Source organism: Hemitrygon akajei, chromosome 11 (assembly GCF_048418815.1).
Source record: "Hemitrygon akajei chromosome 11, sHemAka1.3, whole genome shotgun sequence".
Lineage (NCBI taxonomy): Eukaryota > Metazoa > Chordata > Chondrichthyes > Myliobatiformes > Dasyatidae > Hemitrygon > Hemitrygon akajei.
In genome coordinates this window covers 156,187,680-156,476,037 of record NC_133134.1, presented here as the reverse complement: position 1 = coordinate 156,476,037, position 288,358 = coordinate 156,187,680, and positions in this window count along the sequence as shown.

Here is a 288,358-nt window from a genome sequence, read left to right as displayed (position 1 = left end):
AACCTTCTGAGTTCCTCTAGCATTTTGTGTGTTGCTCCTCCCTATTCTGAGGTTTGGTCTGAACAACAACTGAACCACTTGACCATGTCTGCATGGTTTTATGCACTGAGTTGCTGCCACTTGACTGGCTGATTAGATATCTGCATTAATGAGTAGGTGTATAGGAGGTACCTGATAAAATGGCCACTGCCTGTACATTCCATACTCACGTAATGTGAGTTAGGAGTAAACATTTCACCAGCAATTGTGTGGAGTGGGATTTAAACCTTAACTCTCTAATTCAGAACCAAGCGATAATCAACCCAGCCACAGCTGTAATACATTTGGGCAGTCAGACTAGGCAGCTGTGATGAAACTAACAGGGGAATGTTTGGCGCTGAGTGTGTTCCATTCCCAATTATTCAAAAACCTCACCTGGATAAGCAAAAACAATATGAAACTCAAGCAATAAAGTAAGATGATCAGTATGCCAAGTTCTCAGCCCAAAGGACCCAAACAGTTTATTTACTCTGCCCTTACCCAAAGAATTTAACATCTGGCTTGCCCTGATTGATTTTCTTTTTTTTTTTGGAATCTTATTTGACTGTCAACTCTGATTTATTCAGTAAAGGATTAGATTCTCAATTCGTCAGGACACCATTAGATTAGAGCCTCTTATGTGAAATTACCCAATGGCTTTTGAAGGGGCAAGGGATGTTCAGGATGAGTGTCTACACTGTAGCTTCTAGACTGAGCATGTAACATAATTATATCTTGCTACTGTATATAACACACAAAAAGTGTTGGAGCAACTCAGCGTGTCAGGCAGCATCTGAGAAAAGAAATGACATTTCAAGCTGGGACCCTTCATTAGGGCACAATGTCGAACTTGTATTCCTCTCTATAGTTGCTGCCTGATCTGCTGAGTTCCTCCAGCATTTTGGGTGTGTTACTCTGGATTTCCAGCATCTTGAGAATCTCCTGTGTTTATATTTTACTATATAACATATGCAAAGTAAATATACCATATCTTGCTATATAACTCGGCAGATTAATCTATATGTTGCAAATAAAAGTGATATGACTTCTTGTATTTCAATATAAATAGCATTTTGAATCCTGACAGTTTCCTCTTGCCGATTCAGCTGCACCTAGCTCAAGTTACAGTTCCAACCATGGATCTACACAAAAGGTTTCCTTCCTTTCAAACATGGATTTGACATTCAAAAGTTACTGCCAGATTCATGACAATTAGTTTGGGAAGGTTAACAGAGCTTCCCATTAAAGTAACTGTCTAAAACACCAAAAACATTTTGTTACAATGTCTGTTCCACCTTAGCACCATGATTCAAACTTCAAGTTCAAAGTAAGTTTATTACTAAAGCACGTCACTATACTATGTCACTATATACTACCCTGCGATTCATTTTCTTGTAGTCACTCACAGTAGAACAACGGAATGCAATAGCATCTACGAAAACTACACCCAAAGACTTAAGTAACCAATGTACAAAAGGTGACAATCTGTTCAAATATAAAAAAGTAATAATAATATTGAATAAGTAAGTAAATAAATGATACTGAGAACTCAAGTTGCAGAGTCTTTCAAAATGAGTCCATAGGTTGGCATAGATTTATAGAATCATAGAACACCACAGCACAGAAATAGGCCCTTCCACCCATCTGGTCCAGGCCAAATCATTCATCTACCTTATCCCACTGACCTCCACACAGACCATAGTCCTCCATACCCCTCCCATCCAAGTACCTATCCAAATTCCCCTTAAATGTTGAAATCAAACCCGCATCCAGTACTTGTGCTGGCAGTTCACCACCCTCTGAGTGAAGAAGTTCTCCCTCAAATTCACCTTAAACATTTCACATTTCACCCTTAACCCATAGCCACAAGTTGTAATCCAACCAAACCTCTGTGGAAAAATCTTGCTTACATTTACCCTTCCTATACCCTTCATGCTTTTGAATACCTCTATCAAATCTCCCCTCATTTATCTACATTCTAGGGAATATAGTCCAAATCTATTCAACCTTTCCTATAACTCAGGTCCTCACGTCCCAGCAAAGTAATTGTAAATTTTCTCTGCACTCTTTCAGTCATATTTTCTGTCCTGTAGGTACTTGTAGGTGACTAAAACTGCACACAATGCACCAAATTAGGCCTCACCAATGTCTTATACAATTTCTACTTAACACCTCAACTCATGAATACAATACATTGATTTATGAAAGCCAATATGGCAAAACCTTTCCTTATGATCCTTTTTACCTGTGACATCACTTTCAAGGATTATGGATCTGTATTCCCAGATCCCTCTGTTCTACCACAACTCCTCAGTGACCTACTGCTCACCGTATAAGACCTACCCTGGTTGGTAGGTCTCCCAAAGAGCAACGCCTCATACTTGTCTGCATTATATTCCATCTGCCACTTTTCAGTCTATTTTTTCCAGCTGCTCCAGATTCCACTGCAAGCTTTGATAATCTTCACTGTCCACTGCACCCTCAATCTTGGTGCCATCCTTAACTTTGCTGATCCAGTTTACCACATTCTCATCCAGATCATTGATATGGATGACAAACAATAATGGACCCTCCACCGATCCCTATGGCACACCACTCATCACAGGCCTCCAGTTAAAGGCAACCATCTACAGGGTGGACAACCAGTGCAGAAGACAACAAACTGTGCAAAGAAAGAAAAAAATAATAATAAATAATTAGATAAATAAATAAATAAACAATAAATATCAAGAACATGAGATGGAAGAGTCCTTGAAAGTGAGTTCATTGGTTGTGGGAACAGTTTAGTGACAGGGCAAGTGAACTTGAGTAAAGTTATCCCCGCTGGTTCAGGAACCTAATGGTCGAGGGGTGATAATTATTCCTGAACCTGTTGTGGTGTGATTCTGAAGTTTCCTCTAGTTTCTTCCTAATGGCAACAGCGAAAAGAGAGCATGACTGTGTGGTGTGGGTCCCTGATGATGGGTGCGCTTTCCTGCAAGAGCACTCCGTGTAGACGTGCTCAGTGGTGGGTGGGTGGGTGGGCTGCTTATACCCGTGATGAACTAGGCCAGATAAGAGTTAGTGAGCTGGCACTGAGATCAAACAAATCTAATTCTGAGAGAATGCATGGATACGACCTCATGCCTGGGTCCAAACTGCTCAAGCTTCTGCAAAACCGATTACTTTGTTTTTGAACTATTAAATTACAAAGAATTTTCCAAACTTTTGATATTGACTGTGGAGTCGAAGTCAGATGTAAAGATAGTTTAAAAGAAGGCAGAGGGACTTTGATCAGCTGTCCCTGCCCTGGCAAAAAGAATGGATCTGAAAGACTACAAGCTCGCATGGCACTTAATTGCCTGACACAGAATTTAAGGACCAGAACTGAAGGCTGGCTTCAACATTTTCACTATACAATAAAGATACCTGCAAAGGATTTAAGTGTTATGTCTCTTTCTTTATGTTGGAAAATAGAACGGATACTGACCTTCCGGGACCTTTCATATCTGGCAGTGCACAAATTTATGAAAAGTTCCACAATACTGTTAAAAATAATGAATTGATAGCATTGTGCCAAAATTCCACAACTTGAAATAATTGTAGAAACAAAAGGCTTTGGAAAATGGGGCATCCTAGGACACTTAAAGAAATACTTAAACACCTCAAGAGTAATCAGCAGAATAGCAGATTAACGACTCTCAACATGAAAAGACCACAGGCACAATGGGAAGAAAATAGATTTCAACCCCATCAAAAGAAAAAGCATTAGGAATTGGAGACACTGCTGGCAACATAGGGAAATTAATGCTTCACTTATGCATAATACATTTCTTTTTGTCTGAGGTTATAAGTGAGAGCTAGGGAATCTTATATTTTTAAAGTGCCCATCACATTTTTGAGATGTATGAAAATTTCTGATTGCCTATTAATTGCATTTGAAATTTAACTACAGGAAAACTCTGATCTCAAATCTTTGATGCCTTAGGGACTCCAGCGCTGGATTTTTCCTTGGTGTTTACTACCAATGCTGTCTGGTACTTCTATATTAAGTGGGTGGAGAATTGGCAATGTGAATAATTTTCGTTTAATGATGCTAACAAATTACAGAATGAGTTGTGGAAAATGGGATGAGATGATGACCATGAGATGATGACCATAATATGCGATTTCATCCGTTCAGCTGCCCCACTCCCCTCTCCTGGTTTCTGATCATTGACTATTTTCCAGAGCATAAATGGGTGATTGCAGTGGAAGTTAAAATTAGGCCCATTAGGAGATCTTATTGGAGAATGTATTTCATTGTAAGTATACTTGTGGACTATCATCAAGAGTATATGAGAGTAAGGCCCTCACATCAGAATTTCAGAGCACATACTTGGACAAAAAGTTTCACCATTACAATCGTCATTTTATATTTTTGATTCTGTGGTCATCTAGTCAGCAGAGGGTTAACTCTCTAACCAGGAGGGTTATGACTTACAGCAGTAAAGCTGGCAGACATCTGCTCCTTAATGAAAAGCATATGTGGGTTAGTAATACAGACACACACCTGCAGAGCCAGTATCAGACAGTGCAAATAAATTAATAACAACATATAAAAGCTCCTTCATTTTGCTTATAGCTTTAACTAAAAATTAGTAGCAATGCTTGCAGATAAACATAACCATATCTGTAGTAATTTATTAATAACTTCTTCCTTCTGAATTTTTACATTAGTGAAGACTGTTCAACATGCCTCCCTCTCTTTCTCCACAGATCCTGCCTGACTGCTGAGTATTTCTGTTAGTCCTGTACTTCAAAACATTAAACTCATTCAAGAAAAACACCAGAGTTCAGGAATGCAGGTGTATCATAGGCTTTACTTTAAATGAGGTGCACGTATATCACGTGGTAGCGTGATAATGTACGCATTTAACGTATTTATACATATAACCTGTAATTAATTATTTAAATGAACAAGAATATTTAATCAAACTATATATACAAGATTTCTCAGATATTATTAAAATATCAAATACACAACAAATTTCTGTTTTATTTCAGAATTCCAAAATCCACAGTTCTGTTCTTGCTTTTCAATAATGCTTAAACCACGGTCTATCCTGGTTGTACAGTAGGTGACTGCCAATGTTGTTTTTATGAACCCGTTTCAAGAACCGTAGGGGATGACTCAGAGGACTCATTTATTTTTCAGTTTTCTTCATGCTCTCTTTGAGTGAATGGTTCTTCTCTGCTTACAGTCATATAGGAGAGAATTCAGATAGTTTTCAAGCCATTTTATTAAATGAACTGACAGTAGAGGTGTAGTGATTAGAGCAAGCGCAGAAACCATGAACAAATATTTGGGTTTCAAATCCCACCATAGAATTTAAATTTAGCCAAAACATGAATTTGAAAGAAAAGCCTCAGTGATGTTGAACATTATTGTAAAAACCTATCTAATTCATGGGCAGAAATTTGTCTTCAGAAGCTATGGCAGGTGAACAGCATTCAGCCACTTGAAATTGCCCTACTCTTCATCAAGCTCATGGCCATCATGCAATTTTCCCTTAATCTCCATAAATCTGTCAATCCCTGTTTTGAGATCATAAGACTGTAAAACATAGGAGCTGAATTAGGCCGTTTGGTCTATAGAATCTGCTTCACCATTCAATCACGGCTGATTTATTTTCCATCTCACTCCATTCTCATGCCTTTTCCCCGTAACCTTTGACACCCTTACTAATCAAGGACCTATCAGCCTTCACTTTAAAGATACTCAATGACGTAATTTCTTAATCCTATCATAATTCCGAGTACTTTATATCTATTCTCCTCCAGATTTTGTATAGCTCTATCTGCTTACTTACTGCCCAGTACACCACTGGTATTTAGGCAATACTGAAAGTTTTACATCTCTAGCGGTGTTCAGGGCTTCCTTCATCATCACAAACAAGAGAAAATCAGCAGATGCTGGAAATCCGAGCAACACACACAAAATGCTGGAGAAACACAATGGGCCAGGCAGCATTTTGTGTGTGTTGCTCTTCCTTCATCATGCCAGTAGCTTCCTCTCTGTCACAGCTCTATCCATACCCCTCATAATTTTGTATACATCTTCTGTTCATTTTTGAATGAATACAGTAATTAACCTCCACAGTTCGTCAGTGCAGAAAATTCTACAGCTCCACACTTCTCCCCAACTCTGAGTGAAGAAATTTCTTAGTTCTATAAAACCTGCTACTTATTCAGGGGTTGCAGCACCAGATCCCAACTTCTAAATGAAATTAAACATCCTCCTTCCATCTAGCCTCAAAATCCCTGTTATTTCAATCTCTCTTCTATTTATAAACCTGCTATCCGCAGAATAAGACTTGGGTATCTTTACTACACTCTGTCTATGGTAACTATTCGCCGAGGTGTGCTCCTCACTAAAACCCTGGGATGCTGCCTTCAAGTCTGCTGATAGAACAACTCTCATAACAGCCAGGTGAAACCTCATCTCAGACATTAAGAGGACAACTGGCTGCCGGTTACCAGTGGTGTTCCACAGGAGTCAGTGTTGGGCCTGCTTCTTTTTACATTGTAAGTCAACGATTTGGAATATGGAATAGATGGCTTTGTGGCTAAGTTTGCTGATGATACAAAGATAGGTGGAGGGGCCGGTAGTGCTGAGGAAACAAAGAGTCTGCAGAGAGACTTGGATAGATTGGGAGAAAGGGCAAAGAAGTGGCAAATGAAATACAATGTTGAAAAGCGTATGGTCATGCACTTTGGTAGAAGAAATAAATGGGCAGACTATTAATTAAATGGGTAGAGAATTGAAAGTTCTGGGATGCAATGGGACTTGGGAGTTCTCGTGCAGGATACCCTTAAGGTTAACCTCCAGGTTGAATTGGTGGTGAAGAAGGCGAATGCAATGTTGGCATTCATTCCTAGAGGAATAGAATATAAGAGCAGGTTGATGTTGAGGCTCTATAAGGCACTGGTAAGACCTCACTCGGAGTATTGTGTGCAGTTTTGGGCTCCTTACTTAAGAAAGGATGTGCTGACATTGGAGAGGTTTCAGAGAAGTTTCACTAGAATGATTCCGGAAAAGAGAGGGTTAACATATGAGGATCGTTTGACTGCTCTTGGACTGTACTCCTTGGAGTTTAGAAGAATGAGGGGGGACCTCATAGAAACATTTCGAATGTTAAAAGGCATGGACAGAGTGGATGTGGCAAAGCTGTTTCCCATGGTGGAGGAGTCTAGTACGAGAGGACATGACTTGAGGATTGCAGGGCGCTCATTCAGAACAGAGATGCGAAGAAATTTTTTTAGCCAGAGGGTGGTGAACCTGTGGAATTTGTTGCCACGGGTGGCAGTGGAGGCTAAGTCAGTGTGTGTATTTAAGGCAGAGATTGATAGGTATCTGAGTAGTCAGGGCATCAAAGGTTATGGTGAGAAGGTGGGGGAGTGTGACTAAATGGGAGATTGGATCAGCTCATGATAAAATGGTGGAGCAGACTTGATGGGCCAAATGGCCGACTTCTGCTCCTTGGTCTTATGGACAAAGGCCACCTATGCACAAAAAAGATTTAGGAACGCCTGTCTGATAATGGTGCCCAGCATATGTGGTTGGGCATCAAAGGCATTGCTGATGAGGCAAGAAAAAACAGTGACACCTCCTTCCCTGATGCTCTAAGCAACTTTTATACACACTTTGAGGCATGTAACACAAGGCCAGCCATGAAAGCTACTGCTCTCCCAGGTGAGCAGCCACTGTCTGTAACAGTAGGAGACGTGAGAAGGACCCTGCAGAGAGTCAGTCCCTGTAAAGCCGCTGGACTGACTACATTCCAGTTCTCAGGGACTGGGCACACCAGCTCACTGACACCTTCATGGACATCTTCAACACTTCACTCATCCAGGCTGCTGTCCCCACATGCTTCAAATCAGTCACTAATCATCCCTGTACCAAAGAACTTCTACACCTTCAGAACTGAATGACTACCGCTCAGTGGCACTGATGCCAATCATCAGGAAGTGCTTCGAACAGCTGGTGATGGCACTTATCAGAAACTTTATTCCTGCCTCTTTGCACACTCACTGACAGTACCACTCTACGACAGATGCCATATCATCTGTCATGTAGTTGGTCCTGACACACCTTGACAAGTACACTTACTGTTTCTGGATTTCAGTCCTGCATCAAACACTATTATCCCACAGAGCTTGGTAAACAAACTCCTACTCCTTGGTCTAAATATACGCCTGTGCAACTGGGTGTTGGAGCTCCTAACCAACAGACCTCAGGTAGTCATGATGCCCAACCGTTTCTCCGTCCCCATCATCCTCAACACAGTTGAGTACTGAGTCCATTGCTCTCCTCTCTTCTCACACATGACTGCACGGCCAAACACCTGAGTAATCACATTGTCAAGCTCACTGATGACAGGACAGTAGTGAGGCTCATCACTAACAATGACCAGACAACCTGCAGAGAGGAGATGAAAGAGCTCGAGGCCTGGTGTCAGACAAATAACCTCTTCACCCTCAGTGATTGCAGAGTCTAACATGCAAACACTAAACAAAATGTTGAAGCAGTTACAATCATGTTCTGCTGAAAGTGCTGGGTAGATGATCCACCTTGACTTCCTCTTTAGAGAAAAGCAGCCAAGTTGATTCACTTCACGTGGTATCAAGAAATGGCTGAGAAATCTAGATTAGTGAAGGCCATAGGACTAATGTCCCAGAAGCAGTTGCATCTTTGGCCAAGCTGTTTCTGTATGATATGGTATAATACAGCGTTTTCCAAGGTGTCCACTGTTTATAAAAAATAAGACCTTCACGTGAGATGGTGATGAGTAGATTTACAGGAGTGAGATAGATCAGCTGGTTGAGAGGTGTCACAAGAACAACATTACACTCAATGTCAGAAAGACCAACAAATTGATTGAGAAACTCAGGAAGAGGAAATTAGGAGAACACCTAGTGGTTTTCTTTGAGGGATCAGCAGTGGGAAATTTAAATATATACGGGATAGTTTTTCCACACAGAGTGGTAGGTAGGGAGAATGGGCTTCTGGAGAGAGTAGATGTAACAGTGACCTTCAGAAGGTCATTAGGTAGATACGTGAAGATGCAGGATATAGATCATGGACAAGCATAATAGGATTAGTGAGAGTCAGAGTGATTTTCACACAGTTCCAGAGGGTCTGATCTTGTTTTGTACTGTTCTATGTTCTAGCCGAAAGATAACTGAAATATGTACAACTATTACAAATTCTATTGGCAAAAAATGTAACTGAGGAAACAGGAAACTATGAAAATAATGAAGTAATAAAGAGAACACAAAATATGGATATGAGAAAAATAATTGAAGACAAAAAAGGGAGCAATTCATCCTTCTGCATACACCATCTCTATTTATGCCCTGTGCTCATCTTATGAAACTTAGTGTCATTGATTCAGCGGAGATGAGTTTTGAAAGAGGTGTTTCACACATTGGATTGAATACGACATTCACATCCCAGGAATCCTACCCAAAGTGCAGTAAAACAAATGTTTCTCAATCTAAGTTCAACTTAATGTCGGAAACCAAACAATTCCAAATTGGGTGAATGCCTTTATCCCATGAAAAAAAAGATTCGGATTCAAAGCCCCAAAATTTGAATTCCCCAGTAGTCCAAAACTTTCCATGAGACTATAAAGCATAGGAGCAGAACTAGGTTTTTTGGCCCATTGAGTCTGTTCCACCATTCCGTCATGGCTAATTTATTTTCCCTCTCAAACCCATTCTCCTGTCTTCTCCCTGTAGCCTTTGACACCCTTACTATTAAGAACCTAACATCCACTGCTTTGGATATCCCCAATGACTTGATCTCCACAGCCATCTTTGGCAATGAATTCTACAATTCACTATCCTGCAGCATAAGAAACTCCTCCCCATTTCAGTTCTGGAGGGACATCTTTGTATTCTGGGCTGATCCTAGAATCCCCCACTATTGGAAATATCTTCTCCATGTCCACTCTATCTAGGCCTTTCAATATTCGTTAAGTTTCAATGAGACTCCACCTCATTCTTCTAAACCGCAGTGAGTACAATGCCCCCAGAATTCAAATGGTCCCCAAACATTAACTCTTTCATTACCTGGATCATTCTCATGAACCTCCTCTGGACCCTCTCTAATGCTATTACTCCTTTTCTCAGATAAGTGGCCTAAAACTGCTCACAATGCTCCAGTCATGGCCTGACCAGTGCCTTATAAAGCCTCAGCATTACCTCCTTATTCCTCTAGAAAAGAATGTTAACATTGCTTTTGACTTCTTTGCTACCTACTCTACCTGCAGGATAATCGGTATCTGTAGTTACCTTCCAAACTGAAGAGCAATTAAAAGTTTGCACTGTTTCAAAGGAAGAGGACTTCATCTTTCACTTATATAGGAAGACACATATCCCATTCATTCATCTTCGAAGATGAACCGATGGCCAGAACAATAAAGACCTCCATCCAATGCACATTTCATTCTCCAAAGGCTGCTGTCAGATGATGTCAAGGTTAATCATTATGAAGAGCTGAGGAAGCAAATAAAAAATAGACTTGCTCATACCAAAATAAAATCAAGAATATTTGCACTACACATGTGATTCTAGTTCATATTTTTCTTAATATACGATTACGAAGTTGGAAGGGAATGAAGAATTTGTAGCTTGAAGCTATATTTCTTATAACAAAAATTATGTGACTTGGCATTCCTCATGTTATTAATGAAGTCAGCAGCATGCATCCAACAGAATGTGTATGCATTTGTTTCACCTCTTATACAGCAGCTTTCAAATAAAAATATGACACCACTTGAGATATTGAAGACATGCCAACAGCTTTGATAGATTTGATTGTTTTATGTAGTGACTGAGGATCTCATTTCCTGAAACAGTCCACATCCCCACTGCCAGATCTAAATGGGAACCCTTTAGAATTTCATCCACATACTGTTTACAGCCAATACACTGTCCTGGATGGATGGGCTGGGTCAAAAAATGGCAAGGTCCTCAGCTTGGTCAGAGACTTATCAACATCCCAAAGCATGTGGAAGCATTTTAGAAATGATAAATGATTGCAATCTGCAATGTGTCTTGGGGGCCTTTAACCCACAAAATCTCTAAAGCAAACAAGTGCTAAGGGATGCAAGCTGAAACAATTCACATCCCTTTGTTCAGAATACATGTTGCATGTGTTTCACTCCTGGAGGCTGTTTGTTGTACTTGGTGGAATTGATGGAACCACACAGAGTCTGACAAAACCCATGTTTCTTTCAGTGCCAATATTACAACATAGATCCCTGGACCTATCACTAAAGGTTACAACTAAAGAGAGATCAGTACTGAATGTGATAGGATGAAGTATTAAAAACAGGGACAAAGTATTAAAAACAGTACTGTCTATCTTCCTCTCACATCGCATTGGTTAACTAATTGGCCACTGTAAACAGCTGCTGGTGCAGAGATGACTGGAAGAACCTCAGAATCAGAATCAGGTTTATTATCACTGGCATGTGTTGTGAAATTTGTTAACTTAGCAGCAGCAGTTCAATGCAATATATAATAGAGATGAAGAAGGAAAACTCATAATAATACTAAATAAATAAGTAAATCAATTACACTATATATATATTGAATAGATAAAAACCATGCAAAAAACAGGAATTATATACAAACTTGTATATTAAAAACATGAAGTAGTGTTCACAGGTACAATGTCCATTTAGGAATTGGATGGCAGAGGGAAAGAAGCTGTTCCTGAATCACTGAGTGTGTGCCTTCAGGCTTCTGTACCTCCTGCCTGATGGTAACACTGAGAAAAGGGCATGCCCTGGGTGCTGGAGGTCCTTAATAATGGACGCTGCCTTTCTGAGACACCATTTCTCGAAGATGCCCTGGATACTTTGTAGGCTAGTACCCAAGATGGAGCAGACTAAAATTACAACCCTCTGCAGCTTCTTTCAGTCCTGTGCAGTACTCCCCCCACCATACCAGACAGTGATGCAGCCTGTCAGAATGCTTTCCACCGTACATCTATAGAAGTTTTTGAGAGTATTTGTTGACATACCAAATCTCTTCAAGCTCCTAGTATAGCCAGTGTCTTTTCTTCTTTATAGCTGCATTGATATGTTGGGACCAGGTTAGGTCTGCAGAGATCTTGACATCCGGGAACTTGAAGCTGCTCACTCTCTCCACTTCTGATCCCTCTATGAGGATTGGTATGTGTTCCTTCATCTTACCCTTCCTGAAGTCCACAATCAGCTCTTTCATCTTACTGATGTTGAGTGCAAGGTTGTTGCTGTAACACCACTCCACCCTAGTTGGCACATCTCACTCCTGTATGCCCTCTCGTCACCACCTGAGATTCTACCAACAATGGTTGTATCATCAGCAAATTTATAGGTGGTATTTGAGCTATGCCTAGGCACACAATCATGGGTACAGAGAGAGTAGAGAAGTACACCAGTGCTGATTGTCAGTGAGGAGGAGATATCATCACCAATCCGCACAGATTGTGGTCGTCTGGTTAGGAAGTCGAGGATCCAATTGCAGAGCAAGATACAGAGCAAGATACAGAGCCCGGGTTCTGTAACTTCTCAATCATGATTGTGGGAATGATGGTATTAAATGTTGAGCTATAGTCGATGACATCCTGACATAGGTGTTTGTGCTGTCTAGGTGGTCTAAAGCCGAGTGAAGAGCCATTGAGATTGCATCTGCCATTGACCAATTGTGGCGATAGGCAAACTGCAATGGGTCCAGGTCCTTGCTGAGGTAGTTCAGTCTAGTCATGACCAACCTCTCAAAGCGGCCTGCTGGATCCCCTGCAGTTTGCCTACCGGGCAAATAGGTCAGTAGACGATGCAGTCAACCTGGGACTGCACTATATCCTGCAACATCTGGATCGTCCTGGGACCTATGCTCGGATGCTGTTTGTGGATTTCAGTTTGGCGTTTAACACCATCGTCCCTCATACCCTCTGCTCCAAATTGTCTCACCTTACTGTGCCACCTGACCTCTGCGATTGAATTTACAGCTTCCTGACCAACAGAAGTCAGCAGGTAAGGATGGGACAGGTCACCTTGGATATTCAAATCACCAACATCGGCGCCCCCCAGGGGTGTGTCCTCTCTCCACTGCTGTTCTCCCTCTACACCAATGACTGCACCTCCTCCAACCCCTATGTGAAGCTTTTGAAGTTTGCAGACGACACTACCGTCATCGGACTCATCCAGAATAGTGATGAGTCTGCATATCGACAGCAGGTGGACCAACTGGCGCTCTGGTGCAGTCGGAACAATCTGGAGCTGAACACGCTCAAGACAAAGGAGATGATAGTGGATTTCAGGAGACATCCCCCCGCTATGTCTCCCCTCACAGTCCTCAGCAGCCCTGTGTCCACCGTGGAGAACTTCAGGTTCCTGGGAACCACCATCTCTCAGGATCTGAAGTGGAAGCAGAACATCAGCTCCATCCTGAAGAAGGCCCAGCAGCAGATGTATTTCCTGTGGCTCTTGAGGAAATACGGTCTGCCTGAGGAATTGCTGCTGCAGTTCTACACTGCAGTCATTGAGTCTGTCCTGTGCACCTCCATCATTGTGTGGTTTGAAGCCGCCACCAAGCAGGATAGAACCAGGCTACAGCGCACAGTGAGGACTGCCGAGCGCATCATTGGAGCCTCCCTGCCCTCTATTGTGGACCTGTACTCTTCCAGGTTGAAGAAGAGGGCGGGGAACATCATAAAGGACTCCTCCCATCCTGCGCACGGACTGTTTGATCTGCTTCCGTCTGGTAGGCGCTTCAGATCCCTCCAGACTAAGACTAATAGGCACTGGAGAAGTTTTTTCCCTACTGCGGTCACTTTGCTGAACAGTTAACTGCCAGTTAACTGTCGGCTAACTATTACTTGGATTGCACTACCTGTATGTATAATCTATATTTTCATTTATATTTATCATTATTATTGTTATGAGCAGAGAGACAACATCTGCCAGAAGTAAATTCCTTGTATGTGCATAGGTACTTGGCGATTAAAGTCTGATTCTGATTCTGATTTCATCACTGTCAACACGTACAAACAAGCTGGATGAACTCAGCAGGTCGGGCAGCATCTGTTGAAACAAGCAGTCAACGTTTCGGGCCAAGACATTGACTGCTCATTTCAACGGATGCTGCCCGACCTGCTGAGTTCATCCAGCTTATTTCTACATGTTGATCTGACCACAGCATCTGCAGTGTACTTTGTGTTTATTTCATCACTGTCGATGTGAATGCTACCGGGCGATAGTCATTAAGGCAACTCACGTTACTCTTCTTGGGCACTGGTATAATTGTTGCCAATCTTTTGTGGGGGAGGTGAAGGGAGTAGAAAATGACAGTATTTTTATTTGGTTAGAGATACAGTGCAGAACAGGCCCTTCCAGCCCAATGAGCCACACAGCCCAGCAGCCTGATTGCAGGACAATTTACAATGACCAATTAACCTACTCATTATACCAGTCTTCATAGAGGGATCAGAAGTGGAGAGAGTGAGCAATTTCAAGTTCCTGGGTGTCAATATCTCTGCGGACCTAACCTGGTCCCAACATATCAATGCAGCTATAAAGAAGGAAAGACAGCGGCTATATTTCATCTGGATTTTGAGAAGATTGGAGTGTCTCCTAAAGCACTCGCAAATTTCTGCTGATATGCCGTGGAGAGCATTCTGACTGGCTGCTTAACCATCTGAAAGGGGGGCTGGGTGGTGGTTACTGCACAGGATCGTAGTAAGTTGCAGAGAGTTATACAATTAATCAGCTACATCATGGGCACTAGCCACATCATGGGCACTAGCCACCATAGTATCCAAGATATCTTCAAGGAGCAATGCCTCAGAAAGGCAGTGTCCATCATTAAGGACCCCTATCACCCAGGACATGTCCTCTTCTCATTGTTACCATCAGGAAGGAGGCACGGGAGCTTGAAGGCATGCACACAATGATACAGGAACAGTTTCTTCCCCTCTGCCATCCAATTTCTAAATGGTCATTGAACCCATCAACATTACCTCACTACTTTTTTTATTTCTGCTTTTGCACTTCTTATTTAGTTTAATTTATATGCACACAAATACATATAGTATATATACTTACTGTAATTCACATATTTTAAATTTTGTCATGTACACAATGTCTGCTGTCGCTAAGTTAACCAAGTCACAACATTCGCTGGTGATACTGAACCGAATTCTGATTTTGATTCTGTTACTAACCGGAGCATCTTTGGAATGAGAGAGAAAACTGGAGCACCTGGAAGAAAGCCATGCACTCACGGATAGGATGTATAAACTTCTTATAGACGGCGTCATAATTGATCTCCAAACTCCGACATGCCAAGCTGTAATAGGGTCGCATTGACTGCTATGCTACTGTGGTTCCCATGGTTACTGTAGGATTAGTATTAATGAGTGTTTGACGCTTTCACTGAATAGAACGATGAGTACACACCCATTAACCAGTACGAAGAAGTCTCCCTGCAAGTGGCTGTACATGTTGATTGTGTGATAAGGAAGACATTTAGCACACATTTTTTATTGGTCAAGACAAGGATCAGGAAGTTATGTGCCAGATTTATAAAATTCTGGTTAAACTGCATCTGCAGTATTGCTTTCATTTCTGTTTCATCCTATTATAGGAAGGATGCAAATGCTTTAGAGAGGGTGCAGAAGAGGTTTAGCTGGATATTCCCTGGACAATGAACATGTTCTATGAGGAGACATTGAACAAACTTGTTTTCTCTGGAATGGCGAAGACTGAGGGAGTCTGATGGAAGTTTTTAAGAGGATAAGAGGCATAGACAGAGCAGAGATCTGGTATTTTTTCCCATGGTTGAAATGTCTCACACAAGAGAGCATGCATTTATGGTAAGAAGGGCTGAAATTGACGGAGATGTGCAGGGCAATTTTTTTTATACACAGAGAGTGCTGGGTGACTGGAATGCTCTGTCAGGGCTGGTAGTGGAGGCATATATGACAGAGATATTTGGAAGATTCTTAGATGGGCAGATAAATGTGCAGAGAATGGATAGATAAGGGAATTGTGTTGGCAGAAGAGATTAGTTAGTTAGATGTTTATTTTCTAGATTAATTAGTTCAGCATAACATCATTGGTCCAACAGACCTGTTCCTGCGGTGCCCACATATATATTCGATATTCGATGTTCTAAGAAAGAAAGTTGCTTAGCAGGCAGACACAATGTGGACATAAAGTTGGGTTCCCTGTAACCATACACCTTACTTTAAGTTAAATCTCAATGGACATTAAACCCACTACTTTTTTATTTCTGTTATTGCACTACTTATTTAATTTAATGATTTTATATATATACTGTATATATTTACTGTAATTCAGTTTTTTCTCTATTATTATTGTGTATTGCATTGTATTACTGCTACAAAGTCAACAAGTTTCACAACATATGCTGGTGATATTAAAACTGATTTTGATTCTGAAATGTCAAACTCAGATTCACAGCGGCTTATTTGAATACAGACACGAATGACTGCAGATGCTGATAGTTTAACAGCACACAAAAAAATCATTAAGGGAACTTACTGGGGTCAGGCAGCATCTACAGAAGAAGGTAGATAGTTAACATTTCAAGTCGAGACCCTTCATTTAGACACAGATCTGAAGCCAGATGAAAGTTCTTGACGAGAAATGTTGACTGTCAATTTTCCTTTTTAGATGATGCCTGACCTGCTGAGTTCCTCCATTTTTTTGTGCATTACTCTTCAAATGCAGATCTGAAATAAAAGGGAAAGTTGTGTACAATCTATAGTGAAGGTCACTAAGAATCGGAGCCCTGATTCGGACAAATTAATTTTGTTCATTTACAATAGGCAAACACTATTTCAACAACCTCAAATTCAAATGGTTTTAATATTTACTTTTTACTATTTTATTTTTTTTGTACAGAGGTAGTGAGGAAGATTAAAAGAGAACGCCAAGGCATAGCCTTGAAATAAGGAATAGTCATGTAAAATATTCATTAAACATGAAGAAATGTCTGAATAATGGAATGTATTAAATAAACTGACTGGCTTCCATAATCTTTCCAGGTTATAAGGAATGGTTCATACTTCTCTGACTGAACACCACCAGAGAATGAGATAAAAAATATTTAATTCATGGTTGTTTTGTGAGGGTATTTGATAATGATTGATATAATTATGTTGTGACAATCATAAACATTTCAATTCTGGTGACTCCAATAGACTTTTTGAGTTGATTTCCAATCATATACACAGAGTTAGGGCATCTGATTCCCCAAAATTGAAAGAGGCAATCCAAATCATTACAATCTCATGGGACAGCCTTATTATGACCATGGTCAAGCAACATGAGATCCTGAAGATACAATAAGTATAGACTATATTGCATGAATGATCTTATTTAATTGAGTTTTAATCATGTGTATCAATTATGAAGTGCTGGTTTTACTGTTGTAATTTTCAGAGACAAAAGTGCCAATTTTCCAATCATCGATTCTTTTGGGTGATAAAGAGGAAGGATTTTTTTTACTAGAAATATGAAATAAAAGTCCTTGATATTGCTATTCTTTTAGCCCCAAGCAGGGTGATTTCTTCAGAAGTGCATAGACAATGCTAAGTTATCTGCAGGAGAGAATGTTTTGCATAAATCACATTTGAACATCTGGGCTAGGATGAGAGATCTAGCCCATCTCTGCGACATGCTCTTTTGATTCTTGTGTAATTTGACAGATAATGAGAAGCATGCATTCAACACTGTCATCCAAAACAGCAATATAAAACCCAAAGGACACAAAATAATAATTTAAAACAAGATGCATTTGGAAATACATTAGCCAAATAACAGTCCTGTCTACTGAACAAATAAAATATATTCAATGGCAAGTCTTCCAGTACTAGCTAAAATAAAATTTCTATTACACTAAAAGGGCAATTTATTAGGTACACCTGTACACCCGTTCATTATCTAATCACCCAATTGTGTGACAGCAACTCAATGCAAAAAAACACGCATTCATGGTCAAGATGTTCATCTGTTGTTCAGACCAAGCACCAGAACGGGGAAGAAATGTGATCTAAGTGAATCTGACTATGGAATGATAGTTGGTGCCAGATGGGGTGGTTTGAGTATCTCAGAAACTGATGATCTGGGATTTTCACACACAGCAGTCTCTAGAGTTTACAAAGAATGCTGTGGAAAGCAAAAAAAAAAATCCAGTGAGTAGCAGCAGTGGGTGAAAATGCCTTGTTAATGAGAGAGGTCAGAGGAGAATAGCCAAAGTGGTTCAGGCTGACAGGAAGGGGGCATTAACTCAAATCAACACATATTACAAAAGTGGTGTGCAGAAAAGCATCAGACATTGAAGTGGATGGGCTACCGCAGCAGAAGACCACAAATATACTGTATACTCATTGAGTATATGTTCCCCACTGACTGTATGTACCAGAGGTACCTAATAAAGTAGTCACTGAGTGTATTTCTACTGGTGTTGCAGTTCCTACATCAGTCAGCATCTATAAAGACTCAGGCCTCAATTTGATCGCAGAATGGGTGTGGGGTTGTTGAGACTGTTGGCAGTTTGCCCGAACTCAGTGGCCAGGAATATTTAGTCATTACCACATTCTCAAGGCAACTGGGGATGGAAGTAAAGGCCAATCTTTCCAGTGACACCTGCAAGATTCGGAAATAAAAAAGTATTTTTATATAATTTAGTAGTTCTTTGTCTCTTTATTTGAAGAGTTCTTTCAGAAATAAAAAAAAGCTTGCTTTTTTTAAATATTCAATCTAGAATTCTCCAGGCAGTAAATCTATTGAAATTCCAAAGCAATTATTTTCCAGTCGCAACCTTGGTTGGATATGACTATCCATTTTAATCTGCTACAAATCAAGCTAATGAATGGATTTTACAGCATGGAAGTAAACCCCCATGGCTCTTGTAAGTAGGTCTAACATTATTTGTGCCAATAAAAAGGAGAAAAGAATGTAAAACAAAAAAGTAAATCTCAGAGAGGTTATAAAAATAGACAAGCTAAACCTATTTCTGAAGAGGTATTAGCCAAATTGGTACCGGTGCCTCAGGGGTAAAAGAGAGAAAACATCCCAGGATGTTAAGTGTCTACCAAAAGTCAATCGCTTTCAGGCAGCAACATGAGAAATGAAAGGTGGGCAGGGACTGCTGTGCCGAAAGTTACTAGTACAGTGAAAATGGCCTACTGTCTAAATGGAGGTCGCAGACAAAGGAGAAAAGGGAAAGTGTTAGATTGTAATTCCTTTTTTTAATCAAATAGTATGTCAGTGTTTAAAATAGCAACCACCTTTCATGAGAATAATGGTTTCAAAATTAAGTGTTTAATGGTATGAAGAATTTGCTTTTCTCATGTATATGCTCTGTTTCTCAGCAACTTCTTAAAATATACTGTTTATTTATTTAGCAATACAACACAGTAACAGGCCCTTCCAGCCCAAATACACCCGTGTGACTAATTAACCTACTAACGCAAACATCTTTGGAATGCGGGAAGAAACCAGAGTACCCTTGGCACCCACATGTCCATAGGGAGAACATACAGGGTCTTGCAGACAACTCTATCACACAGAAAATCACAAGTCAAAGCTCATTATCAAAGTACATATATATCACCATATACTATATTGAGATTCATTTTCTTGCAGCCATTTACAGGCAAATAAAGAAATACAATAGGATTTACAGAAAAACTGTACATAAACAAAGACTGACAAAGAAACAATGTGCAAAAGAGAAAGAACTTGCTTTTGTTACTTGCCCACAGGAAAAGTTCAAGTTGGGGCAAGGTCATGGGGAGCTATCCACCACAATAGTCATCCAAAAATATTTGCGTAAGTGGGTTGACAGATGTGACCACTCATATTTGCCCTGGAAATCACCTCAGTAGATCACCTTAAACCGGCCCACCAAAGCTTGGAGTGTTCCTCTGCCATGCCTCTGGAGACACAACATGGCCATGAGTATGTTAATGCACCTCTGGACGAGCCAGAGGCAGCTGCGGTTCCTCCAAGCTTGGAACACAGGACCCGAGCCAAGCGTCTCCCGGCCTGGTACAGAGGGAGTGCAGTACTGTGCAGAAGCAGTTTTAAGTAAGTGCCATGCTATCTGAGGGAAAGGTATGCAAAGCTCAGTACTGAGGGTAGGCTGCACAGTACAGAAGGAGGGACTGAGGGAAGTTGTTGAAAAATTGACACGCTCTTGGAGGAGTAGTGTGGTACCGTGGAAGGGGGATGATGAGGTTGAACCGCACTGTCAGAGAGGCAGGGTTCTGGCTACTGTGTGTCACAGTTTAGTTAGTCTCCACATTTGGAAGTTCAATTGGGATACGTTTGTAAATCAGTAGTGGCCAGCACCCTCAGTAGTCTAAGGAGACCAGCAATACCTGTGGTCAGTTATTGACGTCACCTTGCCCCGTGGATGGGGTGCAATAGGTTGGAGAGTCCTGGGATTGGAGATCTATGCAGCTAGGAGACACAATGGCCCAGTGAACACCCAGGTTGGTGAGCCCAGGGTGGGCAAGGCCCATCTATGCCCAGAGGTTAAATTCACGATTGGTGAGTCCTGGCGTCAATCCCCAGAGATCGGTAAAATCCAGAGTTCAAAGCCAGAGATTGAAGTCCAAGGATCAGCAAGTCCAGAGGTCATAGTGTGAAGGTCAAAGACCATAATTAGCAAGTCCAGAGGTCAAAGACCATAGTCGGTGAGTCCAGAGATTGAGGTCTAAAGGTCAACACCCCTAGATTGGTGTTCTGGAGGTTGGTGATTTGTGAGCCTGCTAGCCCAGGTCAGGAACTGGGCACTGGAGGCCTGCCTGTATGTATGAGTGAGTGAATAGGAGGGAAAGGGGCTTGCTTTGTTGTTGTTGATTTGTTTTGTTGTTGTTATTTGTCCATTCTCCTCTGCCCACTGTCATTGACAACACTTCTTCGCCCAAAGAACTTCCACTCGCTGGCTGCTTCATTTTGCTGTTCAGACCATTCTTTGTAAATTCTAAAGGCTGTTGTGCATGAAAACCCCAGGAGATCCGCAGTTTCTGAGATACTCGAACCACAGCATCTGACACCAACAATTATTCTAGAATGAAAATCACTTAGGTCACATTTCTTCCCCATTTTGTTGCTTGGTCTACATGCTTTTATGCATTGAGTGGCTGACTAGATATTTGCTTTAACGAGCAGGTGGACGAGTGTACCTAATAAACGGACCACTGAGTGTAGATTCATGCATCGTCCTCTCAGAACAATCGTCAAGTTTTGACTCCTACAATCCATTCACCTGACTTGGTAATAGACTCCTGGAACCGCTTCAGATAGAGCCTGACTTAGCAGATTAAGACATAAGAAAAAAAGACGCCAGATCAACATTGTGTGTACAAGAGAATGAGAAGGTTAAAGCAGATTTTCTAGATTTCTGGAAGTAAGGAAATAAATAGCAAAAGATTGTTTTTACTGGCTTGTAAATAAGTAATGAGAGGACATAAGGTTACAGGTCATTGATAGAGGAACAACAAGAAAAGTTTATTAAATAATGAATTATTAGAACCAGGAATGTTTTACCACAAGTGCCTATGGAGGCAGAGACAACAACATAACTCAAAAATGCAAGCATTTGAAAAGGAAGAATTAGCTTATGAAATCCCTTGCTTTGTAAACAGAGGCACGGAGTAAGAGAGCCAGGAAATAATGATTAATCTATATGAAACATTACTTCTCCCTGATTTGGAATATTTCAGCCAAGTCAGGGCACCATGCTTTAGGAGGAAGTAAAAATGTGGATCATGAACACAAGAGATCCTTCAAAAATCCAGAGGCAACTCACACAAATTGATGGAGGAACTCAGACAAGATCAAATTTCAAAATTCAAAGTAAATTTCTGTATTGCATTGTCTTTGCATTGCATTGACTGTGATGGCTTTTTGCTGCTACTGCTTTCTGCTCTGCCTCTGGACCCAATGTAGGTTGACTTCCTGTATTACACCAACTCCTCCAAGATCAGTGCAGCACTCCCACTGGCATCCAGAACACTCGACCCCGCGGTGACCCTGAGAGACATCCTGTCAGAGGCAGAGATTCCGTTCAGAGTGAAGAGAACAGCGACGGCCACCCTCTGCGGGCCGCCACCACTCGTTGGAGAAATCTCGGCGCAGCGGAGGGAATTGCCCCAAATTCTCAACCCGTCAGTCAGTTGTGGGTGTCTGGAATGCACTGTCTCAGAAGGCAGTGGAGGCCAATTCTCTGGATGCTTTCAAGAAAGAGCTAGATAGGTATCTTATGGATAGGGGAATCAAGGGATACGGCGACAAGGCAGGAACAGGGTATTGATAGTAGATGATCAGCCATGATCTCAGAATGGCGGTGCAGGCTCGAAGGGCCGAATGATCTACTTCTGCACCTATTGTCTATAGTCTAAATTTATTATCAAAGTACATATATGTCAACATATACAACTGTGAGATTCATTTTCCTGCAGGCATATACATTAAATCTAATAATAGAATAATAACCATAGCAGAAACAATGAAAGAGCACACCAACCTGGGCATTCAACCAGAGGGCAAAAGACAACAAAATGCAGATACAAAAAGGAAGAAATAATAATAATAAAGAAATAAGCAATAGATATCAAGAACATGAGATGAAGAATCCTTGAAAGAGATTCCATAGAATGTGGGAACACTTCAATGATAGGGCAAGTGAAGTTGAGTGAACCCTTTGATTCAAGAGCCTGATGGTTGAGGGTCACAGGCAATTTATAATGACCAATAAATCTACTAACCAGTACCTCTTTGGACTGTGGGAGGAAACTGAAGCACCTGGAGAAAACCCATGTATTGCATGAGAAGGACAGAAAGACTCCTTATAGATGATATCTGATTTGAACTCTGAACTCTGATGCCTTAAGCTGTAATAGTGTCACACTGCATGTGAATAGACAATCTGGAGTACAAAGGCGAATATTCCAGCTGTGCTCAAAGACTCCTTGAAGAAATTTATCATTCCCAATGATTTCAGGAGACCGCTAACACAGGATAACTCAAAGTGGAGAAGAAATATTCAGGGTAGTATTGAGAACCTTGTAATGCAATCCAAAAAGAGCACAGCCTTACAACCTACCCACTAGCCAACTGTCAGGCATCTCCTTCTTTACTTATGTGTCATGGTCCTGATCGTTAATTCCCTATCTTTCTCCTTACTTCCTTTGATTGTGCCAAAGTTTCAACTGCTAATTTCCCATTTGCTTCTAATTCTCTTTGATGACGGCACACCTGGTTTCCATCAAGACCTGCAGCATAAGAACCCTGGTGTTACAACCACTAGTCGCCAGATCATTGGTTTTGCCTGTGTGGTGATTAACGTTTCCCGGCCGCTTAGGACCGTGTGTTCTAAGTTTTGCTCCAGTTTCAAGGTTTACCTATGAGGCTCTGTGTCAAGATCCCTCCTGTTTGCTGTTCAACGTTTATGTCCGCATAAGCATCCTAACTCAATCTCTATGCCTATGTCCTGCACTTGGGTTCGCTTCTTTCGCTCATTGCAACATTATGAAAGACTCTGTGCTTCCTACATTAGCTTCAAAACACACAAATACAAGGAAGCCATCTACAATTCTAAGGAACTATGAGGGGGAAGAAAATGACGGAAAAGAAGGAAAGGAAAAGAAGAGGGACAGAGCGAGAATGAGAAGGATATGGAAAGGATAAGAAGGAAAAGGAGAAGGATAATAAGAGGAAGAAGAAAAAGGAGGAGATGGAGGAGGAGGAGATGAGGCAAAAGGAGAAGAAGATGGAGAAGGAAAAGAAGAAAGAGGAGAAGGAAGAGGAGAGGAAGAAGGAAGAGGAGAGGAAGAAGAAGGATAAGGAGAGAAGGAAATGGAAACAAAAGAGGTGAAGAGGAGGAGGAAGCAGAATTTGCAGTGATAGGCAGTGGATCTCAGTTTAACATCTCGGCTGCCAAACGAGGGCGCAGCACTCTTCAGTGCTGTTTGGAATATCAGTTTAAACATTTGGGGTGAAGGCCTGGGATAGGACTTGAGTGCATGTGTACAGCTAAGCCACTCCTCACTGACGGAGATAGTGCCTCTTAGTAACTGATGGAGTAAATGAAATTCTTGGATATCTGCGTAGACCTCCGCTACTTGGAGCAGAGATGTTGGGAATTCCCTGCAGATATAAAGATACTCCCAAGAACCCTGCTGAAAATATTGGCATATTGACAGGGATTTCCCAAATGACTTCCTTAGCTGAACAAAGAAAAAAATCAATAGTTTCACAGCATGAAAATATATTTTGGAAAGCAGGAAGGGAGAAATTAAATGTATTAACATATTAGAAAGCAAAGAAATCCGATGATAAATTGGCAGAAAATGAGATGATCTTGCAATTGTAAAAACAGAAAAGGCAGGAAATACTCAATAGGTCAGGCTACAGCCATGGAGAGTGGGGCAGAGCTAATGTTTCAGGTCAAGTTTTAGGATAGAGTGGGGGGGGGAGGGTGCATAAGGATCAAACAACACACAAAAAAACCAAAAAATGTATGTCATAAGGTGGAAAGCTGAAAAGATTAAATCATTAAGTAATGAGGGGAAGAAAGGCAAAAAGAGGCAATGGAACAAGTAAAGGAAAAACAAGGGAATCTAGGGGAAATTTCAGTATAAACAGAAATTTTATTATCAGAATCAGGGTTTAATATCATCGGCATATGTTGTGAAGTTTGTCATCTTTGTGGTAGCAGTATAATGTGATACATAATAATAGAAAAAAAGAAGTCCAGGAGCCCAAAGAGAACCTATTGAGTGCAGGAGGTAGAAATTTGGCTGAAGAGTTCTGTTAAGCAGATGAGCGAGTGAAGAATGGGAATGGAATCTTGGCAAGAAGTCACTTATTCCCAATATTTATATCCGCTACCCCACACCCCAGCCTATTTGCTTATGACAGTCACACCTCCTTCCGCCGATTGCCTGGCATTTCTTACTCGACCCCTTCCTTCCACTTCTTTATACTAGCTGGCTTCCATCTATCTACCTCTTGAGATGAAACATCACTTGTCCATTTCCTTCATTGGATGCTGCCTGACTGATTTGAGATCCCCCATTGAGTCTTTCTCCAGATTTCTAGCAGGCACAAGTGTCACAACAGACACTTGTGTCTCCAAAGAGTTCTGCTGTGCAAAGCAAGGTGTCGAGGCATCTGATTCAACAAAGTGCAAGCTGAGACGAGCGGCAATATACATGAGAGGCACGATTGATCTCAATCATAAAGAAACATGAGGGGAACATTGTGGGTGAATAATATTATAGAGGTGTTTAAGGTGCAAAAGTAGATGAAGTAGATAGTCGGAGGCTTTTCCCATAGTAGAAGCGGCTAATACGAGGGGGCACAACTGTAAGGTGTTTGGATGAAAGCACAAAGGGGATATCAGAGGTAAGAGACTGATGATTGTGTGGAACACCTTGTCTGGGGTGGTGGTAGATGTATTAGGGGCATTTAAGAAACTCTTGAGTAAGTACAAGGATGATAGAAAATGGAGGGCTCTGTAGGAGGGATGGGTTAGATTAGATCTTAGAGCAGGTTGTAAGGTTGGCTTAATATTGTGCGCTGAGGGGTCTGAACTGTGCCATAGTGTTCTATGTTCTATTACACCATGCACTGCTGACCATGTACTTATCCTAACTGGAAGTGCACTTAGCCCTGAATGTATCCACTTTGAAGATAAGCTCATCTTACCACCGTTGTCCTGAAGATCAGGCAATATTGTATAGGTGCTTTAAAATACTGGAGCTACTGTCTTCAGAGAAGCAAATATAATTAATGACACTGCTACGTACACTCAGTACATATACACCTGCTTATTAGATATACCTGCTATCTTATACCTGTATTAGATACACCTGCTCATCAATGCAAATATCTAATTAGCCAATCAGGTGGCAGCAACTCAATGCATAAAGGCATGCAGACATGGTCAAAGTGTTTAGTTGATGTTCAGACCAAGAAATGTAAGTGACTTTCACCATGGAATGATGTTGGTGCCAGACAGGGTGGTTTGAGTAACTCAGAAACTGCTGATCTCCTGAAATTTTCACACACAACAGTCTAGAGTTTACAGAGAATGGTGAGAAAAACAAAATAAAATCCAGGGAGCAGCAATTCTGTGGGCAAAACATGCCTTGTTAATAAGAGAGATCAGAAGAGAATGGCCAGACTGGTTCAAACTGTCAGGAAGGTGACAGTAACTCAAATGACTGCATATTACACTGAAGAGCATCTCTGAATGTGCTACACGTGAAATCTTGATGTTTATAGGCTACAGCAGAAGAAGACCCACAGATACTCACTCAAAGGCTACTTTATGAGGTACAGAAGGTAGAATGGCAAAGGGTGGGGGTGGTAAATTACCAGAAATTAGAGAAATTGGTTTTCATGCCATCAGGTGTGGGTTCTCGTAGACTATTGATTTGCGAACAAAATATAAGTTTGCCTTTCAGCAGAACGTTTCTGGTTACAACATGATGAACCTGGGGCACTTGAAGCCTCTCCCTTTCTCTGCACAGCCACCAGCATCCCCACCAAATTAGTGTGGAGGTAACAGAGTGGCAGGGTTCAATGTTTTTGTCCAGATGGCCCAATTAGATCTGGGAGCTTGCCATGTGGGGGGGGGGGGGGGTGGCGATAAAGTTAAAATATAACACGCCCTACCATGCTTTTGCACAGCTGGCATTGTTTTTGCAACTGCAAACTTGCAACAAAAAGGAACAGGGGTGCCAATCAGCAGCCTCTGGTGTGGCTGCCTTTATCTCGGAATAATAAACTCCCAAAGCCACATGAAAATTTGTGCTAAAGATGAAGCCTTTGAGAAAGGAAACTGAGGAGATCAGAACTGCTGATAGTTGTTAACTGGAAGCTTGACAAACCAAGTAAAAAGTGGGCAAATTGCCTTCTTCTGGAATACGGCAGATCAGAATCAAATCTTCGCCTTTTTATGTCGAGTTGCAAAAAAAAATCATTAAACCACCCCTCTTCTCTTCATGATAACAAAGATGCCTGACATGTTTAGAGAAAGGCTTACCTCCTTGAACAGATTTCTGCTCGTAAGACTTTTAACTTCTTAATTTAGAGTGCAGTGCAATATATCAGATTCCTGTTAGTGTTTCTAACAAGCATAAGCACTCAGTGTAGCTTTGAACAGAGCACAGTCAGGATGATGTTAACCCACATTTAACAGCTACAATGTGCATTTAATAATAATATTACATCTGTGGTATTCCATTGGACAGCCAGTATGAAATTACACTGCAGTTACATGAAAAGATTAAATACTTTTTTCAAAATGAAAATGCCTCAGTTGATACGAAATGGCAAATTTTAAACAGGCTTAACTCCTCAGTCTCCTCTGTCTACCCGTCTGTGAAATCTCAGAGCACATAACCCAGCATTAATTTTTACAGCCCTAGATAATACACTTAGTGGCTACTTTATAAGGTACAACAGTACACCTGCTTGTTAATGCAATTATCTAACCAGCCAGTCAGTGGAAAGGCCACAGCAGCCACAGACCACGAGCAAGAGGTACCTAATAAAGTGGCTACTGAGTGTACGCAGACTGCAATAGAACTGCAACACCAGTCCTCATTCATGATGTAAGAAATTTGTTGCAGCAGATAAGGTGGACACTATCATACCATTATTTATTTTGTTATTTGCTACCAGTGAAAGATTTAAAAGAGGTCGTGGTGGTGGCTGACATTAACGTATTGACTCAGTTGTTCTGAGAAGCAGATATCTCCACAGCGGACTGTGCCCAGGAGCAATCTCACACCTCTGGGATTAGGTGAAGAACACTTGCAGCTTGTTGGAGTAAAGTTCGAGTTGATGCTACCCAAGTAGCACGGTTAGGCCAACGAGTTATAGCACCAGCGACCTGAGTTCAATTCCCGCCACTGTCTGTAAGGAGTTTGCATGTTCTCCCTGTAACCAAGTGGGTTTCCTCCGAGTGCTTCGGTTTCCTCCCACAGTCCAAAGATATCCCAGTTGGTAGGATAATTGGTCATTGCAAATTGTCCCATGATTAGTCTAGAGTTAAATCAGGGATTCCTGGGTGGCACAGCTTGAAGGGCGGGTAGGGCCTATCTCAATAAAATTTTAAAAAGTATGCCATGTTAAGAAAAGGGAAAGATTGCAGTAAGCCCTGAAGTGGAAGAGTGTGGCTTCTCAATAAATGACTGTAATGCACACATAAATAAGTTAGTGTAATCTTTGAGTTTGTGTTCAATACTATTTTCAAAGAAGCCAATCCTCCACCACACACACCCACAAAGTCACAGGGTTATTTGAAGCCTTTATTAATTCCACATGATTAATAACCAAACACGCAGGCACAGCATTTGCTACTCGTGTCATCACGCTAATTAAACATAATCTTACTTTGGTGCACTCCTGTCCATTGTGTAACCCGCTGCCCGGGAAACAGCTCCGAGCTGCAGTCGGCACGTCCCGCTGGTCTGATATCACGGTAACATTTTCTAGGAGGAGAAGGAGAAAGAGAAGGGAAAGCACAACTCCCAAATCAAGAGTAAAGACTGAACTACCATCATCTGAACCTTAAGACCTGATAGGTAGTGGGAGCGAAGTGGGATCAGGCTTGACTTCACACTGAAAATGCACACAAATCATTACACACAAATTTCAAAACTAAACAGGAGCTGCAAGCACTGAGCAGGTTGGGCAGCAGCTGAGGAGAGAAAAGCAAATGTAATGTTTCAGATTGAGAACTCAACTTCTACATTTATGGGTCTTATCTCCTTGAAGATCCAGAGTCATACAGCATGGAAAAAGACCTTTCACCCCAACTGGTCCCTGCTGACAAAGATGTCCATCAAAGCTAGTTCCATTTGCCAACCTTTGGTTCATAACATTTGTAAAATTTCCTATCCACATACCTGTCTAAATGTCTTTCAAGGGTTGTTAATGTATCTACCTCTATTCTGACAGATCACATCTATGAAAGAAAGTTGCTCCTCAAGATCCTATTAAATCTTTTACCTCTTAATTTAAATCATGGTGTTGACACTCAGTGGCCACTTTATTAGGTACACCTGTACACTTGTTTGTTAATACAAATATCTAATCAGCATCTCAATCTATAAGAGCATGCAGACAAAGCCAAGAGGTTCAGTTGTTGGTCAGACCAAAGTTCAGAATGGGCAAAAAATGTGATTTAACTGAATTTGACTGTAGAATGACTGTTGGTGTCAGATGGGGTGCTTTGACTACCTCAGCAACTGCTGATCTCCTAGGATTTTCACACACACCATCTCCAAGAGCAGCAGTTCCCAACCTGGGGTCCATGGACCTCTTGGTTAAGCTCTATGGCATAATAAGTGTTGGGAACCCTTGCTCTAGTGTTTACAGAGAATGGTGCAAATAACTAAAGAAAATAGTTCTGTGGGAGAAAATGCCTTGTTAATGAAAGAGGTCAGTGGAGAATGGCCAGACAGGTTCAAGCTGACAGGAAGGCAACAGTAACTCATAATCACATGGTACAACAGAAGTGTACAGAAGAGCATCTCTGAATGCATAACACATTGAACCTGGAAGTGAATGGGCTACAGCTGTCATAAGGGGACAGGAGGCTGGACCCAAGTGCAGGACACAGGCACTGAAGTACTAGGGGCAGGACAGGAACAACTAAACAATAGACAAGACATGGTGACAGTGGTATACATGAGAGATGTGACATTTTAGGTGATTCTGGGGTTCCACGAGAGTCTTAGAGTTCAGGCAACACAGGATCACAGAGTTCACTGGGCAGGCCACATAACTCCCAGGCAGGACCCAGACCTCCCAGGCAGGAACACAGGGGCCTGAGCAGGTCATAAGGCACCTAGGTAGGTTGCAGGGCACAACCCATCAGCAACAAGGGATAGATAGGAGCAGAGACCTCTGGGAAAACCACATAACTCCTAGGCAGGGCCCATACCGCCCAGCCAGGAACACAGGGGCCTGAGCAGGTTACAGGGCACAACCCATCAGCAGCAAGGGATGGAAAGGGGCATCCCCTTTCCACCCCTCACTGAGTCCTCCACCAGGCAACAGCAGTCCAGCCAGGCTTGCCCAACAGAGGCAAGGGATAGGAAGGGAACTAGGTCCAGGGTGACTGCCAGACTTACTCAAAGAACTCATCTTTAACCAGGGGAACACCAAACCAGTGCCACCAGAAGAACAGGACAACCCCCAACTCCACTCACTCCCAGAGCCCCCTATATACACCATCAGCCGATGGGCATCAGGTGCACCTCCTTGAGCCCCAACAAGCCACGATGATCCACTGGTGTGACTAATTGGGCTCAAGGGCGAAAGGAGGGATGGCTACAAGACCCGGAGTCCAGAGTCCGTGGACCGGATCAAGACCCAGAATGCGGGCTCTGGACTGGACCATAACAACAGCAGCCGAAGACCACAAACACTGTGTAGTTCTTCATTCCCCAACTCTTGGAAAAAGGCCGAGTGTATGTATGTATTCATTCTCTCTCCCTTTCCCCCTCTCTCCCTCTCCCTTTCCCTTGTTTCTTCAATTCAACAGATGAGCAGTAAATAGGAAAATAATGGACTTTTACTTTGAAAAGTAGACTCTGGTTTTGGGCTTATCTCACTGCAAACTTCAGAAAACAAGATGGGCTGTCCAAAGTGAAGGAAACAGCAATCTGAGAATCATTCCAACTCCGGCCCTGGAATCTTGGATCCGCACAAGTAACTTTACATTCAGAAGATGGGCCTGACTGTTGTCCAAATGTTGCTTTTTAAAAAGAGGTTTAAGGAACAGTGGTGCGTTCCGGTGGGTAAACAGGATCCCAGAACAAGGGAGCATCAGGCTCATTTTCTGCCTTTCCAGCCAACATTTCTCCCTTAACCGGAACGAATCAACTCCTTTTTCATTCCAGTGATACTTAGGGAGGGGGCTGTGCAGGGAATGGCTACAGCACTGATGTATGTAACAACAGCCATCGCACTGAACCAACCTGACTTTGGAAAGTTTCTTAGACTTGTGGCATAATTGGAAAATGTTTTTAAGAGATTGCAAACTGTGAGTCAAAGACAGTTCTGCAACAATTTAAACTTTCAACAACAGTGCTGAACTTTTTTCCACTATGCTTCATAACACACCCTGTAAAATCATAGACAAAATTAGATATTAGACTAATTGATTGTTAATACATTTTAGCTTTAATTCATTAGGGATCCTAATAGCAGGGGATCCACAGTAGTCCCTGAAATATCACATTTGTTTTGCCTCATGTAACACAAAGGATATGTTTTCTATTTTATATCATCAAGAATGAAATCTTTCACAAAATTGTTTCGAATTATACCCTGTGGAATAGGCGGCTGCCAAAACCCAAGGTTATTTTTAAAGGCTCCTCCAACTTTGGAGCATGAAGTGACTTATACAAAGTGGACCCCAGTCACCCCCACATGACCCCTGTCTCCAGGGATGAAGCAAGGATCTAGTACATGAAGGATGAGCAAATACTAACATGAGACCAGGAGTTCAGATGTATAGAAGGCAGCAGAACTGGATGCTTTGCCAACTTGTCCCTCTTCAGCAGTGCAACTGTTTGAAGCATTTTCACTCGACTTGAGCTGCTGCTTACAGAGACAGTGCGCTGCTTGTTTCTTCGGTGTGAAGCGATGTGGAGGTGGATGGACGGTGGAGGAGGTTCTGACGGGTGCATCACCACCTGGTACGGAGTCTCCAATGAACAGAACCAAAGAAGTGCTGCAGACAGTTATAGACTCAGCCATCTCTATCGTGGGCACCAGCCTCCCCCCCACTGAGGACAAAATGTATTACCTTAAGTAGGTGGCATCCATCTTTAAGGATCCTCCTCATCCAGGACATGCCCTGTTCTCATTACTACCATCAGGGAAAAGAAACGCTGCCTGGGCAGGGCAAAAAGCATTATCAAGGACGCATCTCCCCCTAACCATGGACTTTTTACTCTCCTCCCATTCGGTAGGCGCTACGGGAGCCTCTGCTCCCGCACCAGCAGGCACAGGAAGAGATTCTTCCCTGAGGTTGTGACCCTGCTGAACCTCACATCACAGCGCTAAGCAGTATTGCACCCATATTGTACTGTCTCAGTACTTTTATATTTGTATGCTGTAGCACTTACTTTTTATTCACAGTTATTTTGTAAATAACACTTTTCTTTGCATTTCTGGTTAGATGCTAACTGCATTTCATTGGGTTTGTATCTGTACTCGGCACAATGACAATAAAGTTGAATCTAATCGAATTAGAGGAGCCTCAGTGTGTTAGGAGCACCTTCTTTCCTCTGTCATCAGACTTCTGAACGGTCCATGAACCCAATGACACTTCCTTACGATTTTGCTCTCTTTCTGCATTTTTTTTATAACTCGTTTGTAACTTACAGTAATTTGTTTTGTCTTGCACTGTACCGCTGCCACAAAACAACAAATTCCACGACATGTATCAGTGATCGTAAACCTGATTCTGACCCTGTACACCCCTCTGGATATACGAGATCAGATTCAGAATCAGAATTCAACACATTCTGAATCCAGTGTTTTCCAATAAAGCCAATTTGCATTAAAAGAAGATTTAAGATTGTTTATCATCATTCTTCAGTACAGGAGAGTAAAGCAAAACAAAATTATTGTTACTCCGGATCCAATACTGCATACAAAAATAAAATAAACATAAAAACACGATGCATATAAACATGAAGACAATTCAATAAAACACAATATCCCAAGTAACTGTTGAATGTGCCTTAATATACATAAGATTAGCTTATATGCAAAAGCTGCTTGTATGTGACACTAGGTGCAGGAATATTTAAACATAACATGACAGTAACAGGGAATGATTAAGTGACAAAGGGACTTTTGGCAAGAGGAATTCTTCTTGGTAGCAGCAGGACATATGAAAACACAATAGGATAGTGACTGTGTCACTGTAGATATCAGGAGAGAAGCGTGAGCATAAACTGGCTATCTCACTACCAGAAATAGTGAGAAGACAACAGTGAGATAATCCTTTGCTGATAGAGGCAATAATATTGGCCCAAATATAGGCAAACATTCCCAGGTTCTTCTTTGTATAGTAGTATTTTGTTACCACCTGAATGGCCAGTTACATGCAGCTTTGGTTTAATATGTCTGCTGAAATACTGTGATAGTACATAGGTAGCTGAAACTTCCCACCACCTTAACAAGGATAGAATTCCTCTTCTCCTCACCTACCATCCCATGAGCCTCAGCATCCAGCACATCATTCTCCACAACTTCTGCTATCACCAATAGAGCTCTTCCACCAAACACATCCTTACCTCCTCCACTCTCCGCTTTCTGCAAGAATCACTCCCTCTATGATTCCCCTCACTATTTGTCCCTCCCCACTCACTTCCCTCCCTGGTGCGCATCCCTGCAGATGACAGGAATGCTACACCTGCCCATTCACATCTTTCGTCACCTCCATTCAGGGCCCCAAACAATCCTCCCAGCAGAGGCTACACTTCCCCTGCAAACCGGTTGGAGTCATCTACTGGTTCTGATACCATTCTAAATTGCTGAGACATGAGATAAATTGGGGGACTGTTTTTTGAACACCTACGCTCCAACCACAAGAAGTGGAAATTCCCAGTGGCCAAGCATTTTAATTCCTATCTCCATGCCCGTTCTGACATCTTGGTCCATGCTCTCTTCTTCTTGCCACAATGAGGCCACTCTTAAGGCTGATTTATACTTGTGTGTCGCATCTACGCCATAGGTACCGCATACCCTATGCCGTATCTACACCGTACCCTATGCCGTAGGGTGACATGCACCTCCCCAAAAAAGTAACTCATGTGTCGTGGTGACGCAGACTGCAACAACTGTGATTGGTCCACTTGGTAGCCTCGCATTTCCTCCTACGCATTTCCGGTTGCTTCTTCTCCACCGTGTCTGTACACCGATGTGAAGTAGATGAACCAAATCGTCAAATCTACCTGCCAACATGCGAAAATGTTTGAAATGCATTTCCTCGTCCATGTCTCTCACGAAGAAACTCAACACAGTGGCATAGAAACCCCACCGCCAACTAGCGTTTTGACGCACACCAACGCATGCTTGCTATAGCGTAGAGCCTACGCAGAAGTGAAAATCAGAGCTACAGCGTAGCCTGTAGGCACAAGTATAAATCAGCCTTAAGGGTGGAGAAGAAACACTTAGTATTCCGCCTGGGTAGACACCAACTTCATGGCATTAACATCAATTTATACTTCTGGTAATCTTTTCACCCATCCCCTACCCCCTACATCTCGTTCCCACTCTGGCCTCTTCTCCTCACTTGCCTATCACCTCCTCCTTCCATTTCTCCCATGGACCAGTGTGGTAAACTATGCATACCTGTCTGGACATGCCCCTCTGCTGACTGCTCCTGTGGCACCTCCCACAGACCCCTGTATAAAGGCGATTGGAGGCACTGTTCCTCCCTCAGTCTCTAAGATGCCGTGCTCCGTTTTGCTGCTAATAAAAGCCTATCGTTCACCTCCCGTCTCCGAGAGTTATTGATGGTGCATCAACCAGTTTCCTCTCCTATCAGATTCCTTCTTCTCCAGCCATTTATTTTTTCAACCTATCACCTCCCAGCTTCTTACTTCATTCCCCCCTCCCCCACCGAACTGACTTCACCTATCTTCTTCTAGTTTATCCTTCTTCCCCTCAGCCCACGTTTTTATTCTGGCATCCTCCAGTCCTGATAAGGGGTCTCAGCCCAAAACGTCAACTGCTTCTTCATTTCTACAGCTGCTGCCTGATTTGCTGAGTTCCTTCAGCATATTGTGTGCGTTGCTCTGGAATTGCAGCATCTGCAGAATCTCGTGTTTATGAACTTATTCTATAATAGGATTTTTAAAAATTACCTACACTCTTGAAAAATTGCTTCTGTCAATGGCTTTGACAAAATTTTGCAAGCAAGAGTTAATTTCTGTGCTGCGGGAGCCCTCAACCCTGTCGCTTTTTGTCGTCAATCCTCAGTCAGCACAGACACTAACTAATGATCACAACATTGCGTGCATATCCAGCTCCTGTTTGTGTTGTGGTGTTACACACTGACTGGCCTGCACTTAACCACTTGCAATAACATCTCTCTGGTACATCTGGTGCAAGTTGATCGGCTTTGGAAAATAAAGAACACTTTGTTCCGGTTCCCACAAGCAGGGAGCTACCTCGTTCTTTCCAAATTCTCAAAGTGAAGCACTGAGCCAGCTTCTTGTGAATAGCTCCGCGCACTTACAGTGCCTGAGATATCATACCCACCTGCAAGATTGTTATACATGCCCCTAAACTGGTCAGGTTAAAATGAAATAGATCAAAATAGATTGAAGGCAGGTATAAATCCTGAAGGGTCTCAGCTTGGAACATAAACTTTTTATTCCTCTTCAGAAACGCTGCCTGACCAGCTGTGTTCCTCTGGCATTTTGTGTGTGTTGCTATAAATTCTTGAGTGGCGGAGTAGTGATGTGTCTCCACCAAAGAAGGGGTAAGGTGCTCCTTCACCCCACTAGCCTGCAGGTCACCCTTGGGCAAGGTGTATCACCTGCTTACCCCCCTCCTTCCTCAATCACGTGAAGCCATGGGAGCAGGTGGTGGACGGTCGTATGAGCAGCATATCACAAGTCCTGGTTTTGTGACCAGTGACGCCAGGCAGACAATCTCTGAAGAGTATTGATAATGGCTGGGGTCACCCGTCTTGTAAAGACACTGCTCAGAAGAAGGCAATGGCAAACCACTTCCGTAGAAAAATTTGGCAAGAACAATTTTGGTCATGGAAAGACCATGATCACCTATGCCACAGACATCCCACCTCTGCCGGAAGTTCCGGGAGTCGCCTGCATATTGATAGCAGCTCCCTGGCACCCACGGATTATATACAATATCCCGGAAATCTTTTTTTTTTGAGGGCGAGCAAGCAAGAGGGAGAAAGAGAGACTGCGAGTGAGAGTCTTAGCGAGAGAGTGACAAAGAGAGCATCCTGATTGGTCTCTCTTTGTGCTAAGTAGACCTATCAGTTTTCTCTGTGGGTGGGCTTTACAGTCGACCTCTCTCTCTCTTTCATTGTCCATCAGTTCAGTTTAGTGTCCTGCAGCGCCATGGCAGAGTGTTCCAAAAAAAGAAAGTATAAAACGTACTTCACCCCGGACTACACTAAAGTGTACCCCTGCCTAATAGGGGTCAAAAATAATGTCGGCGACAGTAAAATCAGTGAGCACAGGGCAGTTGAGACTCAAAGAGCTCTGCCAGTTGATGAAACTGCTTTTGGTGCCTGCCAAATTCTGATTGTGATGTGGAAAGGGCATTCAGCATGGTGCGTCACATTAAGACAGAATTCAGACGTCAGCTGTCTCACAAAACTTGTGAATACAATGTCTTGCAAAATTAACAAATTCATTGACACAGACTGCTATGAGGTTGAGACTTCCGGCAAAATGCTCAAATCTTCCAGGCAAGCCACATCACAGTACAAGGAAAGTTTACAAAAGAAATGGAAAAGTTATTTGCATTAGCATTGAGACTGCCAATAAAATACTCAACAAGGAATATACATACATACATATATATGTGTGTGTGTGTGTGTGTGTAAATAGTTTCAATATGTGATCAAATAAATTGTTGTGTTCTTTCATAATCAAATGTCCTGTATACACATACACCCTTGGTGGTCGACCAGGGTGGGGGGATATGGGGTTGCGGGGGGCGGGGGTGGTGGTGCTACCTCCCTGAAATGAGTTTTTGCAGGGTAGGATGTCTGAGGTCATATGATATGGCACATGATGATAATGATGACCATAACTTCAAGGTCTCATATTTTCTATTCAGCAATATTATTGAGTTATCTTTGCATTGGAGTGCCACTTTCAGTATGGACAGTATAACCTGTGAGTGACACAAATAATTGAGAAAATATGCTTGTAGTTATGTAATTTTCTGGAAAATTGTTACAATTAAATGATATGTAAAATTCCTCAAAATGATAATATTACTCCCATCTGAAAACTATGGACTATTTCAAAATCTTGTGTGGTTTCAAGGACGAGGAGATTCAGAAAGTATTTGCATTGTTGAACCTATTTTCCTTTAGATTATGGTGAGAAATCATTCTGTTCACAGTCACAAAAGCCAGAAAAGTTGTTGAGTATGCACACAAAGTGCTAGAGGAACTCAGCAGGTCATCAGCATCTTTGGAAAGGGAATGGACATTTCGAACCGAGCCCTGATGAAGGGTCGGGTCCCGAAATGTCGACTGTCTATTTCTTTCCATAGATGCTGTCTGACCTGCTCTGCATTTCCAGCAGCTTCAGAATCTCTTGTGTTCATTGTGTATGTAACATGGATTGTAAAATGGTTGGCTGTTACTTTAAGGCTGCAGTCTCTGTATCAGATCCGTGATGCACAGTTGTATTCTTTGTATTGTTGCTCATTTGTTGTGGCTTCCTCTGTCTGAAGGGACTAAAAACCATGCCTGTCCAGCTCCTGGCCTTCATCTGTGGCTTAGCTTACTGTCACTTTGGGCAGATGGGGCTCCTCAGCTCAGCTCATCTAAGAGAAGGAAAAATCTGATCTCAAACCTCTGCTGCCTTGTGGTTATACACACCCATGGGGAAGGCTTTGGGAAAAATCCAGAGCTGGAATTTCTAAGGGAGTCCTATGTGGAGCTCAATGCTGACTGGCAACTCCTGCAACACTGCTGGTGCCAAACTGTATTGGACTTTGCTGTTCCTTTGGGTTTATCAGATGCGTGGAGAGGTGGAGCTTGCTATATGGACAACAGCTGTCATAGTCCCGTCTGGCTGTCCCCCATCTCACTCCTATCTCCTTCATTATGCCTTAATTCCAGTCGTTAATATCCCAATTGCTGCTAGTTCACTTAATTAAAGCACACCTGGTTTCCCTCAGAGACTGCAGGATAAGAACCCTGGCGTCACAACCAATGGTCGCCAGTTCATTGGTCTATTCCCATGTGATAACTTTGTTTCTTGACCACTTAGAACCGTTAGTTCTAAGTTCAGCTCTAGTTTCAGGTTATTCCATGAAAACCCCGTCTCTGTGTCAATCTGTATATCACTGCTCTGTGTCAAGATTCCTCCTGGTTATCTGTTCCATGTTCATGACTGTGCAAGCACCTCTCACTCCTATCTCCGTGTCTGTGTCCAACACTTGGGTTTGCCCCCAGTCGCTCCATGTAATACAGCTTGTTTTGCATATTGTACTGCCCTGGCTTGCGTATCTAGGCAGCTTGGACGCAACATCCATGATCAACCCTGACCATCAGAGGCCTTAATGCCTAATGCCTATTTGTCTAAATTAATTTAGTTGTTCATCACAAGGGAAATCAGAGACTACACTTGTACTAAGGATAGGACACTGAGAAAAATCTGGGTCGTAGGAAGTAAGATTGGGTGTGACCTGCTGGAGAAACAAACTTGATAATCCATAAGCAGAAGTAAGAAATCCCAGAGTAAGGTAAACTTTGTATTGTACAATGAAGTGGAGGATAGAGGCAGACAAGGAACAACACATACAAAATGCTGGAGGAAATCAGCAGGTCAGGCAGTAACTATGGAGGGAAGTATACAGTCGATGTTTCGTATTGAGACACTTCATCAGGACTGGAGAGGAAGGGGATAGTGGCTGAAGAATCAAAAGGTTGATGGGAAGTATTTATTCTAGAACCTGGCAGACAGCCAGCACCTTTCTCCCAGGTTGGTAATGGCTAATATGAGAGAACATAGTTTTCAGGTGATTGAGATGTCAGAGGTAGGTTTTTTACATGGAGAGTAGTAACTACAAACATTGAAAACATTGCCAGAGCTGGCGATATGTTAAGGATATTTAAGAGGCTCATGATTGAGAGAAAAATGGTGGTTTATTTGAGAAGGAAATATTAGACTGATCATGATCGCCACCCTTTATTTATTATTTACTCAATTATTTTTTAAAGTTAAGGCACACAAAATTAGGAGAATGCTGAGCTCAGCTTTGATTGTTATGTATGTTTAGAGTAGACATTATTCTTGAAAATTCAACAATAAAATGCTTAAAAGAGATTCTGATAAATCCAGTTGGCTTCAAAGTTGAAGGAGAAAATTTGGTCACATCAGCAATTTATTAAGGTCCCAGAAAGCTTGAACGAGCAACAACCCTCATGGTATAGTTTAACCTGGGATTGTGTTATATACACTCAGTGGCCACTTTATTAGGAAAACCTGCACATGTGCTCGTTTTCTCGTTAATGCAAATATCAAAACAACCAAATTGCGTGGCGGCAATTCAGTGCATAAAAGCATGCAGACGTGGCCAAGAGGTTCAGTTGTCATTCAGACCAAACAGCAGAATGGTGAACAAATGTAAGCTAAGTGATTTTGACTGTGGAACGATTGTTGGTGCCAGACAGGGTGGTTTGACTATCACAAAATCTGCTGATCTCCTGGGACTTTCACACACAACCATCTCTAGAGTTTACAGAGAATGGTACAAAAAACAACAAAAAAAAATCCAGTGAGTGGCAGTTCTGTGTGCAAAAATGCCTTATTAATAAGAGAGATCAGAGGAGAATGGTACAAGCTGAGAGGAAGGTGGCATTAACTCAAATAACCACATGTTACAACAGTAACACAATAGATTCTGCAGATGCTGGAAATCCAGAGCAACACACACAATGCTAGGGGAACTCAGCAGGTCAGTCAGCATCAACGGAAATGAATAAACAGTCAATGTTTCAGGCCGAGACCGATCTTCAGGACTGCAGTAGTGTTCATAAGAGCATTTCTGAATGAACAACACGTCGAAACTTGAAGTGGATGGGCTACAGCAGCAGAAAGCCATGAACATACACTCAGAGGCCAAATTATAAGGTACAGGAGGTAGCTAATTATAAGGCCATAAGATATAAGAGCAAAACTAGACCTTTTGGTCATTGAGTCTGCTCTGCCATTTCATCATGGCTGATCCATTTTCCCTCTCAGCCCCGGTCTCTTGCCGACTCCTTGTATTCCTTCAAGGATTGACTAATCAAGAATCTATCAGCCTCTGCCTTAAATATACCCAATGACTTGGCCTCCACAGGCATCTGTGGTAACAAATTCCACAGATTCACCCGAATTCCTCATCTCCATTCTAAAAGGACACCCCTCTGTTCTGAGGCTGTATCCCCTAGTCTTAGGTTCCCCACTTGGAAATATCCTCTCCATATCCACTCTATAAAGGCCTGTCAACTTTCGATAGGTTTAAATGAGGTCAACCCTCTTTCCAGTTTATAGGGCCCAGAGCCATCAAACACTCCTCATATGAAAAGCTTTTCAATCCTGGAATCATTTTCGTAAACCTCCTTTGAACCCTCTCCAGTTTCAGCATATGCTTACTTAAATAAGGGGCCCAAAACTGCTCACAATACTCCAAGAGAGGCCTCAGCAGTGCTTTATAAAGCCTCAACATTACATCCTTGCTTTTATATTCTAGCCGTCTCAAAATGAAAGCTAAAATTGCATTTGCCTTCCTCACCACTGACTTAACCTGCAAATTATCCTTAAGGGAATCCTGCAGGAAGACCCCAAGTAAGTCTCTTTGCATCTCAGATTTTGAATTTCCTCTCCATTTAGAAAATAGCCTATGTTTTTATTTCTTCTACCAAAGTGGATGATCAGACACTTCCCAACACTGTATCCATCTGCCACTTATGTAACCACTGAGTGTATCCGTGCAAGTGACCTTTCTTCTTTGGGAAAAAAAAGCAGTGAATTTCATGGAAAAAGTATAGTCGATGTTTCGGCCCGAAATATTGACTGTGCTTTTTTCCATAGATTCTGCCTGGCCTGCTGAGTTCCTCTAGCGTTTTGTATGTGTTGTTCGGATTTCCAGCATCTGCGGATTTCCTCTTGTCAGGGCTTTTCATGCAGTTTGTCTATAAGAAAGTGTTGGCCTCTTTACTGGAAGTTGCAGGCTCTGAGAAACATAATGTCTGACTGGTTCTGTTCACAGCTCCTGAAGTCGATGTGAATTGGTGAAATAGCATTTGAACAGAAAGCCAAAACACCTGAAGTACTTCAAATAGTTGGAAAGGATCAAGTTAACAAAGTGTGCACTTTCTTGAGAGCTGAAGGAAGGAAAATACAGGCCAATATGGCATGCATGAAAGTGTCAATATTATGTTTGCAATCTGATCTTAACCAGAAATAAATTTACATAACCGTATTGGGAAAAATATTTTTACTTATACCCATAGCTATCTTCTAAGTTCATGAAAACCTTATTTCAGCTTAAGATAGTAGGTTAATTGGTCTCTATCGTGTAATTGGGCAGTGCAGCTTATTGTGCCATTTTGTATCTCTGAGTACAATAAAAATAAAAAATTGCACATAATTCCTGCTTTGAACCTTCACAGAGAATGAGGGGAAGGGCTGGGAGGGGAGAAGAGAAATGGAAGCAGGGAAAGATTTCCATTTTAGAGAAAACACACACACAAAGTCGTGTCCACATCAAGTGGCAAGAGGATTTCCAGTCCAAAAATCCAGGCTAATACAGTGCAACAGTCCAGAAATATTTGCAAGGTTCTGAGCCTAATGAAAGGATGTTAAACCTTATCATTGTGCAAGATCCCATGGCTGTATTTTGGAAGAGGAGTGTGTGAATACTCCCTGGTGCTGAGGTCAATAATTAGCCCTTCTTTAATAACACTAAACAGGTTATCAGACTCTGGGAGCTTGCTGAGTGCAAATTGGCTGCGCTGTTTACTACATTAAAGGAGTGACTATAACTTCAAAAATAAACTTTTGGCAGCAATTGGTCTTTTAAACAACTTGAAGTATGGCATGCAAAAAAATGTGAATCGCTGGCTCTGCTGGAAAGCAACTTATTTTATGAAAGGGAAATGCTGAAGGTTACTTGTTGCTCATTCAGACATTGTACCCTTGTAGAGACATCTATTGATATGTTCCCCCAACCATTTAAGGACTCTATCTTGTTACCTCATGTTGACATTATTTATTGCTATTTATTTATATTTGCATTTGCACAGTTTTATTCGCAGGTGCCGTGCCAAAGTAAACGTTCTGTTTTATATAGACATGCAGATTTTTAAAAAAAATGTGTGCATAATCATTCAGATAATGATGTATGTCTGTTCTATTGAAATGCTACCATGACACTGTAAGGAGGAGGAGGAGAAGATGGCGGCTTGACGCAGCGAGCGCGGCCTCTCTGGAGATTGATATCCGTTACTTGTTAAGTAGGGATCCGTGCACAATTCTGATTTGATGGAGGCAGACGTGAGAGCGTGGAGGAACATCTGGAGGAACATCTGAAATGCCCGCTTCGCTGCCACTACTACCGTACGGTCCGGAATTTCCGGAGGAGAAGGCCTCCAAGACCTCGGCTTTGCTTGTTTCGGCAGCCGGGACGAGGTCAAAGGCGCTCGGCAGAGGATGGCGCTCGGGAGGCTGTATCAGAGGGGCTGGTCGGAGGCTCGAAGTTTTCGGACGGACTCAGAGTCTGCTGTGGTCGGGTGCTTCCAAGGCATCAGCTGTCGGTGCCTGGAAGTTTACGGCAGGGAGAGTTTCTCCCTTTTTGCTGCCTGAGATCGGGGACTATTGGAGTTGATCGGGACTTGAGACTTTTTTTTTTAACCGTGCTTTTATCAAATTATGGTATTGTATTGCACTGCTGTAACAATATGTTATAATTATGTGGTTTTGTCAGTGTGAGTCTTTGGTTTGTCCTGTTTTTTTGTGATATCACTCTGGAGGAACATTGTATCATTTCTCAATGCACGCATGTATATCTAAATGACAATAAACGAAGACTGAGTGTCCTCATAATCTAATCTAATTTCCATTGGGATCAATATAGTATCTAACTATCTATCCATCTTTATTCTCTTCTGCACTCTGGTTGATTCTGATATAGTTACCATCTTATAGATTTGCAAAGTATGTCCACAGGAAAAAGAATCTCAGGTTTGTATATAGTATGTACTTTGATAATAACGTTTACTTTGAATTTTGATGTATGTAGGCAAGGGGATAAGGTGGCTATTGCTGGAATGGTGCTATTCACTCATTCGTTCATTAAATGCCATGCCGTATAACACGGGCGATCATGGTCTTTCCATGACTATAATAGTTCTTGGCAAATTTTTTCTGCAGAAGTGGTGTGCCATTGTCTTCTCAGGGCATGTGACCCCAGCCATTATCAATACTCTTCAGAGATTGTCTGTCTGGCATCAGTGGTTGCACAACCAGGACTTGTGATATGCTCCATCTGCTCATACAACCATCCACCATCTGCTCCCGTGGCTCAAAGTGACCCTGATTGTGGGAGAAGGGGTTGGTGTTTAGCAGGTGCTACACCTTGCCCAAGAGTGACCAGCAGGCTAGCAGAGGGAAGGAGCATCTTGCATTTATTTTGGTGGAAACATATCTCCACCCCGACCCAGGTGCAATTAGAATAATGTAACATCAAAATGGAGCCGATAAAACTGGCTTAAAATGCATGGAAGAAGGGTCATGGACCGAAACGTCAACATTTTCATGGATACTGCCTGAACTGGGTGACTTCTTCCAGCATTTTGTCTGTGTTGCTTGGGATTTCCAGTATCTGCAGAATTTCTTGTATTTGAAATGCATGGGCACAGGAGAAGGTGGCAGAGACAGGGGGGTTATTGTTGTGAGGTATTGGAAATAAGGTAGATGGAGCAGGAGAAACACTTTCATCAGAAAGTAAAAAGTTGCTCTCATGACAAGCAGAAACAACAAATTTCCAAATAAGAAAATAAGATCTCTGACCTCAAGCATCTTAAAGTGAAACATGTGCCAATCTCCATTATCAACACAGTATTATCAGTAAAATGCAGATTTGCTTGTCGTTCCATCGGCCCCAAAGGATGAATCCCTTTATCAACATTATCTGAATGATTATACACACATCTTTTTTTATCTGTGTGTCTATATATAACAGAACATTTACTCTGGCATGGCACACGCAATTAAAAATGAAATATGATCTGTGTTTATGGGTCTAGCTGCCAAAGCTGCTTTCATGCTGCTTTTGACATGAGCGATATTTTTATGACTGTTTAGTGTAAACTGTTGATACATTGTCCGTTTTATTGGCTTGTAGGCACTTTGTGGAAAAATTATCCAAATTAAAGCCACGTGGCAGGGTCCTGCGCTCTCTAAAGGGTGGGAAATATCTTTGGCACTCGAGATCCACATCACCTTGCCTTTACTTCCCACTGGTGAATATAAAGTGCATATTACCAATGATCATATTAACATATTAACATAAAGAGGAAAGGAGAACATAATCTGGACAAAAGTGTCTTATAATGCATTAAGATGGACGGACACATTTTTGGTTTGGGGACAGACACACGACTACAATCTTAAAGCAGTTTACGTAATCTTCAGTACAATATTACTTTTAAGGATAGAAATTACTTTCTGTAATTACACTGGAAACCACATCTTAGAAGAAATGTCTTTTAATGACTATAGCCCTTTTCATGCTGTCAGATGATGGACTGTTGTCATGAAGTGTTAACTGTGCTTCTCACTTCATGGACGTTGCCTGGCCTGTTGAGTACTTCCAGCTTGTTCTGGTTTTACTTTAGATTTCCAGCATCCACTATATGTTGTTTTTGGATTTTTGCCCCTTCCTGTTGTGAGAGGCTTAAGCTTCAGTATGTGTCAAGTACTAATGGAATCAGGTTGGATTAGGATGACTTCAGACATGTTGCTTCACATCCGCTGTTCTGGAACACTGCACAGACATTTCCATCCCCTTTTCCTCTTTCTCCTGAAGCTCCATATGCTCCGATAATTCATTTTGTCACTGTCCTTTCATCACATCATGATGCAAGCTCTGATCAGAGTGCAGGAGTGCCAAATCAAGAATTGCTGGCTGCACGCAGATTTCTTTAGAATGCAAGGCTAGAAGACCATAAGACACAGGAGCAGAATTAGGCCATTCAGTCCATCAAGCCTGCTCCACTATTCTGTCTTACCTGATTTATTACCCTTCTCAACCCCGTTCTCCTGCCTTCTCCCCGTAACTTTTGATGCCCTTACTAATCAAGAACATATCAACCTCTGCTCTAAATATAACCAGTAACTTGGCCTCCACAGATTCACTATTCTGGCTAAAGGAATTTCTCTTCAACTCTGTCCTCAAGGGACATTCTTCTATTCTGAGACTGTGCTCTTTGTTCCTAGACTCCCCCATTATAGGAAATATCCTCTCTACATCCACTCTATCTAGGTTTTTCAATATTCAATAGGTTTCAATGAGATCCCCCATTCATTCTTCTGAACTCCAGTAAGTACAGGCCCAGAGACATCAAATGCTCCACATGCATTAACCCATTCATTCCCAGGATCATTTTCATGAACCTCCTCTGTAGAACATAGTACAATACAGGAAAAGACTCTTCTGCCCACAAATTACGTGTTGATCATAATGACAATTTAAACTAATCTCATCTGCCTGCACATGGCTCATATCTTTCTGTTCCCTGCATGCATCTGGGTCTATCTAAATATTTCTTAAAGACTGCTGTCATATCTGCTGCCAAAACCTTCCACAGCAGCATGTTTGTGGCACTTACTGCTCTCCGCATATGTGATATTGAAGAATCCAATATTAATGGTAACAGTCTGCAGAAACAGTGCCGAACAAAAATTTGTAAAAGATCTATTAACATATGGCAATCAGGTTCCAGCCTGTATTACAGACTAAGCTGAACGATATTTCCACATAACATAGGGACTGTGCCAATTTATTGAACAAATGGGGCATCAAGAACTTGCTGAACTGTGTGAGTGCAATAAAGTACACTTAATGCATAATATTGCAAACTTTTGTGTATTTTAAAAATTTATTTGTTTACTTTATTTAGAGATAAAGCATGGTAATAGTCCCTTCTGGCCTAATTACACCCATTTAACCAATTACCCTACCATCCATATATCTTTGGACTGTGGGAGGAAACCGGAGCATCTGGAGGAAACCCTCACAATCACAGGGAGAATGTAGAGTACAAACTCCTAAAAGACAGCAATAGGAATTGAACCCAGGCCACCGGTGTTGTCATAGCATCATGCTAATCACTATGCTACTGAACTTGCACTTTACAGAAGATTGAAGCAACATATCCCGACAGGATGTCTTTGAGCTGTCAAATATTCAAATTTAATTATCCTGTAGCTCATCTGCTGTTGTTTGGCTGAGTGATTCAAAACAAAACTTTTTCTTTTATTCTTTTTTATGACCAGAGTGTCACTGACGAAGCCAGCATTTACTGCCCATCACTTATCACTCTTGAGATGAGGAGTCTTTTTCAATCATTTCGGTCCTTCTGGAGAAGTTATACCCACAATGCCATGAGCCAGGGAGTTCCAGAATTTAGATCTAACAGCAATGAAGGATGAGTGATAGTTTCCATGTTAAAATGGTGTGTACTTGGTGGTGAAGCTGCACGTTCAAAGTTCATAGTACATTTATTATCAAAATACGTATACATTATACAACCTTGAGGTTTGTCTCCTACAGGCAAAACAAAGAAACCCAAAAGAACCCATTTTAAAAGAAGACCATCAAACACCCAATGTGCAGAGAGGAAAACAAAACACAGATTGTGGAAACAATAAATGAAAGCAAATAGCATTCAGAACTGAAGCCCGTGAAGGAAAGTCCGCCCTTAGACACAAAGCCACAGACCCTCAGTTCAGCACAGAGTCAAGTAAATATTGTGGAGCAGTAAGTTAAAGCAGTCCATCCTTCAACTTGGGCCTCAACACCCCGAACTTCACAATTAGGCCCAGCGCTTAAATCATTGTCAAAACATTGGGGTCAGTCACATCAAAGCACCCTGGAGCCTGAACTCCGCCTTGATCGAACTTCAGGTCTTTCCCGTTGCCTTGCCTCAGGATTCCATTGGTCTTCTTGATAAAAGAGGTTGTGGATTTGTGAAATGCTGTGCAAGTGGCCTGTGTACAGTGTAGTTCATAGATGGTATACGCTGATGCCTTTCTGTGTTGCTGGTGAAGGAAATATATGTTTAGAGTGATTGATGGACTGTCTGTCAAGCAGGCTGCTTTGTTCTTGATGGTGTTGAGTTTGTTGAATTTATCGTGGACAATCTATATTGGTGCCAGAATATGTGATGACACTTATGGGCTACTCCCAGCACATTCTCGGGTGTGTTGGTTGTAACGCAAAGATGTATTATATGTTTCAATGTATACGTGACAAATAAATTTGAATCTGAGTATTCTTTGTTGCAACTGCACTTGCCCAGGCAAGTACACACTACTCCATTACAACATTGACTTGTGCCTTGGAGCATAAAGTGGTGAGTCTCTCAGCTCCAGTTACCCAATCCCTTATCTATTATTGCGTCCACAGTATATATAAAGCTGGTCCAGTTGAGTTTCACTGGAACGAGGACCCAGACCAGAAACGTTTCTCCTTCTTTGCCTGACTTGTTGAGTGCTTTTAGAACTTCCTATTTTTATTTCAGATTTCTAGCATCTGCAGGCTTTTAAATTTTATTTGCGCACAGTAATATTGACTAGTAACAGGGCCTGACTAACCAAGCAAGCAAGAAACGAGCAAGTTGTGCTAAAGGTACACATGCCTTCAGACAGATCACAATAAACTCCTTTGCTTACAAACTGAAGATTTAATAATAGTAATTTATTTAATTCATCCTGATACTTGGCTTTACCCTCCCCCACCATCTCCTGGCTATCGTTACTAATTTGCAAATTGTTTATTTATATGCAAGACAGGAGCGGATATAAATATCAGGCTTTAATCTCTTTTAGTAACCTAAATAAGAACCAGAACTCTACTGAATAAAGGCTTCAACCACACCATGCTTTATGGACTGCTCTTGCGTGCTGGATAAGTAACAGAAGGAAAAATAAAGACCGTTTACATTTTATCCTGTCTGGATTTCTTAAAACTACTGTCATTTTCGGAGAATTATTTTGCAAAATCTGTGTATAACAAAGAGAAAAATAGTGCAGAGTATTGGAGAGCTGCCAAGAAGTGTTTTGTAATAGTGGTAATGGCTCAGTTTTCTCAGTCACTGGAATGCTAGGCTAAAAGGATTGAGTTAATCAACAGAAATAGCTAGGCTATTGAAACAAGGCCACTCACAGTCGAACAATAGGAGGCAGAGAGGTAGAGGGAAGATAAGTTCTTTGATAATGAGTTTCAGAATCAGAATCCCATTTAATATCATTGGCATATGTCTTGAAATTTGTTGACTTTATGCAATACATAATAATAAAGAAAAAAGCCTGTGAATTACATTAAGTATATACAGTATATATTAAATAGTTAAATGAAATAAATGGTGCAAAAATAGAAATTAAAATGGTAGTGAGGCAGTGTTCATGGGTTCAATGTCCGTTCAGAAATCAGATGGCAGAAGTGAAGAAACTGTTCCTGAACTGTTGAGTGTGTGCCTTCTGGCTCCCGTACCTCTTTCCTGATGGAGCAATGAGAACAGGGCATGATCTGGGTAATCAGGGCCCTTAATGATGGGCGCTGATTACTTGTGGTGCATTAAACTAAATCATGATTTTATACACCTCCAACAGATCAACCCTCAGTCTCCTACAGTCCAAAGAATAAAATCTTAACTTGTTCTTGTAATCAGTCTCTCAAGTTCTGGCAATACCCTTGCAAATCTTTTCTGCATTATTTCCAGTTTAATAATGTGTATCCCATAGAGGGGCAACCAAAACGGGACACCAAGTGTGACCTCACCAGTGTCCTGTGAAACCATACTGTAAACTCCCAATTTATATACTCTGCCCTGACTGATGAAGGCCAGTAATCTAAACACCTTCTTCACTACCTTGTCTACCTGTGGGTGGAAAGAAGAATTTTAAAGATTCACAGTCGCCCAAGGGAAAAGATCATACTTATTTTATGGTGAAATAGCAGCTCAAACTATACTAATGTTTGATTTCTTCTTTTAATTTTGGAGTTTAGATTGCATTGCTGAATGGTTACTTTTAAAACCTGTTCAGACCTCAGGGTTTCCAAAATTCTGGCAGAGGGAGGCTGGATCAGGATTGTTGGAATTGCATCCAGACATCTGGATATTTGGGAAAAGGCCACAACACTCCTTCAGGGAGCGTCCTCATGGTTCCTGTTGCTAGGAGGAATGGGAGGGCCCCCAAGGATTACAAAATAAGTTCCAAATCTCAAATGGAGAGAGAAAGAAGAATGTTGGAAACACTCAGTATATCAGGCAGTGTCCATGGAAAGAGAAGCAGAGTTATTGTTTCACTGTGCAGGAAGCTCCAATTGTCTATAGGTTTGGGAATTGCTTCCTTCTGTTGCAAAATTGCCAATGCCCGCAAATAATTGAGGAAGATACAAAACATTAGGCCCAGAATTATATTGCCATTTGTAGATGATGCTCTAATCTGCAGAGCAACTGACTTCTTGGACATCAACTTATCAAATGGAGTCATTACAAATTTAGCAACTACTATTCATCCCAACACAGCAGCCATTCAGCCCATTGAATTTATACTAGTTCTTTGTAAAGATTCGAGTCAATCCCATTCGTCCATTCTTCCTACATTGTCGTACAAATTTATAGATTAATAATGTCAAGCAAATTCCATTTCTTTGTAAAGTAAAAGAGTAAAGTAAAAATATGAATCTTATTTATGTGGATTTGCTGAACTTATTCATTAATTTTTCTGTTAAATATTTGGCACTAAAATGGGGATAACTTCACACAGCTTCACTTGCCCCACAACCTATGGACTCTTCATCTCATTTTCTTGATATTTATTGATTATCTATTTATTATTATTATATTTTTTCTTTTGTATTTGTGCAAATTATTGTCATTTGCACATTGATTGTTTGTCCTTTTGAGTGCAGTCTTTCATTGATTCTATTGTATTTCTTGGACTTACTGTGTATGCCCACAATAAAATTAATCTCTGAGTTGTATATGGTGATATATATGTACTTTGATAATAAATTTACTTTGAACTTTGGGAATAACCAATAGCTTTATGTGGGACATTAGTTAAAAGATAGAAAACAAGAAAGAGTATAAATTCATTCTTGCTGCACCAGAGATGCAGCGTCTATTATCAAGGACCTTCGCCATACAGGCCATGCTATCTTTTCACTTCTATAATCGGGCAGGGGGTACAGGAGCCTGGGGACCCACACCACCAGGTTCAGGAACAGTTTTTGCCCAACAGCTATCAGGCTCCTGAACTGGTGTAGATAACTTCACTCACCACCACTCTGAATTGTTTCCACAAACTACAGATTCACTTTCAAGGATTCTAGAAACAAGTTCTCAGTATCACTAACAAGAGAAAATCTGCAGATGCTGGAAATCCATGCAACACACACAAAGTGCTGGAGGAACTCAGCAGGCCAGGCAGCATCTATGGAAAAGAGTACAGTTGATGTTTCAGGCTGAGACTTTTCAGAGTATTACTATTGTTTATTTGCATAATATATCTCCTTATGCTCATTGGTTGTTGTTCATTTTTGTTTATGCATAGTTTTTCATAAATTCCATTTTATTTCTTTATTTTTCAGTAATGCCTGCAAGAAAATTAATCTGAAGGTAGTATATGGTGTCATTTATACACTTTGATAATAAATTTACTTTGAACTCTGAGTGGTAGATTTTTGGTGGATGCAGATGGGACTGTGAGGAGACTAAAATGGGTGAGTGTAGGCGGGTGCTTGACTCAACGGCCTACTGGCTCTGTTTCTGAACTGCACGACTCTCTGACATTAACAGATTAAGTGAGTAAATTAACTTTGGCAAATTCTGTTTTAGAATCCAAAGAAAGAAGAAATACTTTCTAAGTAGTAAAAATCTAGCAAAAGTGCAGGAATTAAGGGATCCACGTAAGGAGATTGCTAAACGCTAGCAAACAGGTATAAAATTAATTAAGAGTGTTGATTGAATTTTGTAAAGGTTGAGAGGGATGTCACATTGTTAGGCCAAGTAATTAAATATATGGATCTGTAATGTATAAGTGTAGTTAAGACATGAATCACTTATAGTCTGAATGATAGATTGAATATTCTGAAGGTGTAGGAAGTCTTCCTTTCCTATTAGAATCATAGAATCATACAGCAATACAGATACAGACAGTCTCGTTTTCCTACATTTGTCCATCAGCTCTCCAGCCTTGCAACCTCTATGTGCTCTTAAATGATACTATTGTATTTGTCTCAACTACTTGTCTGTGTAAAAATGTTGCTCCTCATGTCCATTTTAAATATTTCTCCTGTCACCCTAAAGCTATGTCCCCTAGTTTTGGACTCCCCTACTGTGGAGAGTTACCATCTACCGTATCAATGCCTCTCATAATTGCAAACACTTCAATTATGCACTTTTTATCACCACCAAGCTCTTTTTCTTTGTACCAAGGGAGTGAGTGTTTTTCTAATGTACAGAACTGAGTGGGCTCTCTCATTTTACTAGACCTGGCAGCTGGTTTTAAGTGTAGAGAGCCCAATGTGATTTTTGAAAGTGTTACTGGATTTTGCTATAAGACAGTATTGTTGAGTAAAGAAAACTCTTGACATTTATAAATAAATCAGAGCTAATGTGTGCATGCAAGGAGAATTATCCCATAGAGTTTGATCCTAGCCCTGCTCTGTATTCAAAGAGGGACATGAGGGGGTCAAAAGGCAAAATGTGAACTTCTGTGATGTTATTATGAACATATTATGGTTATTATCTTCAAAGTTCAAAGTTTAAAGTACATTCCTTATCAGAGTATGTATGCAGTACACAATCTGAGATTGGTCTACCCACAGACAGCCACTAAACAAAGAAACACCTTAGAACCCGTTCAAAGAAAACATCAAACACCCAATGTGCAAAGAAACCAAAATGTACAAATGGCAAAAAAAAGGAGTGAAAAACACAGAATACAAAACATCAAACCGCAGAGTCATTAAAATAGTCTTGGAATGTTCAGTGTAGTTCAGTTCAGTTCAATTTGGTTCTGTGCCATTCGATGACTGCTGGCCACACAAAATACATAGAATAGTACAGCACATTACAGGCCCTTCGGCCCACAATGTTGTGCCGACCCTCAAAACCTGCCTCCCATATAACCCCCCACCTTAAATTCCTCCATATACCTGCCTAGTAGTCTCTTAAATTTCACTAAAATATCAATTAAATATCAATTATCAAATATCAAATATCAATTAAAAAGGTGTAACCAGAGACCAGAAACACATACAACATGAACTGCAGAGTCCAATTCACAAACCTCACCGATTAAACCTTCCCCAAGACCCAAGACTTTAACATCAACCTCCGGCAGTATCTAGCGAGAGGAAAAGAGAGAAACCAATCAAACACAGGCTCCTTCCTCTGTCAGCAGCGAGCGAGAGAGAGAGAGAGAGAGACCGGTCAAACACAGGCAGATGGTGCTGAACACCCACTCGACCTCACTGATTTCAATCCTGCTCAACACTTCAATCAGTGAGATTGGCGAGAAATGGAGTCTATCATGGGTCTGCATCCTGTCTCCAGGCTTCTTGGCCTCCACACTGCACGTACCACTCAAAATCTCACCAAACTCCCTCAGAGACAGCAAAGAGCCAAATCATTCCATCAGCCCAAAAGCACATCAACAAAATATAAGTCACAGGTACCAATCGCATGCAGCTTGGTAGTAGAATCATATTTGAAAGAAGAAGTAAAAGAAGTAGTTTTGTGAACTGTTTGAAGGATGTTGCCTGAGGTTGCATTGTTCACTGGCGCCATCTTCTTCAGCCGTCTGAACATCCCAGCTTGGGAACCATCTGTAGCAAGAATTGGGAGCCAACATTTCGGGCTGGGACCCTTCATCGGAACTGAATGGAAGGGGGAAGAAGCTTGTATAAAAAACTGGGGAGAGGAAGATGAGTACAAGCTAGAAAGTGATAGGTGAAACCAGGTGAGGGGGAAGTTAGGAGAGTGGCAGAGGGGGAATGTTATATGGGGAAAAGGTAAAAGGCTGATAAAGAATGCCTGATGGCATGAACATTAACTTCTCTATCTTCTGGTAATTTCTCCCCCCCCCCCCCTTCTCTCTTACCTAACCCCTAGACTGGATCCCCTATTACCTCTTCTTTCATCACTTCCCTCCTTCCCTTTCTCCCATGGTCTCATATCCTCTCCTATCAGATTCCTTCTTCTTCAACCTTTTACTATTTCCACCTATAAACCTCCCAGCTTCTCACTTCATCCCCCTCATCTGGTTTCACCTATCACCTGTCAGCTATACACCTTCCCTTCCCACCACATTCTTATTCTGTCTTCTTCCACCTTCTTTTCCGTTCCTGAGGGAGCATCCTGCACCGAATCATTGGCTCTTTATAAATCTCCATAGCTGCTGCCTGACCTGCTGAGTTCCTCCAGCATTTTGTGTGTGTTGCTTTGGATTTCCAGCATCTGCAGAATCTCTTGCGTTTATCAATTGCTCCTGACTGTGATTACTGTTTCGTATTCAGCATTGTACTAATATAAAATTCACACATCAATTCACATCCAAATTATTTTAATATTAAATGAACATAAGGCTGCAGTCCAAGTGCCAGTTAATGGGATTAGTATAGATGGTTACTTAATGGACATGTTGGAGTTTGAGGTTTGTTTCTACAGTACTGTGCCAAACTCTTAGGCACATATATAAAGCCAGGGTGTCTAAGACTTTTGCACAGTATTATAGTAATTTTATGTATTGCACTGTGCTGTTGCCACAAAAAACAAATTTAATTACATACAGTATGTGTGTGATGATAAACCTGATTCTGATATGGGTCTCTATTGTGGACTGAGAGTAGGAAGGAGACAGGGAGAGGGGAATCATGGTTGGGAAAAGAGGAAGGGAAAATGAAGGGAATAGGAATCACCAGAGAGACATTCTGTAATGATCAACAAACCAATTGTTTGGAAACAAATGACCTTGCCTGGTGTCTCAGGGCTGGGTGTGTCTGCACCCACACCATACCCCACCCCTGGCACTCCTTCTCTGGCACGTGGCCCCTTTCTCTGCTGAGGCAGTTCACCCTCACTATTCCCAACACCCTTTGTGCCCACCAGATTTACAAATTTGCTCTCTGCTCCATTTTGACAAATACAGTACTGTGCAATGTCACTCCATCTCTCCATGACTGATTGTTGGAGATCCTCTTGCAATATCATTGGACGGATCCAAGACAACACCACGATGGTGTTAAAAAAATCAGTGCACAGCAAGTCTTCACAGCATTCAGAAAGCGAGTGCTGGTAAGTCAAAACTCCCGGTTCAAATCGGACAGCTTTTGGCCCCATTCCCAACATTTTCAGCAATTGGTTTATTGATCATTACAGAATGTCTCTCTGGTGCTTCCCACTCCCTTCCCTCTGCTTTCTGCTTTTCCCAACCATGATTCCCCTCTCCCTGCCCCCTTCCCTCTCTCAGTCCACAATAGAGACCCGTATCAGAATCAGGTTTATCATCACTCATATATATCATGAAATTATTTTTTTTACAGCAGTACAGTGCAATACATAAAATTATTACAGTACTGTGCAAAAGTCTTAGGCACCCTAGCTAAATATACGTGCCTAAGACTTCTGCACAGTACTGTGAATAAAATCTTTATGACTTTTGCTAATTGGTTGGGATATCAATCCCCTGAGATGTGATTCTGATTATATAATTAGCAATTAACAAAGTTTTAGGCCTGTTATTTCAGTGTGGTTGTTTGGCTGGATCGGCCGTGTTCCTAGTTATGTCAATCAAGTTCACAAACAGTATAAGCATCTCCTGCTCCTTTGGGGGCATCTAAGACTTCTGCACAATTTAGTCATGAGTAATGTAATTTTTCCTTCTGATTGAACCATATTTGTAACAACTTTAACAATATAAACATATAATTTATTACATGAATGGCTTTTGAGGCATTTACAGTTGAAAGGAACAATATTAATAGCAAAGTTATTTTCTTTATCAACTTTGCACCATTTACTAGATACTGGGCCTTACACTCTGCCCCCAGACATCTGTTCTGTCATTCATTAGCCAAATGCTGGAAGAAAATCCGTGATCAGCTCAGTAATATCTTATCTGGTGACTTCCCTTCCCTTGACTGTGGGGAAACATCTGCCATTCATTGCCACTGACCTGCCCCCCCACCCCACCTTTATGATTCAGATGGGATGAGGGCAAACTGCAGGAAATGGCAGGCACCGATCCAGAGGCATTCTGTGCCAGATTTAACTGGCATCCCAACCTGGGAGGGATTCCTGGACTTGAGTGGGTATTTATTTTTAAATGGCAGATCTTCTTGAATTATGGCTGGGAGGTCAAACAGTTCATTACAGTGTGACTTGAATGACAAATATGTCGACATTATGAATTTTGTTGCCATAGAGTGCTAATGACAGCAGAGGAGGGAGGCCTTCTTGGAAGCTGTTTTCTTTAATTAGTTTAGCTTTTAAAAAACCCTCCAAATCATACAACTTGTCACTATTATGAGTTTGAAAGGTTCTATGTTTGTGTGTGTTGCTATGAGAATGCTTGAGTAGGCATTGTAGAATGTGCGTGTCTTGTGTAGGGGGAGCTCTATGGAGGCCCTACAGCTGAGCAGTTTTGATGGAGATCTTTTCATTTGATAATTGTCACACAATTTCTATTAAGTATTTACAATTGTGTTAACCGGGGGGAATACAACAGAAGAGAGTGAGCTGACCACAATTGTGAGTGGTGGGATATGGGAGATATGGTTAACACCGGAGTCAGTACATTAATACATAACCCTTATGAAATCCTTCTTCACACTTACTGGGCTAGATTGTATTCACTTCACAGTGATCCTATGACCACATTTACTTCCTGCAGCATTCCCACATTGCATTGCAAAGGAGGCTTTTGTGAAGGTAGTGGAGGGGGTTTTGAGAAAAACTCAGTCTGACCCCCATCTCCATCCCAACATTTCACTACTATCACAGGATATTTACTCACTGTTGAACACTTGATCTCTCATTCTACCAAGCTGTGGCCTTTGCACTTTATTTGTTAATTTGCACAGCACTCTTTCTGTAACTATATTCTGTATTTGATTTCTTATTCATCATCATTATGTGCCATGTCATATGACATCAGCATTATGTGCCCAGTCATATGACATAGGCAATCATGGTAACCATGATTGCTCTTGGCAAGTTTTTCTACAGAAGTGGTTTGCCATTGCTTTTGTATGGGCAGTGTCTTTACAAGATGGGTGAACCCAGCCATTATCAATATTATTCAGAAATTATCTGCTGGGCATCAGTAGTCTCATAACAGATACTCATACAGCTATCCCCCACCTGCTTCTTTGGCTTCTAGGACATGAGGGTGGGGGCTGGGGCTAAGCAGGTGCCCATGGGTGACCTGCAGGGTCAAGGGAAGGAGTGCTTTACATCTCCTTTGGTAGAGATCTATCTCCACCTTGCCACATGTGATTTCTTACTACCTTGATCAAATTATGGATGACATGATCTGGCTAGATGGTATGTAATACAAAAGCTTTTCTTTGTATCTTGGTACATGTGACAATGATAAACCACTACTCTGCTTCAGATATTCAGAGATATTTCAGATTAAAATTAATGGATTTAGTTAATTAAAACAATTTTTTTAAAAAATTAAAGGTAAAAAATAAATGTAGTTAAAAACCGATTACAATGCTGTAAGTTAATTAAAATAAATATGAAATGAAATTAAAACAAAGAAAAAATATACTCGGAATTTACTTCTTAAACGCATTCAGTGATTTATCCAAGTGATTGTGTCACTGGTTGTAGTATTTTAAATAATGATCTGAAGTTGGATGAAAAACGGACTTGGTAGTCCAAGTTATCGGATATATTTAAAGAAGAGATGGATAGGTTCTTGATTAGTGAGGGCATCAAAAGTTATGGGGAGAAGGCAGCAGAATGGAATTGAGAAGAATAATATATCCGTCACAATGAATGGAGAAGCAGTCTCAATGCGACAAATGGCCTAATTCTGCTCCTAAAGTTTATAGTCTTAAGGTATGATCCAGAACCTACTTGGACTCAGTGATAGCTTGGAAACTGAGGTTACACTGAATGTGGATTTAATAAATCAAAGAATGGTCCCACCCAGAATTAGAAGGTTAAATCATGAGCTAAGGCTGTGTAATCTCAGCTCCTGCAGTTCTGAGTATAATGCATCTCATCAATGTGCTACTACAAACAGCAGAGTTTGATAGGAGGGAAAAGGAGAATTTCCTTCCTATGAAAGGGAAAATTCAACAACAAGAAGAAACAAAGAAGTTTGTCCTCATTTGCTGGTGCTTTGAATGTGCAAGATTGAAAGACGCTTCATAACATTTGGTTCTGTTGAAGTTCTGACTCCAGAGATAAGACAACCAACCACTGAAACTATTCTACAATAGTGAGCAACAACATGATCAGAAAGCATATTTGAAGACCAAAAGACCCCAAGATATAAGAGGAGAATTAGGCCATTTGGTCTTCCCGCCATTTCATCATGGCTGGTCCATTTTCCCTCTAAGACTCAAGCTCCTGTTTTCTCGCCGTATCATTTTATGCTATGATTTAAAACTCTGCGTTAAACATATCCAGTGACATGGCCTCCATAGCCACCTATACCAATGAATTCCACAGATTCACCATTCTATGGCTAAAGAAATTCCTTCTCATCTCCTTTATAAAAGGATGCACCTCTATTCTGAGGTTGTATCCTCTGGTCTTAGACTCCCCCACCATAGGAAACATCCTTTCAGCATTTGATAGTTTTCAATGAGGTCATCCCTTATTCTTCTGAATTTCAAAGGTATAAGATGTTAGAAACCTGAAATACCTAAAGACCTGTGGATGCTGGGAATATCTATTCTTCAAAACAGGAACGGGTATAACTTGATCTGGAGAACTGACGAGTTTAGATATGAAACAGCCATGATCTAATTAAATAGTGGATCAAGCTTGATGGATTTAATGGCCTACTCCTGTTTTGTAATGTTCTTATTAAAACAATTGCCATATTTCTTAGTTGTATGAGTGAACAAAGTAATTGTATTGACTGGCATGGTTAATAACACGTGGAAATGCAGAAGTTAGTGCCAGTGACTCCCTGCTCCCCCACAGGGGGCTGTACTGATTAGCAGCCCTCTCCTGTGTAATCTACAGAGATTACTGAACTGATGTGAACTTTAAGTATTCACAAATGATTCCTACTGTAAAATCTACTAAGTATTCTGCTGCACAGAGAATGTGAATTGAAAGAGTAGTTTCAGCACTTCATTGCATGCAAAAAACCTTGCTTTCAGAGATATTAAAGCACTTAACATTTTTTTTAATGTTTTCCTCCTCCATCTGAAGATAAGGTGTATAATCTGGCCCTGAAAACCTTCTGACAAGTTCGTGAATGGCTGCGTTTTAAATTCCTTTTTATTTGATGTCCACACAAAAAAAATCTTCAATGTTATCGTCTTCATTCTTTTTCGCCTGACAGCAAGCAATTTCAACAAGAGAGATTCAGGACTCAGTAGATAGGTGTAGAACAGGGGGTCCGCAACCTTTTTTATGCCATGGACCCATGTCATTAACCGAGGGGGTCTGTGGACCCCAGGTTGGGAGCCCCTGGTACAGAAGGTTCCCAGCTTTGATGTGGCTACAATCAAATCAGTCATAGCATTAGCTGAAGATCGAGCTGTCTCGAGGGGCTGAGATGTGTATTCCTGGTTCTACTGCATATGTTCATGTGTAGCCTCATATGATCTGACCCGCCACGCTAATGCTGCAAAGTTTGTGTGACTGCACAGCTCCTAAGGTCCTGTGTGACGACTGTCTCAGTAATTTTGTGAGGCAGAGTCAACAGTGAGTGGCAACTCATTCCCAGGTTGTGAAAGCTGAGGCTCCACACACAGATCATTCTGACACCACAAAACACCTGAACACCAGTTTCCAAAGGGCTCGAATCAGTTCAAAAATAAATGATTGAAATCTGTAAAAGATTATTTTAAGAATTTCTAGAGAAGTATTAGTTTGAAAACATGTTAAATAAATCAGAATCAGGTTTAATAACACCGGCATATGTCGTGAAATTTGTTAGGTTTGCTACAGCAGCACAATGCGATATATGATAATACAGAGAAAAAACTGAATTACAGTAAGTACATATATATATATAAAAAAACAGTTAAATTAAATAAGTAATGCAAAAAATAAAGAAACAGCATTGAGGTAGTGTTCATGGGATCAAAGTCCATTTAGAAATCTGATGGCAGAGGGGAAGAAGCTGTTCCTGAATCTTTGAGTGTGTCCCTTCAGGGTCCCACACCTCTTTGCTGATGGCTGCAATGAGAAGAGGGCATGTCCTGGGTGGTGAGGGTCCTTAATGCTGGCCACCATCTTTTTGAGGCTCCTTGAAGATATCCTGGAGACTACAGATTATTAGCACTACCTTAAAATACGTATGTACAGAATGATCCACCTGGATGGCACACAAACAAATGCTTTTCACTGTAACTTGGTACATATGACAATAATAAGCCAGTTACCAAACTAGTTAATTGAAATCAAGCATAGAGTGAAATGAAGAAAAATAAAACTGACCTAATCTTTATCGTTTCAGTAAAAGCTGATAACTCTATTTAAGTGGATGAAATGGTGCTCGAGGTCCCAGCTACAGCAGATGCTAAGCGAAGGAGCGAGATGGGGAGGGTACCCAGCTCCTCACAATGCCACCGAGCTGAATCCAGTGCAAAGGGAGGAGCCAGCTGTGCAGGCACATCTGTTTTCCCTTGCACTTCTGAATTCCACACTGCCATGCACTTTATGCATAAACAAGAACTCTCAATGGAACCAGCAGCTGGCTGGCAGTATGTTCTCCTGCAATATTTACTGTGCTGTCAGCATTTAAGTCAACTCCCTTTAATTCCCATAATCAGGTAATCTGCATTGAAGTCATGAAAGATTGTTAAATATTAAAGTATCTTGTTTCAACCTACTGCATAATTCTAATAAATTGAACTGAAAAGCAGTTGAGAGCTATAGTGATAAGATATTGTATTTTTTGGTGTCTATTGGTCATTTCCCTTATCTCTAAATCCATCTCTCATCTAAGGCAGTCATCAGGAATGAAGTTCAGCAGCAGACCCTTTCGTCAACTAAGGCAAAGACCATTTGAAGATCAAAATCTTAAGCCAACACTATGGTTGTGCTCTATCAAGCAGAGTAGTCTCTGCCCTCCTGTACACTGAGAGACATAGACTACCTACTACAGGACTGTCGAAGCATTGGAGAGCTCTTATCAATGGGGTCTCTCAAAGTCTTCCATGTCCATTGCAGAATAAAGTAGACCAATGCAAGTGCCTTTTCCTAAACCAACATTCCCAGCATCAAGTTCCATAGTTCCACAGCCAAGTACATGACTTCCAAAACTGGCACTCTTGTTCCAGGTTTGTCTTGGCAAGAATAAATGAAATGCTTTTAGAATGCTTGCAAAACCTCTGTGGGGACAGCAACCTAACTAGCTCCTAGAATAAAAAGTGATTAAAAAAAGGACGTCGATCCCCATACCATCTTCTACCTGCGTTGTCAACCACTATCTGTCCCACCCATGGCAAGGTCTACAGATTCCATCTCTAAACCCATAGAACTAAATGGAAACAAGTCCTACTTCTCCCCAAGAGAAATTCTAAAAAGCAGGATTGCCTGAATTTAGATACAGGCATAATATTGGCTGGAATGTCATTCCTGTTCAGGTTCCCTGGCAAGAATGTAGAAAGTTCTTTCTGTGTTCTTGTCTATTACAAGTGGTTAGATGGTTTTAACATCCAACAATCTCTTAGATTCACATTTCACTGCCTTCTGTCAACAAAAGATTGGCAATGCAAATATACTTTTTCTCAAGCATTCAAATAAACAAATCCTCTTCACCTTTACGTCAAGGAGACATGTTGCTGAAGTCAAGGGATTAATTCTGTCAAGATGTTGGTATTCATCCAACTTAAAATACACCGAATTGTACGGCATATTGATTCAAGTGAAATGTACACAGGTCCAATAAATAAGCTCTAGGCTTAATTGCATTTACAGTAAATTTAAACCCTTTTACCCAGAATGTTCACAAACATACAACATATTTATGGATGGATTGGCAGTAATGACTATGCATTTGATTTTGCTTCCAAAGTCTGCTTCTCCTGGCTTCAAGTTCACACAGGTTCAGTACAGGATGAGATGACATAACATACAAGTAGTGACTTCTAACCTAAGGATTCAGTAATTTTCAATATTAGCTATTTCCTCACCTCTTCATTTGAGTGTTGTGATCCAGTTAGAAGAGACACAATGGGTTCTTCATAATCCATGTTGATGAATGTACTGATTGTCCTGGATAGTCCTGCCAGCGAAAGTGGTGGAAGCAGATATGATCATAATCATCATTATATGCAGTGTTGTATGACGTAGGTGATCATAATCCCATGACCATGACTGTTCTTGGCAAATTTTTCTACAGAACTGGTTTGCCATTGCCTTCTTCTGGGCAGCGTCCTTACAAGACGGGTGGCCCCAGCCTTTATCAATACTCTTCAGAGATTGTCTGCCTGACATTCAGTGGTCACATAACCAGAACTTGTGATATGCACCACCTGCTCGTACGACCTGCTCCCGTGGTGTCACATGACCCTGGTCAGCGGCGGTGGGCGAGAAGGCTAAGCAGGTGCGACACCTTGCTCAAGGGTGACCTGCAGGCTAGCGGAGTGAAGGAGTACCTTACACCTCTCCACCCTGCCACCCATGGCAGATACAAGTCCTTAAGACATAGGAGCAGAATTAGGCCATTTGGCCCATCGAGTTTGCTCCACCATTCAGTCATGGCTGATCCTATTTTTACTCCTTCACAATTCCATTTCCCAGCCCTCTCCCCGTAACTTTTGATGCCATGTCCAATCAAGAATCTATCAATCACTGTCTTCAATACATCCAACCACCTGGCCTCCACAGCTGCACGTGGCAACAAATTCTACAAGTTCACCACCCTCTGGCTAAAGAAATTTGGCTGCATCTCTGTTTTGAATGCTCACCCCTCTATCCTGAGGCTGTGCCCTCTTGTCCTAGACTCTCCCACCATGGGAAACATCCTTTCTACATCTACTCTGTCTAGGCCTTTCAATATTCGAAAGGTTTCAATGAGGTCCCCCCTCAACCTTCTGAATTCCAGCGAGTACAGACCCAGAACCATCAAACATTCCTAATATGATAATCCTTTCATTCCTGGAATCATCCTTGTGAACATCCTCTGGACCCTCTCCAATCCCAGCACATCTCTTCTAAGATGAAGAGTGCAAAACTATACACAATACTCAAGGTGAGCCCTCACCATTGCCTTATAAAGCCTCAGCATCACATCCCTGCTCTTGTATTCTAGACCTTTTGAAATGAATGCTAACATTGCATTTGACTTCCTCACCACCAACTCAATGTGCAAGTTAACCTTCATGATGTTCTGCACAAATACTCCCAAGTCCCTTTGCGTCTCAGATTTTTGGGCTTTCTCCCTGTTCAGAAAATAGTCCACACATTTTTTTCTAGTACCATAGTTCATAACCATGCATTTTCCAACATTATAATTCATTTGCCACTTTCTTGCCCATTCTCCTAATCTGTCTAATCCATCTGCATTTTACCTGCTTCCTCAACACTACCTACCCCTCAAACACTCTTTGTATTGTTTGCAAACTTGGCAGCAAAGTCATCTATTTCATCATCTAAATCAATTATATACAGCATAAAAAGAAGTGGTCCCAACCATGCCAGAGTCCAATGATTTTTGAAAGATCATTGCTAATGTCACCACAATCTCTAACAGAACCCTAGGGTGCAGTTCATCTGATCTGGGTCGCTTATATACTTCTAGGTCTTTCAGCTTTTTGAGCACCTTCTCCCTTGTAATAGTAACTGCACCCACTTCTCTTCCTTCACATACTACAACATCTGGCACACTGCCAATGTCTTCCACAGTGAAGACTGATGCAAAATACTCATTTAGTTCATCTGCCATCACCTTATCCCCCATTATTATTTCTCCTGCCTCATTTTCTAGCAGTTCTATACCCACTCTCATCTCTCTTTTATTTTTTTTTACATACTTGAAAAAGCTTCTGCTATCCACTTTGATATTACTTGCCAGCTTGCTTTCATATTTCATCTCTTCCCTTCTAATGATTCTTTTGGTTGCTCTCCATGGGTTTTTAAACACCTCCCAATCCTCTATCTTCCCATTAATTTTTGCTTTGTTGTATGTCTTCTCTTTTGTTTTTACATTTGCTTTGACTTTCCTTGTCAGCCACAGTTGTACTATTTTGCTATTTCAGTATTTCTTCATTTTTGAAATACACATGTCCTGCACCTTCCTCATTTTTCCCAGAAACTCACGCCATTGCTGCTCTGCTGACATCCCTGCCAGCATCTCCTTCCAATTTACTTTGGCCAACTCCTCTCTCATACCACTGTAATTCCCCTCGCTCCACTGAAATATTGCTACATCAGACTTTATTTTCTCCCTATCAGATTTCAAGTTGAACTCAATCATATTGTGATTACTGGTTCCTAAGGGTTCTTTTACCTTAAGCTCCCTAATCACCTCTGGTTCATTACATAACACCCAATCCAGTATATGATAGCAACATTTAAACGGTTATTAGAGAGACACATGGACCGGCAAGATGTGGAGAGATATAGATCATATGCAAGCAGATATGCAGTTTAAGCTGGCAAGATGGTTGGCAGAGACATCATGAGATGAAGGGATTTTGTTGTACTACTATATGCTATTTTCTTTGTCCTTATCCTTTTACTTATACTACAAATAAAAATCACAGATCAGCAGGTAGTCATTACTCTCTTTTTTTTTTGAGTAGGTCAGGATCGAGCATGGATGTTGCATCCTAACTATCTAGATATACAAGCCTGGGAAGACAATATGGAGAGCAAGCTGCTGCCCATGTAGATAGCTCCTCCTCTCCATGCACCTGATGAACCGAAGTGAATAGCAGAAGCTGGTACAGTTCGGAGCAGCAGCTTCGCAGAAGTTGCCAGTCAGTATTGAACATAATGGAAGACGGCCTTAGGGACTCCAGCTCCGGATTGTTCCCTTGGGGTTTACACCAGGAGCCTTCCCATGAGTGGTAGCAGAGGTTCAAGATAAGAGTTTTCCTTCTCATAGCTGAGCTGCCGACCACAGTTGACAAGCCCCATTTGCCCGAAACAACTGTTTTTAAGGCGCCAGTAATATGCCAGTGCCACTTCTCCCGTCAGTAGAAATGGTTTCACTGGGCTTAGTAGCTAAGCCACACGTGAAGTTCAGGAGATGGACTTGGTAATCAGAGGCTAGTTGAGGCACGTGCCATTGGGAACATTTAATAAGTGGTGGGAGCTTATCCCTATTACCACCCCTGCCTATAACATCCTTAAAGAACCTTCTTTTTTCACTTAGGGATTATGTTAAACATGTTTTAAGCTATCAAATCATGACAGAGTCCAATAATATTTTAGGTTCATTTATTCAGACAGTCCAGACAGAAATGGTTAGTTCTCTTGACAATCAGATCTGTTGACCACAATGAGCATTTGTAAATGAGACAGATTTTGTATAGATAATCTAAACATAACTCATTGCATTTTTTGAGGAAATTACTGGAAACGGTTGATGTAGTCTGTTTCCTCAGCTTTTTCTGAATTAATTGATTTGATTAGCTCGTCAATAAAGGGCTCATTGTAAGCCTCAAGTCCTACTACACCTCCAAATAAGTGTCACCAAAGAAAGGTCTCAATTTTATGCAATTGGTAAAAAGATCTGAAGTTTCTTTAGTACACACCACAGCATTTTGGTAAGAGAACACCAATGGGGTCAAAGAACTGAATAAATCTTTATCGATCTAGCAGTGTAATATTGAGGTCTTAAATCTCAGCTGGGTATGATATGATTCAAGCTGCTCCTAGTTGGTTTATTGGCTGAAAATAGTCACAGTTAGCATCAAAGTTTCATCCATTGATGCCTTGGAGAGGGCCTTCTACGTTTCCATTCACAGACCTGCCAGTGCTAAGCCTTCCTGATCTGGCTTTACCTACTGAAGAAAATAAATCTTTGTTTTGCTGCCAAAGCCAATTCCTTCTCGATGTGATTCCTTTTCAAAATTATAAGCCTCACATGACTCTCCAAAGCGAGTACCAGTTCTTTATGAATAGTTGTCTTCGCTGCTCTGTTAATCTAACTTTGGAAAATCTTTGCAAAATAATGAAACAGTAAATACTAGCTACTCAGATCGTGCTTTGCATCATGAACTGCCTGCCAGTTATAAATAAAAGCAAATGTGGAGAACTGAAGAGATTCGTGGCAAATCCAAGAGTTCTTTAGTATCCTCCAGCAGAGCTTTAATAGTGGAATCTCTTCTCACCCTGTAACTTGCAAAGATGATATTCCCTTCTCTCAATTCCTCTGTTTCCACTAAAGCTGTTCTAATGTTTCATTCTCAGACATCCAAAATGTCATCTATTTTCAGAAAACAGGGTTCACTCTCTATGATTATTAATACAGCCCTCATCCCCATCTCCTCCATTTCCTACATGTCTGCCCTCAATCCCTACCCAACCCTCCTTCAATAACAGGTTATCCTCACCATCCACTCATGAGCCTCCACATTCAACTCATCATTCCCTGCCTGATACTGGGCTCTCTCCATCAGGGTCCTACCACCATGCATATCTTACCATCCCCTTCCCTCTCTATTTACTGCAGGGATCTGTCTCTCCACAATTCCCTTCACACTCGTCCCTCCCCACAAACCCCAGGCACTCATCCCTGCAACTCTTTCAAATGCTACACCTGCCCCCTACGCCTCTGCCCTCCGCACCACTCGGGGCCACGAACAGTTCTTCCAGGAGATACACAGCACTTCACATGTGATTCCATCTGCGCCATTGATTGTGTCCGGCCTCCTCCGGATCATGGGATTGCTTCACTGAGCACTTTTGTCCTGTCCGCCAGCTACTTAAATTTCAATTTCCCTTCCCACATCGACATGCCTGCTCAACTTGAGGCTAGGTGCGGGTCCCGATAAGGGGCACAGCCTGAAACATCAACATTCTTCTCTATAGATGCTGCCTGACATGCTGAGTCCCTCCAGCATTTTGTGTGAGTGGCTCTGGATTTCCAGCATCTGCAGAAACTGGTAAGCTGGTAAGGAAGGCGGGCTCTGTCGTGGGCAAAGTACTGGAGAGTTTAACATTGGTAGCTGAGCGAAGGGCGCTGAGTAGGCTACGGTCAATTATGGATAACTCTGAACATCCTCTACATAGCACCATCCAGAGACAGAGAAGCAGTTTCAGCGACAGGTTACTATCGATACAATGCTCCTCAGACAGGATGAAGAGGTCAATACTCCCCAAAGCCATTAGGCTTTACAATTCTACCGCCAGGACTTAAGAACTTTTTAAAAGCTATTATTAATGCTTTTTGAGATAGTGATTTAGATGCATATCATATTTTTTTTACTGAGTTAAGTATTGTATGTAATTAGTTTTGCTACAACAAGTGTATGGGACATTGGAAAAAAAGTTGAATTTCCCCATGGGGATGAATAAAGTATCTATCTATCTATCTATCTATCTATCTATCTAAACTCTTGTGTTTATGACCTCTTATTTTATCATGGCAGTCTCCAAGCTGATAGCATCCATAATTTTATAACTTCCAAGAACTATTGCCTACTGCCTCCCTATGTTTTCTCTTATCACTCTAGTCCTGTTACCCCTTTACTTTCTCCTCTATCGCCTTCATAACCTGCCCATTACCCACACTTTCTTCCATCTGTTTCCATACTTCCTTCTCTTTATACTGTGGTCTATAAGACGATAAGACATAGGAACAGAATTAGGCCATTCAGCCCATTGAGTCTGCTCTGCCATTTCATCTTGGCTGATCCCAGATTCCATTCAACTCCATACACCTGCCCTCTCACCATATCCCTTGATGCCCTGGCCAATCAGGAAACCATCAACTTCCACTTTGAATATACCCATGGATTTAGCTTCCACCACAGTCTGTGGCAAAGCATTCTACAGATTCACCATGCTTTGACTAGAAAAAAATCCTCCTTACTTCTATTCTAAAAGCTTGCCCCTCAGTTTTGAGGCTATGCCCTCTAGTTCTGGATACCCCTACCAGAGGAAAAGTCCTCTCCACATCCACCTTATCTATTGTTTTCAGCATTTGGCAGGTTGTTATCTTCCTCTACAAACAGATTCCTTTTTTTTTTCCATCACATCATTCCCACTAACCATTGTCGATGGTGGTATAACGATGTTCAAATAGCTGGGGGAGCTTTAGAATTTAATATAGCTGCCAGATGCATTAAAGTTTTAGCTGTCTTACCAGAAAACTATTGCAACCAAAGCTACGTGCAAAATTTTCTCTTGGTAAAGTATGCAATTGATTTAACACACCAGCCTTGATGGTTACCTTGGTTTATCCATATTGCCCTGCCATGAGATGACTGAATAGCATTGTTAGAGTGCAAGAAAGCTAAGTTAAAAGGTTTTGCCCCTTTTTCTCAACAACCTCAAAGAATACAAATCCAATAAAATGGGGCTCTGGCATTGTCACCCTGGACTTTAACAGTTCTTGCAGTTGTCAATTGATTCAGAGGTAGCAGCTGACAGACCGGTTAAAATAGAATGAAGCAAGCTTGGAAAAGGCTTCTTATAAGAAGAGGGACACAACAGGACCCTTCCTTATCAGATAAAAACACAAAATGCTGGCAGAACTCAGCAGGCCAGACAGCAACTATGGGAGGAGGTAGTGACGATGGTCCAGGCCAAAACCCTTCATCAGGAGTCCCATAGATGCTGTCTGGCCTGCTGAGTTCTGCCAGCATTTTGTGTTTTTATTTATTTCCAGCATCTACAGATTCACTCCTGTTGCCTTCCTTATCAGAGCTGCCTAAAGGAAATAATTTCTCTCAGAGCCAAGCAGTGATAATAAATTAATTGTCTTGCTTCTGCCATTTTACAATTTCACTGATACATGAAATTATGAAAAATTACAACATTGAAACCTTTACTATTGCATGAAAATGTATTTATAACCTTTCTTTATACAAAGGTTCAAAGAACATTTAATATCAAAGGATGTATAAATTATACATCATTGAGATTTGGCTGCTTACAGGCAGCTGCAAAGCAAGAAACCCAGAAGAACCCAATTTCTGAACATAGGGACCAGCCTCCATTGCACAGAGAAAGAGAAAAAAACCCTCAAATCTTGCAAACCATAGAAGCAAGCAACAAGAACAGTATTCTGAACCAACTTGAGTCCTTAGACCCAAATCCCCTGAGCAGCCCAGAGTAGGCCCAAAGCCTCAGTATTAGTTCATCATATTAGTGGGGTAAATCACTACAAAGTTTGCAGACATGAAGTACAGGTGCTGGGGGCAGTCTCACAGCCTCAGCCTTGCAGAGAGAGGAGTGAACATTGAGGGAAAGCAAGCAAAATCCACTCTCGACGCCCTGCCTTTCCAGCCTATCTGAGCCAGCGTTTAAATTATCCAAATACCTCGCATTTGGATCCAGGCCTGGAATACGTCGCCCAGCAATTAGCTTCAGGCCTACATTTTGCTGCAAAAAGATATTCCCAACCTCTTCAAATCAGCTCAGCCCTTAAAGCAAACCAGTCTTGCACCCAGGTTAGTTGGATGGGCATCAAAACTTCTCTGCCTCGACTTCTCCTCCACAAATCACTCACTGCAACTCCATCTGCTTCGATTTTGCAGTGCACCAGCACTGCTCCTCTCTTCATTGTTTGCGGTGATAGTTTACCACAACTTACTTCAGAAAAAGTGGTATTAGTAAAGTGTGGTGAACTACATATACCTGTCTGGACCCCCCCACCCCCCCGCTGACTGCTCCTGTAGCTCCTCCCACTGACCGTGGCTCCTCCCACAGACCCCGGTATAAAGGCAATTGAGGCCTGAGCCCTGCTCTCAGTCTCCAGGATGTAGCATGGTGGTCATAAAGTTTTTAGTAGAATTTCTTTGCTTTTGAACTACTAGTAAGCAGTTGCACACCTTTGGTAGTGCCATCTTAAACCAGAAGCAGTTGTGACAGGAGATCACACATTATAGTACAATAGTCCCAGTTTTATTATTTCATACATTGTTATTGTACATTATTGCAAATTGATAAATTATTATTGTGCATATTATTATTCTGTACTTTATTATTAGTTAAGTCTGCACCCTGATAAGTGTGCTTTTAAATGGTGCTGTTGTAACAAACGAATAAAGTATATATTGTTTGTGGTGAACTACATATACCTGTCTGGACTGCTCCTGTGGCTCCTCCCACAGACCCCTGTATAAAGGCGATTGAGGCCTGAGCCCGGCCTCATTCTCCAGGATGTAGTGTTGTTCATTCTTCCAGTCAATAAAAGCCGATATCTCGCTTCTTACATCTCAGAGTGAGATATTGATAGTGCATCATTGTTATTATCAGTATTATTATTACATATCAAGCCTTTGTGAAGCGTTGAATGTGTTATCATCTCCCAAAAACATTGCCAAATTTGTTAGTCAATTCCTTGTTTAAGAGACTCTAATTTGGTTTATTTCACGGAATTTAATCATCTGTGACCATAATCTAGTTATGCTGTCTGGATTCTGTTTTTACCTGTTTATCTTTGCACTCGTGAATCAGTTGGAAATATTTACATTGCTTTAGAGGTGCTATATAAATGAAAATTGTTGTACATTTTATCTTGAGTGTATACCCTTTAGGCATAGTAATGTGTGATCAAGTGCTCGCTTCATGCTGTTATAGAACATCAGACATGTTGGATGGTGGAACAGGCACAATGGCCCAAAGACCTGATACAAGTTTATGAGCAAGCGCTTTATTATTTACCTACACTGTACTTTGTCTGTAGATGTTACATTTTATTCAACATCTTGTTATTGTTTTGCCTAGTAGTACCTCAGTGCACTGTGTAATAATTTGATCTTTATGAATGTTGTGCAAGACAAGCTTTTCTTTGTACCTGGTACATGTGACAATAGTAACCAATTCCAATTACAATTTGAACATCTTGACCCAAAATGTTGATAAATCTTTCTCCCCCTCAGATACTGCTCAACCAGCTTTGTTCCACCAACACTTTGCTTCCTGCTCCACATTTCAGCATCTGCAGTCCCTGTGTCCTCGTTTTTCCAGCTCCTGGCTCTACTGCTCATTTCCTTCTGTTTTTAGAGCAAACAAAATGGTGGTCATAACTAAAATACTCCAGCTGATAAATCTCCAACTGACTAATCCAATGATGTAACAAAGGAGAATCAGCCTAAACTATACAACAACAACTATTATCATTTATGTAATGCCTCAAAAGCAACATGGATATTTCTAAGTGCTTCACGAGTGTGAAGGTAAACAAACAAAAACTGGCAGCATAACTAGATTTTGATTAAATGATCAAATTCTATGGAATAAACCAAATTAAAGTATCTTAAACCAGGAATTGGCAAAGAATTCGGCAATGAACATGCGGGATGATAACACAATTAACCAGAAAGGTTAATTGATTGAAATTGGGACAGGAATTTTGATGTCTTAAAGAGAGCAGAGGGGAAAAACAATTACTTTCTAAAGCAGGAAACACCCCTTGTGGAGAGGGAAGACTTGCAGTATTGGTTAGCTTCTAAGCAGGAAAGGAAAATACAAAGAACAAGAAATATTTGCATCAGTATCCATCTTTGTGTGTAGCTTTCCTTGGCTCTATTGTTCTTCTTTGTATTTACTCTGAATGTCCAGAAGAAAGTGAATCTCAAGGTAGTATATAATGACATATACGGTATGTACTTTGATAATAAATTTATTTTGAACCTTGAACTTTGAACAAGATGCATGGATGCTGTAGAACCACTTGCCAAAAGATGCCCTCAAGGAAAGAGAGCTCTGGAGGTGAAGCAGCTTTATTACTTACTGCCTTTCCCTATTGAGAGCACAAACCAGTTTAAAGCATTTCTTGTTTGTGATGGCTTGGGATCAACTTAAGGGAAGCTTAAAGGCAGAATTGATTTACTTCAGAGTCAGCCAAAGATCTGTGCCCACGTTTCGAAAGGAGCCTAACAGCCAGGGCACGGACAATACTCTGGAGCTCACCTTAGAAAGAAAAATAAATTAGTTTTATCTGTCACATGTACATCGTAACATGCAGTGAAATGTGTTGTTTGTATCAAATCAAATCAACAAGGATTGTGCTGGGCATCACCGTGCTTTGGGCACCAGTGCAGCATGTCCACGATTCACTAATGCTCAATGCATATCTTCAGAATGTGTGAGGGAACCGGAACTCCTGGAGGGAAAGCAAGTGGCCACGGGGAGACGTACAAACTCCTTACAGACAGCAGTGGAAATTCAACCCCGATGGTGATTGCTGGCACCGTAATACTGTCACGCTACCAGGCCACTTTTGGGGCAATGACAAGTTACCAGTGAATCAATGGAAGAGATGAATTGCTTTAAATGGTGGCGAGCTCGTCTCTAGATCAAGCGAAAAACAATGGATTCAGAATCAGAATCAGGTTTGTTATTACCTGCATGTGACGTGAAATTTGTTAACTTAGCAGCAGCAGTTCAATGCAATACATAATCCAGCAGAGAAAAAAATAATAAATAAAATTTAAAAAGTAACAATAAATAAACAAGTAAATCAATTGTATATATTGAATAGATTTCTAAAAAGTGCAAAAACTGAAATACCGTACATTAAAAAAAGTGAAGTAGTGTCCAAAGATTCAACGTCCATTTAGAATCGGATGGCAGAGGTGAAGAAGCTGTTCCTGAATCACTGAGTGTGTGCCTTCAGGCTTCTGTACCTCCTACCTGATGGTAACAGTGAGAAAAGGGCATGTCCTGGGTGCTGGAGGTCCTTAATAATGGATGCTGCCTTTCTGAGACACCGTTTCCTGAAGATGTCCTGGGTACTTTGGAGGCTAGTACCCAAGATGGAGCTGACTAGATTTATGACCTTCTGCAGCTTCTTTTGGTCCTGCGCACTAGCCCCCCCCCCCCCCCCATACCAGACAGTGACGCAGCCTGTCAGAATGCCCTCCACGGTACAAATATAGAAGTTTTTGAGTGTATTTGCTGACATGGCAAATCTCTTCAAACTGCTAATAAGGTATAGGCACTGTCTTGCCTTCTTTATAACTACATTGATATGCTGGGACCAGGTTAGATCCTCAGAGATCTTGACACCCAGGAACTTGAAGCTGCTCACTCTCTCCAATTCTGATTCCTCTGTGAGGATCGGTATGTGTTCTTCATCTTACCCTTCCTGAAGTCCACAATCAGCTCTTTGGTCTTACTGACATTGACAGTCAGGTTGTTGCTGTGATACCACTCCACTAGTTGGCATATCTCACTCCTGTACACCCTATCGTCATCACCTGAGATTCTACCAACAATGGCTGTATCATCAGCAAATTTATAGATGGTATTTGAGCTATGCCTAGCCACACAGTCATGTGTATTTAGAGAGTAGAGCAGTGGGCTAAGCACACACCCCTGAGGTGCACCAGTGTTGATCGTCAGCGAGGAGGAATGTCATCACCAATTCGTACAGATTGTGGTCTTTCAGTTAGGAAGTTGAGGATCCAATTGCAGGGGTGCTACGGCAGATAGGATAGTGTAGGGTAGTGTAGGATTCATTCCAGTTTAGGGGATTTACTTGAGATGCTGTCAAGTGTATCAACAATATCAGATAATATTGTGTTGATATCACTCTCAATAGAGAATACAAACACCTTTGAAAGATATTAGATGTTATACAAATAAACATGAGAACAGAAAACACAGCATGTGCTGTTGGAACCACAAGAAAGTGAAGCGTGGGCTTGCCAATGAGTCTGTTTTCAAAAAAATCAATCGGGTAGATTTGCATTAATAAGTGGAATTTCCTTGAGATTACCTTTGTGGATTGTTATTTTACAGGAGGTCAGTGTGTGAGTGGTCCTAGCAGTAAAGCAAATTGCAGCTAGCTCAAGCAATGAATACACTTGATGGGCCGAATGCTTTTTTGTCTTACACATTCCATGCTTTGCTTTCTTTTCTTAAAATAATAATGTTTTTGCACTCCATATGTGACCGCAACATTCACAAAAAAATTAAATGATTCCAGCTGCCCCCATGATGTCCTGCCTGGGCATTGATTAAAGGCTATGTAACAGTAAATGTAAACTTTACCCTATCAATGTTACATTAGAAACTTCTAAATTTATATGTATATTACATAACTTCTAAATTTAATATAATTTATATCTTATATATATTTATTTTATTAATCATTTTGTCCTGGAAAATAAACTGGCTAAAAAATACCGTAATGTATTTCATCTGGAAACATTTGTACAATTTGAATGGGAGGCAACAACAGAATGACTATGTGCAAAAGACACCTCGTAACGGTGAAAAATTTATTCAAGATAAAAGGGAGTTGAATGATTATTTTTTTCATCTGTTCAAATATTGTAAACTATCTTCTGTGAATTAAATAAAACTTGTTATATAAGGATCTCCAATATTAGGCTTCCAGTGAAGGATAATGGAATCCGATACATTGGTAACGGGATTACAAGTCAACATAAGGAAACGTTTATGAACGATGTAATTGCAATGCAGTAAATTATATAACGATATGTTAACATGATAACAAATGGCAATTGTGGAACATTACACTGCAAGAAAAATATTGTTTACAAAACTGCTTCTTGTTCATTTCTCCTTCAGTAGGTTTTACCGCACTATTGACATTATATCTGTAATACATCAGATGACTGTGAATGTGCCAGCCCTTGTTTTGAAACCCTTTCAAAGGACATGACAAATCATGTGGAAATTAGATTTATAAAGTTATCTTAAAAACAGGTTATGTGCAACATCAGTGTCTCTCTTTTCAAGGTAGCCTGCCTTCATATCTTCCTAGAAGGCAGTAAATGTAAATATGAGGCATCATAATGGGGAGTTGTTACATAGAGTGCTTTGAAAGTCTGCCTCACACAATAACGTGGTCCATTTCCAGTCCTTCATCAATCATGCAAACTGGAATAAGCATCTTTGCTTTTAAAAATTTGAGTAAGTTTTGAGACGGCCACTTGGCAAATGATCAGGCTGAATGAATAATGACAATTGTATATCACCAGGACCCATCTCGTTCTGCAAGATCAGGGGAATGTTACAGGTTAGAACACAAACAGGCAAAGTGGGTAATGGAAACTTCAATCTGCACTTCTCTTGCATTTCAAATGAATATTGGACCTACATATTCTTTCAATATATCGGCTTCCATTTCAAATGGCACACTGATCTCATGTGATGCACTTCTGATATTATGGAGATATTAAATCAAGATTTATACATTTATCCAGAACCAAATGCCTCTCTCATTCCAACCCATCAATGTTTACCATGAACAACTGCACAGATTTTTTCAAAATCACCTCTTGCTCTCCAAGCATTTATTTTGTAAACACAATAATTTTGAGACATCTATATTCAGCCCAAATGATTTATACAGGGAACACATTCAACAATTTTAACATCCAAGATTCATGAATGCAAACTCCATGTTTCAATATACATGTGATAATTAAAATTGAATCTTCAATCTATTAAGATGACATTGTTGCTTATTAATAACCAAGATCCATTATTTTTAAAAAACGCAGGAAAATTGCATCGAAAAATGACTTTTTCTGTGGTGGAGGTTGGAAAACTATGTCCATGGAACTGAACTCTCAGACGGTAGGGAGTGAGCAGGTGGTGGAATCAACTGGGACTAAACCTATTGACCCCAATAATTATAAAGTACCTTAAGTGCTTCCATATATGTGTGCAGCTGTACTATATGAATCTGCTTAACAGCCGTATAGAATTAAAATTTTTATCCACATGCTGATGCAAATTTTCTAAGGATCTATGGATGCAATGCTTTAGCTATGCAAGGGTAGCATTGAAAAGTCTAAGGAAATATTTATTTTGCTGCATTACATGGTGTATGTGTTGTTATAGCACTAAATTTAAGCTTCTTCAATCATTTATAGAGTCATAGATCACTCCAACACAGAAACAGGTTCTTCTGCCCAACTAGTCCATGCTGAACTATTATTCTGCCTAGTCCCTTCAGTCTGCTCTCAGAACTCTGCGCTCCATACCCCTCCCATCTATGTACTTATCCCAAATCTCTCTTAAATGTTGAAATCAAACCCATATCCCCATGGCCGCTGGCAGCTCGTTCCATATTTTCACCACCCACTCATTGAAGAAGTTCCCCCTCATATTTCCCTTAAACATCTTTCCTTTCATCCTTAACCTATGAACTCTAGTTTGAGTCTTGCCCAGCATCGGTGGAGAAAGCCTGCATGCATTTACCCTGTGAATGCCCTTCATAATTTTGTATGCTTCTCTCAAATATCACCTCATTCTTCTATGCTCCAGGGAATGAAGTCCTAACACATTCAACCTTTCCCTGTAACTCAGGTCCTCAAGTCCCAGCAACACCTTTGTAAACTTACACTTTCAATCTTTTAGTAGGTAGGTAACTAGAACTACACACAATACTCCAAATTGGACCTCACCAATCAAATTCCTTGATTTTTTTCCTGCACTGCTCCGCTGTTCTAGCATTGTGTAGCGATTTGATTTGTATGAACAGTATGCAAGACAAGCTTTTCACTATGTCCTGGTAAATGGGACAGTAATAAACTAATATCAATACTGCATTGAGCATTCCACTTGAATTCAAGATGTATCAGCAAACCTTCTCCAAGTGTTCCCATTGCGTAAATCCAAGTGTTCAAGCAAATGTTATCCAGCAAATTTTACATTAAAATAACTCCACCTTGCACAGTCGCAAGCTGGAGCACAAAAGGAGAAGGTTTGGGTGTAGGACTAACAACACAATCTTGTAAGAACCCAGTGCTACAGAAACGCCAACAGAAGCACCAAGGACCTCATCCCTGAGAGAGGAAGGATCTTCGATGATGGACTACACTGGGGACAATGTGAAAGACTGGCCAAGAACAGTGGACTCTGATAAGCTGCCGTTGACAGCCTATGCCCCATTGCGGTGATGCACTTAAGTAAATAAATAAATTTACATTAAAATTATTCAGGTTGAGCAACTTCAGGGCAATTGAGTCAAGTTCTAGCCTGCCAAAGATTAGAGAGCATAAACTCATCCAACCTCTGCGATAACTGAGGAGTATGAACCAGGCCAAAAATAAAGAATTATTTCGAGTTAACATTTTTGTTCAGTGTTAACATTAGATACCAGTGAGAATATCCATCAACTGCAGTTCAAGTCCCGGTATTGTGTCTGTGCACAATTACATATCAATTTAATAAAGGTACACTCAAAGGAGATGGCTTTAACTGGTGTATGCCCATTGCAGTGAAAGTGAGAGAAAAATGTGCATACACAGAAAACAGCACATGCACAGACAACAGATCAATACGAATTGCTCATGGGGGCAGGGGCCATTGTTCTAAAAAGAAATAGATGCATACATTACACTTACTCCCCCTTCCAATATAAACAGTATATGTACAAAACATTCAATTTTCTTTTCATAAACCCATATTCCAAGTAAACATGCTTTCACAATAGCAGTCCATAACTAGCTTCACATTTCTAAAGTTTCAGTCTTTTAGGTGGTGCTCTGTTTCTTCCAGGACAGTGCCTCCGGACCTATGGAGTGGCATCAGGTTTGTTAGGTGTCTTGTCTAAGACAATGTTCTCGGTTTCCCAAGTCATGTTGCTGTCAGTAACATGATCATCACTGAGTTACGTAATGTGACTGTCTTGTTGGATGCAATCAACTCAGGTATGTTCTTCAGTTGACCACGTGCTCCACATGGCATCTCCATTCCTGATCTCCAACATTCACTGTGCACATCTGCGGTCCAGTTCTTGTAGCTGTCCTACTGGGTGTCCACTTGACTTCTTGGTAATCATGTGCTCGCACTTCCTGTCCAATCTTGAAGCTTCTTGCTGCTTCACTTGGCAACTGGCTGAACTGTTTACTCTGTTCTTCCCTCTGGAGGTCTGCTTTCAGGAGGTCAATGCGAAATCTCAGATTCCCGTTCATGAACAGCATTGCAGGTGTTTGATTTGTCACTGCATAAACAGAATTCCAATACACAAAAAGGAAGTTGTCCACCTTGTGCTGTAGAGAAATGTCCTCCTTGTCCGTTGTTTTAATGGACTTCTTGAAGGTTTGGATAATCCTTCAGCTAACCCATTCATTGCTGGGTGGTAAGGAGCTGACTTGAAATGTCTGATGCCATTTTTCTTCATGAACAGTCGGAATTCTTCTGACGTGTATTGTGGTCTGTTGTCACTCACGATTTGTTCTGGTAAGCAATCTCTGGCCAAGACAGTCCTCAGAGTGAAGACGGTCTTTGCTGAGGTGGTTGACTTCATTGGGATAACCTCGGGCCATTTTGAATGAGCATTCACACCAATCATAAACATGGAGTCCATGAATGGGCCAGCGATGTCAATTTGTACTCATTGCCTTGGTGAAGACAGCCACTCCCATGGGTGTAATGGTGTCTGTGGGGTGCATTTTGAACTTCTTGGCATCCTGAACAGCTTTTGGCCAAATTTCTATCTGTTTATCTGTTCCCAGCCGCCACACTTAGCTCCATGCAAGACTCTTCATCTTAACTGTACCCAGGTGTCCTTCTCGCAGATTCTCTAACACTCTGGTTCTCAGTTTAGAGGAAACCACAACACAAGATCCACACATCAGTGCACTTTGACATACAGACAATTTGTCTCATCTCGCTGAGAACTCTGGAAACATAGTTCGCCATTCTTGATTTCAGAGACTTTTGACAATATTATGTTAATACTTGTTTTCCTTTGAATTTTGGAATTTGTTACCAGCGACTGGTCCACCAATGTAATGTGGAACATGTCAGCTGGGTTACAGCATGAAGACATTTTTTCTTCAGTTGCCAGTAGTGGAAGATATGACCGGTCATCAGCACTTCTCTGTGTTTGGTACCCTTGAATTCTATGTCATAAGAGTAGGCTCCTAGGAATAGTGCCCAACATTGTAACCAGTAGTCATCACTGGAATTGCCTTGCTGGGATTGAAAATGAAAATAAGAGGCTGGTGATTTGTCACTAGCATAAACGTTTGTCTGTAGAGGTATTGGTTGAACTTCCTTATTCCCCATATTGGGCTATTGGCCTCTCGGTCGAATTGCATGTTGACTCTATTTTGTCTGATTCTGTTTTGCCTTCAGTATCTTAATGTACTTGCTTAGTTTTGTGTTTGAGACTTTTCACTCGGTTGTGCTTTTTGTCTGCCTCGCACTTTCTCTCCATGTGACCTTGTCTGTGACACTTCCTGCAGACTTTTCCTTTGAACCAACAGCCATTTGCATCATGGGAGGATTTGCCACATCAATAACATCTTTGGCTTTTTGCTTCATTCAGGAGCAATTTGTACATTTTACATTCTAACCTTCTTTTCTGTACTTCTGCTGCATTCTTTGCTGCAGTCTCTAATGATATTGCAATGGTCAATGTCCGTTTTAAGGTTAGGTCTCTTTCGGACAGTGACCTCTTTTGAGTTCTTCGACTATGCATGCCATATAGAAGCTTGTCCCTTATTGCGTCAGAAAGTCCACTTCTAAAGTCACAGTACTGGGAAAGTTTGCACAGTTCTGCAATGTATTCAGAAAGGCTTTCATCTTTTGACAGGTTCCTTTTGTAAAATCTGAATCTCTCAGCAATTGCCAGCAGTTTAGGGCTCAAGTGATTTTGCAAAATTATAACATTTTCATCAAATGTTTTGTTTGCTGGCTTTGCAGGCGTTACTAAGTTGCATAAGAGATTGTATGGTCTTGGGCCGATTAAGCTAAGAATTGCAGGGGCTTTCTTTCACTCCTCCATGTTGCTTGTGTTACGATACAGTTCAACTCTCCTGATATATGACTCCCAGCCTTCATTAGTGCTATCAGATTCATCAACTTTCCTGACTGAAGCTTTTGCCACATCATTTTCATTTTAAATTCAGCACGTCTTTCACTGTTACTCACGGGTCCTTCGGCTTTCTCGTGCTGCTTAACTCTCACTGTTTCATCCCGTAACTGTCAGTGCAGTTTGTGATATTTTCTGACATTCAGGTTTGTATCATTGCCAATTTATTGTGCTTGTGCACAACTACATACATATCGATTAAGTAAAGGCCGCACGTAGGAGATGGCTTTAACTGGTGTATTCACATTCAGCGAGAGAGAAAATAAGTACAATGTGCATGCATAGACAACTGATAAGTATGTAAAATGAGGTGGGGGGGGGAATCATTGTTCTAAAAGGAATAGATCCATACAAGTATCTTTCCACATAATTTCAAATGGAAGAGAACCACACCACCCTCTTAATGGCAGGATTCTTAACAGCATGGAGGAACAGAAGGATCTTGTGGTCTGTAGATCCCTCAAAGTTGCCACACAAGTCCATAGAGTGGTTAAAAAGGCGTATGGGGTGTTGGCCTTCATTATTTGAGGTATTGAGTACAAGAACAATGAGGCAATGTTGCAGCTCAATAAAGCTCTGGTGAGACCACACTTTAAATATTGTGCTCAGTTCTGGTCACCACATTATAGAAAGGATCAGGAACTTTAGAAAGGATGCACAGGTGATCATCAGGATACTACCTCGATTCGAAATCATGTCTTATGTGGATAGGTGACCACTATAGTGGGCAGCCAGCACCTTTTTCCCAGAGAGGAAGTGGCCAATACCTGAAGGCATAATTTTGAGGGCATTGGAGGAAGGTATAGAGGGGATATCAAAGGAAGGCATTTTGTCTTCCTTTTTGGTGGCTAAGTGGTGGGTTAATGCAGCATGCTGTGAGGGGTGATGGTAGAAGCATATATATTAGTGACATAAGAGATTCTTAGATAAGCACATGGTTGAAAGAAAAATGGAGGGCTATGCAGGAGGGAAGGTGGCTTAAAAGCTCAGCACAACATCATGGACTGAAGGGCCTGCACTGTTCTGTACTGCTCTATGTTCAAACCAAAACATTTCTTGTCCATATGCAAACATTGGGAAGGTGTCCAAAGTCTTATTCAAAATCATTTAGATTTATTTCATGGGCCAGAAAAATATTGGAAGATTCAGTCACTCATTGAGTCATATTATTTGGAGTCAGTTTTGTTCTGAGGTTTTTGATGGAATACTGAATTAAATTATATATTGAAATCACATTCAAGCACTTAAGGATTCTAAATCCAATACTCATGTCAAAGTATTAATTCTAGCTTGTTTCCAGTCCCCACTAGCACCACCTCCATTGCTGAATCAACCTCTTGTCAAAGTTGTACTGTGGAAAGGCCAAGTTCAAAGTTCAAAGTAAATTTATTACATAAGTATGTATACGTTATACAACCTTGAGATTCATCTCCTAACAGGCAGCCACAAAACAAAGGAACCGAGAAACAAACCCCATATGTATGAAAAAAACGGTCTTACACTGAATGTGCAGAGAATTTAAAAAGCACATCATGCCCATAAAAAATAAAATAATCCATAAAAAGACCAGTGAACACCAAATGTGCAATGAAAAGAACCGCAAGCAAATAGCATTTCTGAACTGAAGTCCACAAAGAGAGTCTGAGACCCATAGTTTAGTGCAGAGTCAAGTAAACATCATGGAGCAGTGATCCCCCGACACCTTGCCCTTTTCAATTTGGCCCAGCGCTTAACTCTCCATCCGAACATTAAGCTCTGCTGCTTCGAGCAGTGATCTGAACCAGCTCCTCACTCCTTGCCACCCTGACCTTTCCAAACATTAACTCCCCACAGATGCTGCACGACCTGCTGTGTATTGCAAGCATCTTCTAATTTTATTGCATCTTTAGGATTTTTTTTGTTCTTTAATATTTGCCCTGCAATTTATATGCTGCCATTAAGCCGTTAAGCTGGGAGTAGTGTTAATATGCTTAATGCATTTCAGAGCAGTTACAGCTAATCTGTCCCATAAAGTGCAACACACAAATTGCTGGAGGAATTCAGCAAGTCAGACAGCATCCGTGGAGGAGAGTCCTGATGAAGGGTCTCCTTCCAAAACATCAGTTGTTCATTCTCTTCCATAGATGCTGCCTAACCTGCTGAAATCATCCAGAATTTTGTGTTTTGCATTTATTGCTGTACCTGTACTGAAATGCATCAAGCATATTAATACTAGCTCTGGATTTCCAGCATCTGCAGGATCCCTTCTTCTCAGTCCTGAAATGTTGACTGTCTATTCATTTCCATATATGCTATCTAATCTGTTGAGTTCCTCCAGCATTTTGTGTATGTTACTTTGGATTTCCAGTATCTGCAGACTTTCTCATGTTTACGATCTGTAGAATCTCTTGTGTTACAGTTCCATTAAGTCTTTCTATAGAAAAGGCTGGTATCTTACTCCCAGGCTCAAAGTATCTAAAACTATAGGGCATGTAGTTAAAGGGAGAAGGGTAAGTTTGAGGGAGGCATACAGAGTAACATTTTTTAAAGACAGGGTAGTGGGGGCTTGGGATGCCCTGCTAGGGATTGTATTGGAGGCAGGAAGAATAGAAGTGTTTTGATAGGCTCTTGAATGTAAAAAGGAATGGAGAAGTTGGAATTGGATGTGGAATTGTCACAATCAATATAAAGCAGAAAGCTTTCCTTGTATACTCTTCATATAGATCAATTCATTACACCGTGCATCAACGTAATACAAGGTAAAACAATAACAGAATGACAAAGAAAGTGCAGCATATGTAGACAATAAGGTACAAGATCATGCCAAGATAGATGAAGTCAAGAGGCAATCTTATTGTACTAGAGATCCATTCAGTAGACGTAAAACAATGGGATAAAAGCTATCCTTGAGCCTGGTGGTATACACGTTCAGGTTTTTGTATCTTCTGCCCGATGGGAGAGGAGAGAAGAGAGAATATCTGAGTAGGTGGGGCCTGTGATTATGCTGGCTGCTTTACTGAGGCAGTGAGAAATATAGAAAAGTACATGGACATTGTGAAGACAGAAGGGACTAGTATGGTTAGGTACTTAATTTGTTGGGCACACACTGTGGGCCGGTGGACCTGCTTCAGTGCTGTTCTCTCTTATGTCTATGTTCTGTTTCCTGAATGCAAAACAAAGGTCCTCTGCTAAATTACCCTTGATTTACCACAGCAAGAAAGGTTTGTGGTAAAAATCTTCCATTAAAAAAGGTTCACGGTGAGATCTGGAAAGATGTGGATTCTTCAGATATCTCAGGAGCCATCTCTTGTTAAAGCCATGCATTAATAATGAACTTCATTGCTTTTGGCAAATGAATATTTAAAGATCGATCTGAATCAAAATCAGAATTGGGTTTATCATCAGTGACATACTCTTATTGGCCACTTAATTAGGTACCATATCGAATGGTCACTGAGTGTACATTCATGATCTTCTGCTGCTGTAGCCCAGCCACTTCAAGGTTCGACGTGTTGTGCATTCAGCAATGTTTCTCTGCACACCACTGTTGTAATGTGGGGTTATTTGAGTTACTGTCACCTTCCTGTCAGCTTGAGCCAGTCAGGCTATTCTCATCTGACCTCTCTCATTAACAATGCATTTTCACCCACAAGACTGCATTCATCGGATGTTGTTTTTCTATAGAAAGGCCCTATTTATTCTCAGTAAACTCTAGAGACTTTTGTGGGTGAAAATCCAGGAAATTACCAGTTTCTGAGATACTCAAATCACCTTGTCTAGTACCAACAATTATTCAGCAGTCAAAGTCATTTGGATCACATTTCTTCCCCATTCTGAACTTTGAACTGAAACTCTTGGCCATGTCTGCATGTTCTTACGCAGTGAGTTGCTGCCACATGATTGGCTAATTAGATATTTGCACCAACGAGCAGGTGTACAGAAGTACCTAATAAAATGGCAAAAGCGTATGTTGTGAAATTTGCAGCAGTACAGTACAAGGCATAACAATTTCAGTAAGTTACAATAACAAATACAATAAATAAATAGCACAAAAGAGGAAAACGGAGGTTATATTCATGGATTCATGAACCATTCAGAAATCTGAGGAGGAGGAGGGAAAAAGCTATTCCTAAATATTGAGTTTGTTTCTTCAGGCTCCTGTACCTCCTCCCTAATGGTAGTAAAGAAAAGAGGGCATGCTCTTGGCACTGTAGGTCCTGAATGATGGATGCCAGCTTCTAAAGATGTTCTAGATGAGTGAAAGCTTGTGCCCATGATGGAGCTGGCTGAGCTTACAACACCTACAGCCTTCTTTGATCTTGTGCATTGGTACATCCATAGCAGCGAGTGATGCAATCAGTCAGAATATTCTCCACAGTACATCTGTAGAAATTTGCTCAAGTCTTTGCTGACATACCAACTCCCCTTATGCTCCAAATGAAGTATAGTCACTGAGTTGCCTTCTTTGTGCTTGCACCAATATGTTGAGCTCAGAATAGATCCTCTGAGATATTGACACCCAGGAACTCGAAGCTGCTTACTCTCAAATCTGGAACAAAACCATGAATTTACACCAGCAGACAGTCAGTAGGCCCCAGACAATTCTCAGTAATTCCTCCTCTCTTGTTGTGCTGTACTACGTGTAAAGTATGTAGCAATTCAATGAACTGATGCTCTGATCTATGACATCAAAGGCTTTAGAGGAATAATATGAGTTTCTAATGAGAGGTTCCTTACATAAACTTCATTGATCTCTGCACAGACTGGACCACATTTTAATCAGCTCAGGTTTGAGAGTCTAAATATTGAATGAGTTCTTGATTCTTTTGGACAACTGCTCATTTTAACTGGTGGCTGGTCAGCATACTAACTGCAGCATCTTCATATGCAATGGAATATGGGGCAGAGGGGTGGATATGAGGTGAATTAAAAGCTGGGATTAATGTAGAATTAGCATTAAATGGGTGGTTGAGGATTGATGAAGGGCTGTATCTCTCTATTACTCTTTGAAAGAGGTGTGTGGTAGGAGCATCGAAGGTGATAGAGTTTGGGTGATTAAAAGGTTGTGTGGGACTGAGTGAGAACATGAAAGCAAAACCTTCATATGGGTAGTACTCTTCCAAATATATTTTGTGAGGTCATGACATTTACTCAGTGCTGTGATTCTAACTCCTGATTGATACTTCACTTCCGCCCTCTTCTAACTGAAACCTTGTTGAATTCTCCTGGCTCCTTGGTACACAGGATCACCTTTCTGCCACCTGCCTCTTCAGCAAGGACATCGGTGCCCCTCTCAATGAAACATGCTGCTCTCCTTCTCAACATCTCTCTTGCCAGTTGCAGCTTTGGTAGCTATTTCGCTACACAAGAAGGTTTCAGGAGCTGGTCCAGGATCCCAGCTAGTCCTATTTTAGATTCAGGGTCACTTATTGATCACATGGTCATCCAAACATATAGTGAAATGCTTCCTTTATGTTAATAACCAACACAACCTAATGATGCGATGGAGGATGAGAGGTGACCTGACAGAGGTGTACAAGGTGGTGAGAGGCGTTGATCGTGTGGACAGTCAGAGGCTTTTTCCCCAGGGCTGAAGTGGCTAGCACGAGAGGGCATAGTTTTAAGGTGCTTGGAAGTAGATACAGAGGAGATATCAGGGGTAAATTTTTTTTACACAGAGAGTGGTGAGTGCATGGAATGGGCTGCCAGCGGCAATGGTAGAGGCGGATAAGATAGGGTCTTTTAAGAGACTCCTGGATAGGTACATGGAGCTTAGAAAAATAGAGGGTTATGGTTAAGCCTAGGTAAGGACATGTTCGACACAGCTTTGTGGGCCAAAGGGCCTGTATTTGTGCTGTAGGTTTTCTTTTTTTTATTAATATTTTTGTGAGTTTCTACAATACAACAACAAAAAAAATCAACAAAATGGAGATTTATACAATGCAAAACAAATGTGTCTAATATATAATTCATAACAATAAGGAAAAAGCACCCAAGATAAAATCATACAAAGTTAGTGTCCTCCCCACTACAAAACTCCAGGCAAACCATTTCAATGTGTAAAAGAAAAATTAATTGGAGCATTTGACCCCACAGAGCTGAGAAATATAATGCCTTCTACTGAAACTATAATGTAATTCACATCAAAAAACCCATAAAACTTACAGAAAAAAGCTGAGAGTAGGGATTATAGTACAAAAAAAGGATAAACTTAATCTAAAGAGGAGTTATGAAAGTATTCAAGAAAAGGTCCCCACACCTTATGAAACTTTATGTCTGAATTGAGAAGTGAATAATGAATTTTTTCAAGGTCTAAACAGGACATAATATCACTAAGGCGTTGAGCATGAGAGGGTGGGGCAACATCTCTCCACCTAAGAAGAACTAACCATCTAGCCAAAATAGAGGCAAAAGATAATGTTCGATGTTTAGTCAGACTCAAATGCATGTCTACTTCACCCAAGGTACCAAAAAGGGCAATCAGAGAATTAGATTCTAAATGGCAATGAAGAATATGGGATAAAGTAAAAAAAAATTCTCTCCAGAATTTCTCTAGACTAGGACAAGCCCAGTACATATGAATAAGAGAAGCCTCACCCCCTTTACACTTGTCACAAACAGGACTAATGTCAGGATAAAACCACGATAATTTTGTTTTAGTCATATGAGCCCCATGTACAACCTTAAACTGCAAAAGGCAGTGGCGAGCACATAAAGAGGTTGAGTTAACTGACTTAAGAATTGAATCCCAAACCGCATCGGATAAAGAAATATTTAAATCAGGCTTCCAGGCAGTTCTAATTTTATCAAAGGGGCACGCCTCAAGATCACTAACTTATCATGAATCCTTGCCCAATGGATTAATACAAAGAAACAGGTCCACAACGTTTTTCTCGGGCATCTCAGGAAAGTTTGATATTAAAGGGTTAATGAAATGTCTAATTTGAAGATATCTAAAGAAATTGAGTATTAGGTAGGTTAAGCTTTGCAGACAGTTGTTGAAAAGTTGCAAAACGATTATCTATGAAAAGATCTTCAAAGCACCTAATGCTCTTTCTGTACCAATCATGAAATGTTGAGTCTTGCATAGCAGGTAGGAAAAGATGATTGTGTAAAATAGGACTAGAGAGAGAGAAGCCATGAAGGCCCTTATATTTTCTGAACTGAGCCCATATTCTCAGAGTATGTCTAATAAGAGGATTAACAATTAGTCTAGGCTAGTGACAAGGAAATGCAGATCCAAGAAGTGCAGAAATGGAGAGGTTTTCTATGTTCCTATGCCAATAACTTTAGTGGATGCGTCTGGAGTAAATTTCTTCTTGGCAATTTCATAAATGGTTGTGGGAAACCGAAAAAGTCCTATACACAGCACCTGTTTAGCTCAGCGAAAAATGGTGTAAATCCAACTTCCAGGCAGTAGTTTTCTTCTGTATTCCTCGGGGTGAACATATAACACCTGCAAATTTGTCCATTTCAAGTTTGCAGTTGGGCACTCCAGGCTATTTTTCAGATTTCTTTTATGTCAATAGTGCATCCTTCCTGTGCATTGTCTAACCTGCTCTGCCCTGGGAATTGATAGTATCTGTCTGTCCTGCTCCGAGGTAGAAATATTGGCTGCTTTTATCACCAACTCGATGAAACACTTCTTCACGGCTTGCTTCCTCACTGATCTGTGCAACATTTGAAACTGAACTTGCCTCTCATGTCAGATTCCTGCAGGCTTCCCTCGCCTGCCTTTCACCTCGAATGCAACAACAGTAACATTTAGAAATAAAGAATGAAAGAGAGACAGACAGACAGAGACAAGAAGGGGAGAGGGGGTAGAGAGAGAGGTGGGAGAGGGGGAGAAAGAGAGGAGGGGGAGAGAGACAGAAAGAAAGAGAGCGAGAGGATGAGAGGGAGGGAGGAGGAGAGAGAAGGAGAGAGAGAAGGGAGCTAGAGAGAGGAAGATAGAGAGACAGAGGGACAGAGAGATAGAGAAAGAGGGAGTCAGAGTGAGAGGGAGAGAGGATAGGGAGGGGTATGGCGAAGGAACTAGTAAGAGAGGAGAATGTGTGTATATGTATGTGTGAGAGAGAAAAAAAACAATAACAGATAGAGAAAGATGGAGATAGAAAGAGACAGACAGATAGAGACAGGGAGAGAATGAGAGACTGAGAGAGTATGAAAGATAGACAATGAGATACCACGGGAGGACGAGTGAAGTCAAGAATGTGTGTTTGTGTGTGTGGGGGGGGGCGGTTAGAGATAAGTACGCACACATGAAGAAATTGAGACAGATGTGTGTAAAAGTGTGTGAGCAAGACAGATGGAGAAAACAGAGAAAAAGAAGATAAAATTGTAGAGAGTGAGGCAGAGAGACAAACTGAATATAGAAGAAACAGACAATGAGAGTGGAAGGGAAAGAAAAGCATGGAGGAAGACAGCTAGCGAGAGTGAGCTATAGAATGAGTGAAAGAGGTCAAAGGAGACAAAGAAACAGAGTGAAAGTAATCACAGAGGAGAAAGAATATGTGTGAAAAAGAAAAACAATGGAGGCTGTCTGTGACTGTGAAAAAGACTATGAGAGAGAAAGGGAGAGAGACATGAGGAAGCAGATTTCACATGAGAACGAGTGAGAGTGATATTGAATAAAGAGACAAACAGATGGACAGAATTAAAATAGAAAAAGAACAGAGGAGATGGTGAACAAGCAAGAGGGAGATAGCAGAGATATCAAGCAGTTCTACAGATGCTGGAAACCCAGAGTAACACACACTAAATGCTGGAGGAACTCAGCAGGTCAGGCAGCATCTGTGGAAAGGAATATACAGTTGACATTTCAGGCTGGTACTCTTCATTTGGACTGGAAAGGAAGGGGCAAGAATCAGATTAAGAAGGTGGGGGAGAGGAAGGAGAGCAAGTTAGAAGGTGATAGGTGAAGCTAGGTGAGGTGAAGGTAGGTGTGTGGGGAGAGGGGATGAAATGAGAAGCTGTGAGGTGATAGGTGGAAAAGGTAAGGACTGAAGATGCGGAAATCTAATAGGAGAGGACAGTGGACCATGGGAGAAAGGGAAGGAGGAGGGGCACCAGGGGAAGTTTGTAGGCAGGCAAAGGAAAGAGAAGAGATAAAAGGGGAGCCAGAGTGGGGAATGGAAGAAGAGGAATGAGGGAGTGGAAAATTTTGGCTTCTTCCCCCTTCCTTTCCAGTGTTAATGAAGAGTATCAATCTGAAACGTTGACTGTTTATTCTTTTCCATTGATGGTACCCAACCTGTATTTATGGAGGTACAGCAATCTCCTAACTTAATCCTAGTCTAATCAGAGGACAATGACTAGTCTAATCAATGACCAATTAACCTACCAACCGGAATGTCTTTGGACTGTGGGAGGAAACCAGAGCACCCGGAGGACACCCATGTAGTCAGGGGGAGAACGTACAAACTCCTTTATGCCATTGGCAGGAATTGAACCCAGGTTGCCTGTATTGGAAAGCATTGTGCTAACCACTGCGCTATCGTGTCACACTATGGAATTCTAAGTGAGCATGTAACCATATAGATTGTGTGAGTAAGTGGACAGTGAATGACAGAGCGATAAATGACAAAACTACCACAGACACAGAAACCATTTGTGCCCCCTGAGGGAGGCATGTGACTCCATAATGGGAGGAGGGGGCGCGAATCAACCTGGTCCAGGCACCAAAGAAAACACTAAGGTACAGTAAATCAAACAGTGCAGGAGTGATCCTCTTATCCGCCTGTCCTGCATTACCACCCAGGGTGAGTTCATGCTCTGTGAATTCCGAGCAGGACTCTCTCTACAATTACTTTGGCATGTTCACGTATAATGAATTGCTCATCTGAAGTGCTGTCACTTTGTTGGCAAAAACAGTAGCAAATGTTCCGACACTAAGATTCCACGAAGAGGAAATGACAAGGCAGTCTAGCGGGGCGATATTGTTAGATATAAGTTAGTTTATTGGTCTCAGTGTGTCTAGAATCTGATTCCATTCTATGATACAGATCATAGCTTATTTTAAATGGCATGTTAATTAATTAAAAAATAATTAAAATGGGAATTAAATTAACTCAATAAGAAACCATTTCAAAACAAATCATGTGAACAGACAATTTACCATCACTAATGATCTTTAATGCTTTAAAAATCATCAGAAATAAATTGTCTGTATAATGTCAGAAACATTAAAACTTTTAGTTATTTTATTAGCTTGCTGAAACAAGATTTGTGCTAATTCCTCCATCCGCCACGGTAACGTAGTGGTTAGCGTGACGCTATTACAGCTCTGGCCGCTCTGAGTTCAGAGTTCAATTCTAGCGCTGCTTTGTAAGGAGTCTCTGTACGTCCTCCACGTGGAACGTGTGGGTCTACCCCGGTCCTCCGGTTTCCTCCCACGGTCCAAAGATGTACTGAATAGGTTAACTGGTCATTGTAAATTGCCCTGTGATTAGGTTAGGGTGAATCGGGTTTATCAAGGGTTTCTGGGGCAACATGGCTCAAAGGGCTGGAAGGGTCTTTCCACACTGTATCACTAAAATAAATAACTAAGTAAATAAATATTTACTTGAACCACTTAAACTATTTGCACATCCAGCTGTCTCCCCTCTCACTTTGACTGCCTTAATCAAATCTAGATAATAAAATATTAATCCATATGTTAGAATTCTTCCATCATCTTACCCCTTCCTTGCTCTGGCAATCCATTGGTTCTCGTCCATTTCTGGCCTCTTGCTCATTCTCATACCTGGGGTGCTGGGACCACTTTTATTATGAGGGTGTGGACACCATTCATCATTATACAGCACAGACAAAATGCTGGAAGAACTCAGTAAGTCAGGCAGCATCTATGGAGGAGAATAAACAGTTGGCGGTTTGTGCTGAGGCCTCTCATCGGGACTGGGAAGGAAGGGCCAAGAAGCCAGATGGGCGGATGGAAAGAAGTACAAGCTAGCAGGTGATAGGTGAAACCAGAGAGGGGAAAGGTGGATGAAGTAAGAAGCTAGGAAGTAAGAGGTGGAAGGGCCCACTCTATTCAACATAAGACTACCACAACCTCAAAGTTAATTTGTCAACCACTGGCACAAATATCCGTGGCCTGGAATTACTTCCTTGAACCTCTCTACAACTTCCTTCTCCGCCTTTAAGACATTCCTTAAAGCCTATATTTTCTCTCCTAATATCTCCATTTGAAACTCTGTGCCAGTTTTTGTTCGATAACAATCCCAGCAAGTGTTTTTGCATTTTTTTTCTGCCGTTAAAGGCATAATTTTAATGAAATGATGCATTAATATGATCTTAAATTCCTGTTTTGCAGATATCAGTGGTAGAGCAGCTATGGAAGGGAAGACTGAAGAAATGGAACAGAATCAGGATCAGAATCAAAGTTTTTATCACTGAAGTATGGAATGAAATCTGTTGTTTTACAGCAGCAGTATAGTGCAATACATAAAAATATTCTATAGATTACAATAAGAAATATATTTTATTCTAAGGCCTCCACCAGTCAGAGTTGACCATGGATTCTGTATCCTAGCTGGCCGGGTAAACAAGCCAGGGTAGTAACAGAGAGCAAGCTGCTGCCCATGTAGCAAACTCCCGCTCTCCACGCATCAGTTGAATCCAAATGAATAGTAGAGACCGATACTGTTTGGCATCAGCGGCATTTCAGGAATTGCCAGTTGGCGTTGAACTCTAGCCTGGTATGGTAACTGTACTTCCCTCAGTTACAGGACTCTGCAGAGAGTGGTGCGGACAGCCCAGCGCATCTGTAGATATGAACTTCCCACGATTCAGGACGTTTACAAAGGGCCTGAAAGATCATTGGGGACCTGAGTCACCCCAACCCCATACTTTTCCAGCTGCTACCATCTGGGAAATGGTACCGCAGCATAAAAGCCAGGACCAACAGGCTCTGGGGCAGCTTCTTCCACCAGGCCATCAGAATGATTAATTCATGCTGACACAACTGTATTTCTATGTTATATTGACTGTCCTTTTGTACATACTGTTTATTATAAATTGAGATACATTGCACATTGCACATTTGGACAGAGAACATAAAGATCTTTACTCTTCATGTATATGAAGAATGTAAGTAATAAAGTCAATTCAATTCAATTCAATGCCTTAAGGACTCCAGTTCCAGATTTTTCCCTCGGGTTTACTCCCAAAGTCTTCCCCATAAGCGGGAATACCTGTAAAGCAGCGAAGTTTGAGATCAGAGTTTTCCTTCTACTGGATGACGTCCCAAACACGGCCGATGAGCCCCATCTGCCCAAAGCGCCTGTAACCCACCTCTGCCCCTTCTCCTGTCAGTAGAAACTGTTCCTCTGGGCTTAGTAGCTAAGCCACACGTGAAGGCCAGGAGCTGGACTTGGTTGTGAGAGGAAATTTGAGATGCAAGCTATTGGGAGGCTTTAGTAGGTAGTGGGAGCTTGTCCCCACTAGTTCCCATGCCCCTCCCCCCCCACCTCGGCTATAACAATCTGAAAGAGCTATGAAGTACATATACAGTATATAAAATAAATAAGTAGCACATAATGAGAGCAACAATAGTGAGCAATGCACAAGTTGCTATCTAAGTAACTTTAATTGTAGAATTTGATCAGCAGAGTGCTTTAAAGTTTAAGAAAATACTGCCAGCAATGCCAAAATAAATTTGAATGCAGCAGTCCTTAAACATGGGGAATTGCTGCCAGATTAACTCTGAATTACATATTTAATATTTAACAGAGATGTAAGGAAAATGTAACAAGAGCAGAAATTACTGGAAATACTCACCAGGTCAGGCAGTAATCATGGAGAGAGAAACAGACAGTAATTCACGTCAATGATATTTCATTAGAAGTCTAAGGAACATAGGCACTTTGATGTAAATTGAGATGTTTCATAAACAGCTTTTAAACAAAGGTATATTTATTCAATGCCATTTATTGTCTATCCCTATATACACTTGATTGGGCTGCTTGTCCATCTTTGAAGAAAGCTAAGAATCACTCATACATAAGGTTAGTTAGAGTGGACGGGCAGAGGATATTTTGTATAGTAGGGGAGGCTAAGATCAGAGGGCACAATGTCAGAATAGAAGGACAGAGATGAGGATGAATTTCTTTAGACAGAAACTGGTTAATCTGTGGAATTCATTGCCACAGACGGCTATGGAGACCAAGTCATTGGGTATATTTAACGCAGAGGTTGTTAGGTGCTTTATTAGTAAGGGTGTCAAAGGTTACAGGGAAAAACAGGAGAATAGGGTTGAAAGGGGATAGTAAGTCAGCCATGATGAAATGACAGAGCAGACTCAATGGGCCAAATGGCCTAATTCTGCTCCTATGTCTAATGGCCTTCAGTGGGTCTGGAGTCACATGTAAGGTAGACTAGTTAAGGGCAACAGATGTCCATCCTTAAACATAAAACAGTACGAACTAGACCAAAGATATCTGTATCATGACATATTAGACTATAAGACCATAACCATAAGACTATGGAGCAGAATTAGGCCATTTGAACCATCGAGTCTGCTCCGCCATTCAACCATGGCTGATCCTCTTTTCCCCTCCTCAGCCCTACTTCCCAGCCTCCTCCCCATAACCTTTGATGTTGTGTCCAATCAAGAATCAGTCAGGCTCTGCCTTAAAAATACTCAACAGCCTGGCGTCCACAACTACCTAAGGTAATAAATTCCACAAAGTCACCACCCACTGGCTAAAGAAATTTTAGGAGCCCAAACATCAACGGTTACGGGGAGAAGGCCGGAGAGTGATGCTGGGGAGGGGAAAAGAGGATCATCCATGATTGATGAGGAGCTCAAAGCTGTTCACAATGCTCAATTTCTGCTACCAAAGTGCATGACCATACATTTTCCGACCTTGTATCTCATTTGTCATTCTCTTGCCCATTCTTCTAATCTGTCTAATTCCTTCTGAAGCCTAGTGTTTCCTCAACACTACCTGCCTCTCCACCAATCTTCATATCATCTGCAAACCTAGCAACAAAGCCATCCGTTCCATCATCTAAATCATTGATACACAGTATAAAGAGAAGCGGTGCCAACACCGACCCCTGTGGAACACCACTAGTCACTGGCAGCCAACCAGAAAAGGATTGTTTTATTCCCACTCCCTGACTCCCACCAATCAGCCAATGCTCTAACCATGCAAGTTACTTTCCTGTAATACCATGGGCTCTTAACTTGGTAAGCAGCCTTACATATGGCATCTTTTCGAAGGCCTTCTGAAAATCCAAATATACAACATCCACTGAATCCCCTTTATCTCTGTTTTTGTAATCTCCTCAAAGAATTCCAAGACGGTTCATCAGGCAAGATTGTTATATTAAACCAAGCCCTTCTGTCTGATCCATATCCCTCCATTCCCTACATATTCACATGTCTAGCTAAAAGCCTCTTGAACATCTTTATAACGTTTGCAAGGACATTAGTGAAACAGGCTGGACTCTACATCGATCTGAGTGTTTCATTATCATCATTCTCGTTATTAGATTTTGCTTACTTGAATTTAATTTCTTGAAGTGCCACTGTTGGAATTCAAACTCATCTCCACGGAGCTTAGGCCTCTGGATCCTTGGTTAGTACTTAAGCATATACTGAAATGTAATGGTCTTACCCCTGTGGGTGGGAGGGCAATCAGGGGACAACTGCTGCACGTGTGTGAGAGAATACCTCAGTGGCCACCTTACAAAGCACACTTCTACACCTGCTCATTAATGCAAATATCTAATCAGCCAATCATGTGGCAGCAACAATGCATGAAAGCATGCAGACATAGTCAAGGGGTTCAGTTGGTCAGACCAAACATCAGAATGGGGGAAGAAATGTGATCTAAGAAACTTCAGCCATGGAATGATTGTTGGTGCCAGGTGGGATGGTTTGAGTATCTTTGATAAATGATCTACTGGGACTTTCACCAGAGTGAACATCCCAAGAGATCAGCAGTGTTTAGAGTTTGCAGAGAATGGTGCAAAAAAACAAACAAAAAAATCATCCAGTAAGCAGCTGTTCTGTGGGCAAAAACACCTTGTTAAGGAGGAAGGTCAGAGGAGAAAAGCCAGATTGGTTCAAACTGACAGTAACTCAAATGACCATGCATTACAACAGTAGTGTGCAGGAGACCATCTCTGAACACACAACACGTCAAACCTTGAAGTGGATGGGCTACAGCAGCAGAAGACCACAAACAGTTAGTGGTCACTTTATTAGGTACAGGATGTTCCTATTAAAGTGGTCACTGAGTGTAGGTTACAGTGAAACAAATAGGGGAACGGGATTGTTAGGGTTGCTCTGAGGCAGCATGTTCAATGACCTCCTTCTAAGTCATAAAATATATGAGAAATATGAGAACCCTGAGTAGAAGAAACTAGAAGACAGATTATGATGCACAAGCAGCATCACATTCTAGTTTCTGCAACCTAGAAATCTGACCTAATTGCACACTTTTAAATGCAAATCATGCATAAAGATAGTTTTCCACATGTTAGATCACTCCAGTAAACATTTCTTTGACCAATTCATGCCCGTTGGGGAGTTGCCTCAGACACTTCTACTTATGTGATTTATCTCAGTGTAGTTGGCCTTTGCCCGACATCAACACTGCACATCACACAGCACAGAGGAAAATGGAGCTGAAAGTGAAATCATAACCTTTCCTTCACTCACAAAATCAAATGTAGAGGCATGAGGCATAAGGTTTGGGATTGAGAGCGTAATTAAAGAATTGCAATAGAATATCATTGTCTTGCACACACACACACACACACACACAAACCTCAGTAGTCAGTATTATAGGGAACTCTTCACTTTGTTGATCAAAACCTCTCTTTTCAAATCCATTCAAATAACTGATTATCCTGCATGTTGAAGAGCTTTGGCACAACTCTGCTCCATTCAGCCATTTCATCAGACCATAAGACATAGGAGCTGAATTAGGCCATTCACCCCATTCCATTATGGCTGATTTATTAGCCTCCTTGTTCACATGCTCCTGTTTTCTCCTAGTAACCCTTGATGCCCTTACTAATCAAGAACCTGTCAACCTCCACTTTAACTATACCAATGACCTGGTATCCACAGCCATCTGGGGCAATGAATTGCACAGATTCACCACCCTCTGGCTAAATAAGTTCTTCCCTCTCCGTTCTACAGGGATGTTCTTGTATTCCAAGGCTGTGCCCTCTGGTCCTAGGCTCCCCAACAATAGGAAACATCCTCTCTACAATCCCCCCTCATTCTTCTAAACTCCTGCAGGAACAAGCCTGGAGCCATCAAACCCTGCTCGTACATTGTCCACACACTGAAGAGCATAGGGTTCTCCTCTTTCCTTCATATTAGCCTTTCCTCTAGCTGTCTATGGGAAGAGTTCAGTGTCACATCTCCGTGTGGCTCTGGTCACAGCTTGCAAAAAAAAAAGCATGGCTCCCATTTTCACATATGAATCTGCGTGCTAATAAAATGATCCCATTTTAATGCCATATTTCTCCAACATTTTCAGGAGATTAGAGTTGACAGTAGCACTTTACAAAGCACGTTGTTAAAACACCAACAAAGTGTGCTAGCTTTCAGGTGTACTTTTCCAACATGGATTGATCAAACTTAAAACTATTTTTGTTATGATATCAATCTGATATGTCTATCCATGGCCTCCTCTACTGTCAAGATGAAGCCACACTCAGGTTGGAGGAACAACACCTTATATACCGGCTGGGTAGTCTCCAACCTGATGGCATGAACATTGACTTCTCTAACTTCTGTTAATGCCCCTCCTCCCCTTCTTACCCCATCCCTGATATATATAGTTTATTTTTGTTTGTTTTTTTTTCCCCTCCCTTTTTTTTCTTTCTCTCTGCCCATCACTCTGCCTGTTCTCCATCTCCCTCTGGTGCTCCCCTCCCCCTTTCTTTCTCCCTAGGCCTCCCATCCCATGATCCTTTCCCTTCTTTAGCTCTGTATCCCTTTTGCCAATCATCTTTCTGGCTCTCAGCTTCACCGCACCCACTCCGGTCTTCTCTTATCATTTCGCATTTTCCCCTCCCCCTCCTACTTTCAAGTCTGCTCTGCCATTTCATTATGGCTGATCCAATTTTCCTCTCAGCCCCAATCTCTTTCTCACTGTATCCCTTCATGCCCTGACTAATCAAGAATCTATCTACCTCTGCCTTGAATACATGTAAAGGCTTGACCTCTACAGACACCTGTGGCAACAAATTCCATAGATTCACCTCTCTTTGGCTAAAGAAATTCCTCCACATCTCCATTCTAAATGGACATCCCTCTATTCTGATGCTGTGTCCTTGGGTCTTAGACTCTACAACCATAGGAAACATCCTCTCCATATCCACTATATCAAGGACTTTAGCTTTCACTTATGTCCATAGAACCACAGAACCATAGAACATTACCGCACAAAAACGGGCCTTTTGCCCCTTCTTGGCTGTGCCGAACCATTTTTCTGCCTAGTTCCACTGACCTGCACCTGGACCAAATCCCTCCACATACCTCTCATCCAAGTACCTGTCCAAGTTTTTCTTAAATGTTATAAGTGAGCCCCCATTTACCACTTCATCTGGCAGCTCATTCCACACTCCCATCACTCTCTGTGTGAAGAAGACCCACCTAATAAATTTTTCCCCCTTCACCCTTAATCCATGTCCTCTGGTTTTTTTCTCCCCTAGCCACAGCGGAAAAAGCCTGCTTGCATTCACTCTAACTATACCCATCATAATTTTATATACCTCTTTCAAATTTTCCCTCATTCTTCTACGCTCCAGGGAATTCTGCTCTCCAATGTCTGCTTGCTGAGGGAATCGGGCCTGCACTCCTTGGAGTCGCCTGATGCCGGTGGCCAGTGTGTCGTAAGCGGTGTGCGAGGACGCGGAAGCAAGGCGAGTGGGCAGGAGTCCGTGCCAGGAAGAAAACAAGCCCTAGCCGGCCGGCTCTCCCGTCCATTCTGCTCTCCAATGGACATTAAATTGGACTACATCTGTGGCAACGAAATACTCGGCGTGAGTATACAGAAATGGATGGAATCCTGGACGCCACCATTCAGCTGTTTATTTATGTAACTTGACTTGACTTGACTTGAATAAAGTCCTAACCTATTCAACCTTTCTCTGTAACTCAGTTTCTCAAGTCCCAGCAACATCCTTGTAAACCTTCTCTGCACTCTTTCAACCTTATTAATATCCTTTCTGTAATTCGGTGACCAAAACTGCCACCCCTCATTCTCCTGAATTCCAATGAATACAGGCTCAAAGCCATCACTCTTCATATGACAAGCTGTTCAATCCTGGAATAATTTTTGTGAACCTCCTTTGAACTATTTCTAGTTTTGGTCATCCCAAACTAATCCCATTTTTTATACTCCCCGCATTCTCATTAGCCTCACCTGAATTTGCTACTCTACCACACACTAGGAATAGTCCACATTGGTCAAGTGGCTGACCATCCTATGCATCATTGGGGGACAGAAGGAAATCAGACTATCTGTTTATGCATCAGCTGCCTGACGATACAAAGCTGAGCCAAAATAGACCACGATGAATAAAGACATCGAGGATGTCACATTCAAGGCATTTCAGTAACAATTAGATAACATGTTGCAATGCCTGGATGAGAAAAGTTTGAATGTCCTTTATGTTGCTGATCACTAATGTTTGAAGCACAGCCTTATATTGCATGAGAACAAAGGGTTAAGGTTAACTGTAACTCTCCTCGACTTTCAAATGTAAAACATTGCCCATCCCCTCCCTCAATCCCCCACAATGTTCTCATTTATTCAGGCACTTTGCAAAACTAATTGAACAATCTTGCGTTCACACAAATTAAAAACATTAAGAATGTATGGCTCTGTTTAAAATTGTTCTGGGTTAATCTTTAAATAAACATGATAACCGAATACAGATGCATTCATGATAAAGAAGAAAATTGATACAGTCAAGGATATCAGTATGTTCTAATCCGTTCGCTTCTCTTGACACAGCATCTGATAATAAAATATCTGTTAATAGTTTCTTCTGTTGAAAGATCTACATTGAGATAACGACATGCCCGTTTGAATAACTGAGCAAGAGATTCGATTTATCTCCAAAATACAGTTTTATCTCCAAAATAATCACTTAGCCTCTTGGAAACTTACCACTGATATATATTATTTTTCTCTCTGTTATTTCTACGGAGCTTGAGATGTTTTCCAGTCAGTCCCAGAAAAGACTTTTAGCTCCCTTTGGGTATGCTAGATGATTCTGATGAAAACAAGGAAGATGGCATGAGGAGGTGTAAATGTGGAACTGTACACTGTGTTCATGAGAGAATGAAAGGCTTATCTTTGAAACCGGAGGAGGACTTCTACATTCACCATGTGACACCTGTGCTCAGGTAAGGGAAATAAGCTAGTATGGACAATTATCCTCTGGTATTTATCATAATTGGTGCTGTTCCTGATCAATTGTGGATGAACGTTGTTGTTTGAAGTCATCCCAAGAGTAATCCCATGAAGAGGACTGTTCACTTCACATGCAACGCACTCCAGTTCCTCTGCATTGATTTTTTTTTCAGACGACTCTGAGCAAATATTTCTGCTTGTTGTGCCCAAATGGTTGTGGGAAAGAGGTGGTACCGTACCAGCAACCTGAGTTCAATTCCCACCGCTGTCTGTAAGGAGTCTGTGACCGCATGGGTTTCCTCCGGGTGCTCCAGTTTCCTCCCACAGTCCAAAGATGTACTGGTTGATAGATTCATTGGTCATTGTAAATTGTCCCATGATTAAGCTAGGGCTAGGCTAAATCAGTGATTGCTGCGCAGTGCAGCTTGAGGGGCGATTTTGTGCTGTATCTCAATAAATAAAATAAACAAATAAACAAAGATCTATCTGGTGCAGGAGGTAGAAAACTGATGACTGATGTGCAGAGGAGACTCACCAGGATAATGTCTGAGGTGGAGTATTTCTGTAAAAGAGAGATCTGTTTTCCTTGAAGTGGAGGAGGTTAAAAGAATTGAGCAAAATAAAATTAAGAAGGGTATAAGTAGGGTAAGATGCAGGGATTTTTCTTATTTTCTGAGGTGGATGGAGCCAGAGGACATAGATGTAGAGGAAGGGGTAAGGGGTGAATGAAATGATCTTCAGATGAGTGGATCCAGGTGCAGAGTAAACTCAGGACTCAATAGTAGAAATTAACAATAATAATCAACTAAGAGCTCACTTATTTGGCACCTAAGCTCACACAGAACTTGAATCCAGGTCTCAGCAATGAGTGCTGGTCCAGTATAACCTTAAATAGAACATAGAACACAGGAACCCCTTCTTGGCAATAGCAGGGATCCGTGGGGAATTTTGTCCACCCATAGTGTGGTGAGTACCGTAACTGGAATACCCTCCCTGAGAGAGTGGTAGAAACAAGTTTGCTGACTGTGTTTTGAGAGGTGTCGAGATAAACACTAGAATTACTTCAACATAGAGGGCTACAGACCAGATGCTGGATTAATGTGAATGAATGTCCATTGGCTAATGTGCATATGGTGGGCCAAATAGCTCTGTAACATTAAAATAAATGTATGTGGATATGTCATAACCTATAAGCTACATACTGCAAGATGTTTAGCCACAGAAAAATATTTTTTTTCTCTGCTGTGATGATTAGTAAGGTCTCATCATTGTACCTCTTGTCACCCTTCCGTCAGTGAACACAACCTTTCTGATCCCTTTTAATAACTGTATCTAGCATCACAATGAATGTCCGTCCCTCCTTCGATAGGTCACTGGAAACTGAGTGACTGTCCATAAAAGCTAACTGAAGTAATATTGAATAATGTCTATTATTCTGCAGATGCTGGAAATCCAGAGTAGCACACATAAAAATGCTGGAGGAACTCAGCAGGTCAGGCAGCATCAAAGGAAAGGAATAAACAGGTGATTGTTTGGACCAGGACCCGTTACCTTCTACCGTGGTAGAAAAATCACCTTTATTAGTCACATGTTTATTGAAACATACAGTGAAATGTGTTGAATGTGGGACGGTTGTGAGCCCTGGAGAAAACAAGGAGACTATTCAAATTCCTTACAAACAGTGGCAGCATTTGAACCCCGATTGTGATCGCTGGCACTGTAAAGCATTATGCCAAACACTACGCTGCTGTGCCGCCCATTTTCCACGGACACTACTAACTCCAGTGCATTTGTGCTTCTGTTTCCCGTCACTTATAGAATAACAGTCCTAGCTGAAAAATTTGGGCACCCTTCCCCGGACTGTTTAGCCACTGTGACATGTGACTAACAAGCTTTTTCATGAAATCACACTACTCCTTAATTGTGGTCAATCGACTTGAATATCTTCACAATCAGTTGCACATGTATTTGGCTGAATTACTGCCTGATAGTTGTTTTGTTTCAGCGAAGATTTCAAACTATTTACATCTTAGAACATTTAAAAAATTATCTGTTAAAAGGAGGCATAATTGATTGCCTGTCTGGTACCTACAATGTACGCTTCTGTCACGCACTTTGTTCTGATAACCAGAACCCTTTTCCAAGGAAGTTCAGATGGAGTGCAATACATCATTTTAAAGTCAGTTTGCTTAAAACACAAGGGAAGCAGCTTATTTTCTTGTCTTGCTAAATAGACCCTGTTCAGAGTTATTAACCATTCAAAGCCTCACAATACTGTATAAAGGCCAATGTGATCAGCCCTACATCACCTGCTTCCACTTTCATACACATTATTTGAGATATTGAGTACATGCATACATCGGTTATTGATGAATACACATCAATGTCATTACATCTTCTACTGATCTATTAACACATTGTAACGATGTTCCTAGCATTCCTAGTCTGCAGCTCATGTTCCTCCCATCACAGAACTGAGGGAATTCAAGTTTAGTTAACAAATACTCAGTGGCCACTTTATTAGGTAACTCTTGTATCTAATAAAGTGGCTATTGAGTGTATGCTCATGATCTTCTGCTGCTGTAGCCCATCCACTTCAAGGTTCAACATGTTGTGCAATCAGAATGCCATTTCAGAGTCGAAGTTCAAAGTTCAAAGTACATATATGTCACCATCTTCTACCCTGAGATTCGTTTTCTTGCGGGCATTCAATGTAAGTATAAAGAAACTCAATAGAATCAATGAAAAACTGCACACAAGATGGACAAACAACCAATGTGTAAAAGACACATAATAATAATAAATTGGCAATAAATATCAAGAACATGAGATGAAGAGTCCTTTAAAGTGATTCCGTAGATTGTGGAAACAGTTCAACGTTGGGTTGAGTGAGGTTATTCCATCGGGTTCAGGAGCCTGATGGTTTTGGGGTAATAACTGTTCCTGAACCTGGTGATGCTGGACCTAAGATTCTTGTACCACCTGCTGGATGGCAGAACGGGAAGAGACTATAGCCTGGACGGTGAAGTTCCTTGATGTTAGATGCTGCTTTTCTGCTACAGTGCTCCTTGTAGGTGTGCTCAATGGTGTGGAGGGCTTTACCTGTGATGCACTGAGATGCATCCCCACAACTTTTTGCAAGCTTTTTCATTCAAGAGCATTGGTTTTTGCACACCAGGCCGTGATGCAACCAGTCAGTATACTCTCCAAAGCGCAGTTGTGGAAGTTTGTCAAGGTCTAGATGACATCCCGAATTTTCACAAACTTCTAAAGGCACAGCTGTGTCTCCTTTGTAATGGCACGCAGGACAGTTCTTCTAAAGTGATAATACTGAGGAATTGATGCTGACCCTCTCTACTTCTGATCTTCCAATGAGGACTGGCTCATAGACGTCCTGTAGTCAATAATCAGCTCTTTTGTTTTGCTGACAATGAGTGAGAGGTTGTTATTGTGGTACCATACAGATACATTTTACTATTTCCTTCCTAGGTGTTGACTCATCTCCAACTTTGATCCAGTGGTGTCATCAGCAAACTTGAATACGTATGTATTCTTTTCTGTATGTAGACTTTTCTGCAAAGTTTTGCTTAGTGCATATGAAAGCCAAAACAAAATCCTTCCCCATCTGCTCCGCAGCCATATGTGGCCCTACATTCAAAAGATTCTTTAATATGTTCCTGCTATTAATATGCTTGTGAATATCTACAGAGATAGAGTTAGTTGCTTTGAAGTTACTTCATCAGAGCATCCTTGGAATGTAAAAATACTGAGGCTCATGTATACAATGCAGTCCCCAGCTAGCACTCCTTGAAAATTTGCTATGAGTCTCTCATCTCCCAACTCCGTAGACGATTTTAGATGAAAGCAATGAATTCCTCTCTGAAGGAAATGTTAAGGCCAAGAAGGAGACAAGTCTGGGATATTTAACTGGCCTCCGGAAAGACTGAGCAACATAGCAGTGGCCTGCAGAAATAGTCCATAAGCAGTATTGTTATGCTCCAGGGAAAGGAAAAAATCGTTTCTTAAAAAGGGAAAATGCATTCCTCCTTGACGCAAACTTCAGTTTCTCAAAGAAAGTTTAAAGTTGCATCTTGCTGTGCAGCCATATCGCTTTGCGTTGTTTCTTTTGATTGACCCGCAGCCATGGTCTGTACAATAAATAAAACTGTGGCAATCTTTGATTCATCAAGAGTTCGTAATTTTTAAAATTTTATTGCAATACAGTGCTTTCAAGCTGCACCGCCCAGCAAGCTGTCGATTTATTCCTAGCATAATCACATGACAATTTAGAATGACCAATTAACCTACCAATTGGTGTGTCTTTGGACTGTGGGAAGAAACCAGAGAAAACTCACATAGTCATGGGGAGAGCATTCAAACTCGCTACAGGCAGGGTCAGGAATTGAACCCAGGTTGCTGCTTTTGTAAAGCATTGTGCTGGCTACTATGCGACCGTGCCACCCATGATATGAAGACTGAAACTGCATAGCTTTCAGCTAGGATTCAGATGTAACTGAGAGTTTATAAATGATTTGCTGTTGACAGATTGGCTTGATCTACCTGTGGTGGTTAGCGTGAACTCAGTCAGAGTTTAGCACTAGTTTTCGAATTTGATTGGACGAAGGCGGACAGAATCTTGGAGCTTTAAACAAAAATACCACCAACAGGAAAAAAAAGGGTGTTATTTTATTGTTGGAACATCAGAGTCCGTGAGTTACAAAACCTTCTAGAAACTGACTGGCTATTGATCAGATTGTTTTAATATTCATGAGACAATTTCACAAGTCTTAGATTAGATGGAGGCATTCTATGGTCTAGCATTTTTAAACCAATTTAGATTGATCCAAATTGGTTTTTAACTCCTTTCCATTGATTTGGGTTAAACCTACACTTGAGAATTTATTAACTACATCCCTTCAAAGGGGAAACAAGGAAGGAAGAATTAAAGCCTTGACAAGACCAGAATGGGAATTTCACTGCAGACCTAGAATTTCAGTGCTAAGCTTTAAATTTGGAGGTTGTTGTCTCAAAACTTAGCAAAAATCACACCCTTGTAGCCTTATAGAACTTAGCCAAAAGTAGGGTAGTGGTTATTACACAATCAATGGATTGTAATCCTTCCCTGACATTGACAGCAAAAAATATCATGAATATACCTAAATGACAACACGCTAGCGTAGCAGTTAGCATAATCCATTACACCTTCAATGACCTGGAAGACAAACTGGGTTGCCTTTATTTGTGGCTGACCACCTTGAGATTAGGAACAGCAGCGTGCTGTTTCTTGCAGAAACGTGGCTCCAGGACAATATTCCATGCACCATCGGTCTTTAGACCATGCACCTCAGGGACATAGGCTAGGGTTACTGTATTTTGTGACTGTATATACTACTGTAACTATATGTGTTCTGTGCTGTGCTTGACAGTATATACTGTGTTTTACATCATGGCCCCAGAGGAACCCAATGTTGGTGTAAGGTGTTTGTATCTTCTCCCCATGACTGTGTGGTTTTCCTCCATGTGCTCCAGTTTCCTCCCACATTCCAAAGACATATGGGTTATTAAGTAGAGGGCATGCTATGTAGGCACTGGAAGACTGGTGAAATTTACAGGCTGCACTCAGCACATCCTCGGACTGTGATTGTCATTTACATAAATCAGAATCAAAATCAGGTTTAATATCATTGGCATATGTCATGACATTTGTAAATTACAACAAGAAGTGTGTGTGTATATATTTGTTTATTTAAAATGTTAAATTAAAAAAGTAGTGAGGTAGTGTTCATGGATACAATGTCCATTCAGAGTTCTGATGGCAGAGGGGAAGAAGCTGTTCCTGAATCGTTGAATGTGTGCCTTTAGGCTTCAGTACCTCTTTCCTGATGGTAGTAATAAATGACAATAGTTATGTTTTGATGTCTCAACTTACATGTGAAAAAATAAATCTAATCTAAATAATCATATGAAACCAAATGGATCAGTAATGCCTTAGAAGAAGGGAACTTGTCAGTCTTGTTAGCTGGACGATGGCTGGGATCATTTTAGAAAATTATGGGTCGGTTGCACATCGTAATTCACAGACGTAAATCTGTTATATAGTCGTGGCAATGTGCTGTGCTCTCTGCACTTTTGTTCTCCTGCCTTCAATGACACTGAACGTGCATGGTAGAGTACAACACATGGCCACTATTTTATGGTGATTCGATCAGCCTTGTGATGAATTTCTAGGAAAATGCTTCCTTTCATTGTGGAACCCAGAGCTAAGCATGCTATTACCAGATAGCTACTAATACATCTAATATGGAAATAATGAGAAATAAGTTTAATTAGAGAATTGGTTGGAACCCATTCATGATTTTAGTCATATGGTAGACAAGCACAATAGAAAAAGATAATAGTTATGCTGAAATTTTATTTTATTGAGAGATACAGCACAGTAGCAGCCCTTCCAGCCCAATGAGCCAACAGTATGCAATGTCATCCATCTGACTAATTAACCTATGTTCTTGTACACTTTTGGAATGTGAGAGGAAACCGGAGGAAACATGGGGATCACATAAAACTCCTTACCGACAGCAGCAGGAATTGAATTTGTGTCACTGGCACTGTGAAGCGTTGCACTAACTCCAACGCTACCATGTGTACTGTGATGAGGTTGATCAAATGGGAGTGGACTCACCTAACTAGACAAGTTGGGCCAAAATAACTGTTTTACTTCTGCACTTCAATGTAGACACAGTCTTAGATGAAACAGACGAATATGTTCAGTAAAGTTGCTTTTATTCTAACTATGGCATTACCTCTGATAGGTTGTTCAGAAATCTCTTTTCTCATATGACAACAGTTCTGTTTGTACCTTCAGTATTTTCTCCTCTTCCAATGAGTTCTCACATTTTTCTTTTCAATGCCATTTATAAATCCCTTTATGTCACAGTTTTGCAGACATTTCCCTTTGCCATCTGACTCCTCTGCATATAAACTTGACTTGTTCTGTACCACATCCTAGTTTCCTTCATAGATCTTTGGCTTGATCTCTATTTTAAAGATCTTGTTCTCTCATTTTATGTTGTATACTGACAGTACAACAGCTCTGCGTTACATGATTGCATGAGGAGGAAAAGTAAGAAATAATTCCTCCTGATGAATTAAGATGAGGATGAGGAACAAACTATACAGTAAACAAAAGAATATATGTTTTAAAAAACATATCTGTAAGGATAGAGAGTAATCAAAGATCTAAGAAAGATGATTATACATTCTTTAAAACTGCCTAACTTTGAGGTGAATAGGGTAGATAAATCCCTAGGACCTGACAAGGTATCCCCTTGGACATGGTGGAAACCTAGAGCAGAAATTGGAAGTTTCCTGGCAGAGATATTTAACTTGTCTTTAGTGCCAGACGTGGGGTGTATGGTGCGTCCAGGGAGGGGCTGCACCTCTGGCTTGTCGTGGCCAATCTGGGCAGTTCACCCAGCTTTAGTCCTCACTGGACATCCAGCTCTCACATGTGGCTCCTAGTTGCAGTTAGCATGTGACAGTGGCCACACCCACCGGTACACCACTTCAACAGGCAGGTTAAACCAGGCACCCTGGTGAGATAGGGATATGCCTGTCCTAGCTTGCAGGGTCTGGGTGGATGAGATCTGTTGTGAGATCCAATGGCCAGAAAGGCAGTTCTGCAGCAATCCGTGGAGAGCGACGATGCAACGATCATCCAAGGAAGACCCTGGTTTGTGAAACTGGACCTGGGCTTCTGAGGTTGATAGAATGCAATGTCTCTTCTACTTTAAAAGCTCTCCCACGCAGATTTCCTGTCATTGTTGGACACAATTGCCAGAAAACTGAAAGATAGTTAATGTAGTTCTCTTGTGTAAGAAAGGCTTGAAGAAGTTACAGGACGTTATGGGAAATTATAGGCAGGTGAGCCTGCTATCAGTCATGTGTAAGTTTTTGGAAGGTATTATAAGGCACAGGCAGTCCCTGGGTTACAAACAAGTTCCATTCCTGAGTCCGTCTTTAAGTCGGATTTGTACGTAAGTCGGAACAGGTACATCTGGTATCATTTAGCGTCAGTTAGTCAAACGTTTGTCTTAGTATATAGTATATATTTTTCCTTTCTATGCATATAAAACACTTAAGAAATGTATGCATTTCAATAATTAAACCACTGCGTTGCTTAGTAATAATTGTATCTTTCATCGGGGCAGGGCCTTCACATGCTCCATTATTCTCACTTTATCCTTTATCTGTAATTGTTCTGATCATTGACCGACTGTAGCCTAACGCTTCTCCAATGACTGATGGTGTTTCACCTCTTTCCGATTGCTTTATTATTTCCACTTTATTTTCAATAGTGATCGTTTTCCATCAATGGAACAGAAAACTGTAGACTCAGCAGCAGCCGCAGGTGGCGGGTCCTCTGCTCCCCCGGGTCCTAAAGTCCACCCGCACTGAGCCGGGTTAAATGGGACAAGTAGCGGCAGTGCTGACTGGAAAAAGGGGGGTCAGGGTGAACCTTGCTAAGAAATATTTAAGCCAAGTACAAAGTTACACACTCAACACAGTGTTAAAGGCAACAACTTAAAATGGCGGACGGCGTTGTGATCCGACTTAAAATGGTGGACGGCATTCTCCTCCCTCCGTTCATAAGTACGAGTTGTTCGTAGGTCAGACATTCGTAACTCGGGGACTGCCTGTATAAATGTTTGAATAATAGGGCTTGATTAAGCATAGTCAACATAGTCAGGTCATGTCTAACAAAACTTAAAGTTTTTCAAGGGTGTTACCAAGCACCATGATGTAGGGAAGATGGTGGATTTTGTCAACATGGGCTTTAGCAAGGCTTTTCCAAACGATTAAGTTCAATAAAGTAGTCAATTGAATTCAATGTTGGCTTAGTAGGAGAAACCAAAGAGTGGCTGTCAATATTCATCTCTCTGATTGGAGTCCTGTGATTAGTGATGTGCCAGAGGGATCAGTGTGGGGTGCGTTGTTGTATATCATCTACATTTATGATTCAGATGATAATGTGGTAAACTGGATTTGTGGGTGACACCAAGATAGGGTCAATGAGGAAAGCTATCAAAACTTGCGAAGTGATCTAGACCAGCTTGGAAAAAGGACTGAGAAATGCCAGATGGAATGCTGTCAGGAGCAACACTTCACTCTTGCCCCAACTTTGGGAGGACCAGGATAAGACTTACACAATGAATGATAAGGCACTGTGTGAGGTGTGCAATAGAACAGTGGGGCCTGGGAATACAGATCGGTAATCCATTGAAAGTGGCATCACAACTATATAAGGTTGTAAACAGAGTTTCTGTCACACTATCCTTCAATAAATCATTGAGTACAGGAGTTGGGATGTTATGCTGAAGTTGTAATAAGACTTCACCGAGGCCAAATTTAGAGTATTGTGTTCAGTTCTGGTCACCTACCTGCAAGAAAGATGTCAATAAGCTTGAAAGAGTTCAGAAAAAATTTACACAGATGTTGCCAGGACTTGAGGACCTGAGTTACAGCAGAAGGTTGAATAGATTAGGACGTTATTCCCTGGAGCACAAAGAATGAGAGCAAATCTTATAAAAGTATACGTAATTATAATGGGAATAGATAGAGTGAATGTATGTAGCCTTTTTTCCCTCAGGGTGAGTGAGGCTAGAACAAGAGGTCATTAGTTTAGAGAAAAGGTGAAATATCTCAGGGAATGTTATGTACCATTCAGCTAGGTCTTCTAATATATAGTAGCAAACTGCAACAAATTCAGAGCGGATCAAATTATAGCACATTTATTTTTTTACTTGCAAGGGAAACTACACCAGTTATCATCTGGAAATAGCTTGAATCTTACAGCTTAAAATGACGCATTTATACTTCTTACAGAGAACAGTGATCAGATTGCTCCATTCCATAACATTCCTCTATTATCTTGTTCTGACATTTGTTCTTTAGGAGTTATTTCCTGTTTACCTCTGGTGTCAAAACATCCCCCCAGCCATAAAACATACACAGCTTCCTATAAGCCTCCATCCAAACCAGCAGAGCATTCTGGGATTTCAAAAGTTCCATTTTGATGTATTGATCGTGTGGATAGCCAGAGGCTTTTTCCTAGGGCTGAAATGGCTAACACGAGGGGGCACAGTTTTAAGGCGCTTGGAAGTAGGTACAAGGGGGATGTCAGAGATAAGTTTCTCACACAGAGAGTGGTGGGTGCATGGAATCCGATGAGGAACTTCTTCACTCAGAGGATGGTGCAAGTATGGAATGCACTGCCAGCAGACGTGATAGATGCCAGTTCAATTGAAACACTTGAGTGGTTTGGAGAGGTACATGAATGAGAGAAGTATAGAAGGCTATGGTCTGGGTGCAGGTACTTCAGCCTAGACAGAAAACCCGGTTGACACAGACCAGGTGGGATGAAGGGCTTATTTCTGTGCTGTAGTGATCTCTCACTCTATAAAATACAACATGCAATTTCAGGGCAGAACAGAATCATACCAGCAAGAATCAACTTAATTGCTGTGGTGGTCTTCATTTAAATAATAATCATTGGATTAATCCAACAAAGGCATTATATTAGAAGATCTTACGTTAGGTACTTTACTGAGAGACCCTACATTTGACCGAGGACTGATTGACCAGTGGGCACAGCCTCAGAATAGAGGAATATCCATTTAGAATAAAGAGAAGGAGGAATTTATTTAGCCAGTGGGTTGTGATTCTGTGGAATTCATTGCCACAGATGACTGTGGAGGCCAAGTCGTTAGCTATACTTGAAATGGTAGCCAATAGGTTCTTGATTGGTCAGGGCAACTAAGGTTATGGGGAGGAGGGAGGGAAATAGGTTTGAGAGGGCTAATAAATCAGCCATGATGGAATGGCAAAGCAGACTCAATGGGCCAAATGGCCTACTACTGTTTTATGGTCCTATAGCTTAATGGACACGACTCTGTCAATTAATCAGCTGCACTATGTCAGCCACTGAGTCAGAGGTGAGTTACACACTACAGCAGAATTTACAGCATCAAGTGTATTTTTTTTTATAACAGCAATACAATGCTTATTTTGGAAAGGTCTGAAATGGTAAATAACACCGCTGCCAATATCTTCTGATAAAAGTCCGGTGAGATTTTCCAGGGAAGTACAGTGAAAGGAGAATAATTATGTACAGGTTTTATTATCACCACCACCAATGCTATCTTTTAATTCCAATTTAATCTAATTAAATCTAATCCCAGTTAATTACAAAAGTGTGATCACCAGGTCTGATTGGCATGAGATATCATCCAATCATCTCTACTCTGGCTCATTTAAAGCTTGGAGTGAAGGTACACAAGGTTGGTCTCAGTCCATAGGAGGAGTAATTCTAGTGATATTATGTGAGGGAAGATGGCACTTAGAATAAATACCATTCCACTCTCACTTTCATCTATTTTCAGCTACTTCTACTGGTTGTTCTGCATCATGACTCTTGGGAGTTAGGAGGTGGAGGAGGGGTGCTAGTTTTATTACTTTGTAGGATGTGGACATCACTGCCAAGACCAAAATTTATTGTCTGTCATTAACTGGAATTGAACTGTAATTGGTCAACCCTTTCAGGGCACAGCTTACAGTCAAACAGTTTGTTGTGGGAATCTGTAGTCACAAATAGGTGAGACTGAGGAAACCCAGCAGATTGCTGACCATTTTGCGATACAATTTAGAATCTGTGGAGATCTGAAATTGCAAATTGGCTGGACTGAGGAAGCACAGCATGTTTCCTTGCAAGGTCTGTTTTTGAAAACCTATGGCTTTCAGGATCACTATTGCTAATTCTATTCCTAATCAATTTAATTTACTGTATTTAAACCCCCCCCCCCCCCCAACAGCATCCATGAAGTAATTTGAGTTTGTGTCTGGTTTGCTGTTTTTCTAACATAACCAATATTCTTCCTTACTCATTACAACAGGGAATTACTTAATGATATTTTAACCGTGGATTTAGATCTTGGCTTTGACCATAAACCATAATGTTCCTTCACTTCGCATAATGGACTAGTGAATGCCAATAATTCAGCAATTTGTCATTCAGCAACTCCAGCCTCAGAAGGAAGATTTTAGGCCTTGCAAGAAAGATTTTCACTGTTATTTTAAGTAATCTCACCAACCAGAAGATTGAAATTGAAATTGGTTTATTAATGTCACATGTGGCAAGATACGATAAGATGTGGCACCATTCAGACAGGTCAGGTCATTACACAGTGAACTGAGGTAGAACAAGATAAAACAATAATAATGCAGAATAAAATGTAACAGCTATGGAGAAAGTGGTTTAATAATAAGACGCAAGGTCATAATGAGATTGTGACATCAAGAGCCCATTTTATCATACTTGGAAACTATTTCCTATCGTGGAGGAGTTAAGGACCTGAGAGCACAACTTAGGAATAGAAGGATGTCCTTTAGAAAAGAGGTGAGGAGGAATTTTTTTAGGTAGATAGTGGTGAATCTATGGAATTCATTGCCACAAATGGCTGTAGAGGCCAAGTTATTGGGTGTATTTAAAGTGGACGTTGATGGGTCTTGATTGGTAAGGACTTCAAAGGTTACATGGAGAAAGCATAAGAATGGGGTTGAGAAGAAGAATAAATCAGCCATGATGGGATGGTGAAGCAGGCTTAATGGGCCCAATGGCCGAACTCTGCTCCCATGGCTTATAGTCTTATAGAAAAGATTGCAAGATGTAGATAGATTGACTGGATATAGTCGACGGGCAGGAGGTATAGATTGATATACAGTATCTTGGCAATAAGAATTAGAAAAGACAATATTGACTAATGGTACTTTTTGAAAATAGGAAGAGCTTCTCTATGTTTACCCTTTCTAGGACTTCACATTCTTCTTTTAAGAGACTTAGACAGGTACATGGAGCTTAGAAAAATAGAGGGTTATGTGGTAGGGAAATTCTAGGCAGTTTCTAAAGTAGGTTATATGGTCAGCACAACATTGTGGGCTGTAGGGCCTGTAATGTGCTGTAGATTTCAATGTTTCTTCCAAACAGACTCTCAGGCATAAAGGGACCTAACTGTTTTGAAAATGGTGAAACATGTTTAGAGAATAGTTAGCAGAGCTTCTTGAATTCTAGGAATCATAAATAAAACACAAAATCAAGAAGATTATGTCAAGCCTATACAAAACACTAGTCAGGCCACAATGGAAGTATGATGTCCAATTCTAAGCATTACATGGGTTAGCCTGGTGGAGTAGTGATTAAAATGAAGCTATTACAGTACCAGCAGGCAAGGTTCTATTCCACCGCTCATAATAAGGAGTTAATGGGTTCTCCCCATGACCTTGTGGGTTTCTCTGGGTGTGCCAGTTTCCTAGGTTCTTTAAGGTTGTTATAGTCAGAGGTGGTAATGGGGACAAACTCCCACTATGCATTAAATGCTCCCAACAGTGCGTGCCTCAAATAGCCTCTGACAACCAAATCCAGCTCCTGGCCTTCACGTGTAGCTTAGCTACTAAGCCAGCTGGCCCGTTTCTACTGACAGGAGAAGGGGCAAAAGTGGGTTCCTGATGCCTTAAAACCAGTCGCTTTGGGCAGATGGGGTTATCAGTCATGTTTGCCAGCTCATCTAGGAGAAGGAAAACTCTGATCTCAAACCTCCACTGCCTTATGGCTGTACCCACTCATGGGGAAACTCTGGGAGTAAATCTCGAGGGAAAACTCTACAGCTGGAGTCCTACATTGAGTTCAACACTGAATGGCAACTCCTGCAATGCTGCTGGTACCAAACTGTATCAGTCTCTGCTGTTCCTTTGGGTTCATCAGGTGCATGGAGAGGGGGAGCTTGCTATATGGAAAACAGTTTGTTCTCCATGTTGTACTGTCCAGGCTTACGTATCTAGACAGGTAAGACACAATATCCATGGTCAACTCTGACTGACTGTGGCCACACTCACTCACTCCCAGTTTCCTACCACATTCTAAAGACATATGTGTTAGTAGATTAATTGGTTGCTATCATGTAATTGGACAGTGCAAGTTCATTGGTCTGAAAGAGCTTTTTATTATGCTGTGACTCTAAATAAAATAAAATATACTTCAGGAAATATGAGAAGGTTTTAAGGAAGAGAAATCAAAGAAAATTGTTCCCATTAGTAAATGGTTCAAGAATCAGGGCATGCAGATTTAAAATATTAGGCTGAGGATACAAGGGGAATTAGAATTCACTGCCTATAAAGTTGATGATGGACACAGAAATCAATCAGTGGTTACAAAAGGGAATTGGACAGGCACTTAAAGAATAATTTGTAAGCGTATGGAGAAAACGCAAAGGGATCAGAATGAAAGAAATGCTCTGCTGGCACTGATGTAGAATTGATGAATGAATGCTCAACAATTCTGTGATTCCAAATGCCTCACATCATGGTCCTATTAGAAGGAGACTAGAGAATTCTCTCTGGTTTTGGCCAGATATATTCCTTAAGAAATCAAAAATCATTATAGACATTTATATATTATTATTCATTGAATCTTTCTGTAATGAAGTAGGCTTTCTAACAATAATGCCTGTAAAGTGATATAGATTCTACTTACACTCTAAAAGTAAGTTTCCTAAAATTCCTTCAGCACCCGGTGACTCCTATCTCAGAATCAGGTTTAATATCACTGACAAATGTCGTGAAATCTGTTGTTTTCTGGGAGTTGTATATTGTAATACGTAATAATAAAAACTAAATTAACATAAGAAGTATATGTATAAATAAATTAAGTAAGTAATGTAAATAGAGAGGAAAAATACTGAGGTAGTGTTCATGGGTTCATTATCCGTTCAAAAATCTTATAGCAGAAGGAAAGGTGTTCCTGAAATGTTGAGTTTCAGGTTCCCGTATCTCCTCCCTGATGGTACCAATGAGAAGAGGACATGTCCTGGGTGATGGGGGCCGTTAATGATGGACGCTGCCTTTTTAAGGCATTGTCTTTTTAAGGTGTCCTCAATGCCAGGGAAGCTAATGCTCGTGATGGAGCTGGATGAGTTTACAACCTCTTCTAGCTTTTACTGATCCTGTGCAGTGACCGCTCCATTCCAGATGGTGATGCAACCAGTTAGAGGGTTTTCCATGGTACATCTGTGGAAATTTGCAAATGCCTTTGGTGACATTGCCAATTCTTCTCAAACTCCGAATGAAATATAGCCACTGTCATGCCTTCTTTGTATTTGCATCAACATATTGGGCACAGGATAGATCGTCAGAGATGCTGACACCTAGAAATTTGAAACTGCTCACCCTTCTCACTTCTGATCATTTGATAAGGACTGGGTTGTGTTCTGTTGACTTCCTCTTCTGGAAGTCCACAATCAATTTCTTGGTCTTATTGGTGTTGAATGGGAGGTTGTTGCTGCGACAGCACTCAACCAGCTGATCATTCTCTTTCCTGTACGCCCTCTTGTCACCATCTGAAATTCTGCCAGCAATAATTGTGTTATCAGCAAACTTACAGATGGCATTTGAGTTGTGCCTAGCTGAACAATCGTGTTCCCATCTATGATTCCTATGCACATAATCTGGATACTTAGGTCCCTGACAACTTTCTGTTAAACATCCCAGCAAAGGAACCACACTTAATTGAGATACAACCAACTAACAGATTTGAAACTCAAGTTGAGTTCACCTGAGAGTTATTCCACTGTATGTGACATAAAAGAAATTATGCCATCTGGTTAGGTTTTGATCATAGACCTCACTTAAATTGTTCCTGACTGATTTGGACTGTTATCTCATTCTGGAAACATATTTTAGCTCTCTGATCCCCAATTGCCAAATTCCCCCATTTATTCTTGTCCATTATTAAAGTTCATTTCACTTGAGACGCTGTAGTTTTATTGAAAAAATGCTCTTTACATCTGGAAAGCTGTACACGTCTTTCAGTATGAATGCAAAACAGCTAACAAAAACCCTTAAGGAGATCTTTACACATTCTTGCCCCTACCTTGGATCCTATAACTTTCAAAGCACACAATCACAAGGATCAATATGAATGAGGAGGCCCATATGGACAAGTCAAGAGCCACACGAGTAAAAGATTATTCTTCTTATGAAGAGAATTTCTACCTTTCATTGTGGAACTAAAGTTAAACACTTTTTTTAGTTATAGAACATTTCACAATAGTCTGAGAAGTGAGTAGCAAACATTGCTTTAAGCACAAGTAAATGTTTTTGTGACTGCTTATCATCTATCTATCAATTTATTTATTATAAGAACAGTGCAAAACAGACCCTTCTTGCCCAATGAGCTGCACTGCCCAGCAACCCATCTATTTAACCCGAGCCTAATCACAGGACAATTTACAATGTCAAATTAACTTACTAACTGGTATATCTTTGGACTGTGGGGGGAAACCAGAGCACCTGGAGGAAACCCAATGCAGTTCATAGGGAGAAAGTAAAATACTTCTTACAGACAGTGCCAAAATTGAACACCGGGAAGAAACCCACGCGGTTTGTGGGGAAAATGTACAAACTCCTCACAGACAGCGCCGGAATTGAACTCTAAACTCTGGATTGCCCTGAGCTGTAATGGCATCACGCTGACCACTACTCTACTGTGGTATCCATCGCTCTTAGATCCACAGAACCCAAAGGAACTAAACCCAGTGTTGACAAATTCAACCAGCAACTAATAATCTCAGTGCATGTTTATAGCACCAATGACCATCCCACAGCATCCAAATGATTTGGATTTGCAACTCCAGTAAGGATGCGATGACATAAAATACATTTTACATCCAATCACACTTAATCGATGCTGGGCCTCTGAATGACACTGTGCATAAAATGCAGAAGGAATAATTGGAGGTTTGCTCATCAGTCCTTTGTATCTCTCAGGGGCATCAATAATCTGGTCATTACTGTCACTTCAACCGTTTCATTGTAACGATGCCAATTCAGGGAGAAGAGAGATTTCCTTTCTTCACTGTCCATAATGCATCATAAGCAGGGTTGCAAACCTTGGGTTTGTAGATATGTTACAGAGAACACTTTTTTGCTGTACAGTAGTGTTATCCAGTTTGAAGATCCAGATGGAACAGGTACGTGGGGGTACCTTTTGAAGAGTATCCACTGATGAACACCACCCAATAAGTTAATCATCCAGATTTATATTTATCACATGTACAGTACATCGAAGCATACAGTGAAAGGTGTCCTTTGTATTAACAGCTTACACACACAAGGATGTGCTGAGGCAACCGGCAAGAGTCGCCACATATTCCAGAGCCAACATAGCATGCCCACAATGCTCGGCAAAACGCCACAGAACACAACAAAACAGAACATACACAGCAATACAGGAAAACAAGTCCCGCTCCTCTCGCTTACCCACCCACACGTACACAGTGCTCTACCACTAGGGTACGCTGTCTTTGACCTCCAGCATCCATCAGACCTGAGGACTTGCAGTTCAAATTATCTTCCTTCAGCAGTAACACAGAGCTGGTATTTATAATTGTTAGATTAAGTTCAAATCTCAATTTGACAATTAAATATTTGAATTCAGTTTATTCCAGAATTTTAAAAAAAAATCACATCTTCGAGGAAACACATTCATTGAACAAAAATTGATCTACATAGCAGTTACTCCTAAGACCATGAGACATAGGAGCCGGATTCGGATATTCGGCATATCAAATCTGCTCTGCCATTCCATCATGGCTAATTTATCATTCCTCTCAACCCCATTCCCCTGCTTCCTCCCTGTAACTTTGGCAGCCTTATGAATCAATAACCTATATACCCATCGGCTTTTCATGCATAACCACCTATGACAGATTCACTGCTCTCTGGCTAATAAATTCCTCCTCATCTCTGTTCTAAAGGGATGTCCTACTATTCTGGGGCTGTGCCCTCTGGTCCAAGACTTCCCCGCTAGTTCACAGAATGTCTGTGACATTCAGTAATATTGTAAAAATAAACAAATTATGACACTTTGATAATTATTATTTTCTTAGATAAATTAAATTCAGCTGAAAGACTGAAGCCTTTTTAAATAATTGTAGGCAAAGCAGACCACTTACCCTCACATACCTTTTCCATCTGGATCAGAGATGTGCTTGATGTAACACTGAGGGGCCAGGTGCAAAGTGCATCCAGTCTTTCAACTCAGAACTGACCAGAATCTCTGCTGTTCCATCTTTCTGCTATAGTTAAGCATGGAAATCCAAAACAAAATGTCTCAAAAAACCAAAACTATCAAACTGCTTGTGTGATTCATCCCATTCTAGCTGAACTGTATTTATTCTCTCTTCCCTGCTTACAAATTTTGAATATATAAGCTCTATTCTTTCAACTCAGCTTCCAATATATTACATTTCTACTGAATGACATATATGTCTTGAACAAATTCTGTTTCTTGATCCTTACTAAATCAATATTGTACCTTATCTTTCTGCATCTGACTTGACACAGGATTTGATCACCAATTTTCCTAGACCCTTTGTTATGTCATGGACACCTACCATTAACCTAGGGGTCCATGGATCCTAGGTTGGGAACCCCTGTCTGAGAGCCATAGAGTCATAGAACACTACAGCTCAGAAATAAGTGCTTTAGTCCATCTGGTCCATGCTGAACTTTTAATCCCTTTAGTTCCAGTGACCTGCACCCAGACCTTAGCCCTCCATCCCCCTTCATCCATGTAACTGGACAAATATGCCTTAAATGTTGACAGCTCAGTCCCTGAATGAAGAAGTTCCCCCTCATGTGCCCCTCAAACAGTTCACCTTTCCCCCTTAATCTGTGACCTTCAGTTCTAATCTCACCCAACTTCAGTGGAAAATGCCTACTTCCATTTATCCTATCAATATCACTTATACTTTTGAAAACCTCTATCAAGTCTTCCCTCATTCTCCTACACTCTTGGGGATAAAATCCTAACTTACACAACTTTTCCCTATTCCCCTATATAAATATGAGGGAGCCTCAACAAGACTGGGCTCCAAGGTTGAAACATCAGGATTTCAATTACAGAGTAGGTCTAAGGTGAGACTGGAAGAGACCAGCATACATGCCTAGGATTCATGGACTCTGGCATTTCCTATCTACATTCAGACTCATGTTCATGAAGCACACCAACACATTTGTATGTTGTCTTCTGCATTCTTCCTCTACTCAGTTCAGTCTCTCCATCAATTCTACAATGTCTGTTATCAGTATCTTCATCTAAGAACATGTACATAGCGAGTGAAGTGGGAGAAGAGTGGTGAAGAGTCGTGGGCAAGTAGCAATCTGCTCTCCTCATATTGATTCATTTTATTTGTCACAAGAACATCGAAACATTGATATATATAATGTTGACAACCAATATAGTCTAAGGATGAGCTGGGAGCAGTTGACAAATATCACTATGCTTCCATTGGTAGGATGGTGACATTTCACCATAGCATGTTCGCAATTTACTAACTCTGACTTGTATGTCTCTGTAGTGTGGGTGGAAACCAGAGCGTCCGGAAGAAACCAGCAATGTCATGGAGAGAAGGCAGTGGTAGGATCTGAACTCAAATCGCTGGCACTGTTAAGTGTTGTGCTAATCACTGTGTTACCATGACACCCACATTAAGGACATGTAAGCATCCATACAAGAGCTGAATTCCTGCACACATCCCTCCCTCGTTCTTGAATTAATTACAACTTCTCTACTATGTTACCTGCCCTGTCTTTGTTCTGCTGTGCAGTAAATCTGTTCCTTAAATGCAGGACAGATTATAATACATCTGTGGTGCACATAGCTGCCTTCTACCGTACTGTGCAAAAGTCTTAGGCACTTTATTTAGCTTGGGTGCACAGTACTCTAGTAATTTCAGGCATTGCATTTTATTGCTGCTGCAAAACAAATTTCACGACATATGTGAATGATGATAAACCTGATTCTGATATGAGTCTCTATTGTGGACTGAGAGTGGGAAGAGGGCAGGGAGAGGGGAATCGTAGCTGAGAAAAGGGGAAGGGAGGGGGGAGGCAGTGGGAAGCACCAGAAAGACATTTGTAATGATCTCTGCCTCCCCCTCCCCCGACACCTGTCCTTGTCACTCCTTGTCTGCCAACTGTCCTACACCTCTCCCAACATGCTTCACCCTCACCATTCCCAACATCCTTTGCACCCACATGATTTATATACTCACTCTCCACTCCACATTGACAAATACATTTCTGTGCAAATGTCTTAGGCACCCTTGCTCTATATATGTGCTTAAGACCTTTGCATGGTGCTGTCTGACAAATTGAATCTTAATTCTAGAGTCTCAGTCTCTTTTGCTTTATCGTGCTTGCTTTGTATTTATAAGCCTGAATTGTGTGAGGGATGCTTCTACATACTATTGTTACACTTGACACAGCTCTCAAAGAGCTTTACTCCACAAGGCAGATTGGCACTGAGCAGCAACAAGGCCCCAGGAAAGAGAACCTGATACCCTGAGTCATGCACAACCCAATGACATTTGCAACTGTTAATCAAAAACAGTTGAAATGGATATCAATCACTTAAACATTAAAGCTATTTTGAAAATCATTACATATAAAAATAAATATCAAACTGTGGTAAATTAGAAACATAAATACAGAGTGAAATTAAAAAAATGAACGGAAAACTTCACAGAAGTGGGGTGAGAATTTTCTAACATTTACCTACAAGTGGACCTTTTCTTATCTCCTCTCCTCTTATTGACATGCTGATTACTTCCATTAATATTTCTGGCCAGCCAAAATCTCTTGACTAATAACCTACACTCAGTTATTTTATGAAAGTTGGCAACCCCGTTTAAATGACCGGGGCTAAACCAGATACATTAGCCACTGCTAACATAGAACAGAGGGGCCAGGTATGAAGTGCATCCAGCTTTCAGGTCAGGTCAATGAGGAAACATTTCTGGCAAGTCCCAGTGAGGAGTGTAGGTACCTGACTCTCAGTGTGCTGAGTACAACCATCCAAAAATACGTAGAACCTATGAGGGTTTAATGGGTAGGACATAGCCAGTGGTTCTCCTGCAAACCCTTGGTTTGAAGTTAGTAAAATTTGGCTATTTGTCTCTTAGGTGAATTACCAGATCTGATTTGGACATCATATTCTTTTAACTCAGCACTACAATTGTGTTGTCTCCAGTCTGCCTTCTGTAGAATTCTCCACTTGATTTTCTCTATGGCAGGGTTTTACCTTTTCTCTGGCATGTTTACGTTCGCTCTGTATTGGCCAGGAACAGGTTGATAGGAACTCTCCTCTACATTGGTGAGACCTGTTGTAAATTGCAGGACTGCTTTGTTGAGCACCTCTGCACCATTCGCCAGAAGTGGGATTTCCTGGTGACCAAACATTTTAATTCCAGTTCCTATTCCCATTCCGACATATTAGTCCATGGCCTCCTCTTCAAGATGAGGCCTCCATCAGGGTGGAGGAGCAACACCTTATATTCCTTCTGGGTAGCCTCCTACCTGATGGCATGAATATTGATTTCTCCTTCTAGTAAACAAATATCTTCCCATGCTTCTTTTCCTCTACTCCCCATTCTGACCTATCACCTCTTCTCATCTGCCTGGTACTTCCCCCTGGGTCCCCTTTCTCCTATGGTCCACTGTCCTCTCCTATCAGATTCCTTCTTCTTCAGACCTCGACCTTTCCCTTCCACCTGGCTTCACCTATCACCTTCCAGCTGGCTTCCTTCCCCTCTCCCCCCACCATTTAATTCCAGTGTCTTCCCCCTTCCTTCTCTATCTTGAAGAAGATTCTTGCCCCGAAATATCATATATGCTGCCTAACCTGCTGAGTTCCTCCAACATTTTGAGAGAGTTGGTTTGGATTTCCAGGACCTGCAGACTTTCTCATGCTTACTGAAGTCCATGGGATTCCCACCTTCTAACTCTGCAGCCTGACTCAAACATTATCTGATTATAAATTACACTGTGCTGTTTTTATGACTGTGTAGCAATGAAAAATCCTTCACATGCTTACTTTGTACTCATATTTTGACTATTGTTTTCCCATACTAAGCTTTTCTGGTCGTGTACTGTACTATGTTATTCCTGTGAGCTGCTCCTAATCAGAAAACCACTTAAACAACATTTCAAGACATATTAAGATGGGTTGCAGAGATAGATTTAACAAACATTGGAGTAAAAATAATCTGCAAGTGTTTTATTTTCCTATCCATATTTGCTGAATGTTTAACTTTATCAGCTGAACTTATCTAATTAATTATCTTTTGACTTCATTGTGGTTCAGATGGCTTAAGCAGATTTGTCTTTCCCAGACATGGCCAGGGCATAAAAACAACTTCTTTAAACATTGCACAATGAAACACATGTTCGCTTTCTGACATAAATAACAAAAATGTTAGTTGCCTTAAGGGTGAAGGGTACGGAGTTCGAAAAACAAGCTGCACCTGATTTTGAGTCATAGGCTGCCTTGAAGGTTACTTTGAAATGAGTGTATTTTCATCTATGCAGTACAATAGCAGTAAGTCACCCTTTACGAAACAATCTGAGTTGGTTTCACCTCCAAAAATGGGGCTAGATCATAAACAAAGGATCACTACGGTACCTAAGGTGGCCATTTGGCCCATCAAGCCCATGATGGCTTTTGTACGGCAATCTAAACAGTACTAATCCCCTGCTCTATCATAAGACCATTAGACATAGGAGCAGAATTAGGCCATTTGGCCCATCGAGCCTGCTCTGCTATTTCATCATGAGAGATTTATTATCTCTGTCAATCCCATACTCTTGTCTTCTCCCCTTAACTTTTGATACCCTGACTAAACAGGAAACTATCAACCTCCATTTTAAATATACTCAATGATTTGGCCTCCACAGCCATTTTTGGTAATGAATTCCACAAATTCTCTGCCCTCTGACTAAAGAAATTCCTCCTCATCTCTGCTCTAAAGGACATTTCTCTATTTTGAGGCTGTACCCTCTGGTCCTAGACTCCTCCACCATAGGAAACACACTCTCCACATCCATCTAGACACTTCGATATTAGATAAGTTTCAATGAGATCCCCCATTCATTCTTCTAAACTCCAGTGAGTACAAGTGCAGAGACACCAAACACTCTTCATATGTTAACCCTTTCATTCCCAGAGTCATTAGTGTGAATCTCCTCTTCAATCTTACTTAAGAGGCCCAAAACTACTCACAATACTCCAAGTATGGTCTGACAATGACTCAAAAAGCCTCTTATATGCAAATCCTCCAAAAATGAAGGCTAACATTGCAGTTGTCTTCCTTACCACCAACTCAACTTCCAAGTTAACCTTTAGGGAATCCTGCACAAGGACTCCCAAGCCCTTTTGCACCTCTGATTATTGAATTTTCTGCCTGTTTAGAAAATAATCTGTGCCTTTATTCCTTCTACCAAAGGACATGACCATACACTTCCCTACACTATATTCCATCTGCCTCATCTTCACCCATTCTCCCAATACGTTCAAGTCCCTCTGCAAACACCCTGCTTCTCCAACACTACCTTCCCCTCCCCATACCTTCATATCATCTTCAAACTTACTCACAAAGCCATCAATTCCATCATCCAAATCGTTGACTTGGAACATGAAAAGAAGAGGTCCCAGTACCAACAGTGTGAAATATCATTAACAACTAACTAGAGAAGAACCACTTTATAACCAGTCTTTGCCTCCTGCCAGTCGGCCAATTTTCTATCCTTGCTAGTGTATTTCCTGTAACACCTTGGACCCTAATCTTGTCAAACAGCCTCAACTGCAGCATCTTGTCAAAGACCTTCTGAAAATTCAACTGAACAACATCCACTGACTCTCCTTCCTCTATCCTGCTAGCTATATTCCTCAATGAATTCAAACAAATTTCTCTGGCAATATTTTCCCTTAAGGAAACCATGATGACTTTGGCCTATTTTATCATGTGTCTCCAAGTACCCCAAAAACTTCAGGCTTAATAATGGAGTCCAACATCTTCTCAACCACTAAAGTTAGGCTAACTGGCGTATAACTTCCTTTCTTCTGTCTCCCTTCCTTCTTAAAGAGTGGAGTGACATTTGCAATTTTCCAGTCATTGGGGACCATTCCAGAATATAGTAATTCTTGAAAGATCATTAATAATGCCTCCACAATCTCTTCAGCTACCTCTTTCGAAACCCGGGGTGTAGAACATCTGGTCCAGGTGACTTATCTACCTCAGACCTTTCAGCTTCCCAAGCACATTCTCCTGAGTAAAAGCAACTACATTCACTTCTGCCCCCAGCACTCCCGAATTTCTGGTATACTGCTAGTGCCTTCCACAGTGAAGAATGATGCAAAATACTTATTAAGTTTGACTGCCATTTCTTTGTCTCTCATTACTACATCTCCAGCCTGTCCTTTTCATACAATGTGTATCCTCGGATGTTAAGCTCCAAGCTGTGATCTTCTTTCAGCCACAACTCAGGAATACCCACAATGTTGTACCTGCCAATCTTTAACTGTGCTACAGGATCATGTACCGTATTCTGTATACTGCGAGCTTTCAGGCCTGTATTCATCACTCTTTTTAATTTTGACCCATGTTAAACTTCAGCTCTTCCTACTAACTGCAGTTTCACCCGACCATCAGCCTTTCTTCCTCATAGTCTCCCTGCACTTTGCATTACTTGTATATCATCTGCCCAATCCTCAGCCCTACTGCACTGGTTCCAATCCTCCTGCCAAATTACTTTAAATCATCCCCAACAGTTTTAGCAAACTTGACAGCAAGGACATTAGTCCCCATTGGGTTCAAGTGTAGTGCATCCTTTCTGTATAGGTCATAACTTCCCCAGAAGAGAGCCCAATGATCCAAAATTCAAAATCCCCACCCTGCACCAACTCCTCAGCCATGCATTCATCTGGCAAATCTTCCTATTCTTGCCTTCACTGCTGCGAGGCACAATCAGCAATCCTGAAATTACCACCTTGAGGTTCTGCTTTTCAGTTTTCTAGCTAATTTCCTGTATTCTCTGTCTCCAGGGCCCCTGCAATTACCTACCTATCTCTTTGGTACCAATACGTACCATGACTTCTGACCTTTAGAATGCTGTAGATCCAATCAGAGACATCCCTGACCCTGGCATCTGGGAGGCAAAATACTATCTGGGTGTCTTTTTTCACATCCTCAGAATCTCCTTTCTCCTCCTCTAATGAGGGATTTCCCTATCTCTACTGCACTCTTCTTCTTTGGCCAGACTCAATGCCAGTCCCTGTGGCTTCCCCCTGGTAGTTCACCCTCTGCACCCCTCCCCCAACAATATCTAAAGTGGTATACTTATTATTGAGGGAATGGCCACAGAGGTAATCTGCATTGGCTGCCTATTCCCTTTTCCTTTCCCAACAGTCACCCGCCTTCTTGGGATGACATCCTCCCTGTAGCTTCTATCTATCACCTCCTCATTCTCCTATATGAGCCAAAGGTCATCGAGCTGCAGCTCCAGTTCTCCAACACATTCTCTAAGGAGTTGCAAAAGGATGCACCGTGTGGATGTAGTTATCAGGGAGAATGGAGGTCTCCCAGAATTCCTACAGCTTATAAAAGGAGCATACAACTAACTCTGGATCCATTCTCAGCACACCAACTATGTACTAATAGTCAAAGAAGGAGAAAAAAAAACTTACTAGAACCTTACTTGGAACCTCTGCCTGCACGTGCCCAAGCCTGTTGAACCAAAGCCTCCCACTCCAACAATGGCCACTTCCACCATGGCCACTCCATTTACACCTCATTTCTTTTTATTGCCTCAAATACAACTCACTCACCATGAGATTTGTTCTTTTCAAATGACTCCCATCCTGCAGCGATGTCTCTCTCTCACTTGCTACTTCAAATTATGACTCACTCTAGATGATACTTGTCCTTTTCTCCTTGCAATACTGCAGTGTTATCCTTGTGGTGTGTTTGTCTCAAATGCCTATCCAATTTCTCTTTGTAATCAATGAACATCTCTGCTGAATTTGGTAGCATGAAGTTCCAGGTAAGTGAAACTCAAAACTCACAAGTAGAATGCAGGAAAATAAGACGAGGAGTTGGGAAAATAGGAACAGGAAGAGGTCATCCACCTATTAAGTCTGTCCTGCCATTTGATGTCTGATCTATGCTGGCCTTAATTCCTCTTCTATGTCATTTCCCTAGACTTCACTATAACTCAATCCATCAAACATTTACCCATCTGTACCTTAAATACTGCTAACAATCCAGCTTCCATGAACTTTGACAGCAGAGAATTCCAGAGACTCACCACCCTCTCCGAGAAGAAATATCTATGTATCTCAGTTTTTAATTACTGGCCCATTAACTTGTAGTTATGTCCTTTTGTTTGAGAGTGTCCAGAGTGAAAACAGCTGAGTATATGCCCTGTCAAATCCCTTTAAGATCTTTTATGTTTGAGTAAGGTTACCCTTCATTCTCCTAAATTCCAAAGACTATAGTTCGAAACAATGTAGTTTCTCTTGGCAGGACAATCCTCTCATCCCAGCAAGTAGCTGGTGACTCTTCTTTGTACTGTCCCCAAAGTTACTCTCCTATCTTTCTTTAGGTAAGGGGTCCAAAATTCTGATCAGTATCCCAAGTGGGTTCTTACCAACACCCTATACAATTGCAAAAAAAACCTCCCTCCTTTTAAATTCTAATCCTGTTGCAATGAACGCCAAGTTGTCATTTACTTTCTTTACTACTTGTTGGACCTGCTTAATCTGTTTTATTGTGATTCATGCACCAGGAACTGCTTTAAAAATAACCCTCACTTCATAAAAATTGTGAAGGGTCTTAGCATGAAATGTCGACAGTTTATTCCCCTCCATAGATGTTGCCTGACTTGCTGAGATCCTCCAACTGTTTCTGTGTGTTGCTCTAGGTTTGCAGCATCTTGTGTTTATGAGAAAAGATCAGCATGATTAAATGGTGGAGCAGAACTGATGGGCCAACTGGCCTGCTTCTGCCCCTATATTGGTTCCTGTAATGACTAAAAGACTTAGCCGCTAACCACAGCCATCGTTTACTCTTCTCCACACTGCACCAGAATATGTGAATCCCAAATCGTCCTCTACGACCATCTGAGGACCCACCAATGGACAAACTATCAAACTCAGCTCGAGGGATCACATTACCACTATTGTTCTTCTATTTTCTTATTTTATGACCTTATAATTTATAAGCTTCACGTGCATCTCGTATTGATTGTCTCTTTTGCTGAATACGGAGCAGTATTGTTGAGACTATGACAAAGCACACTATCACACAGTGCAGCCACCTGGTTTCAGTTTATTGATGTTCAGCCCAGCTGCGACCTCAGTGCTCGGTTTCAGAAGTTAATATTCACTCCTCAGCAGGAATTACATATCTTGGCTTTTAGGTAATCCATGTTCCTTTCAGTATTTGACACAGAACGTAAAGACTCAATGGGAAGCAAGAGTAATAGCTCACATTTCCATTATGGTATTACTGAAGAATACTGGTCTAAATATGTGAGTGAATATCCACCCAGTTGACATGCTGAGATTTGATGCATTTGGCAACTACATTTAAATAACCTCATGATAATCAATAGCGTTTCACGTCCTGTTAAGTTCTTGGGTAATCAGTTCTGTTTCCTTGCACAACCTCAATATACTGCAAAGTTCTGTAGAGCCAATGAGAGTACTTCCAAAGTTCAGTCACTGTGACGTAGGAACAGCCTCAGTCAAGTTGCCCAGAGCATGGCTCCTCACAGCAATATGAAGAGCGATCAGAAAATATTATTTACTTTAATAGTTTTGGTTCATAATTCCCTTCTTCCTCTTTAACTAATGCAATGGCATTTTTATACCTGCAAAAGCAAAACATAAGGAGATGAAAGATTGTTTTATTGGGAAGTCAGGCTCTATTTTATTTCGAGAGTTACAATTAGCACAATAGAGCTGTGGTTAGCATAACGCTTTACAGCACCAGCTCCCTCCACTGTCTGTAAGGAGATTGTACGTTCTTCCCATGATCGTGTGGGTTTCCTCCGGATGTTCGATTTCATCCCACATTCCACAAATGTACAGGTTAGGTGTTAGTAAATTGGGGCAAGTTACGTTAGCACCAGAAGCATGACTACCCACGTGGGCTGCCCCCAGTACATCCTCGGACTGTGTCGCTCATTAATGCAAAACATGTTTCAATGCTTTGATCCTCAAAGTTCAGAGTAAATCTATTATCAAAGTACATACAGTACGTCACCATATGCAACTTGAGATTCACTTTCCTGCGTGAATTCACAGTAAATACAAAGAAACACAATAGATCGATGAGCATGCAACAAATAAAGCTAATCTTTAAAAAGAGCGTTGCACAAGATGCTGGAGGAACACTTGAAACACAAAAGACTACATCTGTTCTGTCCTGGTCATCCTCTGTCTCTGTATTTTATTTCAGTCAAGAGCAAGCAGCTCCCAGAAAATAAAAGCTACAGCAAATCTCAGCGATCAATTGGTTAAACTGTGGCCTCTTTTTGAATGATACAGTAGGAAATCTTGCCTGTGTTCGGCACTCTGAGTGAAATGGAAATGAACAGAGGATAGCGACTGAGCTATCAGAGACTATCTTTTGGCAGCTTTTGGCCCAGTGAACTTCTGAAGGATCCAGTTAATTACCCAACCTTCCTCTTATTCAATGCAAGGTCTCTTCGTCTCTGATCGTGGGACAGATAGGAGAAAGCACATGCTGAAACAGGAAGTAGCTGAGAAGTGCTCAACAAGAAGAAGGGGAAAAAAGCCTTTTGAGTTACACAAACAAAGTGGTGTTATCAAGAGCAGCAGGTACTGACTAATGTTCTGGGAAAGACCTCATGAATCACAGAAAAGAATTGCAACAATCTGTGATTAGTGACAAGGTCTCACTATTGTGTCCCACTTGCTGAGAGTTGGATAACAAATTCTAACTGAAAATCATTAGCAACGAAAGAAGAAATAATGTTTAGCATTCTCTTCAACCCATGCAACCAAGAGTGATTCCAGACACCCTTTCCTGTACCCCTGTGCTGTGTTATAAGACAGTAGCTATGATTCATATGATCTTCTTTCTATCATAATTTCACAAATAACATTCAACAGATTGCCTGACTTCTATGCATGCAAGACTATACGCCAGTTGTGCTTTAACTATAAATCAACAAGATTATGAATATCAAAATGGAAGTGCTTGAGAATGTTCCATGAAGCAAATATTTAGTCGAGCACCTCTGCACCATCCACCACAAGCAGGACGTCCCAGAGGCTATACATTTTAATTGATTCCCGTTCCGATGTGACAAACCATGGCCTCCTCTTGTGCCAAGATGAGGCAACCAAAAGGGTGGAAGAGCAACACCTTATATTCCGTCTGGGCAGCCTCCAACCTGATGGTACGAATATTGATTTCTCCTTCCTGTGACCAAGTATTCCCCCCCAACCGCACTTCTTCTATTTCCCGCACAGACCTTTTACCTCTTCTCACCTGCCTTTCAGTTCCCCCAGGACCCCTCCTCCTTCCCTTTCTCCTATGGCTCATTTTCCTGTTTTATCAGATTCTTTCTTCTCCAGCCCTTGACCTTTCCCACTCATCTGGCTTCATCTATCACCGTCCAGCTAGCCTCACCACCCTCCCTCCACCTATTTATTCTGGCACCTTCCCTCTTCCTTCTCAGTCCTGTTAAAGGGTCTCGGCCTGAAACGTTGGCCGTTCATCCTTTTGGGAGCACCAATGCTTTTGAACGGAAAATCCTACAAAAAGTAGTGGATTCAGTCCAGTCCGACCCTCCCAACCATTGAGCACTTCTACATGAAACATTGCCTTAGCCATCACCAAAGATCCGCATCACCCAGGCCATGCTCTTTTCTTGCTGCTGCCATCAGGTAGATGGTACAGGAGCCTCAGGACTCACGTCACCAGGTTCAAGAACAGTTACTATCCCTCAACCATCAGGCTCTTGAACAAAAGGGGATAAATACACTCATTTAAGGACTCTTACCTTGTTATTTCATGCTCGTTATTTATTGCAATTTATTATCTGCATTTGCACAGTTAGTTTACAGTTCCTGATGTTTAAAGTTTACAGTTACTGTTCTATAGATTTGCTAAGTATGCCTGTGGGGAAAAAAATCTCAAGGTTGTATGTGGTGACATATATATATATATATATATATATATATATATATATATATATATATATATATATATATATATATATATATATATATATATATATATATATATACATATATATATATATATATATATATACATATATATATATATATATATATATATACTCTGACAATAAACTTTACTTTGAACTTTGAAATGCAAGCACGTTTTTTCCACTGAGATTGGGAGAAACAGAGGTCATGGGTTAAGGGTGAAAGGTGAAATATTTAAGGCGGAACACAAGAGGGAATCTCTTCTCTCCAACAAGCGTGGAACAAGCTGTCAGCATAAATGGGGGATGCAGTTTCAATTTCAACATTTAAGAGAAATTTGGATAGGTACACAGGTGGGAGTTGAATGTAGGACTTTGGTCTGGTGATTGTCAGTTGGATTAATGGATTAATAGTTCAGCATGGACTAAATGGGCAGAAGGGCCTGCTTCTGTACTGTAGTGTTTTAAGTCTCTACGACTCTGTATAACCCAGGTCTTTTGGCATTGGTGTTCACTGGGCTGGGGTGCACTAAAGGGCATAAGACATAGGACCATTGAGTCTGCTTCAAATATTTCAAATATTTTCTGTTTATTTTCCAGTTTTGCAGCTTCTAAAGTATGTTATTTTTGGATTACTCACAGGCGAATTGGCGCCTTATTACCAATGCATATCTTCTGTGATAAGCCCACTTTAATTGATACCAATAATAATGCATTATTGGGAAGACATTTCTTTCACCAGAGGATGGTGAATCTGTGGAATTCATTGCCACAGAAGGCTATGGATGCCACGTCATTCTCAAAACGAAGGTTGATCTATTCCTTATTAGTAAGGGCATCAGACAAAGGTTACAGGGAGTAGGCAGGAGAATGGGGTTGAGAGGAATAATAAATCATTGCGTAATGGAGGAACAGCCTCAATGGGCTGAATGGACTAATTCTGCTCCTGTGTCATACGGTCTTATGGAAACTCACTTTATTAGTCATTATTAATCAATAGTTAATAAAACAATTTTCAATTTTGCCTTTTTAAAATTATTTTCAGAGGGTTGGATCATGGCTGGCAGCTCTGAAACTCTTTTAGTCTGTCAAAAGCGACACACACAAACTGCTGGAGGAGCTCATCAGGTCAGGCAGCAACTATGGAGAAAGTACAGTCGACATTTTGGGCCGAGACCCTTGGGCAGGACTGGTGAAAAAAAGAAAAGATGAGGAGTGGATTTAAAAGGTGGAGGGCGGGGAGAGAGAAACACAAGGTGATAGGTGAAATAGGGAGAGGGAGGGAGGGATGAAGTAAAGAGCAGGGAAGCTGATTGGTGAGAGAGATACAAGGCTGGAGAAGGAGGAGTCCAATAGGAGAGAACAGAGATCCATGGAAGAAAGAAAAGAGGAGAGGAGCAGCAGAGGGAGGCAATGGGCAGGCAAGGAGATAAGGTGAGAGAGGGAAAAGGGAATGGGGAACAGTGAAGGCGGGGGTTAGAGGGGGGCATTACTGGAAGTTCGAGAAATTGATGTTCATGACACTAGGTTGGAGGCTACCCAGACGGAATATAAGGTGTTGTTTCACCAACCTGAGCGTGGCCTCATCGCAACAGTAGAGCAGTAGAGGAGGTCATGGATTGACATATTGGAATAGGACTGGGAAGTGGAATTAAAACGGGTGGCCACTGGGAGATCCTGCTTCTTCTGGTGGACGGAGTGTAGGTGCTCAGCAAAGCGGTCTCTCAATTTAGGTCAGGTCTCAGCAGTATACAGGAGGCCACACCAGGAGCACCAAACACAGTATATGACCCCAGCAAAATCACAGATGAAGTGTCACCTCACCTGGAAGGACTGTTTGGGACACTGAGTGGCAGTGTGGAAGGAGGTGAAGGGACAGGTATAGCACTTGTTCTGCTTGAAAGGATAAGTGTCAGGAGGGAGATCAGTGGGGAGGGATGAATAGACAAGGGAGTCATGTAGGGAGCAATTCCTTCAGAAAGCAGAAAGGGGGGGTGTGTGGGAAAAATGTGCTCGATGGTGGGATCCTGTTGGAGATGGCAGAAGTTGTGGAGAATTATGTGCTGGACATGGAGGCTGGTGGGGTGGTAGGTGAGGACAAAAGGAGCCCTTAGTAGGGTGGTGGGAGGATGGGGGTGTGTGAGCAGATGTGTGTAAAATGGAAGAGATGCGGTTCAGAGTGGTGTTGATGGTGGAGGAGAGGGAAGCTCCTTTCTTTGAAAAAGGAGGACATCTCCTTTGTCCTAGAATGAAAAGCCTCATCTTGAGAGCAGATGCAGTGGAGATGGAGGAATTGAGAGAAGGGGATGGAGCTTTTACAAGTAACAGGGTGGGAAGGGGTGTAGTCCAGGTAGCTGTGAGAGTCCATGTGTTTATAACAGACATCAGTAAATAAGCTGTCTCCAGAGACAGAGAGATCGAGAAAGGGGAGAGAGCTGTTGGAAATGGACCAGGGAAATTTGAGGGCAGGGTGGAAGTTGGAGGCAAAGTTGATGAAGTCAGCAAGTTCGGCATGGATGCAGGAAGCAGCACCAATGCAGTTGTCAATGTAGCATAGGAAAAGTGGGAAACAGACACCAGTGTAGGCTTAGAACATAGTCTGTTCTATGTAGCTGACAAAATGGCAGGCAGAGCTGGGACCCATACGGGTGCCCGTAGCTGCACCTTTTGTTTTAAGGATGTGGGAGGAACCAAAGGAGAAATTGTTAAGACTGAGGACAAGTTTTGCCAGACATGGAGGGTGGTGGTAGAGGGGAGCTGGTTGAATTCACTGAAATGTGGGCGCAGGGGGACAAAGGTAAGGCCCTTACTGAGGACAGAATGTTTTGCCTCAGAGGGGGAAAGGTTAGAGGGAATGATGAAGACCCGGCATGTTTGAGAGCTGGGATTGGAGGGAGGAAGGCGCTTGGTGGTGTCTGAGGAGAAGGGATGTTTGGGGGTGTTCAGGGATGGTGGGGCGAGAGGAAGATGGGAGTCTCCGAGGGTCCAAGAGCAGATGATGGGACCTCAAAGAGACAGGATTGCGGAGTGGTGGTAGGGGAAGGGGAGATGGGGGGTTCCAGCGGCAGCTCATGAAGACCCAGCCAGGAGGCCAAGGCTGAAGTCAGAGTTGGAGGTTGTTCTCTGTCAATAACTTGTGCAGCAATCTCTCTCAATAACCATTGTTTATAATACTATAGACTCCGAACAACACTAAGTGGTAGTTACAGTTCCATTGTCCCTCTATGCACAAGACTAATTAATAGTTGATTGCAGCAGTCACTTTCAGTTCAAACATTATTGCACAGTATTGCAGAGTTTCTGTAACCAGTCAGTTAGCAGGACCTTGCTTTCTACATGTCAACTATTTGTAATTCTGCAGACTCCCCACAGCACGCTACTAATTTCTGCTAATAATTTAGTTCTCCTTGAATTTTTTCCCTGTTTCTGTCAATGACTGTGATTTATTTATTTTGTGTCAAATATCCTATTGAATTGTGCCTATCTCATGCATTCCTAAACTGCCATCCAGGTGTGATATTTTATTGACCGAAACAAATATAAAAATAAAGCTAGACATGAAACAGAAAACAAGGTTACTGGAGCATACACTCTTCAAATCTAAATGCCATTAAGTGCCAGTGAAGGGATTCAGGGTCTTGCAGGAAATGGTTAGGGGTCATCTCTCAATCTTGTTGCTAGTCGATCAAGCTCTCTGCAAAGAGAAAAGGCCACAGTTTGAGCAACGATTGGCTTTAATTCAGGAAATCTGCTCAGAGATTGTACAGAAGGAAGGCAGGAAGCAGGCATGTCACAGTAATAAAGGAAGGCTGTTCTGAGGCTTGAATTTGGACCCCACCTTGTCGGTGTAACGTAGGAGGAGATCTGCACTGTACTCCTTTTGACATTTGCTGTAAATAACCCTCAAATCCCTTTTGGCAATTTAAACCACTGACAGCTTAAAGAAAGAATGTTCAAAAAATTGCAGACACAATGCAGCCTCCTTGTCAAAAAAGTCATGGAGGAGGAACAGCTCTTATCAATGAGCCGATCTCATCTAGATTTAAGCTCCTACATGGATGTCTAAAATTGCACATTAGGCAGCATAACATTCAAGTCAATTTCAATTTGTTTGAATGCCTCAGAAATCAAAGATCTCATACTGTGATGAATGGTCAGATGCCTTTCTAGGTAAGAGCAGGGGAAGAGAAAGCACAGAGGCAGGCGAGTGCTTCAATACAGAAAAACTGCAAGATCGCCAGTGCAAAAAAAATATTCTGTGTGAAGGCTAGGATGCAGGAGAGGACAGTTATCTCATTTAAGTTAAACAGGACAGCTTAGTGTTGGGTGGAAGCATAGTATGTGCATTATTTCCTTTTAATTATGCAAAGTTTCTGACCGAGCGTCACAAAGGAAGTATGTACATCCATGCTCCAACTACTGCTCAAACACAGGGCATTAAAGTAAATTTCATGCTAACCAACCTTTAGGAAGAAAAAAGATTTTCATATATTAAACACACACACAGAAGACTCAATATTCTAAAGGCACTCAAAAGCTGAAGAACAGCTTGCACACAATATTGTCCGTCATGGGCTCAGGTTGCAAAGGCTTGGCTGACCTATTGAAGTGGGCAGTCAGCAAGGACTCATTCTATCATGCGAGTCCGTGTTAATGATACAGTGGCTGTGCTTTGTCCAAACCGATTGGCGTTCTATTGACATGGGAACTGCATCTCAATCCATATAAATGCAAGAAGTGGATCGAAAGGGACTTTCCCAAACGTTTAGCAGGCATTCAAAATTAAGATCATAAGACAAAGGAGCAGAATTAGGCCATTCAGCCCATCAAGTATGCTCCACCATTCCATCACGATTGACTTATTATCCCTCTCAACCTCATTCTCCTGCCTTTAACCTTTGACACCCTGACTAACCAAGAACCATCAACCTCCACTTTAAATATTCTCAATGACTTGGCCTCCACAGCCATCCAAAGCAATGAATTCCACAGATTCACCACCCTCTAGCTAAATAAATTCCTCCTCATCTTTTCTAAAGGGACGTCCTTCTATTCTGAGGCTGAGCATTCTGGTCCTAGACTCCCCCACTGTAGGAAACATCCTCTCAATGTCCAGTCTATCTCAGCCTTCCAATAGATTTTAATGAGATGCACCTCATTCTTCTAAACTCTAGCGAGTGCAGGCCCAGAGCCATCAAATGCTCCTCAGACATTAACACTTTCATACCGGGGATCATTTTCGTGAGCTTCCTCTGAACTCTCTGCAATGCTAGCACACCCTTTCTTAGATAAGGGGCGTAAAACTGCTCACAATACTCCAAGTGTAGTCTGACAGATGCCTTATAAAGCCTCAGCACCACATCCTTGCTTTTATCCTTTGCTTTAACTTGTGATCTTTAGTTTATAAGACATCATGAGTAATTTGGAAGATTATTGACCCTTCCAACAGTAAGATAAATGGCTGCTTTGGAATATTTGAGATGACACTGCAGTGAAATGTTGAATATCATAACACAGTTAAGAGTTTTCTGATCAGAGCAGTCTCTAACACTATTGACATATTGAAGTGACAGATTCTTAAAGGAGATGACAGAAGTCATTCAACAAGGCAGCAGAAGGCTTTAGTATCCCTGAGGAAGGAACGTCAGTCATTGGCACAGAGTCATGCATTATCCTTGCTTTGAAAATCTTATGATATGTGCAACTCACACATTAATGGTATCACGACCAGAAAAAAAGGGGACAGAATGAATACCTAACTAAATGTGCATTTTGAAATGCTGTAGAACCTCACGGGAATGAAATACCTTGGAGTTGTGCATACAAAATATGCAATTGTATTCATTGTTTCTGAACAACGTTATGTTGTTTGACCTATTACAGAGAACAATGTTTTTTAGCTGTAAAAATGCAGCTTCCCACTAACTTTTCCAGAATTCTAGCGTTGAGGTGTATTAAAACAAGAGTAGGCCGTTGTGCCTGCTGTGGCATTTTATGAGCCTGTGTGGTTTTTATAGGCATATTGAATGACATAAACTGCCCTCCTGTGCTGGTTTTAAAGTATAAATTCACATTGGGCATAGCTTTTGACAATAACTGATCCAAATTACATATGATAAGTGCTAATCTGTTAATTGCAGCATCTTTTTTATTTTACCTCAGATCTTACTTCAGACAAATTGTGCCTAGATCAAGTTAGCTTGGATTCCCTTGATAACCAGCTTTATCTTTTCCTTCTGCAGGCTGGGAGTGTGTTCGAAAAGCCGCATCTTTACAGCCGTTGGTGAAGATTGGGAATCAGAAGTCAGTGGGGGGGGGGAGGAGTATTTACTGAGTCCCTGCACTCCTTCCTGCCAAAGCCACAATGATGGTGCTGAGTTTGCAGTTTGTCAGACGCTGCTTCCCATTTCTGCTCCTGCTTCTGAAGTAGGCCTTAGTCGAGGTTCAGACTTTCTTCAAGCCATTCCTACTTCCTGAGCTGGAAGCTATGATTTCAACTGCAATGGGTCGTGTTAATACCATAAGACACAGGAACAGAATGAGGCCATTCAAACTATTGCCATTCTATCATGGCTGATCCCAGCTCCCACTCAACCCTGTACACCTGCCTTCTTGCCATATGCTTTGAATCTTGTCCTTCACTTTTTTGAAAAATTGAAGATGTAGCATCCTCTACTGAGTCTGAATCATGTTAGTCATATTTTTTCAATATGGATATCTCTTCAGCATATTTGGTCCTGATGAACTTTACCTGACAGGAGGATCGATACAACAACTACTAAAACAACTACAGTTTCAAAAGCCTCTGCATGTACAACTGCCTTTGTAAACACTGCAGCAATAAACAAAGCAACAACAGTCCCTGTTATAACAAACCCCATAACAATCATGGTTTAACAACAGGAGAAAGTCTGCAGATGCTGGAAATCCAGAGCAATACACACAAAATGCTGGAGGAACTCAGCAGCTCAGGCAGCATCTATGAAATGAATACACTGTCAACATTGTGGGCCGAGATGCTTCTCTAATTTTAAAAAGTACCAATAGTTCACGGAGTTAGAGAATCATAGGAGGGTTGCAGCAATGGAAAGAAGCCATTTGGCCCATCAATTCTGTACAGGCTCTTTTTAAAAGCATTCCAACTTCACTCCCTGCATCCTGTCTTCTCCCTATAGTCCTTCCTTTCAGATACTTATCCAACTGCTTTCTAAGTGCTATTGTGTAAGCTGTCTCCACATTTACTCACTAGAGCGTTCCACACACTAACAGGTTGCTGTGTAAAAACTTTTAAGTTTAAGATGAGTTTAAGATTAGCTTCCTTAATGCACATCAAAACATCAAAAATATAGTGAAATTACTGGCAGGCCTGACTGCAGCTAAGAAGATTGTAGCCCAGCATTGGAAACCTCCTCATGATATTTCAAGTACTCACTGGCTTCAGAGCTTTTTTGGACATTTCTTACCTGGAATGTTGAAAGGGTTGGATAGAGTGGATGTGGGAAGGCTGTATCCCTTGGTTGGTGAGTCCAGGACAAGAGGTCACAGTCTTAGAATTAGAGGGTACCCATTTAAAACAGAGATGAGGAGAAATTTTTTTAGCCCGAGGGTCGTGGATTTATGGAATTCGTTGCCACATACAGCTGTGGAGGCCCAATCATTGAGGGTTTTTAAGGGGGAGATTGAAAGGTATCTAATTAGTCAGGGTATCAAGGGATATGGGAAAAAAGCCAGAAATTGGAACTAGACAGGAGAATAGTTTAGCTCATGGTGGAGTGAAGGAGAAGACTCGATGGGCTGAATGGCCTACTTCGGCTCCTTTGTCTTGTGATCTTGTGGAATTATCATCAGCAAGAGTGAGTGATGCACGACCAAACACAATCTTAATGTGGACAAATTTGATATCTAACTTAAAAGATCTTCTGTTAAAATAGGAACGCTCTGTCTGTGTATGCATTACTATTCAGTTGGTTTGTGGATGGGAGAGGGGTGGAGGGGAGAGGGGGATGGGGATGAGGGTTGGGGGGTGGCTGGGTTAACCAGTCGAAGTGTAATTGGCAACTGGCTGTATTGAATGTAATTTGTTGTTGTTGCAATAAAAATTTGATTAAAAAATATAGTGAAATTAGAATCAAAATCAGGTTTAATATCTTTAGCATACATTGTGAAATTTGTTGTTAAGTGGCAGCAGTACATTGCAATACACAATAAAATCTGTAAATTATGAATATATATATATACTTCTTACCGTAATTTATATGCATTTATATATTCTTAATTAAATAAGTAGTACAAAAAAAGAGGGAAAAAAAGTGGTGAGGTAGTGTTCATGGGTTCAATATCCATTTAGGAATCAAATAGCCGACTGGAAAAAGCTGTTCCTGTATTGTTAAGTGTGTGCCTTTAGGCTCCTGTACCTCCTCCCTGACGGTAGCAATGAGAAGAGGGCATGACCTGGATGATGTGGTCCTTACTGATGGATACAGCCTTTATGAAGCATCGCTCCTTGAAGATACCCTGGATGCTGGGGAGGCTCCTGCCCATGATAGAGCTGAGAGAGTTCACAACTTTCTGCAGCTTACTTTGATCCTGTGCAGTGGCCCCTCCATACCAGACGGTGATGCAGCCAGTTGGAATGCTCTTCATAGCACACCTGTAGAAATTTATAGAAATGAGTCTTCAGCATTAGCGAGCAACACTGTCCGAGGAAGAGCTGGGAGCAGCCGACAAGTGCTGACATGCTTGCAGTGCCAATGCCACTTGCCCATATCTTACTAACTCTAACCTGTACCGGATTATTTGGAATGTGAGAGGAAACAGGAGCACCTGGAGGAGATCCATGAGGGAAAATCTACAAACCTCTTACAGACAGCACAGGGAATTAAACTTGGGTTGCCGACACTGCAAAGCATTGCATGAACCACTACACTGCAATCCAACCCTCAATCACATTTGGTTATCTTGCCAATCTCTGTCACCAGTCCACAGCTTCTCTCTACCTACTCTTAGTCTTAATAATTCTAAATACCTCCACCAAATCCCTTTGCAAAATAACTTGTTCCAGGAAAATTCCAGCTTTTCCACCCTATCCAGTTGGCTAAAAACCCTGAAAATGATAATTGTATAAAAGTGCTGAGCCAGTATTTTATGCAGATCTATCAAAAGTTTCTTGCATTTGTACATTTACGGCCCATCATGCTGCGGGTGTTTAAGATAGTAATGAAGGTCCTCCATCTCTGGTGGTGTTCAGGTCTTCCTTCTCCATGTTAGTAGCTCGTTCTCGGTTTTCACAACTATCAATCATGCAAGTATGGGGTCAGATTTAGGAATACTGTCGCACTCAGATGTAGAAGGATTCTTCATTGCATTTCCGTAACAATTTTGTTTTACCAGCCGAAGTTGTTAGCCCCGAGCTGAACTCTTGGAGAACCGGTGGAACACTCTTCATCTGGCCCCTACCCTTTGACCTGTTTGGCATGGGTGACCCCACAAAGAGCCAAAGCATAAAGCCCTGTCTCCAGCCAGCAAATCTCTCTGGGTCATTGAAGCCGCCAAGTCTCCAAACCATGACAGGATTGCGGTCCTCTTGGAAGGTGCACTTGTACACTTATACTTCTGTTATAAAGCACAGGATCCCCTAAGCTTTTCCTGACATTTTCAACAAGCCATGCACATATGCCCCCAGATCCCACTGTTCCTCTACCCCAATTAGAATTGTACTGGCTCTTCCCATTCTTCCTACCAAAATGTAACACTACATTTTATCTGCCCATTGCACCACACCATTCTCATCTCCTTGCATTCTACTACCATTGTCTTCACACTTAATTATACCTCCAAGTTTTGAAACAGCACGAACATGACAAGCACTGCAAAAAAAAAATCACAACATCCACTGTGACAGCCACTACTACAACAGATAGCTACGTGATTCCTTATGCACTATGTGGAAACAACAGGCCTTATAAAAAAATGTCAGTGCAGCAACAACTTTACAGCATATTTACAACAAACGCTAAGGCCTCTCCTCTAGCAGCAAGCACAGCGCAAAACCCAGTAATTCCAAGAATCAATGAGAGACGGCACCCAACAGGGCAGACAAACAACCAATGATCAAAAGACAACAAACTGCAAATACAAAAATAAATAAATAAATATAACAAATAAATAAGCAATAGATAGCAAGAAATGAGGCAGAGAGTCCTTGAAAGTGAGTCCATAGGTTGTGGGAACAGTTCAGCGATGCAGCAAGTGGGGCAAGTAATTTAACATCAGCTATGCCACACAACCACTGTAACACATTCATAACAAGCACAGTAACAACCATAGCAACGTTCACCATTGAAATGGTCACGAGGACAATTCAACAACATCTAAGATTACTCTTCATGATGTATGACCACTGGGTTAGTAGAAAAGTTCACTGGTAGCAGTCTGCTTCAATGCAGGACCTGTATGTGTCCAGGACAAAGAAGATGGCAGGAAAAATCACTGCGGACACCACCCACACTCCATACTGTCTTCTCCATAAGTTTCCTTCGGGAAAGCACTCTAAGATTATTAAACAAAAGCCTTACACCATTTTAAAAGTTTCTTCCCACAGGCAGTTAAGCTGATTAACCATTCTAGTTAGTCCCCCCCCCCTCCCCTCCAAACCCCTCTATTACCCCAAACACTGCATTGCATTGTAAACACATTAAACCATTCTTATAATGTTATTTACATTGTAAATACTGATAATTATGTATTTATGCATGTTTTATTCCATATTTTTACTTTAACCTCTGATTTATTTTTAATATTTTTTCTTTATAATTGTTGAATGTTGTTGTTTTTTGTCGCATGTTACACCAACACACTACAGCAAATTCCTAATACATGTATGGCAAATTTTGATCCTTAACTGTTGAACATCATACATAAAAACACTGAACAATAACCAGTACATCCACAATTGCAAAATCAACCATCACCATAACACCCTCTGTGAAAGAAACCATCAAAACAACAGCTCCAAAAGCAGAGATTTGTCTCTGGTTGCCCCTCAGAGACGAAGATGATTTATTTCCACTCCAGGTCCGGTTCAAAGTGTTGATGAGGCTTCTTACTGCCTCAGTAAAGCAGGCAGCACAATCCAAGACCCCAGCCTCCCAGGACGTTCCCATTTTTTCCCTCTCCCATCAGGCAGAAGATTTTTTAAAAAGTCTGAAAGCACAAACCACTGGTTGTCTGTCTTTGTTTCTGTGTAGTTTTTCCTTGATACTATTGTATTTCTTTGTACCTACTGTGAATTCCCATAGGAAAATGAATCTCAGGGTAGTATATGGTGATATGCATGTACTTTGATAATAACTTTACACTAGGCTCAAGGACGGCTTCTATCCATGGTGATCAGACTCTTGAATGGATCTCTAGTGTAAACAGATGGACCTTGCTATGACCTTTCAATCAACCTTGCTATGAACTTACACTTCGTCATTTACCTGCACTGCACTCATTTAGGTTTTTAAACTTTACTCTGTTCTGTTCGTGTTTTAACTCAATTCTAGCTCAATGCAACGTGCAATGATTTGATCTGTACGAACAATATACAAGACATAATAAACCAATTCCAAATCCAACATGAAACCAGCCAATGCACAAAAGGTTGGGCAGGATGGATGGGAAGGAGGTGATGCACTTCTGCAGGTACACTTGACTTCGTGTGCCTTCAGTAACTGATCTCTAGGTTCTCAATGTCATCATTGGCCCCTTTCTCCATTTTGTCTGGTTGTGCATCTACAACTTGTTTGAGGCAGCAGGGATATTGCTTTGGAAATATCTTTGGAGCTTGTCCTCTGCTGAACTGATCATCTAATGTTGCGACTGATCTCTGGATAGATTGATAGCCTCTGCAGTGGCACCAAGCCCTGCAACAACATCAGCTGCAAGTGCAATAACAACTGCAGCAACAGCCAAAGCCACAGAAGTCACAATAACATGATCGCAGCAATGCAATGGTAATTTAGTTTATTATTGTCCCATCAGAATCAGAATTGGTGAACCAACCAGTTAGAAGGTTCTCCATGGCACATCTGTAGGAATTTACCAAAATCTCAATGAAGTGTAGCCACTGCTGTGCCTTCTTATGCTTGATTCAATATGATGGGCCCATGATCGATCTTCTACACCACATGTACCAAGCTGAAGTGAAAAACTTTGTTTTGCATATTGTCCATGCAGAATGTTTCTTTAAAGTAGTGCATTAAAGAAGTACTATGGAAAATAATAACTGAGGCCTTTGTCGTTAGAGTTGACCATGGGTGCAGTGTTCTAGCTGTCTGGCTACATAAGCCTAGGCCTGGGCAGTATAATCTGAAGAGCAAGCTGTTGCCCATGTAGAAAGCTCCCTCCTCCATGCAATTGATGAACCCAAAGGAACAGCAAAGACCAATGCAGTTTGGCACCAGCAGTGTCGCAGGAGTTGCCACTTAGCGTTGAACTAAGGGACTCTAGCTCAGGATTTTTTCTTTGAGGTTTACTCCCAAACGGCTGCACAGGTGGAAGGTCAACTGAGGAAGATCTGTACCAGCAAGGCGGCTGGACCGGATGGAGTTTCCCCACGATTACTGAGGGCCTGTGCGACTGAACTGGGAGAACCACTATAGCGCATCTTCAACATGAGTCTAGATCAGAGAAGAGTACCCAGACAGTGGAAAACATCTTGTATTGTCCCGGTACCGAAGAAACCACAACCAAAGGAGTTGAATGACTTCAGACCTGTTGCCTTGACGTCGCACGTGATGAAGACCATGGAGCGGCTGATAATACAGAATCTGAGGCCACAAACCAGGCACGCCCGGGATCCGCTTCAGTTTGCGTATAAGGAGAAGGTGGGAGTGGAGGATGCTATCACGTATTTGCTGCACAAATCACTCTCTCACCTAGATGGGGTCAGTTGTGCTGTGAGGATTACATTCCTTGACTTCTCTAGTGCCTTTAACACCATCCAGCCCAAGATCTTAAAGCACAAACTAACGGAGATGGGAGTAGACTCTCACATGGTGGATTGGATAGTGGACTACTTGACAGATAGACCTCAGTATGTGCGGTTGGGAGACTGTAGGTCTGACACAGTGGTCAGCAGCACAGGAGCGCCACAGGGAACCGTACTCTCTCCGGTCCTGTTCACCCTGTACACATCTGACTTCCAATATAACTCGGAGTCCTGCCATGTGCAGAAGTTCGCTGATGACACGGCCATAGTGGGGTGTGTCAGGAATGGACAGGAGGAGGAGTATAGGAAACTGATACAGGACTTTGTGATATGGTGCAACTCAAACTACCTGCGTCTCAATGTCACCAAGACCAAGGAGATGGTGGTGGACTTTAGGAGATCTAGGCCTCATATGGAGCCAGTGATCATTAATGGAGAATGTGTGGAGCAGGTTAAGACCTACAAGTATCTGGGAGTACAGTTGGACGAGAAGCTAGACTGGACTGCCAACACAGATGCCTTGTGCAGGAAGGCACAGAGTCGACTGTACTTCCTTAGAAGGTTGGCGTCATTCAATGTCTGCAGTGAGATGCTGAAGATGTTCTATAGGTCAGTTGTTGAGAGCGCCCTCTTCTTTGTGGTGGCGTGTTGGGGAGGAAGCATTAAGAAGAAGGACGCCTCACGTCTTAATAAGCTGATAAGGAAGGCGGGCTCTGTCGTGGGCAAAGTACTGGAGAGTTTAACATCGGTAGCTGAGCGAAGGGCGCTGAGTAGGCTACGGTCAATTATGGAAAACCCTGAACATCCTCTACATAGCACCATCCAGAGACAGAGAAGCAGTTTCAGCGACAGGTTACTGTCGATGCAATGCTCCTCAGACAGGATGAAGAGGTCAATACTCCCCAATGCCATTAGGCTTTACAATTCAACTGCCAGGACTTAAGAACTTTTTTTAAAGCTATTATTAATGCTTTTTGAGTTAGTGATTTAGATGCATATCATATTATTACTGAGTTAAGTATTGTATGTAATGAGTTTTTGCTACAACAAGTGTATGGGACATTGGAAAAAATGTTGAATTTCCCCATGGGGATGAATAAAGTATCTATCTATCTATCTATCTATCTATGAGTGAGTACAGCCACAAGGCAGTGGAGGTTAGAGATCAGAGTTTTCCTTCTCCTAAATGAGCTGCCAATCATGTTTGATGACCTCCATCTGCCTGAAAGCAATAAAAGTTTGAAGAATAAAGGGTTACATTTGCAGTGCAGGTAGACAATAAGGAGCAAGGTCAAAATGGGGCTGAATCCTCTACTCTAGGAACCAATGTAACAACAACAACTGGATCGGCAACCCCAACAACCATCATATTATTTACCACAACAGCTGCCTCAACAAAACCTCAATGCACAATATAACAAGTGCATGGTTAATACAACAACAACTACGACATCAAACATAGTAATTGCACAATGACACCCACAATTAAGTTACAAGAACCACCACAATAATAATCACGGCAACAGCCATTCAACCACAATGCTGTAACAATCACTCCAATTACACCATCGCCTGTCAGAATAACGACCGCTGCCACAACATCCTCTGAAACAACCATAAGCACATGTCAACCAGCTGAACAACAGCCATTGTTATGTCAACTGCAACAATACCCACTGCATCAACAAACACAACAATCACTGTAATAACATCTGAAAAAGGAGCGGCGTGGTAGTATACTGGCTAGTAGAACAGAGTTACAAAGACAGCGACCTGGGTTCGATTTTGTTGTTTGCGTATTTTCCCTGTCAACCTCATGAGTTTCCCCCTTTAATCCAAAGATGTATTTGTTCATAGGTCAATTGGTGAGTGTATTTAGGCAGCGTGGTTTTGTCAGGCTGGAGGAACCTGTTACCATGCTGTATCTCTAAATAAAATAAAATACAATGAAACAAAATCAAAATAAAAGCATTTCAGCTAAGAATTACCAAACAAGAAGAAAACAAAATCACTGAACCACATAACAAGGTCAAAATTGAGCAAAGTTAATGAACAAAAAACTTGTCAAAGACGTAGGTCTGAAATTCTAAGTTGCTTCCACACTAGATATATATACAGCAATCATATAAAATTACCTTTGAACTTACTGCACAGATCTGTGTCCACTGGTCCTGCAATTCCATGTTTAATTCCCTCTAATTAGGTTTTCCATGAAACTGTAACTACACCAAACAAAATAGGTTGCTGTGATGGGGAGTCATCCCTAACTCAGGAGTCATTGATAGAAATTCTCTGGCTGGAAGCAGGTAGAAGTAAAATTCACATGAATCTAAACAGCAGCATTGATATATTGGAAACGAATGTGGGGGTCAGCCAGGTCATCCTTCCATTCCAATCTTCCCTTTCTCCAAAGCCAAGGAAGTTACTATTAATTCCTTTTTGACTCCATACACTGAGGGAGGGTGGGAAGGTAATTGTGCAAGTGGCTTGAAATGGTAGACCATCAGTCAATACATTGAATGGGACCTCGATGAATCAAGTGCCCCGTTGCCAAATTGTAAAAGAGGGCTCAAAGAGTTGTGGGGCAACAAAAATAGTGCAGGCAACTGAGGCACAGTGAAGTGCCAGAATTTTTATTACGTTTGTTGTGAGGTGAATGTTGACTGGGATAGCAGACACTGTCATATCTCAAACACAAGAATTTCTGCAGATGCTGGAAATCCAAAGCAACATACACAAAACACTGGAGAAACCCAGCAGGTCAGGCAGCAACCACGGAAATGAACAAACAGTCAACATTTTGGGCTGAGACCCTTCTTCAGGACTGCAAAGGAAGGATGCAGAATGCAGGATGCAGAAATAAAAAGGTGGGGGGAGAGGAAGAAGGATAACTAGAAGAGGATTGGTGATGCCAGGTGGGTTTTATATTAATTTAATTATTTATGGTTTTATATTGCTATATTTCTACACTATTCTTGGTTGGTGCAACTGTAACAAAACCCTATTTCCCTCGGGATCAATAAAGTATGTCTGTTTGTCTGTTTTACTTATTATATTTGTGTACTTAGAGAAGTAGCTCAGCAGAGATTTGAGCCTGTTGAGGGCTAGATCTGTGGAATTCAAGACTGGTGATCCAGAACTATACAAGTCCAGGTACAAGCTACAGGAGGTTATTTTAAGGGAGAAAAATCAATTCCTATTGAGGTTAGAGACAGAATTGGATGTACATCAGCTCTGGCAGGTTTTGCAGGCCATCACTTCCTACAAAGGAAAGCCTAACATCATGAATGGTTGTGATGATCTACTCCTAGATAAGCTCAATGCCTTTTCTGCATGCTTTGAAAGGGAGAATAAAACTACATCTATGTAAATCCTTGCAGCATCTGGTGACCCTGTGAACTCTGAGGCCGATGAAAGTACATCTTTCAAGAAGGTGAACCCTCACAAAGTGTCAGGTCCTGATGGTGTACCTAGTAGGACTCTGAAAACCTGTGCCAACTAACTGTCGGGAGTGTTCAAGGACATCTTCAATCTCTCACTGCCTTTGTTGGAGGTTCCCATCTGCTTCAAAAGGGTGACCATCGTTCCAGTGGCCAAAAAGAGTAGGGTGAGTTGCCTCAGTGACTATCGCCCAGAGGCACTGACATCTACTGTGATGAAGTGCGCTTTTTTTTTTACAGAATAAGAATCAGGTTTATTATCACCAGCATGTGACGTGAAATTTATGACTTAGCAGCAGCAGTTCAAAGCAATACATAATATTGAAGAGAATTTTTTTTTAAATAATAATAAATAAATATGTAAATCAATTACAGTATATGTATATTGAATAGATTAAAAATGTGCAAGAAACAGAAATACTGTATAGTAAAAAAAGTGAGGTAGTGTTCAGGGGTTCAATGTCCATTTAGGAATCAGATGGCAGAGGGGAAGAAGCTGTACCTGAATCACTGAGTGTGTGCCTTCAGGCTTCTGTACCTCCTACCTGATGGTAACAGTGAGAGAAGGACATGCCCTGGGTGCTGGAGATCCTTAATAATGGACGCAAGATGTCCTGGGTACTTTGTAGGCTAGTACCCAAGATGGAGCTGACTAGATTTACGACCCTCTGCAGCTTCTTTCAGTCCGGTGCAGTAGCAACCCCCCCCATACCAGACAGTGATGAAGCCTGTCAGAATGCTATCCACGGTACATCTATAGAAGTTTTTCAATGTATTTGTTGACATTTTGGGAGGTTAGTAATGACCAGAATCAACTCCTGCCTAAACAAGGACCAGGACCCCACAGTGGGAATCCACAGTCTGTGCAGATCAGAAATAACATCTCCTTCTTGCTGACAGTCAACAATGGCACAGCTCAGGGATGTGTGCTTTGCCCACCGTTCTATTCTATTTACAACCATGACTGTGTGGCTAAGCACAGCTCAAATGAAATCAATAAATTTGCTGATGACACAACTATTGATGGTAGAATTTCAGATGGTGATGAGGAGGTGTACAGGAACCAGATAGATCAGTGAGAGCAAGGAAGTAATTGTGGACTTCAGGAAAGATAAGTTAAGGGAATGCACAACAGTCCTCATCAAGGAATCAGAAGTGAAAAGAGTGAGCAGATTCAAATTCATGGGTGTATGAGGATCTATCCAGGGCCCAATATATCAATGCAGCTACAAAGAAGGCACAACAGAGGGTATATTTCATTAGGAGTTTGAGGAAGATTGTTATGTTGTCACAGACACATACCATAGATATACCATGAAGAGCATCTAACTGGGTACATCACTAACTAGTATGGAGAGGCCACTGCTTAGGATTGGATAAAGCTGCAGAAAATTGTAAACTTGGCCAGCTCCATTGTGAGCGCTAGCTTCCCCAGCATCCAAGACATCTTCCAAAGGTGATGCTTCAACAAGACAGCATCCATCATTAACGATCCCCATACACAGGACATGCCCTCTTAGTGTACCAACAAGGAGGTGGTACAGGAGCTTGAAGACACACACTCAATGTTTCAGGAACAGCTTCTTCCCCTCTGCCATAGATTTCCGAATGGAGAATGAATCCATAGAACCATAAAACCACAGAATATTACAGCACAGCACAGTACAGGCCCTTCGGCCCTCCATGTAGACCCATATAATCCTTAAAAAGTACTAAACCCACACTACCCCATAACCCTCTATTTTTCTTTCATCCACACGCCTGTCCAAGAGGCTCTTAAATACCCCTAATGTTTTAGCCTCCACCACCATCCCTGGCAAGTCACTCCAGGCACTCACAACCCTCTGTGTAAAAAACTTACCCCTGATATCTCCCCTAAACTTCCCTCCCTTAATATGCCCTCTGGTGTTTGCTATTGGTGCCCTGGGAAATAGGTACTGACTATCCACCCTATCTACGCCTCTCATAATCTTGTAGACCTCTATCAAGCCCCCTCTCATCCTTCTTCACTCCAAAGAGAAAAGTCCCAGCTCTGCTAACCTTGCTTCATATGACTTGTTCTCCAAACCAGGCAACATCCTGGTAAATCTCCTCTGCATCCTCTCCATAGCATCCACATCCCTCCTATAATGAGGTGACCAGAATTGAACACAATACTCTAAGTGTGGTCTCACCAGAGATTTGTAGTGTTGCAACATCAATCCATAAACACTTCCTTAGCACTTTTCTCTTTTTCTTTGCACTACTTATTTAATTTAGTTTTGTAATGTATTCTTCTTATTGTAGTTTATAGTTTCTATTGTTATGCGTGGAAATATAACTGCTGCAGCAAAACAACAAATTTTAAACCTGATTCAGATTCTGACAACATTAATTTTGGGTGTCTAGCTCTTTGTTGTCAAGAGGTTCAAAAATATTCATGTTAATTAGTTTCTCCCAAAGGCATTTGGTCTTTCAGGGGTGTCTTATCAATTACAATGCGCTTCCACTATGTATCTGAAAGGAACAATTTGTCAACCCAAAGAACTGAAATAAATAGTGTCATTGTAACTATTGAAATTGTATGAAATCATCTACTGTTACCTTTGACCTTCAGGGTATAAAATGTGATGTCACTTTGGGTTTGTGAGCCTCTGACGAGAGTGCCTCTAGAATGCTGCCTGCTTGTTGTGATGAATGAAGTCTTCTGTATCACCAGCTTCATCGGAGTGCCTCTGGTGACTTGACAATAGTCATGACACCTAATCAAGCGGCTACTGTGTGTATATAAAACATAGCAGAGGAGAATGCGTGTTGGTAACTGCATTAAAAGAGCAATCCGTCTGCACTGGTTAAAGGAAGATTGTTAAAAGCCTGCACAGTGCAACTTCTTTTCTCCCCTCTAGGACATCTTATCAAACATTATCTCTTTCTAATTAAATCACAGAAGCCAAAATGAGGGATCACGTTGTAAAGACTCCGTCAGTAATGTGATTTCCTGAGAATTTAATCTTTACATATGTTAATTCTGACTATCTTCAAAACACACCAGCAACTGGCAGTGAAATAAAAGCCAAATGCTGGAACTCAGCGAAGAGCAGCAATAAAATGCCCCAGTGGTATTGAGCGACTGAGAACAGAAACGCTTCTGAACTATTCACAGCTCGGTTGCCTTTCACTAGGAAAGCCTTTAGAAAATCTTATTCTGTCGGAGTCTTAAATTCTCCTTCAGTTTGTGTTTAACATGCTCTGGTCTTTTTTCACGCTTCCCAATGAGGGACAAAGCAACAATTGTAGATCTAGGAAGCGATGGAATCCTAGTCAATGATGTGTAGAGTTACCACCTTCACCTTCTGACCGCATGGGTTCCTCCAGATGCTCCGGTTTCCCAGATGTGCTTGTTAGTAGGTTCATTGGCTGCTGCAAATTGTCACTAGTGTGTAGGTAAGTGTTAAAATTCTGGAGAAAATGACAGGAACGTGGTGACAGTGAAATGGGATTATTGTACTTTTAGTGTAAATGAGTGCTTGGTGGCGGACAATGAGCTGGTGGGCAGAACAGGCCGTTTCCATGCTGGATAACCCCGTGGCTTTCTCACTCCTTCCCTATCACTTAGTTTGAAATGTGTTGACTTAACATAGCCAATGTATCAAAGAAGGTGTAGATTCCAGTCCCTCGCTGTTGGAAATTCGCTGTGTGAGAAACAAAGATCAGAGTTAACCATAATATCCAACAGTCTTTACTACAAGAATAAAGAGATTCATTTAAAGCAGATTTAATACAGCATTAAAAAGCAGGTCCAAACAAAGCTTAATAATAATCCATATTCTAGGAAAGCTGAACAATTAAAAGTCTTAAAGGTGGGGAAGAAGGTACAGGGCAGAATGATTTAGGGAGGTATTTATGTAGCCTGGGGAAAAATACACACACAGGACAATAAATACTTTTTTGGGTCTGTTTTAGATGTTTTATTGCAGAAAGAGGGTATCAAAATAAAAAGAACAAAATAAATTAGAAAACCGTTCCAGCTATTACAATCTCAGTTTAACTTCAGACCACACCCTTGTAATGTATTCAGTATGAAAATAACTAAAACAAAATATACAAAACCAATACGGTAATGGAAATTTAAAAAAAAACAATACAAACATTAGAATCCCACCAACCCTGTACCTTATACACAACATTGAAAATATGAATAAATACATCTCATCTTAAATAAGCGATATACACACATTTGGCACACACGTGCTTAACTTCCAAACACACATAGGCTAGACCTTGAAATGAGTTCTCCTCACTCACGCTATGTGAACAGAGATTAACACATTCACGTTACTCTGTTATATTCACATTCGGTCATGAAACAATAAAGACAGGCAAACTTTTACAATATATTGTCTTGTAGTTGAATTACTAAAAGTACTAATCTAGTAGGAACTTTGCAATCACGCTATCTAATGCTGATCAATTTACTTGTGAAAATCTAAAGCATCCACATTTAAAACACATCAAATTACTAATATTCTAGATTTACAAACAAGTATAAACAAATTTACATGGATATTATCAAATATTATTCACCTTTCCTCACCAAAAATGGGAAAAACGTTTGAACATCATCCTTTCTAGAACATGGCAACTCTTCATTCTACTCCACTCGTGCAAAATGACATCACCGTTTTCTCTTAAAGGCACGGGCAGCTACCAAGGTGAATACATGTGCACTTTAACAATAAAAAAAATTATATTCATCAGTCACCTGGTTATATTTAAATTATAGAACAGTACAGCACCATACAGGCACTTCAGCCTTGGATGTTGTGCCAACCTTTTAACCTACTTTGTCATAAATTTGACCCTTCCCTCCCACATAGCCAATTTTTTCTGCCCATGGGAGCCGACAGCAAAGCTTGCAATGTTACAGTGATTACATTTGGGATAATCAAGAAGCCTGCTCTGGTCTTTACTTCTCCTACATACTCCTCCCTCCATTCCCTTCACAGTTCCCAGTTGCCCACCCTCCTCTCTTATTTGGTTCCATCCTCCACCCTCTTTTCTTGTCAGATGCTGTCAGCTGTTGCCCTTTGCTGCCTCCACCCAATCCCTCCAATTTCCACTCTGCCCTCCTCCATCTGCCAATCACTTCTGCTCACCAGAATCCACCAGTCATTTGCCAGCTCTTGCTCCACTCCTTCCCCTAACCTTTTTATACTGGAAATCTCCCCTCTACACTCTCAGTCCAGCTGGTCTCGACCCGAAATGCCGACAGATCATCGCCCTCCACAGATGCTGCCTGACATGCTGAGTTCCTCTGGTATTTGTTTTTAATTTTGTTCCAGTTTTCGCCCTCTGTGATCTCCCCTGTCTCCAAATTGCCTGGGATATTGTCTTCTCCCTCTGTTGTTTGCATGCACACCCTACACTTTTGTTCATGAAGTTAAGGAAATTTGTCTTCCATTTCTCCATGTATGCTAATACTTGGGCAGAAACTGTGTAGTAAGTGTTCAAACAGTGTCAAGAAATCATTCTGCAAAATCTCATCTTCAAGGGTAAAGTAAGAATTTAAGGAAAAGCGTTCCTTCATTCCCAGTCCTCAGTGAAGCAGCCTCTCACAAATCAGCTCATTAACATTTCTCCGCAACAGCCGATTGCTTAAGAGCAATTTCCTCCAAGCCTTCTGAATGTAAAGCAATTTAGCAGCCATTAAAAAATGATTGTTAGGTAATTATTTTCAGTAAATTCACGGTGATGAATATTGTGAGGTAAACGCTCCATAAATGCAAACAACCGAAAAACATATCATTAACAGATTTTTTTTAAAAAAACAAATCCCTGTCAAAGTTTCTTTCTGCTATTCAGCTCCAACTGATCACCTGGGTTAAAGCTCTGGACAAAGGAGCATCAGGCAGGAATAAAAAGAAAGAGTGAAACAGATCAATACTTGTTGTGGTACGAAACAACTGTCCACTTCCCTCCATATTCACTGCCTGACCCATTCAGTTTCTCCAGTGCTCTGTGTGTTACTCATTATTAATCGACTGTTTTACACTTCTGAAGGTTTTCAATGGTGAATGGGAATAAGCACATCATTTTGATTTTACAGTTGTCACCCTCCATGCTGCTTTTTCACCCATTCCATAACCCACAGCTCAGAGTGCATCCAGCTGCAGCTTCTGACAAACCTCGTTAAGGAGTTAGATCGCAAGTAAGAGAAAATCTGCAAATGCTGGAAATCCAAGCAACACACACAAAATGCTGGAGGAATTCAGCAGGCCAGGCAGCTTCTATGGTAAAAAGTACAGTCGATGTTTCGGGCTGAGACCCTTGGCAGGACAGGACCCTTCGCGGCCAGAAACTTCAACCGTACTTTTTTCCATAGATGCTGCCTGACCTGCTGAGTCTCTCCAGCATTTTCTGTGAGTTGTTAAGGAATTGGAACTGGATGAACTTCAGATCATTGGGGAGGCTGAAGGGGTGATATAAATAAGGGCATATAGAGAGGTAGTTACACCCAAGATGCAGAACTCGGTCAATGGGTGACGGTCAGGAAGGGGAAAGGGGTTAAGGAGCCAGTGCAGAATACCCATGTGGTCATACCCCTCAACAACAGGTATATCACTTTGGATGCTGTTGTGGGGTGGGGGAATGACCTAACAGAGGAAAGTCACAGTGGTCTGGTCTCTGGTACTGAGTCTGTCTCTGTGACTCAGAAGGGAAGGAGAAAGAAGAGGCAAGCTGTAGTGCTAGGGGAACAGACAAAAGATTCTGCGGGCAAGAACGATAGACCCAGATGGTCTGTTGCCTCCTGGGTGCCAGAGTCCGGGATATCTTGGATCAAGGCCAGCTCATTCTTAAGTGGGAGGGTGAACAACCAGAAGTTGTGGTCTATGTTAGTACCAATGACATGGGTAGGAAGAATGACAAGGTTCTGCATAGGGAGTTCAGGGAGTTAGGTGCTAAGTTAAAGGGCAGGGCCTTCAGGGTTGTGATCTCAGGACTGATACCTCTACCACGTGCTAGGGAGGCTAGAACTAGGAAGATTATACAGTTTAATATGTTGCTAAAGAGTTGGTGTAGGAGGGAGGGCATAAGATTTTTGGATCATTGGTCCCCCTTCCAGGGAAGTGGGACCTGCAGAAAAGGGATGATTTGCACCTGAACTGGAGGGGGACTAATATCCTAGCAGGAAGGTTTGTTAATGCTGCATGGTGGGATTTAAACTAGAGTTGCAGGAGGACAGGAACCAGAATACCAGAACTGTTAGTGAAGAGATTGTGGGGACAGATGTTGGTAAGATCTTAGATGAAGTTCAGAAGTAAAAGGTTGAGCATGGTGTAATAAAGTCAAAAATTATGAATACAGCACTGAAGGTACTAATTCTGAGTGTGCGCAGTATACAGAATAAGGTAGATGAACTTGCAGCACAGTTCCAAATTGGCAGGTATGATGTTGCAGACATTACAAAATCATGGTTGAAAGATTATGGTTGAGAGTTTAATGCCGAAGAATACGCATTGCATCAAAAGGATAGGCAGGAAGGCAGACTGGGTGATATTGCTCTGTTGGTAAAAAATCTGGAAGACTCTAACAGTATGGAGGAAGTTCTTGGTATCAGAGAGCATGAAGTGTGTGAAATTACCATAACTAGACAGAAGGTTCTTGGGAAACTGAAAGGTCTGAAGATAGATAAGTCACCTGGAATAGATGGTGTACACCCCAGAGTCCTGAAAGAGGTGGCTAAAAAGATTGTGGAGGCATCAGTAATAATCTATCAAGAAGCATTAGGTTCTTGAATGGTTCCAGAGGACTAGAAAATTGAAAATATCATTCCACTCTTCAAGAAGGGAGAGAGACAGAAGAAAGGAAACCATAGGTGACATAGACTGATCTCAGTGGTTGGAAAGATGTTGGAGTTGATTATTAAGGATGAGGTCTCAGGGTACGTGGACACACATGATAAAATAGGCCATAATCGGCATGGTTTCCTCAAGGGAAAATCTTGCCTGACGAATTTGTTGGAACTCTTGGAAGAAGTAACAAGCAGGATAGACAAAGGAGAATTGTTTGATGTTGTGTATTCGGATTTTCAGAAGGCCTTTGACAAGATGCCACACATGAGGCTGCTTAACAAGCTACAAGCCTGTGGTATTACAGGAAAGATTCTAGCATGGATAAGCAATGGCTGATTGCCAGGAGGTAAAGAGTGGGAATGAACAGAGTCTCTTCTGGTTGGCTGCCAGTGACTAGTGGTGTTCCACAGAGGTCTGTGTTGGAACCAATACTTTTTACGTTATGTCAATGATTTGGATGATGGAATTGTTGGCTTTCTTGCAAAGTTTGCAGATGATATGAAGACATGGCAGGGAGAAGGCAGGAGATTAGGGTTGAGGGGAAAAATTGGATCATCTATGATGAAATGGCAGAGCATACGTGATAGGCCGAATGGCCTAATTTTGCCTCTATATCTTATGGTCTTATAGTTTTATTCCACCAGCCTTCTAATTCTGTTCTTGATTATTCCTGAACAGAACATAGAACATTACAGCACAGTACAGACCCTTCAGCCAATGATGTTGTGCTGATGTTTTAACCTACCCCAAGATCAATCTAACCCTTCCCTCCTACATAGCCCTCCATTTTTCTGTCATCCATTTTTCTATCTAAGTATTACTTAAATGCTCCTAATATATTTGCCTCTACCACTATCTATGTAAAACACTTCACTTGGACATCCCCCACCCTCATACTTTTCTCCAATCACCTTAAATTATGAATCCTCAGCATTAGCAATTTCAACTCTGGGGAAAAAAGTCACTGGCTATCCATTTGATCTAAGCCACTTATCATCTTGTACATCTGTCAAGTTGCCTCTTGATCTCCTTCACTCCACAGAGAAAAGCCTTAGATTGCTCAATGTATTCTTATAAAACATGCTCTCTTCCAGGCAGTATCCTGGTAAAACTCCTTTGTATCCTTTTTAAAACTTCCACATCCTTCTTTTAAAAATTTGACCAGAACAAGAAACAATGTTAAAAATGTGATCTAATCAGGATTTTATTGAGCTAAAACATTACTCGCAGCTCTTGAATTCAATCTTGTTAGGCATCCCATCAGTTTCAAAGGTCACTCTGGGTTTGTAGTTATGGACACTGCTCAGTCACTCATGAGAAACAGCCTCCTCTTCATAGATACATTTCACTGCCTCAGTAAAACAACCAACATAACCAAAGACCATTCCCATCCAAAACATTCTCTCTCTTCCAGTCATCGGGCAGAAGATACAGATGTCTTGTAAAACTAAGTTGTCACTGTGCTTCAGTACATGTGATAATAATAAACCAATTCTAATTCCACCTTCTCCACTTCCCTGCCTCACTTCCTATCATTAAGATGCTCCTTAAAACCTGCCCATCTGACCAACATTTGGTCAGCTGTTTCAATTCACCCGTGGAATTTAGCATCAATTCTTTGTGAAGCAGCCATGGACACTTTGCCACACTATAAGGAGGAGGAGCTTAGGAGAATTAATAAACACAAAGTACACTGCAGATGCTATGGTCAAATCAAGACATACAAAAAAGCTAGATGAACTCAGCAGATCGGGCAGCATCCGTTGAAAGGAGCAGTCAATGTCTCGGGTCGAGACCCTTTGTCAGGACTCATGAAGGAGAATTAATGGTGCCTAACAGCGACTCCTTTGCTTGCATCTTTGGAAACAGCTCTATTTCCATCTTTAATATCTCTATTTTTCCCTTTCAGAATTCTTTTGAAGACTCTGACCTGGAGTTACACGCCGACTACAGTTCTTTGCGGGGATGGGACCCACTCTGAGGGATTCATGACTGGCCGTTATTCAGCACGGCAAGGGCAGGGCCTAAGAGCTCAGCTCGCCTTCCGAGGGCCGAGATCTCGTGGCTCTGGAGACGGACAGTGTCTGGGCAGGAGATCATGGGAGATGGAAGATCTAAGGCTGTGTGCCTAGAGACCAGAGACCTTTGGGCACAGAGCTTGGAAAAACGACCCAATGCACTTTAATCATTGTAAACCAGCGAGTTGTTTGTTATGTCTCCCCGCTCGCTGTGAAATGGAGATGCCTCTTTCTCCCTTATTAGGGGGAGAGAGAGAGCCTGTGGAATGTCGAATGCCGGGTGAACCAGTAGTCTTTGGACTACTGCAAGTCTGTGCCTTTACTGTTGCTTTGCTCACGCTCGAGTGCTCAGTGGTGGGTGCCGATGCTTTTTGTTTTGCAGGTGGAGGGGGGGAGGATCGTCGTTGCTGCCGCTTATGTGCAGGAGGGAGGGGAGCTGGGGGAGACTTTGGGGGTCTAATATTTAACTGCCATCCAAATTCTGGGGGCACTCCTCTTTCTTGTGGATGATTAGGAAGAAAAAGCATTTCAGGATGCATATTGTATACATTGCTCTGACATTAAATGTACCTTTGAAAACTTTGAGACGACAGGCACTATAGGAATAGACATCACTGTTGTTGTAAAATCATTTTCCCCTTCCAATTACTCCACTGTCTGTAAGGAGTTAGTACATTCTCCCCATGACCACATATGTTGTCTCTTGGTGCTTCAGTTTCTTCCCATACTCCAAAGGCATACGGGTTAGGGTTGGTAAGTTGTGGGCATGCCATGTTGGAACTGGAAGCAGGGCGACACTTGTTAGCTGATCCTAGCACATTCTCAGACAGTGTTGGTCGTTGATGTAAATGACGCATTTTACTGTATGTTTCAATGTTTTAATGTACAAGTGACAAATAAAGCTGTTTAAATATCTCTATCTCTTTAAAAAAAAAGTGTCTACAGTTGCTTCACAGTGTGTTGTCAAATAAGAAATGACATTAAACTCCAAAGGAGAAGTTGGGACAGATGATTAAATGTTGGTCAAAGATGGACAACATATTGCAAACGATGCCAGCATCCAATGAATGAAGGCTTATTTACTACCCGTTTCACCACTGGCATTTAGGGTAGCAATGAAAGTCCTCCTTCTCTGATAGTGTTCAGGGCTTCCTTCATCACAGCAGTAGCTCGTTTCTTACTACTGTCAGTCATGCAAATTCCCGGAGGAGCCTCAGGAATACCTTCATACACGGATGTCGATTTATTGCTGCTTCTGTAACAATTTTGTTTTACCAGTCAGGGTTATTAACCCTGAGCCAAACCCCCAAACCAAGTGGACCCGTGGACCACTCTTAGACTGGCCTCTACCCTTCGACCTGCTTGACATGGGTGACCCTACCAAAGCATAAGGCTCTGTCTCTAGCCAGCATTGCTCTCCAGGACACTGAGGCATGCAAGCCTCCAAACCCAACAGCAAGATCATGGTGGTCTTGGAGAAAATGAACAAATAAGTAAGGTTAACTATGTCAGCACAAAGAACCGCCTTTGAGGGTTTTAACTCAGGATTTCCTTCTTTTGAGTTGCAAGCCTGCTGGAGAATTAAAATAAAATGGAAACTTCAATTTCAGGTCTCCTTAGAAGGTTGGCGTCATTCAATGTCTGTAGTGAGATGCTGAAGATGTTCTATAGGTCAGTTGTGGAGAGCGCCCTCTTCTTTGTGGTGGCGTGTTGGGGAGGAAGCATTAAGAAGAGGGACGCCTCACGTCTTAATAAGCTGGTAAGGAAGGCGGGCTCTGTCGTGGGCAAAGTGCTGGAGAGTTTAACATCGGTAGCTGAGCGAAGGGCGCTGAGTAGGCTACGGTCAATTATGGAAAACTCTGAATATCCTCTACATAGCACCATCCAGAGACAGAGAAGCAGTTTCAGCGACAGGTTACTATCGATGCAATGCTCCTCAGACAGGATGAAGAGGTCAATACTCCCCAATGCCATTAGGCTTTACAATTCAACCGCCAGGACTTAAGAACTTTTTAAAAGCTATTATTAATGCTTTTTGAGATAGTGATTTAGATGCATATCATATTTTTTACTGAGTTAAGTATTGTATGTAATTAGTTTTGCTACAACAAGTGTATGGGACATTGGAAAAAAAGTTGAATTTCCCCATGGGGATGAATAAAGTATCTATCTATCTATCTTGAGGCAAGGTGTAAAACAGAAGAAGGTAGTAGCCAATCCGTTGGCCTAACCATATTTACCGCGTTTCTATTGGCCACTCTCTTTAGCATCAACTCCCTGTTTCTGAACTTCTTTGCACTGGGATTGGATGAGATCTCACTCAACGCTTACCCATCAAGGTTGTCCCACAGGCACCGACTCTAGCGCACACTATTCACCCTTGAATTTCTGAAGAATGGGTTATTGAACAGGAGGAATGGTGTATAAAAAAGATTAAAGTAACAATGACAGCAAAAGCCTAATGATACACAGAAAGAAATGGAGCAAAGTTATGTTTCATGCAATTAAACACAGAAACAGTTCATCAAAAAAACTGCAATCAAATAATCAGTCTAACTCTTCAAGTAGCTGTAAAAGGCAAATTACATGAGTTAATGGGAGCACGGCACACAATTACATTGTGCATGGGGTTCCATCGGTATCCTATCCGTTGGTACACACTTACTGCGCACAATTAATTGAGTGTAAAAGTCTGTAATTGTTGCATCAGTAATGTGCCATGTTTGATGGAATTTACGAAATATCTCAGAAATCAGCTCCCTCCGGAGGGGTGGCAGATATATCTGAATCTGTCACTTCTGGTCACCAGCTGTTCTCTGACTAACTGTGAAGTAATATTGTATCCTGTTATTACCTGGATGCCCGTAATACATTTAAAAAAAAAACATCTGCTTCCCATTTAGTTTACACTGCTTTCTTCTCTACCCCCCCCCCCCACCCCCAGTGAATGGGCAAGAGTCGACGTTGGCTTTTGTAGGCACGTTTATCAGAGGAGTTGCAGTCAGCCTCTGTTCAAAAGCTGAACAAAAACATAAGCTGCAAGAGGAACTCAGCAAGTCAAGCAGCTTCAGTGAAGGCAAAAGGCTGGGTGATACTTCGAGTTAAGGCTTTGCATCAGGACTGAGAACGTAGAGGAAAGATAGGCAGAACATAGAATTGAGAGGGAAAGTTGAGACAGAGGATGGTATGTGATAGGTGAAAACAGATAAAGGAGGGGGGATAAAGCAAATGGAACTGGTGTGAGGAGCAGAGGTGGGAGGGTAGAGACGGAGGATGGCATGTGATAGGTGAAGACAGATAAGGGAAGGGGGGTAATCAGTTCGGAACTCTGTCTCTCGTTTCTATTGTTTGCATGATTGTGCTTTTTACTCTCTCTTTGCCTGCACAGTGGGTTTTGGTCTTTCTTTTTTTAATTGATTTCCTTGAGTTTATTTGTTTTTGTGGCTGCCTGTAAGAAGACAAATCTCAAGCTGTACAATTTGTACACTCTTTGATAACAAGTGTATTTTGAACCTTTTGAATCTTTGAACTGGTGGGAGGAGGAATGTTGGAAGCTGGAGACATAAGTCGGTATGTGATAAGTGGAAACAGATAAAGAAGGGGGATAAGGCAAAGGGAACTGGTGGGAGGAGGACAGGCAAAGGCCAGAATACAATAGGTGGTGCTAGACAAGAGAGAGAAATACACATTGGAACCAGGTGTATGTTGAGGAGAAGGGATTATAATGGTGAACTAAGGAAGAAGAGTGCATGGTAGGCAAATGGAACACACCTATCCACATGGGTTTCTTCTTGGTTGGTTCACATTTCCTATCCTGCTCCACCAACAACCCCCCAGCCCCAACACACACTCCTCCGACCTGGTTCCATTGCACATCATTCATCCACAAATTCCATCTATCACCTCCCAGCCTCTTTAGAAAGAACAAGGAGAACAACCCTTGATTACATCAAAGGTTGAATTTTGTCATTGATTCGGACCCTTTAGTTCAGCAGTATAAGTTTTGGACCAAGGGCTTCCAATGGCATAACATGGCAAAGGAGAAAGGTGAACTGAACTAGAGTGGTAGGAGTTTGCAAGGACGAAGTATGTCTTACTTTGCAAGGCGCCTCCAAACTGAATTTCTGCAAGATCCCAGGGATGCTTTTACACAAATGGCCTAACAGTGGGATTCATGAGCTTGTTACATGGTGGTATAAAATCCATATCAATCTTCATCTCAAATGGTGAAACCTGCGGATTACTCTAGATCCAGCTAGGACACCCAATGCTCTCTGTTCAAGGGCATGCAGGAAGGACCATGCATCAGCATCACTTGATCAGTTTTCAGCCAGAAGCATTGCCTCTTTTCTTGAGTAGTGTCTCTAGAACATCAGAGGCTGAGGGGAGATCAGAGAGAAGATTATAGGATTATGAGAGGTTTAGATCGTGAAGGTAGTTTAAAAGAAATGCCCAGGGAGCAAACTATCAAGTATTAGAGAAGGGGGAAGTTTCAAGGAGATGTGCAGGGCAAGTTTTTTTTTAACATGGAGAGTGCTTGGAATGGGCTGCTGAGAGGATTGGTGGAAATAGATACAGTTTGCTGCTGCAGTTCTACACTGCAGTCATTGAGTCTGTCCTGTGCACCTCCATCATTGTGTGGTTTGGAGCCACCACCAAGCAGGATAGAACCAGACTACAGCGCACAGTGAGGACTGCCGAGCGCATTATTGGAGCCTCCCTGCCCTCTATTGTGGACCTGTACTCTTCCAGGTTGAAGAAGAGGGCGGGGAACATCATAAAGGACTCCTCTCATCCTGCGCACGGACTGTTTGATCTGCTTCCGTCTGGTAGGCGCTTCAGATCCCTCCAGACTAAGACTAATAGGCACTGGAGAAGTTTTTTCCCTACTGCGGTCACTTTGCTGAACAGTTAACTGCCAGTTAACTGTCGGCTAACTATTACTTGGATTGCACTACCTGTATGTATAATCTATATTTTCATTTATATTTATCATTATTATTGTTATGAGCAGAGAGACAACATCTGCTGGAAGTAAATTCCTTGTATGTGCATAGGTACCTGGCGATTAAAGTCTGATTCTGATTCTGAACAGTGGCATTTAAAAGGCTATTAGACACAGGAATTTGCAAGGAATGGAGGGATATGGAGGAATTTGCAAGGAATGGAGGGATATGGATCATGTCCAGGCATGGTCATATTTTCAGCAGACCTATTGTGGACCGTTGGACCTGTTCCTGTGCTGTATGGTTCTATGATCTACCGATGCTGCTTTACCTGCTGAATATTGCTGGCATTTTCTAGTCCTATTTCCAAAATCCAGCACCTGGTTTCCATGTAAAATTCCCTGCACACTTGACCCCTGCCAGAAGTCCATTCAATCTGACGGGAAAGCTAATGTAGTCTGCTTGATCTGCAAGAGAATATTCCTGAGAACCATTGCCCGTCATACACAGGTCATTGTATCTGTATGGAAAAACTGTTACAAGCGTTGGGCAGATCTATGGTGGGTCGGATGCTTGGACAAACACATCTGCAGCTCCAAGGTCAGTAAGGCAAGCCATCAGTGTCATGGTCCTGACTGAACAGCGGCAGGCATCCGAGTTTCGGCACTCCAATTCCCCAGAGTATGGTTAGCTGTCACTGTCCTTTTAAGACTCAGACTGCCAATTATTTGCTGGTACAAACCTTCTGTATTGAAAGGCGTCATGTGCTCTATTGAAGGAGTTCCACTTCCAGTACTATCCTTTGGGATTTTCCCTTTGGATTTCATTTGGGTCATCTTGTTTATTTTGAGTCTGAGTCTGAGTTAATTCTAGACCTTACTCTACACTTGGGTTCATCACAAGCCATAGCTCTCTGATTACACCGAGTAAGTGTGGTACATAGGGAGTTTCTCTAAATCCAGTCCTGTAGTGAAGGGGAATATAGTGCAGAGAGAGGCAACCTAAATGCTCCAGAGAGCCATTCTTCTCCCTCAGGATGGCTCTCTGCCAGGGTACTTTTACTTTGGAAATTAACTCATTTCGGTCTGCAGAAAACCAGCACCAGGCACTTGTACAGCTCTGGGGAGGGATGGGGGAAGGTTCAGTGTGAGAACGGTTGACAAATCATGATGAAACTCCCCAGGCGAAGAGGATAACTCAAACTCAAGCATGCCTTGACCCAGATCAACTGCAATCCCAAGGTATTCCCACAGGTCTGCTCATCCTCAGGTGAGCTTTGTGGATTGGAGGCAGAGGTTACCCAGAGACAGAACTCTGTATCCAGAGATCCTTCCATGAAGAAGGGTCTATGTGATCATTCTAGAGCAAGGGCTTTTGGATATACAGCGACCTACAGTACATTCCCAAGTTACAATGGTCTCAATATCTTTCAATACTATACAAGAGTTTGGGGAAAAAAAAATCAGTATTAAGATTTATCTATCTGGGAATTGTATAATTTTCTTGCCAACAAAAGTATAAGAAACTACAATCCAGAAAATGAAAACTGATAGTTATATTTCTTTAATTATTAAGGGTTTATAGTATTATTATTTGACTCCTCGATCTCAGCACTACTATTTCTCCTCTGAGAACTGGTGCTGGAAACCCAGACAGGCTCTGCGCAGCCCTTGCCAACCATTTTCAATTACTAGCCAACAAATCATAAGTAGTATGTGCCTGTATTTTCAATAACCTACCCCTGTCAACAGCGACTCATTGCGTTTGTGCATTTTTAAGAAGCACCTGTAAATTTTGATTACGAAGGGCGCTTGGACAAAGGATGCAGTTACATTAAAGTTTTCTGACACAACTAGACTAGTGGTGGGAATTTTGCAGGTTTACGAAAATTGGCATGATTATTTTATACTAACTCCCTAAGGTTAAGGAACCATGCCAAAGCATTCCTGCCAACAGTTGTCTTGTCTAGAATTGCCTTTGCTTGTCAGTTTCCATGTGAAATCAACTAAAAGATGTCACTGGTCAGTGCATCTAACCTCGGCTGAGTGGCAGAAATACAGTGGCTTAATGAGGTTCAGTTGCATGATATTGGTTGACAGGAGGCTCAGACATGTACCTAGGTCAGTTCCCTTGAATTCTGTATTCATAGAAAGAGAAATAGGAATTTAGCTTGCAACTTTAACAAAGCAAATGCTGTATATTCCATGTTGGTTGACAGGCACAATCCCAAACATAATTTGGCACTGAGGTCTATTTGTAGGAATTAGGGGAGCAGGCCTAAAATTTGGTTAAATAAAGAGATTGACACATACAGTGCAATGCACCGAATCATACCAGTGAGGATCATGCAGTGGGCAGCCTACAAGTGTTGCCATGCTTCTGACAGCAACGTAGCATGTCCACAACTTAATAACCCTAACCACGACCATACATCTTTAAAATGTGTGGGGGGAAACAGGAGCAAGTGGAGGAAACCCACGTGGTCGCAGGGAGCACGAAGAAATTCAAAGTACGTTTATTATCAAAGGATTCATAAATTATGCAACCTTGAGATCTGTTTGCTTATAGGTGGCTACAAAGCAAGAAATCCGAAAGAACCAGTTAAAGAAAGAAATAAAAGACCAACACCACTTGTACAAAAGAGAAAGGGAAAAAAAAACACAAATCATGCTACCAATTGAGTGAACAATGACATTCTGAACCAAACTGAGTCCTCAGATGTCTTACAGGCAGCCGTGGGTATCAAACTCTGATTAGTGATCACTGGCATTGTAAAACAATTGTGCTAACTAGTACACAACTGTGTTACCTGAATATGTTGATTTTAAGTAAGGTTTAGCTTAATGGAGTGGGAGGGAAATTCCAGATCTGAGAGGCATGGAATTTGAAGCATGGATATAAATGGTAGGCTGATCACATTGGGAGATGACTGGGAAATCAGAATTGTAGGTAATCAACATGTATAGGACGAGTGAAGGCTACATAAGCAGGGTAATTTGGAAAATGCCAAGACAGATATTCCATGGGAGTATTCAATCCAGAAACAATTACCTTCACATTTCAGGGGTTAGAAGCTGAATAGAATTAAGCAATGTCTCCAGACGAACAGAAATAATTGAAGAGATAGGAACGGTATACTTTCCAACTGTGGTTTTGGGAACCACAGAGAAATAGAAACAGTGAACACAAGAGATTCTGCAGATGCTGGAAATCCAGAGTAACACACAGAATGCTGGAGGGACTCAGCAGATCAGGTAGTGTCTATAGAAAGGAATAAAGAGTTGATGTTTTGGGCCTAGACCCTTCATCAAGAATAGGAAGAGGTGAGATATGGAGTACAAGAACATGAATCTTAAAATCAAGACATTGCTTAATCAGGAATTATTATTTCAACCCTGTTCAAGAGAAATCATTCTACATCCAGTACACACTCAGTGCTTATTAGGTACATACTTAAACCTGCTCACTAATGCAATTATCTAATCAGCCAACCATGTGGCAGCAACTCAATGCATAAAGCATGCAGTCACTGTCACAAGGATCAGTTGTTGTTCAGACCAGGCACCAGAATGGGGAGGAAATGTGATCTAAGTGCCTTTGACCATAGAATGATTATGGTGCCAGATGGGGTGGTTTGAGTATCTCAGAAGGTGCTGATCTCCTCGGATTTTCATGCACAACAGTGACTAGAGTTTACTGAGAATGTTGTGAAAAACCAGAAAAACATCTAGTGAGCAACAGTCTGTGGACAAAAAAAGCTTTGTTAATGAGAGAGTTCAGAGAATAATTGCCAGATGGGTTCAAGCTGACAGGAAAATGACAGTAGCTCAAATAATTCCACATTAAAACAGTGGTGTGCAGAAGAGAATCTGTGAATGAGCAACACATTGAACTTAAGAGTGAATGGGCTACAGCTGCAGACCTCCAAGAGGACCACAACCTTTTCATGGTTTGGTGGCTTGCGTGCCTCAAAGACCCAGAGAGCTATGTTGGCTGGAGTCAGGGCTTTATGCTTTGATTCTTGGCAGGGTCACCCAAGCCAAATTGGTCAAAGGTTCCACTTCATTAGGTACGGTCCTGTGCCTTAACAAAATGGCCACTGCGTGTATGAACAAAGAGTAATTAGGAAATAGGGTTTGATCTCTTACTCTTCGGTTAGAAGGTAGCTGAGGATGTGCATGCCTGCTCAAGAAGCTCCACAGAAATCAGGTCTGTGCTTCTGAATGATCTTTGCGTAGAGAGGTGATATGTCATTTAGTTTATTTGCTACAGATCACAGTAAGCTTCAGTCACTGTTTCCATGTCTCTGAGAGCCCTCAGTATATGTGCTGGGAATTCAGCTTCTTTTTATCTGGATCAGCAAACACACACAAACATCCACAAGCTAATTACTCAGATTCCCTTCCCGTCAGGTGCCTGAAGCCACAGTTGGAAAGTATACCATTCCTATCTCTTCAACTCTTTACATCTGGAGTCATCGCTTAATTCTATTGAGCTTCTAATTCCTGAAGGAGCTATTTCATATCAATGTGAACTTAATTGTTTCTGGATTGAATATTTTCACGGAATATCAGTCTTGGCATTTCCTGAATTACCATGCTCATTGAAGGATTGAAGATGGTTATTAAGGCTGACAGTTTTAGTGTCACTGGGATCTATGACAGCGTCAGCAGATTACAGCAAGCCTGTGACAGTATTTATTTATGTAGAATTGAGACATATGGTCAGAATCACTCCATCTCTCTCCTCTGTAATTAAAACATCTGGGAGCACAAAGGACCTGTAAAATTTCCCTGCTAAATAATGCAAGGGTTGGCTCTACAAGATGGTACAAAAAGGAATATTAATAAAAAGTATTCCAAGACTGCAGAGCACAAGGACCATGTCTCCTTTGCTGGGACCTATGCCCATGTGTACTGATGTATGAAGAAATATAACTCTTTTGTGCAAGTTAACTTACAGAGAATTTAAAGTACTCACCTTAAAAGAAAGTCATTTTAGAATTAATAAATTATTTAATTTGTGCACTGACATGTGTCAAGATCGAGGCAAAATCCTCTGAATAGTAATTGCTTGATTCTTTTGCAAAGGGTCAGGCTTTTGGTAAAAACTTATTTTCTTTAACTCTTTCTATCACATGCTTTGTTATGCTAAAGCAGAAAATACTGGAGATACTGAACATCAGGAGAGAGAGAGAGAGAAACAGACTTAGCTTTAAACACAACAGATTCTACAGATGCTGGAAATACACAGCAACACTCACATTATGCTAGAGGAACTCAGGAGTCAGGCAGCATCTATGGAGAGGAATGAACAGTCAATATTTCAGGCTGGGACCCCACAGCAGGACTGGAAACGAAGGGGGAAGAAGGAGCAGAACAAAGTTAATGTTTTCTGTTGGTGGCCTTATGTTGGAGCAAACCAGAAATAATGTGTTTAAATTTGCAAAGCAGATTGAACTGGGCAGGGGATGGGGTTTGGGTACTTTCAGAAAGGTGATACCTGTAACAAGATGGAAATGAAGAGAGGCTGAATATTACAAGTGATGGTGCTGGCTGAAGAAGGGTGATTCAAGACAGAGACTAATTAAAAGTGAACGGTGAAGTTGTAAGTAACAGAAGATTAATAATATCTGAACTAACAGATGAGTGGGAAAAATACAGGAGACACAGGGTCTTGGCCCAACACGTCAACTGTTTATTCATTTCCATAAATGCTGGCTGACCTACTAAGTTCCTCCAGCATTTTGTGTATGTTGCTTAGGAGATACAAGAGCCTGAAAATGCGGGCATTCCAAGCCAAACCCCAATAAAGATCATGCCATTTATTCCGTGTTAGAGATATACCACCGCCACCCATACCACAGGCACTGACCTTAAGGCAACAACAGGAAATGAAGGTTAAAAGTCTTTCCAGAGGTTAAAATCCCCAAAGTGATGAGCCTTGGTGTCTTTCACTTGTAAAATCAAAACAACAGAATGTTCACTATAATTTTCCAGTCAACCAAAGAGAAATTTATGCCACTGTTGTATATCGGGAAAAATTATGCACGAACTAATTATAAGAAAAGGTGAGAGATAAAATCATCCTCAGTCACATAATGGCCAAGCAGTCATGTTGGCAGGATAGTTCTAAACAAACGAGCCAAAGATCTCCAGTCACACATTGACAAGAAGATCTGCAGGCACTGGAAATCCAAGCAACACACACAAAAGTCTGGAGGAACTCAGCAGGTCAGGCAGCCTCCGAGCATGGGAATAAATAGTTGATGTTTTGGGCTGAGACCCTTCATCAGGACTGGAAAAGAAGGCAGAAGAAGTCTGAATGAGAAGGTGGGGGTGGAGGGGGAGGGAGAAGTACAAGGTGGCAAGGGATTGGTGAAATCGGGAGAGGGGGAGCGGAGTGAAGTAAAGAGCTAGGAAGTTGATTGGTGGAAGAGATAATGGACTGGAGAAAGGGGAATATGATAGGACAGGACAGGAAGAAAGGGAGGGGTGAGGAGCACCAGAGGGAGGTGATGGGCAGGTAAGAAGAGAAGGTGTGAAAGGGAAGCAGGAATGGGGAATGGTAAATGAAAGGAGGGAGGGAAATTACCGGACGTTTGAGAAATTGATGCTCGTGTCATCAGGTTGGAGGCTATACAGACGGAATGTAAGGTGTTGCTCCCCCTATCTGAAAGTGGCCTCACTGTGGCGGTCAAGGAAGCCATGGAATGATATGTCAGAATGGGAAAAGGAAGTAGAGTTGAAGTAGGTGGCCACTAGAAAATCCCACATTTTGTGATATATGGAGCAAAGTTGTTTGCTGAAGCAGCCTCCCAATCTATGCTGGGTCTCGCCGATATGCAGATGTACACACCGGGAGTACCGGATATGGTACTGGATTCCCCCTCCCTTTGCAGTCCTAATGAAGGGTTTCAGCCTGAAGTGTTGACTGTTTATTCCCATCCATAGATGCTGCCGGACCTGCTGAGCTCCTCCAGCACACTGTGCGTATCACTTCCACACCAGTGGGGGTTTCTTGCTACACGTGGGCTTTGTTTGATAATCATGGCCTTTCACTGATCGAGGTGCCAACTCCAGGCCTAGCCCACACCAGCTGGTTTCACAACACAACAAATAAGATTTATTTTTTTCAAAGTTTCTTCTCTTGAGATGTCATCGTTCTCATTTTCTTTCCTTCCTGAGTGTGTTCCAGGTCAGCTTCATATGTTATTGTTTCGTTCAGAGGGGCCAGACTCAGGTCAGGACTGAGAGAGTACCACATATCGACACAGTGACAAAATGGCATGATGGCGGCTATACTTAATCAGGAGTTTGAGGAGATTTGATATGTCACCAAAAGCACTCACAAATTTCTACAGATGTACCATGGAGACCATTCAAACGGGCCGCATCACCATCTGGTGGGGGTGGGACTACTGCAGAGGATCACAAATAAGCTGCAGAGAGTTATAGAATGAGTCAGCTCTGTCATGGGCACTAGCACCCATAGTATCCAGGACAACTTCCAGGAGTGATGCCTCAAAAAGGCACCATCCATCGTTAAGGACCCCCATCACCCGGGACATGCTTTGTTCTCATTGGTACCACCAGGAAGGAGGTACAGAAGGCTGAAGGCACACACTCAACAATTCAGGAACAGCCTCTTCCCCTCTGTCATCCAATTTCTAAATGGACATTCAACCGATGAACACAACCTCCCTACCTTTTTATTTCTATTTTTGCACTAGTTATTTAATTTAACTAGTTATATATATCTGTGTATGTGTGTAACTCTCAGTTTTTGCTGTTATCATGTATTGCATTGTACTGCTGCTGCAAAGACAACCATTTTCACGTCGTATGCCGGTGCTATTAAACCTGATTCTCATTATGACATGAGACGTTAAGCTTATCGGCTGTCTCAGTTGTACATGAAAGCACCCTGGGGACTGTGTTGAAGAAGAGCAGTGGTATGGTCCCCATTTTTCTGGCCATTTATCTCTCATGTCTGTTTCTAAATGAAACAGATTGTCAGCTCATTATTATTTGCATAAGTGATGTATTTCCAGTGTGACAACTGTAACCAGGCATCAAATTTCTTCATTGGTTGAAATAAGTCCACAAGACCATAAGATAATAAGATATAGGAACAGAATTAGGCCGTTTGGCACATTGAGCCATTTCATCATGACTGATCCAATTTTCCCCTCAGCCCCAATCTCCAGTCTTCTCCCTGTATCCCTTCAGGCCCTCACCAATCAAGAATCTATCAAACTCTGCCTTAAATATACTTAAAGACTTGGCCTCCACACCTGCTTGTGGCAAAGTATTCCACAGATTCACCACCCTCTGTCTAAAGAAATTCCTCTTCATCTCCATTTTAAAAGGATGTTCTCTATTCTGAGGCTATGTACTCTGGTCTTAGACTCTCCCACCATAGAAAACATCTTCTCCACATCCACTCTATCAAGGCCTTTCACCATTTGATAGGTTTCAATGAGGTCACCCCTCATTCTTCTGAATTACAGTGAATACAGGCCCAGAGCCATCAGACGCTTTTCATAAGACAACGCATTCAATTCTGGAATCATTTTTGTAAACTTCCTTTGAACCCTCTCCAGTTTCAGCACATCCTTTTTAAGCTAAGGGGCCCAAACCTACTCACAATTCTCCATGTGAGGCCTCACCTGTGCTTTCTTAAGTCTCAACATTACATCCTTGCCTTTATATTCCAGTCCTCTTGAAATGAATGCTAACATTGCATTTGCCTTCCTCACCACAGACTCAACCTGCAAATTAACCTTTAGGGAATCTTGCAGAAGGACTCTCAATTCCCTTTATAACTCAATTTTTTTTTGCATTTTCTTTCCATTTAGAAAATTGTGAACCCTTTCATTTCTTTGACCAAAGTGCATGACCATACACTTCCCAAAACTATATTCCATCTGCCATTTCCTTGTTCATTCTCATAATCTGTTTCAATCCTTCTGTAGCCTCTCTACATCCCTAAAACAATCTACCTTTCCACCTATCTTCATATCATCTGCCAACTCTGCAACAAAGACATGAATTCCATAATTCAAATCATTAAAATATAACATAAGAAAAATTAGTCCCAACACAGATACCTGTGGAACACTATTGGTCACCGGGAGCCAGTCAGAGAAGGCTCCCTCTTAGCATCCTGCCAATCAGCCACTGCTTTATCCATGCTAGGATCTGTCCTGTGAAACAATGGGCTCGTACCTTGTTAGAGCAGCCTCATGTGTGGCACCTTGTTAAAGGCCTTCTGAAAATCCAAGTACACAATATCAAGTGATTCTTCTTTGTCTATCCTGCTTGTTACTTCGTCAAAGAATTCCGACAGATTTGTCAGGCAAGATTTTCCCTTGAGAAAACCATGCTGGCTACAGCCTATTTTATCATGTGCCTCCAAGTACCCTGAGACCTCATCCTTGATAATTGACTCCAACGTCTTCTGAACAACTGAGATCAGACTAACTGGCCTATAGTTTCCTTTCTTTGGCCTCTCTCCCTTCTTGACGAGTGGAGTAACATTTGCAATTTTCCAGTTTCCCAGAACCATTCTAGAATCTAGTGATTCTTGAAAGATCATTACTAATGCCTCCACAGTCTCTTCAGCCACCTCTTTCTGAACTCTGGGGGGTACACCATTTGGTCCAAGTGACTCATCTACCTTCAGACCTTTCAGTTTCCCAAGAACCTTCTGTCTAGCTATGGTAACTTCACACACTGCATGCCCTCAACACCAGGAACTTCCACCATACAGCTAGTGTCTTCCACAGTGAAGACTGATGCAAAATACTTACTCAGTTGATCCGTTATTAAGTTGGCCCCCATTATTACCTCTCCAGCATCGTTTCCAGCAGTCTGATATCCACTCTCACCTCTCTTTTACACTTTGTGTTTCTAAAGAAACTTCTTTAATATTATTGGCTAGTTTACTTTCATATTCCACCTTTACCTTATTAATTACTTTTTTAATTGTCTTTTGTTCATTTTTAAAGGCTTCCCAATCCCCTAATTACCCAATAATTTTTGTTTTATTATATGCTCTCTCTTTGGCTTTGATTTCTCTTGTTAGCCATGGTTGTTTCATCTTTCCTTTAGAATACTTCTTCCTCTTCGGGATGTATATTTTCTGTGCCTCCCAAAGTGCTTCCAGAAATTCCGGCCATTCTGCCACCATCCCTGCCGGTGTTCTTTTCTGGCCAACTTTTTTCCCGTGCCTGTGAAATTCCTTTTGCTCCTTTGTACATCTGACTTTAGCTTCTCCTTCTCAAATTTCAGAGTGAATTGAACCATATTATGATCACTTTCCCATGAGGTTCTTTATCCTTAAGCTCTCCAATCAATTCTCATTCATTGCACAACACCCAATCCAGAATAGTTGATCTTCTCTAAAAAGCCATCTCATAGGCATTCCAGAAATGCCCCCTTCTGTAATCCAGCACCAACCTGATTTCCCCAAATTAACCTGCATATTGATGACTCCATGGCTATTGTAACATTGCCCTTTTGCAAAGCGTTTTCTATCTCCCATTGTAATTCGTAAGTCACGTCCTTACTACTGTTTGGGGGTCAGTATACAACTCCCATCAGGGTCTTTTTACCCTTGCAGTTCCTTAGCTCTCTCCACCATGATTCAACAACTTTCAACCCCATGTCACGTCTTTCTAATGGCTTGTTTTCATGTTTTACTAATAGTGCAATCCCTCCCCCTCTGCCTGACTGCCTATCCTTTCAATACAATGTGTATCCTTGGACATTCAGCTCCTGACCATATCTTTCAGCCTTGATTCCATGATGCCTACATCATACTTGCCAATCTGCCGCTGTGTTGCAAGTGCATCTACCATATTCAGTATACCGTGAGCATGCAAATACAACTCCTTCAGTCCTGGAATCACCCTTTCTAGTTTTGTCGCACCATATTCAACCTTTTGATTTGTTACATGAAACCAGCAATACTAGATGTGGAACGGAGTCAGGATATTATTGGAAAACAACAGAATTTATTAACACTTAAGCAGAAACATAGAAAATTAAACAAGCAACTAACTTAAAACGAAGTTAACAGCGCTATGTGTCTATTGCTCTTAAACGGTTAAACTTAGAAACAGTTAGCACCGGACACAGTATACCACACCAGCAGGCTCACAGGTGAAGTGTCACCTCACCTGGAAGGACTGCTTACCAATATATAAAAGGCCGCACCGGGAGCACTGGATGCAGTATACCACACCAGCAGGCTCACAGGTGAAGTGTCACCTCACCTGGAAGGACTGTCCTTCACTTCACCTGTGAGTCGGCTGGTGTGGTATACTGTGTCCGGTGCTCCTGGTGCGGCCTTTTATATATTGGTGAGACCCGACGCAGACTGGGAGACCATTTCGCTGAACACCTACGATCTGTCCACCAGAGAAAGCAGGATCTCCCAGTGGCCACACATTTTAATTCTACGTCCCATTCCCATTCTGATATGTCTATCAATGGCCTCCTCTACTGTCAAGATGAAGCCACACTCAGGTTGGAGGAACAACACCTTATATACCATCTGGGTAGCCTCCAACCTGATGGCATGAACATTGACTGCTCTAACTTCTGTTAATGCCCCTCCTTCCCTTCTTACCCCATCCCTGATTTATTTATTTTTCCACCCTCCCCTTTTTTTCTCTTTCTCTGCCCATCCCATCACTCTGCCTGTTCTCCATCTCCCTCTGGTGCTCCCCTGCCTCTTTCTTTCTCCCTAGGCCTCCCATCCCATGATCCTTTCCCTTCTCCAGCTCTGTATCCCTTTTGCCAACCACCTTTCCAGCTCTTAGCTTCACCCCACCCCCTCTGGTCTTCTCCTATCATTTCGCATTTCCCCCTCCCCCTCTTACTTTCAAATCTCTTACTATCTTTTCTTTCAGTTAGTCCTGACGAAGGATCTCGGCCCGAAACGTCGACTGTGCTTCTTCCTTATAGATGCTGCCTGGCCTGCTGTGTTCCACCAGCATTTTGTGTGTGCTGTTTGAATTTCCAGCATCTGCAGATTTCCTCGTGTTTGCTTTCCACTACAATATTAGTCTCCCTCCAGTTCAGGTGCAAACCATCCCTTCTGTATAAGTCATTGAGGGCCCAATGATCCAAAAATCTTATGCCCTTCCCCTACACCAACTCCTTAGCCATGTATTAAACTGTATAATCTTCCTAGTACTAGCCTCACTAGCATGGGTAGCAATCCCGAGATCACAAACCTGGAGGCCTTGCCCTTTAAGTTAGCACCTAACTCCCCCAACACCCTACGCAGAACCTCATCACTCTTCCTACCCACGTCATTGGTACCTAAATGGACCATGACTTCTGGCTGTTCACCCACCCACATAAAAATGCTGAGGACTCGATCTGAGATATTCCAAACCCTGGCACCCAAGAGGCAACATACCATCTGGGAATCTCGTTCTCGCCCACAGAATCTTCTGTCTGTCCCCCTAACTAACAAATCCTCCATCACCAAAGCGTGCCTCTTCTACCCCCTTCCTGTCTGAGTCAGTGCCAGAGACCCAACCACTCTGACTTTCTTCTGTTTGGTCATCCCCCCCGACAGTATCCAAAGTGATATACCTGTTGTTGAAGTACAATGCACATGCTCCTTAACCCCTTTCTCCTTCCTGTCTGTCACCAGGTTTCCTGTGTCCTACACGTTGGGTGTAACTACCTCTCCATATGTCCTATCTATCATCCCTTCAGCCTGGCAAATGATCCAGAGTTCATCCAGTTCCAGCTCCAACTCCTCAACGTGGTTTGTTAGAAGCTGCAGTTGGATGCACTTGCAGTTATAGTGGTCTGGGACACTGGAGGTCTCCCTGGCTTCCCACATCCTGCAAGAGAAGCATTGTACTATCCTGCCTGTGATCTCCACCTAGCTGAGCAGATATAAAGAAGCAAAAAAAAAGAGCTTTCTTTTCCTTTGCTTTCTCAGTGAAGCCTCTCTTTGCTGAAGCCTTGAAGAACTAAAGCCTTAAGTCACTCTGACTATGTCCATTCAGATGATGGCTGCTGTGCTTACCCCGCCTTCCTTTAATTTGCTCTTACTAATTAATCCCAAACACTGATTTGGCCCCTGGTCAAAACTCTATCACATTGCTCAAACTGCTCCTGCCATCAGCCTCAGGCAGTGGACCTAATTGAAGTCCCCTCCTTTCCAAACTTCCAATATCTGGATTGGCCGCTGGTCAAATGTGAAACATTCTGTTAAAGATCATGGAAGGACCTACATAAAGGTAATTTTTTCTCTTGTTCAATGCAAACTTTTCCACCTAAAGATGAAAATATATTTGTATAGACATTACCTACATTGAAAACTGAAGTGTTACCTTTCCATTACCATCCCCCCCACCCCCCAAGGACAGATCCATGAGAGTCCGTTGAATCAAAGTTGGCTGGTTGGCATCTGTCTGTCTTGAAGGACAATGGGAGATGATGATGATCATCAAAGCCTGGGCAGAAGGTATGAAGATCCTTAGATGCCCATTCGTCAAGATCCCCCTCTCGGCCTCAGCAGTGTAGTCCAATGGAAAGCTTATGAAGCAATACATTTGGCACCAGCTTGGCTGCAGGAGCTGACAGAAGGATGTTCAATCACATCCATCTCTCTTGCAGGCTCTACTCAGGATTTGCTGTCTGGTTTTATTCCCATAGCATTCATCTGCCCCGAGGCTACCCACAAAGCAGTGGTGCTATTTACCTATAGCTAGAGATCTGGCTCACAAACACCAGTGTGGACTTGGTGCTACATGCGAAGGGGCCAGACCTCTTCCTCGTCCTCTGTAATTCAGCCCGAGTCCGAAAGGAGTTCGGTTTCCGTGTGTCGCCAGCAAGGAGGCACGTGATGAAGACCATGGAGCGGCTGATAATACAGAATCTGAGGCCACAAACCAGGCACGCCCAGGATCCTCTTCAGTTTGCGTATAAGGAGAAGGTGGGAGTGGAGGATGCTATCACGTATTTGCTGCACAAATCACTCTCTCACCTAGATGGGGTCAGTTGTGCTGTGAGGATTACATTCCTTGACTTCTCTAGTGCCTTTAACACCATCCAGCCCAAGATCTTAAGGCACAAACTAACGGAGATGGGAGTAGACTCTCACATGGTGAATTGGATAGTGGACTACTTGACAGATAGACCTCAGTATGTGCGGTTGGGAGACTGTAGGTCTGACACGGTGGTCAGCAGCACAGGAGCGCCGCAGGGAACCGTACTCTCTCCGGTCCTGTTCACCCTGTACACATCAGACTTCCAATATAACTCGGAGTCCTGCCATGTGCAGAAGTTCGCTGATGACATGGCCATAGTGGGGTGTGTCAGGAATGGACAGGAGGAGGAGTATAGGAAACTGATACAGGACTTTGTGATATGGTGCAACTCAAACTACCTGCGTCTCAATATCACCAAGACCAAGGAGATGGTGGTGGACTTTAGGAGATCTAGGCCTCATATGGAGCCAGTGATTATTAATGGAGAATGTGTGGAGCAGGTTAAGACCTACAAGTATCTGGGAGTACAGTTAGACGAGAAGCTAGACTGGACTGCCAACACAGATGCCTTGTGCAGGAAGGCACAGAGTCGACTGTACTTCCTTAGAAGGTTGGCGTCATTCAATGTCTGTAGTGAGATGCTGAAGATGTTCTATAGGTCAGTTGTGGAGAGCGCCCTCTTCTTTGTGGTGGCGTGTTGGGGAGGAAGCATTAAGAAGAGGGACGCCTCACGTCTTAATAAGCTGGTAAGGAAGGCGGGCTCTGTCGTGGGCAAAGTACTGGAGAGTTTAACATCGGTAGCTGAGCGAAGGGCGCTGAGTAGGCTACGGTCAATTATGGAAAACTCTGAACATCCTCTACATAGCACCATCCAGAGACAGAGAAGCAGTTTCAGCGACAGGTTACTATCGATGCAATGCTCCTCAGACAGGATGAAGAGGTCAATACTCCCCAATGCCATTAGGCTTTACAATTCTACCGCCAGGACTTAAGAACTTTTTAAAAGCTATTATTAATGCTTTTTGAGATAGTGATTTAGATGCATATCATATTTTCTTACTGAGTTAAGTATTGTATGTAATTAGTTTTGCTACAACAAGTGTATGGGACATTGGAAAAAAGTTGAATTTCCCCATGGGGATGAATAAAGTATCTATCTATCTATCTATCTAAATGAGGCTTGCTGTTGGAGAGGCTGTGTACTGGCAGCTTCCCTTTTCATGAAACTGCTAGCCAGCAGTGGAAGCTGAAATTAAATGCAGCAAGCACTACCCACTACACTACCACACTGGATGCGTCACAAGCATTTTGACACCAATGAAAATATATTAAGCAAAATGCAGTTAATGAACATTACTACTAACACATTATGGAGACCAGAGAATAACATTGCTTTGTTTAGGTTTTATATTTAGGAGGGAGGGAGTGGGAAGGGGGCAGGGAGAGAGGAGTCATGGTTGAGAAAAGGGGAAGGGAATGCCAGTGAGGCATTATGTAATGATCAATATACCAATTGTTTGCAATCAAATGACTTTGCCTTGTGTATCAGGGTTGGGTGCATCTGCACCCATTCCACCCCCTGAACCAGACACTCCTTCTCTGACATCTCCCCACACCCCTCCCTCGCTACTCACAGCATCCTTTGCTCCTGCCAGATTTAATACTCGCTCTCCGCTCCACGTTGATAAACACAGGACCGTGCAAAAGCATCCGAGCTATAAATATAGCTAGCGCTTAAGTGAAGTGTCTAAGGGGAGCTTCTTCTCTCAGGTGGTGTTGCAAGATTGGAACGAACTGTCAGAAGCAGTGGTAGATGTAGGTTCAATTGTAACATTTAGGAGAACTTTGGATAGGTACATGGTATGAGAGAGGCATGGTAGATAGCACTAGGCCAAAAACCAGGTGACATAGATGGGCTGAAGGGCCTTTTTCTGTGCTGCAGAGCTCTAAGACTCTTATGTTCAGAGAGAGAGAGAGAGAGAGAGAGAGAGAGAGAGAGAGAGAGAGAGAGAGAGAGAGAGAGAGAGAGAGAGAGAGAGAGAGAGAGAGAGAGAGAAAGAAACAGGGTTAACATTTACAGTTGATGACCTTAAATCACTACAGCTTTCTCGTTATCTCCAGTTTCTTCTCCTGTTTTGATAAAAGGTCATTGACCTGAAACCTTGAGCTTTTCCCACAGCTGTAGGAATGTGCTGTGACCCTGCAGCACTTCACAAGGGGCACATCGGCCTCAGGCAGTGGCTCTCAACACTCCCTCCCAGAACATCTTCATAGTCTTTGATAGCTCACTGGTGTTTTTTAATTTTGCTGATGTCGTTTGTTCTTTAGTTTTATACCCATCACATGACATGGGCAATCATGACCATGATTGTTTTTCAGCAGAAGTGGTTTACTATTGCCTCCTTCTGGGCAGTGCATTAATAAGATGAGTGACCCCAGCAATTATCAATACCCTTCAGAGATTGTCTGCCTGGCATTAATGGTCACATAACCAGGACTTGGAGTATGAACCAGCTGCTCATATGTCCATCCATCACCTGCTCCTAGAGCTTCGCCTGATCCTGATTGGTGGGGGGCTAAGCAGGTACTACATCTTGCCCAAGAGTGAGAGGGAGAAGGAGTGCCAGACACCTCCTTTGGTAGAGGTGTATCTCCAGCCCACCACCCAATATCAGATATCTGTCCAGAATCTCTCATGGAATTGACAGGTTGTCTCATGAGGAAAGGCTGAATATGGTAGGCTTGAATAATCTGGAGTTTAGAAGATCAAAAACTGAGTTGATGAATCATATCCTGAAAGGTCCTGACAGGTTAAATGTGAGAGGATAATCCCTCCTGGAGGACAATCTAGAACTAGGTGGTCACTTAAACAAAAGTTGTCCATTTTAGACAGGGATACCCTCCCCCCTGCCTATTACTGCATCAGGTCTTTATAAAAAACCTTATAGAGTGCAACATGCACATAAGGCTTTAGACAATTTAACAAGTTGGTAAAATTCTGCTTGAAGTAACAAAACTAAATTATGCAAAAATAATGGAAGCTTGTTGTTTTTCAGCGTGATGTCTTTGTGAACTTCTATAAGCAGATAGAAGATCTTTTGAAGAGGAGAAGCCCTCTCTCTTCTGACGTCAGCAGACTTACAAGGTTTTGTGCAATTCGTTAGCGGTTTTGAGGAGCTGCACGTAGATGACATTTGTGTTATCTTTTGACAGATCCATTATATACTATCTATCACAATAATTCCTCCATCATAAAAGACCAGAGAATTTAAATACTAAATACTGAAGTAAGTTCACCAACTCTATCATTGCGATCCAAGCATAACTGGTTTTCTGCAGAAATTCAGCTGGTTGGGAAGAAGAAACACTGGCAATCTGAATGAAAGACCATTTCTTTATATTCAGAGGCTCCGCTCAATTCTAACATGGTGTCAAGCATGACTCATCGGTAGAATTTACAACTTTGAGTCGGATGTCATACACTGAAGGAAGACTGAACTGTAGTTCAAATGAGGCACCATCTGCCCTCTTGGGTGGATGCACTGAAGAGGAGCAGTTGACTAATTCAAGTGTCCTAGGCACTATTACTTCTTCAATGCATGTCAATAATTCAACTTACCTGTTATTAACTCAATACTGTTTATAGAAATTTACTGCATTCCATTTTCTTAAAAAATTATTGAGATACAGTGTAGAGTAGGCCCTTCCAGCCCTTTGAGCTGTGCCACCCAGCAACTGTTCATTTAACTCTACCTGTATCACAGGACAATTTTCAAAGACCGATTAACTTACCAACCAGGACGTCTGGACTGTGGGACGAAACCGGACCACCCAAAAGAAACCTATGCAGTCACAGACAGAACATACAAACTCCTTACAGTCAGTGGCGGGAATTGAACCTGGGGCGCTGGTACTCTGAAGTGTTGCTACCATATTTGCACAATGCAATTTTGGCTGGTACTTCAAAGGTGCAGCTGTAATTCAAAATGTGGTGGCATGATGAATGGTGTCATATAAATGAATATTTTTCTCTTTAAATTGACATAACCTTCCTGTTCATGTAGCAGGCAATATTTATTCCTATCACATTCAATCTATTCCATTCCTGATATCAGATATCATTTCCTGCTCAATGGAAAATTAGTTATTTTAATAAGTGGTTTGTCGCTCAATCAGCTAATCTAGATTGCTCGAGGAGAATGCAGGAAGTGCTTGTAATCCTCAGTCCCAGCTTTCATATCATATCTTTCATTTGCCAATTAACCAACAACTTCAATATAATCCAATTACATCCACATGATCAACACCTCTCAATATTTCAAGGATCTTGATAATATCCCCCTTCATCCTTATCCTGGGGGAATACAACTATCCTCTCACACTGCCTTCTTAACTTTTTAAGATAAAAGAGTTAGGTGACAAAGTATTCTAAATGTGGCTTTAGGAGTCAAATTAACTAGGCTTGCAGTGAACCTGTCTTACTCAACCCAAGTCATACAAGAACTGACTGAATGTATCAGGTTCAGGTCAGTCTAGACTGAATCAACCTGTGCCATGCCAATCTGGGTCAGTACCTTAACCAGGTCTGGACAATATTCTTAGTGTCATCATATGTGCCTTTGGTTTTTGACCAATATTTGATGTTTCATTCTCCATCAGAACAAAAGCAAGTTCTGACGAAGGGTCTCAACCTGGAACACCGACTGTTTATTCATTCGTCCTCTCTGCTCTCCTATTAGGTTCCTTCTTCAGCTCTTTAACTCTTCCACCTATCACCTCCCAGCTTCTTACTTCATCCGCCTCCTGACACACCCACCTGCCCCCTCACAGTCTCACCCTTAGTTGCTAGCTTGCACTCCTACCCCCACTTTTCTCATTCTGGCTGCAGCCCTCTTCCTTTTCAGTCCTGATGCCCTGATGAAGGGTCTCAACCTGAAACATTGCCTGTTTATTCACTTTCTCCTTCCCTTTCACCCATGGTCCACTCTCCTTTCCTATTAGGTTCCTTATTCCTCAGTCCTTTACCTTTTCCGCCTATCCCTTCCCAGCTTCATACTTCATCACCCTCCCCCACCTACCCACCTTCCCTCTCACCTATCACCTGCCAGCATATGCTCCTTTCCCTTCCCCACCTTCTTATTCAGGTTTCTGCCCCTTCCTTTCCAATCCCGATGAAGTGACACAGCCCAAAATGTCAACAGTTCATTCCCTTCCATTGATGCTCACTGACCTGTTGAGTTGTGTGGCTGAACATTTCCAGCATCTGCAGAATCTCTTGTGTTAATGGTTGAGTCAGGTTCAGTTTGGCTGTAGTTGAATTGGGTTAGGCTGGGTTTTAACCTTAAACTTGAGCAGAGTTCTGGTTTTCTGTAGACAAATAAATCTTGTTTTCTTTTAATTATTAGGAGTTTAAGTAATGTTGACAGGCACTGGGGATCTTGTTCTGTGGTTCTCCATGGTTTTCCAATGGCTTTGAAAATAACATGGTCTTGAGTTACGAGGTTAGTTGAGGATATTTACCAAATTCACATCGAATTGAAATTTCTGAGAAAAAATACTAATCATATCTAAATCTTATTTTTGGCACATTAGTTGTTGTACACCCTGTTGAGTGCAATCTTTCATTGATTCTGTTGTGTTTCTTGTATTTACTGTGATTGCCCACAAGAAACTGAATCTCAGTGTTGTCTATGATAACATATACGTAATGGGTGTGGTCCTTCTGTGAGTCTATTGTATTTCTTGCACTTATTATGATTGTCTGCAAGAAAATGAACCTCAGGATTTTACACGGTGACGAGTATATACTTTGATAATAAACTTTCTTTTAACTTTGAGCTTTGAGGTCCTTTGTCTTGCATTTCATTAGCCTGCATGCACTTGGATTATTAATGTGCATTATAATATTTCTGAAAAAACAAAATCATCTACCATTCTTTAGCACATTGAGTTAATTTGACAATCCTTTTTAAACCCTATAAATTACCTAACATTGATCATGTTGTCAGTTTATTTTCAACAAATATATTAAAACCAGAAGTGTGGCATTGCATACATGCAGTAAACTGTGTAAATAGTCACAATCACTAATAAGCTGAAGCCAGGATACAGAGTTATTCATTCATAATTAGTTTTTGTTCATTTGTAATCATCATTCACTCTGCTTTCCTGTCAAATTTCAATTCAATGAAGTGGTTTCACAGCTTTTAGCTTTCACAAAATTAACAATTATGATAAGCGGAAGAGATTCTGCAGATGCTAGAAATCCTGAACGACATACACAAAAAGCTGGAGAAACTCAGCAGGTCCAGCAACAGCTGTGGACAGGAATAAACATCTCAGGCCAAGACCCTTCATCAGAACTGGAGAGGAAGGGAAAATAAGGTGGGCATGGAAAAGGGGTATGAGCTGGCAGGGGGTAGGTGAAACCAGGTGATGGGGTGGAGGGGGGATGATGTAAGAAGCTGGAGGTAATGGGTGGAAGAGGAGAAGGGCTAAGGAAAGAATCTGATGGGAAAGGACAGTGGACCAGGGGATAAAAGGAAGGGAAACAGGCACCAGAGGGAGTTTTTAACAAATGAAGGAAGGCTTACTTCAAAGAGATGTCACAGTGGAGATTCTGCAGTTAGTCCTGACGAAGGGTCTCGGCCCGAAACGTCACTGAAGTATACTTCTTCCTATAGATGCTGCCTGGCCTGCTGCGTTTCACCAGCATTTTGTGTGTGGTGGTTGAATTTTCAGCATCTGCAGATTTCCTCGTGTTTGAAGTCCTGCAGGTGCTGGAAATCTTGAGGCACACACACACACACACACACAGTACTAGAGGAACAAATGTGTACTTCTCCAAATTTCTTCCAAAACCCATTACTATTATTTTCCTTAAACATAAAACTTCTAATAAGTTGCCTTATGTGATTTTACCAGAGTCATTCAGATCCAATCCCTATCATTTGGCTGGATGAATACTGCTCCAACAGCATTCAAACAACTCAATACAGTCAGATTGCTTGTTGACATCCCTTTCACTATCAGTCCACAATGGCTTAAAGTCTATAATCTAGACCATGATCACCCATGTCATAAGACATGGTACATAATGATAATGATTCCTGATTGTGTGATCTAGACCTCTTAGAAGGACAAATGTAGCAGGGGCAACTGGTGTAGGGGAATTCCAGATCACATACCGATCTGGTTTGGACACTTATCTCTCATTTCACTCAGGTCAAATCCTAGACTCCTTTCCTCTGTATGTTCATTGTATGGTGTACAGCTGTTCAAGAAGGCAGCTTCTTAGGAGCAATAGAGATAAGCAATCAATGTTGTCTAATCAGTGCCATCGCACAAATGCCATGAAGAGTTTACAATATAACAGGTTGATTCCAAATCTACACTAACTACCTTAAGTGCTTTACTCCCCTGGGGACTCCAGGGTGGAGCCCATCTGGTCCAAGGTGCCATGTACATCTTTAATGATTCGACTTTCTTCACAGCATATGGCTTACTTATCTTGACATATGTTTGCAGATTCCTGAGGCAGTTTAGCAACATCTGAACCTAGAGTCCCTCTTCATGAAGACAAATGTGAAGAATTAAGCACATCTGCCATTATTTAATTTCCCTTCTCTCTGACCCAGATTATCCCCTCGTGTTTTTGTGTGTTAAAAGGATTGCTGAAAAGCTGAAGCAGCCAAATTTTGGCACTGTAAGTGAGCAGAACTAGAGTATATGTTTTTTTTAAACACAAGTTCTTTCATGCAATGTCTTCCTCTTAAAACTCTTGTTTATAACAACGGTGTGGCTCTCTATTTAATTCTACCCTCTTCCTAGTACTTAGCCTCAAATGACTTTGAAGAATGCAAAAAACTATTGGAAACAACTTTGGATAAAGTGACTATTTGTTCTGCATTGAAATCTTGCAATGTGTAGTCCTGCTGGCACTGAATGAAATTTCACTACTTGATTTGGACCAAATCATACTTGCAGCTTCTGTAAATTGAATGCTGGTCTTCTGTCACAAGGAGGAAAGGGATTGTTCCATGCATTTTAATGATAAATTTTAAGCATAAGGGATTCTGTGATGCTGGAAATCTTGAGGAACATGCATAAGGTGCTCAAGGAATTCAACAGGTCAGGCAGTATCTATGGAGGGAAATAAACAATCAACGTTTTGGGTTGAGGCCCCTTCATCAGGATGATAAGCTGTACTCCTTGAGATAAAACATGTGTAATCACTCTACAATGTGAGTAGAATAAAAGAGCTTGAGCAGAGGGTTGATAAAGGCAAACAAATTCATGATGGTTTTGGATTGGATTCTTGGAGTTCAAAGTTTAAACTGTCCCCATTGTTTCATTGAATCCCCAAGATTCACAAATCATAGGACATTGATCCAAAATTATAGTCAAGGAGTGTAACAGAAATCCCTATTATTTTTACATGGGAATGGTTATGATGTGTGAAACTTACACACAGGACAACAAATACTTTTTCAGATCTTTAATTCCTTTATCTGTTTTAGATGTTTTAATGCAGAAAGAGTGTATCAAAATAAAAACACAAAATGAATTTTAAAAAAAACCCACAGTTCTTGCTGTAACAATCTCAGCTTAATTCTGGTCAACTCCCTTGTTACATATGCAGTATGAAAATAAATAAAACAAAATATACAAAACCAAAATGTTGTGGCAATTCTAAAAAAAATGCAATCAACATTAGAATCCTATCAACCCTATACCTTATACACAACATCAAAACTATGAGTAAATACATCTCACCTCACTCTGGCACACACATGCTTAATTTCCAAACACACTTGAAACGAGTTCTCCTCACTCACTCTATGTGAACAGAGATGAACACATTCACATTAATCTGTTACATTCACATTCAGTCATGAAACAATAAAGTAAGACAAAAATAAACTTTTACAAAAACTTTTACAATATATTGCTTTGTAGTTAAATTACTAGGAGGACTAAACTACTAGGCCGATAAGGAACTTTGCACAACCACACTATCCAGCGCCGATACCTTACTGGTGAATATCTAAAGCATCCACATATTAAACATGTCAAATTACCAATATTCTAGATTTACAAATAATATAAATGAATTTTCATGACTATTATCCAATATTATTCACCCTTCCTCACCAAACCTGGGAAAAGCACTCGACATTCTTGCTAGAACCTTGTAACTCTTCTTTCTGCTCCACACATGAATAATAACATCACCGTTTTCTTTCAAAGGCACAGGCAGCTACTTTAGCATTACCAGGGTGAATACATAAGTGCACTTTAACAATAAAAAATTATATTCAATGGTCACCTGGTTGCAATGATCTTGAATCAAATTCCTGCAGTTGAAATCAAAGCTATGCAGGATGTGAAGAGGAGGTTTTGAATGGAGGGAGAGTTTAGGACCAGAGATCGCAGCCTCAGAATACAAGGATGGCCCTTTGCAATTGAGATGAAGAGGAATTTCTTTTGCCAGAAGGTAGTGAATCTGTGGAATTAATTGCCACAGACAGCTGTGGAGGGCAAAACATTGGAAGGTATATTTAAAATGGAAGTTGATAAGTTCTTGATGAGTCAAGGTATCAAAGGTTACAAGGAGAAGGCAGGAGAATGTGGTTGAAAAGAAAGATAAATCAGTCATGATCAAATAGCAGAGCAGCCTAGACAGACCAAATGGCTTAATTCTATTCCTATATCTTAGAGTCTTATGGGCTTGTAAAGCAGAAATTGATGGACTCCTGAGGTTAAAAAAATGTAGGGTTATTTGGAAAGAGCAGGGAAAATGAGGCTGATAGAATACTCAACAGGCAATATTGAGTTGATGGTCTGGCTGGTTTCTTTCAATATCGTAACAATTTTCTGATTCATTGGCAATTAAATCCTTAATTGGAGATGTATAGAAAATAGTCATTCCAACTCAGGCCCAGGAGCTGGTCAGAATCAAGATCACAGTTCCATATAGAATTAATGATCTGGGAGGTATTATCCAGTCATTAACTAACCAAAGACCATGAAACACAATTCATTGTCCTCCATTACACTGACACATTAGCCATGTCAGCTTAGAGTCTGATATTGTGAATCATTTCTTTTCAGTTATTCTTTATTTTGTGATAATTGATTATTACAATTCTCACAATGCAACGATACCTATTTCATTTATTTTTAATTAATCTAAAAACAAAGGCAACTAACTATTCAGAAGATGGCACCAGCAAACAATGCAACAAAGAGTGCCATCTTCCAGATGGTTCACAAAACTACTTCTTTCATTTCTTTTATGTCTTCTTTTCCTTTCAAATGTGGTTCTGTACTGTTGGAGCCTGTAATTCATATCTTGGTGGTGTGTTTTTGGGCCAATTGAGTGATCTGATGCTTTGCTGTCTCCATGAATTTTCCGTGAGGCTTTGAGTGAAATGTGCAGCCTCAAGGCCAAGAAGCCTGAAGATGGGGCGAGGGACCATGATCGACTCCATTTCTCACTGATCTCGCTGATTAGAGGCCAAGGAAAATTGAAATCATTGAGACGAGCAGGTGTTCAGTGCCATCTACCAGCCTCCTGCTTGCTGCTGCCGGAGTAAGCTGTCTGCGCGTGACGGCCTCTCTCTCCCTCTCGCTCTCTGTTCCTAAAGAAAGGTCCCTGCTTTTGAATGGCCTCTTTCTCCTTCAATACTGTCAGAGGATGGTGCCAGAGTCCCGGATCTTGGGCAAGGTTTAATCGATGCGGCTTGTGGATTGGACTCTGTAGTTTACTATGTGATGTGTTTTTGATGGAGGGTCACTCCTTTTTATTGCTATTTTGGTTGATTTTGAATTGTAGTGGCTTGCAGATAATGAACACTGAGCTGAACTGAATATACCTGAACTCTTAATTTTGTGTTCTCCCCTTTTTTTTGTTGCCGTTTGTGCACTTTGTACTTTTTCCCATGGTTTTCTTTGTTTTGGGGCTGTCTGTGGGGAAGACAAATCTCAGAGCTGATTATTGCATGCACACTTTCATAATAAATGTACTTTGAATCTTTGAATCTACATTATTTTATTTAAGTGGGAGCAACATGAGGCTACTTCCATACAGACACATTCAGCAACAGAATAAATGGTTTGAAAATTATTTAAGCAGATCAAACAGTGATAGATCATGTGTGTTTTAAGATAATTGATGCTAAAACTCCACCATGCACATGTTAGTTTAAATGTGTTGCAATATCATCATAATCGGAGGTAAAAGTAAGGAAAATTCTTTTAAAGTATTTTCTGCAATAGTTATCAGAAGAACTAGTGTATATTAAAATATCTAGGCCAGTCAGAAGATCATAGAAATATTGGAATATTAAGTACTAAGATTAATCATTGAAATATGTTTTCAGAAATGTGTAGTTACACTCAGTAGCCACTTTATTACAATCATGTAACAGCAATTAAACGCATGAAAGCATGCAGACATGGTCAAGAGGTTCAGTTGTTGTTCAGACCCAATATCAGAATGAGGAAGAAATGTGATCTAAGTGACTTTGGCTGTGGAATGAATGTTGGTGTCAGATGGGGTATGAATATCACAGAAACTGCTCATCTCCTGGGATTTTCACACACAGCAGTCTCTAGAGTTTACAGTGAATGGAGCAAAAAAAATACATCCAGTGGGCGGCAGTTCTGTGGATGAAAATGCCTTGCTAATGGGAGAAGACAGAGGAGAATGGCCAGACTGGTTCAAGCTGACATGAACCACACGTTACAACAGTGGTGTGCGGACGGGCATCTTTGAATGCACAACATGTCAAACCTTGAAGTGGACGGGCTACAGCAGCAGAAGACCACAAAGATACTGAGCGGCCACTTGGTTGCAAATAGGAGGTACCTTTTAAAGTGGCCACTGAGTGAGCTTTTAGATCCACTGCTGATTAGTGTGACCTGTCCAGCCATATGTACTTTATTAATTTGGTTACTAATAGTTAAGTTGCTCAAGTCACATCCAGAGTTCTGGACTACTGCATTCCAAAATCACCACGGCAGTTGGACATTCAATTGATTAAATACAATCTGGAATTTAAAAGGACACATCAGTAATGATCATGAAACAGATTGTCATTTTTTAAAAATCTGCTTCATTACCTTTGGGAAAATAAATCTACCATCCTTCCCCAATCTGGCTCACTTGGGACTCCAGACCCACCAATGTAGTCAACTCTTCATTGTCCCCTCTTCAGAAGGACAATTAAGAGATGAACAATGAATGCCAGCCATGTCAATGAAGTTCAGGTAAACACAGTGACCTCCATTTTATGTAACTCCTGGTCCTGAGTGCTATTGAATGATTTATTTGATGGTGCAACCTTAGTTAGGAAAGCTAGTTCCAAACGTACAAGAAAATCACCACAATAAAACATTCCGCATTTCCAGAGCAAAATGCATACATTGCCAAAAATACTGTGTTTGAACTTCTTTCAAACAACCTTATTTTATGTAACTCATGGTCCGGAGTGCTTTGGAATCGTTTATTTAATTGTCCAGCCTCTAGCTACCTGCTGTCACAAATTCAAGAACGCAAGGGCAAGAGATGGAAGGTCACAACAATGTTTACTGTAGATACCCTGGTGTGTGCATTTTGTGCTTGGTAACACAAATTGTTTCATATGCAATATCATCACTTGATGGTCACCTCCACAGTCAGGATATTAAGCTGTGTCTGAAGAATTTAATTCTACTACTACCCAGTTAGGATAACTCAGAGACAGCAGAAGCAAATGGCTTGCTTTTGTGAAATACTGATTATTGTTTCATGCCCCTAAGTCTGGATAATTTCCTTTGATTTGTATGTGACTTTCAATCAAGATATTGCCTTAACACTGAAAACAAAACATACATCAATTTATCTAAAACCCTGCATTCAAGGCAGCTCTCCTTGCACTGGGAAAGACCACTCCACGCAGATCATTGGATCAATCTTTACTCCAATCACTTGAGCTTATTGTGGATTCATAGCATAATGCAGCACAGAACTGTGTCCTCTTGCCCACCTGGTCCATGCCAATTGAGGTGCACACCTAAGCTAGTCCAATTTGCCCATGTTTGGCCTATATCCTCCTAAAGTTTAGAGTCTAAAGCTTTCCTGTCCATGTACCTGTGCAATTGTTTCTTAAATTGTACCTGCCTCAAACACTTCAATTGGCAGCTCCTTCCATTTACTCACCAGCCTTTGTGTGAAAAGTCCTGAAGAAGGGTCTCATCCCAAAATGTTGACTGTTTCCTCTTTTCTATAGATGCTGTCTGACTGGCTGAGTTCCTGTAGAGTTTTGTATATGTTGCTTCTGTGTGAAGAAATTGGCCCAGAGGCCCTTCTGAATTCTTCCTCCTTTTATCGTAAACCTATGACCTATGATTTGATTCCAATCCTCAGAAAAAAGACAGTGTGTATTGACCCTATCTACAGTGTGTCCCTCATGATTTTATGCATCTCCATTGGTCATCATTGCTGGCACTGTTCCTGAACTGAGGGTGTGTTCTTGTCAATTATTTGGATGAAAAGTTGACACCCCATCATGAGCAGTTACTACGTTCCTGGGCAATTCTACTCTGTACAAAATGATAAGAGGCATGGGTCGAGAGGACAGGCAGAGACTTTTTTCCAGGGTGGGAAAGTCTGATACAAGGGGCAAAATTTTAAGGTGATTGGAGGAAAGTATGGGGAGGGGATGTCAAAAATGACCTGGTGATATAAAGCTAACACTACATCTGCACCCACCTAGAATCATTGAATGGCTCCCCTCTCTTTGCCATTCCATCCTCCTTCAAGGCACTTCTTAAAATCTATAACTTTGATGCTCAAGGTTATCTATAATCAGAAGATTACTCAGAACGAATGGAAGAATCTTGCACGGAAGAAGTTTACTCCGACAGTGCTAGAGATGAAGTCAATGCATCTCATAGGAAGTTATAGTCCATCAATAAAAACATATATTCATATATTTGCACAATAGCATAATAACTTTTTGTCACCTCTCCCACGAGATGACAAATTATTTATATTAATTATTTGATTTTCACAGCCAACTAGTATCACTCATTCAAGATCGTCAAAACAAATTCTTTAACATCATGGGAGCTTGTTATGTGCAAATTTCCTGTAGTATTTTTACCTGACAACAGGCATTAAATTTCAGTAAAAACTACATGAAGTAAAATACTCTAGAATCATGACAGGATGTGAGTGTTACAAAAGAAATGCAATCAATTTTTAGTTTATTCCCATGTCTAAAACTAAAGTTGGGAAATTAACAACATAATGTATTTAACTTACCAGCTTTATATAAAGATTAAAAATAATCATTTTAAACTACTCAGTCGGATCCAACCTGCAGATTAAATATTGTTTTCCTGATCAATTCCACATTTATTAACACTTCCTCCTTTCATTTCTTTAATATAATTGTTACCTAAATATACCTGTAGTTCAATGTTTTATTGAACTTTTTTCTGTTTTATTTAATAAATACAATTGCTACAAGAATGTATTCAATTCATAAATGTATTGACATTTTAAGGAATAAATAGCTGATACTTTGTTAGATTTGTACTCAATGTATTCTCCAAGAATGTCCAATATTCCAGTTACTTCCATTTAATTATATTTAACCCATAGAAGGCTGCTGGACCAGACAACATTCCTGGCAGAGTGCTTAGAGGATGTGCAGACCAGCGAGCAGATGTTCTCATTGACATCTTCAACATCTCCCTGAGCAGCGCCGTCATTCCAACGTGCTCCAAGGCCGCCACCATCGTCCCCGTGCCGAAGAAGTCTTCAGTGTCCTGCCTCAATGACTACCGTCCCATTGCACTCACATCCATCATCATGAAGTGTTTCGAGAGGCTCGTCATGAGGCATATCAAGACCCTGCTGCCCCCCTCACTGGACCCCCTGCAGTTCGTGTACCATCCCAACCGTTCAACAGAAGACTCCGTTGCCATTACCCTCCACCTGGACAAAAAAAGACACATACGTTCGGATGCTGTTCATAGACTTCAGTTCAGCATTCAACACAATCATCCCTCAGAAACTGATTGGAAAGCTGAGCCTACTGGGCCTGAACACCTCCCTCTGCAACTGGATACTAGACTTCCTTACTGGGAGACCTCAGTCAGTCCGGATCGGGAGCAGCATCTCCAACACCATCACACTGAGCACGGGGGCCCCCCCAGGGCTGTGTGCTCAGTCCACTGCTGTTCACTCTGCTGATCCATGATTGTGCTGCACCACACAACTCGAACCACATTATCAAGTTCGCTGATGACATGACCGTGGTGGGTCTCATCAGCAAGAACGATGAGTCAGCTTACAGAGAGGAGGTGCAGTGGCTAACGGACTGGTGCAGAGCCAACAACCTGTCTCTGAATGTGAACAAAACAAAAGAGATGGTTGTTGACTTCAGGAGGGCATGGAGCGACCACTCCCTGCTGAACATCGACAGCTCCTCGGTAGAGATCGTTAAGAGCATCAAGTTTCTTGGTGTTCACCTGGCAGAGAATCTCACCTGGTCCCTCAACACCAGCTCCATAGCAAATAAAACTCAGCAGCGTATTTACTTTCTGTGAAGGCTGAGGAAAGTCGATCTCCCACTCTCCATCCTCATCACATTCTACAGGGATTGTAGTGAGAGCATCCTGAGCAGCTGCATCACTGCCTGGTTTGGAAATTGCACCATCTTGGATCGCAAGACCCTGAAACGGATAGTGAGGTCAGCTGAGAAGATCATCGGGGTCTCTCTTCCCACCATTACAGACATTTACACTACACGCTGCATCCGCAAAGCAAACAGCATTATGAAGGACCCCTTCATACAAACTCTTCTCCCTCCTGCCATCTGGGAAAAGGCACCAAAGCATTTGGGCTCTCACGACCAGACTATGTAACAGTTTCTTCCCCCAAGCCATCAGACTCCTCAATACCCAGAGACTGGACTGACACCAACCTACTGCCCTCTACTGTGCCTATTGTCTTGTTTATTATTTATTGTAATGCCTGCACTGTTTTGTGCACTTTATGCCATCCTGGGTAGGTCTGTAGTCTAGTCTAGTTTTTTTCTGTGTTGTTTTTATGTAGTTCAGTGTAGTTTTTGTACTGTTTCATGTAGCACCATGGTCCTGAAAAACGTTGTCTCATTTTTACTGTGTACTGTACCAGCAGTTACGGTCGAAATGACAATAAAAAGTGACTTGACTTGACTTGACTTGATATTTTCTCCGCAAACCTCCACATTCTAATGTAAAAGATACAGCAAAAACATGAAATGAATAGACATTATTAATAAATTAACCTTTCAGGAAATATCATAGTATCTTTCACTTTCTATTATCACAGAAATGGAAATTCATAAGTTAATTAGAAAATAACTATTGATGCTTTAACAAATTAACAGATAGGACATTGTTCAGGCTGTGAATCAGTCAAGGCTGAATTTTCAATATGGACTCCCATAGGACAGACCTTGCTGCAGGAGAAATTATAAAGTTTTGACAAGAAGAGAGGAAAACTCAATTACATCAAATTAAATAGTGCAACTTTAGGGCTCCCAAACTGCTTTGAAGTTTCCAAATTGTAGTAATAGCTTTTACTTATGAATCTAACTGTTTATCCATGTTTTATCACTATTCGGATTATTGTGAGTAGCCTAAGGCTCTGTACCTAGGAAAAGATATGTTAGCCCTGGAAAGGGTCCATAGGAGGTTCACAAGAATGAGCCCACAAATACAAGGCTTTACCTATGAAGGGCATTTAATGGCTCTGGACCTGTACTTGATTGTGTTCAGAAGGATGAGGGGGCTTCTCACTGAAACCTACCGAATTCTGAAAGGCCTGGATAAAGTGGACATGGAGAGGATGTTTCCATTAGTATGAGAGTCTAGTATGTGAGGGCACCACCTTATAAAAAAAGAGACATCTCTTTAAAAGTGAAAAGAGGAGGAATTTCTTCAGCCAGAGGATGGTGAATTGATTATATTCGCTGTTACAGAGGGACACCGAGGGCAAATCTCTCACTATATTTAAGCAGAAATTGATAGTTCTTGATTGGTAAAGGGGTTGCGGGATATCGCGGGAAGCCAGGAGCATGGGGTTGAATTTTTTAAATATCAACCGTGATTGAATGGAAGAGCAGACTTAAATAACCATGCCTTATTTAATGGGCTGAATGGCCTAATTCTGCTAAATCTTAAAGTCTTATGATCTTCACTATATTGAAAAGAGTGACCATTGTGAAAAGCAAGTTTTATTCGTTCTTCATTGTTTGTAAGGCATGAAGTTTGCATCCATTAGAGGAGCACAGTATCATAACTGTAGAAAAAGTTAACTTATATATTTCATACCTGTTACTGAACATCTCGTTCATGGAAAACAGTAACCATTATTGTTACAACCTTCTACTCAAGAAGTGTGAGAGGAAGGAGTTTATTTTTGTTCATTAACACAGCAGTATTAGTGGCTTTGGATTTCAAGCATCTGCAGACTTTTTTGTGTTTAGTGTGAGTGGCTGGATGCATTCATTCGCACCTATTTGGTTTACAGAAACTGAATGTCAAAAGTTCAATCTGTGGCCAAAACCCTCACACACATTTACTCCCAGCAGCCAGAGATGAGTTCCTCTCCTGCTGTGCCTACTTATTACTTGAGCTTAAAGTCTTATCACACTTCATTTTCAGTACAAGTAGTTTTCGTAGGCTTATTTACAGGACTGCTTAGATGTCAGGTTTATATATATATTTTTAAATACAGTTTTGCCAGCTCTTTTGAAGCTCTTGGTCAGCGTTTGCTAAACAGGTTGGCAAACCTGCAAGTACAGCTGCAGATTTATACTGCCGAGATAATTCTATGAGTCAGTGCTCCCAGTGGGAAACTTGCCTGCTGGGATTTCGGAGGAGGAATTGGGTCTACACCGTCTACAATTTTTCAATCATTAAGATGAATTTTCAATATATGTTCCCAGCAGGTGATGCTTCCTGCCAGAAATGCAGACTTCTAATATGACACCCTTGTATTTGTTCAGAACTTTGAAGTGAACACCAATTTTCCATTTCATAGTCCTTTGCCAAGACTAGGAGTGCAGCCAATTAAAAATGATGTCAAACAGAATGAAATAGATTTGGGCAGTATCAGCTGTGTTGAACGTGTTTGGGCAGGCCCGTGACGGAAAACGGTAATAAGCTTGAAAGTTTTTTGGCAGGACATTGGCTGTATCAGTGGACCAGTAAGCCAAGGAGTTCAAATTACACAGTGACAGTTTGAGAACTCAAATGAAATCTACAAAGGCTACAAATGAAAATCTGGCTCCACTAAAACAGATTGTGTAACTGTCGGTTTGTTTTAAGAACGTACCTACTTTATTGATGGCCCTTAAGGAAGAAATCCTGTCAATATTATGCAGCCTATCTTTATGTGACAAGGTCCTACAGCAGCATAATTGACTCTGCACTCAACAAAATCAGCCTTGAGGTGGCAATTACAGTAAATGTTGACCATAAGACATAAGAGCTGAATTAGGCTATTCAGCCCATCGTCTGGCTGCTTTTTTTCACTCAACACTGCTCTAAAGTCAATTAACAAAGATTCAAATTACATTTATTAACAAAGTATGTATGCAGTATAAAACCCTGAGATTCTTCTTCCCACAGACAGCTACAAAACAAAGAAACATCATGGAACTCATTCATAAAAAACATCAAACACATAATGTACAAAAAAAAGAACAGATCTCACAAACAGCAAAAACACAAAATATAAAACAGCAAACCACAAAGTCATTGAAACAGTCAAGGAATGTTCAGTTTAGTTCAGTTCAGTTCTCAGGCCTTCTTTGTATAACCCTAACTCCTTAGCAATCTGCCTTAAATACACCCAGTGCCTTCACCTCCACAGCCATCAGTAGCACCAAATTCCATATATTCACTGCCCACTAGCTGAAGGAATTCGTCCTTATCTCAGTTCCTCAGGTTTATCGTTGTTCTGAGACTCAGCAACGAATGAATGATTAAAACGCTATTCAGTCTGACAACAACTTTGGAGGTTTCCTTAAGGTTGACCTTAGGTAGTCTTTGGGACAGCTTGGTTTCCCCCACTGTCTGTTAGGACTTTGTATGTTCTCCCTGTGACCACGTGGATTTACGCTGGGTGCTCTATTTTCTTCCTGATGCCAAACACATACGGCTTAGTAGGTTAATTGGTCACATGGGTGTAACTGGCGAGCTCGGTCACATGGGTGTAACTGGCGAGCTCGGGCTTACTGAGCTGGAAGAGCCTGTTATACGCTGTACTGCTAAATAATTTTTGAACAGTGGGCATCAGATCACTTTTTGAAGGGAGAGGTAAGGGGAATGTGCTTTACTTCATATCAGATTGATGCTGTATTTAGCCTGAATGATTATTTCTATGCCCCATTTTGATATAACTAAAAATGGCTAACTCTGGCTTTCCTTGAAGGCACAGAATTCGAATCCCTCGTTTCCTAATTGTAGAAGGGGTGAATCATATTCCAAAGGATCTACCCAGTGGGCATTGAAAGACAAAGCATTCTGGTTGCCAGGAGAGCTTACACCATTCCTGTTGAGAGTTTAGAAATTAATTCATGCCCAAATTAACACTCTGGACCCTAATGAAGGGTCTCGACCTGAAATGTCAACTGTTTACTCAGTTCCATAGATGCTGCCTGGCCTGCTGATTTCCTCCAGCAATTTTTGTGTGTTGGCTTGGATCTCCAGCATCTGCAGGCTTTCTTGTGTTTGTCACCCCCATATCTATTGTTTTCCAACTCAGTTCCAAGTAAGAGGTTGCTGATAATTTAACTGCCAGTGACAGGTGAAGCATAAAGCTTTTATAGATGACAAGGAATATAATACTACAAGAATCACTTAGATGAACAAAAATAAAACAAAAGCTGACAGATTGTGCAGAAGTGATTTCCTACTTGATCAGGGAAATCAAGCAGTTGCCGTGGATCCCATATCCTGACTGATATGTGGCTCTGATAAGAACCCCTGCGTTAAGAATAAGACTCGCTGCCAATACAAATGTCACAAGTGTGACTCATCCTCGACCTCCTGCAGTAGAGCGGAGAGGTTTCAAGGTCCCTTGCTATGACCTTGTGATCGATGCAGTGCTGCTGGTTAAACCGTGGACAGCTGTTGTGAACAGCAAGAACCAAAAGCTTCAGGCCAGAGGATGTTCGAGCAGCAGGGAGCAATTCATTTCCTTTTGGTAGGATTGATGCCAGCCGTGGATGTCAGCTTGTTAGGTGTAGCAAGATTCAAGATCTTTATTACATCCGTCCAAACTCCTGTCTCAGAAGAGCTGAGCTTTATTCTTCTGTCAGGTACCCATTGAGAATACAGAGTTTCTAAGTGCACTTCTCAGTGTTTGATGCTCACAGATGTAACTTATTTGTCAGCACAAAACTGTGACTTGACCCTCTAAAGCAGGGATTCCCAACCAGGGACCCCTTGGTTAATAGACGACATTAAAAAAGTTGGGGACCCTTGCTCTAAAGCTTATTTTACCTTGTTTTATTTTATCATTGCATGTTTGCTTGCTTCCCTTCTCTGTACTTGGCAGATCAGCAGTACCAAAATATATGCATTTAAGATAAAAGGAAGGAAAAACTCTAAAGTAGGTGTGTGGAGTAAAGTTATTTTAAAAAGAAAAGTGGTAGGCACTAGAAGACACTGCCAGGGTTAGTGGTGGAGGCAGGTAGAATAGTCGTGTTTAAGAGGCTCCTGGTTAGGCACCTAAATATGCAGGGAACAGAGGGTTTTGGAACACGTGCAGGCAGAAGAGACTTAGCATCATATTTAGCACTGACATTGCGGGTCAAATGTCATGTTCCTGTATTGTCACTATTGTGTGTTCGATTATCTAGGCAATGAAAAACACTTTAGCTTTTCTTGTCCCTATTGACTACCTTAAATTCAGACTTGCAACCTCTTCTGATTTTGTGTTTTATATTTGGTGTTTTGCGTTCATTTTTATTGTTGCTGTTTGTATGATTTGTTTTTTTTTTAGCGTTGGTGGGAGGGTTGATATTTTTCACTGAGTGGGTTTGAATGGTTTTTCCTTGTTTCATGACTGTCTGTGAAGAAGGCAAATCTCAGAGTTGTATACTGTATATATTCTTTGATAATCAATGTACTTTGATTCTTTGAATCTAATTTAAAGAAGCTTTTCTGTTCTTTCAATGTTAATGTTAACATTAAGAAGTGATCCTTTGTTTCAGAATCAGGCAGGAAACAGTATCATAGAGACTCAGTTTTACCATGTATGATTGCAGCATCTGATCTCAGTCCACTCCAAAAACATTCCTTACAGCAGACACTGCCAACCAACACACTACTCAACACAGTACAGTGGGCATTTGGTCGAGTCAGCAGCTTCAAAATGATGTATTTAAAATATAGTTGGACCTAATAGAAATGGATTGGTGGCACAGCAGGGTTCAAAGTTCAAAGTAAATTTATTACCAAACTTTATATATGTCACCATTTACCACACCAACTTGGCTGTCCAACCAATGTGCAAAAGACAACAAACTGTGCAAATAGAAATAAATAATAATAATAGATGAGCAATAAATATTGAGAACGTGAGATGAAGAGGCCTTAAAAGTGAGTCCATTGGTTGTGGGTACAGTTCAATGAAGGGGTTAGCACAACGCTTTGAAGCGACAGCTGTAAGATCGTGGATCGATTCTTACCGCTGTCTCTAAGTGATTTTTTTGTTATCCCCATGACTACCTGGGTTTCCTCAGAGTGCTCCCGTTTACTCCCACAGCCCAAATACTGTGGTTAGGGTTTGTGAGGTGCGGGCATGCTATGTTGGTACTAGAAGCACCCCAACTGGCACCAACAATCATTCCATGATCAAAGTCACTTAGATCACATTTCTTCCCCATTCTGATGCTTGGTCTGAACAACAACTGAACCTCTTGACCATGTCTGCAGGCTTTTATGCATTGGTTGTTGCCATGTAACGGGCTGATTAGATATTTGCGTTAATGAGCAAATGTACAGGTGTACCTAATAAAGTGGTCACTGAGTGTATGTACACAATGATAAGCCAAAAGTTAGCACATAGTACAATTCAATGCATTGTTCAAAGGGATAATGTGCAGTGCACAAGTGCTCAGTATTGGACTACTATTGATCGTCATGCATTAAGTGGCAACCAGTGAATTACACTTTCCATCAAACATTTGTGCCCCCGTAAAATCCTTTCATTGAGCTGGCAGTAATCCAGCTTTGACAGTTTAATGATGACATCAGCATTTAGTTGGCCTACAATGCTCGCCATGTGATTATAAATTATGCAGCATTCTGGCTGTGAGCAATTGCTGTGGTGTGTTCAAAGTCTTAGATGCACAGTGCCACTTGTAGTCAAGATTGAACATCTGACAAACCATGACTGATGAAGGCCGCCATCACGTGGAGATTCCTTAATATCCATTACCAATAATAGCAACCACACTTAATCTGTTTAGAATTTAAAACATATTTCCTGAAAATTAACCATTCTCAGATCAAGTCTTTCTTCGTATATCATGATAGGGTTAGCAACACTGGAGAATTGGAGAACATCATATCAGGGTTGCTCAATGTCAGAATACACAACATAAAAACCCACCAGGATGGAAGACACATGAGAACTCCAGTATAATTTGAAGGCAAATGCAATGTTAGCTTCATTTCAAGAGGACTAGAATATAAAAGGAAGGATGTAATGTTGAGACTTTATAAAGCACTGGTGAGGCCTCACTTGGAGTATTGTGAGCAGGTTTGGTCTCCTTATCTTAGAAAGGATGTACTGAAACTGGAGAGGGTTTAAAGGAGGTTCATAAAAGTGATTCCAGAATTGAATGGCTTGTCATATGAAGAGCGTTTGATGGCTCTGGGCCTGTATTCACTAGAATTCAGAAGAATGAAGGGTGACCTCATCATAACCTATCACATGGTGAAAGACCTTAATCGAGTAGATGTGGACAGGATGTTTCCTGTGGTGGGAGAGTCTAAGACCAGAGGACACAGCCTCAGAATAGAGGGGCCTCCTTTTAAAACAGAGATGAGGAGGAATTTCTTAGCCAGAGAGTGGTGAATCTGTGAAATTCCTTGCCACAAACAGCTGTGGAGGTTGAGTCTTTATGTATATTTAGGGCAGAGGTTGATAGATTCTTGACTCATCAGGGTATGAAGGGATATGGGGAGAAGGCAGGAGACTGGGGCTGAGCGGTAACTTGGATCAGACATGATGAAATGTTGGAGGAGACGCGATGGACCAAATAGTCTAATTCTGTTCCAATATCATATGGTCTTAAGGTCTTATAATATTTCTCTTCAAATAGCACCCATTTCAAAGATTGGGTGGAAATGTAAGTTTTCAGAGAACAAGCAACAAAGTATATGATTAGCTTAGAATCAGCAAAACTAACGTGCTTTTAAAAAAAGTGTAGGTTAGTAGGACAAATTTTATAGCTTTTCCAAGAGCTGAGGCTGATTCAATGGGCCAAACGACTTCATTCTATAATTCTAATTTGATTAATTTCCAAACTCAGGCTAGCATGGAAGGGAAGGAGTTAGGAGATATTGTATTTGATACTGTTGTGTATGAGACAGCTGAAAGTTTGATAAATGTATCATATGAAACTCTTTTTGTCCAATACTCTTCTAAAAATTTAAAGGGAAGTCAAACAGTTGAAGCAAAAAGAAAATTGAAATAAAGACATCAGATCCTGGAAACAATTGGGAAGTCAGTCAGCATCTGTGGTAGTTGAAAGAGAAAGTATGCTTCATGTCAAAGACTCTGTGATGACTTCTCCCTTTAAAGCGATTGCGCAACCACGGACTGCGACTCCAGCCTTGAACTCCAGGCCGGGTCTTCACATGCTGCGATTGTGTCTCCCGTCTCCCCTTCCCCCACCACCACTCTGCAATCCCCTCTCCCTCAGATCCCTTCGTAAGCTCCTGGGCCCTCAGAGGCTCCATCTTCCTCTCACCACAACCCTCCCCTCTCCACCGACACCACCAGCCTCCCTCCCCCTTCTGATCCCATCTCTCATCCATGGCGGGTCTTTACCATTCCCTCCGACCTTCAACTTTCTGAGGCAGAGCGCTCTGTCCTCAGTAAAGGCTTCACCTTTGTCCCCCTTCGCCCACACCTCAGTGAGTTCCGCGTACGCCATGATGCCGAACTCTTCTTCCACCGGCTCCATCTCTGAGCTTATTTCTTTGGCAAGGACTCTCCTACTCCCACCGATGACCCCTTCTCCCTCAGCCCTCCTCCTCTTCATGGAAACCCCGCTCTGGTCTTCTGCCTGCTCTGGATCTCTTTATTGCTAATTGCTGATGGGACATCAACTGTCTCGACTTCACCACACCGTGTTCCAATTCCAACCTCTCTCCTTCCGAACGCTCTGCTCTCCGCTCCTTCTGCACCAATCAAAACCTTACCATAAAACCAGCTGATAAGCGGGGAGCTATTGTAGTCTGGCGAACTGACCTCGACCTGGCCGAGACACAGCGACAACTCTCTGATACCTCCTCTTATTTACCCCTTGATCATGACCCCACTAAGGAGCACCAAGCCACTGTCTCCTATACCATCACCAACCTTTTCAGCTCTGGGGATCTCCCATCCACTGCCACCAACCTCATAGTTCTCACACCCCGCACTTCCCGTTTCTACCTCCTACCCAAGATCCACAAACCTGCCTGTCTAGGTAGACCCATTGTCTCAGCTTGCTCCTGCCCCACCAAACTCATTTCTGCACACCTTGACACGGTTTTATCCACCTGTGTTCAATCCCTTCCCACCTATGTTCATGACACTTCTCACGCTTTGAATTTTTTCAATGATTTTAAGTTCCCTGGCGCCACCGTCTTATTTTCACTATGGACGTCCAGTCCCTATATACCTCCATCCCCCACTAGGAAGGTCTCAAAGCTCTCCGCTTCTTTCTGGATTCCAGACCTAACCAATTCCTCTCTACCACCACTCTCCTCCGTCTAGCAGAATTAGTTCTTACTCTCAATAATTTCTCCTTTGGCTCCTCCCACTTCCTCCAAATCAAAGGTGTAGCCATGGGAACCCGCATGGGTCCCAGTTATGCCTGCCTTTTTGTTAGCTTTGTGGAACAGTCCATTTTTCCAAGCCTATACGGGTATCTGACCCACTTTTTTCCTTCACTACATCGACGACTGCATTGGCGCTGCCTCCTGCACGCATGCTGAGCTCGTTGACTTCATTAATTTTGCCTCCAACTTTCACCCTGCCCTCAAATTTACCTGGTCTATTTCTGACACCTCCTTCCCCTTTCTTGATCTTTCTGTCTCCATCTCTGGAGACGGCCTATCTACTGATATCTACTATAAGTCTACAGACTCTCACAGCTACCTGGACTATTCCTCTTCCCACTCTGTCTCTTGCAAAAATGCCATCCCCTTCTCGCAATTCCTCCGTCTCCACCGCATCTGCTCTCAGGATGAGACTTTTCATTCCAGGACAAAGGAGATGTCTTCCTCTTTTAAACAAAGGGGCTTCCCTTCTTCCACCATCAACTCTGCTCTCAAATGCATCTCTCCCATTTCCCGCACATCTGCCCTCACTCCATCTGCCCACCACCCCACTCAGGATAGGGTCCCTCTGTCCTCACCTACCACCCCACCAGCCTCCAGATCCAACGTATAATTCTCCGTAACTTCTGCCACCTCTAACGGGATCCCACTACCAAGCACATCTTTCCCTCCCCCCTCTTTCTGCTTTCCGCAGGGATCGCTCCCTACGCAACTCCCTTGTCCATTCGTCCTCCCCATCCCTTCCCACCAATCTCCTTCCTGGCACTTATCCTTGTAAACGGAACAAGTGCTACACCTGCCCTTACACTTCCTCCCTCACCACTACTCAGGGCCCCAGACAGTCCTTCCAGGTGAGGCGACACTTCACCTGTGAGCCGGCTGGTGTGGTATACTGCGTCCGGTGCTCCCAGTGTGGCCTTTTATATATTGGTGAGACCCGACGCAGACTGGGAGACCGTTTAGCTGAACACCTACGCTCTGTCTGCCAGAGAAAGCAGGATCTCCCAGTGGCCACACATTTTAATTCTACGTCCCATTCCCATTCTGATATGTCTATCCATGGCCTCCTCTACTGTCAAGATGAAGCCACACTCAGGTTGTGGAACAACACCTTATATATTGACTGGGTAGCCTCCAACCTGATGGCATGAACATTGACTTCTCTAACTTCCGTTAATGTCCCTCCTCCCCTTCTTACCCCATCCCTGATATATTTAGTTTTTTTTCCTTCCCTTTTTTTTCCTCTCTGCCCATCACTCTGCCTGTTCTCCATCTCCCTCTGGTGCTCCCCTCTCCCTTTCTTTCTCCCTAGGCCTCCCATCCCATGATCCTTTCCCTTCTCCAGCTCTGTATCCCTATTGCCAATCACCTTTCCAGCTCTCGGCTTCACCCCACCCCCTCCGGTCTTCTCCTATCATTTTGCATTTTCCCCTCCCCCTCCTACTGTTGTAACTACAACAAGATCAATGAAAGATCAACCAGAGTGCAGAAGGCAATAAACTGCGCAAATGCAAATATAAATAAATAGCAATAAATGATAAGAACATGAGATGAAGAGTCCTTAAAAGTGAGTTCATTGGTTGTGGTTATATTTCAATGAAGGGACAAATGAAGTTGAATGTAGTTATCCCTTTTTGTTCAAGAGTCTGATGGTTGAGGGGTAGTAACCGTTCTTAAACCTGGTGGTGCCTGAGGCAGCAGTGAGAAGAAAGCATGACCTGGATGGTGAGGGTCCCTGATGATGGATGCCGCTTTCCTGTGAAAACATTTCATTTAGATGTGCTCAACGGTTCTGCCATGTAACATCAAAAAAATTGTGTTGGAGTATTAAGAATGACATCTGGTAATCTAACACTCAATGTGCCAATCCAGCACCACCCCTGTCTAAAGAGTGTTGGCTTAAGAGTTTTACTGAAGTTATAAGTTGCATAAAGAATAGAGGTCGGATAAATATTTGTCCTGTGCATTGCTCCCCCATCTTCTGTACAACTTAAAACTTGCTTTTTCTCTATCTCTGTTCTGAAGAAGGGTCTTTGACCTGACACATTACTTCACATTTTCCTCTCACAAATGCCACCTGACCAATGGAGTGTTTCTGAATTTGATTCTGAAAACTTCAGTGTGTTCAAGATACAGGAGGTAAGAAACCCTAGTAGGCACAGTTACATCGTTGTTATTAATATTACTCAACATGACTTTAAAACAAACAGATTTGATATTCTAGTCCCATAACCTGTCAGTACCATCACCCCCTGAATAGGTATGAATATGTAAGGGAGGAACACTCACATAGAGTAAAAATGCAAAATACCTGCTTTGCAAACTTAGTCAAACTGCAACCGCTAGCAGTTGACTGATCCACCAAGATCAAAACTCTATTTGGAATGAGGCTTCAAGTGAGATATGAAGTTGAAAGCAGTATTTCCTCCAACAAACACACACAAAATGCAGGGGGAACGCAGCAGGCCAGGCAGCATCTATAGGAAGAAGTACAGTTGACGTTTCGAATCAAGACCCTTCGTCAGGACTGGTCTCAGCCCGAAACGTCGACTGTACTTCTTTCTATAGATGCTGCCTGGCTTGCTGCGTTCCACCAGCATTTTGTGTGTGTGTTGCTTGGATTTCCAGCATCTGCAGATTTCCTCGTGTTTGTGTTTTTAATTTCTTCCAACAGCTGGTATGTTGACAGGCTCTCTTCTTTCAGCCATATTTTTATATACCAGGCATTTCAATCTGTATTATAGGACCATGTGACATAGAAGCAGAATTAGGCAGTCAAACTAATGTCTTATAAAGACTCAAGATTACACCCTTGTTTTTTTATTCTAGTCCTCTCAAATTGAAAGCTAACATTGCATTTGCCTTCCTTATCACGAACTCAACCTGCAAGTTAACCTTTAAGGAATCCTACATGAGAACTCCCAAGTCCCTTTGCACCTCTAATTTCTGAACTGGGTCCTCATTTAGAGAATAGTTTATGCCTTTATTCTTTCTGCCAAAGACTGTGCACTTCCCTACATTGTATTCCATCTGCCACTTCTTTGCCCATTCTCCTAATCTGCCCATGTTCTCCCGTGGACTCTCTACTTCCGCGACACAATCTGCCCCAAATTATGAAGGGAGGAGGAAGAATTACTCAAATATATTGCTTACCTATTCAGTGAAAACAGCAGCCAGTGAAGCAGAAAATGTTCGAAGGCAGAGAAGCCTGCATCTGTGGAAAGGGAAACAGAATTGATGCTTCAGGTCTAAGATTCTGCTATTCTAACCATGGGTCTTCACCCTGAAACATCCACTCTTGTTTCTTTGCCCACAAATGTGGCCTGACCTGCTGAGTATTTCCAGTGCTTTTAATTTTGATTTTAGATTTCCAGCATCAATAGTTATTTTTTTTAATTTTCAGCCAAAGCAGCTCCCTAGTTGTTCTTTTTCTGAAGAAAACATCAAAATGATTTATGGAATGTTTACTTTCATCGCAGAGCTGCCCAAATTTCAAAGTTCAAAGTAAATTTTATTATCAAAGTACATATATGCTACCATATACAACCCTGAGATTAATTTTCCTGCGGGCATACTCAGCAAATCCATAAAATAGTAACTGTAACAGGATCTATGAACGATCAACCAGAGTGCAGAAGACAACAAACTGTGCAAATACAAATATAAAGAAATAGCAATACGCAAAGAGGACAGGAGATAATGAGATTAAGAGAACTTTAAGTGAGATCATTGGTTGTGGGAACATTTCAATGGATGGGCAAGTGAGTGTAGTTATCCCCTTTTATTCAAGAACCTGATGGTTGAGGGGTAGTAACTGTTCTTGAACCTGTTCTTATCTCATACAGTGACTAAGTGGTGAATTGTTCTTTAGTATTCTAATTTGGGTGAAATCAGCAGCAAAATAACAGGCAAAATTAGATATTATGTCAGTGATTGGATATCTGCCTGTGTAAATTTCTTCACTATGATTTCCTTTGGGGCCATTGTTGTTTAATCACAATCAACTGTTAGTGGAATGTATTAAAAAGTTACATAAAATACCTAAAGATAGTTATTAATGAAAAAGATCTTTAAAGCAGGTAATATAACTTAGGACAAGGGGAACTTATGTACCCATTTCCTTCCTATTCCACATCATTTCCAGATCTTCAGTGAATTCCAGATCCTCTTGCAGACCACAGCTACCATGAAACAGGAGCTGGAAGCCCCACTCCAAGTTACAGAGTAGCTCCTTCCTTTCGGCCATCCAGTTCTTGAACCAGCCTGCACAGTTAATACACTATGATCACTTTGATCCTTTCCATGACATGGTGTTTTTTTTTCTTTTTGTTCTAGTTCTGTTCTTCCTTGCAGAAAAATAATTGAATTAATGTTTATGGTTTTCCTGTGAATGCTGCTCGTGTGATGCCTTGTGCCTCTGTGCTGCTGTAGCTAAGTGTTTTGTTGCACCAGCGTGTATATGAAAATAAACTTGACTTTGATATGGAACAGTTTCCTCAGAGCAATGCTACGGAATCCCAGTAACTATGCGCTTAAGTCACGGGCTTGCATGATTGACAGAACATGGACACATGTGTAGGACTTACTGCATTTTAAGCATCTGAAAATCAGGATTCCTACCCCATCAACAGGGCTATTCAGCATGATTCGGTCCATGGATCCCACACCACAAAACCCTTTACAATTTCCAAAACAGATTTGGCTTCAGTTCAGGCGCACGAATTACGCTGTGTACATTCTAACTGCCCCAATATAGGGATACAATACGCAGCACCAAAGGAGAGATTTCTATGAGTACTTTGAAATATGAATGAAAGGGCTCTTTCGACTGCCCACTAACCAAAAACCCTTTCCCTGGAGTGAATGGGACTGAGGGAGCTTTGCTCAATGCAGAATCTTTGTTTCATAGCAAGATAGGAAACAGCAGAGCTCTGGGTCAAATGGCCATTCATTAAGATCCTTCTCGATTCCAGCTATCCAGGCACTGGCTGCCTGAGGTCAGAGTGAAAGCATCTGCATATCATTCAGCTGTGTTGAACAATGCTAACACACCCGGAGAATACATACGGACAAAGTTCCAACAGAGACAACATATATGAACAACATTCTGTATTTCCATTTTCAATTCTTCACCTCAATGTACAGTTGCGCTGGATTGCCTGGTCCTGTCATTTCCCCCTCATGAAAGATAGAATTATTTTGTAGAATCACATAACCTGCTGGAGTAAAACGAGAATGTCTATTCTCTCTCTGATTCAGCTCACCCCACTGAGTTCCTCCTGCTGATAGTGTATGTTCCAGATTCCAACATTTTCAGTCCCTCGTGTTTCCGTGGAAAATTTTGGATTTAAAATTAGTCCTCATGCTTCCTATGGCTAAACTATGGAGAAAATTACATACATTAATGATAGGTTCCTTCTATACCACAACACTATGTGTCCTAACCTCCCTCCACCCCAACTTAAGATGTGATGTTATTTCCCTGACACTGTATAAGGTTTGGTTAAAGTGCAATACTATTGTATATCTGTAGTGAAACTACCTGGTTTACTCCATTCAAATATCTATTCTAAAACATATTTATGGCGTATTGGGCTGCAACATGGAGATTATATGGTAATTGTGCAGATATTGATCATTTTACATGGATCTGGGCATTTAAGACTTAACTCAAGAGAGTCATATTCGTTGCCAGGAGTTTGGTAATGCAATTGTGTAGGATCAAGATCACTGGGGAACACCTGGTTAATAATCCAGAACAACAAGGCACTAACTGTGCTCAATTATCATTCCACAACTGCGATAAGGGCTAAATCTCAGTCTGTGGGGCAGAAATTCAACCAAACACCTCACAGGGAATATTCTTCACTGGCATAGCATACAAGGAATATTATAGCTGCACAAAGTGAAGTCTCTGTTCCTGGTCAAAAAGAAACACAATGGTTGGCTCCTGCACAAAGAGTGAAATTGAATCAGAATCAGAATTAGGTTTAATATCACCCGCATATGTCGTGAAATTTGTTAACTTAGTGGCAACAGTACAATGCAATACATAATAAATATGGAAAAAAAGAATTAATTAGCATAAGTATATATATGTCTATTAAATAGTCCAATTAAAAATAGTGCAAAAACAGAAATAATTAAAAAATGAGGTAGTATTCATGGGTTCAATGTTCATTTGGAAACCAAATGGCAGAGGGAAAGAAGCTATTTCTGAATCATTGAGCAAGTGCCTTCAGGCTTCTATACCTCTTACCTGATGCTAACAATGGGAAGAGGGCACGTCCTGAGTGATGGGTGTCCTCAATGAAGGATGCCGCCTTTCAAAGATTTCTGGGATATGATAGAGGCTAGTACCCAAGATGGAGATGACTAATTTTACAACTTCCAGCAGCTTCTTTCGATTCTATGCAGTGTGCCCTGCCCCATATCAGATGGTGGCAGCCTGTCTGAATGCTCTCCATGGTACATCTGTAGAAGTTTTTGAGTGTTTTAGGTGACAAACTAAATCTCCTCAAACTCCTGATGAAATATAGCCACTATTTTGCCTTCTTTATAGCTGCATCAATGTGTTGGGACCAGGTTAGATCCTCAGAGATACTGAGCCTCAGGAACCTGAAATTGCTCACTCTCTCCACTTTTGATTCCTCCATGAACATCAGTTTATATTTCTTCATTTTACCTTTCTAAAGTCCACAATCAGCTCTTTGGTCTTACTGACAGTGAATGCAAAGTGCTGCTGAGACACCACTCAACTAATCTGGTATATCTCGCTCCTGATTAGAGTTTATCTCATTTGCATGCAATTTACTTCATTTCATTGTATCTACTTTGCGGGAAAGAAAATCTTCTTCCCTTAATCAGGAGATATTGCTGTAGTTTCAGTCATGAGTTCTGCTCATTATAAACGGGACTTTTTTACCTGTAGACAATAGGAAGACATTCATTTTTTTCCCCTCTGTTTGCAGAGTCAATAACTGTTGCCATAAAACAGATTGTTTGGTGTGAGTACTTCTAAGATAGCCCTTCCTGAACTCATTGTCTCAATAAGTCATATTCAATAGGCATATTTTACAGTATTTGTTAAGGATCATTCTGGTGTTATGACATTATGGATAGTATAATTATAGATTAACCAAAATAAGAATCAGTCTTCATGAAATAAAACCTTTGTACGATTTCAACTTCCAACTGATCTATTGTGGCTAATGAAATTAATCATATGGATGTGGGACATACGGGAGAAGATGAATATTCTTCCTGTTAGCATATTGGTAACAGTGTATCCCTGCCACTTAGTGCACGTTTTAAGACAGACCTGTTAGTTAAATATTCATGGGCCATCCCTCAACACTGTAACCAGCGGTGTATATTTTGGAAATCTGGGTTTTGGAACAGGCACCAATATTGAATATTCAAACGGGATTCTGCTTGCTGGGATTTGCTTCCATTGTAAATATGTAACTCTGTAAATTTACTTAACTACATTCCAAATGTTAATGTTAAGTAGGTGATTATAGCAAATGAAATGGTAGTTAATCATTTATTGCTATCTTTGTGTTGAGGAGTATGAAACAGTGTCAAGAGATGAGATTCTCTTAGACCCTTCCGGACTCTCTCTCTCTCTCTCTCTCTCCCCCCTGAAGGTTTGTTGTGGGAATAAAGACTTCTATATTTCCCCATTTTGGTCAGTCATAATGGTATCATTTTTTATTATAAAATTATCTTTTAGCTTTATATTTCTCATTTTATTTCTTCTGACTTTGTCCTCAAGCTGGGGTTTTATATTACACAGACCATGTAATTACTGAATTGCTTGGATTGAGAACCATTTGGCTTTCCTTATGACTCTTCTTATATTTCCAGTCGAACAGCCACAAAGTATCCACAGTAGAGATCAATATAACCCTGAGAAACTGTATGAGCCAACACTTTGTAGTTGTGGTGCTTCAAGAAATTTCATGATGAAAGATTTTTATCTACAATGCAACAAGGCAGTGTAGTGGTACAACAGATAGCACAGCTGCCAACAGACCCAGCAACCCACAGATGCTGGAATCTCCCAGTAGCCACCCATTTCAATTCTATTTCCCATTCCCATTCTGACATCCTGATGAGATCACACTCAGGTTGGAGGAGCAACCACCTTATATTCCGTCTGTGTAGCATCCAACCTAATGGCAAGAACATCAACTTCTTGAACTTCCAGTAATTGTCCTCCTCTTCGCCATTCCTCATTTCTGTTTCCCTCTCTCAACTTATCTCCTTACCTGTCTATCACCTCCTTCTGGTAGCGCTCCTCCTTCCCTTTCTTCTATGGTCTTCTACCCTCTCCTATCAGATACCTGCTTCTCCAGCCCTTTATCCCTTTCACCAAACAGCTTCCCAGCTCTTTACTTCACCCCTCCCCCCTCCAGATTTCAGCTGTCATCTACTACCTTGCACTTCTTCCTCCTCTCCCCCACCTTCTTACTCAGACTTCACCTCTTTCTTTCTAATCCTGATGATAGGTCTCAGCCCAAAATGTTGATGATTTACTCTGTTCCATAGGTGCTGCCTGGCCTACTGAGTTTTTTTTTCCAGCATTTAGTGTGCGTTGCTTTGGATTTCCAGCATCTGCAGATTTTCTCATCTTTATGAACCCACAAATGCTGTTGGTGTGGGTTTCTGGTAAGATGGCCACACTTGGTCGCAGCTCCCACCAGGTCCAACAAAAGGTGCAAATATTTGTCTTAAACATTTTTCTTGTGATTGAAAGATCCTGATGGGCATGAGTAATACAAAATAGTACAAGTCTGGTTTATTGATTCATTGGTGAGACTGATGGCAGGGGAGCCGCGTATTGTGCTGACCAAGCCCTCATGTCATGTGTTGCCTATTACAGCCACCCATGGGAGGAGGCGCTGGAGGCAATGTCGTAGAGAATGGAGGACAGCAGGACTGCTGGAATCTGTGCTGGGTTGGGGGCTGATCCCTGCAAGCCAGCTGTCCATCAGTGCTGCTCTACCGTGCTCGCTCCCTAGAAGACAAGCTGGATTACCGTCTTCTGCGGCTGCAGGAGATGAGGAAGTGCTGTGTGCTTGTTCTCGCAAGTAAGTGGCTCCAGGACAACTTCCCATGTACCATCAATCTTCAGGCCATGTCACTCAGGGACTTGTGCTTAAATTATTTTTATGACTGTATGAGCTATCGTAACTATATGCGCTATATTTAACAATATGTTCTGTGTTTTGCAACTTGGCTCTAAGAAATTCTGTTTCATGTCGTGTACATGTGTATGATTGATTGACAATTATACTTGAACTTGAACATGTGGATTTTATTTGTCCTCCCTGTGAATACATACATTTTCCCCAGATGTTTCAGTTTCCTCCCAAAGACGTGTTGATTTGTTGGTTAGTTCACCATTGATCATTGCTTCTCATGTAGATGAGTGGTAGAAAATTTGATGGAGTCAATAGGACATACAAGAGAGACAAGGTATGGGGTAATATGTTGTGGAACAGAACTGATGAAAATGCCTTGAGTCAGCACAGGCTTGATGGGCCAAATAACCTCTTTCTGAAGGAATATGAAAACTTGAACAAGTTACGTTTTATTTCTCGCTATAATATCACACTGACAGCAGTACACAACAGCCTGGTCCCTGCTCTTAGCAACAAACTTTCTCCTGCTGGGATATAATTATCAGATGGAAACTCTGTGATACTTTCATTACATGGGCTATTAATCACCAAATAGGGCAAGGTCATATACCATTTACGGTACATCTGATATGTCAATTGGGATGGAAAAAGTTAATATCAGACAAACTTTTTAAACTGATTAGGTTTTGGTTTGACTATATCATATAACATTTGTATACAACAATTACAAATAGGGATGGCACAATAGTGTAGAGGTTAGTGTAAGACTTTACAGTGCCAGCGATCACCAAATGCGTTTCAATTCCCATTGCTGTCTCTGAGGAGTTTGTATGCTTTCTCCGTGACCTTCTTCCAGGTTCCTCCAGAACCTGGCTTTCTTCCAGGTTCTCCAGTTTCCTCCCAACTTCCAAAGATGTATGGTTTACGGTTTTAAAATTGTGGGCAGGCCATGTTGGTACTGGAAGCATGGTGACACTTGTGTGCTGACTGTGTCAATCATTGACGGAAACAAAACATGTTTTGATGTTTTGATGTACACGTGACAAATGATCCTAATCTAAAGAAGTCATGCTTTAAAGCAATGGAATGGTAGATGACTCAATGGGTCAAATGGCCTAATTCTGTCTCATGGTCTAACATTTCCATTGTTAGGTTCCTTCCTTCCCTAAACAGTCTTCTCTTGTCATCTCAATGTTTAGATTTGAGATCTTTCTTATTGGTTTTACGGTACCTTGGTGATACCATCCAGAACATCGATTTATATGATATCCCATTGTAGAATCACAAAATGTACAGTACTAAATGAGAATCTTCAGGCTACTAATCTTTCAAAGAGAAATGTGGCAATCCCATAATGCTCTTGTTTCTTCATATCCCTATAGCCTACTACCCTCAAATAATTTCTATTTGCAGTGCATGGGGTGTCTAGGGAGGGGTGGCACCTCTGGTGAAGGGTCTTGTCATGTCTATTCTGGCGCAACTCACTCACCTTTGGTCTCCGCTGGGCACTCAGCTCTCACCTGTTGCTCCAAGTAATAGTTTGACTGCTAGAGCAGCCACACCCGGGTGCACCATTTCAATAGGTGGGTTAAACCAGGTGAGGGTACGGGCAGCTCTGCGGTGCTGGCCGGATAGATCTAGAGTGAGATCCAATGGCCAGGAAGGCTGTACTGCAACACTCCGGGGAGAACAAAGGACATGACAAGGCACAGAAGACATCATGGTCATTCACTGCAACCAAGGAAATCACCCAGTTTGTCACACTTGTTCGTACCACTGGACCTGGGCTTTTGAGGTTAAGAGGGTGGAACTGCCCCAGTGCAACAGCTTTTCCACTTTTAAAACTCTCCAGCACAGGTTTCCTGTCAGCTTCAGACCTGATGGACAGCCACCAATTTCTATTCTCAACACATTAACTATCTTTTCATCACAATATTACCAGATCAGATTGATGCAATATCAAGGAATAATTATTATAACTGTATCTAGAAATAGTTATTTTCATATCAGTGCAATGCCACAACATCAAAGCACCATTACATAACATTTCTGTGAATTTCAATAAACCTATCAATACAACACATGTGCAATATAACAATGCATTAATATATTGTTATATCAACAATCACTGCACAGATACCTCAAAAATATAATGGTCTAATATCATCATTATAAATCCTTAACCATACAATGTTTTTTAAGTAATCTAATGTGTTGTAGGGTGGCTGGGTGGAGGTATGACTCTACCAAAGGAGGTATAAGGTGATCCTTTCCTCTTCTAGCCTGCGAGATGCCCTTGGACAAGTTGCAGCACTCACTTAGCCCCTCCCCCGCCCCGATCAGGGTCACATGAAGCCATGGATGGTCGATGGTCGTGGATGGTCGTTAAAGCAGTTGGTGCATATCACAATTCCTGATTATGCCACAACTGACGTAAGGCAGATAATCTCTGAAGAGTATTGATAATGGCTGTGGTCACCCATCCGGTAAAGACACTGCCCAGGAGAAGCCAATGGCAAGCCACCTCTGTAGAAAAATTTGCCAAGAACAGTCATGGTCATGGAAAGACAATGATCACCTACATTATACAACACAGCACATAACAAATGAACAAATGTACTGTGTTTAAATAATTCTGTACTTTGTCGCCAACAGAGCAGTATCATTCATTCCATTAACTGGATGGTGCAGTAGTGTAGTAGTTAGTGTAATGCTATAACAGAGCCAGTGACCCAGGGTCAATTCTGCTGCTGTTAGTAAGGAGTTTGCACATTCTCCCATGACTATATGGGTTTCCTCTCGGTGCTCCAGTTTCTTCCCACATTCCAAAGACATCCTCATTGGTTGGTTAATAGGTCACATGGGTGTAAATAAGTGGTGCAGGCTTGTTGGGCCAAAAGGACAAGTTACCATGTTTAGTCTCTGAATAAATAAAAAGCATAATTGCATCACTACTTTGAGTCAAATATTATGGTTACTTGACTGCTGTGTTACAGTTCATGTCACTATAAAACAGTCCAACCCTTCAGTGGAACAATAGTATCCCATGTTTCTGTGAAACAGTAGCACTCTGTATAGAAGAATTCACAATCATTGCTCAGTTCCTGCTCTCATTCAGCACTTAACAGCAGTAGCAGCATTGTGTAACTTTCTAGTGTTTAACACTCTCCTAGCAGCTGTTGTCAGTCCTAATCCATGAACTAATCAAAATATCTCCTGAAGATGTGAGTTACTGTAATTGTTGCTAAATGCTACAACAGACCACCTGTGCCACCCCTGAAGCTTGAATCTTTTTCAAGAGAACTGCTGTTGTTTGATATCATCAGAGAAACAGCTTCCCTTATTACATAATGTGAGATCAAATGATTTTGCTTCACCAAAGTAAAGTTTGTGTTACTCATTATCTTACATCTGTATAATCCTTTATTGTCATGAAGTGATTCAGAAATGTGAATTTGAAACTGAGGTTGTAAAGGAAAATGCAAGCATCAATGCAAGATTCCAGCAGCGGTGAAACGAATGACCAGTTCACCTGTTTTTACATTGTGCTGTTGGACAGAACTGTAGGAGAAATCTTTACGCTTCTTTAAACTGTATAAAAGTTCTGTAGGGCCTGCATGAAATACAAAGTACAAAGTAACTTTTATTAAGAGAGTACACGTATGTCATCACATACAACCCTGAGATTCATTTTCTTGTGGGCATACTCAGTGTTGTAAACCTAAACAAAGTCACCAGAGAGACACTGAAGTTAGTGCGTATATAAGTGTTCTATTCAACAACAACAAAAATCAGAAGGGGTCATTTTGAGCCTTGCTTGAAGGTAGAGGCCTCCCAACCCAATATTACATAACGTTTTTATATGCTGAAGATCAAAGGTAACAGCAGGACCATTCTACAGTTAAAATATATCTACAACGCTTCCTTTGAATTGCATATCGTTTTCACACACCACCTTCTTCGCACCGACACTCCAGGCACCCAAAATGAGTGAATAATCAGAATTGTCTGGTGTGCAATCAACTTTGCTCCACAGCTGCAGGAAAACTATTGTTCAGGGCTACATTTTAAATTCAATCTACAATCCATGCTTATGTCTGAAGATTAGTTGGTGGTGAAGTTAATATTTGCTATATATCCCAACTTTGGAACACGCCCTAACATTCATCAAATCTATAGAATAGTAACTATAACAGGATCAATGAAAGATCAACCAGAGTGCAGATGACAACAAACTGTGCAAATGCTAATATACAGTGCCTATAAAAAGTATTCACCCCTTGAAATTTTCCATGTTTTATTGTTTTACAACATTGGAGCACAATGGATTTAATTTGGCTTTGTTTTGACACTGATCAACAGAAAAAAAACTCTTTTGTATCAATATGAAAATGGATCTCTACAAAGTGATCTGAATTAATTATAAACATAAAACACAAAATAATTAATTGTGTAAGTGTTCATCCCCAGCAAATCAGTATTTAGTAGAAGCACCTTTGGCAGCAATTACAACCTTGAGTCTGTGTGAATAGGCCTCTATCAGTTTTGCACATCGGGGCATGCAATTTTCCCCCATTCTGTCAGATTGTATGGGGATTCTGAGTGAACAACCCTTTTCAAGTCCAGCTACAAATTCTCATTTGGATTGAGGTGAGGACTCTGATTTGGCCACTCCAGGATATTAACTTAGTTGTTTTTTAACCATTCCAGTGTACCCTTGGCTTTTTGCTTGTAATCACTGTCCGGAAAACAAATCTTCTCCCAAGTCACAGTTCTCTTGCAGATTGCATTAGGTTTTCTCCAGGATTTCCCTGTATTTTTCTACATTCATTTTACCCTCTACCTTCACAGGCCTTCCAGGGCCTGCTGCAGTGAAGCATCCCAACGGCATGATGCAGCCACCACCATGCTTAACAGTAGGGATGGTACGTTTTTGATGATGTGTGGTGTCCGATGGTCAAACAGTCCAATTTTGGTTTCATCAAACCATAGAACCTTCTTCCAGCTGACTTCAGAGTCTCCCACATGCCTTCTGAAAAACTCTAGCTGAGATTTCATGTGAGTTTTTTTCAACAGTGGCTTTCTCTTTGCCACTCTCACTTAAAGCTGTCTGGTTTACACCGTTGTGTTGTAGGCGCAGACTCTCCCATCTCAGCCACTGAAGCTTGTAACTCCTCTAGAGTTGTCATAGGCCTCTTGGTGGCCTCCCTCACTAGTCCTCTTCTTGCACGGTCACTCAGTTTTTGAGGACAGCCTGCACTAGGCAGATTTACAGCTGTGCTATATTCTTTCTATTTTTTGGTGATTGACTTAACTATACTCCAAGGGATATTCAGTGACTTGAAAATGTTCTTGTATTCATCTCCTGACTTGTGCTTTTTGATAACATTTTCGTGGAGTTGCTTGGGGTGTTCATATGTCTTCATGGTGTAGTTTTTGCCAGGATACTGACACTCCAGCAGTTGGACCTTCTAATGCAGGTGTATTTTTTCCTCAATCAATTGAAACACCTTGACTGCACACGATGATAACCAGTTAATTAATCATGTGACTTCTAAATCCAGTTGGCTGTACCAGTGATGAGTTGGTGTCATATTAAAGGGGGGAGGGGATGAATACTTATGCATTAATTATTTTGTGTTTTATATTTGTGATTAATTTAAATCACTTTGTAGAGATCTGTTTTCACTTTGACACAAAAGAGTCTTTTCTGTTGATCAGTGTCAAAAAAGCCAGATTAAATCCACTGTGATTCAATATTGTAAAATAATACACCATGAAAAATTCCAAGGGGGGGGGGTGAATACTTTTTACAGGTACTGCAATTAAATAGCAATAAATAACAAGAACATTAGATAATGAAATAAAGAGTCTTTAAAGTGAGATCTGTAGGACCATTTCAATGAAGGGACAAGTGAGTGTAGTTATCCGCTTTTATTCAAGAACCTGATGGTTGAGGGGTAGTAACTGTTCTTGAAGCTGGAGGTGTGAGTCCTGAGGTTCTTTTACCTTCTACCTGATAGCAGCAGCGAGAAGGCAGCATGACCTGGGTGGAGGAGAACTCTCTAAGACCATAAGATATAGGAGCAGAAGTAGGCCATTTGGCCCATCGTGTCTTCTTCGCCATTCAATCATGGGCTGATACAATTCTTCCAGTCATCCCCACTCCTCTGCCTTCTCCACATACCCTTTGATGCCCTGGCTAATCAAGAACCTATCTATCTCTGCCTTAAATTCACCCAATGACTTGGCCTCCACAGTCGCCCGTGGCAACAAGTTCCACAGATTTACCACCCTCTGACTAAAGTAATTTCTCCACATCTCCGTTCTAAATGGATGTCCTTCAATCCTGAAGTCATGCCTTCTTGTCCTAGACTCCCCTACCATGAGAAATAACTTTCCCATATCTAATCTTTTCAGGCCTTCTAACATTTGGAATGTTTCTATGAGATCCCCCCTCATTCTCCTGAACTCCAGGGAATACAGCCCAAGAGCTGCCAGACTTTCCTCTGGCAACTGATATTTGCTGCTTTTCTATAACAGTGTAAATCTTAGGAGATTAGCAATTTCTGAGACAATGTTTTCAAACTAACCCATCTGGTGTCAACAGTCATTTCATGTTCAAAATCACTTAGATCACATTTCTTTCCCATTCTGATGTTTGATCTGAACTACAACTGATGACTTTATTCATTGAGTTGCTGCCACATGATTGGCTGATTCAATAGTTGCGTTAACAAGCAGGTATACCTAATAAATTGGCCAACCCAGATGAAAAGGCATAGATTTCAAAGAAATCATATATCCCCTATAAGTAACACCCACAAATGAGCCTGCTATAACTTCTAAATATTGCAACAAAAATGAGATTCGCTAATTTGATCAGTTAAGGTGATTAACTATAAGATTATAACAAGACAAGCAAGAGTCCAACAAGAAGGTGAACAAGCAAATCATTCAATTCTCAGATATAAATAATAAAGATTCTTAACCCACCGTTACCTTTTTTCATTCATGCAGATGTGGAAAAGTTCTAAATAAAACGTATATCACAATAGGGGCCATATTTAAAACCAAAATGTTAACAATACCCTTGGTTATTCAAATGAAGGTCTCAAATCAAAACATCAACTATTCCAACAGATGCTGCTAGCCCCAGTAAATCTCCCCAGCAGTTCTTTTACTCCAAATTCCAGCATCTGCTGTCTCTTGTGTCTCCCCTTTGTCAATTGCTAGTTAAAAGGCACTGGCTTCCAGATAGGCTTGGGCATCCTTGTAAATGAATCTCTAAATAATAAAATGCAAGTTTTGCAAACAATAAGGAAAGCAAATAGTGTGCTGAACTTAATTGTCAGAAAAAGGAGTGTAAGTGTGAAAATGTCATTCCGAAATTTATGTGAATTGTTCTATAGTTCTATGGTTCTATGAAATTACAACTGCAACTTTGTGTATGGGTGTGATCTCAGCATCTAAGGAAGGAAATACCTTTGTGGAGAGAGTGCAACAAAGGTTTATCACATTGATTCCTGAGATGTGGATATTGCCCAATGGAGAGAAACTAAATGGAGTAGACCATTGAAATGTGGAAAAATAAGTAGTGATCCCAGTAAAATTCTTGTAGGGTGTGACAGAGCACATTCGGAACCAGAGGTCACCGTCTCAGAGTAAAGGGATTCAGGAATGAGATACCTAACGCGAAATGTCTTCAACTGGAGAACAGTGAAACTTTGAAACTGTCTACTGATGCAGGCTGCAGCAGCATCGATCAGGACAGCATAATCACAGGCTTTTGGGCCTATAATGTTGTGCCAAACTAATTAAGAAAATGGCTGCATAGTGTCCATGTCCCTCCATACTCTGCATATTCATGTGCTTATTGAAAAGCCTTTTAATTATTTCTGGTTCCTGCATCCAGTTCCACCCCCTGCAGTATATTCCAGGCACCATCATCCTCTGTAAGAAAATAATTTGTCTTGCACCTCTCCTTTGAACTGACTCCCTCTCACCTTAAATGCATGCCCTCTAGTATTAGACATTTTGACCCAGACTGGCTGTCTAATCTATCAAAACCTCGCATAACCTAATAAACTTTCACAAGGAAATTAATGCAAGGAACTGAATAGGCTCCACATGCTTTCTTTTCTTAGGTTTTGACTTGAAATATTACCCACCCTTGAAGTTTTGAATACAATGAAAAATTGTTACGCCTGAAATATCACCTGTTTATTCCTCTCCGTAGATGCTGCCTGATTTGCTAAGTTATGTGTGTTGCTCTGGATTTCCAGCATCGGCAAAATCACATGCGTTTAAGAAAACATCTGTTTATAAGGAAGCTATGGATTGCTGCATGGTGCATATTCTCTTTCATTCATTATATGCCATGTCATATGACGTATATGGTCATGGTCTTTCCATGATCATGATTGCTCTCGGGAAATTATTCTACAGAAGTGGTTTGCCATTGCCTTCTTCTGGGCAGTGTCTTTACCAGACAGGTGGCTGCAATCATTATTAATACTCTTTAGAGAAGCCTGCCTGGTGTCAGTGGCTGCATAACCAGGATTTGTGATGTGCATCAGCTGTTCATATGACCATCCACCACCAACTCCCATGGCTTCACGTGACCCTGCTCAGGGAGCTAAGCAGGTGCTACACCTTGCCCAAGGGTGACCTGCAGTCTAGTGGAGAGAAAGAGTGCTTTGCACCCTCTTTGGTAGAGATGTATCTTCCCCCACCACCCATTCTGTTTCACTGGAACCATTCTAAGGAAGGATTTTGGACCCCTCAGTATCCAGAACGAATCAGGAATAACCAAGTGGCATGACAAGAAAATCAATATCAGAATCAGGCTTAACGGCAGCATTGAAGTGTGATACATAAAAATACTGTAAATTATAATAAAAACTATACATATTAAATATTAAACTAAATAAGTGGTGCAAAGAAGATGCTGGAGGGATTGAGATACATCTCTACCAAAGGAGGTGGTGGATGGTTGTATGAGTAGATGGTGCACATCAAAATCCTGGTTATGTGACCTCTGATAACAGGCAGACAATCCCTGAAGAGTATTGATCATGGAGGGGGTCAGCCATCTTGTAATGACACTGACCAGAAGAAAGCAAACCACTTCTGTAGAAAATTTACCAAGACCAATTATGGTTACAGAAAGACCATGATCACCCACGTCATACGACAGAGTACATAATGAATCAATGAAATGCAAAAAGAGCCACAATTTGTAGTGTTCATAAACTGGTTCATTGTTCATTCAGAAATCTGATGGTGGAGTGGTAGAAGCTGTTCCTAAATGCTGAATATGTGTACTCAGGGTCCTGTACCAACTCTGAATAAAAATACTTCAACATTAAAGTCCAAATAGAAGAAAAAACTGCAAAGTAATTAAAAATGCAGAATTTTTAGACAGTAAAGATGAATATCCAAAAGGAAACCTGATCTGGCCTTTAAGTACCACTGAAGATGTCTGCTTTTACTTCATGAGACTGGTGCGAGGATGACATGTTTGGTTAAAGTGAAATTGTCTTCCCTGACTTGAATATTAGAAGTATTTCCCCACACCACCATCACTCTGTGTGTGAGACTCACTAGAAACTCTTTCTTCAGTTTCATAGACGCTGCCTGACCTGCTGAGTTCCTCCAATATTTCGTGTGTGTGGCCTTGAGTGTCTGTTGATGCAAAAAAATACTTTGCCCTAAAGTCCTGGTTTAATTCTGCACAACGATCCCCAGGCTCAAGCAGAGTGGGACAGCAACTACCAAGAGAGCAGCTTATTGATTAGCTTTGACATCAGTTGGAGTGTAACTAACTACAGTTCAAGGCAGTAACATTTATTGATCATCCTAATATTGCTCTGAATCAAACCTAGACTGCTCCCTGCCTCACCTTTGCATCTTCACCCTACTCTAGGTGATTCCCAGGGCTGCATTAACCTCTCATGTTAGTGGCTGAGGGATGAACTTGGTAAATATGGAATATATTATAAAATCAAAAGTATCATAGAGTAATACAGCATAGAAACATGGCACCATAAGACTTAGGAACAGAATTAGGCCATCTGAACCATCGTCAGCTCTGCCATTCAGTCAGGGCTGATTTATTCTCCTTCTCAACCCCTTTCTCCTGCCTTCTCCCCATAACCTTTTATGCTTATCCTAATCAAGAACTTATGAGAATCCCCTTTAAATATACCCAATGACCTGGCCTCGACAGCCATCTGTGGCAATGAATTCTACAGGTTCATCACCCTCTGGTTTAAGAAATTCCTCCTCATCTCTGTTCTAAAAGGACATAATTGTATTCTGAGGCTGTGACCTCTGGCTCTGGACTCACCCACTATTGGAAACAACCTCTCAACATCCCCTCTATCTCGGGCCTTTCCATATTCAATAGATTTCAAAGAGACCCCACTCATTCTTCTAAACTTCAGTGAGAAACAAATCATTTGGCCTCTGATCCTTGCCTACCATCTATCACACAAACCCTACCCAATTTCCATTTCATTATCCCTTCAAATTCTATCACTTAACTACAGACAAGGGTAAATTTCCTGTGGCCAAATTGTCATGGGCCGGTCCGTTAACTACTCATTTCAGTTAATTTCTTTTTCCCCGTGTTCCACTGGGCTCCTTGATTAGGGCACCTGATCCTCATTCGAACCGGCAGCATAAAAACTCTGGCTTACATCTACTCACTGCTGGTTTGTCACCTCAGCAGTGCAGCTATGTTTGTTCCGGGCCGCCGAGAATGAGTCGAGTCGAGTCGAGAGCCTGCCGTCCAGCTGAGTTTGGCGGCCGTTTGCCGCTTCATGTGCTACCCGGAGTCGAGATACAAATGGACTGTTGTTGGCTGTTTTTGTCGTCTTTTGTCCGGCTGAGTATTGTGGGCCATTTGCCGCTGCTCCGAGCCGGGATTCGAGTGGACTGTCGTTGTTTGTTTTTGTCGAATCCCAGTCCAAGTCAAGGCTCCAAATCCCAGTCAAGGCTAAGTCAAGTCCAAGTCCGTCTCCGTGTCAGATCTCTGTGCCTGTGTTCTGCACTTAGGTCCGCCTCCTCGTCTTGCATTGCAACACAAGTAACTTACCAATCTACACCTCTTTGGGATGTGGAAGGAAATCTGAGCATGAAGAAGAATAAAATGTGGTCACAGGGATGGTTTAGATCTTGTAGTTAAAATGACAATGAAACTGCCCACGATTGAGGTTATTACACTGTGAAAATTGCAATGAATTCTGAAATACACAAATTGACAGTTATATAGGGATATTCCAGAAGATGCTGTACTAGTTCTCTCCTCGTCCACAAGAAGTATTTTAAGTAGCCTTCTCCAGTGTCATCTGCAATAGTTAGTGACCTGGTGAGAACTTCAGCTACTCACAAATCATTTTCACTTTGAGGAAAAACAGCCTGGAAACATTGTGTTTTACTTCAGAAATTGTAAATACACTCATTGGCCACTTCACCTAATAAAGTGCCCACTGAATCTATATTCATGGTCTTCTGCTGCTGTAGTCCATCCTATTCAAGGTTTGACAGGTTGTGCATTCAGAGGTGCTCTTCTGCACACCACTGTTATAACGCGTGATTATTTGAGTTACTGTCACCTTCCTGTCAAGTTTGAACCAGTCTGGCCCTTCTCCTCTGAACTCTCTTATTAACAAGGCATTTTTGCCATCACAACTGCTGCTCACCGGATGTTATTTTGTTATATTGCACCATGGCATTTTATTTGTCTTTTGCACCATGCTCTGTAAATCCTGGAGACTGTCGTGTGTGAAAATCCCAGGAGATCAGCAAGTACTGAGATACTCAGATCACTCCATTTGTCACCAACGATCTTTCAACAGTCCAAGTCACTTTCTTTCCCATTCTGATGTTTGGTCTGAACAACAGATGAGCCTCTTGACTATATTGGCATGGCTTTACACATTAAGGTGCTGCCACATAATTTGCTGAGTAGATATTTGCATTAACAAGCAGGTGTACAGATGTACCTAATAAAGTGGCCGCTCAGTGTATGCTTTTAGTGGTATGCGAAACCAGAATTATTTTTCTTACCAACCACACTGCCCTCAAAGTAAGTGTGTGTGTGTGTGTGTGTGTGTGTGTGTGTGTGTGTGTGTGTGTGTGTGTGTGTGTGTGTGTGTGTGTGTGTGTGTGTGTGTATATATGTGTACGTACCTGTGCATGGATTGTCCCCTTGATTATAAAACATGCCCAAGTACATTTTTAAAGCTAGGTAATGAAGGAATAAAATGCAAGGGTATGAAGAGAGCAAGGCGAAATTAAGTTACATGGCCAGGTCTGTCACTAGTGTTCATCATATATTGTGTAACTTGGAATACAATAGCCTTCACCCATCAGCCCTCTTCATATTCTGTGTCTTTATAAGGCATTGGTCAGACTACATTTGGAGCTTTGTGAATATTTTTATCTAAAAAAGGATATGCTGGATTGGAAAGGGCCCAGCAGAGGTTTCTGAGAATGATCCTGAGAATGAAAGGGTTAACATATCAGGGATGCTCTGGGGTTGTACTATCTGGAGTTTAACTGAAAGAGGGCAGAAAAGAATGGGGTGGCACGGTAGCATAGTGATTAGTGTAATGTACAGATCTCTTTCTTCTAGTGCAATGACTCCCCTTAGCACTACTTATTGACTGATAATCTACCCATGCACATTGATCTGTTGTTCTCTCTCCACAAAGTGAATGCACCAGTTAACCTCACCTCCTTGAGCGTGGCTTTTATTTAATCGATATGTAATTATACAGACACAACAAAATTCATGATGGGTACAAACTTCAATATCAGTGGATATCACCAACTATTACAAGATGACAGAATTCAGAGGAAGGGAGAAAGACAGTGAGAGGAAAGTGAGAAGAAAGTGAGAAGAAAGAGTTAATCAGCACGGGAAAAGGCTGTCACAGACTCTAACAAAGGGATGCATGAGTAATAGTACACGGTACACTGTGAGAAATGCACAACTAGCAAAGTTAAAGTGAAAATAACATGACAATGGCCTTAGTTGGGAAAGTTGACAGATTTGTTAGTGTTAATGAGGACTGAGAGTTGCATATTGAGAGGGTTGAACTGTATTGTAATATGAACGATGTGGACGAGGAAAAGAAATCCCTCACGCTTCTTAGCTTAATGGGTGCTAAAACGTATAGGCTCTTACACAACTTAGTTACTCCTGAAAAGCCAGCAAGCAAAACATTCAATGAAATAGTTGCAATTTTACGAAATCACTTGAGCCTTAAACCACTGGTAATAGCTGAGAGATTTAGATTTCACAAAAGGAACCAGTGAATGGATGAAAAACGAGAGCCAAGCAAGAGAAGATCTGAAGATGCTGGAAATCCAAGCAACACACACAAAATCCTGGAGGAACTCAGCAGGACAGGCTGCATAAATGGAAAAGAGCACTGTCAATGTTTCGGGCCGAAACCCTTCATCAGGACTGGAGAAAAAAAATTGAAAACATTTCTGAGTAAATTGCAAAACTGCATGAACTTTCCGAGTACTGTGATTTTGGAGATGGATTTTCTGATGCATTCAAAGATAGGCTTGTATGAGGCATGCAAAGTCAAAGCACACCAAAGAGGTACTGTCAGAAAGAGGCCTAACTGTAGAACGAGCAGTGACCATTGCAATATCGTTGGAGACAGCAGAAAAGGTCGCATCAGAACTACAGAAAAGGAGTTTAGAATGTGAAAGGCACAAAATGTCCCTGAATCATTCAAAAAGCCAAAAACGTTGTCAATGTGGTAAATCCTTCCATGACACAAATGACTGTTGGTTCAAAAAGATTCCAAAAAAGCGTGTCCAATGCCTTACGCGCTATATCCTAAAGTGGATGCAGAACTTCAGAGCTTGGAGGCATCTGGCATTCTCTCCAAGGTTGCGTGGAGTGCTTGGGACCACACTCATTGTCCTGGTGGTCAAGTAAAGGAAGGCCAGAGCTTTTCACACATGCAGGGACTTCAAAGTGAGCATCAACCTTGTGCTGCGTACTGTACAGTATCCCCTATCACGAATAGAAGACATTTTTGCATCTTTGGCAAGCGGAGAGTTTTTCAAAGACTGACTTTCAAATGAAGGTCAAGGAATCAAGCAGGAGGTTCCTCTTGATCAACACTCACAAAGGACTGTTCCAACATAATCGTCTCATCTTTGGCATCACATCAGCTCCAGCAAGTTGGCAAAGAGCAATGGGCCAAGTGCTCCAAGATATCCTAGGAACACAGCGTTACCTTGATGACATCATTGTGACTGTTAGAAATGATGGAGAGCACCTCCAGAACCTTGGTAGTGCATTCACCAGCCTAAGTGAGTATGGTATGTGCGATGCATGCAAAGAGAGAGAAATATGAGTTTTCCCCAAAAATGAAATCTCACATTGTAGACATGTCATTGACAAGCATGGCATACAGAATTCACAAGAGAAGATTGAAGCAGTGCTGCAGGTACCCAAGATGGAAGATGTGTAACAACTCAGGTCATAGTTGGGCCTTGTAAACTGCTACCGCTGGTTTCTCCCAAACATTGCTACAGTGCTGCACTCATTGAACACACTTATTTACAGGAGAAAAATGGGAATGGTCAGAAAGGTGTGAAAGAGCATTCAAGGAAACAAAGAGACTAATAACATCAGATGAACTGCTCACCCATTATGATCCATCTCTGCCAGTCAGACTGGCATGCAAAGCATCTCCTTTTGGCAGTAGTGTCAAATTGCCACACATTATGAAAGATGGATGTGAACGCCCAATTGCGTTTGCTGAAGATCACTGACAAGTGTAGAACGCAACTATGCACAAATCGACCTAGAGGCCCTTCGTCTCGTATGGGGAATAAAGAAGTTCCACCATTATCTCTACAGACAAAAGTTTACTCAAGTGACAGATCACCAACCCTTTGAGTCCATTTTCAATCCCAGGAAGGGAATTCCAGTGATGACTGCTACCTGCTTACAACATTGGGCACTATTCTTCAGAGCCCACACTTATGACATAGATAGAGTTCAAGGGTACCAAACAACACAGAATCACTGATGGCTTGTTACATCTTCCACTGTTGACGATTGAAGAAGAAAAGTCTTGATACTGTGGTGCACCAGATGTGTTCCACACCACATTGGTGGACAAGCTGCATGTAACAAATTCTGAAATGCAAAAAGAAACAAGGAATGACCCGACATTGTCAAAAGTCGATGACATCACCAAGTGACGTCTCAAATACCATCTATAAATTTTCTGACGATGCAACCATTGTTGGTAGAATCTCAGGTGGTGGCATGAGAGTGTACAGGAGTGAGATATGCTAACTAGTGGAATAGTGCCACAGCAACGTCAGTAAGATGAAAAAGCTGATTGTGGACTTCAGGAAAGGTAAGATGAAGGAACGCAAACCAATCCTCACAGAGGGAACAGAAGTTGAGAAAGTGAGCAGCTTCAAGTTCCTGGGCATCAGGATCTCTCAGGATCTAACCTGGTCCCAACATATCGATATAGTTATAAAGAAGGCAAGACAGCAGCTATACTTTATTAGGAGTTTGAAGAGATCTGGCATGTCAACAAATACACTCAAAAACTTCTATAGTTGTACTGTGGAGAGCATTCTGACAGGCTGCATCACTGTCTGGTATGGAGGGGGCTACTGCACAGGACTAAAAGAAGCTGCAGAAGGTTATAAATCTAGTCAGCTCCATCTTGGGCACTAGCCTACAAAGTACCCAGGACATCTTTAGGGAGCGGTGTCTCAGAAAGGCAGTGTTCATAATTAAGGATTTCCAGCACCCAAAGCATGCCCTATTCTCACTGTTACCATCAGATAGAAGGTATAGAAGGCTGAAGGCACACACTCAGTGATTCAGGAACTGCTTCCTCCCCTCTGCCATCCGATTCCTAAATGGACATTGAATCTTTGGACACAACTTCATTTTTTAAAAATATACAGTGTTTCTGTTTTTGCACGTTTTTGAAAATCTTTTCAATATACATAATTGAATTACTTGTTTATTTATTATCTTTTTTAATTTATTATTATTATTATTATCATCATCTTCCTCTGCTAGATTATGTATTGCATTGAACTGCTGCTGCTGCTAAATTAACAAGTTTCATGTCACATGCCAGTGATAATAAATCTGATTCAGATTCCGATACTGATTCTGAAGCAAGGGTGGCCAGCTCATGGCAATTCTGTTTCCAGAGTTTTCAGTGAGATGAGACCAACCGTCAAAAAACCCTGATGTTTGGATTTCGTGTTGTGATTCCCACTAAACTGCACAACAGAATGTTAGAGATTCTGTATGAAGGACACCTGGGGACAATCAAGATGAAGATTCTTGCCCAGAGCTACATGTGGTGGCCAGGAACAGATAAACAGATTGAAGACTTGACCAAAAACTGTTTGGGATGGCACATAGTTCAAACTGCTCCCCTATAGGCTCCCATTACAGCCATAGCAATGACTGTCTTCACCTTGGCAAAGAGTGCATAGTAATGTTGTTGGGCCAGTCATGGGCTCCATGTTTCTGATTGCTCTGGATGCTCATTTGAAGTGGCCGGAGATCATACCAATGAAGTCAAACCACCTGTTTCTACTCTGAGGACTATCTTCCCCAGAAATGGCTTACCCGCATAAATTTTGAGTGACAATGGACCGCAATACGTGTCAGAAGAGTTCAGACTATTCATGAAGAAACATGGCATGAAACATTTCAAGTCAGCTCCTCACCACCCAGCAATGAATAGGTTAGCTGAAAAATTTATCCAAGCCTTCAAGAAGTCAATTAAAGCTATGGGGAAGGAGGACATTTCTCTACAGAACAAGGTGGAGCACTACAGTGCTCCAAAATGCAATCCAGAATTGCCTTTCTCCTAGTGGGCTTAATGACGAGCTACTCTAAAAAGCCATCTCATAGGTATTCTACAAACTCCCTCTCTTGGGATCCAGCACTAACACGATTTTTCCAGTCTAATTACTTATTGAACATGTACATCAAAACATACAGTGAAATGCATTGTTTGTGTCAAATCAAATCAGCGACGATTGTGGTGGGTAGCACATTCTTAACCCTCCACTGACATTTACTAACCCTTATCCGTAGGTCTTTGGAATGTTGACGGAAACTGGAGCACCAGGAGGAAACCCATGTGGTCACTGGGATAATGTATAAATTAGCTACAGACAACGGCAGGAGTTGAACCCCAACTTTACTCTGTAATAATGTTACGGAAACTGCTACATAACAATGCCAGCTTCAGTTTTCAATTTCATCCTCACAGCCAACTTTCAGCTACAACTCCCACAAATGCAGAGTCTGTACTCTTAAGGGTTAAATATCCTCTCGCATTTCTTGCAAAAATGCCAGGGGAAGTGGTAGCAAAAATAAAGATAGGCTAGTGCATTGTACCAGATTCCAATTAAGAAGTATCGGGTTATAAAGCCTGGAATTATTTCCTTTCCAAGATGTTTTTTTTTGCTGCATCAGGACCTGAGGTTTGCAAGGGGTGGCCCCATTAACTTCCAAGCTGCTATAACTGTAGCCAACTAAAAAGCAGGACATGATGAAAAACATCAAAATATACTCTAGGTATGAAGCACAGGTCAAAGCCCACACAGTCACGAGAATGAATAGATAAATACTGGAATGATGCCATTAGATGACATGCAGTGCACAGATTGTGCAGATTTTGACAGTGATCTCATCTCACTCATTAAATCTCTACTAGAGCATGTGCCTGTGAGTCAGAAAACAAGAACAGACTGATAATTGATGCTTAAAAGAAACAGTGGATCCAGCTCTTATTAACCTTTTACTGCACTAGTTCTTCCCGCTTTAAACGGCTTAGTTATCAGTGGTTAAAGAAACAGAGGATATTCTGTGGTACTGCATTCACATCAGCACCGTTGCATTTGAAGCTGCGGAGATTCGTCTCTGAATATTGACCCGTTTGTTTGCACTGTATTGAGGAAGAGAAAGTAGCACACCTCTTTAAGGATGATGGGCTTGTGTGGTGTGGAGGGAATTGTAAGGCCCTGTGTCAAAGTTCATCCTCAGCACCGTGTGATGAAGGAGACACAGACGTGCAGGCTGTTCCCAGGTACGCACACACACACAGACGGACATCAAGTGCTGCAGGCAGATCAACAACTTGGTGAAAGATGCCCTTTGGTCTGCCAACACATTGAAATGTCCGTGAAAGAACACTGCCCACTGGCACATTCAAGGCTGCAGAAGTACATGCATGGTAGCTTGGTGCAGCTAATGCAAGGGCTTGGCGGGGAGGGACCACAGTGTAGGGTTCTTTTGCCACTGGAGAGGGAAGGGCCATGTTGAGTGATGAAGCCCCTCAATTATTGTAGTAGTTTCACTACCTCAGTGGGCCACATGAGGGGCAGCAGTGCTTTTGATATGTAGGAATATAATAGAAACATCTTTCTTTGATTCTATTGAGTTTCTGGTATCTAATGTCAGTGCCCTCAAGAAAATAAATTTCAGTTCTGTACATGGTAACATGTATCAACTTTGATATTAAATTTACTTTGAACTTTGATTCGCCTGGGGATTGTGCCTTTACCTTCTGTACACAGCACACTCCAAGTGGGAAAAGCAATGTTCAGGAGAATATTGAAAAGAAATCTTTGTATGAACAAGAAAGGGAGAAGAGACGGAGAGGGATGAGAGTAGGGTGGTGGATCTACAATAACTTTGTCATACTATCCAAACTTCGCTTAAATGTTGAAATAGAGCTTGCACGCACCACTTGCGCTGGTAGCTCGTTCCATATTCTCATGACCCTCTGAGTGAAGAAGTTTCCCCTCATGTTCCCTTTAAACTCAGCTGCTGGGAAGAAACAGAAACAATCTTGGGTGCAAGCAATCGAGCAGATTGTTAGATGCATCCTATTCACAACCTGCCTTTGCTTTTATCTTGTTATCATAGCAAATTTGGCTGCAATACATTTGGTCTCTTCAAAGTAATTAATTAGCATTGATTGTGAATAGCTTAGCATTGGTCCTTGAAATCTGAAAATGTCCCATTTATTCTGACTCTTTTCTCTTCATTCCTCTATTGTCTGACAACAGAATGGGATAGAAACACAGCATTCATCTGAGCTGAAACAAATCGGTTGACTCATCATTTGAGGTTATTCTCCTATCGGGTTGAGGGACCTGTGCATGATTCACTGTAATCTACTGAATCAAGTACAAAGGCCCAATGTTACTGCTGTTGTCTGGATTCAGCCCAGCCAATTTGGCTCACATGCCTGACACATGTGATGATTTTTATTGACAGGGGTTATACCATCATAAAATCAAGTATCTGGAAGAAGGTCTTTTGGCAAACTGAGTGTGTGCCAACCATTAAGCACCCATTCACACTAATCGAACACCAATCCCATTTCATAAACTCAAGAGTCACTGTGGATGCTGGAAATCCAGAGCAACATCTGCAAAATGCTGGAGGAACTCGGCAGCAGGCAAAAGAGAGGAATAAAAAGTCAGCGTTTCAGGCTGAGATCTTTCATTAGTACTCAGAATCTCATTTCATTCTCCCTACGCTCCCATCACCTCCCCATGATGCTACCATTCAACTACACACTCAGCGGCCAGTTAACCTACCAACCTGCACTGGCAGAGTTAAGATACCGCCGAGTGGCTGCCTCTTTAAGCTCATCTGAGCTTAAATTCCTCTCTTTATTGTCTCTTCTTTTTTCTCTTTTCAAGGTGGCTGGGGTTCTATCAAGGTCCCTGATCAACAATAGCACTCAAAGCTGAAGTTTTTTCATGACGATGAGTTCTTGTTCTTGGAGTTCACTGACCGACCGGCCATTTTCTGACATTCTCCGATTTGTTCTGTACCCTACAATATTTAATTTATGCACTTTACTTTGTTTATTTCCGCATCATTCATTGTATTCTTACTTTCCTAAGTTATTGTGTGATATATGTGTGTTATGTGTACTGTAGTGCTTTGCACCTTGATCCAGAAAAGCATTGTCTCATTTGATGATATATATGTATATAGTTAAATGACAATAAACTTGAATGTGACTTGAACCTCAGATCTTCCAAAATGTGATTTTGAAAAATGTGCGCAGAATAACTGGACAATTTAACACTTATCTATGCCTTATAGCGGGGACACTTTCAGGCTCTAATGTCAAATTGCATTTCTAGCGCTACTCACATCTTCAAAGACTTCCCACATCAAACCTTTGTAAAAACAAATGTAGCCACTTATAGAAAGCCAAAGCTGACTTTAGGTCGGGCACATGGCAGCCAGCAGTAAGATTCTGTGTGAAGTACTCAAATGTGGTTACATTGGACAGCTGCACCATTCTAATCTGTGGGAAGAGAGATGAAAATATTGACCTTGCTGACAAATGCTTTGGTTTCCTGATACATGTAGATGTTGGGAAAGAACCGCTTCCTTGCCTATGCTTTCTTTTCTGAGCAGAAGCCGAAAGAAAAGATGGTCTGAACAGCCAGGGGTACAGCTGAACCTCCATTTCAGAATCATTTACTATCATGGACATCTGGCATGAAATTCATTGTTTTGCAGCAGCAGTATAGTGCAGAGATATAAACCTCAAAAAAAGTGGAAACAAAGGAATAATGTGGTAGCGCTCATGACCTCAGAAATCTGATCTTGGAAGGGAAGATGCTGTCCCAAATCATTGAATATCAGTCTTCAGGCTTCTGTACCTCCTCCATGATAGTAACGATCATTAATGATACCACTTCTTTGAGGCACCTATCCAATTTCTTTGAGGAAATTGGATAATTTCTGCCTCTGGAAGATGTCCCTGGAACTGACTGTAAAGCATTTGAATGGTTTGTAATGAATCTAAGGAAATTATCCAACAATGTTAACATAATAGGAGCATAATAGCTAACTGAGCTGTTTTATTTCTTTCCCTTTTCTCAACAAAGGGATTGCCTCTTGAGGAGTGACTGAGCAGGCCGAACCTATTCTCCATGGAGTTTCTCATCCATCTATTCTCATAAGGTGAAAAAAATTACATCCTTGAAACATTTCAAATGTTAAGGAGGCTCATTTGAGTAGGTGCCAAGAAAATGTTTTCCGTGGGGGAGTCTAGAAAGAGAGGTCATATAGGATCATCCACTTGAGACGGCAATGATGAGGAATTTCTTTTCTCAGAAGAGTTTTGAAGTTGAATTATTGATTATACAAAAGGGCCCCATACTTTCAGAGTTTTGTACGTTCTTAGTTAATCACTTTTTATCCTTTAGTTCTCAAAGGAGGGCAACCCAGCTGTTCCAGGTTATCCCTGGCATCCCTCAGACCTGACCTATTAATTACTTTTTGCCAACTCTTTCCAAAGGGTAATGGCCAGAAATTGACTGAGTAATGCAGTATTTTGAATTTGAACAGAGAGCACCTGTGGAACAGATAGAAAGGGGACTTGAAGAAAATAAGCAGGAGCAGGCCACTTGGCCCCTTTAGCCTGCCCTTAGCATTCAATATGATCATGGATGATCAATGCTGGGTTCAGTACCTAATGAGAAGGTTGAGGAGGGGGTGGAGATGGAAGAGGAAATGGAGGAAGAAGGGAGGAAATTGCTCTCCTCCACCAACTGTGACACCAAAACACACAACTACAAATGACAGGTTATAGAGTGGCACAGTAGTGTAATGATTAATGTAGCACTATTACTGTGCCAACAACTGTGGTTCAATTCTGCCTGTATCTGTAAGGAGTTTGTATGTTCTCCCCATGACTACGATTCAAGGGACAACTTACAATGACCAATTAACCTACCAACTGGTATGCCTTTGGACTGTGGGAGGAAACTGGAGCTCCCGGAGGAAACCCACACGGTCACGGGGAAAACGTACAAACTCCTAAGAGATAGTGGCGGCGATTGAACCCAGGTCACTGATACCGTAAAGCATTGTGCTAACCACATGCTAGTGTGCTGCTTTAATTAACCAATGCTATAGAAAAATGCAAAGAAGACTCCAGCTTATAATGTAATATTCTGAGGTATAGCTAGACTTGACATCAGAATCCTCCTCCCAGGGAGAAGTAACAAGTACTAGAAGACATACATTTGAGGTGAGGGGGGAAAGTTCAATGGAGATGTATGGGGCAAGTTACTTTTAACAGAGAGCAGATGTCATGGCTAAGAGAGCTTACTGATACCTTTACTTCCTTAGGAGGCTAAATAAAGTTGGCATAACTGTAGTGACTCTTACCAACTATTTTCAATGCAAGCATTCCATCTGAATGCGAAACAGCTTGATATGGCAACTGCTCTGTGTGTGAGTGCAGGAAACTGCAGAGAATTGTGGACACAGCTCAGCGCATCACAGGAACTAGCTTCCCCTCTATACACTCTGTACTTCTTGCTGCCTTAGTAAAGCAGGAAGTATCATCAAAGCAACACGCACAAAATGCTGGAGGAACTTAGCAGGCCAGGCAACATCTACGAAATGGAGTAAACAGTCGGTGTCTTGGGCCAAGACCCTGGAAAGAAAGAGATGGGGTAAGAAAGTGATCAAAGACCCCACCAACCCCAGACATTCTCTCTTCTCCCCTCCCACATCAGGCAGAAGATGATTGGTTGTCCATTCTATACAACGATGACGGAATCGAAAAGCCTGAAAGCATATACCACCAGGGTCTAGGACGTCTTCTATCCCACTGTTACCAGACTTTTGAACTGATCTCTTGTATGACTAGATGGATTCTTGACCTCAAAATCTACATTGTTATGAGCTTGCACTTTATAGTTTATATGCACTACACTTTTTCAGTAGCTTTTACATTTTATTCTGCAGTGCTATTGTTTTATCTTACTCTAGCTCAGTGCTCTGTGTTGACAACTTGATCTGTAGAAACAGTATGGAAGACAAGCTTTTCATTGTATCTTGGTACATATGACAATAATAAACCAACAACAATACCAATAAATGCCTGGATTGGGTTGCCAGGGGTAGTGACAGAAGTTGAACCCATAAGGGCTTTATGATTCCGTTAGACACAGAGCATGGGTGGCACAGTAGTGCAATGGTTAGCATAACACTTTAGACCACTGCGATCGGGGTTCAACTCCCGCCACTGTTCGTAAGGATTTTCTTTATTCTCCCTGTGGCCAAGTGAGTTTCCTTTGCTTCTCCAGTTTCCCTTCACATTCCAAAGATGTACCAGTTAGGGTAAGTAAATTGTGGGCATGTTGCAGTGGCATTGAAAGTTTTACGACAATTGTCGCTGCTCCCGGCACAATCGATGGAGTATGTTGGTCAAATGTCAAAGTTCAAAGTTCAAATTACATTTATTAACAAAGTATGTGTACTATATACAACCTTGAGGTTTCTCTTTTTACAGGCAGCCACAAAACAAAGAAAACCAATAGAACCCATTAAAAAAGATTGTCAAACACCCAAAGTGCAGAGAGAAAAAAAACTGATCGTGCAAACAATAAAAGTAAGCAAATACCATTCAGAACTGAAGCTCCTGAAAGTGACCGTTGATGGAAATGACATATTTCAATTACATGTTTCAATGTTACGATGTACAAGTGACAAATATTTTGTTCATGAAGAGAATAAAGATATATGGATCATGTACAGACACAAGTTAGTTTAATTTGGCAAAGATTTCTGTACAGATATTGTGGGCCTGTTCCTGCGTTCTCAGTTCGATATTCCAAGGCTCAATTCAATGAAGGCTTTTGCTTGGATGGTACATTTTCTTTAATATTCACCCATAATAGTTCATAAGTGCACCTCCCCTTCCAGAGGTGCAGTTTGGCTATCAGTAACATGAGCTGTAATTTGCAATAATTTCTCCATAAAGTGGGCCCCTATTACTGAGGTGCAAATCACTTAACTGCAATGTCGGGAATACATAAAGCATATTAATGAACACTCAGGATGAAAACACATGAATGAATTGGGATATGCATAGTAGACCCTCTAGGCCAGATTTCACAGCATTAGCAACACAATACCCAAACAAAAGATCTCAACAGTCCAAATAATGGCAACATTAGTTCACCTTATTACAGAAGTTAATTTTGATCCAGCCAAAGCCCTCTGCCACATTTTCTGCTACTTAGGTTAAACTGCTCTCCCTCCTGCTCTTGCCTTCTACAAGAAATAGTAGGGAGTTGTGAAGGACATCACAAAAACCAGCACCTCCCCCCACCCATCCCACTGAATTTGCCTATAGTTCCTGCTGTCTCTGGAAAGCAGCCAATGGAATCAAGCACCACTCCCTCTCCAGTTACTCTCTCTTCTTTCACCTCCCATTGACCAGAAGATACAAGATCTTGACAACACATACAAGCAGCCTTAGAGACAGCTAATTAAAGTTCAAAGTAAATTTATTATTCAAATACATCTACATCACCATATACAACCCTAAGATTCAATTTCTTGTGGGCATCCACAGTACAAATTCCAAGAAACACAATAGATTCAATGAGACACTGCTCTCAGGAGGACAGACAAACAACCAATGTGCAAAAGACAATAAAATGTGCAAATTCAAAAGGAAAAAAAATAATAAAAGTAAATAAATAAGTAATAAATATGAGATGGGGTCATGAGATCATGAGATGAAGAGTCCTTGAAAGTGAGTCCACAGGCTGTGGGAACAGTTCAGTGATGGGGTGAGTGAAGTTATCCCCTTTAGTTAAAGAACCTGATGGCTGATGGATAATAACTCTTTCTGAACCTGGTGGTGTGGGTCCAGAGCCTCCTGCACCTTCTTCCTGATGACAGAATCAGGTTTAATGTCGTCAGTATAAGTCGTGATAATTGTTGTCTTTGTTGCAGCAGTACAATGCAATACTTAATAATAGATAAAAACTGTGAGTTACAGAATATATGTATATAAAATAGATAAATTAAATAAGTGACGAGAAAAGAGCATGGCCTGGATAGTGAGGCTCTCAGATGATGGATGCTGCATTCTGCTTTCCTCCGACGGTACTGTACTCTGTGTAGATGTGTTCATTGGTGGGGTGGATTTTGCCCGTGAATTTCTTTTCCATATCCACTACTTTGAAGCCAGAATAAGAAGGTGGGGGGGGGGGGGGGGGGAAGGGGAAGCAGTACAAACAGGACACAGACTCAGAATAGAGGGGTGCCCCTTTAGAATGGAGATACGGAGGAATTTCTTTAGTCAGAGAGTGGCAAATCTGTAGAATTCTTTGCCACAGGCAGCTCTAGAGGCCACGTCTTTATGTATATTTAAGGCAGAGGCTGATGGATTCTTGAATGGTCAAGGCATGAAGGGATATGGGGAGAAGGCAGGAGATTAAAGCTAAGAGGAAAATTGGATCAGCCATGATGAAATGGTGGAGCAGACTCGATGGGCCAAATGACCTAAATCTGCTCCTATATCTTATGGTCTTATGATCTTATAGTTTCTTCTGCTTTATCTTGGGTTTCCAACATCTGCAGTATTTTTGCTCCCACAGGGCATTGGAAGCCAACCTTCAAAGGATCAGAAATTGCAAAATTTAAACAACTAGTTTGAAATTCTTAAAAAAGTACACATTCCAACTTATAATGTACAAACATCACAAGTTTTTTTTAACATTTAAGGTATTTCTCACACAGGAAAAACAATACTTGCAAGTACATACTAACCAGATGAAAACTCAATGATAACATTCAGCTGAAGCTATTGGCGGAACTTTTAATTTTCTTTCCTTTACAGACTGTGAATTGAATTGACGTTATTACTTACATCCTTCAAATACATGAGGAGTAAATATCTTTACGTTGCGTCTCCGTTCAAACGTACAATGTGCAACTATAATAATTTATAATAAATATTATGTAAAACATGAAATACAGTTGCATCAGCATGAATTAAGCAGTCTGATGGCCTGGTCGAAGAAGCTGTCCTGGAGCCTGTTGGTCCTGGCTTTTAGGCTGCGGTACCATTTCCTGGATGGTAGCAGCCGGAACAGTTTATGGTTGTGGTGATTTGGGTCCCCAATGATCCTTTGGGCCCTTTTTACACACCTGTCTTTGTAAATGTCCTAAATAGTGGGAAGTTCACATCTACAGATGTGCTGGGCTGTCCACACCACTCTCTGCAGAGTCCTGCAATTGAAAGAAATACAGTTCCCATACCAGGCAGTGATGCAGTCAGTCAGGATGCTCTCAATTGCGTCCCTGTAGAAAGTTCTTAGAACTTGGGAGGCCCATACCAAACTTCTTCAACTGTCTGAGGTGAAAGTGGCACTGTTATGCCTTTTTATGCGCTGTTGTGCGGATGCAAGACCATTCCTAATTTCCATTCATAGATCCCCTTAAAAATGATGAACATTGAACACTTTTCTCTGCTATATTTTTTTCCCTTGTGTTGCATAACCTCAATGTATGGTATAATCTGTGTGGATGGGGTGCAAACAAAGGTTTTTTGCTGTATCTCAGCACATGGGACAATAAGAAACCAATTAATATTATGGTACCAGTTTCTCTTGTTCTCACATCTGATGAAAGGACTTCATCCTGAATTGTTATCTGTTTCCCTTCCTAAACTTGCAGCACAATGCAGGCTCTTCAGCCCACCTTTTAACCTACTCTAAAATTAATCTTATCCTTCCCTTCCCCAAACTGCTCAATTTTTCTATCATCCATGTGCTTATTTAAGAGTTTCTTAAATGTTCCTGATGTACCACCATTAGGACGTACTCACCACTCTGTGTAAAGAATTTATCTCTGATATCTCCTCTGTACTTACTTCCAGTCACCCTAAAATTAGGCTCCTTCATATTAACCATTACAGCCTTGGGAAAAATGTCTCTGGCAATCCACTCAATCTATGCCTTTTATCATCTTCTACACCTCTATCACATCACCTCTCATCCTCCTTCACTCCAAAGAAAAAAGCCCTAGTTTGCTCAGCCTATCATCATAAGACATGCTGTCTAATCCAGGAAGCATCCTGGAAAATCACCTCTGCATGCTCTCTAAAGCTTCCACATCCTTCTGACAATGAGGTGACCAGAATGGAACACAATATTCCAGCCAGGGTTTCATGGAGTTGCAATATTACCTCACAACTCTTGAACACAATTAAGAAGGTGATTGTGAGCTGCTTCTTGGATCACTGCTTTTCTTGTTGAAGAAGAAAAAGAAGAAGCCAAGGGCAAGAAGACCACTCATGACCAGGAAGGGAGGGAGGATCTTGATGATGGGAATTGGATAAAGCACAGAATTTGGCAGTGGTTGGAGATGGCGATAACTGAAGAAGAAATTGTCTGGGAGTAGGATCTCTATTGGGAGAAGATGGTGAGATGGAGTGTATAGCAGGAGCAGGTAGCAAGAGTGTGGTGGCAGAATTCTCAGCAGCAATACGCGAAGCTGGCTCAGGGCCAGGAACCACCAGGTTTTGCAACCTTTTCTATGCCACGGGCTAATACCATTAAGCAAGGGGTCTGTGGACCCCAGATTGGGAACCCCTGCTGTACAGAGTTCAATTTCAAATTTATTGTCATAAGAAATAGGAGCAGAAATAGGCCATCTGGTCCATCAAATAAGATCATGGCTGATCTTGCCATGGACTCATCTCCAACTACCTGCCTTTTCTGCATAACCCTTAATTGCCATCATTGCAAAAAGCTATCCAATGGTGCCTTAAATATATTTAATGAGGTAACCTATATTGCTTCTCTGGAGTTCCACAGGTTCACTACTGTTGGGAAAAGCAGTTTCTCCTACTTTACTTTACTTTATTGTCACCAAACAATTGATACTAGAGCGTACAATCATCACAGTGATATTTGATTCTGCGCTTCGCGCTCCCTGAAGTACAAATCAAAGTAAGTATAATAAAAATTTAAATTATAAATCATAATTAGAAAATAGAAAAGGGAAAGTAAGGTAGTGCAAGTCAGGTCCGGATATTTGGAAGGTATGGCCCAGATCCGGGTCAGGATCCATTCAGCAGTCTTATCACAGTTGGAAAGAAGCTGTTCCCAAATCTGGCCGTATGAATCTTCATGCTCCTGAACCTTCTCCCGGAGGGAAGTGGGACAAAAAGTGTGTTGGCTGGGTGGGTCTTGTCCTTGATTATCCTGGCAGCACTGCTCCGACAGCGTGTGGCGTAAAGTGGGTCCAAGGATGGAAGATTGGTTTGTGTGATGTGCTGGGCTATGTTCACGATCTTCTGCAGCTTCTTCCGGCCTTGGACAGGACAACTTCCATACCAGGTTGTGATGCACCCTAGAAGAATGCTTTCTAAGGTGCACCTATAAAAATTAGTGAGGGTTTTAGGGGACAGGCCAGATTTCTTCAGCTTTCTGTATCTCCATCCTAAATCTATTCCCTTGAATCTTGAGGCTATGTCCTGTGTTTCATGTCTAATTTACCAGCGGGAACAACTTTCCTGTTTCTATCTTATCTATCTCTTTCATAACTTTATATGTTTCTATAAGATCCCCTCTCATTCTTCTGAACTCCAACAAGTAAAGTCCCAGGCGACTTGATCTCTCTTCATAGGTTAAATCCCACCGGTGATTATTTTTTTCCTTCTACTATTCTGAATCTCTACTGAAATGGCCTCAACATTCTGCTCCTTAGATCTTATATTGTCTCTCACAATCTCTCCCCCGGGTATAAATGCCATGAAAATTAGCTTTTTTGCTGCAGCAGCAGCACAGTACATTATAAACATGACAAACACAAATTACGCAAATAAATTAACATAAATTATACATAAACAAAAATAGTGTGATGACAATAGTGCAAGTTGAGTAAGACATAATCCGAGCTAGAATTAGGGTTCCTCAGGCCAGCTCAAGAATCTGACGGCACTGAAGATGAAACCCATGTAATAACTACAAAGGATGCATTTACTCAATGATCTAACCCTCCTTGTCACTATTCACCAGCCTAGTTTCCTTAACTACCAATAGGAGACAAAAGCAAAAGACTTCTTAAAACAAAGGTTAGCATAAAAAGTGATCTTCAGCCCATACTAAGTGCTGGAGGAACTCAGCAGATCAGGCAGCATCTATGGAGGGAAATAAACAGTTGATGTTTCAGATTGAGATACTTCAGCAGGGTCCTGAGACGTCAACTGTTCATTTCCCTCCATAGATGCTGCTTAACCTGCTGATCCTCCACCATCTGGCTAATGTTGCTCAAGACATTTCCCGCAACTGCAGTCTCTCTTGTATATATGAATGTTGTTCAAACTGCAGACTTCCTCCAGCAGATTGTGTGTCGCTCCACTCTTAAGTCAATTGGTAAAGTTGCTCAATTCACCGTTTTGTTTTCAGACATGCATGAGTAGCTGAACAAAAGCATTGAATGTGCTTTCTGGGTAAACCTGGGTAAAATATAGAGCATGCCAAGCAGTTTATATCAGCATGGGTGAATGCTGGGGTCAGAGGGTTAGATATTAATCTGTCTAGTCTGATTCCTAACAAGCATGGAGAATATAAAATGGGATACAAGTGTTCACTCAGGGAAAATCATGTGAGCCACAATCAGCCTCTGAAGTGTATGCATGTTAGTGGGTTCATCGCTGTAGGAGACAGTTTATGTGAATTTCTTAATAGTTTGGTTTGGAGACATTTCAACATGGCGACTGGTTTATTTTCCGCATCTGATAAAAATAAAAAGTTGGATAAAACCCAGGGAAATGAATTAGCAGACATGAAAATGAATCAAAACAACCCTGAGCTAAAACCTTCAGGAGTAATTTGCTGAAACTAATAATGGAGCAGGCTGCCACCTAGTGTAGCATATGTGAACTTGGTGGAAGAATTCAACAATGAAACGCAGAGATTCCTCAGTCAGAGGATAAGGGAGTTCCACAAACACAAAGGATTATGCAGATGGCGGAAATCTGGAATAACAAGTACAAAATGCTTGAGGAGCTCAGCAGGTCAGTCAGCCTCTATGGAAAGGAATAAAGAGTTGACGTTTCCAGCCAAGATCCTTCATCGGGATATAAGGGAGTTTCACAGCGATGAAAATGCTTTGACTTTCTGCAAAAACATTGCCCATATTTAGAGAAGCTACCGTTAAATCCTGAGTAGGAGAAGGAGCAGACAATTCTGTCTACAGAGGCTGCTCAGTAGGATCCATGTAAGATTATGGTAGAACTCCTACACCACATCCACCCCCATCATCCAGGCCATGTTCTCTTCTCACTACTACTATTGGGAAGGAGCTACAGGAGACTTAGGTCCCATTTTACTAGGTTCAGAAATAGATATTATCAACCACCAGGCTCTCGGAACTGCCATGGATAACTTAGAAACATAGAAAAACCTACAGCGCAATGCAGGCCTTTCGGCCCACGTGTCCTTACTTTAGAAATTACGTAGGGTAACCCATAGCCCTCTACTTTTTTAAGCTCCATGTACCTGTCCAGGAGTCTCTTAGAAGACCCTATTGTATCCGCCTCCACCATCGTTGCCGGTAGCCCATTCCACGCACTCACCACTCTCTGCGTAAAAAACTTACCCTGACATCTCTGTACCTACTTCCAAGCACCTTAAAACTATGCCCTCTCATGTTAGCTATTTCAGCCCTGGGAAAAAGCCTCTGACTATCCACACAATCAATGCCTCTCATCATCTTATACAACTCTACCAGGTCACCTCTCGACCTCTGCCACTCCAAGGAGAAAAGGCCAAGTTCATTCAACATATTCCCATAAAGTATGTTCCTCAACATCCTTGTAAATCTCCTCTGTGCCCTTTCTATAGTTTCCACATCCTTCCTGTAGTGAGGTGACCAGAACTCAGCACAGTACTCCTAGTGGGGCCTTACCAGGGTCCTATATAGCTGTAACATTACCTCTCGGCTCTTAAACTCAATCCCACAGTTGATGAAGGCCAATGCACCATATGCCTTCTTAACCACACAGTCAACATGAGTAGCAGTTTTGAGTGTCCTATGGACTCGGACCCCAAGATCCCTCTGATCCTTCACCCCGCCAAGAGTCTTACCATTAATACTACATTCTGCCATCATATTTGACCTACCAAAATGAACTACCTTACATTTATCTGGGTTGAACTCCATCTGCCACTTCTCCCAATTTTGTATCCTATTGATATCCCACTGTAAACTCTGATAACCCTCCACACTATCCACAACACCCGCAACATTTGTGTCATCAGCAAATTTACTAACCCATCCCTCCATTTCCTCATCCAGGTCATTTATAAAAATCACGAAGAGATGGGGTCCCAGAACAGATCACTGAGGCACCCCACTGGTCACCAGCCTCCATGCAGAATATGATCCGTCTACAACCACTCTTTGCCTTCTGTGGGAAAGCCAGTTCTGGATCCACAAAGCAATGTCCCCTTGGATCCCATGCTTCCTTACTTTCTCTATAAGCCTTGTATGGGGTATCTTATCAAATGCCTTGCTGAAATCCATATACACTACATCTACTGTCCTACCTTCATCAATGTGTTTAGTCACATCCTCAAAAAATTCCATCAGGCTCTAAGACATAACCTGTCTTTGACAAAGCTATGCTGACTATTCCTAATCATATTATGCCTCTCCAAATGTTCATAAATCCTGCCTCTCAGGATCTTCTCCATCAACTTACCAATCACTGAAGTAAGACTCACTGGTCTATAATTTCCTGGGCTATCTCTACTCTCTTTATTGAATAAGGAAACAACATCTGCAACCCTCCAATCCTCATTGCCAGAGGCTCAGCAATCTCCTCCTTCACCTCCCACAGTAGGCTAGGGTAGATCTCATCCGGTCCCAGAGACTTATCCAACTTGATGTTTTCCAAAAGCTTCAGCACATCCTCTTTCTTAATGTCTATATGCTCAAGTTTTTCAGTCCACTGTAAGTCATCCCTACAATCGCCAAGATCCTTTTCCGTAGTGAATACTGAAGCAAAGTATTCATTAAGTATCTCCACTATCTCCTCTGGCTCCATACACACCTTTCCACTGTCACACTTGATTGGTCCTTTTCTCGCATGTCTTAACCTCTTGCTCTTCATGTACTTGTAGAATGCCTTGGGGTTTTCCTTAATCCTGCTCGCCTCATGGCCCTTTCTGGCTCTCCTAATTTCATTCTTAAGCACCTTCCTGCTAGCCTTATAATCTTCTAGATCTGTATCATTACTTAGTTTTTTTTAAACCTTTTGTAAGCTTTTCTTTTCTTCTTGACTAGATTTTCAACAGCATCTGTACATCATGGCTCCTGCACCCTACCATCCTTTCCCCGGTCTCATTGGAAGGTACTTATGCAGAACTCCACACAAATATCCCGAACATTTGCCACATTTGTGCCGTACATTCCCCTGAGAACATCTGTTCCCAATTTATGCTTCCAAGTTCCTGCCTGATAACTTCATATTTCCCCTACTCCAATTAAACACTTTCCTAACTTGTCTATTCCTATCCCTCTCCAATGCTATGGTATTGGAATTGGATTGGATCTGGAATTGTGAACACTATCTCCAAAATGCTCTCCCACTGAGAGATCTGACATCTGACCAGGTTCATTTCCCAATACCAGATCAAGTACAGCCTGTCCTCTCGTAGGCTTATCTACATAGTGTGTCAAGAAACCTTCCTGAATACACCTAACAAACTCCACCCCATCTAAACCCCTTGCTCTAGGGAGATGCCAATCAATATTTGGGAAATTAAAAGCTCCCACCATGACACCATGTTATTATTACACCTTTCCGGAATCTGTCTCCCTATCTGCTCCTCAATGTCCCTGTTACTGTTAGGTGGTCTATAAAAAACACTCAGTAGATATATTGACCCCCTTCCTGTTTCTACCTTCCACCCACAGAGACTCAGTAGACAATCCCTCCATGATTTCCTCCTTTTCTGCAGCTGTGACACTATGTCTGATCAACCTTGCCACGCCTCCACCTCTTCTGCCTTCCTCCATGTCCTTTCTGAAACATCTAAAGTCTGGCACTCTAAGTTACCATTGCTGCCTCTGAGCCATCCAAGACTCTGTAATGGCCACATTATCACTTAGATCCACGCTCTAAGCTCATCCGCTTTGTTCATGACACTTCACTCCTCAACACTGAATGGACTCCACAATCTATGGACTCATTTTCAAGGACTCTACAACTCATGTTCTCAGTATTAATTATTTTTAAATTATTTACTCTGTTTTTCTTGTTTTGCACATTGGTTGGTTTTCAGTCTTGCTTATGTACAATTTTTCTTAAATCCCATTGTATTTATTTATTTATTTATTTTCCTGTATTATCATGTATTTTCCTGTATTTATTTATTTCCTACAAGAAAATGAATCTCAAGGAAGAATGTGGTGACATATGTATTTTGATAACAATTTTACTTTAAACTTTAAATTCTTCTGCCCTTTCCTTATATTCTCTAAGGTTCTTAATGCTGAAAAGAAACTTACCAACAGTGTCTCCTCAGTCCTCTGGGAAGGAGAATTGCAATGACTCACAATCTTCTGAAATTACTCTTTATTTATATATCCAGCCCCTATCTTAAGAATATGACACCTCATTTAAGACTCTCTCGGAACTGCAGTACAGCTAGTAGTTCTAGCAACTTTGATTCAACCTAAATGTACCATGGTGTCTATGTAATGCTTGAACATTCTGTGACTGCATGGGTTTCTGCAAGTGCTCTTGCTTCAGCTCAAAACCCAAAGATGTTGGGTTGGTTGGTTGCTGTAAATTGCACTGAGAGTATAGGTGACTGGATGAATCCGAGTGTAATTGGAGGAACTTGCGGAGAATGAATTGTGGTTAGTGGAAGATTAGTGTAAATGTGTGTCTGATAGTTGACTTGAATTGTGGGCTGAAGGGCCTGTTACTGTGGTGTATTAGACTGACTGATTCTAATAATATTCAAATTGATAAGCCAACTAAATATTTTATTCATTTCAATGAGATTGCCTCTTAATTTAGGCTACATTGCCCTATTTTAATCAATTTATCCACATAAGAATGACTTTTCATGCTCAAATCTTCAGCATTCTTCCTCTGAGGCTAGTGAATCCTTTCCAAAGAATAAGATCCCAAACTGCACATTGTAGCCAATAGTCATGTCTCCAGTGCCCTCTCTAAATGCAATAAAACTTCCTTACTCCAACCTTCCTGCAATAAATCTTAATGCAGAATTTGCCTTATTAATTCACAATAACGTTCTCTTTCTCTGGTTCAGGTATGAATCCCCAGATCCATATAATGGCCAATAAGTAGTCCACCATCCTTTAAAAATATCCCACTTGCCCATTTTTTTCTACCAATGTGAATAACTTCACATTTTCTCTAATTAAGCACCATTTCCGACCTTTATGCCCAAGCTCTTTAATGTTCTAGTGAAGCAATAAATTGCACATGCTGAAAATCTGATCCAAAACAGAAAACGCTAGAAACTCAGCAGCGCAGGCAGCATCTGTGGAGACTGAAACTGGTCAACATTTCAGGACAATTACCTACTGTCAGAACCAGGGAGGGTGAGCGAAAACAATATTTGAACTTACAGAAAGGGAGAGGAGTGTGTAGGAACCATGTATCTATTTTCTGCCTGCCTGTATTGCATTTTCGACTGCACGTTTTTATTATGGGCTACTGTAATTTGTCAGGCGTGGTAGAAGTAAATGAGTATAGTTACGTATTCACCCTTTGTGCCATTAGTTTAGTTAGAGTATGGAATGGATATTTTTTGTTGACCACTACTTTCGCTATCGTTACGCTAGTTTCGTTAGTTTTTATCACCGTTTTTGATCATCTTCACTGGTCAAACATACTTTTTACAGCTTTGAGCTCAGTTATTTGTAAGCACGTCACATGGTGTTAATTCCCTCACTCGGTCTCGCAGCAATTTTGGTTTGTTTTTCAAGTAGCTGCTACAGAGGGGAGATAACAAAGGCAGAGAATGGAGACTAGGAGTGTCCAGGTAGCATTACTTACAGTGCCAGCATTTAGAGAAAAAAATGAAGAACAGGTAGGAATGATGAGGAGCAAAATGTGGTAATAGCTGGAATTATTTTTGGATCCACCTTTTCATTCACATTTCTTTTGTTCTCCCCACCCCTCCCTCTATGTGCAGAGGATGACACGCTTGTTTTTGATGAAGGGTCATTGACCTGAAATGTTGACTCTGTTTCAATTCCATTTTCTTTTGCCTGTCCTCCTCACGGTATACATTCTAACCTAGCTTTGTATCATCACCAGAACTGGATATATAGCACTCGATGCCCTCATCCAAATCATTGCTATAGGAGGGAGAACATGGAACAGTGGTACAGCAGAGAATACAGAACAGCACAGCACAGGAATTAACCCTTGGGTCCACGATGTTGTGCCACTCCAATTAAATGACTATCTAAACAAGTCCCTTCTGCCTAACAATGTGCATATTCCCTCGTACTTTGCACGTTCTTGTGGCTACCTTGAGAGAATTCTAAATACCTCCATCCATATTTGTCTCCACTTCCAGTTTTGGCAGCCCATTCCAGCCATCTACCAGCTCAGTGTAAAAACTTAGCCGGCACATCTCCTTTGAACTTAACCACTTTCTCCTTAAATTCATGCCCTCTTGTATTAGACACTTCAAACCTAGGAAAAAATATAGACTGTCTGCTCTATCTATGTCTCTTGTAGCCTTATAAACATCTGCCAAGTCTCCTCAGCCTCCGCCACTCTGGAGAAAACAGTCCGATCTCTCCTTACAGATCAATTCCTTCTAATTGAGGCCGAACCCTGGTAACCTCTTCTGCACCCTCTCCAAAGCCTCCAATAACAACAATAACTAAAAAGTATAGGCCTCCTGCTTTCCCTCAAGATAATTGTCCCTTGCGTCAGGGAGGAACTGAATAGATTGGACATGGAGAGGCTATTTCCTATAGTGGGGAAGTCTAGGGTCAGTGGGCTCAGAATACAAGGACATACAGGATACATCCGTGCCCCACTGGTGATGACCACTCTGAAAAAAATCACCAATGTTTTCTCATGCCAGTAGCGTGGGGCCGTGGCAGGATGAAGGTAGCTGCTGTGCCAACAATCAGCGTGACAGACTTCTTTCCTGGTTTGGTCATCCCCGAGCCTTTGAAATGATGCAGCTTGTAGGAAGAATTACTGGAAGCCTTCAGCATCTGTAGCATAAGCAAACAGATCACTAATGATGTACTCAGATCATACTTAGCACGCTTCTCGGGAGGTGCAGCAGAGGTTATACTATTGTCAGTCAGATGCCCTCTTCCAGCAGGCTAAATATTTAAGCACAGAACCTGAACAAGTTCATCAAAGTCATTTCAACAACCGGTGCAACTTAACTTAAAATTTTAATGTGCGTCTTCACCTCTGTGTCAATATGCCTGAGTATACACATTTGCAGTTTAAGATTTACAGAAACATTCAAGACATTTTTCCAACGTAATGAGCTGTATTTCACAACGGTAAGTCAGTAATCACAGTTGAAATGACTAATCATGCACACTGCGTCTGAATTAAAGCAGCACAGAGAGGCAAAGGGAGGAAAGTGTTCCAGAGGGAATGTTGCAGTGTTCTTGCTGTTTGAGATCACTCTTTGCCACCAAGGTCATGAGTTAAATGAAGGTATAAAAAAAAGAAGGCTGTGAACGTTGCAAAAAAATTAAATGAAACTGCAAATTCTGGAAACAAAAGACAGTTAAGTGGGTTTTTTTTTCAAATTAGTATCCTGGTCCCAGAGCAGGATTAACCCAGTCGTTCCTCCCTTATAGCCTTAGTCTGAAATGTATATATTCTATATTAATGATTAGTTGCAATTAGTAGTCAACTACATCACAGGCACTTGCCTCCCTAGCGTCAAAGGCATCTACAAAAGATAATGCCTTATAAAGGTGTCAACTATCATTAGGGATTTCTTTCATCCAAGACTTTCATTGTTACCATCAGAGAGGACATACAGGAGCCTGAAGATGCTCCTGTTTTACGAATAGCTTCTCCCCTTCTGCAATTAGATTTCTGAATGAATGGTGAACCAACCCATGAACACTACCTTACCATTTTTGCAACACACACAAAACTCTGCAGGAACTCTACAAGCCAGGCAGCATCTTTGGAAAAGAATAAACAGTCGACGTTTCAGGTCGGGACCATTATTCAGGATGGAGAAGAAAGGGGGCAGATGCCAGAATAAAAAGGTGGGAGGGAGGAGGGGAAAGAGGCTAGTTGGAAGGTGATAGGTGAAGCCAGAAGAGTGGGAAAGATCAAGGGCTGTAGACAGTTAATAGACAGTAGACAATAGATGCAGGAGTAGGCCATTCGGCCCTTTGAGCCAGCACCGCCATTCAATGTGATCATGGCTGATCATCCACAATCAGTACCCCGTTCCTGCCTTCTCCCCATATCCCTTGACTCTGCTATTTTTAAGAGCTCTATCTAACTCTTTCTTGAAAGCATCCAGCGAATTGGCCTCCACGGACTTCTGAGGCAGAGCATTCCATAGATCCACAACTCTCCGGGAGAAAAAGTGTTTCCTCAACTCCATTCTAAATGGTTTACCCCTTATTCTTAAACTGTGGTCTCTGGTTCTGGACTCCCCCAACATCGGGAACATGTTTCCTCCCTCTAGCGTGTCCAATCCCTGAATAATCTTATATGTTTCAATCAGATCCCCTCTCATCCTTCTAATCAGTCCTGAAGAACGGTCTTGGCCCGAATCATCAACTGTTTATTCTTTTCCATAGATGCTGCCTGAGCTGCTGAGTTCCTCCAGAATTTTGTGTGTGTTCCTTGGATTTGCAACATCTTGTGGACTGTGACTCATGATTTTTGCACTACTTATTTAATTTATACTTTAATATATTTTTATAGTGTTTTTATGTATTGCTCAATATCGCTGCCACAGACCAACAAATTTCAATGATATTAAACTTGATTCTGATTCTGAATTGAGCTAGAGGAGACCCTAAATGTCCTTGCTGCCATCATCCTCGATATCTATTATAAATACTTATAAAAGGTGTTAAATCTGGATAGAACTGGAAAACATGAACTGGGATACTGAACATACAGTCAATGAACACTCATTTGATGGTGCAGGATATAATCAAAGTCTATGAAACCATCAGCTCAGAACCCTTGAATTTAGCTTTTCTTCCTGTACATATTGTTTCGTTTTCCGAGTGGCTGATACACGTTGAAAGTAGTAGCAACAGAATGGGTCCAAGACTGTGCTCTGTACCTGCACATGCTAGTCCATGTTGTTTTAGTGAACAGCTAGATTTTCTATCATGACTCTGAATTCTTTGTCTTTTGGGATGATCACAGGCTCTTCTAGCCCAATGGGCCCACGTCACCCAATTACACCCATGCGACCAATTAACCTACTAACCGTACGTCTTTGGAACGTGGAAGCAAACTGCAACTCCCGGAGGAAACTCACATGGTCATGGCGAGAACATACAAACTCCTTGCAGTGTCACCTAATTAATCTGCTAACCATACGTCTTTGAAAGGTGGGAGGAAACTGGAGCACCCAGAAGAAACCCAGTGGTCACAGGGAGCACACACAAACCCACTAGAGACAGCGAAGGGAATTGAACCCTGTGACTATAATAGCACACACTAACTGCTATGCTAACGTGCCATTAATGAGGTGGAAGAATTGGAGAGAAGGGCTGAGGTTCATTACTCATGGACCCAGGAGACCAACTGGATCTATTATCTGGTGGCAATGAAAAGAGGCTGCCCACAAGGTCAATACCAGAAGATAAAGCCAAGCAGGCAGGGAACTGGTGGAAAAACGTTTATTGACCTCATACAGAACCAAAGTCATCAAAGACATGATTTGACAGGGATTTCATCAAGCACATTTCCAACGTTTGTGCCACTAGTCATTCCTGTCTCTCACCTAACAACAATATACAGTATATGTACATCTATTTAATAATCATATGCCCAACTATATATTTGCAAAGTTTAATTATTACTTATTTACAGTACTGTGCAAACAGTCTTAGGCACATATATATAACTATGGTGCCTAAGACTTTAGCACAGTATTGTATTTGTTAACATGGAATGGAGAGCAAGTTTGTAAATCTGGCAGGAGCAAAGGATGTTGGGAATGGTAAGGGAGGAGGGGTGTGATTCAGGTGGCAAGAATTAGTGCCAAGGGCGGAGGTTGGTCTGGGTGCAGATACACCCAGTCCTGAGACACCAGGCAAGGTAATTTGATTCCAAATAATGGGTTTATTGATCTTTACAGAATGCCTCTCTGGTGCTTCCTGCTCCCTCCCTCTGCCTTTTTCTTTTCCCATCCATGAATCCCCTCTCCATGCCCTCTTCCCACTCTCAGTCCACAGTAGAGACCCATATCAGAATCAGGTTTATTATCATTCACATATGCCATGAAATTAGTTTTGTTTTGTGGCAGCAGTACAGTACAGTAAAATTACTACAGCACTGTGCAAAAGTCTTAGACACCCTAGCTATGTATACGTGCATGGGACTTTTGCACAGTATTGTATTTATTTAGAGATGTAATACAGTACTGTGCCCTTCCGCCCCCAACTAGCCCACACCACCTAATTACAGCCAAGTGACCAATTAACCTCCTAATCTGTACATCCGTGGGATGTGGGAGAAAACCAAAGCACCTGGAAGACGCCCACGCAGTCAGAGGGAGAATGTACAAATTGCTCACAGAAAGCAGTGGGAGTGTCTAACTCATTAAAGTTAACTCTAACTAAGGTGTCATACTCACATCCCAGCTTCCGCTGTTACTAGTGATGCTGCTGTTGTTCCTGGGCAGAATGGTAACAATCACACAATTTCCCCTGTCATTGATGCTTGGAGGGAACAGGATTTCATGCATCCAAATCGCATTTGGCAAGTTTCTATTCATTGCATTTTACAGGATGCTCTGTTGTAGTTTCAGCTCAATATAACAGTCTACGGAGTTCTGTTTGATCTGGACTCCGCAGACTGTTCTATTCAGCTGCTCAGACAGATTTTGGTGACTAGTTAAGAGTTTGGTTGCTATAAAGTAGACTTTTGGTGAGATTGCTGCCAAAAGACTTGTCCATCTTCATCTCATTGGATGACAGGTTGGTAGCAGTCCTGGTTCTGATTCAATAGAAACATGGCAACTTTGAAGAACAATTCTCTTTCATTTATTCGGGAAAACATTTCCTCAAAATAGGCAGTGACTCAAATTCCCTCTCCGAGTTGGAATGGACATGCACACTCGCAGACTTTTAAGTTCTTTGCACCAGAAAGTTTCTCAGTCTGTAATTCTAGCAAAGGAGGACTTTAGCCACAGATTTACCCTTGAAAGGAAACTGCAACCATTTTATCACAGTTATGACCTGAATGAGTAGCAATCAGAATCAACACTCCATATCACATTATAATGAAATTGGCCCATACCCACCAATATGAGGCAGTTAATATGAGAACTGGTGTCTCCCATCATTTAACATTAATTTTCTCAAAGCTCATGAAGCTATTGTTCACTGAAATTTTTTTAAAGAAAATGTCACTATTTAAACCTAATATCAACGTGATATCCCAGAATGCCGGAAGGATTAATAGCTGAGCCAAGAGATCCGACATCGTTGCATATTTAAATAGAGAAAAGTGATATCGCTCAATTACAGTAGAGTCAATTGATATCCAAAAACTGAAAAAAAAGATGAGTCAGGAGACTGGTAGAGGTTAACTACAGCTTGCAAAGTCATTGTGCTGCTATAGTGGATTCAGAAATCCTTGCAGGCAACAATTCAACATTTACACTGAGCTAGAGTGGGAAGATTAGTGATATTTATCCTAAGGATAGATTAAATGTTGGATCGGAAGAATTAAACTAAATCGAGTTAACAAGCTATCGAGAAGCATTCTCTGCAACCTAACAGGTGTATTAGCCTTTGCTTTGTTTGTTGGTTACTACTGGCTGTCTGTGCGACTTTTATACATTCAATATTGCACTAGATCTCTAAAGCGAGTTTCGTCCAATGAATAACTGGAATCCAAACAATTCACGACAGGCGGTGTGTGGTCATGCACATGGAACAGTTCTCAGTTGATTAAGTTTTGACTAAAAATTGGGCTTGGCCATGTAGAGATTGATGCAAATGCTTTACACTGCCAGAGACCACCAATGGGGGTTTGAAATTCACCGCTATCTGTAAGGAGGTGGCATGTTCTCGCCGTGGCTGAGCAGGTTTCTGCTCAGTGCTCTGGTTGCCTCCCAAGTTACAAAGATAAATGGTCAGGGTTACAGTTAGTAAGTTGTGTGTATACTATGCTGGTGCTCAAAGCAAGGTGACTCTTGTGAGCTGGTCCCCGCACAATCCTCGCTGATATGAATTGATACCAGCAACGCATTTCACTGCATGTTTCAGTGTTTCTATGCACGTGGCAAATGAAGCTAATCTTTCTTTTTTTCATCCTATTACAAACAAATATCAAATCATTTCCAATGACATCAGTGTTAAGTAAGTTATCAAGAAAGGTTTCATATACTTTTGCAAAGAACACTTATAAGATCTTCAAGAATAAGAAGCAGAAAGTTGTTTGTTGGAACATCTTTTGTGAAGAGGTGACTAAGGCATTTCCCTGAGTTACAGTATTTTATCTTTGATTTGAGAGAAAGGAAAACACCAAAAAACTCAGACTGAAACTGCACTGAAAGCTACTTAGGAAAATGTGGAATCATGGGTATTTTATTAAAATACGTAGAGAGCCTGATGAGAAAGTTGGAGAAATTTTCCAGTGATAACGACAGTTCTTAGTTGATGGGAGCTGACAGACATAGCACTGTCAATATTTGTCCAGGTAAAATAATACATCAACTTTGGGTAAAAGGCCATGGGTGCTTTTTCACTTCAGGAATTCAACAACCCTCCCACTCTCACCAGACCTCCCTTTCCACCAAAATGCCTGACCTCAATGGATTCTCACTTAGGTGGAGAGAACCAACTGGTATTCTTGCAAAACCAGCCAGACCCTACTTAGTCCCAGATTTTGGCCACAAATTTTGGTATGATTTAGTTTTATACATTTACAGGATGTGGATGTTAGTGTTCAATCTCTGCTTCATGGGATAGAGATAAAATGTATGTACTTCGATAATAAATCTACTTTGAACTTTAAGGCCAGCATTTATTGTCCATCAATTATTGTCCTTAAACGGAGTGGCTTTTTAAATGACTTCGGAGAGTAGTTAGAAGTCAATGGCATTGAGTGGTAAAGGAGTCATGTACAGGTCACTCAGGATGGGACGGCAGATTTCCTTCTGCGCAGGCTGTTAGTGAAAGAGACCAGCTTAAATCAACAGCCTGGTAGTTTCATGGTCACTGCTAATGAGACTATTTTATAAAATATTAACTGTAACAGGACATAAACTCACATCTCAATCATTAATTGATTCCCTTTGAATGACTTGTCCAATACATAATCAATTTGCTGCTATATCCTTCTGGAGGCCTTTGTGGGAATGAGAGCTCTGGCCACTTTGATAACGAAACAACATAGCGATATTGGGGCTGTTCTAATATCAGCCTGTGGTGGGAGTTCACGTGCGCAAGAAAACCTGCTGATGCTAAAATCCAGAGCCACGCATATGAAAATGATGAAAGGTCTCACCCAGAAACATGAACTATTTGTCTTTTCCATAGATGCCACCTGATTTGCTGAGTTCCTCCAGTATTTTGTATGTGTTACTCAAGTGTTCATACACCTAGCTCACCACTTTGATGGGATTCAATGTTACTTTGATACAGGAACCCTAACCCTAACCCTACCTCACCCAGAGTATTAGGCCACATCTGGTGGCAATCTCTGATGCAACAACTGCTGACTATGTAACAAGTTTTCTTTGAAATTATGCAGAATATTGAGGCAAGAATGGCATGCAACTCTGTTCAAAGCTAACAAACACTGTGGGTCACTTTTGCCACTTTTTTATATCCAAAACAACCCATTGAGGATATTAAATAAGCAGGAGGTTTTGTGTACTCACACTGAGAACTAATCGATGACTAGTTAATTATGAATCTGGATTAATTGAGTAGAAATCAAGATATTTATTGCATCTCTTAATTAAGGAGTTTATCATCATGAATATGTTGTGTTTAGAGCTGCAAACAGCACTAAGATCTTAAATTTCCTCAAATGGTTCGATAGCTTCCACAGAGTACGGCTACAAATTGTGACTCTTACGTTTTCTGCTAGACAACATTTAAATGATTTTTTTTCTAGACATTTATCTTTCTAAGGATTGACTTCAGCAGTCTTTTTTCGCATCACTAGAATACATTTAGTTAAGAAATCCAAACTTCGAATATTTTAATTACATGTTCTGACAGATTTAAACATAGCCAATCAGTTTATTTATGCATAGCATAGCTCACAGCCTTTAATTAGTTCCAAAATGTAAATGGTTTTTCTTTCGTTCTAATTTTCTCTTTATATTTTAACCAATAAATGTGTATAAACTTACTTCTTTCACCCTACTCTCCATGCCTGCTGCACACTTTATCAGATATACTACCTCCAGAGCTGGGTCTATTGCCATAATAAATACTTCCAACTTATTGAGGAAAGATTCAGATTTGATTAAAATGCCACAGATTGCCTGAACTAAAGCATAGTTACATTCAAGACAATTCAAACACAGCATACCTGAAAATGAGTACAGTACTTCATTTTTTGAGACTTAAAATGACATTATATGTATATCTTACCCTTCATCTGCGACTCAGTGTCATGCCATCACTCGAATCTGGTATGTTCTCCTAATAGGTTGTCTATCGATGGGTCTTCAGGTAGCTGTAGGGATTGATCCAGGATCCATATAAATGGAGAACATCCGTATGTGATTTTGTTTAATGTCAACAGGCTGATGCACAGGCAGCTAATGTTGTAGCGTGAACGAAGTCACCAGGAGATGTAGTCGGTAGATATGAAATTGTCTTTTATGTAACAAAATGAGAGACAGCAGGCATCATATTGAGACCCTTTCAGAGGAAAACGCCTGTTCGACCCAACATTACACGGATATTTAATTGCTGAAGATCAAAGGGAAATTCTATATTTAAAATACATCTACAAAGCTTCTTTTGAATCACATATAAATTTTATACTTCCTTTTTCATGCCCACACTCCAGACAATGCTAATAAATATTGTCTGTTCTTTTTTCAATTAACTGCTGCTTTCACAGCTCTGGGAACCTTGTGTCTAGAGCTGCATTTTGAATTGAATCTACAGTCCATATTCAGATTTATAATGGGGACCAGAGGGCATAACTTCAGAATAGATAGACGTCCCTTTAGAACAGTGGCAAGGAAGAATTTATTTAGCCAGAGGGTGGTGAATCTGTGGAATTCATTGCTACAGATGGCTGTGGAGGTCAGGTCATTGGGTATATTTAATGTGGAGGTTAATAGGTTCTTGATTAGTAAGAACATGAAAGGTTAAGGGGGGAAGGTAGGAGAATGGAGGGGAGAGGGATAAATCAGTCATGATTGAATGGCAGAGTAGACTCAATGGGCTGAATAGCCCAATTCTGCTCCTATCTCTTACCATCTTATCGTTATAGTCACCCATATTGCATGCAGCCAGGATCTTGTTTAGTATAGAAGACAACACTGCACTCTTTCCGGATCTTACGTGGAATTTAAATGTTCTGGCTTCAGAGAGAACACAATTACAAATGAGTTAAAGGAATAATTAATGGCACTCTTAGATGTAATTGATGTCAATCTGGTAATCTGCTCCTAGATCTTAATTATTATGAAGAATATGCAGCAGGAATTCCCTCTTGCCTGCTTGCATTAAATGGACATTACAGAATTGATCATGTGTTGTGCTCTGCTTTTGATATTTGGCTCCATTCAACTCAATATCTGACCACTTCTTCATTGCACATTTAGCAAGTGTAATTGAGGGCAAATTTCTACCCCCAAGAGAGCAAAGTTAACTTAAAGATACCGAGGGATTTATGCTCATCATTTCCAACCCCGATATTCTTTCCCTTTCCTCTTTGCTTACATTTTCAGGGAAAGACATTTGACATGTTTATGTAAAACTGCTGAACCTGGAGGAAAACAATAATTTTTAAAAAAACTGCAAATACTGACATCCTGAAACAAAAGCAGACACAACCAGAAAGCCTTATCAAGTCAGGTAGCATCTGTGGAAAGAGAAACAACCTAAGTTTTGCATCTGCGATCCTTTATCAGAATGGGATACTCAGAAGGTCAGGCAGCCTCTGTGGGGAGAGAAACAGAGTAAATAAATGAAGTCAATTTATAACGTCTGAATTTTTTTAGTTTCAAGGTAGTGTTAATATTATTTCACTGAATAAATATTAAATTGGATTGTACTGCTAAAAAAGTAAATGTTAGAAGCCTTTTCAATAAAGATGGTTCTGGTGTAAATATCTTCTCTGCTGTAACTTTTCGATAACAGCGATATGTTTATGATGGTGCCTGCAATAAAGTAAAAGAGACAATAAAATCTAAAGGTTAGACATAAAGAGTAGAGATCTCCCTAAACAGCTGCACATCTGCTACTTGAGGATTTATAACAAGCAGCTAATTTGACAGCAAAGGGGTTTCAGGTAACACATCAAAGTGACTGGGCAGAAGTGAATCCATTTCACTTTTGATTTCCCCTGAATATTAAGCCAGTAACAATGTAAACAATCTGTTTTAAAACAAAACTGCACACTCTCACAAAAAAACTACTTTTACAAAGCAATTGCACTGTGATTATGTTATTAAGGCTCCTTGAGAGACTGCTGCTATATTGTAAACATATCTGCATGCTTCTCAACGTTCTCTTCCTGCAGAGAAAAGTTGTCACATTTTAGGGATTAAAGATAGACCTTCCTGGCCTGTTTAAGTAGGATAATAGGGGTGTTATAGTGAAGTTTAAATGGCCGTTGTGCCAATGAGTTATTCAAGCAACACTTTAGTTGCATTATTGGAGGATGGAGTGAGAGAGGAACCTGGAAGTAGTGAAGATGACAGTAAAAGTTCTGCTCATACTTTTACCCCAGAGGGACATGTTTGGTTCAGATCTTATGCCTTTCTTCATTAACAGGAGTGACTTTGAAGGAATAAAGCACAGAGATATAAAAGAATGCATGTAATCTTTTAGCACAGTTAACACACACAAAATGCTGGAAGAGCTCAGGCAGCATCTATGTAAATGAATAAATAGCCGATGTTTTGGGCTGTGACCCTTCTTTGGGACTGGAAAGGAAGGGGAAAGAAGCCAGAATAAAAAGTGGGGGAGGGGAAAGGGGATAGCTAGAGGGTGATAAGTGAATCCAGGTGAGTAGGAAAGTTAAAGGACTGGAGAAGAAGGAATCTGATAGAAGACTGGACTATAGGAGAAAGAGAAGGAGGAGGTGCAGCAGTGATAGGCAAGTGAGAAGAGCTAAGAGGCCAAAGTGAAGAAGAAGAAAGGAGGAAGAGAAATGCCATTAGTTTGGAGGCTACCCAGATGGCATATAAAGTGTTGCTCCTTCACCCTGAACTTAGCAGAAGAAGAGGACATGGGACATGTCGGAACGAGAATGGGAATCAGAATTAAAATGTTTGGCCTCTACAAAGTTCCACTTTTGATGGATGGAGCGGAAGTGCTCAATGAAGCCATCTCCTTATTTCCTAGTTTATTTCATTTATTTTCTCTCTCCTTCTCTCCTTTCCTCTCCTGTTCTCTTCTCCCTACACCTGCCCTCTGTGCCTGACCTGTGCTCCCATCTTTACCTTTCCTCCTTCCATCTCCCTCTTCCCCTCTCATCTCTTATTGTATCCCCTTCTTCCCCTCTTCTATGGACCCCAAGATCTCACCGTTGCTCCACATAACAATGAATCCTACCATTAATCTTGTACTCAGCCTTCAGTTTCAACATGCTAAAGTGTATTAATTTTCAAGATTGAACTCCATTTGCCACTTCTCTGCCCAGCTCTGTATCCTGTCTATATTCCCTATTCTGACCTATGACAACATTTTTCATATCGACAACACCACCAACCTTTGTGTCACCTACAAACTTCTATTTCCTCATCCCAGTCATTTATAAAATTCACAGAAAGCAGGTGTCTCAGAACAGATGCCTGCAAAACACAACTGTTCCCCAGGCAGAATACATCCCATGTACTACCACCATCTGCTTTCTATGGGCAAGCCATTTCTGAATCCACTCAGCTATGTTTCCATGGATACCATCCTCATAACCCTCTAGGTGGGCCTCGCATGGGGAACCTTGTCAAACATCTTTCTAACATCTATATATGAGGGGTGATGGATAAATTCGTGGCCTAAGGTAGAAGGAGATGAGTTATTAACTTCAAACTTTCTGCATAATCACTCAGAGTTGACCTGCATGTGCATGTAACGACAGCTGTATAACTCATCTCCTTCTACCTTAGGCCACAAACTTATCAATCACCCATCTGTAGACACTTTCTGGAGGTCCAAGATCCATATGCTCCACAACCGCTGGACTAAGTGTGTAAATGTAGGAGGGGACTATGTTGAAAAATAGATGTGCTAGGTTTTCTAAAATTCACTCCTTCTACCTTAGGCCACAAACTTATCAATCACCCCTCGTACACCACACTAGCTTCATCAGATTCCTTGTCACCTCCTCAAAGAACTGGATCACATTCATGAGGCACTTTCTGTCCTCCACAAAGCTATGCTGACTATCCCTAATAAAACTATGTTTCTCCAAATGCTCATAAATTCTGTCCCTAAGAACCCTCTCCATTAGTTTGGCCAGCACTGATGAAAGGTTCAATGGTTGCTAATCCCCAGAATTATTTCTATTACCTTTCTTGAATAATGGAACACACTTTGCCACCCTCCAGTCCTCTGGTACTCTTCCTGCGGAGAGGGAGGATGCAAAGATCATCGTCAATGGCATAGCAACATCTTCTTTCACTTCCTTTAACAACCTAGCATATATCCCATCCAAACCCAGGGACCTACCTGTCCTAATTTTTTTTCTCTCTCTGAAAGCTCCAACTGCACCTTTTTCTTAGCCTTGATATACTTCAGCACATTAGTCTGTCCTATGGTGACTTCACATGTGTCAAATCCCTCTCCTTGGGGAACAGTGAAACAAAATATCCATTAAGGATCTCTCCTTCCTGTTCCACCTCCAGACATATACAGTATTTCCTCCTTTATCCCTGAGCAGTCATACCCTGCTTTCATATATGAAGAGAATACTTTGGAGTTTTCCTAAATCTTCCTGGTCAAGGCCTTCTCATGTCCCTTCTAGCTTTCTTAAGCCCATTCTTAAGCCTCTTCCTTACTAACTTGTAACATTCATTATGCTATCTTCTTCCTCTTGACTAAATCTTCTACTTCTCTTCTCAACCATGGTTCCTTCACGCTACCACCCTTTCTCTGTCTCAATGGGACAAATCTATCCAGCACCCCATGCAATGATCCCTAAACAACTTCCACATTTCTGCTGAGTATTTCCCTGTGAACATTGATTCCCAATTTACACTCCAAAGTTTCAGCCTAATATTGTAATTGGCCCTCCCTCAATAAAATACTTTCTCGTATCATCTGCTTCTTAATGCAGGAGATTCTGTAGATGCTGGAAATCTAGATTAACCCATACAAAGTGCTGGAGGAACTCACCACCTATGGAAAGAAATAAACAATTGCCTATCCCCTTCATGAGGACCTGCCAGCTCTTATCATTGTCCATGGCAATACTAAAGGTTAGGAAATTGTGGTATCTATCTCCAAAATGTTCATCCACTGAGAGATCTGATTATTGATCAGTTACATTGCCTAGTACTAGATCCACTATGGCCTCTCCACTAGTCAGCCTGTCATATACTGTGCCAAGGAAGCCTTTCTGGGCACAACTATCTAATTCTGCCCAGTCGAAACCTTTTGCACCAAGGAGCTGCTAATTAATATTAGGGAAGTTGAAATTACTCATGGCAACAACCCGGTTGTTTTTGCACCTTTCCAAAATCTGCCTTCTTATCTCAAGTTCAAGTTCAAGTTTATTGTCAATCGATTGTATATATGTATGCTGCCAAATGAAACAATGTTTCTCGGTACCAAGGTGAACAACAGAATACATATAACTCACACTCATAACCATTAAATAAAATAATAACAAATTGGCATTTAGCATAAGGTGCATCTGTTTTCAGTGTTCCTGTTGCTGTTGAGAGAGCCTATAGTTGCTATAGAAAGCAGGGGCAGGGAAGGTGGGAAACTAAAGTTAAAGTACCTATTTCTTTGAACAGTTAAAGAAAGTATTTATAGTGTGAAAATTGCAAATAACTGAATGTCGTAAAGATTCTATCTCATAGCATCTTTTGGTGTAGGTGTAATTTGGCTCTCAAGCTGAGCATTAAAAACATGCAGACACAGCAGGGAAGATGTGCCAAATAGAAAGCAAAGCAAAGTGAAAACCATTTAAAACTCACCAATGAAACAATTAAGATCTAATCATCTTTGAATAGAAAGTGCAGCTCTTTGTAGAGAAATTATCCCTCTTTAGTGAAGCTTGAAAATACTCTTTATTAATCCCCAAACATCAGTCCATCTGTCTGTCTCTGTGAACATCATAAGGGATGGATAACAACCAGTACTTCATCTATGTGGATACAGTTTGATGAGCTGATGGATGATTGGAAGTTAAAGCTTCTGCTAGTTGAGCCATTTTGTAAGTCCTTCATGTTTATTTTTCTAGAGAATTCATAACAAGACATTATGTGGCATTTTAAAAAAATCAAATCACATTGCAGGCTACCAACAAATCAATTTCAGAATGGCCGTGGCTTCATTTTTGCATTTACATAGCACCTAAAACATAATTATAGAGAACAGTGTAAAACTGTGGCTTTAAGAGGGATTTAGGGCATGGTGATCGTGCTTCCATTCTTTTCTTTTTTTGGTTCCCTGGCCACCTGGAGAAGAGGAATTTCAGAGTTGTATACTTTGATAATAAATTAACCTTTGAACCTTGGAAATAAGAAAAAAAGGAAATTAAGAAAATTATCTTGCAGCTCTGGAACTCACTCCCCCAACTAATAAACACCATATACTTTACTAACAACCCTATCAACTTAGTGGAAGATTTGAGGGATCTATAGACAAGGAGCCCAAGATCTCTTTGTTCCTCCATACCACTAAGAATCCTGCCACTGCACTTTGTGTTCAAATGCAAACTCCCAAAGTGTATCACTTCACAATTTTCTGATTGAACTCCATCTGCCATTTCTTAGCCCAGCTCTGCATCCTTTCAATGTCCCATTTAGTTTTGACAATGTAAGGGAAAACATGCTTCGGGCACCAAATTGATTGCATTAGTTTGGAAGAAGTGCAAGTGAATCACTGCTCTACCTTGAAGGACCATTGGGGTCACTAGAAGGAATGAGGGAAACAATCTCCTATAGTTGTGCTAGGGCATAGTCTGCATTTAGGGTATATAGCAAATATTAACTTCAGCAACCAATCTTCAAACCAGAACGCAGGTATACATTAAATTTAAAATTCAGCCCTAAACCATAGTTTCCTGGAGCTGTGGACACCAGTTGATTGAAAACCATTCATTATTGATTAACATTCATTTTAAGGATGTCTGGAGTGTGGGTGCAAAGAAGGGTGTGTGTGAACACTATATGTAATTCAAAGGAAGCATTGTAAATACATTGTAATTATAGAATTTCCCTGCTCTTACCTTTGATCTTCGTCCAAGAGTGACTCATTTTGCTGAGTCAATCACACTATATCCATTAGCTTCAGTGACTCTTCGGTGACTTTGTTCACTTTACAACAATTGTGCAATGAGATAAACACAAAGATGACAGTGTCATGGTCCGGTCCGTTAACTACTCATTTCAGTTAATTTCCTTTTCCCCATGTTCCACTGGGCTCCTTGATTAGGGCTCATTCGAACCGGCCGCATAAAAACTCCGGCTTACATCTACTCGCTGCTGGTTCGTCACCTCAGCAGTGTGGCTATGCTCATTCCTGGTGGCTGAGGATGACTCGAGTCAAGAGCCTGTCGTCCGCTGTTCCTGGGTCGAGTCAAGAGCCTGTCATCTCCTGTTCCAGGGTCGAATCAAGAGCCTGTAGTTCGCAGTTCCTCATGTCGAGCCAAGAGACTTGTGTCCATTTAAGTGTTGCCGGCCGTTTTGCTGCTGCTCCGAGCTGGGAAGTGAGTGGTCTGTCATTATTTGTTCTAGTCATTTCATTTCCAGCTGAGTAGGTCTGGCCATTTGCCGTTACTCCAAATTGGGAATTCTGTCTCTTCATGTCTGGCTGAGTATTGCTGGCCGTTTGCTGCTCCTCTGAGCCAAGATATGAATTGTCTGTCTTTGTTTAGTGTTGTCGTCTCTGTGTTCCAGTCAAGTCCAAGTTCAGGCTCGGTGTTCCAGCCCAAACCAGTCCAAGTCAAGGCTTCGAGTCCCAGTCCAGGCTTTGTGTCCAGTCCAGGCTTCATGTCCAAGTCATGTCCAAGTCTATCTCCGTGTCCAAGTACAATGTCCAAGTCCGTCTCCGTGCCTGTGTCCTGCACTTAGGTTTTCCTCAGTCACTCTGTACAACAGAGAGAGCTCAGGATTTACATAGGAAAGAATCCCTTCAGAATGCTGAAAGGGATGTGCAGGGAAACATGTTTCTATTGGTCGAATCTCACCAAAGGTAGAAAAAAAAATGTCCAATTTGATTTGGAGACTTAGGTTAGAAGTTGAGCATCAGGGGACTTCCATCCTTGCTCTGATCAGAAGGTGTGTGAGGGTAGAGGCACCGGAATTAAATGTTAAAGGCTCTGTCAGCTGTGGTAAAAAGGAAGCAATGGATAAGGAAAATATGTTGATAGGTTTCAATAAGGAAGCTGTTCCATTACAAGAATCTGCAACTCCTTTCTCACTGTGGCCATCAGGTAGAAGGTACAAGTCCCTCAAGGCTTGCACCAGGTTCAATAACAGTTACTACGCCTCAACCATCAGACTCTTGAACAAAAGGGGATAACTACACTCACTTGTGCATGCATAGAGATGTTCCCACAACCAATGATCTCACTATTAGAATGCTTTATCTTGGGTTATTTCATGATCACATTATTTATTGCTATTTATTTATATTTATACTGTGCAAATAGTGTATTGGCACAGTTTGTTGTCTTCCGCACTCTGTTTTGATCCTGTTATAGTTACTATTCTGTAGATTTGCTGATATGCCTGATGCACCATCAATAACTCACTCTGAGAGGTAAAGGCGAGATATCAGCTTTTATTGACTGGAAGAAGGAACAAGCAGTGAGTGACCACTATACTACATCCTGGAGACAGAGAGGCCGGGCTCAGACCTCCATCACCTTTATACAGGGGTCTGTGGGAGGAGCCACAGGAGCAGTCATCAGGGGGCATGTCCAGACAGGTATATGTAGTTCACCACAATGCCCACAGAAAAATGAATCACAGGGTTGTCTGTGGTGACATATATGTACTCTTATAATAACATTGACTTTGAATTTTGAACTTGGGAATTTACTTTGAACAGATGGTTCAGGGACCGAAATACAGATTCAAGGTACTGCAAAAAAAAACAGGGGGAATATGAGAAAAACATTTCTAGTGTGTGGCTATGATCCAGAATGTATAGGAGTGGCAGCAACGGTCAATGCAAGCTTTCAATTGGGAATCGGATAGACATTTGAGGGAAAGTAGTTTGCTGGCCAGCAGGGAACAAGCAGAGTGATAAGACTGATTGCATTACAGTGCAGAGCCGGTATGAATTCAATGAACTGAATAGCTTCCTCTTGTGCTGTATGAATTCTAAGGGTCTGCTCTGTGCAGGATATTAAAAGCTGGTCACTTTGGGAACCTGTATTTGCAATTGCATAAGAAACACATGATCATTGAGGATGGAAATTGAGTTACTAAGAGAGTTTCTACTCAGTGCTTTAATCAGTAATGCCTGCTCTTTAATTCTGTTCAGACTGAAGAGATGGAGATATCATATCCTAAGCACTGTTCGCAATATACACTGTGCTGCTTTCTTAATACAGCAACTTGAGTTCTAATCAGACCCAGAGAGCACAACCAACTCTGACAGATATTGATGACTAAATTGTTGATTTTGGAAGTTTTTCCGGGCAATTCACATCTTTAAGTGACCTGCTGAGAAGCTCCCCCATGCTGGCAAGCCAAGAAAATTCAAGGTCAAATGAATGCTTTATCTGATACTGTTAGAACACTTCCCTGAAGTTTTTTTTTGACATGCTTTAATTTTGCTTGGAAATCCCTATACTTACTTTGGCACATACACAGCAGCACAAAGTATGATACGTTCTTATACTAAGAACATAATTGTGTTCATCTATGTTAATAAATCAACATGATTGTCTTGTAGCATTCTTTCAATAAGCCTCTGTCTCCCTGTACTGTATTAAGTAAAGTGATTTGTGCAGTCTCAACCTAACCCCTACCAGGCAGGAGTTGATAGCATTAAAATGCCTGATAAATCAACACTAAACTGAACAATCCCAGTCGCAAACTGTTGGTCTTAAGGAGAAAACATGCTATGGTCAGCAGAGTGGGGAGGGAAACTCCATGCTCGCTTCTCGCTCACTTGCCAATCTTGGAACTGCGACAAGAAATTTCACTAGGACCAGTGTAAAGCTGAACTCATGCGGAACAGAAATTAAACCAACTGTTGGGACTTGAAGAGTAGTGCCCCTAATGCTGTAGCAGGCGATTAAGAGTTTGATGTGTTAATCCCTCTCAGAGAGAATAAAAAGCAATGTGGTTACTGGGGAGCCTGTAATGAGAAATACAGAGTTCTCATCTTCTATGACCTTTATGTGTTAAGCCTTTTTTGGGGATCTTCATACTCAACCAAGTTACTGCCTACAGACATACCAAAGATACTGTAGGTGTTTTGTACATTAGGATTAATGTCATCATTACTTTTGTCAATAACCAACAGTAATAATGAAAGACTGCAGAATATTTCAGGCCAGACCACACTTGGAGTGTTGTGTTCAATTCTCGTCACCTCATTATATGCAGGTTGTAGAAGCTTTAGAGAGGAATGCAGAGGAGATTTAACAGGATGCTGCCAAGATTAGAGATGAAGAATGAGGTAAGGTTGCAACAGGCTAGGGCTTTTCTCTTTGGAGTAAAGGAGGATGAGAGGCAACTTAATGGAGATATAAAAGATGATAAAAGGCAAGAGATAGAGAGGACAGTCATCACTTTTATCCACAGGGTGGAAGTAGCTAATATGAGAGTTCATACTTTTAAGGTGATGGAGGAAAGTATATGGGGAATGTCACCGGTAGGTACTTTTTCCCTCACAGAGAATGGTAAGTGCATGGAACACATTGCCGGGAGTAGTGACAGAGACAGATACATTAAGGACATTTAAGAAACTCTTAGATAGGCAATGAACAAAATAAAAATAGAGGGCTATGTGGGAGGGAAGGGTTAGATTGATCTTGGAGAAGGTTAAAAGGTCGGCACAACAATTTGGGCTGAAGAGCTTGCACTGCACTGTATTGGTCTACTGTCTATGTTCGAATTCCAGGCAATTTGTTTATCCTGGAAAAGGGACTCCCCACCTGGGGTCCATGGATCCTTGCTTAATGGTATTGGTCCATGGTATAAAAAAGGTAGCTCTAGAGAGAAGACTGTGTTTGTTCCAACAATACTGTACTGTCTATACCAGGGGTTCTCAACCTGGGTTCTATTGACTCCTTGCTTAATGGTATTGGTCCATGGCATAAAAAAGGATGGGCACCCCTGGTCTAGACCAAATGCATTTTATTTTGAATGGATTCACTATTGAAATAGCAGAGACATGAATGGGCTAATTATTTATCTCTAAATATTAACAGGTTATTACTAAGCAATTGAAATTCAAGCTAATTATGGAAACACAACCTCCAAGAAGACCATAACCTTGTCATGGTTTGGAGGCTTACGTGCCTCAGTGACACAGAGGCCTATGCTGGCTGGTGTCAGGGATTTATGCTTTGGCTCTTGGGAGGGTCACCCATGCCAAACAGATCAAAGGGTAGAAGCCAGATTAAGAGTGATCCTCCAGTCCTTCAGGTACATGAGTTCAGCTCAGGGCTAACAACGCTGACTGGTAAAGCAAAGTGTTACAGAAATAGCAATGAAAAGTCCTTCCACATCTGTGTGCAACCTGGGACTTACAAGGCTGACTGCAGTGAAAACTGAGAGAAAGCTACTGGCATGATGAAGGAAGCCCTGAACGTCGCCAATACCAAGACCAACACTGGACGACCAAGGACAAAGAGAAATGGACTACTTTCATTGCTGCCCTAAACGCCAACAGGTATAACGGGCAGTAAGTAATGGAAGCCAAAGGGACTGCACATGATCGAATATGGACCAAAAGAAACAAACCATATTTTCTGCATCTGCAGAGGAAAGAGATACAGGGTTTTGACCCAAAATGTCCACTATCCCTTTTCCTCCGTAGAGGCTGCTTGACTTTCTGAGCTGCTCCTACAGTTCATTTCTTTGCTTCCAGTTGAATGTGTCCTTTTGCTCTAACATTTTATACCAAAATTAACCTGGCTTTTATGTTTTTGCACTTAAATGAGGCACAATGTAAGTTGCTATGTTGGAGGCAAGTTTTGAGCATTATAACAGGATGGCCCAATGGAAACTAATCTACTTCAATCCTCAGTCACAGAGTCATAGAATCACAGAAACAGGCCTCTCAGTCTACTTCTGTATAAGTGATGGTCAATGGCCAATTTAGCATCTTTGGGATGTGGGAGGAACCAGTACACTTGGATGAAGCCAGAACAAACTCCACTTACAGAACCATGCAGAAGTCTGAGGCATGTACAGCTTACAGTACACAGCCAGGGTCTTTTGCACAGTACCGCAGTAAATTTTTGTATTGCACTTTACTGCTGCTACAAAATAAGCAAACTTCATGACATACATGAGTGATGATAAACCTGATTCTGATATGAGTTTCTATTGTGGACTGAGAGTCAGAAGGGGGCAGGGAGAGGGGAATCATGGTTGGGAAAGGGGGAAGGGAGAGGTGAGGGAGCGAGAAGCACCAGAGAGACATTCTGCAATGATCAATGGACCAACTGTTTAAATCAAATGAGCTTGCCTGGTGTCTCAGGGCTGGGAGTGTCTGCAGCTGTACTGCCCCAACCCCAGGCATTTCTTCTCTGCCACCTGTCCCACACCACTCCTGTGGGACTCCACCTTCTATGTTCTCAACATTCTTTGCTTCTGCCCGATTAACAAACTCACTCTCCACTCCATGTTGACAAATACAGTACTGTACAAAAGGCTTAGACACCTATATGTACCTAAGGCATAGTACTGTAGATGACATCACAGATCAGGAGCTTTCTAGATGCACCACTATGTTGCCCTGTAATTAGGTAAATTTACTTTAATAGGTTTAAGAGATTCAAGACCATTCAAGAGGTTGACAGATTAGATGATAACCTGATTTTACCTATTTGTCAAAGATTTTAATGTGGTTGAGGCTTGTTCCACCTAATCCATGTATTCTGTTTACATGAACCAGGACCTCAGCACCTACTCCAAAGTCTTGACACTTGGATACAGAGGTCTCCTGGCCTACAGATCCCAACAAGGAAAGCTGGGTCTCTGACAGATTCTGCTCAGCAACATCTGGACCGAGGAGATCTGAAGATAATTTTTTTTAAAAAAAGATTGAAAGAAAGATGTTGAATTGTACTCGAATTGGCTGAACTCAAAGAGGTAAAGAAAACTTAAAATATAAGCGAAGAAAGGTGAAATTAAAGTTAAGATGGTGATTTTAATTTTAAGTTTATAAGAAGATATGAGTATATGTGGTAAAGAGAGTCACTGTTAACACGTGTTTACATTTTGAGGACAATATCACAATATGTTTGTTGCTGCTCCAAATCTTTTCATTATGCAACTCCGGCAAAGTGCACTTTTTGGGCTATTTGATGGCAAAGTTCCAGTCACAGAAGCACAATTACAGATGTTTTAAATGAGCTATCCAAAGCCTGACAACACTTTGTGTTTAATACTGCCTGTGGCTAAATTTCTAAACAGCCAACCTCAAAACATCACCAGGATTGTAAATTTATTGAGGGCGACCACTACAAAGCTGTTTGCTTTGTGATAAAGGAAATATTACTCAAAGAAGGACAGGGAGAAATTGCTGCTCTTTCATTATCACTAGGTTAAATTCTAGAACTCCCTGAATAATTGCATTTGCTTACCCAATCGCAAACTGAAGAAAATCTGCAGATGCTGGAAATCCAAGCAATGCACACAAAATACTGGAGGAACTATGCAGTCCAGTCAGCATCTATGGAAAATAGTACAGTCAATGTTTCGGAACCCTTTAACAGGACTAAAAAGTTAGTCCTGGCAATATAGCTTACCCATGTGTGTTTTCTCCAGGAGAAAAGGAATGGTCCAAAAAGATTGCTTTCTCAGTAGCAGCAGAGAAGATGAGACCAGAACTAAGAGATGCAGGGGAATAAATTTAGGACAGATTGAAGTGAAACTGTGCTTCCCAGAGAGTAGCAAGTCTATGGAATTCTTTGCCCATAGAAGCAATAAAGGCTACCTCATTAAATATGTTTATTTACAGTTTGTGGCTTCAACTTCTAAAGATGTATTCGATACTGGGGAGTCATGTTGGAGCTAACTGAGTTTACAATCATACTAGTTGACCTACTGACAGTGTCTTGCATCTTCTCTTTTCTCTTTGAACGTTTTGCTCCTTTTCCCCCTTTTTATTTATTTATGACATACAAGCATTGCTGGCAAAACAACCATTAATTACTCATCCTGAACTGCCTCAGAGAAGGTGGTAGAAAAACTCATTCAGGAACCACCACTATCTGCCTAGATATGATTTTCCCAGAGTAATATTGATTATAGGAAGATTTTAAAGGAAGGAACAATGAAGAAATACTGATATAATTACAAGTTGTGTAGTTTCTTATCTTAGACCATAAGATACAGGAGAAGATATTTGATATTCAGCCCATCAAGTCTGTTTCGCCATTTGATCATGGCAAACTTATTAGTCCTCTCAAACCCATTCTCCTTCTTTCTCCCCCATAACCTTTGACACCCTTACTTATTGAAAGTCTATTAACCCCCACTTTAAATATACCCAATGATTTAGCCTCCACAGCCGTCTGTGCCAAAGGATTTCACAGATTCACCATCGTCTGGCAAAAGAAATTCCTCCTCATCTCTGTTCTAAGTGGATATCCCTCTATTCTGAGACTGTTCTCCGTGGTCCTAGATTCCCCCGCTGGAGAAAACAGAAGGAAGCTGTAGATGATGGAGCTTCTATATATCTACAACCCCTGAGTTTCTTGGGGCAGAATGTTGTGGGTTTGGGCAGATGTACCAGAGAAACACAAGCAAGTAACTGCCGAATGTTTTATAGATGGTAGATACAGTTCTGTGCAAAAGTCCGAGGAACATAGCTCGGGTGCCTATGACTTTTGCACAGTGCTGTGTTTGTCAACATGGATCGGAGACCAAGTTTGCAAATGTGACGGAAGTCAAGGATGTTGGGAGTGGCGAGGGTGGACTGCCACTGGAGGGGGGTGGGACAGGTGGCAGAGGAGTGCCAGGTGTAGGGGGTGGCATGGGTGCAGACACACCCAGCCCTGTGACACCAGGCAAGACCATTTGAATCCAAATAATTGGTTTATTGATCATTATAGAATGTCTCTCTGGAGCTTCCTGCTCCATCCCCTCTCCCTCCCCCTTTTCCCAACCATGATTCTCCTCTCCCTGCCCCCTTCCCACTCTCAATCCACAATATAGACATCTATCACAATCAGGTTTGTCACCAATCACATATGTCATGAAATTTGTCTTTTTTTGTGACAGCAGTACAATGCAATACATAAAATTACTACAGTACTTGGCAAAAGTCTTAGACACCCTAGCTATATATATGTGTGCCTGAGACACTTGCATGGTAATGTAGTTCAGAGATATCTGCTACATTTCAGTGACTGATTTTCAAATTAAATTCGACTGTCATTGTATTTTAATCAGGTGCACTTTGCTGCTGGTTATTTTGTGGAAAATGATACTTTCTGTCCCATACAGTCATGAAAAGTGGCCAAAACAATAAAATATGGGGATATGATGTGCCCATGTAATACCATAAGACCATACCGTACAGGAGCAGAATTAGGGCATTTGGCCCATCATGTCTGCTCCGCCATTTCATCATGGCTGATCCAGTTTTCCTTTTAGCCCCAATCTCCTCCCTTCTAACCATATCCCTTCATGCCCTGACCAAACAAGAATCTATCAACCTTTGCTTTAAAGAAATGCAACTCTCGGTTTGGCTAACGGCTTCATCGAAGGGAAGACAGCCCCCAGCCTGGCCAGACTTAAGAAATCTTCTTTGGGTGGATGCTGCGTGATGTGTCCCCTGTTACAAATCAGTACCCCGAAATAACAAACAGTACACAATATGCGATTTAACGATTGAGCTTTATAATTCTTAATTTGACTATACAGTTAGTAAAGAAATAAAAAAAAAAGAAAAGGGCCCATTTTCATGAAACAATCTAATGTGTAACATTGGATCTCACAGTTCAGTCCACTGGTTCCCCATCAACCTCCTCCGAGCGTAGCCGACCCTTGGACCCTCCCTGCAAGTCCACTCCGCCCGGCTGTCTGCCAACTCTCTTCATTTGCGTCTTCTCTCCTCATCTCTCCCCAGCAAAAGACCACAAAATCCTTGCTCGCAGATCCACAAGAAAGAACAACTTCCCTCTCACAGGATAGCCCACATTCCAAAGCCCCATTATCTCTAATCATAACCCAAACTGAAAAACCAATACTTTAACAATGAAACATTACAGCGCATTACAGATACATAAAGACTTGGCCTCCACAGCTGCCTGTGGCAAAGAATTCCACAGATACACCACTCTCTAGCTGGAGAAATTCCTCCTCATCTCCGTTCTAAATGGACATCCCTCTATTCGGAGGCTGTGTCCTCTGGTCTTAGATTCTTTCACCATAGGAAACATCCTCTCCCACATCCAGTCTATCAAGATCTTTCTTCTTCTGAACTCTAGGTAATACAGGCCCAGATCCATCAAAAGCTCTTCTTATGACAAGCCAGTCAATCCTGCGATCATTTTCCTGAACCTCCTTTGACCCCTCTCCAGTTTCAACACATTCTTTCTAAGATAAGCGGCCCCAAACCTGCTTTCAATACTCCAAGTGAGGCCTCACCAGTGCTTTACACATCCTAGCTTGCTTTCATACTCTTCTTCATTATGTATTTTGCATTATTTATTGTGTGATTTAATTTTGTGCACACTACTTCTCCAGGAAATGACAAATTTCACATCATATAAAACAGCGACAAATGAGGCTTTATAAAGCATTGGTCAGGCCACATTTGAGATACTATAAGTAGTTTTGGGCCCCATATCTGAGAAAGGATATTCTAGCATTGAAGATGGTCTAGAGGAGGTACACAAGAATGATCCTGGGAACGAAGAACATTTGATGGCTCTCTACCTGTACTCACTGGAGTTTAGAATGATGGGAGGGTCTCAATAAAACCTACAGAATATTTTCATAAATCAAACTTGCCTGTCCTTCCCCTTCCTGCATACAGGCAGAGGCTAAAGAGGAAAGCTCCAAAGATTAGGACAAAAAAAGGTGGTCATAAAAGGCGGAATTGCTTTGAGTCATTGGACTGGCCTGTGTTCAGGCACGTATATAGGGATCTGAATAAATATACCATGTTTATCAAGGATTTTATTAAAACAGCTGTAGATGAGTGTGTCCCCACCTAGTGCATAAAAGCATGCAGATTTTGTCAAGAAGTTCATTTATTGTTTAGAACAAACATCAGGATTGGAAAAAAATTGTGATTTAAGTGACTTTGACCGTGGAATGGCTGTTGGTGCCAGACAGAGTGGGTTGAATGTCTCAGAAAGTGGTGATCTGGGATTTTTACACACAACAGTCTCTAGAGCTTGTAGAAAACGGTGCAGAATAAAACAAAAAAAAAATCCAATGAGCAGCAGTTTTGTGGATGAAAACATTGTATTAATGAGAGAAGTCAGAGGAGAATGGCTTAACTGGTTCAAGTTAACAGGAAGGAGACAGTGACTCAAATAACCACACATTACAACAATGGTGTCTAGAAGAACAGCTCTAAACATACATGCTGTTGAACCTTGAAGTGGATGGGCTACAGCAGCAGAAGACCATGAAGATACACTCAGAGGCCATTTTATTAGGTACTAAAGTAACCACTGTGTGTACATTGTCTATAGGTGCAGTTAAACACTGCCTTAAAATCTATGGTCTTTTTTCAGAATATGCATTGATGAGTATTTTACATTGCAGTCTGTAATAATAAATTCATTTTAATCCTAAAGTGCAATTATATTTAACAAAATCAATCCATATTCAATAACTGTTAAAAAACTTTGGTACAATGAACTACCTGCACGAACACTTTATGCATATTTCATTGCTGCATCTCATTACTCTAATGCAATTTGCTGAATAGTTAAAGGGAATATGGAAACACGAGGAATAGAAAGGATTCCAGCTGAAAGCTTGGGGCTCAGGATTTGTATCATTTGAATAGACTGACCCAAGAACTCACAAGCAGTAGCACAATAGGTAACGTTGACAACATGCATGTAATACATTTCATGACCCTTTCTCAAACTGTGCATGTTTGTCTTCTACAGCGGATAAGTAATTTTAGTTAAATAAACGATTATAAATATCTAGCATGTGATGCCTACTTCCCCTTCCCCACCCTTTCCCCTTTCGATATGCACCAGAGGGGAAAGAACATTACTTCCTCTAACTCTTCACAATCTAATGTGGTCTTTTCATAGCGCCTCTCTAAAAGTACACTAAGCATTCATTAGACCACTTCCAGTACAGATAGGAATATAAATAAAAGTGGCCCACATAACCGCTCAAGTCTGCTCTACCATTTAATACAGTTATGGGCAATTATTTTTCTTTCATCCGAGAGTCTCTTAAATGTCCCTTACGTATCTGCTCCTAGCACAACTCCTGGCAGCGTGTTCCATGGACCCACCACTCCCAGTGTAAGACAACCTACCTCCAACAATTCCCCAGAGAGACCTTCCTTCCAGATCGTGAGCCACATATTGTGAGACTTCGTCCCCAATTCTACACTCCCCGATTGAAAGTGTGATGCATCTCACGGGATAGTTTCATTTGGCACACCTCATTGATCCAACACTTGCTTTGCTCTGACCATTCTTAACTGGAGAGGCAGCTTGATCTCTGGTGTGGGGTTCAAATCTAGCAGGCACAACACAGACCCTGATTTTCTGGTGGAAGTAGCAAGCTCTGCCCCCAGAAATGTTTTACCCATGGGCAAATCCATGATTCCAAACCCTGTCCCACATTGCCCCAGTCTCTGCATAATGATTGTCCAAAGATTTGAAATGTGTTTGACAGTCTATAAGGTTCACTAATATTATATTTAAGTTACGTCAATGAATCTAGAAGAATGTAAATCAGTTGAAACATGCGTATCTCACTCTTAACCATTCCTTTCCACTGAGTTAGTGAACTGGCACAGATTCAGGCACCAGGTTTAAGAGTGTGCGCTGATGAGAAAATGAAGGAAGTTAACCCTCTACAAGTGTTGGGACCCTGTATGTGTAGTCTATATCAGGGTGCCTTTGGAGAGCAATGTTGGTAGCAAGGAGCTACTATGAAATTTGAGACTTCTGCATTTGTATGTGTAGCCTTCAACGTGTTTCAAATTGTTAATATGGTTTCCACATGAAAACTGTGCAGTGCTGCCATAGAGGTAATAGGCTTTATGTTTACAGAGTCATGAAGCACCCCAGTACAGAAACAGGTCCTTCACCTATCTAGATTGTACCAACCTGTTCTTCTGCCTGGTCCCATCTACGTGCACCCGGATCATAAACCTCCATACTCTCCTATCTATCTACATATCCAAACTTCTCTTATCTCCCCACATTCTACCTGCTGTTTGTTTTACATTTCAGTGATATTTAAGTAGTAGTTTAAATATATTGCTTGATTGAGCATTCTTGTTAGTTTAAATAATTCACTAATGGTTATATGGAAAAATATTGGAATTGCATACGTCAGAACGCTACAATGTCATACGTGTTCACCTTATTTAAGATACGAACGAATATATGCACATTTATCTCCTGGCTCCATCATTTTATTTTTAATTAACTTTTGTGTTTTGATGTTACAAAGCAAAACACTCCCTGTCTCTATAACTCAGGCTCTCAAGACCCGGCAACATCCCTGTAAATTTTCCCTGCAATTCTTCAAGTTTATTGATACGTTTCCTGAAGGTAGGTGGCCAGAACTGCACACAATACTCCAAATTTGGCCTTAAAAAATGCCTTAAACAACTTCAACATAGCATCCCAACTGCTGTACTTAATATACTCTTTCATGAAGACCAATATGCCAAAACCTCTCTTTACAATCCTATCTAATGTAACTCCATTTTCAAAGAATTAAGGATCTGTATTCCCAAGTCACTTTGCTCTGCTGCATACCACAAAGTCCTGCCATCCCCTAGGGGAGTCCTGCTCTGATTTGTCCTTCCAAATTTTGACAGCTTACCATTGTCTGTATTAAAGTGTCAACTTTAGAATTACAAAGTCATACATCATGCAAACAGGATCTTTGATTTATCAAATCTATGTTGACCATCAAGCTTCCATTTTATTTTCCTAATTTTTTCCATCATCTTCTCCATATCCTACCCCTCATCTATACCAAGTGTGGCTGATTAACCCACCAATCACCCCATCTTTGGGATTTTGGAGGAAACTGGATTACCCATGCAGTCACAGGGAGCACTTTAGAAAGTCCACACAAATAGTACCAAAGATCAGGATCGAACCCAGATCACATGGCTGTGCTCTACAACCTACACCACCATGCCACCTTCCATCTTCATCCAGATCTCCTTCTGAGAATGTTGAATTCTTCACAGAGTACCTAGAACTGAAGCATTTATTGGACTTGGGGTGGGTGAAATGGTCTTCTAAAACAATGCTCAGATTCCAAATATTTGCAGAGAGGCTACACAAACCAAGGTTGTGCCATTTGGAATTTAGAAGGTTAAAATATTTCATGATAGACAATAGACAATAGACAATAGACAGTAGGTGCAGAAGTAGACCATTTGGCCCTTCGAGCCTGCATCGCCATTTTGAGATCATGGCTGATCATCTACTATCAATACCCTGTTCCTGCCTTGTCCCCATATCCCTTGATTCCCCTATCCATAAGATACCTACCTAGCTCCTTCTTGAAAGCATCCAGAGAATTGGCCTCCACTGCCTTCCAAGGCAGAGCATTCCAGACCCCCACAACTCTCTGGGAGAAGAAGTTTTTCCTTAACTCTGTCCTAAATGACCTACCCCTTATTCTCAAACCATGCCCTCTGGTACTGGACTCTCCCAGCATCTGGAACATATTTCCTGCCTCTATCTTGTCCAATCCCTTAATAATCTTATATGTTGCAATCAGATCCCCTCTCAATCTCCTTAATTCCAGCATGTATAAGCCCAGCCTCTCTAACCTCTCTGCGTAAGACAGTCCGGACATCCCAGGAATTAACCTCGTGAATCTACGCTGCACTTCCTCTACAGCCATGATGTCCTTCCTTAACCCTGGAGACAAAAACTGTACACAATACTCCAGGTGTGGTCTCACCAGGGCCCTGTCCAAATGCAAAAGGATTTCCTTGCTCTTGTACTCAATTCCCTTTGTAATAAAGGCCAATAAATGCATTAGCCTTCTTCACTGCCTGCTGCACTTGCTCATTCACCTTCAGTGACTGATGAACAAGGACCCCTAGATCTCTTTGTATTTCTCCCTTACCTAACTCTACACCGTTCAGATAATAATCTGCCTTCCTGTTCTTACTCCCAGTGGATAACCTCACACTTATTCACATTAAACGTCATCTGCCAAGTATCTGCCCACTCACTCAGCCTATCCAAGTCACCCTGAATTCTCCTAACATCCTCATCACATGTCACACTGCCACCCAGCTTAGTATCATCAGCAAACTTGCTGATGTTATTCTCAATGCCTTCATCTAAATCGTTGATGTAAATCGTAAACAGCTGTGGTCCCAATACCAAATCCTGTGGCACCCCACTAGTCACCACCTGCCATTCCGAGAAACACCCATTCACCGTTACCCTTTGCTTTCTATCTGCCAACCAGTTTTCTATCCATGTCAATATCTTCCCCCCAATGCCATGAGCTCTGATTTTACCCACCAATCTCCAATGTGGGACCTTATCAAATGCCTTCTGAAAATCGAGCTACACTACATCCACTGGATCTCCCTTGTCTAACTTCCTGGTTGCGTCCTCGAAAAACTCCAATAGATTAGTCAAGCATGATTTGCCCTTGGTAAATCCATGCTGGCTCAGCCCAATCCTATCACTGCTATCTAGATATGCCACTATTTCATCTTTAATAATGGACTCTAGCATCTTCCCCACTACTGATGTTAGGCTGACAGGACGATAGTACTCTGTTTTCTCCCTCCCTCCTTTCTTAAAAAGTGGGATAACATTAGCCATTCTCCAATCATCAGGAACTGATCCTGAATCTAAGGAACATTGGAAAATGATTACCAATGCATCCGCAATTTCCAGGGCCACCTCCAGGGTACCCTAAGATGCAGACCATCTGCTCCTGGGGATTTGTCAGCCTTCAGTCCCATCAGTCTACTTATCACCGTTTCTTTCCTAATGTCAATCTGTTTCATTTCCTCTGTTACTCTATGTCCTTGGCCCATCCATACATCTGGGAGATTGCTTGTGTCTTCCCTAGTGAAGACAGATCTAAAGTACTTATTAAATTCTTCTGCCATTTCTCTGTTTCCCATAACAATTTCACCCAATTCATTCTTCAAGGGCCCAACATTGTTCTTAACTATCTTCTTTCTCTTCACATACCTAAAAAAGCTTTTGCTATCCTCCTTTATATTCCTGGCTAGCTTGCGTTCGTACCTCATTTTTTCTCCCCGTATTGCTTTTTTAGTTAAGTTCTGTTGTTCCTTAAAAATTTCCCAATCATCTGTCCTCCCACTCACCTTAGCTCTGTCATACTTCCTTTTTTTTTAATGCTATGCAGTCTCTGACTTCCTTTGTCATCCACTGTGGCCCCTTTCCCCCCTTTGAATCCTTCCTTCTCCGGGGGACAAACTGATTTTGCACCTTGTGCATTATTCCCAAGAATACCTGCCATTGCTGTTCCACTGTCTTTTCTGCTAGGATATCCATCCAGTTAACTTTGGCCATCTCCTCCCTCATGGCTCCATAGTCTCCTTTGTTCAACTGCAACACTGACACCTCCGATCTGCCCTTATCCTTCTCAAATTGCAGATAAAAACATCATATTATGGTCACTACCTCCTAATGCCTCCTTTACTTCAAGATCGCTTATCAAATCCTGTTCATTACACAACACTAAATCCAGAATAGCCTTGTCCCTGGTCGGCTCTCGTACAAGCTGTTCCAAGAATGCATCCCGTAGGCACTCTACAAACTCCCTACCCTGGGGTCCAGCACCAACCTGATTCTCCCAGTTCACCTGCATGTTGAAATCCTCCATAACTACTGCGACATTACCTTTGCCACATGCCAATGTTAACTCCCTATTCAACTTGCACCCAATATCCATGCTACTGTTTATCATATCATGCTATCCATGATCAAATTTTTCAAGATGTTAATTTTAGACTGAGAAAAATGTTCTGTAATAATAGGAAGTTTCAAAAGCAAAAATTAGAACCAGGTCTTTCAAGAGTGAAATTTACTCTTTTGCAAATGGAACAAGGTTAATTGTTAATACTCAATCAGATTTTATTCTTTTATGGGATGTGTGTGTTAGTGGTGAAGCCAACATTTAGTATCCATTCTTAATACCTTCTTAAATTTCAAAGTTCAAAGTACATTTATTATCTAAGTATATACATGGTATACATCTCTGAGATCCGTCTTCTCCAGACAGCCACGAAACAAACAAAAACATGGAAACAATTCAAAGAAAAACAACAACCTCCCAATGCAAAATTGAATTGAATTGACTTTATTTCTTACATCCTTCACATACATGAGGAGTAGAAATCTTTACATTACGTCTCCGTATAAATGTGCAATGAACAAATTATAGTAATTTGTAATAAATTGTATGTACAGTAAGATATACAACAGAACAGTCTACATAACTTAGAAATACAATTGTATCAGTATGAATTAATCAGTTTGATGGCCTGGTGGAAGAAGCTGTCCCAGAGCCTGTTGGTCCTGACTTTAATGCTGCGGTACCGTTTCCCAGATGGTAGCAGCCGGAACAGTTTGTGGTTGAGGTGACTCAGGTCCCCAGTGATCCCTCAGGCCTTCTTAATGCACTTGTTACTGTAAATGTCCTGAATCGTCGGATGTTCACATCCATAGATGCTCTGGGCTGTCTGCACCACTCTTTGCAGAGTCCTGCAGTTGAGGGAAGTACAGTTTCCATACCAAGTAGTGTCCGACCAGTCAGGATGCTCTCAATTGTGCCTCTGTAGAAAGTTCTTAGGATTTGGGGATTCATGCCAAACTTCGTCAACCATTTGAGGTGAAAGCGGTGCTGTTGTGCCTTTTACACCACACGGCAGGTATGTAGAGACCAAGTGAGGTCCTCGGTGATAAGTATACCGAGGAACTTAAAGGTGTTCATCCTCTCAACCCCAGATCTATTGATGTCAATAGGGGTGAGCCTGTCTCCATTCTTCCTGTAGTCCACAACCAGCTCCTTTTATTTTGCGACATTAAGGGAGAGATTGTTTTCTTGACACCACTGTGTCAGGGTGATGACTTCTTCTCTGTCGGCTGCCCTGTGATAATTTGAGGTAAGGCCAATCAGTATAGTGTCATCTGCAAATTTAATTAGCAGATTGGAACTGTGGGTGGCGAGACTGTCATGGGTATACAGAGAGTAAAGGAGGGGCTTTAGGTCTCTGGGGGGCACCTGTGTTGAGGGTCAGAGGGGCAGAGGTGAGGGAGCCTACTCTTACCACCTGCCAGCGATCTGACAGGAAGTCCAGGATCCAGTTGCACAAGGCTGGGTGAAGGCTGAGGTCTCTGAGCTTCTTGTCAAGCCTGGAGGGAATTATGGTGTTGAACTGTAGTCCAAGAACAGCATTCTCACATAAGCATCCTTCTTCTCCAGATGTGTAAGGACAGTATGTAGAGCTGCGGTTACTGCGTCATCTGTCAATCCGTTGTGTCGATAAGTAAATTGTAAGGAGTCCAGTGCAGTGTGCATGGTAACATGCTGCAGATGTAGTCTTTGACCAGCCTCTCAAAGCATCTGCTTATTATTGAGGTGAGTGTGACAAGACCTTGGTCTTTTTAGGTGCAGGAACAATGGTGGATGCTTTGAAGCAGGAGGGCACTCAACACTGGGAGAGGGAAAGATTAAAAATGTCTGCAAACACACCAGACAGTTGTGCCGTGCACATCCTGAGTACCAGCCCTGGGATGCCGTTTGGTCCTGCAGCATTGCGACTGTCCACTCTTTGGAAACCCCGTGTACTTCAGCTTCAGAGATGACCAAGGTGCAGGTCGCATCGGCAGCTCTCCTCGGGGGCTCAGTGTTGGCGACATCGATCCAAGCTTAAAAAAGATTTTGCTCATCTGGGAGAGAGGCAGTGAGGTTGGCAGCACCACTGCGTTTAGCATTGAAGTCTGCGATGGTGTGCAGACCTTGCCATGAGCTGCGTGCGTTGCTGGTGAAGAGTTGTGACTGGATCTTGTCTCTGGTTTGTCATTTTGCTGCCTTGATGACTTTGCGTAGGTTGTAGCTGCATTTCTTGAGTTCCTTGTGGTTACCGGCAGTGAAAGCTCTGCCTCGCGTGGTGAGTGCAGTGTTGATCCAGGGCTTCTGGTTAGGATAAATGCTGACCGATTTTTGGGGGACAACATCCTCGATGCACTTCCGGATGAAACTCGTAATCTTTCTCATGAACTCAGAGACATCCTCATCATGAAGACATTCCAGTTAATGTCATCAAAGCAGTCCTGTATCATGGAGACTGATTGGTCAGACTAACAGTGGAAGGTTTTAACTATGGCTACCTCTTGTTTCAGCTTTTGCCTGTATACAGGCAGAAGGAGGATGGAGGAGTGATCAGACTTCCTAAATGGAGGACCGAGGAGCACTTTGTAAGCATTGCAGAAGGGAGAGTAGCAGTGGTCGAGCATGCTATCGCCCCATATGCTCACCAGGATGAGTTGACAAAACTTTGTAGCGACTTTAGTCAGCTGTGCTCGATTGAAGGCTCCAATGACGAATAAAGCAGCCTCTGGGTGTACAGTTTCCAGGGTGTTGATGGTCTTGTACAGTTCATTGAGAGCCAGGTCAGTATCAGCCTGTGACAGAATATACACAGCTGTGATAATAACAACTTTCTAAGCAAGCAGAAAGGTCTACCCAGCAGCACAAGGTACTCCAGATCTGGGGAACAAAAGTAAACAAATCATGCAAATGGCAACAAGAGCATCAACCCTCATGCACATAAAAGTAAATTGTGCAAACCTCATTCGAAATTGTCTCTTCACCCTTGAAATAGCCCTCCGCAAATCATACCTGGTTTTCTGGTACAGGCCTTGGTCGCCAGACTTGAATGCCTCAAATCTAGCCTTCAGTAAACAACGTACCTCCTGGTTCATCCATGGCTTTTGGTTTGGGAATGTACACCAAGTCTTTGTAGGCACGCACTCATCCACACTGGTTTTAATGAAGTCGGTAACAACTGCAGCCTACTCATCCAGGTTCGAAATTGAATCCATGAATACAGTCCAGTCCACCGATTCAAAGCAAAATTGTAGGTGTTCCTGTGCTTCCCTTGTCCGTACCTTCTTGGTCCTCACTGCTGGTGCTGCAGTCTTCAGTCTCTGCCTATACTCAGGGGGTAGAAGTACAGCCAGGTGATCAGACTTCCTGAAGTGAGGGTGTGGAATAGCACGGTAGGCATTCTTGATGGTGGTGTAACAATGGTCCAGTGTGTTGTTTCCTCTAGTACCGCAAGTGATTTGTTGATGGTAATTGCTTAGTGATTTTTTTCAGACTTGCCTGGTTAAAATCTCCCAAAATGATGGTGAAGGAGTTAGTTACGGTGTTTCATGCATGTTGATCCCATTGCTCAGATCATCTAAAGCCTGATTGACATTGGCCTGAGGTGGGATATATACTGCTACCAAAATGATCCCAACAATCTCCCATGGTAGGTAAAAAGGACAGCACTTAACTGCTGGATATTCCAGATCTGCTGAGCAGAATTCAGACAGCACTTTTATATATTTGTGTGCACCAAGAAGAGTTGAACATGAGACATCCTCCTCCACCACTGCTTCTGAGAGACTCTATAGATCTATCCTGATGGCGTAAACCCATCGATCTGAATCGCTGCATCCGATACGGAATTGGTTAACCAGGATTCCGTGAAACAAAGGACACACGCAGTCCTAATGTCTCCCGATTCATCTCATGTTTTTATTATTTATTGCTATTTACTTATATTTGCATTTACACAGTTTGTTGTCATCTGCACTCTGGTTTCATTGATCCTGTTACAGTTACTGTTCTATGGATTTGCTGAGTATGCCCACAGGAAAATAAATCTCAGGGTTGTACATGGTGACGTGCATGTACTTTGTTAATAAATTTACTTTGAACTTTGGACTTCATATAATATTGAACATGAACACCTCTAAGATTACGGCATGTGACTAAATGGAACGTTAGCATTCATTTTCAGAGGACTAGAATATAAGAACAAGGATGTAATGCAGGAGATTTATAAGGCATTGGTCAGACAGCACTTGGAGTATTGTTTTCAAGTTTAAGTTCAAGTTCAAGTTTATCGTCAACCAGACTATGGGGTGCCCACAAAATGTATATCACACAGAACACATATACCAAAGTATTATCGTAAGTTAATGAAGTATACCGGTAATTCAAAATGCTTATAGTGTGCAGCACAGGTAAACAGTAAATAGTACAGTAAACAGTAAACAGCTCTCTGTCTGGGTGACAATACCTCAGTGGTGGCAGGGTATTCATTTGTCCCACGGCCAGAGGGAATAAACTGATACTCAGTCTGGCAGTCCTAGTCCTAATGATTCTGTACTTCCTTCATGATGGTAGTGGGTCAAAGAGATTGTAGGATGGATGGTGGGGATCCTCAACAATGTTTTGGGCCCTTCGTCTGCAATGTTCCAAATAAATGTCACACATGGGGGTTGGTGGAGGGAGACCCCAGTGATCCTTTAGGGGGATTTGGGGCCCCTCATCTTAGAAAGGATGTGCTGACATTGGAGCGTGGCCGGAAGACGTTCACGAGAATTATTCTGGGACTGAAAGGATTAACATATAAGGAGTGTTTGATGTCTCTGGATGTGTAAGAATAAGGGGAATCTCAATGAAACATCAAACAGCTTGGTAGGCCGAAGGGCCTGTATTGTGCCGTAAGTTTTCTATGTTTCTAAATATTGAAAGGACTAGATAGAGTGGATGTGCAGAGGATGTTTCCACTAGCAGGGTAGTCTAGGACCAAAGAGCATCGCCTCAAAATTCAAGGACATTCCTTTAGAACAGAGATTATGTATTTGTTTAGCCAGGGGTGATGAGTCTTTGGAATTCATTGTCGCAGATGTCTGTGGAGGCCAAGTTATTGATACATATAAAGTAGTCGTTAATAGGCTTTTGAATAGTAAGGGTGTCAAAGATTTCAGGGAGAAGGCAGGAGATTGGGGGTGGGAGGGAAAATAAATCAGCCATAATCTACTCGATGGGTTGAATGACCTGATTCTACTCCTATGTCTTCTGGTCTACTGCTCTCAATATAGTTCATGTATTCTTTCAGCATACAACTAAGCAGAACTGGTTTATTTGTGAAGTTTAATTATGCAGAAGAACTACTTCCCTGCACAATTTATGTTCCTTTACAGGTGAACTAGCTTGGTTTGTTAGTGAAAATAACCAGGTATTTTCCAGTATCTGTGCAAGTAGCTGAGGTTGGAAGTCTCGTCATCGGCTAGTGCTTGGGCCGATACCAAATATTGAAGGTCAAAGATCGGTCTGAAGTCTGGAAGCTGGAGCCTGATGGCCAAAGCCTTGAGACTGGAGGCCCAGAGACCTGTTCTGGAGTTGGGGGACTGTCTGGCTGTGCAGGTGGGAAGGAGGGTGGAAAGGGGCATGTTTTGCTATTCACAAACATGAGAAAATCTGCAGAAACTGGAAATCCAAAGCAGCATACACAAAGTGCTGGAGAAACTCAGCAGGCCAGGCAGCAGCTATGGAAAAGAGTCAACAGCCAACTCATGCCATGCTGATGGAGGGTCTCGGCCAAAAACGTTGAGAGTTTACTCATTTCCATTGATGACCTGCAGTGCTCCTCCAGCATTTTGTGTGTGTTGTCTTGCTGTTGTTATTGAGTTGCTGTTGTGTTCTGTTTTGCTGTATTGTGCCAAGCACGGCATGCTATATTGGCACTGGAATGTGTGGTGACACTTGCAGTCTGTCCCCAGCACATGTTTAGAATGTGTTGCCTGTTTACTGTATGTGTTTACTGTATGCTTGGATAAATAAATCTGAATCTGATCTAAATCTAAATTAAATGAGACACTCTAATCCAAACAAGTGGAAACTATTCCATTGCACTCCCTATTTGCAGATTTGAGAGTCAGAAGTCAATTAAGGAACGTGGTCTCCGGATCCCTCTCCTGACCAGTGGAAGTGCTTTCTCAACTCGTACAAGAATACTTTAAACCAAGACGCTCCTTTCTGAAGAAGGGTCTCAGCCCAAAAAGTTGACTGTTTATTCATTTCCATTGATGCTGCCTGACCTGCTGAGTTTCTCCTGCATTTTATGTGTGTTGCTTTTAATTTCCAGAGCCTGCAGAGTCTGTCATGTTTACTCCTTTGTCAACTAGCAGCGTGACCTCTCTCACTGCAATGGCACATCTCCATTCCACTTCTTGACATACTTTCTGAGAAATATCTGCATTTCGTGCTGGGGTTGCAATCCCAGTGTGTATGGTAATTAGTGCCCTGGTGACCATTTTGTCTGGAAAATGACTGTGTTTTTGTTGTCTGTACAGAAAACAGATTGTATGTTACAACAAAGTAAGCACCCTTATTCATAGGAGTACCAGATTGCCATTACAAGCTCTATTACACGCCCATACGCAATGGCAATGTGAACAGATTCAGGTAACATACAGCATAAATCACAGAATATCTAAACTACGTGCATTCAGAAAGCTGTAGTGTATGCTCTAGAAAAATTAATTGCTTTCTCCTTAGATGCAGGGTCTGAATTTTTCCCCTTTTAATAATGAGGGAGAATGCCTCACTGACTGAGACAAGGTATTTTGAGTCTCGAGTAACGATCACTACAATATATTCTCTCTGCCTTAATGAAATGATAACTTTCTGGTTCCAAATGAATGTTTCACAGCTAACCTTATGAAAGAAAGTGTTTCTGCCAATATTGCAATAAAGTAGGAGGGAGCAAGGAAATGATGATAAAACTGGAATTGATCCCTTGCATCTTTTCACCAGATGATGAGCCATTTTCACAAATGCATAGTCCACGGATGGATTAACCAAAATTGGGAGATTGGCACTGGTTAAGTGACTCATTAGCTGCTTAAGAGATGTTAAAGGATCATTGCTGCTACAGGATAATGGCAGTCTGTTATTCTTTGCTCCTGATGAAGTACTTAAACACAGAGTGTTGCATCAAACAATTGTGAGTTCAGCCGCATATATTTCTGATATCAAATTGTAATTAGTTAAAGATTGAAATAAATGCTAGGTCTCTATTTGCACTTTGGATTTAAATTATTTACAGTTGTTTTTATGTTTCATTCAAATTCATTGAATAATGTTCTGGAAGCAATGTAAGCTGTGGTTTAAACTCTGGCCTTTCTGGTCAATGATTGCAGATAAAGTGCTAAGGTACTTTAACCCTCACAGTGATGGATAAGCAGGCAGTCCAGATGGATAAGACGAAAAAAAAATCCCATAACTGGTACTTTGAAAGTCAATGCTGATTTACAACCAGCTAGAACACAAGTAATGAATATTCAGTGATAGACTGCTCCGTTCTCTAGTACAGCAAGCACAATTACATTACGCAAAATAACTTGGCTGTCCAAAACAGAGCATAACCTCTTTTATCCTAGATACTCAATCTTTGCAGTCAATAAGGCTGATGACAACTCATCCCTTCTTGCTTGCAAACAACTGCCCCCATTTAAATGATGTCACAGATAATGTATGAAGCCATTTGTCATAATTATGTGTAAAACTCTATTAATTGGAGGGTCAAGGATCTAATCACATGGCATATCAAGGTCAGCAGAATACACAAGAGAATATCAGAAAGACAGAGCCGTTGGTTTGCAGAGGGAAACATTACAGCGGCTGGTTTAATATACCTTAGCGAGGGAAAGATGTTTCACACTTGAAACCTTCCACGCTCTCATCCTAATAGTGACATATAAACAGTGTTATATTAAGATTCTTTAGATCCTGAAATTGTCACCCTATAACACATCCTTCAGTCAGTGGTTGATCTTGTTTTTCTTCCTGTGTTTTTGGTGTTGAGCTATTGTTTGCTGCACTGCAAACAAAATGATGGAGTTTAGACCATCTTTTCTCCTGGGGTCTTGAGGAGGCAGAACACTCCTTAAAGTCAGTGCACCAAAGGCAGTGTGGAATAACCCCAAAAATGAGATCCCATATCTCCAGGCCAGAGTAATCACTTAGTTAAAATTGAAACTGTTAGACGCTTTTGAAATTTGGCTGTTTAACACTACACAGGATAAAATACAAAAAGAAGCAAAATTAACAAAATTCATTTGCTATATTAACTATTTATAATAATCCGATCTCTTATTTGAGAAGTTATATTAGCATCCCTTTAACATAGATTAGTAAAAGTCCCAGGGCATTTTTCTGGAACACAATCAAACAAAGTTTGACATTAAGCTACATGAAGAGAAATTATCAAAAGTCTGAACAGCAAGATAGATTTTAAGTAGCATTTCAAGGAGGAGAGAGAGCGAGAAATGACCAGTGTGGGAAATCCAGAGCCTGCAGTGGACGAATCCTATCTGTGCATGGAAGAGTGATTGAAAGAAGCCAAACATAGAGAGGCACAAACATTTCAAAGGATTTCCAAAGGAGGAATAAGTGATATCATATAATGATCTGAAAATAAAGGTGAGAATTTTAAAATTGAGTCAAAAGCTGGGAGATGAAGGAGTGACAGTTGGTGGTGGGAAATGTGTGAACTATGCCTTGGGCAACAGATTGTGCATTACAGTCGGCCCTCCTTATCAGTGGAGGATTGGTTCCGGGGACCCCGTGGATACCAAAAAACACAGATGCTCAAGTCCTTTATTTAACCTGTCTCGGTGCGGTGGACTTTAGGACCCGGCAGAGCTTGGGACCTGCGGCCCATGGTTGCTTTCTGGTCCGTTGACGGAAAACGATCACAATTGAAAATAAAGTGGAAATAATAAAGCAATCGGAAAGAGGTGAAACGCTATTGGTCATTGAAAAAGCATTAGGCTACAGTCGGTCAATGATTGGAACAGTTTTAAAGGATAAAGTGAGAATAATGGAGCATGTGAAGGCCCTGCCCTGAAGAAAGCTACAATTATTACTAAGCAACGCAGTGGTTTAATTATTGAAATACATACGTTGCTTAAGTGCTTCATATGCATAGAAAGGTAAAATATATACTTTCTACTAAGACAAACATTTGACTAACTGAGGCTAAATAATACCGGATGTACCTGTTCCGTCTTAGAGAACTTCCATTTTTTTTTCCAATTCCCGATTCGCGGTAACCTATGCACATCCTCCCTTATACTTTAATACCTAATACAATGTAAATGCTATGTAAATAGTTGTTATTCTGTATTGTTTAGGGAATAATGACAACAAAAAAAAGTCTGTACATGCTCAAACAAGAAGTGCTGGAGAGAGAACTTCTGGGTTTTCCCGATCCGCGGTTGGTTGAATCCATGCAGGCGGAACCCATGGATAAGGAGGGCGGACTGTATTTCAGACTTAAGGAGTGCAGTTTGCACTCAGTGGCCACTTTACTAGGTATGCCTTGTATTTAATAAAGCGGCCACTGAGTGTATGTTTATGGTCCCCCGCTGCTGAAGTCCATCCACTTCAAGGTTCAATATGTTGTGCATTCAGCAATGCTCATCTGCACATCACTGTTGTAACACGTGATAATGTGAGTTACTGTAAATATAGATGTTTGTTAACTAATGAAATTGGGAACAGGTGTTTAAAGAGGTCTCCTAAACCCCACTATCCTCCCTAAAATTACAGTTAATGCTATTTTAAAACTGTTATTTAGCTGAATGTTTGGATTCCATCAGGCCAGTTTTTGGTAAGGTGGAGTGTCCAGCGCAAAGCACAACAGAACAGTGGACTGGAACATTTGATTTTGCAATCCATCCTCTCACCAGGAAGGATGGGAACTGGGAGCTTTATCAAAGACTACAAAACCTATATGTTAACAGCATTTTGTAAGCTGGGGCAATTAATCTGTAATTGTGTAGAGTTCAGCAGGGTAAGAGCTTCTCTGTGCAACTGTAACAAAGTCACGTTGCATTTTGCCGATACCATGTACAGAGTTCCTGTTTATTTGACAGGACAAGGATTACTTGCAGTGTATTATAAGGATCCTGTTTACTCACTGGAGTCGTGTAATTATTCAGAGTTCCTGTCTGTTCAGCAGAACAATGGTAACTGCTTACCATTCCTGTTTATTTAGCAGGGTAAGGGACCACACTGCTCCCTGTTTGCTTGCTAAAAACATACTGCACTGATTCAGTTTGCAAAATGTCTTATATCCTTTCCAATAAGACATTAAATTGAGGCCATGCTTGATGTCTGAAGTAAAATTATAAGATTCTAAGATGTTCTTTTGAAGGGGTGTAAGATGTTATTCAAAATTCAAAGTAAATATACTATCAAAGTTCATCTTTGAATCAGAATCAGAATTGGGTTTAATATCTCCAGAGCATGTCGTGAAATTTGTTCTCAAGTGGCAACAGTACATTGCAATACATAATACAATAATTATGACTGTAAATTACAGTAAGAAGTATATATGAATTAACTTAAACAAGTAGTGCAAAAAACTAGCAAGGCAGTGTTCATGGATTCAACGCCCATTCAGAAATCTGATGGCAGAGGGAAATAAGCTGTTCCTGAATCATTGAGTGTGTGCCCTCAGGCTTCTGTACCTCCTCACTGATGGCATCACTGAGAAGAGGACAGTAGAAGATTCATTTTCTTGCAGGCGCTCACAGCAGAATGGAGACGTACAACTGAATCAAGGAAAAACCACGTACGAACGAAGACTAACAACCAATGTGCAAAACACAAACTGTACAAGTAAAAAAAATAATAATTATACCAAGAACATGAGCTGTAGAATTCTTGAAAGTGAGCTGATGGGTTGTGGAATATACTCATATTTGAGTTGAATGAAGTTGCCCACATTGGTTCAGGAGCCTGATGTTTGTAGGGTAGCAACTATTCGTGAGCTTGGTGATCTGGGACCCAAGGCTCCTGTGCCTTCTTTCCAATGGCAGCAGTGAGAAGAGAGCAAAGCATGGACACTGGAGCTCCTTGATAATGGGCACTCTTTTCTTGTGGCACTACTCCCTGTAGATGTATGCCCGATGTCATGTCCTTAACCATCAATTTACAAAAATTGTCTCGTCATTGTCACATTTCTTTTGTGGGAGCTTGCTATGCACTTATTAGCTGTCACATTTCCCTCCAACGTGCTTTCACATAAAAAGTGCCTCCTTGGTTGTAGAGCATCATGGGAGTTTCTGAAAGAGGCATAAACTGCACAATATAAATTAATCTCTTTCTTTTTTCATCAGACAACTGAAGCTGATTAATTGATTATACCTGAGAAGTAAATTACTGGCTATGACTACTTCAGCTTGCTGATAATACTACTGGTGAGCACCAGTGATATCCAGAACTTAATGAGATCTGAAGTCAATTGCCTGACCTCCCTCTGAAACAGAATGTTCTCATGAATGCTGAAGGATTATTGTCAGAGGTCGACTGACAGGCATAATTCTCTGAGTGTGACCACGTCAGGCCCTTTCTTGGCTAGATTATGGGAAACCTCACTCCCAAATCGAACAGTAGATGAAGGAATAGGATTAGACCATATGGCTCATTGAGTCTGCTCCACCATTTATTGAGGGTTGATTTATTTTCCCTCTCAATCTGCCTTCTCCCAGTGACCTTTAACTCCCTTACTAATCATGAAACTATCAACCTCTGCTTTAAATATACCCACTGGCTTGGCCTCCACAGACATCTCTGCCAATGAATTTCACAAGATTCACCACTCTCTAGCAAAGGAAATCCTCCTTATCTATGTTCTAAAGGGAAGTCCTTGTATTCTGAAATAGTGCCACCTGATTCTAGACTCTCCCACTTTTGGAAAGAAACATCCTCTCCACGTCCACTCTGTGTTGGTTGATTGGCATCCTTCTATCTCGAAGGACAATGAGTGATCATCATCATCACAAGCCTGGGCAGAAGGTATGGAGATCCTGAGATGCCCAGTCATCAAGATCCCCCTCTCAGTCTCATCAGCGTAGTCCAAAGAAAAGCTTATGAAACAATATGTTTGTCACCAGCCTGGCTGCAGGAACTGCCAGAAGGATGTTCAATGACATCCAGCTACCTTAGAGGCTCCATTCCAGATTTGCTCTCTGAGTTTACTCCCATAGTCTTTGTCTCTCCTGAGGCTGCCCACAAGGCAGTGGAGCTATTTACCTATAGCTGGGGATCTGCTTACTACGTGTGCACCTCCTCCCCGTGCTTTGTAGTTCAGCTTGAGTTTGAAAGGAATTCATTTTCCGTGTGTCGCCAGCAAAGAGGCACTACATGATGCTTGCTGTTGGAAAGGCTGTGTACTGGCAGGGAGAGACTTACATATTCCGCTCTCCTTTTTCACGAGACTGCTAGCCAGCTGTGGAAGCTGAAAGTGGGAGCGACAAGCGCTATCCACTACACTACCACACTAGATGTGTCACAGCAACCATTTTGTAGGCCTTTCAATATTGTATAGGTTTTAATGAGATCCCCACTTAATTTTTTAAGGCCAGCGAGTACAGGCCCAGAGTACAGGCCCAGAGTCATCAAGCACTCCTGATACATTAACCCTTTCATTCCCGGGATCATTTTTGTGAACCTCCTCTGGACCCCTACAATGCTAGCACATCCTTTCTCAGATAAGTAAGTTTACTCTTTTAAAAAGTAGTCTATACCTTTAATCCTTCTACCAAAGTTGATGGGAAAACACTTCACTACACTGTATTCTATCTGCCACTTCTTTGCCCATTCTTCTAATCCGTCCATGTCCTTCTGGACTCCCTGCTTCCTCATCATTACCTGCCCTCGCTATCTTTGTATTGTCCACAAACTTGTCACAAAGCTCTCAATTCTATCATTGGCATATGATGTGGTCACAACAGCGACCCCTGCAGCAAAAAGTGCCCTCACTAAAGGTTATCCCTGAATCTCATGCATTCTCCATGCTGGTGGATCAGTTTAAGTTTTGTTCTCATTATAGCTTTTCTTAAAAGTTTTGACACAGTCAAATGGTTTGCAAAGTCAATTCAGAAGGCAATTAAGAGCCAATGGTGTCTGCTGTGAGTAGAAAGACATAGTAAAGCCCAAATGAGTAAAGATAGCTGCTATTCTTTTCCAAAGGTCATTAGCAAAGCAGATGGATATTTGTTTAAATCTGATGCTTTCAGAATCACTATTACTTTTTTAATTCTGGAATTTATTTAAGTAACTGAATTTAAATTCCCCAGCTGTTATGATGGGACTTAAATGCTTGTCTTTGGATCATTAATCCAGATTTTTGGATTACAACTCG